The sequence below is a fragment of the Ammodytes marinus genome (assembly GCF_949987685.1).
Source record: "Ammodytes marinus genome assembly, chromosome: 20".
Classification (NCBI taxonomy): domain Eukaryota; kingdom Metazoa; phylum Chordata; class Actinopteri; order Uranoscopiformes; family Ammodytidae; genus Ammodytes; species Ammodytes marinus.
Window position 1 is genome coordinate 25,391,538 of NC_137224.1, and position 288,358 is coordinate 25,679,895.

General features: G+C 42.0%; 2 protein-coding genes and 1 long non-coding RNA gene across 4 annotated transcripts; 2 read left to right on the forward strand and 1 right to left on the reverse strand.

The window, feature by feature from the left end:
• Positions 1-60,799: 60,799 nt before the first annotated feature.
• Positions 60,800-199,503, forward strand: fmn2b (formin 2b; the record flags this gene model as incomplete). The annotated part of the gene is made up of 23 exons (XM_080049559.1): positions 60,800-62,379; positions 66,142-66,383; positions 84,677-84,858; positions 85,258-85,408; positions 92,665-92,717; positions 94,997-95,126; positions 97,284-97,343; positions 98,230-98,242; positions 101,822-102,107; positions 105,254-106,185; positions 116,385-116,529; positions 124,595-124,682; positions 139,160-139,221; positions 141,859-141,950; positions 142,066-142,195; positions 144,283-144,429; positions 144,545-144,604; positions 157,205-157,325; positions 158,620-158,712; positions 187,093-187,144; positions 187,882-188,031; positions 188,141-188,222; positions 199,477-199,503. 23 exons carry the CDS (start codon positions 60,800-60,802, stop codon positions 199,501-199,503), a joined length of 4,878 nt encoding a protein of 1,625 aa, XP_079905685.1.
• LOC307266533 lies at positions 181,216-184,237 on the forward strand. Its single transcript, XR_013845376.1, has 3 exons — positions 181,216-181,383; positions 182,133-182,261; positions 183,382-184,237. It is a non-coding gene; the product is annotated as an uncharacterized lncRNA (long non-coding RNA).
• Positions 199,504-217,265: 17,762 nt separating the features above from the next.
• LOC307266552 (zinc finger protein 518A) lies at positions 217,266-249,660 on the reverse strand. Of its 2 annotated transcripts, XM_080048596.1 has the most exons (3): positions 249,521-249,637; positions 235,828-235,887; positions 217,266-221,915 (listed from the first exon to the last, which is right to left on the reverse strand). In XM_080048596.1, the coding sequence occupies exon 3, from the start codon at positions 221,893-221,895 to the stop codon at positions 217,882-217,884; it is 4,014 nt and encodes a 1,337-aa protein (XP_079904722.1). In that variant the 5' UTR covers positions 221,896-221,915; positions 235,828-235,887; positions 249,521-249,637; the 3' UTR covers positions 217,266-217,881. The 2 variants fall into 2 exon arrangements, with proteins under 2 accessions (XP_079904722.1, XP_079904723.1); XM_080048597.1 differs by lacking the exon at positions 235,828-235,887 and having other exon boundaries at positions 249,521-249,660.
• Positions 249,661-288,358: the final 38,698 nt, after the last annotated feature.

Below are 288,358 nucleotides of genomic sequence, written 5' to 3' on the forward strand. Positions count from 1 at the left end.
CAGTCTACAACTTTCCATTTCTTGCCCCTGATGACCTCCTTTGTTCTTTTTGCAGTTTTTTCAGATCTTGCTGCATGATGAAGGATCTTCCAATCAGTTTGGTTGCATATTTCTTTAAATTGGCAGACTGTAGACTTCTAAGTTAATTTTGCTGTTGACATCATGTGTTAATGTGTTGTTGTCAAGATGAACCTTTACCAAAGTGATGGAAAGGCTAAAGTTTGAAGAAAGAAAGGATCTTCTCATGATCCCAAACATACAAGCTAGTCTGTGAAACACGGTGGAGGCAATGTCATGGCTTGGGCTTGCATGTCTTCTTCTGGGATGGGCTCATTAATCTTCATTGATGATGTAACACATGATGGCAACAGCTAAATGAACTCTGAAGTCTACAGAAACATTTTGTCTGCCGATATAAGGAAAGATGCAACCAAACTGATTGGAAGGTCCTTCATCATGCAGCAATATAATGACCCAAAACACAACAAAGGAGTTAATCAGGGGCAAGAAGTGGAAGGTTTTAGACTGGCCAAGTCAATCTCCAGACTTAAACCCTATAGAGTATTAATTTTACCTGCCAAAGAGGAGACTTAAGAGAGTAACCCCCTAACACAAACAGCAACTGAAAGAGGCTGCGGTGAAAGCCTGGAAAAGCATCACAAAAGAAGAATGCAAAAGTTTGGTGACGTCAATCGGTCACAGGCTTGATGCGGTTATTGCAAGCAAAGGATTTGCGACAAAATATTACGTTTATTCACTTTAATTTATTTTAATTCTATCTGTTCCAATACTTTTGCTCACTTAAAAATGTGGTGTTCCTTTACAAACAATGATATTTTCTCAATTGTGTATCAGATCCAGATGTAAATACCTGGAAATTAAAGCTGAAATGTTGTTCTATTGCCTCATCTTTTGTTGTCAAACCCAAATGTTTCCAGTCTACAGCAAAAATAAAGGAATTGGCCTCACCGTTCCAATATTAATGGAGGGGACTGTATGACACTTGTTATCTTCTCATGATGTCCAAAAGGGGGTTTCAATCTTTCATATGCAATAAAACCTTTTAAAAATGTACTTTAATGATTAAAAGGGCTTTTTTCATCAAAAGCAACACTAAATAGTCTCTCATATAAATAAAAACAGTTTTTCTTCAACAAATTCATGTTTTATAAGGATTTTAAGTGGTGGGACACACTTTTTGTCACGACTGTCAGACAATCCATTAAAATGTAAGAAAATCTGCCAAAATAAGGGGAAGCTGTCACTATGAAGGACCTCTTGTCACATTCTACCTCTGCAGAGTACATTAGAGTCAGACAGGCTCTGATAAGTGTTGTAGTTTTAGAATATTTTACATTCCAAATCTTGTAAGTCCTGCGTCACAACCCTGATACGTCAACACCGACTTACAATTTCTGAAGAAGTTATTTGAAATGTTTTGATCATTTCATTTTCCTGAAGTAGTTCATCAACAGAAAAACCAAATGGCTACTAGAAAAACTCCATTTGTTCTGTTTAAGAAACGTTAAATATGTCAACACCGTCAGATGTCAAATACATTTATATTCATATACATTTTGAAAATATTTTTTGTGGCCTCTGTCAGTCTTGGTGAATATGTGTGATAACTATACATCTCATGGGTCTAGCATAAATTGAGGGAATATTAATTTGTGTTTTTGGTGTCTGACGGTGTTGACACAAAATAAGGAATGGCAAGCTAAAAAGCCCATTTTGATAAGAAATGGCAAGGTAAAAATCCCATTTTGATAAAAAGGACAAAAGCTGGGAGGTTGTGTCAAACCTTAGCTCAGTAGTTTAGTATATGTTGGATTGAATACATACATGTAATTTAATTTGCCTAAACATAGGGTTTATATTTTTTCAACATTGCAGCCTGTTTTGTCCCACTTCTCAAGAATCACTGATATATCACACTTCAGTGGGACAACTAATGTTGGTGGTGCCCTTTTCTGTTGGTTAGAATACATAAGAGAATGTACTTTACATGAAATGCCTGTTGAATCATATGTCATTCAACAACTTGGAACACTGTTGTCATCTTATTTTGAAAACATCAGAAACAGCAAGTAAAAGCTGTCCAGCTATTTTAGATTTTAGCATTTTCTATCTTTGTTGTCTTGTCCATTAACAGCACATCCAGAAATGCATTGATTAATTCTGCATGACGGCCTTCTTATAAATACATTTTCTGATCTAATATATTATATACTCAAAACCCATAGGCTTATCATAAAGTCTACAAAAAAAGGAGCGTTGCATTGCGTATTTCCCATTATTATGGTCAACTTTAAATAACGAAGCAATTATACACAAGATTTTTTGGTGAGCTATGTTTAGGGTGAGTGTTTCGTCTCAATACGAAAAAACTGTATGCTTTTTCTCTGTTTCTACTGACCCATGAAAAAACTTAATAGTTACGTACTGCTGTTAGATAATAAATACATGGTTAAAAAAAACTTAAAGCAAATATATCCACCTGTGTGTTTTGTATGTGTTAAAGGGTCCTTGTGCAGTTTTATTAGCACTATGGAACTGTTTCACGCTGACTGGGTCTTCTTTTCCTGTCTAAACCAAGTAAGCAATATAAAGAATGCTATATTAAATGTGGCCATTAACAAAACATGCTTTAAAATACTTACGAATGAAAACATAACTTATATTTGTTTGCAAGAAAATACCACAGGGCACTTCAGTTAATGTGTATAACTCAACTGTACAAAAATATTTTCTGCATTGTTTTGTTTTTCGCACATACAAGTTGAAGACCAATGAAGTGAAATTCATGAACTTTAAAATGTTTAACCATGAACATATTTGTAAAGATATAACTATTCTAAAATGAATCCTACTGCAACACTAGATCATTGATGTCACTGTCATGATGGTTCTAAAGCGCCCTCAAGTGGCTTTACGATCAAACTGCCAAATTTGTAGTTTTCAAAGTGACATACAAGTGAATGTTGTGTTTTTGTTTAATGCTGTAAACATGACATCAATGGAAAATTTGGCCATGTATACAAAAGGGAAGTTTTCCCATTCTGAGAACCTTTTGTATTTAAAATTATTGCAATGCAGAATGTGATTTGTAGAATCAACATTTTACCAAACTGCAGTCCATTTTATGGGTTGGTAATGATATCCTATCATCTTCAACCATATTGATCCAGTTTGCAATAACAATGTTGAGTTAAGTTGTCTGTAACCTGGTGAATATTTTACATTAGTTTATTTGATTTAGGATCAAACCACAATAAAATCAAATTAAAAAAGTAGATGTGTTTTTGTCTTTGGCTAACATCAAGCTACACTAAACTAATCACTTTGATTTTTCAACTGCTACATTTTTGGACATGCCATGTATTTTACGATCTCACATCAGTTTTTACTTTGGTTTTGAAAAAGTATTTTCATGATGAGAACAGTTATTTACAGGACTTCAGTGACGTAGCCTACATTTGCCAGCTTTCCCTTATTCTATTCCAGAAAGGTTAAAAGTGTTTGGTTTTTTGTAACAGCATATGACTGGAGAGAAGTGCTGAGGATGAGTTTTAATAGTTACTACCAGGCTGTTAGTATGCTCTTTATATTTTCTTTCTTTGAAAAAGAGTGGAGTTAAGTTTCCCCTTTGCTTTATCAATAATTTTTTCTTATTTCCCTCCTAAATGCTTTGGTTCAAAAATATAATTCAACATCGATAGGACCAAGGCCGATTGAGGTTTAGGTCAAACACAATCGTTACCTGACTGTCACCATTGACAGGTGATTGATTTGGATGCTGCTCCACAGACCCCTCCTGTGGCAAATTAAAAAGAACAAAATAAATCTGATTGACAAATAGCTGTGACACTGCTTACAGAAAAAAGTTTTTAAACTTTTCAAGTAGAAAGAAGTAGACTAGCCTTCCACCTCAAGGTGTAATTTGTCAGTCCTTACAGCTTGAGTACTAAGGCCTTTTCAGTAGACTTAACTATTTTCAGTGCTGTACAGTGCATGTGTCAACCTTTTCTTTGTGACAAAATATACCAAAAATAAAAATGACAAAGGAAAAGGAGGGAATGACGTCATTACACAATTACTTTGAATCAAAAGGACGGGTGCTTGAGCACCACCTGGGGGTCTATCTGTGCACATGCCTGTATGTGGCTCTCTGTTGAGGCGCCCCGGGTCAAGCACTCTTGTGAATGATGTGCAGACTTGAGTTTCTTCTTCAGCTAGGCTCTGGCTCTGTCAACATACAGCCAGGTGTCCGGCGGAGGCCAAGAGCAGGCAAGGAACAGGACTTGTGGCTGTACGGATGGGCCCATGACAGAAAGTGACTACCATGCGGGACTTTGGACTGGGCTGGGTTTTATTTGACCTATATTTACTTTAATAAAGCTTTAACATTTTAAGCATATTTGTGTTTTTTAGATTCATTTTTTGGCATTTTCAAGCTTTATTAGATAATACAGAGTTGAAATGTGGAGACAGAGAGAGAGGGGGGATGACCTGCAGTAAAGGTCCACGAGTCGGATTTGAACCCGCAACCACTGCAACGAAGGCCGGAGCCAATATGGTACACGCTCTATCCACTACGCCACGGGAGCACTCCATTTGTGGTTTCTAACTATTCGGGACAGCCCCACAAATAACAAACACTTAGTTCTCAACAAACAAAAAAAACACATTAAAAATAATATTAATTCAATGGATCAATGGTAGCAAAATGTATAAATAATACTCTATAGCTCCATTTTACTGGCCATGAAAGCCGTTGGGGCAGGAATCACTCAAACCTGGTAAAAAAAGAAAAATTGAATGTGTGGTACTATCCATTTACAGGTCCTTCTCATATAATTAGCATATTGTGATAAAGGTGATTATTTTCCATAATGTAATGATAATAATTGAACTTTCATATATTTTAGATTAATTGCACACCAACTGAAATATTTCAGGTCTTTTGTTGTTTTAATACTGATGATTTTGGCATTATTTGTGGGGCTGTCCCGAATAGTTAGAATGGGGTAATTTGTCACACGGGTTGGTTGTCACAATCGTTATATCTCTGAACCAGAAGGCACTGTCTGTGAAATTTTTATATGTAAATATCCAGAATTGGGATCAGAGGTAACCTACATTTGAGGTGAGACGACTGTTTGTGTTTTTCATGTCAAATTGAAAATATTTAGCTCCTCGGTATTTTTCTTCTAGGCTTTTACACAATGGGTTTATAACAAAATACTGGTTACCCATACAAAGTGTGAAGGGTAAACTATAGTTTAGATTGTGGTTAGCAAGCCAATTAGTTGTCAGATGATTGTCGGCCTTGATGCTAGCAAGAAATTCAAGTTGGGGTTGGTCGTCAAATTTTTTGGGGGGTTGGTTGTCACATGTTATCTCAAGGCTGCAGCCAGAAAAGGAACCCAATAACGAAATAAATTGTCAAGCTGTATCCTCACTGACACCCCAGAGAAGGAGAGAATAGAGCAGGAAAAGGCAGCTAGCAAGCAAAAGAAAAAAGGGCAACAAAATCAAAACAACCCAGTGCATCCCAAACTAGACCAGCTGCCAAGGCTACAATAAGTTATGTAGGCCTATTTGTCAACTTGACAATGCAATTAAACTAGTGGTGGGCCGATAACGGCGTTAACGTGCTGCGTTAACGCCAGACTCTTATCGGCGATAAAAAAAATATCGCCGTTAATCTCTTATTCCTCTTATTTTAGCGCGGATGTATACCTGGCCGAATTGCACTGTAGTGCACGAGTCAGAACGAGTCCGACTTCGCACCTGTGTACCACATCAAACGTAACGTGCTGACATGGATGCAGCTAGGAAGCCGCCGGGTTTGCTTCAGGGAAAATGTATTTTTAAGAAGCTTCCCAATGGAAACCTCGACAAGACCAAGGTTGTTTGCACCTTGTGCAATGCGGAATTGGTTTACTGTAGGAGTTCTAACAGTCTGTGCTCTCAGAAGCGGCCGGGGCATGCGTGTGTGCAATGGGAGAGCTTTGTGTGGAGAGAAAAAAAAGAGGCAAGGGAAATCGCCAAAGCCAATGCATAGCCTCGACTCATTAAAGGTTGAAAATCACTGAATTACACAACATGTAGGCTAGCCTATGGCTTAAGGCTATGGAAATCATTATGGAAACAATATTTTTTTTTATCAGTGATAGCTCAGCTGATCTCGTTGCTATAGAGACCACGTCCGTCCGCTTTGTTTGACAACTGACAGAGCTGCCAAGTCTCACCCTTTTGGCCGTGAGACACACTCATATCAACCAGCTCACACTCTCACACGCTAGCCTACAACTCAAATTTCTCACGCGGAGAAGTTAATCCCCAAAATAACGATTGTTTTGCGGGACTTTTATTTTGACAGTCTTATATTGAAAAGCTAACGGACATGAGTTCCGTGACATCCTCTTTCTGCACGCGCGTTAACTTGATGCATTAGGTGTGCACCTGCACAGGAGATGAGCCCCTGGTCTGATGCGCCACCTGGCTTGAGAAACACGTTCTCAAAGACTTACTTTGAGTCATTATTTAGGGAGCACACACATATTATGAATGAATTCAAATGAGCCATTTTAATCTAGATTAATTCCAAAATTAATCTATATTAATTCCAAAATGTATCTAGATTAAAAAGTGTGCCTACTTACCCTGTTCTCCCCTACAGCTCATGAAAACCCCAAATTCCTATCTCAAAAAATTAGCATATCATGAAAAGGTACGCTAAACGAGCTCTTAACCTAATCATCTGAATCAACTAATTAACTCTAAACACCTGCAAAAGATTCCTGAGGCTTTTAAAAACTCCCAGCCTGGTTCATTACTCAAAACCGCAATCACTGCCGACCTGACTGCTGTCCAGAAGGCCATCATTGACACCCTCAAGCAAGAGGGTAAGACACAGAAAGAAATTTCTGAGCGAATAGGCTGTTCCCAGAGTGCTGTATCAAGGCACCTCAGTGGGAAGTCTGTGGGAAGTAAAAAGTGTGGCAGAAAACGCTGCACAACCAGAAGAGGTGACCGGACCCTGAGGAGGATTGTGGAAAAGGGCCGATTCCAGACCTTGGGGGACCTGCGGAAGCAGTGGACTGAGTCTGGAGTAGAAACATCCAGAGCCACCGTGCACAGGCGTGTGCAGGAAATGGGCTACAGGTGCCGCATTCCCCAGGTCAAGCCACTTTTGAACCAGAAACAGCGGCAGAAGCGCCTGACCTGGGCTACAGAGAAGCAGCACTGGACTGTTGCTCAGTGGTCCAAAGTACTTTTTTCGGATGAAAGCAAATTTTGCATGTCATTCGGAAATCAAGGTGCCAGAGTCTGGAGGAAGACTGGGGAGAAGGAAATGCCAAAATGCCTGAAGTCCAGTGTCAAGTACCCACAGTCAGTGATGGTCTGGGGTGCCATGTCAGCTGCTGGTGTTAGTCCACTGTGTTTTATCAAAGGCAGGGTCAATGCAGCTAGCTAGCAGGAGATTTTGGAGCACTTCATGCTTCCATCTGCTGAAAAGCTTTATGGAGATGAAGATTTAATTTTTCAACAAGACCTGGCACCTGCTCACAGTGCCAAAACCACTGGTAAATGGTTTACTGACCATGGTATTACTGTGCTCAATTGGCCTGCCAACTCTCCTGACCTGAACCCCATAGAGAATCTGTGGGATATTGTGAAGAGGAAGTTGAGAGACACCAGACCCAACACTGTGGATGAGCTTAAGGCCGCTATCGAAGCATCCTGGGCCTCCATAACACCTCAGCAGTGCCACAGGCTCAGCCTCAGATTGCCTCCATGCCACGCCGCATTGAAGCAGTCATTTCTGCGAAAGGATTCCCGACCAAGTATTGAGTGCATAACTGAACATAATTATTAGAAGGTTGACTTTTTTGTATTAAAAACACTTTTCTTTTATTGGTCCGATGAAATATGCAAATTTTTTGAGATAGGGAATTTTGGTTTTTCTTTACTTTTTTGCCAAAATCAATATTAAAACAATAAAAGGCTTGAACTACTTCAGTTGTGTGTAATGAATCTAAAATATATGAAAGTCTAATGTTTATCAGTACATTACAGAAAATATTGAACTTTATCACAATATGCTAATTATATGAGAAGGACCTGTATTTACTTGATTTCTGATTGTAATTTCTGATTGTCTTCTCAATTACTACTTTTACCTTCGATACATTATCCATGTGGCTTTGGAATTTCATGTAAAATTATCACACTTCTCAGCCTCCCCGGCAAAGTCTACTCCAAGGTGCTGGAAAGGAGGGTTCGGCCGATAGTCGAACCTCAGATTGAAGAGGAACAATGCGGATTCCGTCCTGGCTGTGGAACAACGGACCAGCTCTTCACTCTCGCAAGGATCCTAGAGGGAGCTTGGGAGTTTGCTCATCCAGTCTACATGTGTTTTGTAGATCTGGAGAAGGCTTATGACAGGGTTCCCCGGGAGATACTGTGGGGGGTGCTGCGGGAGTATGGGGTGAGGGGGTCCCTTCTCAGGGCCATCCAATCTCTGTACGCTCAAAGCGAGAGCTGTGTACGGGTTCTCGGTAGTAAGTCGGACCCGTTTCCGGTGGGGGTTGGCCTCCGCCAGGGCTGCGCTTTATCACCAATCCTGTTTATGATATTCATGGATAGGATATCAAGGTGTAGTCGTGGTGGGGAGGGGTTGCAGTTTGGTGGACTGAGGATCTCATCTCTGCTGTTTGCGGATGATGTGGTTCTGATGGCATCATCGGCCTATGACCTTCAGCTCTCATTGGATCGGTTTGCAGCCGAGTGTGAAGCGGTTGGGATGAGGATCAGCACCTCTAAATCTGAGGCCATGGTGCTCAGTAGGAAACCGATAGATTGTCTACTACAGGTAGGGAATGAGTCCTTACCCCAAGTGAAGGAGTTCAAGTACCTCGGGGTCTTGTTTGCGAGTGAGGGAACAATGGAGCGTGAGATTGGCCGGAGAATTGGAGCAGCAGGGGCAGTTTTGCACTCGCTTTACCGCACTGTTGTGACGAAAAGAGAGCTGAGTCGTAAGGCAAAGCTTTTGATCTACCGGTCGATCTTTGTTCCTACCCTCACCTATGGTCATGAAGGCTGGGTAATGACCGCTACTCCTTTGCGTTGAAAGGAGCCAGTTGAGGTGGTTCGGGCATCTGGTAAGGATGCCCCCAGGGCGCCTCCCTAGGGAGGTGTTCCAGGAGCGTCCAGCTGGAAGGAGGCCTCGGGGAAGACCCAGGACTAGGTGGAGAGACTATATCTCCACGCTGGCCTGGGAACGCCTCGGGATCCCCCAGTCATAGCTGGTTGATGTGGCCCGGGAAAGAGAAGTTTGGGGTTCCCTGCTCAAGCTGCTGCCCCCGCGACCCGATTTCGGATAAGCGGTTGAAGATGATGATGATGATGACAAATGTTTAACTCTTTTAAAATAAATTATCATATTATTTGAACTTTGACCTAGTTGGCCGCTGACCTTTCAAAGCACAAACGGTGAAACACCAGCTGTAGGCTACTGACGTTGCCAGAGCGAGGCAAATTAAAAGCGGCACCAAGCTCAGTAGGGAACTAGAGATGGAGGAAGAATATATTATTTTTTCCCCTTAACTTCACAAGATTAGCGCGATCTCGGAAGGAAAAGCAATGCTCGGCGAAATGCTAACCTAACGTTAGCTTAGCTCAGCTGATTGTTTACATTTCCAATGCAGCGCTGCTATTGCTCATCATCAACAGTGACTATTGAATACGCGGTCAATAATGGATACAATATGGACACAAAAGACGATCAATATTGGATCTTTGTATGGATTTATAAATCGCCGAAAAGATACATGTTCCAGGATGAATTGATAAGCTCATGTAAGGGTTATGGTAACAGAGAGGCCAGCTGATTTGGAACTGAACAACAGCTGATCACTTCCACAGGGAAAGTAAGGAACTCCGACTCAATTACCGTTAAATAGTTATAAATAAATAAATAATCAACAGACTATGCAGCATACTGTCTCATGCCACAAGCTCGGTTTTAGGGAGTACACTGGGATTATTAATGTTGTTTTTCATGGTTTGTTTTTTTAGAGCGAGTATTAGAATCCTGTAAAATGGTTTTCGGGACAGCCCTACTCCTTTTCTCACCCTCCCCCTTTCTGAAAACCTCCCCAATATACTCCTTTCAGAATTGCCACTGTCTCACTTTCCCCCACCATGAGGCACAAGTTAAGTTTAGTCTTAAACATATTTTAATGTAATATTACATGACATATGTTTTATTTTAATGTCATACACATTGTAGAAAAGCCATCATGCCAAGGAAATACACCAGGAAGACGACCTGGGGCAACCACACGGAAAGAGCACCTTCTCATCTTTCCCTGTAACCTTCAGGGCTGGAATGTAGAGTAGGCCTAGTTGTCGAGTATGACAGGCTGATGTTATAATCCAGTTGGGTCTGAGTCCCAGGCTGTTCTCGCTGGTTCTGATTTTCCTGTGCTTTGACCCCCAGACACTAGCTGGCTCTAAGGGTCCTGTGTTCTAATCTAACTGGTTCTATCTTTCATTCTTTCATCGTATTAAAACCTTTTGAATTATAATATGTTGTATTTGATTTTGTTCAGAGTTACTTTCAAGTGTTTAGAAAATTTGCTTTGCTTAATTGACCAAACCCCATCATTATTTTACTAGTCTGACATTAGTTCTGGAATGTGTGGCTAGCTTTCAGGATTCTTACTGTTACAATATGTGTTGTTATGGTAGTTTCAGAGTGGAAAAAGTAAGTGGATCGGTTTACCCCACAGCTGGGGTAAAGTGAGCCACATGACAACTTTTTTTAAAACAATTATATTTTCACTGCCCTTTGTCTTGGAAAAATTCTACTAATGCCCATTTCTAGGAAACATCCTGAATTAATGGGAAATGTGTAAATTTGAGTGATAAATAATTTTAGCTCGCTTAAGCTGGGAACACACCGCATTGGCCGCCTGCGGCGGTTGGCCGCGTGAATGCAGGAGGTTCGCCGCTTGGTCATATTGGGCCATGTTCACCGCAGTCGCCGCCGCGGCCAACCGCCGCCTCATCGTAGGCAGCGGTTGGCCGCGTGACAGCAGGAGGCTCGCTGCTTGATCATATTGGGCCATATATTCCTGACGCCGACGCCGAGATCAGACCCGTCACACTTACGGTGCAACAACAACAATAACATGGTCCAGCTGTGCCAAAAAATACAGATGTAGGTTCACTGTGTAACCAGCGGCAGTCTTGTCACAAATATCATTAAAACAGCCTGAACACGCACCCCGATCGCAAATACACACACATTAACAGCAATTCAGCAACATATCTAAACACAATAACAACAGCAGTGTGTGCTCAGCGGCTAAAATAAAGGCAAACATCAGCCTACCTGAAAGTGAAAGTGTGCCGGCTGACGGAGGACAACACCGGTTCTTCGCTGCACTATATTGGAATTCCACACGGACACCGCCGTCAAGTTTGGGTATATTATCCTCAGGAACAGCACACAGCTTGGTGAGTTTCACTATGCTAACCGGCGCTACCTTGGCTAAAGTACAACCAACAGCTAAACAGATGCAAAATAGCCTACACATATTTGCAGAATGTATTGGAAGCCCGATGTCCTCACTCCACACGCCCACCTCGTCTTGCAGACCACCGCCACCGGGCAATCTCAACGCTGATTGGCTGTGGAGGCGCGGTGCCCGGCGGCGCTGCAGAAAAAGACGAAAAATTTCATCTTTTTCTGCGGTGCCGTGCTCGCCGCACAAGCCTTCGATTCACGCTCCTTCGATGACACAATTTCTATGCGCCGCTAATGGCCGCGCTCCCGATTCACGCGCCGCGCAAGCCCCCGCCGCCGATTATTGGGTGGACGCGCGGCCACGCGCTAGTACATTGACTTTGTATGTAATCTCGCCGCGCGGCCAGTGCGGTGTGTTCCCAGCTTTAGAGGGGAGCAAATGTAAAAAGTGGCTCAGATTACCCCGTTCTCCCCTATATGATTGGGTCATGGTATTCAAAGGTGTCATGTGGTGCAACCGTGATTTAACTTCAAATAATGAATTTCCATATTTATTTTACCAGTTGATAAGTAATGCTATTTTTGCTTTCCTTAAGTGGATCGCTGGTGCCCCTTTGAACTTTAATAAATTATTAAAGTATTATTATTAATCTTCAGTTAATTTCTGATAGCAAAATTAATCTGAAGGACCTGTTACCGCTACAGTAATAAACAATTTTAGAAATAATGTATTTGCATTATACCATAATTATTTTCTATAATATCCAAGCTGCCTACGTAAATGCAGTCAGCAGACTTGATTTTCCTGTATATTGCATAAAACTGATATGCATGTTTAATAAATACCATACACTTGAGCATACTGTATCAGTGATTACCATTTCACCCACACAAATGGCATATTTAATTTTTAATTGAATACAGTTATTACTATTACTGGTCGCACCGGATGATGATTGGTCGCACCAAATTACATAAATACCTCACATGATGGAAAATATATAAAAGAGGTCTGAACCCCTTTGTTTACATAACAGTCTAGGATGTGAATTAACACCAGATTTTTTTCCCCATGCACGCACAGTACAGACAGGTAGTGGATCGTGAGGAGGTATTCACTGATTTTGTCAAAAAGGGATATTGACAACAAGCCTTCTTCAGAATTGCTGGGTTTATGGAACGTCCTTCTCCTCCTCGCAAGGTACTCGACTCTGTAGATAAAGGATTAAAGGGGAATTCAGCGATTCTGGAGAACGCCTGTCAAAATCACTTTTTTGTCAGAATCTCCTCACGCTACCTGTCCATACTGTGTGCGTGCTAAAAAAAATCTGGTGTTAATATACAGCCTAGACTATGTAAACAAAGTTGCCCACCATAGCTAGCAACAGGCCCGTTAACTGAGCCTAGGCTGTGTATTTTTTTTAAGTGAACACACACAGTAAAGACAGGTAGCAGCAGATAGCAAGAGATATTCACTGATTTGTTCAAAATGGGATTTTTACAACAAGTGTTCTCCAGTCGCTGACATCCACCTTTAAACATGCTGCCTATGTTGAAAGATTTCAATTTGTTTGGCAGTGGCATCTAGTAAAAAAGATTAAAACAGATAGAAATACATACGTTAATAATAAATGCATAATTATGAAAGTGAAATTACATTCTCCAAAAAAATCTTTAAATTTTTTTCTCACGTTATTAAACATAAGCCATTTTTTCTGAAATGTTAGAAAATAAATCTTAGATTGCATAAAAGTATTTTAATAATATTATAAAAAAGTACTTAATACATGTGAATCATCAACTATATATATATATATATATATATATATATATATATATATATATATATATATATATATATGTATAAACAAAAAAACTGCCAATCTAGGACATATTTCTATCATGGAAAACACTTTACAATGGTCGCGCCGCATGATATTTTCAAGTTCAATCAGAATTTACAGGCACAGAATTGGCCAACTAAAGAAAACAAGCTAGCTTTCAACAATAGGTCACCTAGACATTTGTAATAAAAATATATATTTGTAGAAATAACTTAATATTTATTGTTTTTTTGTGGTCGTACCACATGACATCCAAAAGTGGACATTTCATTTTTTTGTATGGAAATAAAAATACAAATGCTTTGCAATTGTGTACAGGACTACAAAACACTTTTGAAATCATGCCAAAAGGGGCAGAAAAAAATCTGTAAATAAGAGTAATTTTAAAGGAGTTTTCAAAACAGTAAATCATTGTGGACGGTCGCACCACATGATATTTTGACACTTTAGATCAGGGGTCTTTGCCCAGCTTCGTGCGGCTCTTCAGTTCATATCAAATTATGTGATTATAATTTTTTTTTTTTATACTTTTTTTTTTGTGTGGGCCTATGTGTGTGCATGTTCGCAAACGTTTCATGCGGCTCTTACGTTCGTTTTACATGTTGTCTATTATTTCATTTTTTATTTTATTAATGTGTAGGCCCTATGTGTATGCCTGTTCGCAAATGTTTAATTGAGGACGCAACATAACGTTCGCAAACGTTTGGTGCGGACGCAACATAAAACTGCCCGCTCAGCTTGGAGGGAGGTTTTCCGTGAGTAAACTATTTGTGTCAAGTTCGCTCCGAAACAGAGTGGGAGAGTTCATATTTTTTGTTGAACGTTATGCCAAGCCATTCTGCCTTATATGCCAGGTGTCATTTGCGCATTTCAAGGCTTCAAATCTTCAGCGCCACTTCAGCTCTCTCCATGCTAAAAGTAAGTCCCTCAAAGCAACATGCATAGTAAGAGAAAAACGCTATTTTAAATTGTTATATTTTTGTTTGTGGACTTGGTTGAACTGAGAGTTTGTGTGTGAGGCAGTGCACATAATGTTCATTGTTGAAAATGACTGCCCTGTCGTCTTTAGTCCAGTCCTGTCATTATCACAGGGGCGGCCTTAACGATCTGGGGGCCCGTTTCAAGTCCTAGTGTGGGGCCCCTTTTTTTTTTTTTTTTTTCTTAAATAAATAATGCTTGTGCATGCATGTGCAAGCTCCCCGCGAAAATAAAAAAGCCCCCCCCCCCTGAAATCTTACTGCCCACCCCAGTGCCCCCCCCCCCCCCCCAGTTCAAATGTTATTTTTTATTTTCATTTTATTTTTTTAATTACATTTTTTTTCTGATATGTATCCTAGTTCAGAGATGATATGTATTTTTTTTTCTTTCTTAACTTTTTTTGATAGGTAGTTGCCAAGTTCATCACACAAACACTCCAATCCACTGATATGAGATCAGTTTGCAATTTTCAATTACTAAATTAATGGTAGGACTGTGGCCACTAGAACTGGTCTCTGGTCAGCAAAGGTCTTGAAAACAGCATAAGTGTGCTTGTGACATGCGTGCCACCCATGCATGTGTATAGGCACGTGTCCCAGCAGATTTTTGAAATCTGAATAAAAAAATTAAAGTTTGTAGTTAGCGAGTGTAACATGTTCTTAGCAAGGGCAGACTTTCATAAATAAAGGTTTATTTTTTAGCAAGATATTTGGTCAAAAGCTAGTGGTCATCCGTCCCTCTGTCCAGTTGTTAGGCATCTGGCTGCTAGCAAGTTATGTTGTCTTGCTAATTTTACTATTCATCTGAGCTGAAATAAATATTGACTTTTTCCTTTATTATCTTCGCGAGAATGCACCAGAATGCTTAGATTACATGTTAAAAACACAAAAAAATCTTCTGGGGGGGATGCCCCCAGACCCCCCTTCAGGGGTTTAGTTTTCTGACAAACATTACAATGGATGCCATGATTTGGGCATTTGGGATTATATCACATGCTATTCATTCAGGGGTGCAATGGCCACCCCACTCTAACTCTGTGGCCCACCTTGGCCACCCCCAGTCAAAATTTCCTGGAATCGCCACTGTGTGTACCCGTGTGTACGATGTGGCTCTTTGCAGTAACAGTAAAAAATGTGGCTCTTTGTCTCTGACTGGTTGGCCACCCCTGCTTTAGATAGAGAAATTGCAAATGACTAATGGTTTTTGAAAAGTTTAAGTAAGCACATATATGGTCAATATGCTACATATACAGTATAATGTATGGTATATAATTATGCATTTGATTCATTTTGCAGTTGGACTGAAAATGTAGGCGTCACGTCTTTGACCCGACTGCCATATTGTTTGTCCCTGCAAGCGACAAGATATCCATTGTACGAGCAAGGCATACTGAGTGTTGCATAAAACAACAAAGAAGCCTTTTGCTCATAATTCACTAACTTAGCTTACCCATTGCAGTCTAATAATGCAGCGTTTATAACAAGACAAAGCTACCCGTGACTTTCAAGTACTCCTCCAAATGTTGAAATTCAACATTTGTTTCTGGTTGATATACTGGTTGCTATGACGCTCGTGACGCTGCCATAAACCGGAAACAGGAAGCGTTTTTAATACTTATTATTTCTTTGCTGTAAATGCTTAATGTAACTGTTAAATTGTGTTCTCTCATTTAAAAGAGCAGGGATGACATCTACAGAGTCGCCTGCTTACACCTCCCGTAACAGTTATGAACATTTTATATTTTCTTTTTCACAAGGAACGCCCATCAAGAGAGCAGAGCTCAGGCTTCCTCAACTTTCAGACTGGAAGCAATTAATTACAAAGTAAAATCGGATAGGCACTTTCGGTTTCAACATATTGTTTGTTTGTTTGTTTGTTTGTAACCTTTATTTAACCTCAAAAGATCAATTGAGGGGTGACCCTCTTTTACAATGACGTCGAGTAATGTCATGTACTGTATTTAGAGAGCTGATTACTCAATATTGCAGACTTTACATTTAAAAAGCAGGAAAACTACAACCATGTGCCCACTTTGCTTGCTTTTTAACCTCTGTATAACCTTGTGGATTAAATTAATTTTTATTTTATAAATTATTTTACATTAAATTACCTTTGAGGTGAGATCCCAAGTGAAAAAAAGTGTATTTTTTAAGTGTATTAAGTATATTAAAAGTTTGTCCAAGTATATCAACACCCTGTATACTTATTTAATAGTATACTTTAAGTATATTGTTGATTGCTTCAATGCACTATTCTAAAGTATGATTTTTATTATTATATTTAAGTGTTGTATAAATATATTTTTAAAAAGTATACTTTAATATTTGCTTCACTTAAATTGCATTTATGTTTGAGTGCATTTTTAATATGCTTAAGTATGGTCATCAAAAGTGTGCTATGTTTGAGTGTATTTTTAATGTGCTTAAGTATAGTTCTAAAAAGTGTGCTATGTTTGAGTGTATTTCTTAATATGCTTAAGTATAGTTATCAAAAGTGTGCTATGTTTGAGTGTATTTTTAATGTGCTTAAGTATAGTCGTAAAAAATTTGCTATGTTTGACTGCATTTCTTAATATGCTGAAGTATAGTTCTAAAAAGTGTGCTATGTTTGAGTGTATTTCTTAATGTGAAAGTTACCTTAAGTATTAGGCAAGGCAAGGCAAGTTGATTTATATAGCACAATTCAGACACAAGGCCACTCAAAGTGCTTTACAGGGGCAAGATTAGAATACATAAAACACATTATAAAACATTTAAAAGTGAATGAAAAGAAGCAAATAAAATAAAAATTGCAGGTTAAAATGGGAACAAAAAAGTCTTCAGACTCGATTTAAAAGAACTGAGAGTTGCAGCAGACCTCAAGTTTTCTGGGAGTTTGTTCCAGATATTTGGTACATACAAACTAAAAGCTGCTTCTCCTTGTTTAGTCCTAACTCTGGGGACTGTAAGTAGACCTGTCCCAGAATGTTATCACAAAATATCTCAAGAATAAAAACACTGAAATTGATAAAAAGCATATATAGCTAGTTTCATAAGAGTGCATTTATCATATACATTCCTAAAATGTAACCATAAAGCTGCGAACACACCGCACTGGCCGCGCGGCGAGATTACACACAAAGTCAATGTACTAGCGCGTGGGCGGCGTTGAGATTGCCCGGTGGTCTGCAAGACGAGGTGGGCGTGTGGAGTGAGGACATTGTGCTTCCAATACATTCTGCAAATATGTGTATTTTGCATCTGTTTAGCTGTTGGTTGTACTTTAGCCAAGGTAGCGCCGGTTAGCATAGCAAAACTCACCCAGCTGTGTGCTGTTCCGGAGGATAATATGAACCCAAACTTAACGGCAGTGTCCGTGTGGAATTCCAATATAGTACAGCGACGCACCGGTGTTGTCCTCCGCCAGACCGCACACTTTCACTTTCAGGTAGGCTTTATTTTTGCCGCTGAGCACACACTGCTGTTGTTATTGTGTTTAGTGTGTTGCTGAATTGCTGTTAATGTGTGTGTATTTGCGATCGGGTGCGTCTTCATGCTGTTTTAATGCTATTTGTGACATGACTGCCGCTGGTTACACAGTGTAGGCCTATATAACTACATCTGTATTTTTTGGCACAGCTGGACCATGTTGTTGTTGTTGCACCGTAAGTGTGACGGGTCTGATCTCAGAAACGGCGTCGGCCTCTTGCGTTCACGCGGCCAACCGCCGCAGGGGGCCAGTGCGGTGTGTACCCAGCTTTAGGGTAACTCACCAATGAATGTTTTACCCCCCGAAGATTCACTTTTTATATTAAGAAAAGTACACATTTTTATAATAATATAAACCCTTCTCTTTGCAACCAGAAAGGGCATAGTAAACTATTTTTTATAATTTTATATTAAACATTTCAGCTACACAATTGCTCTTTTAGGATTTATTTTATTGTAATAAATGTTGGTACCTTTTAATTCCGTATTGTGGTTTTTAACTATGCTCACCCCTGATTAAAAGTATTCCTCCTAAAAGGATCATTTTTATTTTCTCTATTTGTGTAACAAAACCTGTGCAATAAAAGGAATTATCTGAAAATATGTTAGAGTAGTGCACATAGTCAGTGTGAGTCTCTTTATTATTGTATGTGTGAAATTAATAAGCTGCTGTGACGAAGTTTGCAGAGCGTAAGACTTGCAACCACAAGTATTCGATCTCCCGTTCTCCCACGTCTGTTTTTTAAATGCTAATAGTAAACTATTAGTATACTTTTGATGAATAAAAAGCCCTTACTGAAGTCTATTTTTTAAATGCTAATAATAAACTCAGGGCTGTACAGTCCGACAGTTTTGATCGCATTTGCTACTGAAATTGATCACGTGCGATGATGAATACAAGTCCACTCGCACTAGTGCGACAGGTTGCTAATGAGGAGAGGCTGTCTTTGAGACACAGAGGAGTGATGCAACACTGCTTAGAGGGCTCTACATTAACACTCCAAATGCGGGTAAATGTATTCTTAGGCGAGTAAGTTATTGAGTCCACCCTCCACTTTGGCTGGTGAAAGATGCATGGAAAGATGTGTGGTCAGGATCTATGCTCGTGCGGCGATTCTAGCGTCTAATAAACTTCACCAACGGTAATAACCGGAAGGAGACGGCTCTTTTTACATTACCGCAGTTAAGTTAGCGCGTGTGCAAACATAACATTTCCTGTGCGCTTTCACATTAAAAGCCTGTTACTAGCCAAACGTGAGTTGACTTTTATTTTGAAGCCGGTAAGAACAGGAAGTTAGCGCTTTACAGCCCTGCAGTGCTCTAGTTTGAAAGGCAATTCCTTCAGCTGCAGAGAGCAGTCAACAGTAGTCTTTAAACTAGGGGTGCGTTCCGAATCGCATACTTTCTACTATATAGTATGTAGAAAAAAGATTTAGGATGTCCCGATTCTTGTGGCCAGATTTAGGATGGTTAGAAGTACCCGGATGTCCTACTTCATGCGGCCAAGATTGTTAGTGTTGAAAACTGCACCCTATTTGGGCGATTCTGACCCACAATCCAGTGCGCACGTGAAGTGACGTCACATCGACAAAGCTTCCATATGAAAACAAACGGCGATGCGACGGATATAAAAGCTAGAGGCAAGATCAAGGCGCAATGTTATGATGAAATAAGAGAGTAAAGTATGTCCCAATAGTATGCCTACTGCATCCTAACTAGATTATTTTATCGTCGGATGTAGTATGTAGAATAGAAAAAAGAAAGAGTATGCGATTCGGAACGCAACCTAAATACCGGCTGAAGTTGTGACAAGTTTAGAGTCTCTTTAAGCCCCGCCTATATGTATGCGATTCGGAACGCAACCAAAGTTTGAAATAAGCGGCAGTAGCCAGGGGCCAGGCTGGGCCCCTGGCTACTTTTTTTTTTTTTTTTTTTAGGTGGAAGTCCAGACCCAGGTCTTTAGTCAGTTTTCTGGCTATAAACTTAACTTGAGTAAGAGCGAACTCTTTCCGATTAATAAAGAAGCTCTTAAACTTGATTATACAGCTCTCCCACTCAAAGTGGTGACAGACCATCTGAGTTACCTTGGGGTGTGTTTTACCAGAAATTTTAAAAACCTACTTAAATATAACTTCCTCAAATTATTGGACCAGGCGAAGCAAATATTATCGAAGTGGTCTCCTCTGGCTTTCTCTCCTATAGGTAGAATAAATTCAATTAAAATGACATTACTCCCAAAATTCCTATATTTATTCCAATGTCTCCCCATCTTTCTTCCCAAATCCTTTTTTCAGGCCCTTGTCTCTTTAATGATATATTTGGAATGGTAAACATCCTCGGTTACGGAAAGCTTTTCTTCAAAGACCCAAACAAACAGGTGGAATGGCTCTCCCTAATTTCCAATACTATTACTGGGCGGCTAATATCCGTTCTCTAATGTATTGGGTGCATTTTCACCTTGACGACTCAGCCCCAGTCTGGGTAACAATGGAGTCCAGCGCTATTAGCCCACTATCTCTATCTGCCTTCTTAAGCGCCGCACTTCCACTCTCTTCGGCGATTCCCAACAGTAGTCCCGTGATTAAGCACTCCCTTCGAATTTGGACCCAATTTAGGAATAATTTTGGAATGCAGAATTTTTCACTTTTTAGTCCAATTGCAGCTAATCATTTGTTTACTCCCTCGACTGTGGATGGTGCATTCAAGATCTGGCATAAAAAAGGCTTAAAATGCATCGGTGATTTATTTTTTAATGATCTATTTGTTAGTTTTTCTCAATTGACAAAAAATTTTGGTATAGAAAAGACGCATTTTTTCCGATATCTGCAAATCAGGAATTTTACGCAAAAGTTAATTCCCCAATTCCCTCACAAACCCCCAGCCAATCATGCCGATTTGTTTTTTTCTGTAAACCCCACATTAAAAGGCTCAATTTCTGTGTTTTTCAATCTTATTTCGAAGTTGCATAGCCTTTCATTAGCAGCTATAAGAACTCTGTGGGAGCAGGACCTTGGTTCTGCCTTCACAGATCACATGTGGGATTCAGTCTTGGATCAGATACATTCTACCTCTATGTGCGCACGACATGCTCTAGTGCAATTTAAAGTAGTACATCGTATCCACATGTCTAAAACTAAATTAGCTCGTATGTTCCCCGATGTAGACCCGACCTGTGATAGCTGTAAGAACGCACCGGCATCACTCTTTCACATGTACTGGTTGTGTCCCACCTTGACTGAGTTCTGGACATCAGTTTTTCAAACAATCTCTGAAGTATTGCAGCATCAAATTGAGCCGAACCCTTTCACCGCAATTTTTGGCATTGCTCCAAATCCGGGCTTGCCTAAAGTGAAGCTGAAGGTTCTGGCCTTCACCTCGCTGCTTGCTCGCAGAGCTATTTTACTCAAATGGAAAGATCCTGCTCCTCCTTCCCACTCATACTGGATTAAGGATATTATGTCATGTATGAATTTAGAGAAGATACGTTATACGGCCCAGGGATCGGAGATTAAATTTGACGAGATTTGGCGCCCCTTTATGAATTATTTTGATAGACGAACAACAATTTTACAGGAGTAGCAACCCCCTCCCCTCCTTTTTTTTATTTATTTATTTATTTTTTTTGTTTCTTGTAGTGTGTATTTTGTCTATGTAGTTTTCTAATATTGTGTATTGTTTTTGTTTTTTTATTATTATATATATATATTTTTTTTTATGTGCTGCAGGATTGGTTGTGGGTGGGGGTGGGATGTGGGCGGGGTGTGTTCGGGGGGGGGGGAAAAAGGGGAAAAAAAATAATTAATCATTGTATTGTATTTGCTTTGCAAATTCTTTTGATGAATAAAAAAACCTTTGAAAGGAAGTCCAGACCCACTTTCGGACGGACCTGTTCATTTGCTGTCCAAGAAAATGTCAAATACAATTCAGACAATTAATTAATACTAAAGAATATACCATTACCATGCATTGCTTCTAATCGTATTATTGGGTGGGCAGGACAGCCTGCCTCCAAGTTACCCACCCGCTTATAGTGGTCACTGGTTAGCAGAGCCAGCCCGAGGCATAAGCGAAATGAGCGGTTGCTTAGGGTCCCGACTGCCAGGGCCCCCCCCAATTTGTTTTTAGTTTGTGTGTTTGATATCAACATCATATTATGAAAATGTAAATTATCATACAATAAAAGGAATACAATGTTTTGGTAGATAGTTAATAGCTTAATAATTGAATCAGATCATTTGGGAGGTAATCCGAGGTTAACTGATCACGTCACGTTCAAGTCCATGACGTTCAAGTTAAGAAATACACTTAAATTATGTTGAACCACTACTTAAGTATAACTTAAGTGCAACTAAGTTGTTTCAATTTAACACAACTTAAGTATATTGCTAATAAACACACTTATATGGGGGGATCGAACCCGGGTCTGCTGCTGGGCCCGGCCCGGGGGGGACGCCCTACCAACTGAGCTAAGGGCGCCCCATTAAGTTTACTTAAAAAATAAAAATCTACTTAAGTATACTTCTTTTTCACTTGGGATATCCTTATTTGTTTTCTCATTATTGAGAAGCAAAATCAAAACACACGCTTTATGCAAAGTGCAGCGTAAACCTGTCGGCACTGTGCGGGAGACATAGTAATTTTTTTACTGGCTCATGATCCTCGTTAGCCACCCAAAAAAACACATAGGCTGCATTCCAATACCCATACTATCTACTTGGTTGTATGGTAGAAAACAGATTTAGGATGTCCCGATTCTTGTGGCCAAATTCAGTATGTTTAGGAATACCCAATGTCTACTATATCCGGCTGAGATTTTTTGTGTTAAAAACAGCATCCTCAAGAATTGCATTGCCAATGACTTTGATCTTGCTATTAGAAATTATCTGAAAATTAATAATACCTTGGTAATTTATTAAGGTTAAGTTCAGGGCACCAGTCCTCTACTTAGGAGAACAAAAATAGCAAAAATGTCTCGTTTTACAATGGTTATCTTTAATGTTGATTAGCTTAATGATCAGTTAAATAAATCAATATTAATATAGCCTAAAGTCAAAAATAATCATTTCATAAAATAATGTAATAAAACTATTACTATTATACTTATAAATCTGATAATATGACCACGATACTGAAGGGTAAAATAATTCTTGACCTGTCAGAGGTTGATTTTCCAATAATATCCACACAAATAAATCACAAAAGACTTCTGGTTACAATATACAGTGGAGGAAAAAAGTATTTGATCCCTCACTGATTTTGTAAATTTGCCCACTTACAATGAAATGAGCGGTCTATCATTTTAATGCTAGGTTTATTTCAACAGTGATAGACAGAATATCAAAAAGAAAATCCAGAAAATCACACAAGAAAAAGATAGAAATAATTTTGCATTTCATTGAGTGAAATAAGTATTTGATCCCCTATCAAAACATTGCTTAGTACTTGGTGGAGAAACCCTTGAGGTCAGACGTGACTTGTATTTGATGACCAGGTTTGCACACATCTCAGGAGGATATTTGGACCACTCCCCTTTGCAGATCATCTCCTAATCTTTAAGGTTTCGAGGCTGTCACTTGAGCTTCAGCTTCCTCCACAGATCTATTGGATTAAGGTCTGGAGACTGGCTAGGCCACTCCATGACCTTAATGTGCTTCTTCTTGAGCCACTCCTTTGTTGCCTTTGCTTTTTAGGGTCATTGACGTGCTGGAAGACCCATCCACAACCCATTTTAACGGACCTGGCTGAGAGAAAGAGGTTGTCACCTAGTATTTCATGGTACATGGCCCCATCCATAGTTCCCTCGATGCAGTGAAGTCCACCTGTCCCCTTAGAAGAGAAACACCCCCAAAGCATAATGTTTCAACCTCCACTGTGGGGATGGTGTTCTTGGGGTCATAGTCAGAATTCCTCTTCCTCCAAGCATGGCAAGTCACTATGATACCAAAGAACTTGATTTTGTTCTAATCTGACCACATCACCTTCTCCCAAGCATTCTCTGAGTCGTTCAGGTGTTCATTGACAAACTTCAGACGGTTCTGTACATGTCCCTTGTTGAGCAGGGGAACCTTACTGGCATACAGGATTTCAATCCATTACGGCATAGTGTTACCAATGGTTTTCTTGGTGACTGTGGTCCCAGCTGCTTTGGGATCATAAACAGGCTCCTCCTGTGTAGATCTGGGCTGATCCCTCACCTTTCTCATGATCATCGATACCCCACTAGGTGAGATCTTGCATGGAGCCCCAGACCGAGGGAGATTGATGGTCATTTTGTGTTTCTTTCATTTTCGAATAATCGTACTAACTGTTGTCTCCTTCTCACCAAACTTCTCGCCAATGGTCTTGTAGTCTATTCCGGCCTTGTGCAGGTCTACAATCTTGTCCCTGATGTCCTTAGACAGCTCTTTGGTCTCGCCCATGATGGAGATGTTGGTGTTTGATTTATTGACTCTTTGGACAGCTGTATTTTATACAGGTTACAAATTGAGACAGGTGTGTTTTATACAGGAAACTAGTTGAGATTAGGAATACTTTTTTAAAGCACGAGGACTAATCTGTGGGAGCCAGAATTCTTTATGGTTGGTAGGGGATCAAATACTTATTTCACTCAATGAAATGCAAAATTATTTATATATTTCTTTTATGTGATTTTCTTTTTGATATTCTGTCTATCACTGTTAAAATAAACCTAGCTTTAAAATTATAGACCGCTCAATTCTTTGTAAGTGGGCAAATTTACAAAATCGGTGCGGGATCAAATTTATTTCCTCCACTGTAAGCAAGTTTATTTGAACAATAATGAAAAAGGTAACACCATCTCTTATACAAGCACAGAAAATCTGAATATCTGTATGTGTGTGTGTGTTTATGTCTTATTTTTCTAAGGATCCCAAGTGATTTAGTTACCTTATTGCAGACAAGACCAACCTGTTCTCTCCATGAGAGTTTATCATCAATAATAACACCTAAAAAACCTGTTGATGAGACTTTAATTATTTCCTCATCATTTATATAAAGACATAAAGACTTTTTGACATTTAAAGATAACTTGTTTGTTTGGAACCATCTTGAGAACTGGATAAGATTATGATTTAGCTCCTCTATTAGACTTTTTAGGTCTCTATGAGAGAGAACAAGGCTGGTGTCATCTGCAAAAAGTAAAGGGAATATGGATTCCGAAACCTGCGCAATATCATTTATATAAATGAGAAATAATAAAGGTCCTAATATGGATCCTTGAGGTACCCCATGTTGTATGCAGTTTCTTGTGGAATCATGACCGTTAATATGAACATACTGTTTTCTGTTTTTAACATAGTTATAAAGCCACTTATGGACAGTGCCAGAAAGACCATATTTGAATAATTTTGAAAGCAAAATATTGTGATTAACCGTATCAAAAGCCTTCGAAAGATCTAAAAATATACCTATTGCAAACTAATTTCTATCTAAAGCTGTATGTATCCTATCAATTAATTCTAAATGGGCCATATAAGGCCATGATTCTTTCGGAATCCATATTGATGGTCATAGAGAACATTGTGTTTATTAAAGTGCTCAAGGATCCTTTTATATACCAGTTTCTCCAACATTTTTGAAAAATATGGCAAGAATGAAATTGGACGGTAATTTGTAAGGGATTCTGGATCCCCTGCTTTGAATAAAGGTATAACCTTAGCGATTTTCAGGTCAGAAGGTATAATGCCAGTTTTCATTGATTGTGCAAAAACAAATGTTAATGGATTAACAATACATTTTTCTTTTGAAGGAACTGACTTCCTTTATTAGGGATGAACGAATACAATCATGACCTGGAGCTGAATCTTTAAGTTTGGATATAATATCAGTTACCTCCTTAATATCAGGAAGATTAAAATTATTAAACTCTGGAAAAGAGCCCTTAATATAATCTAATGGATCAGCCTTTGTATCAACTATTGTTTTGGAAAGAGATGTACCAATGCTTGAAAAGAAATCATTGAACTTGCAAGCTATATCAAATGGATCAGTTAAAGAAGAATTTCCACCTTTAAAAGATAAAGGATAATTTAAAGAGGCCTTTTTCTTTTGAAGGAGTTGCTTAATAATCTTCCATGTATCTTTAATATTACTTTCAGATTTAGCAAACTGAAACTGAGTACATGAGGCTTAGTACTTGCCATTACACATGTTCAATGTCTTAAAAACTACAAAGAGAGGCCACATTTTCACGGACAAGTATAAAACTGGACGGACACACATTATATATTTATCAACATCTAATATTTACCTCCAAATCTTTGCACAACTATATACACCAGACAAAACACACACATTTTTACAAATGCACATATTATACATTTATTTACATAATTATATATCTACATCCACTAATAATATTTACACACACATATTTTATATATTTAAACAAATATATACACAAGACAGATAAACATTCAACATTAAATGTACAAATATTCATCCTCATAATAAATAAATAAAAAATAAAATAAATAATAATAATAAATATTTATAAATCTATACACACACACAAGCAGTATCTCTCTCCCAGTTGTCTTGATACATGCAAGCTCCAGGTAGTGACATTGCCCATACTACCTATCCTATCTATTCCTACTACATGGCTATCACAGCCCAAAACAGCAACGCCACCACAGACCCAGGCTCCATTTATGCAAGCTCCAGGTAGTGACAATGCCCATACTACCTATTCTATCTCCCCACATCGGACAAGATAAAAAAAATTTGACAACACTAATGTGGCCAAAAACCGTTCTATTCTCCATAAAAATGTATTAATTTTGTGAGTTTTTTCCGCACCATTTTACCTTCCTTAATTTTTTCTGTCTCACGCCTGGCAATATGGTTTAAATGGATTTTGCAGTACCAGGTAGCTGCCATCTTTAACAGAACATGAACATGGTTAGCCTCAACAGACATTTCGAACATATGGCTGTGAAGCTGGGGGAACAGATCCTTGTCAGAACCATCAGAAAGAACCTGGGTGACAATGGCTGCTGTTGTCCCTTTTCCACGTGGAGCCTTTCCCTTATTGCGTTTTAGGAGATGCTGGAAGCACTTTTCTGTTGCTTGGCAAATTGCCTGCCGATGGTTTCTGAAGGCCACCTCTATCCTTCAAAGTCAGGAATTGATGCACAGAGCCATGTGATGTCAGTGCCTCTGAGCATGGCATGCACATCAGCTTCTGTTTCATCTTCTTTACAATGAATCCTGTGATGTAAGAGATGGCAGCTTCCTTGTACTCAGAGAGGTTGTCCACATCTGGAAGTTCAGCAAAGTTGTCATCTTCAGGCACAAGCACTTCCACTGGCTCCATGTCCACCCTGCGTGCGATGTTCATAATTGCAGGTGTTGAGTCAAGGATTGTCGTGTTGTCACGAAGGAGACAGTTTCCTGTGCCTTTCTTCACTTGATGCCTTACAAGGAGACGCTTGTATGCCCCTCTGAACTGCCTTACATTGGGGTTGTTGTTGTAACCTCCACGTGCTCTGACTGCAGAGAAGAACAGCTCCAAATGGTCCTGACTGAGTTTGTAGGTCAGAAGGTATCGGCACGGGGCAGCTGGCTGTTCCACCATGTCTTCATAGATGCCCATCACACTTCTTGCACAAGCAATGAAACCATAGATGGGTGTCTTTTTTTGAGTGGAATGCACATGTACAAGTCTATTGTCTTTTCCTTTACATTTGAGCCCAAGTAGAAGCAACTCCATTTCATCTAAAGTAGCCTTGACTCAATGTTTAGTTGCTGGCTTGATGGGTGCTTTCTGTCCTTTTCCAAGAGGGTTGCCATCTTACCTGCTGGCCATCGTCTCTTACCAGAACCTCAGCCGTTGAAAAAACATTACGCATAAGCTTGAGCATGTGACATGGATCCAATAAAACATGGACCTTTTGTGTTGGATCCTCAGGGTGGAAAAAGAAAGGTCTCATGTCGTTTATGTCCAGTTTGGCACCAAGCTCCCTGATCATGGCAAAATTTTGAGAAGGACCGTCACATGTCAAGGAAACAACTCTTACACCTATGTTGTGAAGCCTAACAAGGCTCTCCTGGATGATGCTGGCTCTCTCTGCTCCAGTCAAGCTGTTGATTAAAAAGTAGGCGATGGGGATTTTCCACGACTGATTTATAGCAACGACCATGAGGACTAGTGCTTGCGTTGCCACAATGTTTTCCAACTCTCCTGAACCAATGTCAACATAACCATGAATTTGGTCCCCACCAAACTCTGTTTGTTTGTGAATGTACATTTCATCCACCATCAATGAACAAACTGTAGCTTCACCTTCTTTCTTTTTCTCAGCAACATGGCTTTTTAAAGCTGTAAATGAAGCAGCAGTAAATCCTGGATTTGCAGAGATGCTGGTGTACCATTTTCTTATGAGGCAAGGTGTTATGCCCCGGTCTAGGGGCCCAGAGACACAACATAAATGTTACCCAAAGGCCCACTCCCCGATCCCCAAACCACAACTTTTCTAAAGTAAGATAAATGGTAATTTATTTTGAACTGAGCAATAATGAACAGAAGCAGCAATAATCTTCAGGGTGAGTTAACGCCAAAACAACCTAACAGGAAACAAAAGCACAAGCAAACCCTAACCTAAACATTAACAAAATCAAGAGACAAACTCTGCAAAATAAACGGCAACTCACCCCTACAACTGAATAATAATACTTAACACATGACAAAGAATAATTAAAGTGGTTTAGGAAATCGTGAGCGGGTGCTGCTGCTGTCAACCATGCCCACCGGCGGAGTGGCTCCGGTGGAGCCTTTAACTGCACCCGGGCTGATAGTGGCCAATCACCTCCCTCTCCTCATCATGGCCAAATCACCCGCACCTGTACCTGTATAAATGCTCACTCACACAGAGAGGTCTCACTCCCACACCAAACAAAAGGAAAACAAAAGGAAAACAGCACAGAACCAGGAAGATACGGCCCAGGGTCACCATCAATGAACAAACTGTAGCTTCACCTTCTTTCTTTTTCTCAGCAACATGGCTTTGTAAAGCTGTAAATGAAGCAGCAGTAAATCCTGGATTTGCAGAGATGCTGGTGTACCATTTTCTTATGAGGCAAGGCCAGTTGAAAATTTTCTCTGACATAGTCGTAGGCCTTCGGAGAGTAAAAGTGCAGTGTTGTAGCAAATTGCTTTACATTTTCAGAAAACACTGGCCTCTTCTGATTTGTGATTTGCTGAAAGATTTCTCTAAGAACATCATCAAAACCATTCGGAAGGGAGGCACAATCGTTTGAGATGAGACATTTTTTCTCCAGTATTTTCACTACACCTTTCAAGGAAGAAACTTTAGATCGCCATTTCCTCGCTTGAGCGGTTTTAAACTTAAGCTTTTTGCGTGCAGCACAGAGCCTTCCTTGGATCACTGTACTTTTTCTTTTTAGTGATCTGGGCGATTCAGACACAATGTAGTTGTGATCCACATGATCACTCTTGATAACGCTAGCATGTTTTCTGGATATTGAATAGCAGTGCTCTGATGCTACCTGTTTTTCACCAACATTTTCGAAGTGAATGGTGTTATCCGCATCAACATCAACACACATATCGACAGTCAGAGCAGCACCATCATGTAGGACACCTTGATCAGTAATGGCCTGATCAAGTGTGCTTTCCAGCATTATGCTACTTGTCTGATCGGCTGTACTACTCCTATGGTCTACAGATGCAACCTCCTGGTGGGTAACATAAGAACTAGGGCTTGGACTTACCTTTCCAGTACTTACCCTGCTTAGCCTCCTGGGTGTTTCATCTTTCTCCTTGAAGAAAATTGTAGGCACAGCAGTGTCCTTCAGGCAAGTCCGTCCCTTAAAAAAAACATTAAAACATAGCAATTTAGTTTTAGGTTTTTAACTAAGGAACATTAAGAGTTTGCAATCGATGATAATTTCCCTTTTTTATTTAAAATTGTTAATATTAAAAGTAAGCAGTTAATTAGTTTTTTTATATTAAAAGTGTATTAAATATGTGATACATCCATTGCAGTTAAAAATTAACCAATTTTAAATCTATGATTACAGCTTATTGAATTAAACCCAGTGACAAGTAAAAAGGAAAGGTTCTCATGTTTCTTTGATATAATTGGCAAGCATCTGTTACGGTTACGATGCTGGACCCAAGAGGCGAAGTAGGATTTAAATAAAAAGGTTTATTTAGCGAGGTGGGGAGCAGGTGGTGAATGGGGAAGCCAGGGGTAGTGCAGCAGGTAGGTAGACTGGAGGTAGTGATCCGGGTAACTGCAGGCAGAGGAAAACACAAGTAAGAAGGATCACAAAAACTACACGAGAAACAAGAAAGAGCGAGTTACTATCAACTGGAGCCAGGCGTGAATAGTTACCACTGTAGGGAATGATAACGATCTGGCGACCACAGCAGGGAAACCAGGAGTAGATGTAGGTGAGTTGATTGGTGATGAGAACCAGGTGTGGAGACAGACAGGGGGAGTGGCAGAAGGAGGAGGAGGAGGAACACGCACAGCAGCCAGCTGTGATCACGACAGTACCCCCTCCTCAATGGACGCCTCTTGGCGGCCTAGGCCAATCTGGATGGGATACTGCGGATAAGGCACAGGGCGCTGGACGGGATACTGCGGACAAGGCACAGGGCGCTGGACGGGCACATGGAGACCAGGTAAAGGCTCCTGGAAGGAATACTGGGGATGAAGTACAGGGTGCTTGAAAGGCAGCTGGGGATGCGGCACAGGGTGCTTGAAAGGCACCTGGGGAAGAGACACAGGATGCTTGAAAGGCACGTGGGGACGAACTGTGTGGCCATTAGAGGCCCGAGCATCAACCGTGCAGGGCAGCTTGAGGCAGGAAGGAGAGAGGATGGTGTCAGGGAGGACCGGTGTGTTCACAGCGGTGAATTGACGAGAGAGGGCGTCAGGCTTGACGTTGCGGGACCCGGGCCGGTAGATGAGGGTGAAATTGAAACGTCCAAAAAACAAGGCCCACTGGGCCTGATGGGAATTTAGGCGCTTGGCCGTCTGAATGTAAGACAAATTCTTGTGGTCGGTCCAAACCACAAACGGCTGTTCTGCCCCCACCAGCCAGTTCCGCCATTCCTCCAACGCCAGTTTCACAGCCAGCAGTTCTCTGTCACCCACATCATAGTTACGCTCGGCAGGAACCAGCCGGCGAGAGAAAAAGGCGCAGGGGTGAATCTTCTCATCCAAAGCAGAGCGCTGGAACAGGACCGCCCCCACCCCAGTGTCAGATGCATCAACCTCCACGATGAACTGCCTGGAGGGGTCCGGTTGGATAAGGATGGGAGCAGACGAGAAAAGCCTTTTAAGGTCAGAGAAGGCAGCGTCCGCCTCAGGCGTCCAGGCAAATGGGAGGGCAGGAGAGGTGAGACGGGTGAGAGGGGCTGCAACCCTGCTGTAGTCACAGATGAACCTCCGGAAAAAATTGGCAAATCCCAGAAACTGCTGCAGTTTCTTGCGGGAATCAGGGATGGGCCAGTCTGTCACTGCCCAGACCTTCTCCATGTCCTCCCTCACAGGACGGGACAAGTTAAACAGGTGACTACTGGGCAAAGGGGCGCCGGGGAGGAGATCAGTGGCACAGTCATAGGAGCGATGAGGAGGCAGGGTGAGCGCACAACACTTACTAAACACCTCTCCCCGATCAAGATAATGTGAGGGAACCAAGGAGAGATCGGGGGGTTCCTGTGGCAACGGAACACCTCCCTCTGCTGGAGACAGAGCAGATTGTAAGCAGGTGGAATGGCAAAAAGTGCTCCAAGTCACCACCTTGCCAGAAGACCAGTCAAATTGGGGATTGTGCCGCATGAGCCAGGGGTGACCCAGCACCAGGGGAGTAAGGGGAGACAGGATGACAAGAAACTGAAGCATCTCGTGGTGATTACCAGAAATAATTAACTCAAGGGGCTTGGTACGGTGAGTAATAAGGGCCAGGTGGCGGCCATCTAAGGCGTTAACAGTTAAGGGAGAGGGTAATTGTTCCAAACTCATGCCAACCTGAGACGCAAAACCGGCGTCAATGAAGTTCTCCTCCGCTCCAGAATCCACCAGGGCCGATACAGGAAAGGGATGACCGAGGGACAGGAGAGTGGCATCCAGCAGTGAGCAAGAACAGTGAGGAACGGGAACGGAGGGGGCGTGGCACAGCAGGGCCCCGAGTCTCACGGCAGAGCCCTGTCCCTCGGGCAGTGACGGACAGGTGGAGATGAGATGCCCGGGCAGCGCACAGTACAGACACACTCCGGTCTTAATCCGATGACGCCGCTCTGCCTGGGTGAGACGTGTGACCCCCAGCTGCATGGGTTCCTCTTCAGTGACAGCATGCGTCACGGGAGCAGAGAGGGCAGTTTCAGGGAAGTGTGGAGAATGGGAAGCAGCGGATGCCGGGGGCACGGAGCTGACTGTCTTCTCCCTACGCCGCTCGCGTAGGCGATTATCCAGCCGGATAGAGAGGGAAATCATTTCATCGAGAGTGTCCGCTTCCTCCCTAGTAGCCAGCTCATCCTTGATTGTCTCACTGAGACCGGAAAGAAAAAGCCCACGTAGTGACTTGTCGTTCCAGCCTGACCTGGCTGCATAGGTCCTGAACTCAACGGAGAACTCAGCTACACTGCGGGAGCCCTGACGTAATGAAATAAGCCGCTTGGCGGCGTCCCCCCCCCTCTACTGGGTGATCAAAAACCTTCCTCATCTCAGCTACAAAAAGGTCAAAATTGTCATTAACTGGGGAATCACTGTCCCATAATGCTGAAGCCCACGCTAGTGCATTACCCTTAAGTGACCCCATAATGTAAGCGATCTTCGCCTTTTCAGTAGGGTAGGTGAGAGGCTGCTGACTGAAAACTAGGGAACACTGGATCAAAAAGGCTCTGCACGTACCCATGTCTCCAGCGTAGCGCTCCGGCGCAGGAATGAAAGGCTCACGAGTTCGTGGCAGGTGTGACGGGAGAGTGGGAGCAGGCGAAGGTGCCGCTGGTAGTGGAAGCGCTGTGATGTGGGAGGCCAGTAAGTCCAATTGCGCACCCAACTGAGTAACTCGAGTAGCGAGATTCTTAAAGGCTTCCATAGCGTCCCAGAGGGCTTTGCTGTGCTCCGCAACCCGAGAGCCTTGGGCGGCGAGAGCTCTGCGGATAAAGTCCATGTCCGCTGGGTCCATTTTGGCCAGATCGTTCTGTTACGGTTACGATGCTGGACCCAAGAGCAGACAGAGGCGAAGTAGGATTTAAATAAAAAGGTTTATTTAGCGAGGTGGGGAGCAGGTGGTGAATGGGGAAGCCAGGGGTAGTGCAGCAGGTAGGTAGACTGGAGGTAGTGATCCGGGTAACTGCAGGCAGAGGAAAACACAAGTAAGAAGGATCACAAAAACTACACGAGAAACAAGAAAGAGCGAGTTACTATCAACTGGAGCCAGGCGTGAATAGTTACCACTGTAGGGAATGATAACGATCTGGCGACGACAGCAGGGAAACCAGGAGTAGATGTAGGTGAGTTGATTGGTGATGAGAACCAGGTGTGGAGACAGACAGGGGGGAGTGGCAGAAGGAGGAGGAGGAGGAACACGCACAGCAGCCAGCTGTGATCATAGTGATTCCAGTTTAACGGTGACATAAAAAAGTAAGATTTTCAGAGTTCCCTAATTAGGTATTTGTCATTGTATTGGTTGTCCATACAGTCTCTTTTAAATTTGACAAATGTATTACAAAAGCAATTGATAAAATATGTTAATCAGATTTGGTCACATGTAATCAGTGGTTACCAGAGTTTTTAAGCATTGCATTTGAGTGCTGAAGCAAAAGATACCCGATGCTATTGGCATTTTTGAGGCTATACTACAATGATGTCCATATGGACTTGTGTGTGTGTGTGTGTATATGTGTATAGGTGTGTGTGTATGTGTGTATATATATAATAATTAGAACATATTTGTCTATTTATTTGCTTTTGTAATAAATTGGTTGAATTGTAAAGACACTTTATTGATAGCCTGTACTTTTAAAGTAAAATGTTCCCTCCTTTGTTGGGTAAAAAAAAGGTTTCTACCCTCGAGTCAGTGGTGAGCATCTGAGGCTTGAAATGGTCACTACAAAGACGATCTCCCCCTCTGGGTGTCCAGTTCTGTCTCTTCATGTCGGTCACCCATTTGTCCAGCCGGACAGGATCACCTAGGGCAGGGGTTCTCAACCTTCTGCAAGCTGGGCCCCCCCAAAGCTGGGTCATTGCAGTTGGGCCCCCCCACCGACCCTGACAACCCACCCCCCCCCCCCCCCCCACACACACACACACACACACACCACCCTACACAGATAGATAGATAGATAGATAGATAGATAGATAGATAGATAGATAGATAGATAGATAGATAGATAGATAGATAGATAGATAGATAGATAATCTATTATTGTTATTATCACAAGGGCTAGGCCAGTGGCGCACCTTTGAGTTGAACATTGGGTTTAGGGTTGGGGTCCGGAAATTTCTTATATTTTAACTTTAAATTCTGGTGCACTTTAAAAGCTAATTATGAGATTGTATCAATGAGACACTGAGGAAATGTTTTTTTTTTTAAATCTCCTTAGAAGAGAAGAAAATAGTAGCCTAAATAGAACATACACAGAATAAATTCTACAATAGGTATACCTGTTATGAAAAAGCTTCACAAAACAAAGTCTATGATCAATGGGAAACACTGCTGTCTGACAACCCAGTTCAGAGAATGTTTCAACTATTGAGTCTTGGATTTGGAAAGTGGCCAGATTTAGCTCAAAATGCTACCTGCGATTAATGTGCTGTGCAGCCTGAACGCGGAGTTGTGTGTGTCTCAGTGGCGATTCCAGGAAATTTTGACTGGGGGTGGCCAAGGTGGGCCACAGAGCTAGAGTGGGGTGGCTATCGCACCCCTGAATGAATAGCATGTGATATGATGTACAACCAATTCAAAGATGATTTATAATCCCAAATGCCCAAATCATGTTAGTATCCATTGTAATGTTTGTCAGAAAACTAAACCCCTGAAGGGGGGTCTGGGGGCATCCCCCCCAGAAGACTTTTTTGTGTTTTTAACATGTAATCTAAGCATTCTGGTGCATTCTGGCGAAGATAATAAAGGAAAAAGTCAATATTTATTTCAGTTCAGATGAATAGTAAAATTAGCAAGACAACATAACTTGCTAGCAGCCAGATGCCTAACAACTGGACAGAGGGACGGATGACAACTAGCTTTTGACCAAATATCTTGCTAAAAAAATAAACCTTTATTTATGAAATTCTGCCCTAAGAACATGTTACACTTGCTAACTACAAACTTACATTTTTTTATTCAGATTTCAAAAATCTGCTGGGACACGTGCCCATACACATGCATGGGTGGCACGCATGTCACAAGCACACTTATGCTGTTTTCAAGACCTTTGCTGACCAGAGACCAGTTCTAGTGGCCACAGTCCTACCATTAATTCAGTACTTGAAAATTGCAAACTGATCTCATATCAGTGGATTGGAGTGTTTGTGTGATGAACTTGGCAACTACCTATCAAAAAAAGTTAAGAAAGAAAAAAAATACATATCATCTCTGAACTAGGATACATATCAGGAAAAAAATTGAAATTACAAAAAAAAAAAAAAAAAAAAAAAATTAAGATTTTTTTTTTTTTTTCATCCCCCTCGCGCCCCCCCGGTAGAGTGTCCGCGCCCCCCCGGGGGGGCGGACACTCTACCGGGGGGTCTTCAGTGACAGCATGCGTCACGGGAGCAGAGAGGGCAGTTTCAGGGAAGTGTGGAGAATGGGAAGCAGCGGATGCCGGGGGCACGGAGCTGACTGTCTTCTCCCTACGCCGCTCGCGTAGGCGATTATCCAGCCGGATAGAGAGGGAAATCATTTCATCGAGAGTGTCCGCTTCCTCCCTAGTAGCCAGCTCATCCTTGATTGTCTCACTGAGACCGGAAAGAAAAAGCCCACGTAGTGACTTGTCGTTCCAGCCTGACCTGGCTGCATAGGTCCTGAACTCAACGGAGAACTCAGCTACACTGCGGGAGCCCTGACGTAATGAAATAAGCCGCTTGGCGGCGTCCCCCCCCCTCTACTGGGTGATCAAAAACCTTCCTCATCTCAGCTACAAAAAGGTCAAAATTGTCATTAACTGGGGAATCACTGTCCCATAATGCTGAAGCCCACGCTAGTGCATTACCCTTAAGTGACCCCATAATGTAAGCGATCTTCGCCTTTTCAGTAGGGTAGGTGAGAGGCTGCTGACTGAAAACTAGGGAACACTGGATCAAAAAGGCTCTGCACGTACCCATGTCTCCAGCGTAGCGCTCCGGCGCAGGAATGAAAGGCTCACGAGTTCGTGGCAGGTGTGACGGGAGAGTGGGAGCAGGCGAAGGTGCCGCTGGTAGTGGAAGCGCTGTGATGTGGGAGGCCAGTAAGTCCAATTGCGCACCCAACTGAGTAACTCGAGTAGCGAGATTCTTAAAGGCTTCCATAGCGTCCCAGAGGGCTTTGCTGTGCTCCGCAACCCGAGAGCCTTGGGCGGCGAGAGCTCTGCGGATAAAGTCCATGTCCGCTGGGTCCATTTTGGCCAGATCGTTCTGTTACGGTTACGATGCTGGACCCAAGAGCAGACAGAGGCGAAGTAGGATTTAAATAAAAAGGTTTATTTAGCGAGGTGGGGAGCAGGTGGTGAATGGGGAAGCCAGGGGTAGTGCAGCAGGTAGGTAGACTGGAGGTAGTGATCCGGGTAACTGCAGGCAGAGGAAAACACAAGTAAGAAGGATCACAAAAACTACACGAGAAACAAGAAAGAGCGAGTTACTATCAACTGGAGCCAGGCGTGAATAGTTACCACTGTAGGGAATGATAACGATCTGGCGACGACAGCAGGGAAACCAGGAGTAGATGTAGGTGAGTTGATTGGTGATGAGAACCAGGTGTGGAGACAGACAGGGGGGAGTGGCAGAAGGAGGAGGAGGAGGAACACGCACAGCAGCCAGCTGTGATCATAGTGATTCCAGTTTAACGGTGACATAAAAAAGTAAGATTTTCAGAGTTCCCTAATTAGGTATTTGTCATTGTATTGGTTGTCCATACAGTCTCTTTTAAATTTGACAAATGTATTACAAAAGCAATTGATAAAATATGTTAATCAGATTTGGTCACATGTAATCAGTGGTTACCAGAGTTTTTAAGCATTGCATTTGAGTGCTGAAGCAAAAGATACCCGATGCTATTGGCATTTTTGAGGCTATACTACAATGATGTCCATATGGACTTGTGTGTGTGTGTGTGTATATGTGTATAGGTGTGTGTGTATGTGTGTATATATATAATAATTAGAACATATTTGTCTATTTATTTGCTTTTGTAATAAATTGGTTGAATTGTAAAGACACTTTATTGATAGCCTGTACTTTTAAAGTAAAATGTTCCCTCCTTTGTTGGGTAAAAAAAAGGTTTCTACCCTCGAGTCAGTGGTGAGCATCTGAGGCTTGAAATGGTCACTACAAAGACGATCTCCCCCTCTGGGTGTCCAGTTCTGTCTCTTCATGTCGGTCACCCATTTGTCCAGCCGGACAGGATCACCTAGGGCAGGGGTTCTCAACCTTCTGCAAGCTGGGCCCCCCCAAAGCTGGGTCATTGCAGTTGGGCCCCCCCACCGACCCTGACAACCCACCCCCCCCCCCCCCCCCCACACACACACACACACACACACCACCCTACACAGATAGATAGATAGATAGATAGATAGATAGATAGATAGATAGATAGATAGATAGATAGATAGATAGATAGATAGATAGATAGATAGATAATCTATTATTGTTATTATCACAAGGGCTAGGCCAGTGGCGCACCTTTGAGTTGAACATTGGGTTTAGGGTTGGGGTCCGGAAATTTCTTATATTTTAACTTTAAATTCTGGTGCACTTTAAAAGCTAATTATGAGATTGTATCAATGAGACACTGAGGAAATGTTTTTTTTTTTAAATCTCCTTAGAAGAGAAGAAAATAGTAGCCTAAATAGAACATACACAGAATAAATTCTACAATAGGTATACCTGTTATGAAAAAGCTTCACAAAACAAAGTCTATGATCAATGGGAAACACTGCTGTCTGACAACCCAGTTCAGAGAATGTTTCAACTATTGAGTCTTGGATTTGGAAAGTGGCCAGATTTAGCTCAAAATGCTACCTGCGATTAATGTGCTGTGCAGCCTGAACGCGGAGTTGTGTGTGTCTCAGTGGCGATTCCAGGAAATTTTGACTGGGGGTGGCCAAGGTGGGCCACAGAGCTAGAGTGGGGTGGCTATCGCACCCCTGAATGAATAGCATGTGATATGATGTACAACCAATTCAAAGATGATTTATAATCCCAAATGCCCAAATCATGTTAGTATCCATTGTAATGTTTGTCAGAAAACTAAACCCCTGAAGGGGGGTCTGGGGGCATCCCCCCCAGAAGACTTTTTTGTGTTTTTAACATGTAATCTAAGCATTCTGGTGCATTCTGGCGAAGATAATAAAGGAAAAAGTCAATATTTATTTCAGTTCAGATGAATAGTAAAATTAGCAAGACAACATAACTTGCTAGCAGCCAGATGCCTAACAACTGGACAGAGGGACGGATGACAACTAGCTTTTGACCAAATATCTTGCTAAAAAAATAAACCTTTATTTATGAAATTCTGCCCTAAGAACATGTTACACTTGCTAACTACAAACTTACATTTTTTTATTCAGATTTCAAAAATCTGCTGGGACACGTGCCCATACACATGCATGGGTGGCACGCATGTCACAAGCACACTTATGCTGTTTTCAAGACCTTTGCTGACCAGAGACCAGTTCTAGTGGCCACAGTCCTACCATTAATTCAGTACTTGAAAATTGCAAACTGATCTCATATCAGTGGATTGGAGTGTTTGTGTGATGAACTTGGCAACTACCTATCAAAAAAAGTTAAGAAAGAAAAAAAATACATATCATCTCTGAACTAGGATACATATCAGGAAAAAAATTGAAATTACAAAAAAAAAAAAAAAAAAAAAAAATTAAGATTTTTTTTTTTTTTTCATCCCCCTCGCGCCCCCCCGGTAGAGTGTCCGCGCCCCCCCGGGGGGGCGCGCCCCACCGGTTGAGAACCACTGACCTAGGGGAAGGCTTTTGATGGAAAAACATTTATTTAAATTGTAAACATTGCATCATCATTACCGTTACCCCTATATTATTACATATACAGTGTAAAGCTGGGCTGTCATGCTACTGAGTTTTCAGCCATATTGTACCGCTGATGGATTGATTGATTTCTGTGTGAGGACAGGAGATGAAAGGAGAGGACAATTGTATATTTATTTTTGAGTTAATGCAGATGTAAATATATTAGTGCTGTCAAACGATTAAAATATTTAATCGCGATTAATCGCATTAATGTCATAGTTAACTCTCGATTAATCACAATTAATCGCATTTTTATTTATACTAGCCTGAATGTCCCTTGATTTCTTTTTGTCCCATTATCTTTTCTCATTGTAATGCTCTTATCACACCCATTCTAATTATGATATTTAAGAAGAAATACACTGAATTACAATGATGTCTACACCATAGTAATTCAGTGTATTTCTTCTAAAATATCATAATTTGCTATTCAGTGCAAATAACAATATAGACCCCCCCCCATCCTATCCATATTGGAACTTATTTTTTTTATTTAAAAACCAAACCATTAAACAACATAGGCTATATAAAACAAATTAGTATTAAGGCTAAATTAAACTGGTTGTTGTAGACCTAAATGTTTTGGGAGTCTTTCATCAACGGCTTATTGCAGACTGTGTGTGGAGTGGACACACTATGCCTGCGTGCAGGTGGTTGCCATGGTGCTGCTGCAGCCGAGGCTTCGTAAGCGAAAATTAAAGTGAAAATGAATGACTGGCGGCTGCCTCTAACGTTCATGGAGGTTTTGGTGTAAGCGCAGGGTTATAAGTAGAACTTTTGCAAATGACAGGCTTTCTTTTCTGTTCTTTTCCACGTAGTCTCCGAGTCACACACGGAAGACTAGTGAAGGTCGCGTAGCTGAGGTAGGAAGTGCTAGGTTCCGGTTTCTGATTCAAAATAAAAGTCAGAATTGACTTGACGTTTCGCCGTTTTGCCAGTTAAATTATTTTAATGTGAAATTACGCTGTAGGACATGTTCCGTTTGAATTGACAGTAACTTAAATGTGAGCCATATGTATAGTTTGTGGTGTTTCAGTTGTTCTAGCATTACTAGTTGATACAACAGCATTGCTGTTACAGCATGTGAAAAAACCACAACGTTTGCTAGGCCATGACCATGGACATAGGCCATGACGAGCGTTAATCGTGCGATAAAAAAATTGACGCCGTTAAAATGGGTTTGCGTTAACGCCGTTAATAACGCGTTAAACTGACAGCACTAAAATATATAGATGATAACCGCCGTAATATCCAAGGATAACACAGCTGCGGAAACAGCCACAATTGTATATTTTATTTTAGTTTATTTGAATGTAAAAAAAATATATATATATATATATGATGTAATGAGAATTATTGCATATTATATGTGGGGGACTTGACACTATACTGAAGTATGGTCTTCCTGCTTGCACCCCCCCCCCCCCCCCCCCATCCCCCCAAACACACACACACGACTCTCCCAATGAATGCCTATTCCACACCTCTCATACAGGTTGCACAATCTATTGTTTTATGCCAGCTTCATTCAGCCAGCCTGTAGACTTTGTCTCTGTTACCTATTGTAAACCAAATTGGTTTCAGCCAACCATTGTAGACTTCCTGTCTCTTACCTATCGCAAACCGAATGAATTTGTTTAATTTAGATAGGCTACCTGCCTATTGTGGTAGAGGTGTGCCATATTTATGTGATGTTCCTTACAGTCTGCATCACTATTGACAGCCAAAAACTATTGTAATTGACTCTTTGCTTTAATACAGTAGCCTATATGTCTCGTTTTATCTTTACAATGACGGCCATCGTATTGTAATGACCACAGGCGAGGCAGTGAATGAAGTCGTGCTTAACTGCAGGTTTAATGAATTCCACACTTGGACATGTAGGTCACAGCTTGACTGGAAAACAACAACAGAACTCCCGCGAAGAAGAATCGCACTTAGAACCCCCTCTGAGGAGGCCCGCCCCTCTCTCCCCACCCCCGTGACGCTACATTACCCCCCCTTCACAAAGTTCCTCGCCCCGAGGAATACACTGAAAAGCGGCACTCAGAATAACATAACTGCCCTTTAACATAATGAGCTTCAACCCCCAATGTAACAACAGGCACAACACTGTAAAACATTACTTTTCTTTTCCTACATATAGCAGACAAAGTCTTTTAAGTGCACTGGTGGCCTCCTTGGCTGTCGAGGACCCCCGCTCCAGGACTCCGGTGTACAGGGTATGGGGCTATCAGCCCCTGGGGGGGGAAGGGGGGAATGGGGGCCAAGGGTATCAGATACAGGGGAGGGGTGGTAACCCCCGGTAGCTGGGGGAAGGGAGCCAGTCCGTGGCCCCGCCGGTGTGGCCGGGGGGGTGGGCTGTGGGGAGGCAGGCCGACAGCGAGGAGACGCTAGACCCCCTTGGGCCAGAGGAGCAGCACCCCCTCTGTATGGAGCCAGTCTATCTCTGTGAAGTGCCACCCTTCTTCCTTTAGGTGGTAAGTGTAACCGGTACACCACCTCTCCCAGCCTCTCCAGAACTCGACAGGGACCCACCCAAGGACTGTCCAATTTAGGGCATCTTCCCTTCTTCCTTTGGGGATTGAACACCCAAACTAGTTCTCCCGCCTGGAAATGCCTGCCTTTGCTTTTCACATCATATTTCCTTTTCTGCCTCACCCCTGCCCTCTGCTGCTGCTCCTGGGCAAATAGGTGGGCCGACTCCAGGCGATCTTGGAATCTCCTGGCATACTCGGGGCCCGGGGAACAGTCTGGGGCATCAGGTGGTCGACCAAACGCTAGCTCTGCTGGGGTACGTAGCTCCCTTCCCAGCATGAGGAGGGACGGCGTGCATGCCGTAGACTCCTGCACGGCGGTGCGGCAAGACATGAGAACCAGGGGCAGGTGCTTATCCCAGTCTCTCTGGTGCTGTGAGGTGAGGATGGCCAACTGTTGGCCCATAGTGCGGTGAAATCGCTCCACCAGTCCATCACTCTGCGGCCTCTGGGGAGTGGTGCGGGTCTTATGAATGCCCAGGCGCTCACACATAGCGGCAAACATCCCCTGGTCGCTATGCAAAGTCTCTGGCACCCCAAAACGGCTGAACATGCCTTCCAACAGGGCGTCTGCCACGGTCTCCGCTTCCTGATCGGGGATGGCATAGGCTTCCGGCCACTTGGTGAAGTAGTCAATGGCCGTGAGAACATAGCGGTTGCCTCTGTCCGAGCGGGGCAGCGGCCCCACTACATCTACCGCCACCCTTTCCATAGGGGCGCCCACCAGAAACTGCTGAAGGGGAGCGTGTGAGCGCCCGGTGGGACCTTTTCTTGCGGTGCAGGGGTCACACCGCCGGCAAAAGTCCTCGACGTCCCTCCGGGACCGGCCCCAGTAGAAACCCTGGCGTAGGCGACGGAGTGTCTTAGCAACCCCAAAGTGCCCCGACCCTGCGGCTCCATGCATGGCCTCCATGCATGGCCTCGAGCACTGCCCTCCTTCCAGGCCTGCTGCAGCACGCCCTGGCAGAGACACAGGACCCCAAACTTGGCCCACAGTCCCTTGACAACTCTGGAGAGGGCGGCCACCTCTTCCCACGGTGGTTTTCGCTGAGCCTCCACCCACTGCAATACCGGCCGAAGGTCGGTATCTTGTTCCTGATGCTTTCTCCAATCGCCTCCCTCTATGGTCTCCAGCTCTCGGCAGACGACCTCCACCTGCTGCACCGCGGCGCAGCCTTCCTCCTCGGCTCGCAGTTCTCTCTCGCGCGCCTCCTTCTTCTTCTCGCAGCAGCGACACCCCTCTGCAGCACAGGGTCGCCGAGAGAGCGCGTCGGCGTTGGTGTGTCGGGCTCCAGCCCGGTGTTCCACTCTGAAGAAGTAGGCCTGTAGTTCCTCCAACCACCTGGCCACCTGCCCTTCTGGCTCTTTGAAGGTCATGAGCCACTGGAGAGCTGCGTGGTCTGTCCTCACTGTAAAAGGCAGGCCGCAGAGGTAGTACTTGAAGTGACGGATGGAGAGCACTACGGCCAAGAGCTCTCTGCGGGTAACACAGTAGCGCCGCTCCGCCTTATTAAAGGCCCGGCTAAAGTACGCCACCACTCTCTCTCCATCAGGCCCCACTTGGGAGAGCACCCCTCCCACCCCGACGCCGCTAGCATCGGTGTCCAGCATGAAGGGCAGTGAGGGGTCGGCTGGGGCCAGCACGGGGGACTCGCTCAGGGCCCGCTGAAGGCTGTTGAACGCCCCTTGGCACTGCTCGGTCTACACAAAGTCACTGTCCTTTTGCAGCAGCCCATAAAGAGGAGCAGCCAAGCATGAAAAACCCCGTACAAACTTCCGGTAATAGGAAGCCAGGCCCAGGAAGCTCTTTTGCTGTTTCTGATTAGCAGGGGTGGGCCAGTCTGCCACCGCCTGCACTTTCGCCTCCATTGTGCTGATGCCCTCCCCCCCTACCGTGTGTCCCAAGAACTGTACCTCTTTGCGCATAAAGTGACACTTCTCTGGGTGTAGCTTCAGGCCTGCTGCACGGATACGTCCCAGCACCTGGCGCAGGGACTCGAGGGCGGAGTCAAAGGAGCTGCCGTGCGCCAGGATATCGTCCAGGTACACCAGGCACTGCTGGCGGGGGATGCCTGACAGAACCCTGTCCATCAGCCGGGCGAAGGTGGCTGGGGCGTTACACAGTCCGAAACTAAGGACTTTGAACTGCCACAAACCCCGGCCTGTGCAGAAAGCTGTCTTGAGTCTTGCTTCTGGGGAGAGGGGCACCTGGTAGTACCCACTGCGGAGGTCCAAGGCAGAGAACCAGGACGAACCTGAGACCAAGTCCAGCGACTCATCAATGCGCGGCAGGGGGTACGAGTCTTTTCTGGTCACCCCGTTCACAGGCCTGTAGTCTGGACAGAGCCGCCAGGTACTGTTCTTTTTGGGGACCATGACGACAGCGGACGCCCAAGGACTGTCACAAGGCTCAATTATGCCCGACTGCAGCATGCCCTCCACCGCTTGGTCACACGCCTCCTGACGTGCCAAAGGGAGACGCCGCGGGCGACACTTGATAGGCCTGGCATCTCCTGTGTCGATCTCGTGCTGCACCAAGTGGGTCTGGCCCACCTCATCCTCTTTCATAGCAAAACTGTCCTGGAACTCAAGCAGCAACTGCCACAACTGCTCTTGCTGCTGGTCGTCCAGCCCCTCCCGGTTCTTTATCCATATATCTCTCACGGTCGGTGGTGACCCCTCCGTCTCTAGCTGTAGTGACTGGGCCGGGGCTGCGTGGGGCACATACGTCCTGGGAATGGGTACGGACGCCGCTGGCAGGGGATTACTGACTTCGGGCTCCACTGCACACACCACTGGCGAGATGGGCCCCACAGGCGGCCCTGAACCTGAGCCAACGGGCACCAAAGCGATCACAGGCCCCCCTCGGAAGCTCACCGTGCCCTCGTCCAGATCGAGTCGACAGCCTGTGGCCTTCAAAAAGTCAAAGCCCAGAATACATGGGTCCTGCACCGCTGCTACCCACACTGGGTGACGTACGTCCTTTCCCCCCAGAGTCACTGTAAGCAGCCCTCTACCTTTCATCGGTGCCAGTCCCCCTGTGGCTGTGCGCAGCTGCACGTCAGTGGGCTCCAACTGAATCCACTCCGGGCACACGTCTGGTCTGAGCACAGTCACTGATGACCCTGTATCCACCAGGGCTGAACACGGCACCCCCTCGACGGCTACGGGGACATAGCATGAATCCCCGCCACCGAGTCGACCCACCACCACCGCCGTCCTTGAAGCTTTGATGTCGTCTGCTTCTGGGGGTAGTGGGGCCTGGCCCCCCCGGCTGTGATGACTTGGCCCCTCCGTATCTGGTACAGCTGGTGCGGGAGGAGTGGGGGAAGCACTGTTCAAGGTCCGCACATCCCCCCCTGTGCGGGCCCTGTGGCGTTTCCCGGACCTGCACGTGGAGTTGGGCAGTCTCTGACCAAATGCCCAGGCTGGCCACACCCCCAACAGACTCTTTGGTCGGGCGCTGTCGTATGCGTGACGGCTGCAGTGATACAGCCCTTATTAGTTCAGTCATTTCTGTCACCCATGCCGGCTTTTCCTCCTCCGCTGGGCCCTGGGCTGCGACGGCTGCTCTCCTCGCTGGATAACTCCCTCTTTGGCCCACCTCAGCGACCACGCCCCACACGATTTCCCTCTCCACGGCCATCTCCAAAGCCGTCTGTAGAGTGCTTGGATGCTGTAACTGCACCTGGACACGCAGCTCCGGAGGAAGCAGAGCTCTGATGAACTGGTCCCGTGCCAACTCGCTCTGTACGCTGGGGGGCATGTGTATATGCCCTACGTGTCAGGCTCTCAATGTCGTTAGCCAACACCCTCAGCGGCTCCCCCGGCTTCCTGCCACGGTTACTGAGTTCATTACGCAGGAGCTCTGGCTTTACACATTGTCCAAAACGCCTCTGCAGGGCCCCCACTAAAGCACTGTAATCATGTCTTTCACCCGGGGTAAGCAGCAGTAGGCACGACAAGGCGTCGTCTGTGAGGCACAAAGCCAGCTGCAGTGATTTAGTCTCTACTGTCCATCCCCCAGCATCAGCTAACAGTTCAAATTGAGCATGAAATGCCTCCCAGTCCGACCTACCGGAGTACTTTGGCGTCTTTACTGCTGCGGCAGCAACTGGAACATGGGCGCCGCCATGTTTGTTTACATTCCTTGCCGCGGGAATCTGCTCCGGGCGAGCGGGAAGCGAAGACAACCCTGCGTCGGCCGCTAGCTTCCTTGCAGCTCCTCTCAACCCATCTTTGGTCTCTCGGGAAACTCTTTGAAACTCGTTGTACGCCCCGTCTGTCCATCCGAACGCACCACTCTCCCGCTCCACCTTCTCCTCCTTCACTTTTGGGTAAGACATGACCGACGCTAGCTTGATGACACAATGAAGCTAACACTGTAGCCTGACCGCGACGTAATTCCACGGCAGTCCTCCGCTTGGATGCAAAAACGTTTTACTCACTCTCGTCCGTTTGTTCACTTCTGACACCAATGTAATGACCACAGGCGAGGCAGTGAATGAAGTCGTGCTTAACTGCAGGTTTAATGAATTCCACACTTGGACATGTAGGTCACAGCTTGACCGGAAAACAACAACAGAACTCCCGCGAAGAAGAATCGCACTTAGAACCCCCTCTGAGGAGGCCCGCCCCTCTCTCCCCACCCCCGTGACCAGGGGCGCCGTAATGGGGTGAAAGGTTAGGACGATTCTAAGGGCCCGTGACTGGCAGGGGCCCAAAAATATTAGACCTTAAGTTTTTTTTTTTTTTTTTTTTTAATAAACCTGTCATTGTTAATCGATAATCTCCATTAATAAAACATTGTCACTAACGTGAAATAAATAAAATGAATGGTTAATTTAAAAGTTTCTGACAAAAAGTAACAATTTCAAAACTCTGTACACCCCCCTGTATTTAGAAGTAATGGTTTGGTCCGCTTTTCAAACTGCGCATCCCGTGCCACTATCGACAGTGATTAAAGAGGGATGATTGAAACATGTCTCAACGACAAAAGTCAGGACATCAAAAGAGAAAAGAGAGGAAAGAAAAGACAGAGAGAGGAGTTAAAGGGCGACAGTATGTCACAAACTTTTTCAGCCCAAAAGGTGAGTGTAGTCGATGAGTGCATGGTGTTGTATTATGTTCCCACTAATGACTGCCAAGTATAGGCTAATTCACCAAGCTAGCTAAAATTCAGAATTTTTGTATTTTGCTCCTCTAGCTGACATTAAATCAATGTAGGTATACTTTTAGCAAGCTATTCATACTAAATAAGATGTCCATGCCCCCTGATGTCAGGATCAGATCCATCTTCAGGCTCAGCTGTTCTGCCTCCCCCTCCACCCCCCCAAATTGAACCTGAACCAGCTTTACTCCCAGTCCTATCTGAAGAAGGAGGTGAGGTTATGCTTCAGATTTTTTTTAGATTTTATGACATCTTTTCAATATCCTGTACATTGAATATTTTTCATGATATCTCAAAAATAAAGCTTTATTGGGGAAAAAGAAAATGTCTTATGTTGCTAACAGTCTCTAGTTTAACATTAACATCTTTAAGTTTAAACAAGTTTTATAAAGATTTCTAATCGTAGGAAACACTTCAAACACTTTTTTTCAACATAGCCAATGATGATTAAATAGTATATTATCATATGTGTCATGTACACTCTGCAGAGCCAGGGCCCTCTTCAGTTTGGTCAGGGAGGAGTGTGGAAGTGGAGGAAGAGGAAGAGGTGAAAGATAGTAGAGAGGATGGAGACTCCATAGACACAGCAGATGACAATTGTAGATCAGATTCAGAGGAAGACCATCGTCTATCCGATGACCCAGGTTTGTGGCCAGCAAAGATCACTGATGTGGACAGGGAGACTATTGTGAGGAAATTGACCACAAGAGATAAAGACTTACACATGCCACATGATTCTGAGGGAAAACAGTTCCCAGAATACTTGCAGTACACTAAGGCAGCAAATGGAAGAGAAAAGGTGAAGAGAGACTGGGTGATTCACAGCAAAAACACTAATGCCCTGTATTGCATCCCCTGCATGCTTTTCTCCCATGAACAAAAGAGACCTTCTGTTAGTGAAATGAACAGTCAACAAGGATATAAAATGTCTGATATGAAGTGGCACTTGGCATCAAGGAATTTACCTTTCAGGGGCAAAACCAAAGATCTGGATGATGTTCACAATGGTAATTTCCTAGGCACACTAGAGCTGCTATCTCATTACGACCCACTGTTGAATGAGCACTTAAACAAAATTAGGGAAAACAAAAAAGGAACCAGGCTGACCCATTATTTGAGCTCTGACATTCAAAATGAGTTCATTGAATTGTGTGGAACTAGAGTTTTGAAGAGTATTCTCAAGGAAAGGGAGGATTCCATTTATTATTCGGTCATCTGTGATGCTACACCAGACATTTCACATACTGAGCAGAATGTTCTACTCATAAGATATGTGAATTACAACAAAGCAACAGATGAGTGGGAGATCACTGAACGCTTCCTTGAATTCAAGAACTTTCACCAAAAGACTGGCAGTGAAATAGCCGGGATGATTGAAGATGTGCTTCAAAACCAGGGGATAGATTTAGCAGATTGCAGAGGGCAGGGATATGACAACGGGGCAAACATGTCAGGTAAAGTCAAGGGAGTCCAAGCTCAAATACTAAAAAAAAATAATCTAGCTACATATTCACCTTGTGCATCCCACACCTTAAACCTTGTAGGTGTGCATGCTGCAGAGTCAAGCAAAGAAGTTTCAACATTTTTTGGCTGCATCAATCACCTTTACACACTTGTTAGTGCCAGTCCACAGCGATGGTCCATCTTCAAAGAGAAAACGGGTTGCTCTTTGCATCGCCTCTCTGATACCCGCTGGAGTGCCAGAATTCAAGCTGTGAAACCCGTAGCGAAACACCTACCTTGTGTCATAGAGTCCCTTGACACCATACTCACAACATGCAGTCTCACCAGTGAGGCCAGATCAGAAGCTAGTGGGCTGAAAAACTACTTTATGTCTTTCAATGCTGTTGTCCTCCTAACTGTCTGGCTGAGAGTACTGCAATAATAATAATAATAATAAATTTTATTTGTAAAGCACTTTTCATAAAGAATCTCAAAGTGCTACAGAAACCAGAAACAAAATAAACAAAAGACTAAGAAAATAAAATCAGACACGTTAAAATCAGTAGTAGATAAAACAGCTAAAAGAGATTAAATAGCAGAGAGCGAATAAGAACAACTAGGGACGACCTAGGAAAACCTGTCTAAACAAAAAAGTTTTAAGCCCTTTTTTAAAGGTGACCACAGACTGGGGTTGTCGTAGGTGTTCAGGGAGGGAGTTCCAGATGTGGGGGGCAGCGAAGCAGAAGGCTCGGTCTCCCATGGTGCGGAGTCGTGTGCGGGGCTGATGGAGGAGGTTGGTACTTTGAGACCGAAGGTTACGGGTGGATGAGTGAGGGGTAAGGAGGTCTTTGAGGTATTGCGGGGCGTTGCTGTAGATGCAAAGGTGGGTGATGAGGGCGATTTTGTATTGGATTCTTGAGGTTATGGGGAGCCAATGGAGGTCTTGAAGAATGGGGGTGATGTGGTCGTATTTGCGGGTTTTCGTCAGAGTTCGGGCAGCACAGTTCTGAATGAATTGAAGTTTCTGAAGGTGTTTGTTGGGTATGCCGATGAGCAGGCTGTTACAGTAATCAAGTCTGGAGGAGATTAGGGCGTGGACGAGTTTTTCTGCATCAGAGAAAGTGAGGAATGGGCGGAGTTTAGAAATGTTCTTGATATGGAAAAAGCAGGTTTTGTACAGATGTTTGATGTGGCTTACAAAGGTAAGTTGTGGGTCCAGCTTCACACCGAGGTTGGTAACTGAGGTAGAGAGGGGGATGACTTGACCAGAGAAGGAGATGGTGGTTATGGGTGATGACTGGACCTGATGAGGGGTGCCAATTTGTATGGCTTCGGTTTTGGAACTGTTCAGCTGGAGGAAGTTGTGACTCATCCACGCCCTAATCTCCTCCAGGCAGTTGGAGAGGGTTAGAGTAGGTGATGATGAGCAGACCGGGGTTGAACGTAGGTTGGGGTCGGTTCGGAGGTACAACTGAGTGTCATCGGCATAGCAGTGAAAAGAGATGCCGTGCCGGCTGATGACACGACCCAGTGGCAGCATGTACAGGATAAAAAGGAGGGGTCCTAGGACAGATCCTTGGGGGACACCACAAGTAACAGGGGCTGTTTGGGACCTGGCAGATCCCAGGCTGACATACTCTGTCCTGTCAGCGAGGTAAGAAGTGAACCAGTCCAGTGTGGAATGATGGAGACCAATGTCGGTGTGGAGGCGGTTCAGGAGAATATGGTGGTCGACAGTGTCAAAAGCCGCTGAAAGGTCGAGAAGGATGAGCAGGGAGGGGGATCCAGAATCGGCAGAGATGAGAAGGTCATTGGTTACCCTCAACAATGCTGTCTCTGTACTATGGGCAGAACGGAAACCAGATTGAAATATTTCAAACAATGAATGACGTTGTAGATGTTCCTGTAGCTGTACGGCAACAGCTTTTTCAAGCACTTTGGACAGGAATGGAAGATGGGAAATGGGCCGGTAGTTTGAGAGACAATCTGAGTCGAGGTTGGGTTTCTTCAGGAGAGGCTTGATAATGGCAGTTTTGAGTGAGGGCGGGACATGGCCGGAGTTTAACGAGTGGTTTATTATTTGTGTGATAAGAGGGCTTATGACAGACAGGTTTGATTTGATGAGTGTTGTAGGGATGGGATCCAGGGGGGAGGTGGAAGGCTTCATTTTTTTGATGAAACCCTCAACTTCAGTCTGTGTGACTGCAGCAAAGGTGCTGAGAGGTGCTGGTTGAGGGCAGGCAGATGGCAGAAATGGAGCTGGGGAGCCTGAAAGCTGGGACCGGATGGAATTGATCTTTTCTTTGAAAAATACAAGAAACCTGTTGCAGTGTTCTGCTGTGGGTTCTGTATGGGTTTGGTTTTTGGGGTTAAGGAGATAGTTTATGGTGGAAAAAAGCTGTTTTGAATTTCCCGGACTGTTATTGATGATGTTGGAGTAATAGATGGACCGGGCTTCTTTAAGGGCTGCTGCATAGGCCTTCTGGTGATTTTTGTAGGCCAGCTTGTGTACCACCAGGCCAGATGATTTAACACGCCTCTCAATGGCACGGCCAGCAGCCTTCATCTTGCGCAGTTCTTTCGTGAACCAGGGGGCAGAGCGGGAGAAAGACACAGTTCTTGTTTTGAGAGGGGCATGTACAGTATGTCACAAAAGTGAGTACACCCCTCACATTTCTGCACATATTTTATTATATCTTTTCATTGGACAAAACTTAAGAAATGACACTTTGATACAATGTAAATAAGTCTATTTACAGCTTGTATAACAGTGTAAATTTACTGTCCCCTCAAAATAACTCGACACACAGCCATTAATGTCTAAACTTAAGGCAACAAAAGTGAGTACACCCCTGAGTGAAAATGTCCAAATTGGGCCCAAAGTGTCAATATTTTGTGTGGCCACCATTATTTTCCAGCACTGCCTTAACCCTCTTGGGCATGGAGTTCACCAGAACTTCACAGGTTGCCACTGGAACCCTCTTCCACTCATTTATGACGACATCACGGAGCTGTTGGATATTAGAGACCTTGCGCTCCTCCACCTTCCGTTTGAGGATGCCCCAAAGATGCTCAATGGGGTTTAGGTCTGGAGACATGCTTGGCCAGTCCATAACCTTTACCCTCAGCTTCTTTAGCAAGGCAGTGGTCATCTTTGAGGTGTGCTTGGGGTCGTTATCATGTTGGAATACTGCCCTGCGACCCAGTTTACGAAGGGAAGGGATCATGCTCTGCTTCAGTATGTCACAATACATGTTGGCATTCATGGTTCCCTCAATGAAGTGTAGCTCCCCAGTGCCGGCAGCACTCATGCAGCCCCAGACCATGACACTCCCACCACCATGCTTGACTGTAGGCAAGACACACTTGTCTTTGTACTCCTCACCTGGTCGCCGCCACACACGCTTAACACCATCTGAACCAAATAAGTTTATCTTGGTCTCATCAGACCACAGGACATGGTTCCAGTAATACATGTCCTTAGTCTGCTTGTCTTCTGCAAACTGTTTGCGGGTTTTCTTGTGCATCATCTTTAGAAGAGGCTTCTTTCTGGGATGACAGCCATGCAGACCAATTTGATGCAGAGTGCGGCGTATGGTCTGAGCACTGACAGGTTGACCCCCCACCCCTTCAAGCCCTGCAGCAATGCTGGCAGCACTCTTGCGTCTATTTTCCAAAGCCATCCTCTGGATATGACGCTGATCACGTGCACTCAACTTCTTTGGTCGACCGTGGCGAGGGATGTTCTGAGTGGAACCTGTCCTTTTAAAGCGCTGTATGGTTTTGGCCACCGTGCTGCAGCTCAGTTTCAGAGTGTTGGCAATCTTCTTATAGCCTAGGCCATCTTTATTTAGAGCAACAATTCTTTTTTTCAGATCCTCAGAGAGTTCTTTGCCATGAGGTGCCATGTTGAACTTCCAGTGACCAGTATGAGAGAGTGAGAGCAATAACGCCAAATTTAACACACCTGCTCCCCACTCCCACCTGAGACCTTGTAACACTAACGAGTCACATGACACTGGAGAGGTGAAAATGTCCAAATTGGGCCCAATTTGGACATTTTCACTTAGGGGTGTACTCACTTTTGTTGCCTTCAGTTTAGACATTAATGTCTGTGTGTCGAGTTATTTTGATGGGACAGTACATTTACACTCTTATACAAGCTGTAAACTGACTACTTTACATTATATCAAAGTGTCATTTCTTCAGTGTTGTCCCATGAAAAGATATAATAAAATATGTGCAGAAATGTGAGGGGTGTACTCACTTTTGTGACATACTGTATATCCAGGAGGCAGTGAAGAGAATGGTTGTAGTGTTCGACCAATTTGTTAACTGATGGAAGGTTGACTGAGGCCAGCAGTTGGAGGTCAGAGTGCAAGATGGCAGGGTTGATGTTTTTTATGTTGCGAAAATGAATATCGCGCTTAGGCTGGGGGGGTGGTATGGGCAGGAAATGTCCATGGAAATGATGCTGTGATCAGAAACACCCAGGTCATATACTGACAGATTTTTGATGGAGGGAGAGTCCGAGATGACCAGGTCTAAAGTGTGCCCCCTGGTGTGTGTAGGTGCATCAACATGCTGTGTGAGGTTGAGACAGTCCAGTACATGAAGGAAATCAGCTGCCAGGGGGGAGGAGGGATTATCAATGTGAATGTTCATATCACCAAGTATGATGTTATTGGAGGATAGAGAGCAGAGCGAGGTGAGAAGGTCGTGAATCTCTGTGATGAAGGATGGGTGTGGTTTGGGCGGCCGGTAGATCAGTACAGCATTGATATTGGAAGGGGTTTTTGATTTGAAGGCCAGATATTCAAAAGAGGACACATCAGGAAGAGACAGAGGAGACAGCTTGAGAGTGTCGCGGTAAATTACCGCCAGGCCACCACCTCGGCCAGTGCAGCGAGCCCTCTGCAGGTAACTGTATCCGGGGGGGCAGGCTTCATTTAATGCTGAGAAAACCTCAGGTTTGTGCCAGGTCTCAGTGAGGCACATCAGGTCAATATCTTTATCAAGAATGTGATCATGAACCAGGCTTGATTTATTTGACAGGGACTGTGCATTAAAGAGTTCAGTTTTAATGTGTGATTGATCAGTAGACCTCTGGATGGGACAGAGCAGGGTAGGATCAACACCTCTCCTTCCATCACACACAGTATGGCACAGTCTCGCGATGTTCCCGGCGATATTCCTTACCGCGGTGGCTGCACTCTGATGACGTGTCCGCGATGCGACAGGAAGAGCGGCAAGCCAGGTGGATGAGATGGAGCCGGTGTCGGGAGGCTGGATGTAAATAAACTTTCTCCGCGAGCTTCCAGCTTTAAGCTGTGCCAAGGTAGCGGGTCCGTTAACCGGAGTAATCAGCGGCGCTGGCTCCGGGAAGACAGGGCGGATCCATCGGCTGCATACGAGCCGGGCTGAGGGAGAAAATCCTAGGCGCAACTCAGATGAGGAAAATACTCTCAGGTGAGCTTTGAGACGGGCAATCACACCGGCGCATTTCCCACGTCTTCTAGAGCGCTTTCTCTGGGGGAGAGGGCATGATAGCCGGCATCGGTGTTCGGAGCCGCAGGGTCCGTTGGAGCGTGACTTTTGGTCACGATCCCTCCGGGGAGAGACAGTAGGCAGTCGGCGCAGGTGATCGGGAATGTCCGCCAGCACCGGTGTTTGCTGATCGAAAAGTGGGCGATCAGATGGCAACAGGGACTCAGACCAAGCCCTGAGGTCGAGGAGGGTTTGGCGATCATATGCCAGCAGAGCGGAAACATATCCGAAATCAAAAAGCAATAGGAGCAGGAAAACAAACGTAACAGCGAAAGAGCGAGGCGGACGGCTTGCCATCACGGGCGCCATCTTGTGCAATGCATTGAGGACAGGAATACAATTCTCCAGTCAGGGAAAATCTCACTCGACACAGAGGCAGCCAATATCAGAGACTTAAAGGAAGAGATGCAGGCTCTTAGAGATGGATGGGAGTCTCTGCTGTCCGAGGCAACACTGATTGCTAGGCAAATGGATGTTGCACCTCAATTTAGCATGGAAAATAGTCGCCAGAAGAAAAGGAAGAGATTCCATGATGATTCCTCTGAAAAGGAGACAACTGAGGAAAGTGCAGCACGTGTTTCGTAACACAGTGTTTTTTACTGCAATGGACAAGATCATAAGCGACTTGGACACTAGGTTCCACACCACTGCAAATCTAGTGGAAGAATTTTCTGCTGTTCTTAAAGTTGGGCAGATAAGTGTGGATAAAGTCCCTTCTGTGTGCCAACCACTGATCAGGAAGTATTACACCTGAGTTTGAAAATGAAGTGAGACACCTGAACACTGTATATGCTGCCACTTTCCCCACCAACTTGTCCCCTCTTGGTCTCCTGAATGCAATTTACAAGATGCAGCTACAAAGCATTTTTGGAGAAGTGTGCATTGCTTTACGTATATTTTGCACCCTGCCGGTGACAGTTGCAGGTGGTGAGAGAGCATTCAGTAAGCTTAAATTGATAAAAAACTATTTGAGGTCCACTATGTGCCAGGACAGGCTTTGCAATCTTGCGATGCTGTCCATTGAAAGTCAGTTGGCTAGGAAGCTGGACTTCAAAGATTTGATCAGTGACTTTGCTAGTAAGAAGGCTAGGCGCTGGGCTCTTGGTGAATAGGGATGAGAGTGGAGTAAGATGAGCCAGTTAGCCATGTGTAGCACTTACAATTGGGATGTTTTGTAGTAAACAATTTGTTTTTGGAAAATGTAGGCCCTACTGAAGATAGGTGGCTATTTAAGTTACAGTATAACCAATGTTAAATCTTGGCCAGTTTTGTAAAAATGACAGTAATATGTGTTCACTTGAACATAATTGTATCCCACATTTTTTTATTTTCATTTCTACTCCTGTTATGTTTACATTGTTTCTAGTTGGTATGGAGTTTAATTTAAAAATCTGCTGCCTATTTTTGTTTTTGATATTCATGTTGATGATGCAATTTATGTTAATTTAAAGAGTTATATTTGCAGTTACATTGACACCACAATTGATGTTGAGATTTTTTTCATTTGAGAATTGAAAAAATAAAATGTGATTTTCACCATATGAGATGGACTGTAGCAGATTTGTTTTCCAGAATATTAGCCTTACATCGTATACCGTAGAGAATTGTCTGCAGAATGTTGAACATTTGCACAGTGTTGTATTTTAACAGCTCAGTGTCAGTGTATTGTAGGCCTTTAGTATTGGACTTCAACGTATACGTGCAAGCCTGTATGAATAGAGTTATAGGTAGTTTAGGTATCTTAAGCTTCAATGGGTCGGTTGGGTTCTGGACGTTCCGTTACAAAAAATTGCATTTGCTTGGCGTGGCCTGGTTGGGGGCCCAGAGTGATATCTTTTCATGGGGCCCAAAATCCCTGGCGGCGCCCCTGCCCGTGACGCTACAGTATTACCCGTGACGCTACAGTATTATCTGCGAAACGGAGCAGTTTTTACGAATTCGCATAGCCCCTTCATCTGTATAAATATTAATGAGCACAAACTTGTGAGCATAGCCTATATTTTGTCACAAAAGTGTATTTACGCCATAGTTTTAACCCATATAGTTTATAAAAGGTTTAACTGGACCGACCAGCCAAACACCGGGCTGCAGACGCGGAGCCCACTTTCGTTTCTGATTTTTGATATATGATTTAAACCGATATTCAACACGTATTGAACACAGTAGGCTACTATGGTACAAGTGCGGCGATTTAATTAGCTGGCATAGCAGAACTAACACGCTGTGAGTGTTACACTTGCGAAACCAACACATTTTAATTTGTTCTATACAGTTTAACATTGTAATGTTGCCCCCTTGACTTGGTGGTAGTCAAGAGGGTGTGATATAAATCCTGATTTGAGAAACAAGAGACACGAAGCAAAACTTTCATTAGTCTCGATCGCAGGATTTATTCTGCACCAGGACATTTATTTCTTCCAAACATCCTGAATTTTACTTTATATCAAAACAATATAAACATATTCAACATATTCAACATTTTTCTTTACACTTAAAAAGTGATTTCTTATTAGGTTACTCTTTTGGTGTAAGTTAAACTAATTCACTCAGTACACAATGTTATCAAAAGAAAAATACAAAAAGTGCACTAATTTAGCTGTTATTTAACTTCTGTTCATTCATCAAAAACAACTTAACATTACAGCATAATGCACCTTTAACAGGTCTACGTTCGCACACAATGACATATCCCATTCAGCTGTTTAGCTACGGTACGGGCGTCACACCCTTGCATTGTCCTCACACTCACGTGCCTCAGCATAGCATTACAACACTAGTCACTTGATCATACATAGATTAAATCCACAAACACATATTACAAACCCACGTTTGGTATAAACTAACTGTAAGCGGCTAAACCGTGCCGAGGTGAAACTCACGGCTTCATGAACCCAATGTCAGCATAAAGCTTGTAAGAACCCACTAGCTCCGCTAGCTTAACAGCATTAGCATGTAGCTTCATGGTCACGATCACACAAACATTCACAAAACAACCCGTTACTCTTATTCTGACTGAAACTACTACACTCATGACCTAACTAACATGTTTACTCTTCAAAGTATGCTGTGTGTGTGCATTTTGTAGGACTATTAACCCACCTGATTTGAGAAACAAGAGACACGAAGCAAAACTTTCATTAGTCTCGATCGCAGGATTTATTCTGCGGTGCCGTGCCCCCGTGGTATTAATGATCCCCTGGGTGCTGTGCGCCCTCTAGTGGCTTGGTGAGTCATTATAGCGAAAGCTGACATTTTAAAATAGATTATTTAGTACAAAACAAAAAAAATAAAGGGGTGTCTATTTTTATCTAACTAAACCTTCTTTTACACTTTTTACTGATGCATCACATGTATTCATATTTTTAACCCTTTTTACACAATGTAGAACTACTTTTTCTAACCCATTACAGTAACATAAAAAAATAATTGTAAATACGTTACTCACCGAAAAAACTGGCGACCACAGTTCTTAGACCATCGGTTGGTACAGTGTACCGAGGAGCATGACGACATCTCCACAGCAGGGATCCACACACGAATGGAGGAATGAACGCACTGTCTGCAGTCGACTTCAAGATGACGGAGTTAGCATGCTAACCCTTACAACTAGCCTTAGAGACGCAGTGAGGGACAGAGGCTAGCTGTCAATCAAGAGGCCGCGCCCCTAAAATTAATATATTTTAACCTCCAATAGAATAAAAACTAGCCTGCTAGAAAGAAATTCACCCCCCTCAGAGTTGTCATGGAGATATGAACTAAACATACAGACTAGAATGGTTTTTCAATCCAGGCCTGAAATAGGTTTAATAATGCTGTGAAAACGGCATGTTTAACATTGGAGTCAATGAGAGATGGCTCTCTTCTGCATACAGCCCCCAGTGGCACTTCCGGGTTACTACAGTTGTGTCACTTCCTTATTGGATGCTGGTAAAAATCGCTGAGGTTGGGGCTTGGACCATACACAAGGACACATCGCGCTTGCTAGCACAAAAAACTTTTTTTTTGGTCAGTTGGAAATCAAGGCAGCCCGCGCCCGCGCCCCCCCCCCCCCCCCGACAACTCACGGCGCCCGCCCCACCACTTGAGAAGCACTGCTGCTTTGGCAACTGTTGATAAATAAAAGAACTTGAACATGGTTAGCTCAGAAAAAAGGGAAATTTAAAGATGAACATTTCCATGACAACTGCAAACTCCCTCTGGATAATATTATTACCTACTGACGTGACCTTGTTTTATTTTTACATAAACTTGAAATTGAAAATAAACTTGAAATTGAAAATAAATCGTATGGCATTTTTCACTAATAAACATATATACTTTTTAATAACACTTTTGTAATCACACCAACGGCTCACCTTTATTTGTAACGAAGAAGTATTATTTGTAAGTATGGGAAAAAAAGGCTTCTGAGGACTAGCTTCTTGATGCATTTAGAACTATAGGCAGAGGTGGAAAGAGTACAAAAATATTCTACTCAAGTAAAAGGATACTTACTTGGATGAAATTTTACTCAAGTAAAAGTACTGGTCTAAAAATCTACTGAAGTAAAAGTGAAAAAGTAGCTGATTTAAAATGTACTTAAAGTACAAGTTACTAGTTACTTTTTAACACCGGGAGGGGCGGGGGTCTCTTCTGTGTAGGGCATTCTTTATATAGACAAGGGGATATAAATCTCAAACTAGTTTTGTTTAATAATGCAACACTTTTACAAATTAAAGTGCACAAATTAAACAAATCATGTCACCACACATGTATGTATGTATGTATACTGTGTCATTATACTTTAGATAAGCAAATATGGAGCAAATTGTCTGTTAATGGGGGAATGGGAATGTAACCGGTCTACAGACCTAAACAGACTGCAGCTGCAGTTCTAATAATGTAATTGTGTACAATTGATCTAAACCATGGAAATTGCAAGGTTAGGCTGCTCGATTTTGATTGCATGATTATTTTGATTGACATTGTGTAATCACAATTATTAGACAATTATTCATTGATTTAAGAACTGCAACATGCACTTATTTAACATTTGAAACCATGACTTTTGACTTTAAACATATCCTAATTGAACTGAAAACAAGGAAAATGCAAATAGCCTAAGTAAAACATATTTTTTATAATTAAATAAAACAAGTGTCAAAATCAAAATAAACCGTTGCAAATGTTGTTGATAGGGGACGTCTTTTGCTAGCAAGAATGTGAAGGCATATTTTATTTATATCTCATGGAGCTGGCAGGATAAGCAAGTTGCATTGTAAGCTACAGTGTTCTTAATTGATGACTGTTGTGGTGGCAAGAGTCAAGGAGCTTTAAACTCCTGTTTTTTATTAATTTATTGCTTGGTCATAGACCACTTGGATTCGAATTAAAGGGAGTAAACTAATTGGTCGTGATGTTTTGAGGTGCAGCTGGGTCGCATATGACTTTTTTTCTCTCTCTCTCACGGTCGAGCATGTCATCTGACTCGCGTGTCCGTGCATAACATATCTTGCACATTGTTTTAGTCTATTACTTTTACCTTTCTTCTCGAGCAAAGGCTGACTTTCTGCCGTCTTCTGGAAGTTTTTCAAAGCTCCCGGCAACACGCACCGTCTCCATCCTACTCTGCACTGTTAAGCTGAAAGCTAGGTGAGGGAGGGGCCGCCGATCGCACGGCTGGATGAAAGGTTTGCTGCATTTAAAAGCCTTCACGTCTTCACGTGTGGTACAATGACAGTTTAACTAGGATTAATTTGTTTTTAATGATAGAGGGAAGCAATGTTTGTTGTTATCATTTAGTCGCAATGATCCTGTCGATCATTCTCTGTGTTAGTTTCCGGTATTGTGCCGTAAAAATAAAAGCCCCCCGCGATATTTCTTTTCTTTTCTCTCCTTTTCCTATCTATTTACTCAGTAACGCAGGTGATATAAAATGTAGCGAAGTACAATACTTCAAAATAAACATACTCAAAGTAAAAGTAAAAGTATAGGTTTTAAAAATCACTTAAAAAATTACAAGTACACGAAAAAACTACTCAATTACAGGAACGCGAGTAAATGTAATTCTTTACACCCCTGACTAGGTAATGTAAGCAGCTGGTAAGGAAATTAAAGGGGCTTGGGCCACAATATACCTGAAAAATCTGAAATTTCCCTTAAACGGGAGCTTTTAATGCCCCCGAATTTGGGAATTTTTATGTTTTTCATGTGCATTTGCAAAGGCAGAGTGGAAAATGGACAGCTAGGCATCCGTTGTACTTTTCTGCACACAAAAGTCCCACCCCTTCCTCCTAGGCGTGTAAACATCATTGTCTTGGAGGCAGAGAATCGGCCAAATCTCGAATTTTGTACAAGATTTGTAACAATATTATCATAGATACTAATAATTAACTTGTATGGGAGTGCAGTAAATTACAATCTTAATGCTATGAAAAGGTCTTAAGAAGTCTTAAATCTGAGTTGGAAAAGTGCCCTGAGGAAACAAGGGAGGAAAGTGCCCTGGAAATTACACAAAATGGTCCCGAAGCATAGGGGCAAAAGAAGCCCCTTGTGAAAATAAAAATGTAATTTCCTACTCTGGTTGGAAGGTGTCTTTACATTTACATCCCCACCTCAAGCATTTAATCCCTTATTACCTCTCAATCCTTTTTACTATGCATTCCAGGGGGCTTGGCTTTATTACCCGATTCACATTGGTCTCAATCTCTCCCGGTCTGCCTCCTTTTCAGAGCCCCAGAGCATGCAGTGCCTGTGTCTTCTTTCAGCAGATGGAGAGGAGGAGGGGGAGGGTAAGACGGAGAGACAGAAAGGGGAGGAGGGAAAGGGAGCTGGTTCTCTCTCTCTTGCATCAGCAGCAACATCACTGCCACGGCAGTCTCCATCACAGGAGAACAACAAGCAAGATCGCAGAGCTGTAACTTACATCCACCAGATGTCCATCCACAGATAAGGCTTAAACGATTGTAGATTTTCCAGACTCATGCATCCTAAAGCTCAGGCATGACCTAAGAGGAGAGGCAGGAAGCCATTGTATACGCTCTCCATCAACATGGGCAACCAGGAGGCTAAGCAAAAGAAAGCAGCAGCAGCAGCATCGGGTAATGGAAGCTACCCTTCACTGAATGAAGGATGGAGAGAGGGAGGAGGGGACACGACAAAAAAGGGAGGAAAGAAAGTTCACAGTAAGCATGGAGGAAATGGTGGAGGAGTGGTGATGCATGGCACTGGACCAGGAAAGACGAAAAACAAACCCGAGTCCAAGTCCTCTGTCTTTTCTATCCGGAAGAGAAAGTGCAATCTAAAAGGAAAAGGAGACGCGTGTTCGTCAAGGGAGGACGTTTTAGCATTTCAGCATGACGAACCGGACGGCACAAAAACACCTGAAATGTCTGCAGATGAGCTTGGACAGTCAGACGTTGAGGCTGCTTTTCCTGGGCAGGAAAATAAACCAAAGCCAGGGGCAAAGGCTGGAAATGGAGATCCGAAGCAGGAAATGCAGTGCAAAGGCCAAACAGCAGCGACAACATCTCCCACTGAGGATGGGGGGCACAAGGGCGGGAGCTCGGGATCTGACACAGATATCTACAGCTTCCACTCTGCAGCTGACCACGAGGATTTGCTTGCAGACATCCAGCTGGCTATTATTCTCCAGCACCAACAGAAGCATGGAGGAGTTGACTCTATTGTGGAAGCAAAGGGAGGGGGAGAAAGGGATCCGAGCATGTTAGGAGGGGAGGGCATGAGGAAGCAAAGTAATGAGGTGGTTGAATTAACTTTCACTGAGGTTGTGGACCTGACCCCGGAATTGGAATTAGGATCAGATGCCTTGTCATTCCTAGATACAGGAACTCTGTCAGGCTCTGTCAAGCACACGGGCCAGCTACCAACACTACAGCCCCCCCTACAAACAGATAGGACGGAGGAGTCTGATCATCTGGGTCTAACTGGGAAGGGGCATACGGAAGCCCACTTTTGGGTCCCCACAGGAACAATAGACGAGCAGCCCCCTTACACAGCCATCACCATGGCTACTGCCAGGGGGGCAGTGGAAGGGGCCATTGCCATGACAACCAGTGGTAACAGCTTCCCCAATCTCTCGTTTGACATTGCTGGGAAAAGCCCAGGGGAGGAGAAGGAGGAAGCAGTAGGACAAACGTGGCAGGAGAGGGAGGCTACGTCAGATGTGGATCTCAGTCATCCACCAGCAGACAGCCACAACAAAAGTCCTGAATACAGCAACGAGATGAGCTCAGAGACTGCGTTTGAAGAAGGTGAGGGTCAGTCGGGCTTGTGTACCAGCGCTGAGTCCCTTGTGGACTGCCCTGGGTCTGAATCCAACCACTGTGCTCCCGCCAGCACCAGTGCCTCCCCCTCCAATCAGCAGTGCAGAAGGAGTAGCGTGTGCTTTACCACGCCGCCTCTCCAAGACAGCCCCACATTGGCTAAACGACTACTCAGGCCCACCCACTCATCCACCTCGTCTAGCTCTGTGGTCAAACCCTACCCTCCTATCTTCCCCTCCTATATCAAGACCACCACCAGACAGCTCAGCTCCCCAGGACAATCCCCATCACTGTCCCCCTCCCACAGCCCCATGTCCCCACGCAGAGCCCACCATCACCTTCACAGGTACCTGCGGTGTTGCAGCATGATGATTAAGAGATTTGCTTTACCTTTACCCTTGACATGACGGTATCCAATGAATAGTTACAAATATAAATATTTTAAGCTTGTTGCCTCACTCTCGGGTTCAGAACAAGGGTACGGAAGCCATTCTTTAAACTGTGCATGCAGTTTTTAAGAAGATTTGGGCAATGGTCGCTCATCGCTTGTTAGCTTAGCTCCAATACTGGTAGTCGATGGGTCGCGTTAGCCTGCCTCCGCAGACAGTCAGAAGATTCACTTTACAACGTAACTGGTTGTAAAGTGTACATCAATGGTTCTGTGTGCTTTTACGCAAATGTGACACTTTTTGTCTTTGCTGGTCAACAATTGCACGTTTCACGTGTTTTGGAGTATTTGTACATGATGTATTAGTATCTTTACTTATTCCACCCCTGACATTTATAACAGATTGCATTGCAGTTTAGTTCAGGGTACGTTCCATCATACAACACTCCCTTTAAAAATGACTGAATATAAGACCTCCTTGTGTTTCTGTGGGAGCAAACAACCTCAAAAACTTCAAAACGGTACAAGTTTAGCAAGATTACGTGCTTTTAAATGCTTTAATTATATTCCAATTCATAAAGAGTCCATACTTCTTCACAATAATTAATCATTTATCTTACCAGAATTACATATATTAAAAAAACACCAGCATTAATTTGAAATTATAGGCTAAATAGCCAGCAACATTACATATTCCATGTCTGAATATCTTCTATATCTATTCTGCAGGAGCTCATCCAAATCATGTAATAATGTTTCAGACTTTTAAATGTTTGCCTTTCCACTTCCACAGCCATTTCATTTCATTTGTATTTATTTTTATTAACCTTAATTTTTTTCAGGAATATTCCCATTGAGATTCAAACTCTCTTTTTCAATAGAGTCCTGGCCAAGAAGGCAGCATAAAAACATAAAAGTTTCACATTAAAAATCTAAATTTCATACTCAAAACAAGACACAAAACACAATAAAACAAGTCACAAAGTCTGTATTCAATATCCGGGCATGCACAGTTCGTGGTTAGATAGTCCTTAATCCTGCTTTTCAATCATCTCCATAAAGTATTTAAGTTTGCAAAGGCAAAACATCCTTGTGAAAGCATTATGCCAGTTTTTGTTGTTGACAGCAACAATAAGGTAGCCTGGCATTCCCAGACCTGCCACTAGGCACTGGCTAATTAAATTTGCTGCGCGTGTTGGTCTGGACACGCTCCGTTGAAGCTTATCAAGAAAGCCAGAAATCTGGCGGGCGCGCCAGAGCCCCTTATATGGTACTCTGCGGAGGACGTAACCGGATGACGACAGTGACGTGCATGCGACGTCGAAGCCGTGATAGTAAACATCAGAGATGGCTGCGGATATGTTGTGTGAGTTTGAGACTGCTTTGGCCTCGACCCTTAACGATTTGGAAGACGGCACTCAAATCTTTCATTAGCAAGTAAGTGGAATGTTCTATTTTGCCGACCGACAACGGCAAACGTTTAATATAACAGTTTAACAGCTGTTCGCTAAACGAAAGGGGCTTACGTCGCCTTGTGCATCGCTCTGATTGGTTGTAGTGCTATCCAACTGCGTGCAGTGGCATTTGAAATGCACGAGTAGGAGCCGCCCCTTGAGTTGGAAATTACTATTGATCGTCGCCAGACCCTCTATCGTTCAAGATATCAGGGTCTGGATTCCCAGGCTAACAATAAGGTATTATTGTTTTAAAATGCAGTGCATTTATTTAGCATTACAAACAGATAGTAACATACAGTATCTTTGACAGCAATACAATTAGGCCTATACATGATGTCAAAAAGGGTGACCTTACGGCCTCTGCACACATCCTACCTCTACTGCGCGTCTACCTCGCGTCTGCGTCTGACTTTTTGTCACTGACCGTGTAATCAACCTAGAGCGGGCACACATCCAACCTCAGACGCACTGCTGATGCGCGTCTGAGGCACGTCTGCAGCGACACTCCCCTTTACCTCAGGAGGCTCGCCTATTTTTTTCTGAGCCGCGCGTCTCTCTCGGGTCTCTCTGCTTAAACTGATAGAGAAATACTCTGCTGAGAGTCATATTGACTTCATACCGGCAGCTTTCGCAGTAGTTTCACCATTTCCTGGTGTGTCCCTTTCAAAATAAAACTTCCAACAAGCGAAAATGTGGCAAAAAAAAATTAAAATAAAAAAGGCAAAGGGGCGCACGGATTACTGTCCAGACTCAATATTAGACTCAATATATATCATATGCATCATAAATTACACGAAAGAACTTCAATTTTAATGGGAATTATCTATGTAGAAAGATAGGGCTTTTAGAAGCAGCGCTGCAGCAGCAGCAGCTGCTGAGACGTTCCATGTGTGTCCGAGAAAAGTCAGAGAGACGCAGCAGTAAGGTAAGGCGACGCGCTCCAGAGGTAGACGCAGGATGTGTGCAGAGGCCGTTAGGCTTGAGGTTATTAACATCTGGTTACATTTTAAAACACATAAATGGATTTTGCTGCTAAGGTACAACAACTAAAATGGTCTGAATTGAAGAGGTAGGGGAGAACGGGGTAATTTGTCACACGGGTTGGTTGTCACAATCGTTATATCTCGGAACCAGAAGGCGCTGTCTGTGAAATTTTGGTATGTAAATATCCAGAATTGGGATCAGAGGTCACCTATATAGTCTTCCTTGGAGTTAGACTGCTGAATTTGAGGTGAGACGACTGTTTGTGTTTTTCATGTCAAATTGAAAATATTTAGCTCCTCAGTATTTTTCTTCTGGGCTTTTACACAATGGGTTTATAACAAAACACTTGTTACCCATACAAAGTGTGAAGGGTAAACTATAGTTTAGATTGCGGTTAGCAAGCTAATTAGTTGTCAGATGGTTGTTGGCCTTGATGCTAGCAAGAAATTCAAGTTGGGGTTGGTCGTCAAATTTTTTGGGGGGTTGGTTGTCACATGTTATCTCAAGGCTGCAGCCAGAAAAGGAACCCAATAACAAAATAAATTGTCAAGCTGTATCCTCACTGACACCCCAGAGAAGGAAAGAATAGAGCAGGAAAAGGCAGCTAGCATGCAAAAGAAAAAAGGACAACAAAATCAAAACAACCCAGTGCATCCCAAGCTAGACCAGCTGCCGAGGCTACAGTAAGTTATGTAGGCCTATTTGTCAACTTGACAATGCAATTAAACTTTCAAATTTAGTTCTACTTTCTTGCCTTCTTTTTTTTTTTCTTCATATTTTTATTGGGTTTTTTCTTTTTATAAACACAACAAAAACACCCACAAGGAACAATTGTCTCGTCATGAGTATACATTGCAAATTTTAACAATGAAAATAAGCATAGATTATACAAATATTTGCCTTCTTTTTAAGATTATTCCCATTAAGATAACATTGTGACAAACAACCCCGTAGTGTTTGACAACCGACCCCTTGATGGGGTTGTTTGTCACAATGTGTAAGGGTGTCTTTGATGATTAATTTCTTCTTTATTACAATAAGATAAGAAAAGTGAGGGGTACACATTTCAAGCCAACACCTTAAGCTTCAATTTAATGTAGGAATGACTATTGAAAGATGTTTAGGTGATAAGCAATTCTCACTAGAGTAAAAAGTGTGCCTACTTACCCCGTTCTCCCCTACAAGATAATTTAAAAAAAAACATTTTCATGTGCTCTGTGTTGTTTAATTGTATAAGTGATCAGCAAGGTGAGCTCACTAGAAATGTAAATGTTGACAGGACACTGGCAGAAGGTCACCGAGGCCGGAGGCAGCGCTCTGCAAGCCTAGCTGGGCCTTTGAGTCGCTCTGCTGACTGGACGGAGGAGTTTGAGAGGCGGGTGAGGAGCAGAGAGGAGGATGGAGGAGGTTCTGGAGAATATCTGCTGGGCTACAGAGAAGGAGGCAGCCAACCTATCTGTGCTACCAGACAATCCTCCTGTGGACAGCTTTCTACCTGCGGCTTTCAGGATATCTTCACAGGTGAATATTGAGTGGTTTCAGTTTGATATTAAAGTTGAAGCAAAAAAAAGAAGAACATTTCAAAAGAGAACAAAGTAAAGCGGGCCACCTAACCTAAACTTAACCTAAGCCCAAGATAAAAGACTGTCAGGAATAATAATGTCCAGCACTTGCATACCCATGAGTGCAAAAGTCATGAAATTCAGCAAGGACTGTCACCCAAAGGTCAACCGCTCTCCCTGAGTGTATGCAATTTTAATGTACAAGGATTCATGAAGGGAAACCTTTTATTAAGACCTATAGGAACTGTCAGACATCAATCATCCAAAAACTCCAATATGTCCTTGATAAAAGCAAGCAGGGACATTGACAACACTACTGGACAAAGAAGAAATATCTTATTTTTTATCTTTTTTCCATAAACAATTTTTATTGAAACATTTCTCTTTTTTTATATCATATATATATAGGGGAGAGTGGCCTAAGTTGTGCATTTTGGAAGTTGTGAAACCCCTTGTTTCTAGAAAACTGTGGAAGTGTGACCACATATTTAAGAAGAGCCATCCATTTGACTCATCCTGTAAAGAAGGGAGACACAAGGAATAAGATATAAGCACATTTAAGCTCAAAAAACTGTGTTTTGCTTTTCAAAGTAAAATTTCCATGATCAAGGTTTTTTTATTATTGTGTCTGAACAATTAGACAAGTTTGAAAACATTTGACACGTTTTAGTGCTTTGGTATGCTACATTTTGAGTCTATACAGTTAGCACGATGTCAGCCCTAAATTGCTGCATTATGCTTATTATCCAAATTTCTGGGATTGGGGTGATTTGTGCCAAAGGGCCTGGGTGAGTTATAAATAAGTTAGTAAGTAAAATGTATTCATAAAAGCACATTTATGACAGTTTGCACTGTCCAAAGTGCTGTACATAGTGCATTCAGTAGATAAACAATGAAGGTAAAATAACAATAACCAAAATAAAAGACGTAAAGCCCATACATCCACATAAACACAGATAGTAGTGCAGAGGTAAGATAGTTAATGGGGAGGAAACACCAGGGTGTACATATGGGTTTTGAGCCTTGATTTAAAGGCAGAAATGTAGGGGAATCACATTTGTCAGGTGGCAGTTGGTTCCACAAGCACGGAGCAACTAGTGCAAAGTACATTTCTGAGAGTTGTGCCAGTGGCATGGCTGTATATGCTGGTCACCAAAAGAAAGTGTTTGTCTACAGTAGCTCAGAAGAGAGTGACATCTCAATTTCACTTAACGACACCACCGATGAGAGTTCAGATGGCCAGAAAGATGATGATGGTGACTTTGACATTGTGAGCTATGCAGGTAAAACCATTAGATCTGCTAGGCCTTGTTTAAGAACATTGTCCTTCAATCTTTGTCAACTATTTACTTTAAATACACCTTAAATAAGTGATTGTCTAATGGATTTGTCTTCCATTACAGTTTATGAGATATATATCAATGGCACAATTCACCCCATGGTATTCTCTCCAACCGCACAACTTACACCACACCGGGGGCAAGTTGTGCATCAAGACAACTTTTTTTCCGAAAGCTATATTTCTTCAACAGTTTATTCCAGATCCAAAGTTTTTATTGCCAGGGATGCACAACACCCTGAAGAGTGGCCTTGTATTGTGGACAGTCTAAGGCACACCTGTGCACTAATCATGATGTCAGATCAGCATCTTGATGTGGCACACCTGTGAGGTGGGATGGATTATCTCAGCAAAGCAGAAGTGCTCACTATCACACATTTAGACAGATTTGTGAACAATGTTTGAGAGAAATGGTACAATTGTGTATCTGGAATGAATTTTAGATCTTTAAGTCCATCTCATGAAAAATGGGAGCAAAAACAAAAGTGTTGCGTTTATATTTTTGTTGAGTGTGTATATATATATATATATATATATATATATATATATATATATATATATATATATTAGGGCTGTCAAGCGATTAAAAAAATGTATCTAATTAATTACAGGCTCTGTGATTAATTAATCTAAATTAATAGCATACTTATATGACACTTTTATACCTGTTTGTAAACAGCTGTATAGCCTACTACAGTTTGTTTCTCTGTCTCTCTCTGTCTCTCTCCCTCTCTCTTGCGCGCGCGCGCTCGCTCTCCGTCTCTCGTAACTTCTGTCTCCTCCCCTCAGCCAGCTTTATACATGAACTAGCGCCGAATTTTCTCAAAAAAACAAGCAGACAAATTTACGACTTTCCATCTCCCACAACAGACAGCGCTGCACTGCCACCATTTCGTAGCCTACTCATAGGCAAAAATATTGACACACACACACACACACACACACACACACACACACACACACACACACACACGGGGCGGGTGCTAGACAGCTAGCAAACAAAATTGGAGGAAGATTGAGAGATATGGCCCACTCTGTTTTGAACCTAGCCTACATTGTTGCACATCAATAATGCACGGACACTGCGGAGAATTAAGTAAGATGTCTTCCTACCTTCATGCATCCCATAAACCGTCCATAGAGCCCTCGAGTCGGCCCCTTTCCCCTGCTTCTCTCTTTACCTTTCTCCCTTTAACCCACGCGCCCGGCCCGGCGAGCTACAGGTGCAGCTCCGCACCACTTTTGCACCGGGTCAAAAGGCATTATAGAAGTGCGATTAATCTGCGTTAATTTTTTTTAATCTCGTTAATTTTTCTGTGATTAATTAATCGAAATTAACGCGTTAATTTGACAGCCCTAGTTAGATATATTAAAAAGCTGGGGGAGATTTTGATTAAATATGGTAAACAATTGGGCTACAGACCAAGGACTAAGTTACTAGTTTTATGTTTTGTTTTATAAAGTCTTGTTCCGGCACATGCCAGAGCATTGTGGATATTTTGATAATTTTATCTTAATACAATAACACTATACACAACTTTACTCGGAGGTATGCAATTTTGAGTGCATTCTAGTTTTAAACTGGTTGATTTATATTTTTCATTGTGACCATACGTATATGTTAAGTAAATCCACAAATATTTTAAAAAGTCCCAATCTTGTGATTTGTTGGTGCGGTAAGCTCTTACTAAACATTTATACTGATTGTGCTTTGATGTGATAACTGCAAATCGTAAATATAATTGATATAGGACATTTATTAGTCTTGCTTTAGCAGTATGCAGACCTACTTATTGATGCAGCACGTGATCTGAATTAACATGTTCTTAACTGCATAAAATTTTATGGTGTGACACTTTGTGATTGTGATTAAAGTCATCACTGAAATGAGGTTATATGAGCTTTGTATATACCCTGTTCTTCTGGACACAACACATGAGGTAAGATGTAGGCTATAGCAGAACTGCCTGGGGATAGGCACACTAGTTAAACCTGATAATCTAATTATAATTTTCTGATACAAGTAGGGCCTAGTCATAAATATCACATGGAAAATGTGAAATGGAGAAACAATTATTCCAATTCAGTTTTAATGTGTCCTTTTTACTTTTCTATTGCCTATAGTAGAGTAGGGTACTTATTCACTTTATTGTTCACAAGTTTATTGATTAAGCTAACTTTATATTTAGAAGACCAAGTGTATGATTTCTAAGCATATTTATGGATTTAGATAGCCTAGGCTACATGCTGAATACTCAGCATCAATATAGGCCTACTATATATGTTGTATTAGCCTACATGCTGAATACTCGGCAGCAATACTTTAATTTCATCCTCAATGCATTTATTCCTATTGTAGAAAAAGTCGGATAAATCACTCGCTCTCTTTCTCTCGCTCGCCCACCCGCTCTCTCTCGTGCGGTAACGTTAGAGCAGCAGCATGTGGAGTTACAATTAGTCCGAGACTATGGTTAGTTTCATAGGTGTTAATAGGCTACTCCTGTTAGTGCTAGATAACCAACACAACACTAGTTCACTTACTGCTGAAACAATAGCAAACATTTACAACGTGATCGCAGTGTAGGCTTGTGATAGTCTGGCTGCGATGTGGACACAGCATAGCTTAGCTAACGTTCAGTAGTCATAGTCAGCCTGTAAACATGCCATCACTCCCGTCCATATTTCTGTTATTATTTTGTTTTATTTTCTGATCCTTGACTTGTCCAGAGGGGTATACTACGAAGCGAGATTAAGGGCTGAGCGAGGTCTGTTGAGTCTAAAGCGGTCTAAAGCCAGAGTTTTCAGTATCACGAAAGGTGGCTCTCTTTCTACCTGGCTAGATCACCTTGGTAACAGAGGCTGCACGGCTAACCTGCCCAGACCAGGGGCCTATCCGAATAGTCCAATCTCCTAACCTATAAGCCTCCTTTCCTATACCTTAACCCCTAAACGTCATCGGGGTTAAGGAGAGATGAAAGGTGCTTCCTATCGAACATAGGAAAAGACAGCACTGTTTCAAAAGAATTCGACTCCATTTTTCCTAACCGACATCATTGCGCGACGGCGAGTATTGCTGACGTGAGTCACTAGCGTGAAACTACACTATTCTCCGGAAATGGACTACAACAAGCGCTCGTTTGATCCATGCGTTCTTTTCATATTGATTTTAATCAGGTTGTCGCCAACCGAGAGAATCACTTAGATCGGACTTGGCCAAGGGGAATATTTAAGGCCACTTGAATCCCAATTCACATGTGGAATAAAAAGAGGCTACACTTATGTTGATGTTGAAATTAACTGCCCCCAGTAACTTCATTAAATGTGAAGTTGGTAATTTATTTTCTTATGGTGTAAATTATGAGCTATGAAAATAACTATTATGATGTTGGTCTTTTATGAGTTCTTTATTATCTTTAGGGGGGGGGGGGGTATTTTGTTTTAGCCGAGTTAAATCTTCCTCTCTTCTCCTCTCCTCTCTTCTGTTTTACCTCTCATTCGTATTCGTATAGAGTCGGTAAACTCCGTCGGTGGCCTGTTGCTTTAAATCTTGCCGCCGTAAAGGAATATGGGATACCACTATCTCCTTTCCTTTAGCATAGGTTGGTCCGGAGTAACCTATGCTAAAGGAGGGTTAAAGGATGAATCGAGGCTCCTTTCCTATGCCTTTCCTAAGCATTTTGAGAATTCGGATCACCTATCTGCCGAGTACTTCCGGGTCATCTCGATAGGAAAGGAAATTTCCTATGCTAAAAATACTATTCGGATAGGCCCCAGTTTATGTTTGTTTAAATTCGGCTCTTAGAGCGCTGCCCTTTAAGGAAACTACACCTTTTGAAATCCCGCGGAGGCGCGGACCTGACTATATTGTCTGAGCGATACTTCTCACTGAGTAGGCCTAAACTAGTTAAATCAGTAAACTTATTGATCAGTAAGTTAATGAACGAAACGAAGCCGTGACATAAGGCTTACATTAGAGTGAACTGTAACATCGCGCTGCGGCTTTTTGCCACATGCATAGTTATTGATGCAGAAAATGTAAAATAGCGTATGCAGCGCCACTCTATGCTCTCACCTCAAATGATTTTACCTGGCGATCTACACACACTGGCGGCTCTTAATGAAGCGTTCTATAAAATCACAGGTTGCAACATTATTTCACTGTAGGCTTCTTTCTTTCCATCAGTTGCGATTACAGTTGGGACGTGACAAGTGACAGCTGTCACAGTTCGGACATCGCTGCAGACTCGCAGGTTAAGCTTCTCACAGTAGATTCATATTTGTCTGGAAAATACAGACTAGCCTACAGGTTTTGTATCAAGGCTATTTATTTTAATGGTATTTATAAGATGCAAATAAAGGGCTATTAGCCTAAATCAAAATTGTATTAATTTTGATGTGGCCCAAAACTAACGTGATTTTCCACATAGGCTATGCTATTCATTAGGGGACAGTGTCAGACTTAAATCAGATTCTTAAGTGTAGGATTATCAACTAGGCTAAATGGTGTACTGTTTAAATCCGAGTTCAACCTTTAATTGCTTTATAATGTCACGTTACGCACTGCGAGAACGATCTGTAAAATAAATTAATCAATTCAGTAGCCCAATTTTCTGACAACATTCCACTCTCTCCTTATTTGCAGTAAGAGTTTTTTTCGGCTCTTTGTTTTCTGCTGTTCTGTGATAATTCAGACTGACAAACTCTTCCTCTTGAGTGAAGTCAGCGAAGTCAGCTGCTCGCAATCAGTCCGTTAGTGTAAAGTTAGCGGCACAAGATCAGTCCAGTCTGTGCGGAAGCAGAGTCAAATGACGGCCAAACGCCCCCTCTCATGGGGACGTGCACAGAGCCTGAAGCTGAAACCCTCGTTGATAAGAGGTTGATAACTGCCTTCGTGATACCGGTTAGCTCTGAGCGAGGGTATGTGTTATGTTGAACCAGATCAAAAAAAGAGAGCCGGGCTCTGTTGAGTTTGCTTTGTAGTATACCCCTCTGGTCTCTTAGACATCTACGGGATCACAATTCTAAGTGTGTGTCCCGTCATATCCACATGAATATAGTTTTACAAGTGTCCAAAATAGCACTAAAACGCATTAATTTCTATTGTTCGAATGGACCGCTGTCCCTCACGTGACGTCACGGCCTTCTACCTTTTTTTTAGAAGCAGAAGAAGAATTCTCGCACAAAAATAGCTCCAGAGGCCACTGTGATGTATATTTAAAAAAAAAAAATGTTAAATCGAGTAGTTGGAATGTTTTTCCTATATGCTGTTTAACTGGGGTCTCTAACCTGCACGTTGCTCTTTAAGTTCGTGGGATAGGAGTTTACCTGATTTGTCACCATGTTCGTAAAATATTTGCCGTGATTTAAATAAGAGCTGTTCGGTATGCCTGATCGACAAGTTATCAAACTCAGTCTGTAGTAGCAGCCGCTCCTTATATAGTTCAGGTGTAGAGTCAGATGAAAATTTCCTGTCTGTTTCGGCTATTTTAGTAGACAGTTCTGAGAGACGCTTTGAGCGATTGCGCTTCTCGAAAGCTGAGTAAGAAATGATTTGGCCTCTAAGATAGGCTTTGAGGGATTCCCAAATTATAGTAGCTGACATACCTGGAGTCGAATTAATTTCTAGAAAATCAGCAATCTGGGCATTTATGAACTTGGTAAATTTATTACTTGACAGCAACAAAGGATCTAACCGCCAAGTACGTTGAGGCGGTACACTATTTGGGAAATGCATATCTAGTTGAACTGGGCAATGGTCAGAGATAACATTACTGTGGTATTTGCAGTTTGAGACTAATGGGGAGCCGTTATCAACCAGGAAAAAAATCTATTCTCGAGTATGAACGGTGGACTGGTGAAAAAAATTTGTATTGTTTAGTTGTAGGATTTACATGCCTCCATGGATCTGTAAGTCTATATGAATCAATAATTGACAGAAGCACCTTACTGGATTTGGATGTTGCACTATTAGGTCTGGGCCTGGACTTGTCTAGGCCTGGGTGCAGTATGCAATTGAAGTCACCGCCCAAAACCAGATAAGTGTGTATGGAGATCCGGAAGCTTGGCTATAAAACGGGTAAAAAACTGTGGGTTGTCCCAATTCGGAGCATATACATTAGCTAAAACAATTTGGGACCCAAAAAGTGTGCCAGCAACAATAACATATCTCCCATTGTCATCAGCAATTACAGAAGTCGGTACAAAAGGAATTCCCTTTCTAATTAGTATTGCAGCACCTCTGGACCTATCACCATATTTGGAACAAAATATCTGACCAACCCATCCTCTCTCAAGTTTGGTGTGCTCATTAGTACGGAGGTGGGTCTCTTGCAGAAAAATTATTTCTGAACCTAGAGATTTTAGATGACTAAACACACGGCTGCGCTTAATTTGATGATATATCCCTTTAATATTCCAACTGATGAGCCTAATAGAGCCTGGAGTGTTGGAACTAGGTGACATCATATTTATCAAAAATATGTGTAATTAAGTGGCTTGACTCTAGATGATTTAAAGGCCTCATTGTAAATCTTTTCCATGCGAAAACACATGCATAAAAAATATTAATAGAAAAATAAAACAAAAAAGGGAGTCCAAAATCCCTAGATCCCCCCCAAACGGAAGATCGCACTAATCTCTTCCAAGTAAAGGAAGAGAAAGCACATTTAAGGTGCTTGATTTACAGGCAAACGCTAACTAACCAATACCTGCAGAACATGTCTTGTCAAATTATTAAGGCAAAAGAGGTAACAGTCAAAATATAATAAGCCTTATTGCAGTGTAAACAAACAAAAAAAAAAAAAACAGCAAAAATGTACGCTTAAAATAGCACACAATATCAGTAATATTAGTAGCATCCGGCTAAAATTGCCAAATCTGAGGTTGAACCTAGGTGTCAAAACATAGCCCACAAAAATAGTCTGTGAAATGAAAGTAACATGCATCATAAAAAATAAAATAAAATTTTCAAAAGATCAAGTGGGTTAGGCTACTCACATACTGTCGTTCCACCATTGGCATTGTATGTTCGAATATATAAGGTGGAAAATAACTGCTTAAGTGTCATTGCAATGTCTGAGTACAGTTCTGTGTAAATTAGACCTCTCCAGGAAAGTAGGTCGGATGAAGTCTATTTATCCACTCGAGTGGCATGAGGAATGATGCTCTGTGCGACATAGGACTGGGCATCTTCTGGGGACAGGAAGCTCTTCTCAGTGTCGCCGTAGGTGATGCGAAGACGGGCGGGGTGGGCGATGCCAAAACGGACTCCCTGTAGGCCTCTGAGCTGTTGCCGGACGTCATTGAAGGCTGCGCGGGCTTTGGCTACATGAGCGGTGTAGTCAGGGTAGATGGAGATAGTAATGTCCTTCACCTTTATCCTCTGCTTCTCCCTGGCCTGACGCAATATAGAGGCGCAGTCACTGTAGTAATGAAGGCGGGCTACAATGGTCCTCGGACGCTGACCTGGCTTGGGCACCGGCTGTAGCGATCTGTGGGATCTGTCTATCACTGGGGCATCGGTTAGGTTGAATGCTTTCTGCAGCAAGTCAGCAACTGAAGTTGAAGAGCAGCTGTTTGGGCCCTCGGGCACCCCCACTATCCTGATGTTATTCCTTCTGGATCTAGATTCCAGATCTTCACATTTGTTTTGCAATGAATCAGTCAGGGTCCCAAGTCGCTTCACCTCCCGTTTCAAGACGTCAACGTCATCAGAGCACACAGTCAGGCTACGTTCCGTGTCGTTCATGCTACTGCTCAGTGTTGCTAGTTCAGCAGTGATAGCCATCTTAAAGTCATCAAAGCCCGTCTTAATAGCACGGACATCTGTTCTTATAGCCGACATTTCAATCTTCAACACTTCCCTCACCTCCGTTTTCATCATGTCAACAAAGTCCGCACGCAAGGAGGGAAGCAACTCACGCTTGAAGTCTTCTGTGTTAGCCCCGTCAGCCCCCGCTGGGCTATCAGCAGCACTGTCTCCTTTATCACTCGAGGCCACGGATGAAGCGGGGGAGCTAGGCCCCGGCGAAGGCAAGCTAGGTCCCGGCTCCGATGCACCCGCTGCACGTCTCCTAGATTTCCCCATGACTCAAAAAAGAAAAACGCAAAAAGAGATTCGGCAGAGTCAGATATGTCCTCGGACAGCGTGGTTGGCATTGATGTTAATGCTAGCTCAATGGCTTCCATTCCGGATCTGCTTGAACAGCATAGAGCAGCTATAGCCGCTGAGTTTAAATCATCTTTCGCCAGCATGAACACTAAGCTGGACAACATCCAGGCCGTGGTCTCAGGCCAGGGGAAACGTATAACCGATCTCGAGGAGAATGCAGAAACTGTTTGCGGACGCCTGGAGCAACTTGAGGCTACGTGCTCCTCACTGCAGGAAGATAACAAGCTGTTGAAAGCTAAACTATCGGATTTGGAAGGGAGAAGTAGTAGACAGAACGTTCGTATTGTGGGCTTACCAGAGTCACTTGAGGGCGCTCGCCCCACCGCCTTTTTCTCTGAGCTCCTCGTCAAGGTTTTTGGTGATCGGGTTCTCCCTTCTCCCCCGGAGCTGGACAGAGCTCACCGCACTCTGGCACCCAAGCCGGGCCCGCATGAGAGGCCGCGATCCGTCGTCATCCGCTTTCACCGATACCAGACTAAAGACCTGATCATGAGTGAGGTACGTAAACAGGGCGAGCTGGAATATCACGGCCACAAGCTCCGGTTCTACGAGGACTACAGCGCGGAGGTCGTGAAGCAGCGGGCTGAATACAGGGGGGCCATGGCTGTGCTTTATCAGCGCGGTCTCCGTCCCTCTCTCCTATTTCCTGCAAGGCTTCGCATTACTCTCCAGAGCGGCGAGAGAAAGTGGCTGTGGTCTGTCTCTGAAGCATCTAACTACATACAGTCATATGAAAAAGTTTGGGAACCCCTCTCAGCCGGCATTATAATTGACTCTGCTTTCACAAAAAAAATATAAAAGTGGTATGTCTTTAATTTACCAGGAACAGCTAAGTACTGGGATGTTTTCCAAACAAAGATTTTTTGAAAAGCAGTATTTGGTTGTATGAAATAAAATAAAATGTGAAAAACTGGCTGTGCAAAAATATGGGTACCCTTGTGGTTTTGTTGATTTTAATGCCTGTAACAGCATGTAAAACTGATGACTTTAAACACAAAGTTGGTTGGATTATGTTGTTAAGCCTTGAACCTCATATAATTGTCTGTTTAATCATGAGAAAATGTATTTTAGGTGCCTAAATGCAAGTTGCACTTCTCTTTGACTCTCTGCTGAAGTGAGACTGATAGGCCTTTCACACCAAAATGAACCAAGAGTCAGTTCCAGGCTGGTGTTGGGGTCAGTTCAAAACTGGTTACAGCCTTATCCCAGTTATGAACCGGTTGGTTTCACATCGACCGGAGACAGCCATGGAGCCGGCAAGAGAGCAACGTCATGACGTCACTGTAAACGTGTGTGTACGTCACCCGACGCCGCTGCTCTTGTGGCTAACGCTAAAGCTACCGCTAGCTTTAAGCACAACAACAGCGGCGAATACGTCTTATTTTTACACTTGTTGGCTCTCGCTTTGCTTTCTTAAGCAAACAGGACCCATACAGCGTATTCTCGCCGGTCAATTTGATCGCTACGTTCGGTAATTATGTTATGTTTACGTCTCGTAGTAGCGGTGTTTTTAAATATGGCGGGCATGAGGTTTGAGTTGCTCTGGTTGGTCAGGATAATCCCTCCCCCAACCGTTCGCGCAAGCAGTTCTTATCAAACCCTGCTCAATCCTGGGGTATGAGTTCCCCCGGTTTTTACGGCCCGGAGCAGGCTCTCTGGCGGTGTGAAACCAAAACACTGGCTCTAACTCCGAACAAGCCCAGAACTAGCTCCGATTTTGCGGCGGTGTGAAAGGCCTAAGAATGGGATCATCAAAACAGCTCCCAAAAGATCTGAAAAACAAAGATTGTTCATTGTCATGGTTTAGGGGAAGGCTACAAGAAGCTTTCCCAAAGGTTTCAATTGTCAATTTCGACTGTAGGGAACGTTGTCAGGAAATGGAAGGACACAAGCATAGTGGCAGTTAAACCCAGGCATGGCAGACCAAGAAAAAAACAGGAGCGGCATAGGTGGAGGATTGTGAGAATGGTTGCACACAACCCACAGATCACCTCCAAAGACCTGCAAGAACATCTGGCTGCAGATGGTGCATCTGTACATCGTTCAACAATTCAGCGCAATTTGCACCAAAACATCTGCTTTTTATAAAGACCAAATAACTTAATTTTTGTCTCATCAGTCCAAAGCATTTTCTTCCAATATGAAGCTGGCTTGTCTAAATGAGCTTTTGCATACTCCATGCAACTGTATCTGTGGCGTGGGCGCAGAAAGGGCTTCCTTCTCATCACCCGGCCATACAGATGTTTTGGTGCAAATTGCACTGAATTGTAGAACCATGTACAGATACACAATCTGCAGCCAGATGTTCTTGCAGGTCTTTGGAGGTGATCTTTGGGTTGTGTGCAACCATTCTCACAATCCGCCGCATATGCCGCTCTTGTACTTTTCTTGGTCTGCTAGACCTGGGTTTAACTGCAACTGTGCCTGTGTCCTTCCATTCCCTGACAACGTTCCTTACAGTAGAAATTGACAGTTGAAACTTTTGGGAAAGTTTCTTGTAGCCTTCCCCTAAACCATGACAATGAATAATCTTTGTTTTTAAGATCTTTTGGGAGCTGTTTTGATGATCCCATTCTGTCTCACTTCAGCAGAGAGTCAAAGAGAAGTGCAACTTGCATTTAGGCACCTAAAATACATTTTCTCATGATTAAACAGACAATTCTATGAGGTTCAAGGCTTAACAACATAATCCAACCAACTTTGTGTTTAAAATCATCAGTTTTACATGCTGTTACAGGCATTAAAATCAACAAAACCACAAGGGTACCCATATTTTTGCACAGACAGTTTTTCACATTTTATTTTATTTCATACAACCAAATACTGCTTTTCAAAAAATCTTTGTTTGGAAAACATCCCAGTACTTAGCTGTTCCTGGTAAATTAAAGACATACCACTTTTATATTTTTTTTTGTGAAAGCAGAGTCAATTATAATGCCGGCTGAGAGGGGTTCCCAAACTTTTTCATATGATTGTATCTACACTGGGTGTGAGTCTGTAGTAAATACGATTGCCTGCTGTGAGTATACAATGTGGACAAATGCTCTTTTCATATCCCCAGCCAAACTCTCAGACCGATGGTACTACATGCATTTTTTCTCCCTTTTTTTTAAATGAGTAAATTAGCTGGGTGAACGTGACATTTTTGTTGCTTGTCATTTTGACGTATTGTCTAGCTCACTCGCTTTTTTTATTTTATTTGTATCTCTATTTTAAAACGGCTAGACACGGCGTGTCTGTTCTTTATTTTTTTTATTTTTTTATTTTTTGCCATTTGGACAGATTGTCTAACTCGCGCCTTGTTCTTTTTTTTTTGTATTTCGAATTTGTTGGGTGAGCACGGGATGTTTGTTTAGTGTGTTGTCATTTTGACAGTTTGCTGGATTGTTCATAGTGTTACTAGCTGTTATGGGGTGAATTGTACAAGACTTATGTGGGAAGCTAGCACAGGTCAGAAAGTTAAGGCTTGGAATGTTTGTTGTGAGACTAGTAAGGGTCTTTTGGGGTTTGCTGTTTAGAGCAATAGATGGGGTGGGTTCTGGGTGGGATGGGGTGGTGTTAACTGGGGGTTTAGCTGATAAGTTATCACCTGCTGTGTTTTCAGTTATCTGTGTTTTCCTTTTTTGTGTGTTTTTCTTTTCCTCTGTATTGTGCTATTCTTTTTGTTATCGTAGCAACTCTTTTTATTCTCACTATAACTGAGCTAGATGAAGGGCAATCTTAATTTAATGAGTTGGAATGTCAAGGGGCTAAATCACCAAGTGAAAAGGGGTAAGGTCTTAACCCATCTAAAACGGCTGAGGGCTGGAATAGTTTTCCTTCAAGAAACCCACTTACATGACTCTGACCATGGGCGACTAAGTAAATGCTGGCGTGGACAATTTTTTCATTCTAATTTCAGGGGTAAGGCTAGGGGCACAGCTGTCCTTATTGATAGTAATATTCCTTTTGAGTCCTCAAACATTATATCAGACAAAAATGGACGTTTTATTATTGTTTCAGGCAAACTTTACAATAAGTCAGTCATCTTGGCCAACGTCTACGCGCCTAACGTCGATGATGTAGAATTCTTTAAGAGATTTTTTTCTCAACTCCCCGATCTCAATTCCCATTCTCTTATTCTTGGTGGGGATTTTAATTGTTATCTAGATCCAGTCTTAGATCGCTCTTCCCCCAAACTTGCCACTCTTAGCAGATCTGCAGGTTATATCAAATCATTTCTTGCTGGTTTTTATACCCCACAGGAAGAGAATATTCATTCTTTTCACATGTCCACCACACTTACACCCAAATTGATAATTTTTTTGTTGATAATTCATTGATGTCAGACCTAAAGTCATGCAGCTATGAAAGTATTGTGATCTCAGATCACGCTCCTCTGCTCCTTCAACTGGCTTTCTCTGACGTTGAGTATACAAGAAGACAGTGGAGACTGGATCCATTGTTGCTCACAGATGAGAGTTTTCTTTCACACATCTCTACACATATTAAAACTTTTTTGAGTATAAATAAAACACCAGATGTGTCAATGCAACAATTTGGGAAGCCCTGAAAGCCTATTTGAGAGGTGAAATTATATCATTTGCAGCATACAAAAATAAGTGTACAAAACAGAAACAAACTGAAATAGCTGATCAGATTCTGAACATAGACAGACAATATGCTAATTCACCTTCATCTGAACTTTACAAAGAACGTTTAAAACTTCAGACAGAATTCAACCTTCTTTCCTCTCGTCAGGTTGCTGACCAGTTGCTTAGGAGCAGAAGTACTTTTTACGAGCATGGTGACAAGATTGGCAAACTCCTGGCCAATCAACTGCGCGGATTTAGAGCGAAGCAACTCATCCCTGGAATACGGACAGACAGTGGGTGCACAACATCAGATCAGAAATTGATAAACGAAAAGTTCAAAACATTCTATTCAAATTTGTATAGTTCTGATTGTACAGTAGACGCAGCGGTGATGGAAACCTTTTTCAGTAACCTAAACATGCCTTCCCTTTCTCAAGACCTGAGACATAGCCTTGAGGCACCTATTACTCAGAGGGAAATTATTGCAGCAATAACATCTATGCAATCAGGCAAATCTCCTGGTCCAGACGGACTTCCATCTGACTTTTTTAAGAAATGTTCAGCCGATGCCTTTTTTATGTTCAGTATTCTCAGACTCATTTGACTCAGGTAAACTCCCGCCTTCGTTCTATCAGGCCTGTATTTCCCTGTTGTTAAAAAAGGATAAAGATCCTCTAGATTGTGCATCATACCGACCAATTTCACTATTAAATACGGATGTGAAGATACTTGCTAAAATTCTCGCCCACAGATTGGAGGATGTTCTCCCCTCTATCATATACCCCGACCAAACTGGGTTTATAAAGGGACGCCAATCATTTCATAATATCCGCCGGCTAATGAACATTTTATATTCCCCCAGGAATATTGAATCAGAATGCCTCGCTTCTATGGATGCTGAAAAAGCATTTGATAGAGTAGAATGGAATTATTTGTTTTTCACCCTTGAGAAATTCGGTTTGGGTCCTGTTTTCACTTCTTGGGTTAAATTATTATATGCATGCCCTTCTGCCTCAGTATTAACAAACAGCCGTTACTCAAGTAGTTTTGATCTGCACCGTGGGACCCGGCAGGGTTGTCCTTTGAGCCCGCTCCTTTTTGCTATTGCAATCGAACCACTTGCGATTGCCATCCGCGGTAACAAACAGATTCAGGGGATATGGAGAGGAGGAATTGAACATAAGGTATCATTATACGCCAATGACTTACTTTTGTTTGTCGCCAAGCCAGCCACCTCTTTACCAGAGGCACTTTCTGTGTTGGAGGTCTTTAGTCAATTTTCTGGCTATAAACTTAACTTGAGCAAGAGCGAACTCTTTCCGATTAATAAAGAAGCTCTTAAACTTGATTATACAGCTCTCCCACTCAAAGTGGTGACAGACCATCTGAGTTACCTTGGAGTATGTTTTACCAGAAATTTTAAAAACCTATTTAAATCGAACTTCCTCAAATTATTGGATCAGGCGAAGCAAATATTATCGAAGTGGTCTCCTCTGGCTTTCTCTCTCTTAGGTAGAATAAATTAAATTAAAATGAAATTACTCCCAAAGTTCCTATATCTATTCCAATGTCTCCCCATCTTTCTCCCCAAATCCTTTTTTCAGGCCCTTGACTCTTTAATGATAAATTATATTTGGAATGGTAAACACTCTCGGTTACGGAAAGCATTTCTTCAAAGACCAAAACAAACAGGCGGAATGGCCCTCCCTAATTTCCAATACTATTACTGGGCTGCTAATATCCGTTCTTTAGTGTATTGGGTGCATTTTCACCTTGACGACTCAGCCCCAGTCTGGGTAACAATGGAGTCCAGCGCTGTTAGCCCATTGTCTCTATCTGCCCTCTTAAGCGCCGCACTTCCACTCTCTTCGGCTATTCCCAACAGTAATCCCGTGATCAACCTAAAGTTTGGAAAAAAGCTCATGTCTTCCCATTGCATAAAGGGGGTGACAAAAGTGATCTCAATAATTACAGACCAATTTCAAAACTCCCATGCCTGGCAAAAATCCTAGAATCAGTTATTAATAATCAGTTGAAAACCTTTTTATCCAGTGCTTCCATTTTGAGCCCATTTCAATCTGGTTTTAGGGCAGGTCACAGTACTGTATCTGCTGTCACTTTGGTCTTAGACAATATTGTTACAGCTATCGACAAAAAAAAGCACTGCAGCACTTTTTGTTGATCTGTCAAAAGCCTTTGATACTTTAGATCACCATTTGCTTTTACAGAGGCTGCATGAAATTGGTTTTGATTATTCTACATGTAGCTGGTTTAGGGACTATCTCTCTAATAGACAGCAGTCAGTAAAACTGGGAAGCCACCAAACTGAGTTTTTAACAGTTACAAATGGTGTTCCGCAGGTCTCAATTTTAGGTCCAGTCCTATTCACAATTTACATCAATAACATTGTTTCATCGCTACAAAACTGTCACGCCCATTTGTATGCTGACGACACTGTACTGTATTGCATTTCTGATTCGGTCCATCAATCTGTTCAGAACCTTCAGAGCTCTTTTAACACCCTGCAGGACTGTCTAGTGGACCTCAGGCTTGTTCTTAATACAGACAAAACAAAATATATGTGTTTCTCCAGAGCAAGAACTATACATTTTAATGATCTTAATATTCATATGGATCTCAAATTGAAAGAGTCACTGAATATAAATATCTCGGCATCTGGATAGATGAAAAAGTATCTTTTAAATTTCACATAAAAAATCTTGTCTGTCGTCTGCGACAAAAGATTGGATATTTTTATAGGAACAAAGCCACCTTCCCGTTGTTCAGTAGGAAAAGGATTATTGAGGCAGTTTTTATGTCTGTCCTTGATTACGGTGATGTGGTTTATCGGCATGCATCTCATTCATGTCTTAAACTCCTAGACTCTGTTTTTCACTCTGCTTTAAGGTTCATTACAGGAGATGCTTATGACACACACCATTGTGTTTTATATGAAAAGGTTGGGTGGTCCCCTTGCTTGGTGGCTCTCAAGAAATCCCATAAATTGTCCCCACACTTTAAAGAACATTTTCATTTTCCCCTTGGAGGCATATGTCAATTTTTCTAAAGCTAAACAGTTGGAGAGGCTTTTGAGCCAATGACTCACTGTCGGAGTCTCTGTACTTTTCCATGTGACTGCTATGCAGTGTTTAGCCAGTAGGGAACAGAGAATAACAATTTTTTTGTTCTGACTTGACAACTTTAAATCTGGTGGAAGTACTCCAAGGATAAACATGTGGGGGCAGACAGGTAAAACAGTGCAAATGACATCTGAAATAGTTTTAATTACCTTTTCCCAAAAACTTTTAATATTAGGACAGCTCCAGAGGCAATGAAACAATATTCCCTCTTCAAGACCACATTTAATACATACATCAGGGTTATTATTATCAAAGCGATGTAGCAGAGAGGGAGTTATGTATGTACGCATGATCCATTTAAATTGTAAAAGTTTATATCTGGTATTGATAGTCTGGGTTTGTGCATCATGGCAAACTCTCTTCCAGCAATCTCTACATCCAAATCTCTAGACCAGGCCAATCTACTTTTATCTGATGATTCTTTAGATTCATTTACTAGAATCTTGTAAATCAAGGAGACCTGTCCACGTCCTTTAAGATGATCAATAACAGCCTTTTCGAGAGTAGACAAAGGTGGTCTAAAGGGGGACTGTTTGAGTGCTGTTAAAATATAACTCCTAATTTGTAGGTATTTGAAAAAATGTTTTGAAGGTATATTATAGATCGTTTTTAAATCATCAAAGCTATAAAGCAGACCATCCTCATTATACATATCCATGACTTTACTAATCCCTCTCTCTGCCCACAATTTAAAGCCAAGGTCGCTTTTGCCTGGAGAAAATCTACTGTTTCCCCAGATTGGCGTAAAGCCTGAAATAACTGGGTCTATTTTAAAATAAGATTGAATTTTATACCAGACTGAATCACTGATATATCAAATAGCAGTGAACGCTCGGGAGCCCCCGCACTACACGTCCTCCTCCTTCACATGCTAAACTGGAAGTCAGAAGAAATATCTTTAATTATAACACTCACTGGAAAAAACGTTTTGTTAAATCTTAACTGTTGAATGAAACTTACCAAGAATTGTGGTTTCCAAGTGCTCATATACAAGTCATATTAGCTTTGTTTTCATCACTGGTTATACAGGTCGAACTCTCCTGGAGAAGCTGTTCCTGCAGAAACAGCAGCAGGAGGAGCCGCAAGAGGCTGAGAGGCTCTGCTCCAGGATCTTGGCCATGGGTCTCCTGCTGCCATTCGCTGACTGCTTCAGAGCGCAGCTGGGAGGCAGCACAGCCCACATCACCTCAACCACAACAGCCATGTTTGATGTATGTAGTCACGTTTTATTTTTCATCTCCAACGTTGTAGTGGACTGATGTTGTGAGTTGTTTTTATAAATGTTCCTAATGGATGCTTATTCACAGTGATAGGGAATTCTCGATTAAACTATACAATTTTAAATATTAAATTATAATGCACTGTAAATAAAGTATTATAACTTGCAAGGCCACAAACAAAGTAACTGATTCTACTCCGCCTCCCTCCATTAGCAAAGAAGTATGGTGGCACAAAACCTACTCACTTATCACTCATCTTCATCTGGTTATCTTGGGTCAGGTCGCGGAACCCAGAACCCTCAGAAGCTGCTTCTTTTTTTCTTCTTTCCTGGTTACAGAAGGGATCAGTACTGACACTCCAGCCAATTTAAAAGATGTTTGTGTCCCCAGCATGACCAGTTGTATACATGGGCAGCAGTTAACCAGCCATCTCACTCCCTGGATTCTCTTGAGGGGAAACTACCAGGGCAAGTGAAAGGACCCTGGATTCCAGCCAGGCCAGGCATAGACCAATGGACTGGACTCAAATGCGCAGAGGCAGGTGAGAACAGAACTTAATTTATGTAAATATCAAAAGCAGGCTAGTTCACAAACAGGTAATTCTAGGTAACCTCATTGTCATTGGAAATGCAGAAATACAAATGTTGAATGAATAGTGCATATCCCTCATTTTTGTAAAAAGTAAATGATTGGCAAGATGCTGAGATTTATGTGAAAGTCATCACCTTCCTCAGATTCTGCATCCTACACTAATAACGTTTTATATTTTTTCTTCTTTTTTTTTTTACATGTTTTGTGTTCAACCCAGAGGTTATGCATTAACAAATGTTAATGATTTATAGAATACAGTGTTTAGACTGTATTGTATATATGTGTATATGAAGTGAACATAATATTTGCTTGTATGTGGAGTAGGGCCCGACCGATTTATCGGCCGATTATAGCACATATCCGAAAAATCGGCAATCTGCAAAATGGCCGATTTTAATTTTTTTTATTCAATCAATCATGTTGAGTGAAATGAAGTGCTGCCCCAGAGGTAGCCTACAATACATTGGATTAATTCACACTTGACAGTTCCCCCTGCAACTAATAGCAGTCATTGGTCAGCTCGACTATTAATAGTAATTGTAATAAGACACTTTACATCGTACATATAGAAAATCATATTTATAGAAAAAGAAAACAAAATACAGACAAATTAAAGATAAGGTTTGGAGTGGAGTCAGGTGTCATTATGCTTTCTTAAAGAGTTGACTTTTGAATGAGTTTATTTAGTCTAAGGTGCTGATGTTTGGAGGGAGGGAGTTCCAGAGGGTTGGGTGCAGTTAAATAAAATGCTTAATGTCTGAGTTTAAAAATGTGTCATGTCACTTTAGACATATTTGTAACACTTTATTTTTTTAGATAATGCATATTTCAATTAATAAAAAGTTCCTGTACACCTATCGACAGTAACTAGTTTTTATATATATTAAAGGGTTCAAAAAAGTAAATTTCTTCAACATATATTTTGGGGATTAAAAAAAATAAATTGGACGATTTAATCGTTATCGTAATTTTTCTCTGAAAATAATCGGCATCGGCACTTAAAAATACATATTGGTCGGGCCCTAATTATCGGGTCCATTATCTTCAGTAGCTTGTGCAACATCCTTCTCTCTACAACCCACTCTCTCTCCAGATCAGTCCACAGCACGTCAGCCTTCTTTAGCAGTTTGTTGAGTTTCTTAGAGTCACTGGTACTGATGCTGCTGCCCCAACACATGACTGCAGTGCAATTGGCACTTTCCACAACACAGTGGTGAAAGATATGTAACAACTTGTTGCACACATGGAAATATCAAGGCTTCCTCATGAAAAAGAGTCTGCTCTGTCTCCTGTAGCAAGCCTCAATGTTACATTTCCAGTCCAATCTGTTAACCAGGTGAACACCCAGGTTATTTGTAGATCTCCTCCACTTTAACCTCTTCTCCAAAAATGGAAATAGTGTTCATCTTAGTCTTCTTGGTCCTCCAAAACTCCACAACCATCTCCCTCATCTGGGTTACTTACTATGGCGCTTTCCCACTGTGTGATATCAGCTCAACTCGATCCGACTAAACTCGCATTTTAGGCGTTTCCACCGCAAAATCATGGTAACTGGTACCTAGTAGCGGCTGTTTTTTTGGTATCGCCTCGCTCTAGTTTCCAAGCGAGCAGAGCCGATGCTAAAAGGTGACGTCAGCAGACTGCCGGCCACTGATTGGCCAGAGACTCCCGGCTTCATTCTATTGTATATTCTCCCAAACTCTTCGGGACTTTTCGATTGTATTTTGGTCTCGCCGCGTGCAGCCTTCTCTGGCTCTTTTTCATTTGATTTGCATCACAGATCTGAAAAAACTTAATGAGATGTCCATATATTCGCTAAGCTCACCCAGTTGTGTTGGTTGTTGGGGATGTTACTTTAAACATACTGTACACGACACGAGAGAGGAGACATGTAAGGCAGCTAGCAGATAGCCTATAGTAGCCAGCTAGGACAGAAATGATAGCGAGCGATTACATTACAAGCGGACTGCACCGATTAATAAAATATTCAGGCTGAAACACGGCTTGCATTTGCAAACACGTATCCTGAAACAAGCACAAAACAGTCAACTTTATGTTGCCCGTGTTTACGTGCATAGGGATGTACGTGACGCATCCCTACAGCTGACTGAGTGGCAGAGTCACACATCAGGACAGCAATCCTCCCTTTTAATGGCCCGTAGCAATATTATTCTACTTCTTTTAGCAAACATATACAAGTGTGGTTTTCCTTAAACAGGACCTATTATACTACTTTTCTGGTCTTAATTTCTTGTTTTACACTGCTATAGAGCAACCTGACACGAATCACATCACAAAAAACTATGTAGATTTTCGGGAAGCTCTTTCTCTTATTTTGGCGATCCAGCACGTCCTGTCAACACTTGAGTGTGTGTGCTTCGGCAATCTCCGCTCCCTCCGCCTGTGATCGGCCATCTCCGCTCCCCTCCCCCCCCCCCCTCCTGCAAACCCCACTCCGTTGTGATTGGTTACCTTCCTTCCGGAACACTTTCAGTGGCGGGAAGCGCGAGCATGGACCTATAAGGGCGCGAGGCAGACGCGAACAGGGAAGTGACAGCATTACCATACATCCGCGTGGTGACTTCACAAAGTTACATGCGACGTCACAAAGTTACGGAAGGGTAGACCGCTTTGAACACGTGACTTCTCGACTGGCTAGAATAGTGTTTAGTGCTCTGCACAGACACCCCAGACGGTCAGCAGGGAATACGTCGAAATGCATGTAAGTCATTATTTGATAATTTAGTATGGTTAAGCATGACTATGAATCATCATAACAACGTTTATAGGTCATAAAAGTCAAAAAGCATCATAGGTCCGCTTTAAACATTTTCCATCCGTATTTTTGGCGGTTGGTTCAGTTAAAAGTACAACAACTGCTTGTAATTTCTGCTTTGCTACTTGGCTCCGGAGTCAGCTTTCTGCCCCTTTGTATGACGACCCCGCCCATGTTCAGGAGGTACGTTTTGCAGTGGAAAAGGACTCGTGCTGCTACCAAGTTAAACTTATGCTGGGCTTACACCAGAGGACTTTTAAAAGACTTTGAAAAGACTGAAGACTGACACCCTCTCACGTCTAAAGACAATCAACTCACACCTGAAGACAACTAGTCATTAGTTTTCAGTCACAGAATGAGATTTTTAAAAGACAGGGGGTCTCATATTGCAAGACTACAACTAGATTCCTTTTAATATTATTTCCGCAAAGGCGATTGTGATTATTTAATATAAAAAAAGTTAATTCAATATTCCGAGCGGGGGACATCCTGTAGTTATTTGACCAGCTTTATTTGCTGATCTCGTCCGCCAATAACTTTAACTCCTAACCCTAAATTTGACGGTAAAGTGTTAATGTTGCGCAGCTGTCCGTTTGGTTCTCCAGGCGAGGCTGCTAGGTAAAGGTGTCCGAAATAAGTGCCTCACAGGCGGACACAGGTCGCGACTAATGGCGCTCCTCCTGCGTCGTGTTTGGTGCAGGGGAGAGTATGACAGTGTTGACGTCATTTCGCTTGAGCCAAACCCTTATAACTAACGATAATATCAAACCTGTTTGATAATGTCGGAACGTCAAGACGGGAAGAAGACTGAGTGAAATCGGGTTGGATGACCACCTCACACCAAACGACTGAGATTACGGGCGCGCGCCACAACTCCGGCAAGACTCCTGTGATTTCAGTCCGACATTGGAAGATTGTCTGCGACTGTCAAATCCCTTGAAAAGTTGTGTAGTGTAAGCCCAGCATAAGTCGAGTTGAGTCGAGTAGAGCTACATGTGCGGTGGAAAAGCGCCATTAGGGTTCCCTGTACTCCGTCTCCTGTCTAGCAGTGACAATCCACAACTGCTGAGTCATCTGAATATTTCTGCAGATGGCAGGACTCCAAGGTTTACTTGAAGTCTGAGGTAGAGTATAGGTTGAAGAGGAAAGGTGCAACACCTGTGGTATTCCGGTGCTGCTTACTTGTCTTAATGAGATGTCCATATAGTTACTTGTCCAGCCGGTGGGCTCAGACAAGTCCTCGAGATTGACTCCTAAGTCACTAGTAGGCCTTTCACACCAAAATGAACCAAGAGTCAGTTCCAGGCTGGTGTTGGGGTCAGTTCAAAACTGGTTACAGCCTTATCCCAGTTATGAACCGGTTGGTTTCACATCGACCGGAGACAGCCATGGAGCCGGCAAGAGAGCAACGTCATGACGTCACTGTAAACGTGTGTGTACGTCACCCGACGCCGCTGCTCTTGTGGCTAACGCTAAAGCTACCGCTAGCTTTAAGCACAACAACAGCGGCGAATACGTCTTATTTTTACACTTGTTGGCTCTCGCTTTGCTTTCTTAAGCAAACAGGACCCATACAGCGTATTCTCGCCGGTCAATTTGATCGCTACGTTCGGTAATTATGTTATGTTTACGTCTCGTAGTAGCGGTGTTTTTAAATATGGCGGGCATGAGGTTTGAGTTGCTCTGGTTGGTCAGGTTAATCCCTCCCCCAGCCGTTCGCGCAAGCAGTTCTTATCAAACCCTGCTCAATCCTGGGGTATGAGTTCCCCCGGTTTTTACGGCCCGGAGCAGGCTCTCTGGCGGTGTGAAACCAAAACACTGGCTCTAACTCCGAACAAGCCCAGAACTAGCGCAGATTTTGCGGCGGTGTGAAAGGCCTATAAGAGTCAGTGTTGGGAACGTTACTTTAAAAAAGTAATTAGTTATAGTTACTCACTACTTGTTCCAAAAAGTAACTGAGTTAGTAACTGAATTATTTTATAATAGAAGTAACTAGTTACCAGGGAAAGTAACTATTTGCTTTAGCCTACTGTAAAAAAAAGAAAGTTGCTGTATGTCAACAAATTTGGATTTTTCTGAGCAGTTTTCACAAGTCAGTTGAAATGAGTAGAACAGACAGGTAGGCCTACTTGTAGGCTACATAACCTTCAATATGTATTGCACATCAACAGACAGCAAGAGGTTTATCCTACACTTCAAGTAGGCCTAGCCTATTTTGTTCTCAACAAAAGTAGTAGAGGAAACTGCTGAATGTACCGTGCTGATCTGCTATCACTGGATTCACTTCAGGGGTGTCGGCTAAAAAACCACTTAAGGCCAAAAACGTCAGACTATGAAGCATGAGACGATGAGTAAGGATTTATCCTATGTTTATTTCCTTAACGTGCACAGCAGCATACAGATACCAGGAAAATAACAGTAGCAATATTCGGCTCATGATGACACGCTAAACAGCTGTTGCAACCGGCGAATCGCGGCTGTTTAATAACGTGCATAAATTATAATTTATAGAGATCGGGAAACTCCATGCACTTACTCACAAGGGCGATGCAAACAAACTGAGGGAGAGCACGTTTCAATTTCACGTTTGGATTGATAGGTGGTTACTGCGGCAACGCGCACACTCACACAACAGAGAGAGAAAGAAAAAGAAACTTCACTAAACAGGCGCTCCGGCTGACTGACGTGACGGCACTAACTGACAGTTATAATGTCATCCACACTGAATAAAACACATCTTAAAACAGTATAAGAAATAACAATCGCTTATCTCGTTGTTAACCCACCGGTCTCCTTACTAGCAGTTTGTGTAGTATGGAGCCAGGGGTGCTTTCGGATTACACAGTTTATTCAATCAATTCATAGTAACGCACCGCATTTAACGTTCAGTGACGATAACGGCGTTGTAACGACGGAAAAAGTAATTAGTTAGATTACGCCGTTACTGAAAAAAGAACGGTGTTACCTAACGCCGTTATTTTAAACGGCGTTATTCCCAACACTGCTAAGAGTATATCACAGACAACCATTTGATGGCATTTTGGAGAGATGTAATGCTAGTGAGCTTTACAAAAGGTACCTTAATAGCTGTAAGGGTTTAATGATCTTAGTGAAGCTATATTTAGAAAGTATAGACACATTTATATTTATATTAAAAAAAAATTATTAAGTTCCTTTTCCTGCAGTTGCTTTGGGTTTTACGATGCACTGAAAGGTACTGTTGGTGTCACGTTTGGGTTTAATTTGTTACTAGAGTAGGCCTATATGTGGCGCTTCGCAGCATCTCCTCTGTTCCACAGGTCCGCTACTGTATAGTTGCGCGTCTCACCTTTTTCCTTCCGCATGCACTTTACGATTTCGCCGGCTGTTGTTTCTAAATTGTGAATTTCCTGGTTCATTGCTGTTTGACAATTGCTGCATCGTTCGCAGTTGAGAGAAATACAGTGAGAGTGCATGGCGTGCAGCTGTTCAATGAGGATATTTTTTCCGATTCAAATCATTATAAAATTTTAAATGAATAGACCTATGTGGCGCTATTGTAGGTTAATTGTGAACAAATGTGTGGGAAACCCTGCAGTATCTTGGTTTCATGTTAAATCAATGTCACTTGTCATTAATTGTATATAAAAACTCTTTACTTTAATACAGCGACACAATATGGATATCTCCCACAGTGTTTCTATCTTAAATTCACTCTTAGCTCTCATTCCCTCTCAGCCAATCCCTGTGGGCATAGAAGGTATGAACATGACATCATCCATAGCAACAGGGTCAATACCGCCCTCTAGTCTTAGTTTAGGAGTCCCTCCCATTCCTTAGTAAGAGTTGGTCTTATCAGCTTTGTGAATAGGTTTTAAGAAATGACTCCTTACTAAGAACTTTTAGTGCTCCTTAGGAGTACTCTTAGCGCTAAGATAAAATGTTTTGTGAATACGGCCCCAGGTCATTAGGACTCTCTTATAAAAATTATTACTTTCAGCTAAAGTTTTCAGATGGAGATTAAAATACCTGGTAGTCTCCACATTAATCTCCATTAATACACTGTTTGAAACAGATTGTTGTATTAGATATTACGTAAATTGTGTGAATTGTATTTTATTTAAATTTTAAAATAGTTTATTTGTAAGTTACTTGTGTTTATATTGTTAAAGTTAATTGTGTTCAATTTGGTACTGGATATAAAAGGGCATTCTTTTTAAACAAATTGTGTGCATTTTGAGGCTTTACCATTTAAGCGCCAGAACCGTGAGCCAAAAGTACCAAGTAGAAACCGGTATCAGAATAAACCCAACCGATACCCAACCCTAGTCCTGACTGGAGTACTGTATATTGTATAAGCGTTTGATTTGCCTGTGTAATACTGTATATAACTTTAAACATTTATATGTCTCTGTTATACTGCTGACCTGCTGATGTGTGTGTTATTTCAGAACACCCTGCAACCATCTTTGGTTTGAGGCAACAACAGAAAGAGAGCAAAGAGGTCAGTCACTTGAATTTCCTCTGCTTTAGTTGAGGCGGAAATTTTGTTCAGCAAAATTGCTGTAGGAATAAGAACTAGTATAGAGCCCATGCCAGTTATTTCCATACAGTGTTGTACAAGGGCTTATAAACTTCGTTATGCTACAACATGATCCCGAAATAAAACTATTTTAAAGATTATTAGACTGGGTTTGGTGAAAGGGGGAGTCAGTGATTTTGTAGAATGCTTGTTGTCAAAATCACTTATGTCAAATCAGTGAATATCTCCTCACATTCTGCCTACTGTACGTACTGCGTGTGCACTGAAATAAAAGCCAGTGTTAATACACAGCCTCATATTGTTGGATCTGGTCTGAATAAATTATTTGTAGGGGAGAGTGGGGTGAGATATGCCACTTTTTACTCAAAGTGACTTTAAAGTGAGGCCTTGACAGTAAAGTCTCCAAATCAAATATGTACATATATTTCAGGGTGTTGTGCATCCCCGGCAACAATAACTTTGGATCTGAAATGAACTGTTTAAGAAATATAGATTTCGGAAAAAAAGTTGTCTTGTGGCACAACTTGCCCCCAGTGTGGTGTAAGTTGTGCCACAAGAGAGAATACCATGGGGTAAATTGTGCCATTGATATATATCTCATAAACTGTGATGCAAGACAAATCCATTAGACAATCACTTATTTAAGGTTTATTTAAAGTAAATAAAGTAGTGCTGTCAAACGATTAAAATATTTTATCGTGATTAATCGCATTTGTAGTGAAGAGGAGGTTCTACTGGAGCCACAAACCACCAGGAAACAAGGGTTTAATTTACTTGACTTTATTTTGCAAGTAAAGTTATTTTGTGTTGATTGTCATGATGATTGCCATGATGATTGCCATGGTTCTGAACAGAAAGAAAGATGGATTATGATATCTCTAGTGACAAACGTAAAGATGGCCTTTAAATCATATGAAATACTTAAACATTACAGTACTTCAAACATAACTTAACGAGTAAAGATTAGCCAATAAACTATCACAATCATATATCAAACAAACAATAATCCAATAAGTAAAAAGGTAACTTACATTGAATGATAAATCAAAAGACACACGGCAAACATCTTCACACACTCACTTGTGGTGAGGATGTGGTGTGAACAAAGGGAGAAGGCCTCACTAGGCCTCTATTTATAGTGGGAGGAGCAATCAATTATCCAGAATCACCACTTGGTGTCTCTTGTGGAGGTGAGGTGAAGCTGCAGTTTCTAACAGCCGCCCCCGGATTTGTGCAGCAAATGCGTGTCATTTTGTTTCTTCGTCGGTGATTTCTGGGAGTGGGATTAATCTTGAAACAGGGCGTATGTATGCTCGGCCTTTAAGGATGACCTTAGCACTGCGCACCCTTCCATCCTTACCAGGGTAGGTTTCAGATATCCTTCCAATGGGCCAAGATGCTCGAGGATATTGGGGGTCAACTACCATCACCACCTGACCTGACTCCATGTTCCCCTTGTCAGTTTCCCATTTCTGCCTGGTTTGAAGGTTTGGAAGGTAATGACGAATAAAGGCTGTCCAGAAATGGTCTGCTAAGATCTGGCTGTGGCGCCATCTCCTCCTGCCAAGGAGGTCACTTTCACAGTAGATTGCCTGAGGAAGAGAGGAGTCGGGCCGCCCCATCAGCAACATATTTGGTGTGACAGGGTCTGGGTCAGCAAGGTCACAGGAGATGTATCCGAGAGGTTTTGAGTTTAGAATACCTTCTACTTCAACCATGACTGTGTGTAGGACTGTCTCCGTTGTTGGTTGGTTTCCTACTGCAACATGGAGGGCCATTTTAATTGATTTTATCTCTCGTTCCCAGCTTCCGCCAAAATGTGGGGCAGATGGAGGATTGAATTGAAAGTTCACCTGTGTGTGGGCCAATTGTTGCTTCAAATCTGGTGCCATGGCCTGGAAGGCATTTTGCAGCTCTACCTCTCCTGCTCTGAAATTAGTCCCACAGTCAGAGAGGAGTTCAAAGGGTTTTCCTCTTTGTGAAACAAATCTCCTGAAGGCCATCAGGAAGGTATCCGCATCCATACTGTCAAGTAGCTCGATATGTATGCAGCGAGTTGTCAAGCATTTGAATAGAATGCCCCACCTTTTTTCAGAGCGCCGACCTACTTTAACTGTGAAAGGCCCAAAACAGTCCATGCCTGTGGACCAGAAGGCGGGCTTAGACAATCTAAGGCGGGCTGGAGGAAGGTCTGCCATTTTGGGAATGACTGGATTGGCTCTCCATCTTTGACAGTCTAGACACTGGTGCTGATGCTGTCGTATGGCCTGGCGACCACGCAGAATCCAGTATCTGCGTCTCATTTCGCCCAGGACACGCTCAGAGCCTGGGTGGAGCAGTTTCTCATCATAATGCTTGATAATGAGTTTGGTTAGGGGATGTTTTGGATCCAATACAATTGGATGGATATTTTCATAGTCAAGTGTCTCCACTCTTCGAAGTCGACCTCCAACTCTGATGAGACCAGTATCAAAGTCATATTCAGGAGACAGGGGGAGTAATTTGCTACTCTTTGGTATGGCCTTATCAGCTTTGAGGGCATTGAATTCCTCAGGGAAGCTCTCCACTTGGGCCCTTTGCAGCAGATGCCTTTCTGAGCTAATGTAGCATTGTGCTGGATTTGAGTTGTGATTTGCCGCCCCGTATAAGGTATTCTTTGTTTCATGTATCAGATCATCCCAGTTGCTGAACTTCTTCGGATCTGGGAGGTTTGAGATATCCGACGTCACTATGCCACAGAATATGGTTTTCCTGAGTTCCTCAACAGGCTCTGATTCAGGTGGCGCGCATGGATTGGCAGGCCAGCAGTTGCTGCTCAGCAAAAGGAATGGAGGGCCTTGACTCCATCTGTGGCGCTGAGAAAGCTCCAGGAGGGTTTTCCCACGGGTTATGTCATCAGCTGGATTATTCTTTGTGTCAACATACCTCCAGTTCTTTGTGTCAGTCAGAGTTTGAATCTCAGCTATTCTTGTTCCAACAAATACCTTGTAGCGACAGGATTCTGATGTTAACCACGTAAGGACTGTTGTGGAGTCTGTCCAGAGGGTCACTGACTGTATTGGGATGGTGAGTTCAGAGCTGAGAAGGTTAGCCAGCTGGGCACCAGATAGGGCTGCACAAAGTTCAAGGCGAGGGATAGATAGCTGGCGTTTAGGGGCTATGCGAGACCTGGCCATGATGAAAACTACATGATTGTCATTATGCTCGTCTTTGATCTGAAGGTAGGCCACAGCACCATACACACGCTCAGAGGCATCACAGAATACATGCATATGGGATTCTGAGGTGGCTGTGTCATTATTAAGGGGCAGATAACAGCGAGGAAAGTGAATGTCAGGAAGATTTTGCAGTTCCAACTCCCATGCTTGCCATTTTTCCAACAGACTATCTGGTTTGATGATGTTATCCCATTCTCTCTCCTGCTTCTATAGATCCTGCACCAGGATCTTTGCACGGGCTGTGAAAGGGGCCAGATAGCCCAGAGGATCGTATTGACTTGCCAGCACCTTATATACATTTCTCATTGTTGGCTGATGGTAAATGATGGATCGGTTCTTGTAACCCAGCATGTCTGTGGAGCAGTTCCATTGGAGGCCTAGTGTCAGCTCTTTGGGGTCTCCATTTCCTGAGAGCCACATTTCACTAGCTTTGGACCTTGCATCTAGTGGGAGATGCTGTATTACAGCTGGATCATTACTTGCCCATTGTCTGTTGTCAAACCCACCGTCAGCAAGCAGAGGTCTCATTTTGTCAATGAGGGACTTTGCCTCATGAGAGGAAGGAAAGCTTTGGAGGCAGTTATCGACATAAAAACAGTGTTGGACAGATTGAAAAACCTCCTCATTTGCATCACGGTTGTCTTTGACATGTTTGTGAACTGCATAGGTGGCACAGCATGGGCTACAGGTTGTTCCGAATGGCAAGACTTGCCATTCATAAACACAGGGCTCCTGTTTTGGCTGCATCCCTCTCCATATGAAACGCAGTAGAGGCCTATCCTCTTTCAAAAGGCGTACTTGGTGGAACATGCCTTTGATGTCACCGCACACTGCAATGGTGTGCTGTCTAAATCTGAGCAGGACTCCGAGTAGAGAGGGGCCCAATGTAGGTCCAGGTAGGAGACATTTGTTTAGGCGTTGTCCCATATATTCAAAGGAGCAATCATATACAACTCTGTATTTGTTGTTGTGTTCAACAATGTGATGTGGGAAATACCAGGTTTCCTGTGGCTGGCTCACCTGCTCGTTTGGAATTATTTGGACATAGCCAGACTGCACAAGCTTATTCAGTTCCTCTTCGTATATGTCAGAGAGTTTGGGATCTTTGGACAGACGTCTTTCTGTAGCATAGAGACGGGGCAGAACAGCTTCCTTTGGGGCTTTAAGGACAGGACTGTTGGGAGCTTGTAGCAGTGGAGTGGCGTAACGCATTACACCGTCTATCTCTACTCTAGTAGTCTTAGAATGGAGTAAATCAAGGGCCAGCTTGTCTTGCTTTGACCTTGTTGCTGTCCTTTCATTTACATAGGGAAAGGTGTCAATTTGCCACAGCCGTTCAACATTCCTGAGCAGTTCACTCTTGAAGCAGGTAACAGTGGGAGATAGAGCATGTTGGGTTTGGATTAAGTTGGCTGGCCCTTGGAGGGCCCAACCAAGCCTGGTATGTACTGCCAATGGGCCTCCAGGTGGCCCCATGAGTACCGGCTCTGTTGCTGTAATTAGATGGGCAAAGTCTGAACCAATGAGGACAAGAGGGCATACCATATCAATTGGCTGTATTGGGATTCCTCTGAGATGGTGATACTGCTCTTGTAATTGCTTCACAGGGTATGTGTGTTCTGACAGTCCAAGAGTCTCTGCAGTGAATGCTCCATTGATAACATGCCTTTCGGTTGGACGATTGATAGAGGATATTTCAAAGGATACAGATGCTCCATTCACTTGCACTATATCCTGTCTCACTGTACGAAGGGAGATGGTTTCAGGGGTAGCTGTGAGGCCCAGACATTGGACAGCTTGGGGGAGCACAATAGATCTATCTGCACCGTCATCAAGGACTGCATGAGTTACAAGGGTTCTTTCTCCATTGTGGAGACATACGTTAACAACTTTCAGCATGACTTTATGGCAGCGATTGGGTTTGTCCATGTAAAGGAGCTCTGAGGGGGAGGATGTTAGCATCACTGTGGCTGATTTGCTTGTGATTGCATCATGGAGAATAGTCAGGTGGAGCTCATTACAGGTGTTACATGGCTTCTTTAAGGTGCATTTATCCATTTTGTGTATTCTCCCACATTTGCCACATCTATCCTTCTCTTTGAGCCATTTCATAATGCAATTTCTGGATAGTTTTTTGAATTCTGAGCATGCGCCCAGAAAGTGATCTCTGACATTACAGTAGGGACAATAAGGCTTGGGCTTATCAATATTTACCTTCTCTTTGGTGTAAGCCCTCTGTGTACTATCCATCCCAGATGTCGTGGACAGGTAGACGGAGGAGACTTGTCTGGAGGGTTGGCGTTCCTTTCCTATACGGTTGGGGTTCCTTTCTTGTTTGTGGAGCTCAACAGCTCTCTCTGATATGCGTTTTGCTCTCGACTTTGACTGTAGCCAAGTTGAAAGGTCGAGGAGGGAGTATGTTTGGTTTGCCTCTCCAGTCAGAATGCCACGATTGATGCAACGCTCCACAAATCCGTCTCTATACTGTACAGGTAATTTACTGATGAGTCGGTCAACATGGGACCCACACCTCAGCTCAGACCCATTAGGGCCCTCCAGGGACAGCAACATTCCCACAAGAGCATGGACAGAAAGGGCAAAATCATCAAAGGCCTCTACATCACCTATACGAATGATGGGGGAATTCAATATTGCACCAATTTCGCTCTGCACCAGCAGCCTTGGCTGACCATACTTCTCTTTAAGTGATCGGAGAGCGGTGGAATAAGGTCTGGTGGCATGCATGCAGGATCTGGCCAATTTATTTGCTCCTGGGTGCTGAAGATGGTCCAGTAGTACTTGATATTTATACTGCTCAGTAAGATGGGGGTGATTATCAAGGAGGTTTTCAAGGGCCATTTTCAGCAGGGCAAACTCACTCTCTCGGCCACTCTTAAACACTGGAATTGAGGGCCTCGGCATTCCATACGCAGAGGCTATGAACAGCTCCATCATATTTGGGGTTGGACCATGTAAGTCAATAAATGGCGGCTGCTGGGATAACATGGCTTGCACTGGTGGTAAATGGCTAGTGAGAGTAGGCTGTTCAGGATTGGGCAGCGCTGCAGCACCATAAGGGGCCTGGACAGTGGCTGGAGGTGCAGTTACATTAGATAAGGAAGAGGCTGTTACCTGGGAAGGTGCATGGTGACTGGTATAAGGTAAAGCCAGGGTAGACAATGTAGGGACAGGCAATGGTGCAGCTTGAACACTAGTGGCTACAGGGGGCAAAGAGGGAGCCTGGACAGGGGCTATGCTTTGCTGTAGTTGTTGAGGAAAAGGAAGGGTATGGGAGGCACTAGGTGCAATAGTAAGGCTAGGTTCAGGAATCGGGGAAGTTACTGCCAAATGAGAGTGAGATTCGACACCTACCATTCTTAAAGGGGCAGGAGTGCATATCCTGGATGGAGGCAGATCGTAAAAGGAAGAGGTGGCTACATTACGATGAGGGGATGAGGTATCAGGGGCTCCGCCAGAGTGTTCATCGTCAGAGAGATTCTGTTGAATGAAACTAGAGACCAGCTGGGCTGACTGAAGCTCTTGTTCTTTAAAACGGATGCGTCGGTTCATGTCAACCTCTCTGGAAAGTCTCTCTCTCTCTTTGAGTGCATCTGCTTGCCTGTTCTGGGCATCTGCTTGCCTGTTCTGGGCAGCTCTGGCAGCCGCATCAATGGTTTTGAATTGCTCATCAAGCTCCTTGTTCTCTTGACTTTGTCTTTTAAGCTCCTCAAGCTCATCTCTCTTTTCCTTTTCTTTGAGAATGCTGGTTTGGAGATCACTCAAACTTGGGGCATGGTCACTTCCAGAGTGCCTACTAACTTGGGAGCCAACAGGGAGGCTAGGAGTTGACCTAGTAAAATAAGTCTTCTTGCTGCGGGAGTGACGTGACCTATGGGATTGTGCTAGCTGTTGCTGGGGCATTTGGATCCCATAGTATACTGGGGGCTGCCTATCTCTTTTAGGTCTAGCCCCTAGTACATGGCCAATTGACTTTGTGGGGGGTTGAGCTAATGCTTCACATGGTACTGATGGCAAGGGAATTTGGTGTTCACCAAGGAAAGTAGGCAATACTGGGTTTGGTGGAAGGCTAGGATTTGTTTGGGGAGTAGGTATTAATAGCCCAGGTGCTAGTTGAGACAAATCTGCATTGTCCGGGTAAAGCTGGGTTGAGTCTACTCCCAATTGGGATCCATCCATCATGAACTCAGTAGAGGGCTCATCATCCATATCAATTAGTTTAGCTTCAGCCATTTTAGGTTAATGTTGAGTGGTGTGGCTCAGTACTCCGGCTCGAAGGACCATTTGTAGTGAAGAGGAGGTTGTACTGGAGCCACAAACCACCAGGAAACAAGGGTTTAATTTACTTGACTTTATTTTGCAAGTACAGTTATTTTGTGTTGATTGTCATGATGATTGCCATGATGATTGCCATGGTTCTGAACAGAAAGAAAGATGGATTATGATATCTCTAGTGACAAACATAAAGATGGCCTTTAAATCATATGAAATACTTAAACATTTCAGTACTTCAAACATAACTTAACGAGTAAAGATTAGCCAATAAACTATCACAATCATATATCAAACAAACAATAATCCAATAAGTAAAAAGGTAACTTACATTGAATGATAAATCAAAAGACACACGGCAAACATCTTCACACACTCACTTGTGGTGAGGATGTGGTGTGAACAAAGGGAGAAGGCCTCACTAGGCCTCTATTTATAGTGGGAGGAGCAATCAATTATCCAGAATCACCACTTGGTGTCTCTTGTGGAGGTGAGGTGAAGCTGCAGTTTCTAACAGCATTAATGTCATAGTTAATTCGCGATTAATCGCATTTTTATCTATTCTAGCCTAAATGTTCCTTGATTTCTTTTTGTCCCATTATTTTTTCTCATTGTAATGCTCTAATCACAACCATTCTCTACACCCTTGTATTTCAGTGTATTTCTTCTAAAATAACATCAGTTGCAATTCAGTGCAAATAGCCCACAATGTAGAGGTTTTGGTGTGCACGCAGGGTTATAGTAAGACTTTTGCAAATTACAAGCTTTCTTTTCTGTTCCTTTTCCGCTTAGTCCCAGAGTCACATGGAAGACTCTAGTAGTGAAGGTTGAGCAGCTGAGCTAGGAAGTGCTAGGTTCCGGTCTCTGCTTCAAATTAAAAGTCAGAATTTACTTGACGTTTAGCCAGTTAAATGATTTTAATGTGAAATTACGCTGTCGGACATGTTCTGTTTGAATTGACAGTAACTTAAAGGCCTACTTCACCGGTTGGAATATGAAGGTGTATTGAACTCGGAGATCCTATGAAGTATAAATGTGCAAAGAAAATTGAAATCGGATCATCCTAGCCTGAGAAAAGGCAGAAAGAGTGTTTTATGGTCTCACTGTCTAACCCTACATTTCTCTTTCTGTGATGTCACAGAAGGAGAAATGTAGGATGATCCGATTTCATTTTTTTTTGCACATTTATACTTCATAGGATCTCCGAGTTCAATACACCTTCATATTCCAACCGGTGAAGTAGGCCTTTAACTACGAGCCATATGTATAGTTTGTGGTGTTTCAGTTTTTCTAACTTTACCAGTTGGTGCAACAGCATGTGAAAAAACCACAACGTTTGCTAGGCCATGAAGAGCGTTAATCGCGCCATAAAAAAATTAACGTCATTAAAATGGGTTTGCGTTAACACCGTTAATAACGCGTTAAACTGACAGCACTAAAATAAAGTAAATATTTTACAAAGATTGAAGGACAATTTTCTTAAACAAGGCCTAGCAGATCTGATGGTTTTACCTGCAAAGCTCACAATGACAAAGTCACCATTAAAACTGGGAGCAGTGATGACCGGGCCCTCGCACTCTCGTGCTCGGCCTCCTCCCCTTCGGAGCATGCAGTGCAGCGACGCCGGAAGCGCGGAAGTTGCCGCAACGCGCTCGATACGGACGCGAGGACGTCCTCGGGCCTGGGCTCTCACCGGGCGGGTGAAGTTTGGAGCGCCGACTTCCTGTTTCGTGGCGACGACGCTGAGAAACTACAAAGCCACGGAGCCGACGGAACCGGCTTCCCGTGTCATCGTTGTCTCTGGACCTCCCTGAGCTGCTTTGAGGTTGATTTGATCAAGTGCGTAGGACGTGGAGGTAAATAATCAACGTGCGATATTTGCTTTGCCCAGTAGGTGGCGCTCTCACTTTCTATGGCGCTCTCACTTTCTATGAATATTAGCGTTTGGGCTTCCTCAGGCCTTGGGTGTCATTAACCATAACAAATTTGGAGAAGATGAGACAGAGTATGGTGGAGTTAGGCCAACTTCCTGTTTTTTTGGCGAATACTTCAGATTAAAAGTCTTCCTGTTGATTTTGGGGTGGGGCGTCAAGAGGATTTTTTGTTTGTACTGGGATTGTACATTGCTGTATGAAATTGTGTGGTTCTAAGTTTAACACAGCCTGAGTTATGATCAATCAAAGGGTTCATGACGTCCGTTTTTGATGTTTTTTGGCGAATGAGGCGCCGGTGCTGCAAGACGGTAGTTCCGGATAAAACGAGCTTTCGGGTATATCATCTTCCATGTCGGAGGACATACCCAATCATGTTTTTTTTTTTGCACAAAAAGTTGTTATGAGTCCACTTTACTCTGCAATCCTGCTGAGTAATGTGGAGTTATGAGATATGAGTGAACTTTGGAGAATATCGGCAGCCGTCATAGTTATTCGGAATCAAACAAATTTTTTTGGGGGGGATCTTCCATGTCTTATGAGTGTCCCTAGAGTTTTCGTTTTGCTAAATATGTTCCTGCTAGGAGTTGTCAGTTTTTGAACATTGTGATGATTTGAGAGTCAGAAATTCACATATTTCAAATTAAAAGACTTCCTGTTGATTTTGGGGCGGGGCTTCAAGAGGCTTTTTTGTGGGTCCTGCAAAGATACATTTGGGGTTTAAATTTGGTGCAGCTAGGTATAACACAGCCTGAGTTATGATGAATTAAATTTTCATGAGGTCCGTATTTTATGATGTGTACGTCAACTTTGACCCCCTTTAACTCCCTGGTACTAATGTGAATTTGAAATCTTTCCGCAATTTAACATCGGGCAAGCGCCTTGAGTACTTGAGCGGTGGTTTGACGTCCCTGCCGTAAAATCTCTAGGAGCCTTTTGTCGAAATGCGAAATTATGGTTTTGGCGGTTTTAGGCACTAAATCCAAAATGGCCGACTTCCTGTTGATTTTGGCCCAGGACATAAAATTGCATTTATGTGCGCCTTGGGCCAATACATGTTACAAATTTCAGGCTTCTAGCCCAATTTTTGAGCATGCATTTCCTGAAAAACAGTTTTGGCCACTGGGGGCACCGTTTTTTTTGGAAACCAACGATAACTAAAAAACTTTTGCAGGATTAGAGTTACCGCAAAGTTTTTCAACTATTGCATGACTCAAAAAAGAGTCGGAAAAAGAATAAGAATAAAAAACACAACGATTTCAATAGGGCTTCGCACCACTCGGTGCTCGGGCCCTAAAAATCCTCGCGATTACAATAGGGCTTCGCACCACTTCGTTGCTCGGACCCTAATTATCATCTTTCTGGCCATCTGAACTCTCATCAGTGGTGTTGTAAAGTGGAATGGAGATGTCAGTCTCTTCTGAGATACTGTAGACAATAACTTTCTTTTGCTGACCAGCGTATGCCAATGGCACAACTCTCAGAAATTTACTTTGCACTAGCTGCTCACCCTTGTAGAACCACCTGGCATATGCGATTCCCCCTCCATTTCTGCCTTTAAATCAAGGCTCAAACCCATCTGTACACCCTGGCTTTTCCTCCCCATTAACTATCTTACCTCTGCACTACTATCTTTGTTTATATGTGGATGTCTGGGCTTTATGTCTTTTATTTTTGTTATTGTTATTTTACCTTAATTTTTTACCTACTGAATGCACTATGTTCAGCACTTAAAGCCACTACGAGTAACTTTGTCAGTTGGCGGCCCCTTTGGACAAAAGTGGTAGTATTTTTACGACACCAGCTGTCTTAAAGCTGTTTTCTAGCGCGTGCCGGCCGTGCGAGTGTCAAATGATTAGGACGCAATATAGTGCATGTCAGTGTGTTGAATGTGTGAGGGCACCGGACTCTTTTAGGCTCCGTGAGAGTGGTTAGTGACTCTGCATCAACTAATGCCAGTCAGTGCCACACACACCTGATTGCAATGGGTTGATGCAGGTTCACTAACCACTCACATGGAGCTGAAAGATTCCGTGTCCTCACAGAAAGCGAATGAACGCTCATTCATTTAGAAGTAAACACTGCAGTCTAGTTCGCTCCCGTGAAATTGTGTACAAGTTGCCTCCCGCCCGTATATCACTCCCCCTTTTAGCTTTTCTTCATTGCATTTTCTTTTTTTTCTTTGATGGTTAAGCCCCGTTATCAGTCATTATGACGACAAATAACTGTCTCAAACAAGGTTCCCGCTCCCCTTCCCTCACCTGGAGGGATAAGCTTCTCAAATCGCGTTGCTGCGCTACACTGCAATCTGCGACCAATACAAATATGTGACCATAGAGCCTGCATGCGCAAACCGAAAAACGGACTGGGTGTGCGACCAGACCAAATGCAGTAATAAAAAACTATATAAAAACGTCTTTCTTTGCACTGATGGTCTCGTTTACTGTTAAAGGTAATTTATGATTATCAGAGGAAACATGAGGCTGTTTAAAAGATATTTAAATGTTACTCGTAGCGGCTTTAAGACAGTGCAAACTGTTATAAATGTGCTTTTATAAATACATTTTACTTATTTACGTAAAACTCACCCCAGGCCCTCTGGCACAAATCACCCCAACCCCAGAATTTTGGATAATAAGCATGATGCAGCAGTTTAGGGCTGACATCTTGCTAAATATAGACACAAAGTGTAGCATACTAAAGCACTAAAACATGTGTCAAATGTTTTCAAACGTGTCTATAATTGTTCAGACACAATAATCAAAAAACCTTGATCATGGAAATTTTACTTCAAAAGGCAAAAAACAGTTTTTTAGCTTAAATGTGCTTATATCTTATTCCATGTTTCTCCCTTCTTTACAGGACGAGTCAAATGGATGTCTCTTCTTAAATATGTGCTCACATTTCCAATTTCTTCTATGGTTTTCTAGAAACAAGGGGTGGCACAACTCACCCCACTCTCCCCTATATTATATATATATATATATGAACATACATTCTGAGGTATATAAAAAGTATATGATTGTTGCCATTGCTTGTAATTTTCGCTTATTTGCAGGAGGAATGTGTCCTTCCTTCAGCAAAACTGAAGGAAAAGCAGGTCAACGTCATCCAACAGCTGGAACAAACCATAGAAGACCTCAGGACTAAGATAGCTGAGCTGGAGCGACAGCCCCCTCTGCTGGACAAGGAGGACAGTGTGAAACCTCCCACTTTCACCACGGACAGGGAGTGTGGTGGAGAGGAGGGCCTGCTGAGGTTAGTTTGTGATGCTCATCTGCAGACCGAAGCCGCTGATGCTCTGGGCCTCCTGCAAGCCAAGTCGGCGCAGACCTCGCCCATGGATGAAGGCTTTAAGTTCAAAGTGCATTGTAGCGAGCCGGGTGGGATAAATGGCTCCTCACCCATGCAGGATGGCCTCCAGTGTTCCTGTCAGGTGCAACCTCCACCTCCCCTTCCAGGTGGAGAAGTAACTCCTCATCCTTCACTAGGACAGACTGAAGCAAGCCATCCTCCTCCACCTCCTCCTCCTCCATTACCAGAAGCCTCAATACCAGCTCCTCCACCCCCACCTCCATTAAATAATTGTATGGCAGTTCCTCCGCCACCACCCACTCCTCCTCCACTTCCAGGTGGCTTTGCTCCACCCCCACCCCCCCCTCCTCCTCCTCTCCCTGGTAGCATTGCTCCTCCCCCCCCTCCTCCTCCTCCTCCTCTCCCTGGTGGCATTGCTCCACCTCCATTACCAGGAATAGGATCCCCACCCCCCCCACCGCCACCTCCCGGCTGTGGGCCCCCTCCTCCAACGCCTGGAGGAATGTGTGTACCCCCGGCTCTTCCAGGTGCTCTGGGCTCCCTGCCTCCTCCTCTACCACTGGGGCTGTATGCTCTAGGTCTGAACCAGGAGAAACCGCCAAGAAAGGCTGCTTTGGAGCCCCCCAGACCCATGAAGCCCCTCTACTGGACAAGGATCCAGCTGAACAACAAAAGGTAAAACATGTGTAGCCCTTATAGCCTCAAGGTGATGCTTCAGTTTGTGAAGAGCTATAATGCGTAACTTCTGTCACCCCCATGATGAATTCTGAGTAAATACAACAACACTGTCCGCACATCTACATGAAGTACACCTTCTATAGATTGTATACCTTCTCCTGTATGTCCAGGTTTTTCCTTACAGTAAAATAACAACTGAATCATTTCTTGGGCTCCTGGCTTTCTAAACTCCTGCACCAGTGTTGGGGAGCAACACAAGTTTGGAAATGCTGCCATACTGAAAAGACAAAAAAAGAGAGTTTTGTGAAGCTGATAGGCATAATCAACATTGTGTCGACTTGTGTCGGCGATGGCTTGAATTTAGCCGACATTCATTCATATGAAAAAAAGTTAGGCACTATAGCTGTAAATGTAACTGCATTACAAAAATGGTCTTATCTACATAGTGGACACATTTTTGAACACAAATTGCAGTAATAAGTCACAGTTCAGGGACGGGATCTATCGTGTACAGCAGCGTATGGACGGGTTAGGGTTATAGGGCAATATTTTCTGTCTTCCCTAAGCCTACTAAAATCACTTTTCATTTTTTAAGAAGGCTCAGTCATTTCCTAAAACAGTTGGTCTCTGTATGACCTCTGTAGGTAATTCAGTTAAAATGAAGGAACTTGTCATCAATGCCTTCACAGGAAGTTATTTTTATCTGATATTATTAATATTATTATGTCCACTAACTTTACACTTTTTAAATGGGCCCACATACCGACTGCAATAAAACTACCTAACAATAAGGAACAGTAACTTTGGCAAACAAGATACCATTTCTACAAGTTAAAGAATTACTCCCCCGGTGGAAACATGAAGGTGTATTGAACTGTATACTCCTATGTAGTATAAATGTGCCAAAAAATTAGAAATCGGTTCATCCTAGCCTGAGAAAAGGCAAAACAAGTGTTTTTATGGTCTCTCTGGCTCTAAATCTGTCTGACTGATGAGAGTTGGTAAACAACAACTTCCAAATACAGATGTGGGCGATACCTCGACAAATACAGACACTATTTAGATTCCACAATTAATGATTTTTTCTAAAGTATACATAGTTTCCGGTTTCACTGTAAAACGGAGGGAAGGAAACGTGCACTCGGCTAAGTTTGCTACAGTTTTCAAGATAGTTTTTCAACATGCCTGCTGCTAGGCCCACATGCTGCGCGCTATCAACAAAACTAGCCTAGCCTTCAAAACGGACTCTGAAACTAAATATTCTCGGCATGAAGAGGACACTCTGGACAGGAGGGACGTATGCGGCCCGGGACCCTGTCCTATAGAGATATTAATGCACTACCTCCTGCAAAACGCACTCGCGTACAGGTAAGACTTTCAACCTATCAGACTATATTTCTGTTCACACAGTATGCAATTATAGCTGCTGTCAGCCCCCCCCCCCTGACAGCAGCTATAATTGCATACTGTGCTTGCTAAACTGTTTCAGAAACAGACTAATGTAACAACCGTTTGTGTGTTTGTAAGGCAACTAAAGAAAAAAGTTTTCATCCGCTATCATTTTCAGTGAGTGCTCAAAGCTAACGTTTCACTCATAGTAGCCTAACTGTCGTATTTTATGGTGACATTTCAGAATCCGATGTCTACAGCCTCCATGCCAGCTGTGATAGTGTGGTAAAAAGTTGATCTATCTGATCAATGGCTGTCTCCCACTCAACTGCAACCAGTGCCCACACCACACCAAGGTGGCTGCAGTGAGCTTCACAGAGAGGATATCAGACCCCTACCTCAGCAGCATCCCATCTAAAGCTGGAAACACACCGCACTGGCCCCCTGCGGCGGTTGGCCGCGTGAACGCGGGAGGCTCGCCGCTTGGTCATATTGGGCCATATTCACCGCAGCCGCCGGCCGCCACATCGAAGGCGGCGGTTGACCGCGTGAACGCAAGAGGCTCGCCGCTTGATCATATTGGGCCATATATTCCTGACGCCGACACCGAGATCAGACCCGTCACACTTACGGTGCAACAATAACATGGTCCAGCTGTGCCAAAAAATACAGATGTAGGTAGGCTACACTGTGTAACCAGCGGCAGTCATGTCACAAATATCATTAAAACAGCATGAAGACGCACCCCAATCGCAAATACACACATATTAATAGTAATTCAGCAACATACTAAACACAATAACAACAGCAGTGTGTGCTCAGCTGCAAAAATAAAGGCAGACATCAGCCTACCTGAAAGTGAAAGTGTGCCGGCTGACGGAGGACAACACCGGTGCTTCGCTGTACTATATTGGAATTCCACACGGACACTGCCGTCAACTTTGGGTTCATATTATCCTCAGGAACAGCACACAGCTGGGTGAGTTTCACTATGCTAACCGGCGCTACCTTGGCTAAAGTACAACCAACAGCTAAACAGATGCAAAATACACATATTTGCAGAATGTATTGGAAGCCCAATGTCCTCACTCCACACGCCCACCTCGTCTTGCAGACCACCGGGCAATCTCAACGCTGATTGGCTATCGCGGCGACGCCAAAAAGATAAATAATTTCATCTTCTGCGTTCGCCGCACATGTTGGCCGCGCCGCCAATGGCAGCGCCTTCGATTCAAGCACTTCGATGAGGCGCGGCCGCGCTGGACGCCGATTCTTGGGTGGACGCGCGGCCACGCGCTAGTACATTGACTTTGTATGTAATCTCGCCGCGCGGCCAGTGCGGTGTGTTCCCAGCTTTAGGCTCTGCTAATACTATGTCCTCACACCTCTAGACCTATTGTAAATATTTTTTGTTTATAGCTCATCCTTTATACCTTATCTTTATCATGTTCGTATATTGGACATTTTACTTTTAAGAAGTGTCTCATTGTGTGTTACCTGGTTTCTATAGCATTGAGCATGATGCCACAATATTTTGCTTTGTAAACAATAAAATATTTTATGTTGTTGTACCTTACCTTGGACTCCTGTCTACACCCATGTTCACCATTACAGACTTGTTGGTTGTAGGCCGAACAATAGTTACTGATACAGCGCATACATGAAAAAGAACTGCAAGGTTACGTCACGTTAGCTTTGCTGCCCATGTTACCAAACATAGGAAAACATAGTGCCAATAAGCGGAGCATGGACATTGAGTGACCATAGTGACTAACTATGATTGACGGATGTTAACTCCTATCATATGAGCTTTGACGGTCATTTGGCCAATCAGAAACAGTGTTTGTCATTGAGGGGCGGTGACATCAGTCAGTCAGAGCGTCTGCAGGAAAGTTACATTTTTTTTCTCTCCGAGTCATCGGAGCGTTCAAGTAGCCGCAGTACTAGTATTTTACTGTGTTAATGTGCCTACTAGTGTTACCACCCGTCCCGTTTTTCACCAGCTGTCAGAATGCACTGTCATTGGTTCAATTACACGAGGTGGGTTTTGTTGATTTTTTGAAGACCACGTGACCACCCAAAAGTTGTGTGGTTTGCCGAAAATCACGTCAATCAAAAAAATTAAAAATTAAAAAATTGAACAAAATAATAAAAAAAATACGCCGGCTATGTCAGCGACAGAACAGTTAGTGGCGTTTGATGCGCAGAATCAAGGTCTACTATAGACTACTGACGAAAATCACACAACACATTGCATCTATTTATTAACAATATTTAATAATTTTCTAATTCATCTAATTTTGACGATTTTTAGAAATATCCGTTGGTTTGTAAGCGCTAAGGGAGCATGTTTAAATAAAACCTGTGAACCATAACTTTTAAATGTATTTTATTTCATGTTTCTATGTGCTACATAGGCTTAGATATTAAGGTTTTGGTAGACTTGACAATTCGTACTATTTTTTCAGAAAACCCTCAGGCATTAAGGACATGCATCCTAGATTGCCATAGTCATCAATGGGTTAAGGCCGTTTCACACGGGCCGAGGCGTTTGTTGCGCCAACTAATGCATTCTCAATGGAGAGGTGAGCGGGGCCGGGCAGAGAGAAAGCGCGTTCCATTGTCAGGCGGCACGACAAGCGGGCAGGGGCGGTCTCAACGATCTCGGGGCCCGTTTCAAGACCCAGTGTGGGGCCCCCCACTTTTTTTTATTTTTATTTTATTTTTTTAATAAATAATGCTTGTGCATGCGAAAATAGAAAAAAAGATTGTGGAAACCATTTGGTTCATATACGGATTATGAGATAATGGGCCCATGGGCCCAGACTCTTAAAGGTTCCCACCTCAGTCTCCTTATATATCCTACTGTAAAAAGCACTATAGGTGTTAATGGTTATTATAGGTCATTACACTGGTCAGTCTGAACTGGTAGCCTAATAATGGCCCAGCCCTCCACCCCAAACATCAAGTGTCCCTTTTTTTCCTAAATCCAAGGTGGCAACCCTAGTGCCTACTCGGTTTATGTGAATCACTTTTTAAATAAATTCACAGAGTTTGCCAACCGTTGTTTTACAGCCATTTGCATTGCTTTATGCTCGCGCTGATTAACAGCCGCGGTTGGCGGATTGTCACTGCAGATTAACGTGTCACCTCAAGTTAATAATGTGCTTTTGTCTATTGCTGTTTTCACGGTTTTTGAATGGTGCGTGGTGTTCTGGCCGTGCATGTAGTGATTTTAGCAGATCAGCGCCGAAACAACACACTCACCTGCTTCCTCCACTATCGTCTCATTTTGCACCATTATGTTCCTGCGCACGACTGAGGTGTGTGTGTGTGTGTGTGCGTGTGTGAGTGCGTGAACACGAGATTAACTGTGGTGACAGAGTGTATGCTTATGTGTTATATTGATGGTTGTGTAACAAAGATAAGGCAAATCCTGTTTGCCACAATATAAATAGTTAGTTTATTGTAAGTGAATTTGGTGTGATTGATTTGAGGCTCCATGTTATTTTCTGTCTTATTTAAAGCTGGTTTTGCCAGCATTTTTAACCTTTTTTCTAAGCTGTTTTTAACCGTTTTTCTTGGTAAATAGCATAGACGTCGATTACGGAGGGGATGGGGGGTACATGTACCCCCCACTTTTCGTCAAGACTCATTTTGTCCCCCCCACTTTTTAAGCCGGACATGGAGTGCGTCCAGCCGTATTAAAACACAGCGTCAAGGTCTCTCTCTCTCTCTCTCTGTGCGCACGCGATACCAACGACAAAACAGTGAACATGCTCCGAAGTCTCTGCTAGTTTGCACACCAGAGAAAACTGATGCATTTCAATCAGCAGCAGAGACAACGGCGAGTGGCTTTAAGTGTCCCGTTGTGAAGTGTAAACTGTAGGGATTACCATCCTCTATGCCAGGGGTGGCCAACCAGTCAGAGACAAAGAGCCACATTTTTTACTGTGCTTTTTTTTACAAAAAGCCACATCGTACACACGGGTACACACAGTGGCGATTCCAGGAAATTTTGACTGGGGGTGGCCAAGGTGGGCCACAGAGTAGGAGTGGGGTGGCCATCGCACCCCTGAATGAATAGCATGTGATGTGCTGCACAACCAATTCAAAGATGATTTATAATCCCAAATGCCCAAATCATGTTAGTATCCATTGTAATGTTTGTCAGAAAACTAAACCCCTGAAGGGGGGTCTGGGGGCATCCCCCCCAGAATATTTTTTTGTGTTTTTAACATGTAATCTAAGCATTCTGGTGCATTCTCGCGAAGATAATAAAGGAAAAAGTCAATATTTATTTCAGCTCAGATGAATAGTAAAATTAGCAAGACAACATAACTTGCTAGCAGCCAGATGCCTAACAACTGGACAGAGGGACGGATGACAACTAGCTTTTGACCAAATATCTTGCTAAAAAAATAAACCTTTATTTATGAAAGTCTGCCCTTGCTAAGAACATGTTACACTCGCTAACTACAAACTTTAATTTTTTTATTCAGATTTCAAAAATCTGCTGGGACACGTGCCTATACACATGCATGGGTGGCACGCATGTCACAAGCACACTTATGCTGTTTTCAAGACCTTTGCTGACCAGAGACCAGTTCTAGTGGCCACAGTCCTACCATTAATTTAGTAATTGAAAATTGCAAACTGATCTCATATCAGTGGATTGGAGTGTTTGTGTGATGAACTTGGCAACTACCTATCAAAAAAAGTTAAGAAAGAAAAAAAAAACATATCATCTCTGAACTAGGATACATATCAGGAAAAAAAATAATTAAAAAAATAAAATGAAAATAAAAAATAACATTTGAACTGGGGGCCAGTAAGATTTCAGGGGGGGGGGGGGCGTTTTTATTTTCGCGGGGAGCTTGCACATGCATGCACAAGCATTATTTATTAAAAAAAAAAAAAAAAAAACAGGGGCCCCACACTAGGACTTGAAACGGGCCCCCAGATCGTTAAGGCCGCCCCTGTGATAATGACAGGACTGGACTAAAGACAACAGGGCAGTCATTTTCAACAATGAACATTGTGTGCACTGCCTCACACACAAACTCTCAGTTCAACCAAGTCCACAAACAAAAATATAACAATTTAAAATAGCGTTTTTCTCTTACTATGCATGTTGCTTTGTGGAACTTACTTTTAGCATGGAGAGAGCTGAAGTGGCGCTGAAGATTTGAAGCCTTGAAATGCGCAAATGACACCTGGCATATAAGGCAGAATGGCCTGCCATAACGTTCAACAAAAAATATGAACTCTCCCACTCTGTTTCGGAGCGAACTTGACACAAATAGTTTACTCACGGAAAACCTCCCTCCAAGCTGAGCGGGCAGTTTTATGTTGCGTCCGCACCAAACGTTTGCGAACGTTATGTTGCGTCCTCAATTAAACATTTGCGAACAGGCATACACATAGGGCCTACACATTAATAAAATAAAAAATTAAATAATAGACAACATGTAAAACGAACGTAAGAGCCGCATGACACGTTTGCGAACATGCACACACATAGGCCCACACAAAAAAAAAAGTATAAAAAAAAAATTAAATTAAATTATAATCACATAATTTGATATGAACTGAAGAGCCGCACGAAGCTGGGCAAAGAGCCGCATGCGGCTCGCGAGCCGCGGGTTGGCCACCCCTGCTCTATGCCCACTAATGACTGTAAATGTAGCGGACACTAACAGCAGCTTGTGTCGCGGCACATGGATACTGACGATGTTCAGTGACGTGCCTACCCTGGCGCCGTGTGCAAAAAAATAAAATAAAAATAAAATAAAATATTTTTTTTATTTAATAAACTTATATTTGTATTATTATTGTTAATTATTTCGATCTTTACATGTAATCCGCGATTACTTTAAAAAAGTGTAGACGTTTTGATTCGAAACGTGGCAGTTAGTAAGTTACGCCAAAAAAATATTGTGCCTTTGCTGTTTCCCATTCATTGTGTACGGCAAAGAATCAGTGCCTTTGCGCCTATTCATTGTGGACGGCAAAAAAAAAAAAGTTTTCGCGCATGCGCACTTGATTTTGTATTATTTAACATGTACGCAAATAAGCATAATTCTTTGTGCCTTTTTTACGTAAATGGTATGCCACATAAGCCTTTACATTACATATCATTCATGGACCAATTAAAATCGAGATATTACTAGACATTTACGCAGCTTAGGCCAACGTCATTACGTTGGCTATGCTCATTCACGTCGCGCTACCCCCCGCGGATTTTTAAGTCAACATTGCAGCTGCCGTGCCGTGCTCGCAGATATTTCAGACTGGAGGAATTTTAACAAATTGGATTATAATTTAAAAAGGAACAGAATGAATAGCAAGAGAAAGGCCTGCGCCAGCCTTGGACGGTGTACAGCAGCAACAGGGACAAACAATGTTCGAGCATTTCAAACGGACAGGTAGCCTACATGAACGGAAGGATGCTAGCTAGCTGTGCTGTCAGTCAGACTGTCACTGGATTACTATCGTCTTGCTTATTTCTACAGCCAGGGAGTCAGATTGGTGAGTCAGAAACTTTTTGGGGGTTTATTTAATAATAAAGTTGGATGAATTGATACCGAGTGCAATCCATTCTGCATTTTATATTCAATTGAGCAGTTGTGTTTTCATTGTTACTGACGGACAAACCTAAGCTCTGCAATGTGGATAAATGGTTACATTCTGATGCTGGACAGGTCCATGGGACATATGTTACTGGTACTTTATCTATTAAGATAAAGTTTATGGAGTGGAGTTGCCATCAGTTATGCTGTAGTCCTACATAATGATGAATGCTGTCTTTTATTTTTAAGTTGAATAGAAGTAGTACCGGTAGTTTGAATCGGCGAAGGTTTGACTTGTTGCCTTACGTTTTTTCGGCCCTCGGTGTGAGGGACGGGTCCGTTAAGTCGATGGATGCGATGTTTAATCATTTAGACCAAACTACAGTAGGCTACGGGCAAACCTGAAGTCACCGTCGTGACATTTCATATACGTCCCGTGTGTGTGTGTGTGTGTGTGTGTGTGTGTGTGTGTGTGTGTGTGTGTGTGTGTGTGTGTGAGAGTGAGTGAGAGAGAAAGAAAGAAAGAAAGGGAGGAACTTATTTGAAATCGGCCGTGCGTGCCTGTTTGTTGTTTATTGTTTTTGATTTAACAATATATAGGTTTAGAGAAATCTGGCTTTCAGAACTCAGTGCCTACCCACTCACTGACCTCACCGCACGCGGCTATGCTACTAGCTAGGTTGCCATGGAGACCGAGGCGGAGTAATATTGTTGTGCGACAGTCCAGCCGTGCTTCGGCTCGATTTGAGCACGGTCAAAATGCCTTCGACCAATCAGATTGCTCAGTCGGAACTACCTTCCCAAGCTCCTTTTGTTTACGTCATGTTTGGTTGGGCTACGGGGAGCAGCTAGTGGCTCATATGTCCGCTGCTTTTTGAAAATGCTTTTTTCATCAAATGTGTCAGACATCAGTGTTTTGTATACATTTTATTCATTAGTGAGCGGGTATGCCGTCTTTCAGAACCGTTCATTACCTGCACTAAAGAGAAAAAAAGATGTTTCCTCATTGTCCCCCCCACTTTTGAAAATGCACTCCAGAATGCCTGTTTGTCCCCCCCACTTGTTTAGCCAAATCGACGTCCATGGTAAATAGGCTACCTACACACTTTGTATTGGAAACGTCAAGAAGGTCGGCTGTGCCGTGTTTACGCCCGGGTCACACCTCATACGTCTGTGCACTGCATCTAGCTCACATTTTTTTTTTTCACACAGTCAGTGTCTCACTGCTGCAGCGCTGCTTTTACCAGCCTGTTGCTACATGAGTTTTTCTCTGATAATTCCCATTAATGAAGCGCTGTGTAGCTGCTCTGATCTGCTAACACAAGCGCCGGGGGAAAAAAGAAAGGCAAACGCAAGATGTGTGGCGGTGATGAATGAGTAAAAATAAAAACTTGCTGTGTTGTGGTCGACGTACGTCTCTCCCCGCGGGCTGTGGCTTGCGCCTCCAGTTCAACTTCTCAATACTGAAATATGTCTCCAGGGTCCCTCTTTCCATATGTGGAGCAAAGCTACAGTGAAGTTTCTAACAGTGAACGCTACAAATCCACCAGGCACAGCGGCTGGGGCTCCTCTTCCACAGCATGGAGTAGCTGCTAGTGTAGCTAGCTTCTCCTCTTCCTCCTTACGACTATCACCTCTCTTCCTCGCTGTAATCTGGTTTATACAGGTAGACACGAATGTCCGTTCACTGCAGTAAACATTAAAAATCCCCTTTTCTAATGAAACATTTCCTTATACCATGATCGGAGTTTTTCGGGGCTCGGCTTCTCGCTTAGCGGGGAAGAAACATGGCGGACATTCTGTTTACATCTCGTCCGTGAGCTCCCGCCCCCCTCATTCCTTATTGGTGGGCATAAAAAATTGCGGAACTAGTGGTTTGTAGTCATCGGCGCTTCTCGCACGCAAGCCATAGGTCAAGAAAAACCTCTTTCCTTATATTATAATAGCCATTTTATAATGATGGAACGCTGGTTCAGTATGGGTGAAGTAATCCTTTAAGTTGCATCATGTATCAGAGTTATTGAGTTACATTTCCCTGTGCCTCACATCATCATCATAATTTTCAGAATGGAGTTTTAACATATTGTGATGTTGAATAAGTAAGTCATCACATCTGATGCTGACTCTTATCTGCACAGTATGTTTTCAGGTTTCCTTTTTACTTTTCTTTAAAAAAATAATAATCATTATAATAATAACCCATTTTATCTGTAAGTGCTCTTTTGTTTTTGTCAGGGATGTTTCTTCTTTTTTGGTATGGGAGACCATTGAGGAACCTGATGTGGACTTTGAAGAGTTTGTAGAGTTGTTCTCCAAACATACTGTGAAAGTGAAGAAACAGCCACTCTCTGACACAATCACCAAGTCCAAGGCCAAACAGGTTTGTCCGTGTGCATGATTATTTAGATATGCATTATGTGATGAAAGCGGGAGTCATGGTCCCACAACACTCTATATGTAAATGTTCTTTTATCTGGATGAATTTTTTTTGAAAACAGACTTGTGGATTTAAAAAAAATAGAGAAATGATATAAGCTGCTATATATATATTTATACACACACACACTCACCGGCCACTTTATTAGGTACAGCAGTTCATTTTATTGTTAACACATATAACCTATCAGCAGTGTTGGGAATAACGCCGTTTAAAATAACGGCGTTAGGTAACGCCGTTATTTTTTCAGTAACGGCGTAATCTAACTAATTACCTTTTTCGTCGTTACAACGCCGTTATCGTTACCGAACGTTAAATGCGGTGCGTTACTATGAATTGATTTAATAAACTGTGTAATCCGAAAGCACCCCTGGCTCCATACTACACAAATTGCTAGTAAGGAGACCGGTGGGTTAACAACAAGACAAGCGATTGTTATTTCTTATACTGTTTTAAGATGTGTTTTATTCAGTGTGGATGACATTATAACTGTCAGTTAGCGCCGTCACGTCAGTCAGCCGGAGCGCCTGTTTAGTGAAGTTTCTTTTTCTTTCTCTCTGTTGTGTGAGTGCGTGTGCGTTGCCGCAGTAACCACCTATCAATCCACGGTTGAAACGTGCTCTCCCTGAGTTTGTTTGCATCGCCCTTATGAGTAAGTGCATGGAGTTTCCCGATCTCTATAAATTATCATTTATGCACGTTATTAAACAGCCGCGATTCGCCGGTTGCAACAGCTGTTTAGCGTGTCATCATGAGCCGAATATTGCTACTGTTATTTTCCTGGGATCTGTATGCTGCTGTGCATGTTAAAGAAGGAAATAAACATAGGATAAATCCTTACTCCTCCTCTCATCGTCTCATGCTTCATAGTCTGACGTGTTTGGCCTTCAGTGATAGCAGATCAGCACGGTACATTGAGCAGTTTCCTCTACTGCTTTTGTTGAGAACAAAATAGGCTAGGCCTACTTGAAGTGCAGGATAAACCTCTTGCTGTCTGTTGATGTGCAATAAATATTGAAGGTTATGTAGCCTACAAGTAGGCCTACCTGTCTGTTCTACTCATTTCAACTGACTGTGAAAACTGCTCAGAAAAATCCAAATTTGTTGACATACAGCAACTTTTTTTTTTTTGTACAGTAGGCTAACGCAAATAGTTACTTTCCCTGGTTATATAATATATAATAATTCAGTTACTAACTCAGTTACTTTTTGGAACAAGTAGTGAGTAACTATAACTAATTACTTTTTTAAAGTAACGTTCCCAACACTGCCTATCAGCCAATCACATGGCAGAAACTCAAAGCATTTAGGCATGTAGACCTGGACGTGACAACGTATTGAGGTTGAAACCGAGCAACAGAATGGGGAAGAAAGGGGTTTTAAGTGACTTTGAACATGGCAATGTTGAGTGTGCCAGGAGGGCTGGTATGAGTATTTCAGAAACTGCTGATCTACTGGGATTTTCACTCCAAACCATCTCTAGGGTTTACAGAGAATGGTCCGAAAAAGAAAAAATATCCAGTGAGCGGCATTTGTGTGGACGTAAAATGCCTGGTTTGAGATGATAGAAAGGCAACAGTAACTCAAATAACCACTCAAATCACAACCAGGGTATGCAGAATACCATCTCTGAACGCAAAACACAACCAACCTTGAAGCAGATGGGTTACAGCAACAGAAGACCCCACCGGGTGCCACTTCTGTCAGCTAAAAACAGGAACATGAGGCTACAATTTTCACAGTATCACCAATATTGGACAATAGAAGATTGAAAAATCATGCCTGGTCTGATGAGTCTCGATTTCAGTTGCGACATTCAGATGGCAGGTTCAGAATTTGGCGTAAACAACATGAAAGTATGGCTCCATCCTGCCGTGCACCATCAACCATGCCATGTTCAAAGTCACCTAAACCCCCTTTCTTCCCCATTCTGATGCTTGGTTTGACTTCAGTACATTGTCTTGACCATGTCTAAATGTATAAATGCATTACATTGCTGCCATGTGATAATTAGCTAATTAGCTTTTTGTTTTTATAAGCCATTGAACAGGTGTACCTAATAAAGTGGCCGGTGAGTGAGTGAGTGTGTGTGTGTGTGTGTGTGTGTGTGTGTGTGTGTGTGTGTGTGTGTGTGTGTGTGTGTGTGTATATATGTGTATATATATATATGTGTATATATATATATATATATATAGGGGAAGGTGGGGTGATTTGTGCATTTTGGAAGTTGCAAAACCCCTTGTTTCTAGAAAACCGTGGAAGAAATTGGAAATGTGACCACATATTTAAGAAGAGCCATCCATTTGACTCATCCTGTAAAGAAGGGAGACACAATAGGTGAGTCAATCTAGGGAAAAAAAGGGCTTAACCCCAAAAAAATTGATACAAAAGGTTTTTCAATGGATTCCAGTAGTATTTGGTGTGCTGAATAACATACTAAAAGTCTACCAAAATCTACCCCCCAGAAAGCCCTCATTTCCAAGATGGCGGCCGAAATGGCGGCGGGGAGCTTGAAATGGCTATATCTCAAATTGAAAAAATGTTGCAAAGGAATTTTCAACTGATTTTGGTACCTCTGGACATGCTTACAAACATACTAAAAATCTAGGAAAATACACCTTCCGGAAAGGCTTCATTTTCAAGATGGCGTCCAAAATGGTGGCTGGCCAAGCTTAAAATGGCTATATATCTCAATAGAAAAATATTATTCAAATGATTTTTCACTTGATTCTGGTACCTGCAAATATGCTTATGACCATACTAACAATCTAGGAAAATATACCTCCCAGAAAGGCTTCATTTTCATAATGGTGTCCAAAATGGCGGCCGGGAGCGTAGAATGGCTATATCTCAAATGGAAAATGTTACAAAAGAATGTTTCAACTGATTCTGGTACCTCTATACATTAAGAAAGTGCGACAAATCTAGGTAAATATAACTGCTAGAAAGGCGTCATTTTCAAAATGACTGCCTGATGGTATAGGGGAGGGCTGGGCGATTAATTGAAATTCAATTTCGATTACGATTTTGGCGTCCCTCGATCATGAAAACAAGATAATCGTAATAAATTGATTATTGTGTCGCACGCCGTGTCTTGTGTGGTAAATGCAGCGAACCCTTCTGTGCCCCCACCCAAACACTTTCGCTTTCAGCGATTGCAATGCAATGGTTTATTCAGCATAAAGTTAAAGTACTCGCCCAAGACTGATGTTAAATCGAAACACAAAAGCCTTGCGTGAGCGAAATAGCGAGTTGCCAGTTGAAACTCCGTGACGGTGGGTAACGGTGTCATTCACAGTGACACCTCGCCAGTGTGAGCCGCCGCACAGAAAAGCCCTGTGGCTTTACGGCTAAAATGAACCGGGGATATCCTGCCTGTTAACGTTGTTGATGTGGAAGGCTTCAGCTCAGATCTTGTCATCGAGACGACATTGATGAGGTCATTGAAGACGCATGGAAGTGGAATGACTGACAATCAGAGAGCCCTTTGGACCATGTCAAAGTGCATAACATCACAGTACAACACCGCAATGCAGGAGTTCACAAACCAGACATACACAACATCAGAACAGCACAAGGACTCAACAGAGGCAAGGATGAAAAGGGATGCTGCTGACCTGGAGAAGATCACTTCAAAACTTGCTATATGGTCACCTTTCTCTCCAGACTCTTCTTTAAGGAATGTTGTTACAGGTGTTGTTGCTGAGGACGGAGTGAACGTGCATGATTATGACTCTGTTGGACGCAATATCATGCACAAAATGATTGGACAGCCTGCATTCACGTTCTCATTTAGTAGAAAGGATAAAGCCATAACCCTTGGACAAAAATCGTCTATCAAGGTTGCTCCTGATCGAACAATTGATTTTGCACTTCTTTTTCAACGTTTCCTGATTGTCTCCCAAACTGGAGAGCTATCATTGGAGGAGGTTATGCGTTACAAACTCAGTCCTTTCCCTCCTGCCCTCTTTGAAGCTGGAAACATCTTCCGCAAGGCTGATAAACCACAACTTGCGCACGCAATCTGTGATCATGCAAGTGATGCAATCCTAGATTCTGTACCAGAAACAGATCATTATGTTCTTGATGGAGGTTCACTCCTTCACCGAATACCATGGAAGCACGGACAAAGCTATAGTAAAATTGTGCAGTCATATGCAGACTTCACCATCCAACATTATGGCTCAGCTACAACCATTGTGTTCGATGGCTATGGGGATGGGCCATCCATTAAAGACAACACACATCAAAGAAGAGGAAACAATATTCATCCCATTGTCAACTTCACTGCTGAGACAGAGTTCTCAGGTAAGAAGGAGGAGTTCATGTCAAGAGATCTGAATAAACAAAGGCTGATCCAAATGATAAGCGATGAACTGAAAGAAAGGGGTTGCACTGTGGTCAATTCAATTGGAGATGCTGATGTAGACATCGTAAGGGCCGCAGTGGAATCATCTCTTCTTCACACCACTACGCTGATTGGAGAAGATACAGATCTCCTTGTCTTACTACTTCACTATGCACAGAGAGATAGTAAGGGCGTATATTTCAGATCAGACAAGTCAAAAGCTGATGGCAGTTTTAAAGTGTATGCCGTAAACCATTTAAAAGAAGTACTTGGACATGATGTGTGTTCTCAGTTGATGTTCATCCATGCTCTCACTGGCTGTGACACAACTTCTCGGATCTTCGGGGTTTGCAAAAAGACTGCTTTCCAGAAGCTTGTAAAAGGGGATCCCGTCCTTCGATCTTGTGCCAATGCATTCATTGTCCCAAACCAGACCACAGAGGTGATTGATGACCTTGGGTGCCAAGTAATGGCTGTCCTCTTTGGTGGAAAGTGCACAGATTCCCTTGCAGCAATGCGATATAACATTTTCAGCAAGAAGGTTGTCTCAGCTTCATCAACTGTAACGCCTGAACGTCTGCCACCAACTGAATCGTAGAGCGTACTACCAGGTCATGGTCTGGATGGGAACAGAAGATGGTATGGATGCCCTGAACTGGGGGTGGAGCCTGCAGGACAATAGATTTGTCCCACTCATGTCAACAACGAATGTTGCTCCAGACAGTCTCTTGAAGGTCATTCATTGTAACTGTACCACTGCCTGCAAGACACTCCGCTGTTCTTGCAGAAAATATGGACTACCTTGTACTACTGTCTGTGGACCATGTCAACTTAAGGAATGTGACAACCACTTAACAAGTTTCTTCCAGAGGAGCCCGAAGATGATGATGAATAAAGACCACAATAAGTGTGGCATTTATGTTATTCAACAACAACACCACCTTTCTAGTTTGAATAGTAACCAATTTGAACCATTTAACCAATGTAAGCTTACAGGCAGTCATTGTGAAAATGATGCCTTTCTAGCAGTTATATTTACCTAGATTTGTCGCACTTTATTAATGTATAGAGGTACCAGAATCAGTTGACATTCTTTTGTAACATTTTCCATTTGAGATATAGCCATTCTACGCTCCCGGCCGCCATTTTGGACGCCATTATGAAAATGAAGCCTTTCTGGGAGGTATATTTTCCTAGATTGTTAGTATGTTCATAAGCATATTTGCAGGTACCAGAATCAAGTTAAAAATCATTCGAATAATCTTTTTCTATTGAGATATATAGCCATTTTAAGCTTGGCCGGCCACCATTTTGGACGCCATCTTGAAAATTAAGCCTTTCCGGAAGGTGTATTTTCCTAGATTTTTAGTATGTTTGTAAGCATGTCCAGAGGTACCAAAATCAGTTGAAAATTCCTTTGCAACATTTTTTCAATTTGAGATATAGCCATTTCAAGCTCCCGGCCGCCATTTCGGCCGCCATCTTGGAAATGAGGGCTTTCTGGGGGGTAGATTTTGGTAGACTTTTAGTATGTTATTCAGCACACCAAATACTACTGGAATCCATTGAAAAACCTTTTGTATCAATTTTTTTGGGGTTAAGCCCTTTTTTTTCCTAGATTGACTCACCTACAAGGAATAAGATATAAGCACATTTAAGCTCAAAAAACTGTGTTTTGCCTTTCAAAGTAAAATTTCCATGATCAAGGTTTTTTGATTATTGTGTCTGAACAATTATAGACACGTTTGAAAACATTTGACACATGTTTTAGTGCTTTGGTATGCTACACTTTGAGTCTATATAGTTAGCACGATGTCAACCCTAAATTGCTGCATCATGCCTATTATCCAAAATTCTGGGGATGGGGTGATTTGTGCGCAAGGGCCTGGGTGAGTTATAAGTAAGTAAGTAAGTAAAATGTATTTATAAAAGCACATTTATGACAGTTTGCACTGTCCAAAGTGCTGTACATAGTGCATTCAGTAGGTAAACAATGAAGGTAAAATAACAATAACCAAAATAAAAGACGTAAAGCCCATACATCCACATAAACACAGATAGTAGTGCAGAGGTAAGTAAGTAGTGCAGAGGTTAATGGGGAGGAAACACCAGGGTGTACATATGGGTTTTGAGCCTTGATTTAAAGGCAGAAATGTAGGGGGAATCACATTTGTCAGGTGGCAGTTGGTTCCACAAGCACGGAGCAACTAGTGCAAAGTACATTTCTGAGAGTTGTGCCAGTGGCATGGCTGTATACGCTGGTCACCAAAAGAAAGTGATTGTCTACAGTAGCTCAGAAGAGAGTGACATCTCAATTCCACTTAACGACACCACTGATGAGAGTTCAGATGGCCAGAAAGATGATGATGGTGACTTTGTCATTGTGACAAAATGACGCACAAATCACCCCACTACGTGGGGTGATTTGTGCGACAAGACAACTTTTTTTCCGAAAGCTATATTTCTTAAACAGTTTATTCCAGATCCAAAGTTTTTATTGCCAGGGATGCACAACATCCTGAAATATATGTACATATTTGAGTTGGAGACATAACTGTCAAGGCCTCACTTTAAAATCACTTTGAGTAAAAAGTTGCACAAATCACCCCACCTTCCCCTATATATATATTTTTTTTAATAATTAAATAAATTATTTAAAAAATGTATGTCGTTCAAATAATAATTGCAATGACAGTCTAAATTCTATTAATTAAAGTTTGATTAACTGAGTTAAAGTGATGATGTCTAAAATATGTACCCATTTCAGACATGTTTATTGTATAATAATTACACCTTTGAAAACATGATTGACAGCTATTGGCTTGATTGGCATTCAATTTGACTGTACATATTTTAATGTGGTCTATACAATTGACAACACCTGACCATTGTACTTGTAGAAGTACAGTCCCCTCCAAAAGTATTGGAACATTGAGGCCAATTCCTTTATTTTTGCTGTAGACTGGAAACATTTGGGTTTGACACCAAAATATTAATATGAGATAATAGATCAACATTTCAGCTTTAGTTTCCGTGTATTTACATCTGGATCTGATAAACAACTGAGAAGATAGCATTATTTGTAAAGGAACACCACATTGTTAGGTGAGCAAAAGTATTGGGACAGATAGGCTTAAAATACAGTAACTGAATGAGGCTGCGGTGAAAGCCTGAAAAAGCATCACAAAAGAAAAATGCAAAAGTGTTGTGATGTCAATGGGTCACAGGTTTGATGCAGTTATTGCAAGCTAAGGATTTGCAACAAAATATTAAGTCTTATTCAGTTAAATTTATTTTAAGTTTATCTGTTCCAATACTTTTGCTCACCTACAAATGTGGTGTTCCTTCACAAATAATGCTTTCTTCACAGTTGTTTAATCAGATCCAGATGTAAATACCTGGAAATTAAAGCTGAAATGTTGATCTATTGTCTCATATTCATATTGTGTTCCAAATGTTTCCAGTCTACAGCAAAAGGAATTGGCCTCACTGTTCTAATACTTTTGGAGGGCACTGTATATCATTAGATTGACAGACATTTTTAAAGTTGCAGCATAATCTATGGTAATGCATCACTTGGAATCAAATGCAATTTTTTTTTTGCTGCAATGGCAAAGTTACACCTTAGCTTTTGAATCTGACCTCATACTTGTTTTTTAGGTTGTCAAGCTCCTAAACAACAAGCGTTCCCAAGCAGTAGGTATCCTCATGTCCTCCCTGCATCTGGACATGAAAGATATCCAGCATGGTGAGTTTTTTTTTGGCTGTGTAATAACTTGATATTTAAAAAGTAATGCATCTTGGTATGACTCATAATCTTCCATTAAAAGTGTGCACTTAATTATTTTCCTGCTAAAACGATAAGAAGATGAAATCAATTTTGCTATTATTTGCCTACCAATTTGTCTGTATAAAAATGTAAATTATAAATATTTATCGATGATGAATATTTATCTAGTCCTGACAAAAACCCTTTTAAAGGCAAAGACATTTCATGCTATTTGGTAAATTTTTCCAAAATACTCTTTTCATTATGTGGCAACACAATTTAACAACCATCCAAAAGTCTGTCCAATAAGTGCTTAATAGCCAATCATCTTGGTTGTCCTATTAATAAGTTAATAATAATGGATTGGATTTATATAGCGCTTTTCAAGGCACTCAAAGACGCTTTACAGGGTTCCAGGTTCCATCATTCACACACACACACAGTCATACTGGTGGTGGTAAACTACGATAGTAGCCACAGCTGCCCTGGGGCAGACTGACGGAAGCGTGGCTGCCATTCAGCGCCTCCGACCACCACCTCAAACATACAGCAGTCATACACATTCACACCAGGCAAGGTGGGTGAAGTGTCTTGCCCAAGGACACAACAACCATCGAACTGCCAACCCTTGGATCATTGGCCAACCCGCTTTACCACCTGAGCCACTGTCGCCCGTTAACATTGTATATGCATTCAAACATCAGGAGAGACACAGTAGAAAAACACCACCAAATACATTGATGATGCTATCAGGTCATAACCTAGGAACAACAATGGGCACTTAAGTGATGATTAATGGGTGACATCAACATAACGTCAGTTTTGTGGCAATAAATAACTCAGAACCCCAGAACTGTTGGGTTGATTTACACAACTCGAAGGGGGGAAAATGTGAAGGTTGACAGTTATCAAATGTTATGCAGGAATGCAAAACATGACAATAAATGATTTGATATATTGTCGCGCACACATACAGTATGTGGTAAAAGCACTAGGGATGGGGCCCACCCGATACAATATCGGTAGAGGGTCCGATATGGCTGCAATCTACATTTTGGATATTGGACTGACAAAAAAAATAATATAGGGGAGAATGGGGTAATCTGAGCCACTTTTTACATTTGCTCCCCTCTAAGCGAGCTAAAATTATTTATCACTCAAATTTACACATTTCCCATTAATTCAGGATGTTTCATAGAAATGGGCATTAGCAGAATTTTTTCAAGACAAAGGGCAGTGAAAATATGATTGTTTTAAAAAAAGTTGTCATGTGGCTCACTTTACCCCAGCTGTGGGGTAAACTGATCCACTTACTTTTTCCACTCTGAAACTACCATAACAACACATATTGTAACAGTAAGAACCCTGAAAGCTAGCCACACATTCCAGAACTAATGTCGGACTAGTAAAAGAATGATGGGGTTTGGTCAATTAAGCAAAGCAAATTTTCTAAACACTTGAAAGTAACTCTGAACAAAATCAAATACAACATATTATAATTCAAAAGGTTTTAATAAGATTCAAATGAAAGATAGAACCAGTTAGATTAGAACACAGTCTGGGGGTTTATTATACTATCTATGGTCAGAACACAGGACCCTTAGAGCCAGCTAGTGTCTGGGGGTCAAAGCATAGGACAATCAGAACCAGCGAGAACAGCCTGGGACTCAGAACACAGGAGGAGACCCAACTGGATTACAACATCAGCCTGTCATACTCTACAACTAGGCCTACTCTACATTCCAGCCCTGAAGGTTACAGGGAAAGATGAGAAGGTGCTCTTTCCATGTGGTTGCCCCAGGTCGTCTTCCTGGTGTATTTCCTTGGCATGATGGCTTTTCTACAATGTGTATGACATTAAAATAAAACATATGTCATGTAATATTACATTAAAATATGTTTAAGACTAAACTTAACTTGTGCCTCATGGTGGGGGAAAGTGAGACAGTGGCTCACTTTCCCCCACAGCATTTGGCTCACTTTCCCCCACCACCATAATTTGAGAAAAAACTACCTCTCTTCGCATCACATGGTTTCATATGTTGGTAGTTCATCAACACGTATGATAGAAGTTTTTCTACGTGAATACATTTGCTTTGACACAACAGTTGATTAAGTTGACAGCAAGAAAATGTACTTTTACATGCAAAATACCTATTTTGGTGAAAAAAACATGCTTACCACAGCACAATGAGGTCCTCTCTTTCAGGGCCATGGGGAAATGAGAGGGGCTTGAAAACATATATCTCACATGACCACAAATGTTTTCCGTTGCTTAGATACAGGGGGTGGCTCACATTACCCAATGCCTCAGATTCCCCCGTTCTCCCCTATATACATATATATATAAATTATATTAACTATGAAAGAAATTAAAATGTTAAGGCCATAGCTATTTGATATAGCAAACAACAATTTTAAAATTAGCTATTCAAAAGTTGAATTCTGATGTTCTGCATTCAAACAGTTCAAAGCTGTTAAGATAAACCTACATGCATTTGTGTATACTGTATATGTTGCTCTTTTAAATTGCCTTCCTAACCTTGCACATAACATCACTACCAACAAAGAAATATATATTAATTATGATATCGGACAGTATCGTCCGATGTCTAAAACCCAGATATCGGAATGGAACTAAAAATAGTGGATCGGTGCATCCCTAAAAAACACACACATTTATTAATTTATTCACGTAAAGAGGGTGGCCGCGATGTACTTAAATAAGAGACCTCAAGTCTATTATAGAAATTTGCTGCGCATATTATGTCCATCTGCTTTTGCACTTAAGGACTCAGTATAGCAGCTGCTATAGATTATAATGGGAGCGTATCCATACGGCTTTCTGCTATGTCTCGCTACGTGCCGCTTATGTGCCCAGTGTAGCAAGGGGGTTAAAACTATGTCTTGTAGATTGGTTACTTCCTGTTTAAACAAAACCAACACTATAACACTGCTAATAGAAATCAAAGGCAGAACACTGACTGTATAGTCATGTGGGAGCATTAATATATACTGACATTGAAAGACGATGACATTTTTGCTATAAATTGACATAAATCCGATGACTGTTCATTTTGAAGAATATGGCCACTAAAGGTTTGCTTTAGTGCTTTAGTTACTGCTCAACCGTTGCAAATGAGAGAAAAAAATATTCCCCCATTTGCATGTATGTAAATAAGGGAATATTCAAAATCCAACGCAGAATAGCTCCCTCGTTCTAAATAGCACCTAATCCTTAAAGGCCAGCACTTATTGCCACATGCCGTTTTAGGTGTCCGAAAGGCTTGTACTAAAGCAGCGCTATTTCTTTATACAATCTGTTTCTCTCTATCCCTCTTCAACGCTTGTGAGCTTTATAATATATTGAATAGATATTGAGTTATATTATGGGGGAAATCTCCAGGCACAGGGGAAGTCGGTTGTATACTTGGGATTTCCAAAAAGAAAAGAAAAGAAAAGGAAAAAATAAAATTCTGATGGAGCTCTTTATTACAAACTACATCAACGTTTAAACCTGTGATACAGTATGTGTGTAACAGCTGACCTATGTGAATGTGAAGCAGATTATAGATGTGCAATGGACACACTGTGTCATTCACCGGGAAGCGCCGGTAGCGTCAAGGCAGCTCAGCCCCGAACAAAACAAAGTTTTGACAGAGGTTGTGAGTGTGTTCAATTTCATTAAAACACGACCCCTGAAAAGCGCGACTGTTCTCCGCACTTTGTGAAGCGATAGGAGCTGATCACACACACACTGGTCATACAGCTGGGCTCACAATGAGGCAAGGTGTTGTAGCGTGTCTCTGAGTTCAGAGCGGAGATCCGGCTCTTTTCTTCATGGACTGCATATAAAAGTGTTGTAGGCCTACCTTCAACTGTCTTTTGGTTTAAGAAAAAATACTCCAACTCAGTCTCAGTCTAGTTCAAATAAAAATAAAAACTTTGTCAGTTGGTGTGCAGACAGGCTCAGAGTCGTCATCATGATGTGTTCAAATGTAACAACAAAAAAAAATTATTTCGTTTTTAGTGAGAAACTTGAATAATATAGTTTTGGTGAAAAACTAGTTTTTTCAGCAATATAAAATAGATAGTAAATATGGAACTATGACCTGTTTAACGTCCTATCTTGAGCTCTGATCATCTTATAGGCAATTAAAGCAATGATACAAGTTTACCGCATTTGCAGTGCAAAACAGGCTCATTGCAGCCACTAATGCAGGCCTAAGACTCACAGACTGATTTTGAAAAATGTTTGGGCTCAGATTGCAAAGTAATGAAAGAAATGCTTATATTTTCTCTATTGTGAATTGTATTACTTGATTTTATATCAATACATTTTAAACTTTTAAGCCTGACCTATTTTGCTAACGCAATTGGGGAACGGTGGGGCTTGAAAATTTCCCCTCCTCCAAAGTGGGGAATTACAATTTTTTTTGAGAACCACTGTTTTTGGTATTGAATCCCAAGTGACAGAAAGTAGAATACCACTCGTATTTTCGTTTTACCGGAAACGGGAGAATGGAGCGGTTTTGTGTGCGATCTCACCTTTGTTCGATTCTGACTAAAACAAATAAACAAGCCTAATTGGCTGTGCCACTGACTGTGTCCTTCTTCTGCATTTCTGTAAAAGTAACCTTTATAATAGGATCACAGCGTACATGGACCCATAACATATGCCCTATTGAGCACAATCTGTGAAATGTACAGCCTACATTTTCGAATAAAATATTAGGCCACATATTTATTTAAACATTTTTTAATTTAAGAACACGTTCTCACTCCCAACTACTCAAATTCAAACAGTTGGTCAGAATGGAGTAGTGCGTGCTTCCTCTCCAAATATTCTTCCTGCTGAAATCGGCGCGCACGGCCGCAGCTCACGGCTCTGCCTTTCGGTGCTTTTTTGTTGTGTTTGTTTGTACTTCTGCCAATAAGTTTGTTGTACTTCTGCAAATAGTTTTTACAGTCGCCAGGATCTACTGGACATTGGTTTCCGGCACAAGTTACCTGTTACAAGTCACCGCACCCACAGTATATCTGAGGAGGAAAGGTAGCATTCCAGCTACTGAGCTAGCTCTGGACGGACCTCCTCTCGCCCTGATTTTCTTGCTAAACCACTCCATCTGTCTCGGCACGGATCATTTCGTAGCCTGGATTTCACCGTGACCTGGCCTGGTGTCTAGCGGTGTCCTACAGCTCATCATCAGCCTGCCTCCTTCCTTCTACACCAGGATCACTCGGCTACAGCCCAGCTGATTTAGGACCCACAACAACAGTCAGGACCCCGACTGCTCGCTACGGCCGAGGTGGCCGCGGCGCCAGCTCAAAAAAGGTGGACACCTTTTTCCTCAGCGTTGTCGTGCCTCTGGTTCGTATTAATATGTATCTCTATACAAGATCTCCCACGGGCCTCTGGCTCACACTCTCCATCATCTGTCTTCTTGCTGTGGCCCAGTCCCCTGGCGATGCAAGCAGGCCAGCAACAGCCTTCAATGGTGGTGGGATGCTGGACTTTAGTCTGTTGCCTAGAGACGCTTCCACCTTCTGGATCACTATAAATGCAGGACTTCCTAGTTTGTCTGTGTCACACTCTCCACTGTATTATTTTATACTAGGCCTACTGCAACAATTTACTGGCTCTTACCTCCCACTACCTGCCAAACTCTCTATGAAACAAAACAGCACTACGCATAAAGCATGCTTTGGCTTTGCTTTTAGGCGGACTGTTATCATTCTCATGCTATTTATCTCAGGGAACATACACCCCAACCCAGGCCCAGTTAGTGCTATGCATGCTGTCCCTAGCCTGGCATTTAATGATTTCTGTGATCGCACATGTTTGGGTTTCTTGCACATTAACATTCGCAGCATGTTACCTAAACTTGACCTTTTGAAATCCCGGGTTCACACTGTTACACCTGATGTTCTTGCTATTTCTGAATCATGGCTTGAAAAAAGCATTGCCAATCCTGACATTTTCATCCCGGGTTATAATATATTTCGGCAGGACAGAGCAACTAAAGGAGGTGGTGTTGCTCTGTATGTTAAAGATCATCTGCAATGCACTGTTGCTCTGTCAAAATATGTTCCTAAGCTACTTGAACTGCTAGTGTTAAAGATCAAACTGTGCAACAAATTCTCTCTCTCTGTTGCTGTCTGCTACAGACAACCCTCTGCCCCACTTTGTTCTTTAACTAAGATTCTCAGTGAACTTCTGGCCCCACACATCTCCTCTGAGCTCATTTTATTGGGGGACTTGAATTGGGACATGACTAACCCCCCAGATCTGGTTGTTCAGCAATTTGACGCCCCCTAAACCTCTACCAAATTATTTCAGAGCCCACCAGACTCAATCTAAAATCTCCTTAATCTGCTACGCTGATAGACGTCATACTCACGAACGCCCCCTCTAATTAGTTAGTGGGGGCGGGACCCGATAAGCCTTTGGCTTCTCCTGCTTCCCTTCGGACGATAACACAAAGTAATATGTATGAATATGCAATGAGAAAATTATGTATTATGTGTAATTGTCCGGAAGAATAATAATAAATAAATAAAAAATTATAAATCTGGTGTCTTCAGTCAAGATCTGAGTGATCAGTGTGCTATTGCCTGCACGCGCTCCGGCTCCTCAGTTAAGCGCCCACCCGTGATCGTCTCCAAACGTTCCCTGAATAACTTTGACCTGGAAGCCTTTCTCCACGACACTGCTGCAGTGAGCTGGGACAAAATTAATACTCTCCCTACTATGGAGGTGGCCTGGTCCTTTTTCAAATCAACTTTCAGTCAGATCATCAATAAACACGCTCCACTCTTAAAATTACGGATCAATGATCATTTTAGCCCCTGGTTTTCAAGTGATTTGGCTGCTTTAATTCGCCAGAAGAACACCTTATGGCGGAAAGCCCGTTCCTCCCAGTCTCCTGCTGATTGGCTTGCCTTTCGGCAATGCAGAAATAAAAGCACTCAGGCCGTCAGAAAAGCTAAAGTCACTCATTTTCTGGACAAATTTGCTTCCTGTGGCTCTGACACCAGGAAGTTTTGGAAAATGGTTAAGTCCATGGGAAATAAGCTCATTTCACCCCACCTTCCCAATGCAATGACCTTTGGTGACACTGTTGTTACTGACAAGTCTCATGTGGCCTCACTTTTCAATCAGCATTTTGTTAACTCAGCTCATGTTTTCCCTACTAAGCTCCTTCACTTTCACTTTCACCTACAACCTCCAGCTCTGGCACTTTCTCCTTCAGACCCATTACGACCTCAGAAGTCTTAGAGAATCTCACCAAACTGGACTCCAACAAGTCAGCTGGCTCTGACGGGCTCGAGCCTATGTTTTTAAAAGCTGCTGCTCCTGTCATTGCTGTCCCCATCACACAGCTTTTCAACATGTCTCTGGAACTATCCATCCTCCCTTTAGACTGGAAATCTGCACTTGTCTTCCTTCTCTTCAAAGGAGGTTCCAGCTCTGATCCCAACTGTTATAGGCCTATTTCCATCCTGCCGTGCCTGGCTAAGGTCTTAGAGAAACTAGTACATAAACAGCTCAGCCACTTCTTAACCTCCAACAAAATCCTGTCCAACTTGCAGTCTGGTTTCCGGCCAGGCCATGGGTGCACCACAGCCAGGCTGAAGGTCCTGGATGATATTGTTTCCTCTCTGGACTCCAAGCAGACCTGCATCGCTGCCTTCATTGACCTCTCTAAGGCCTTTGACTCCGTCATCCACCCCATCCTCCTACAGAGGCTTTCCAGCATCGGTCTTTCACCACACTCCTGCAATTGGTTCGCCAGCTACTTAATCCACCGAGTCCAAGTTAAATCAGATAACATCAAATCAGCCCCTCTCACCATCATCAAAGGGGTGCCACAGGGTTCTATTTTAGGCCCAACGCTATTCTCCATCTACATTAACAATATAACCAGGAATGCAGGCAACTCCACCTATATACTGATGACACCATCATATACTCAGAGGGCCCTTCTCTCCCCTCTGTGGCGGCCACACTACAACACAGTCTCACTTCTGTAGAACAGCATTTCCATAGCTTTCATCTTCTCCTCAACATCAAAAAAAACAAATGCATTATCTTTGACCGGAAACACGCCCCCACCTCTGTCCCAAAAATCCTCTGTGCCGACGGCTCTGAACTCGAATTTGTATCATGTTACAAATACCTTGGCCTCTGGCTGGATTCATCCCTCTCATTTACCAGCCACATCAAGCACCTACAATCTAAAGTCAAAGCTTGTCTGAGTTTCCTTTACCGCAATAAGGCCTCCTTCACTCATGCAGCCAAACACACACTCGTCAAAATGACCATCCTGCCCATTTTTGATTACGGTGACACCATCTACAGAATTGCATCTCACTCCACTCTCAGCAAATTGGACCCACTCCACCATTCTGCCATCCGTTTTGCTACAGGGGCTCCATTCACTACTCACCACTGCGACCTCTACAACCTGGTAGACTGGACTTCCCTTTACACCAGACGGCTCCATCACTGGTTTCTGCTCATCTATAAAACCATTCTCGGCATAACACCTCTCTACCTCTCTTCTCTTCTACACCTCTCCCACCCTGCCCGCAATCTAAGGTCCAGTGCATTCATCAACCTCTCCATCCCCAAAGTCCGCACTGTCTTTGGATGCAGTGCCTTCCGGTTCGCTGCAGCCTTTGACTGGAACACCCTTCAAAACACCCTTAAACTTTCTGTCTTCACCTCTCTCTCTGTCTTCAAACAAAATCTGCAACAAATCATAGTTGACTCCTGCACCTGCTAGTAGCCCTTCTTGTCATACCCTATTGATTAACTGTTTATTTTATTGTATTGTATTATATTGAATTTATTAAAGTGTATTTTATATATTTTTTTAAAAGTGTAATATATATAGGGGAGAACGGGGGAATCTGAGGCATCGGGTAATGTGAGCCACCCCCTGTATCTAGGCAACGGAAAACATTTGTGGTCATGTGAGATATATGTTTTCAAGCCCCTCTCATTTCCCCATGGCCATGAAAGAGAGGACCTCATGGTGCTGTGGTAAGCATGTTTTTTTCACCAAAATAGGTATTTTGCATGTAAAAGTACATTTTCTTGCTGTCAACTTAATCAACTGTTGTGCCAAAGCAAATGTATTCACGTAGAAAAACTTCTATCATACGTGTTGATGAACTACCAACATATGAAACCATGTGATGCTGATAACTGAAGATTAGCCTGAAATGCTAAAAGAGGTAGTTTTTTCTCAGATTGTGGTGGTGGGGGAAAGTGAGCCAAATGCTGTGTGGGAAAGTGAGCCACTGTCTCACTTTCCCCCACCATGAGGCACAAGTTAAGTTTAGTCTTAAACATATTTTAATGTAATATTACATGACATATGTTTTATTTTAATGTCATACACATTGTAGAAAAGCCATCATGCCAAGGAAATACACCAGGAAGACGACCTGGGGCAACCACACGGAAAGAGCACCTTCTCATCTTTCCCTGTAACCTTCAGGGCTGGAATGTAGAGTAGGCCTAGTTGTAGAGTATGACAGGCTGATGTTATAATCCAGTTGGGTCTTCTCCTGTGTTCTGAGTCCCAGGCTGTTCTCGCTGGTTCTGATTTTCCTATGATTTGACCCCCAGACACTAGCTGGCTCTAAGGGTCCTGTGTTCTGACCCCCACACTGTGTTCTAATCTAACTGGTTCTATCTTTCATTTGAATCTTATTATAACCTTTTGAATTATAATATGTTGTATTTGATTTTGTTCAGAGTTACTTTCAAGTGTTTAGAAAATTTGCTTTGCTTAATTGACCAAACCCCATCATTCTTTTACTAGTCCGACATTAGTTCTGGAATGTGTGGCTAGCTTTCAGGATTCTTACTGTTACAATATGTGTTGTTATGGTAGTTTCAGAGTGGAAAAATAAGTGGATCAGTATACCCCACAGCTGGGGTAAAGTGAGCCACATGACAACTTTTTTTAAAACAATCCTATTTTCACTACAAAATCAAAAATCATAGCTGTAAAACTTTAAAGTAGACACTGTTTTGGCTGATAATTGGGTTACAACAACATGCGTTGTTGCATTGCAGTAACAAGCCCAAAGGCGGCGTTCCTGACGTGAATTTATAAAGGATGCATAGTCGCTTGAACGTGCGCTGCCTTACTAGTCGGCACTAGAATTGCCCATCACTTGGACTTGAACATAAAATGTGTGAGAATTAACGTGTGTGTAGGCCTAGGTGTGTGCTAATAAAGAGAGCTAAAAAGGTGAGAGCAGCAGAAAGCAAAGCAAAAAGGTTTTCTAGACCGCTGCCCTAAGGCCCACAGTGTTTGTTCGTCAGATAATTTTTTGCTTTTTCCTCCCGTCAGCTGTTCTAATGCTGCCTTTACGCACAGCGGTGGGGACAAACCCAAAACAACAAACAGCGGGAATCAGCGGTCCGGTGATAAGGAAACAGTAGCCTACACTAACGTTTAACCAGAAACTTTATAAAGATACACTTAAAATAACGATCTCTGCCCATACAAAAAGTTCTGACTTGGATTACTTGATGGAGCGATCGATGTGTATAAAGCCATCCGGTACGTATGGTCTGATGACGGGCCGTTATATTAATGATAAACAGCGCGCTGCACATTTATATGAGACTGTCCACCGCGACCCATTACGTCAAGGCTACATTAAAAAAAACAATAGCTTAAGGATTCTCATTGGTCTAATGTGGAAGTGGAATATTTGATTCAAATTTGGCCGGATGAAAATATTCACAAACAGTCGTATAGCCTACAAGTAGACTACGCTCCAAATCCCAAACGCGCACGGTGACGTAGGGAAGGAGCAATCGTGCCCAGGCCAGGAGCAGCGTGAACACAGGCCAGCGGGGGAGTGGGAAAGGGGGGGGGGGAGGGCAATCATGCTGGAGCACGAAACAGGCAAACTTACCTCGCCTCCACCAATACTAAAGGCAAACCATCGCGTTCATGGACCGCCACCAGATTGATTTGTGCGTGGAAAGGAAGAAAAACTCTCCTCTCGTCTGGTTAAGAGACCAAGGGGTCTCGTGCACACAGGATCGCAAACCACGATGGCCAATACAGCGGTATACCAGGCTGCAGTACGCTATGATACTTTCATACTTCAGAATGTATAAACTATAACAGACTTTAACATATGAAAATAAAGTGACAGCTGCGCTAACTTGAGCAAGTAACAAGATGATGATACTGTATTATTCTCCAAAAAACTTAAGGCTATTGCACCCAGATTACCCGCGCTCAAAAGTAAAGCTCTGTGCGTGTGTCCTTGATTAATGCGTGTGCGCGTCAGTGAGCTAAGTGGCACAACTGACAGAACGCTGTAACCAATCAGGAGAAGTCCGCCCACAGATGGAATAGCCAATGAGGCTTGTTTATTTGTTTTACAGATAGAATCGAACAAAGGTGAGATCGCACACAAAACCGCTCCATTCTCCCGTTTCCTTGTTTCTGTCATAATCAAGCAAGAAAAGGAGAATTCGGCTGGTATTTTCGTTTCTGCATTCCAGCAGGAAAACGGTAAAACGAAAATACGAGTGGTATTCTACTTTCTGTCACTTGGGATTCAACTGTTAAAGGCTCATTTATGCTCCAATTCCGTGCGTAAATAGAGACGTACGTTTACAATGTTATATCCGTCACTGCCCTCATACTTCCATGCGTCCTTTATGTTGGAATCGACATTTAGCAAATCAACTATTAGTGGGCAGCAGCGCCGCTCAGAGTAAAAAGTTACTCAAATAGGAAGAAGAGTCAAACAGTGAATTAACTGGATACATATTTTATAATAGGTCCATGGAAGAAAGAGCTTTAGCGATATAGGCTTACTACCATAGCGATGGAAGAAGCTAAACTAGAGGCTGTATTATAGACAGCGGGGGTCTGTGAGGACATTAATCACGACATCACGTCAAACAATCTAGCCTCATTGGCTCTTCCATCTGTGGGCGGACTTCTCCTGATGACGCCCCTACAGCTGTGCCACTGAGCTTACTACTTCTGTATTTTTAGCGTAAAAGTAACATTTATAATAGGGATCAAAAACTGATACATTTCTCTTCAGATTGTGATCAATGCTTGCAATAAAGAAAGTAGGGAACTCAGAAAGCAGCACAGTGGGCCTCATTTATCAAACTTGCGTGGAAACTGGTGCAGATCCTGGCGCAAATATAGCCCTACGCCAGGTATTGCGTGGGATTCAACAGTCGTATCTCGCCAATCTCAGTATACGCCAGACCATTATTGATAAATACGGTGGCTGAAAACAATCCTAATTTGAATATCACGCCCCTATATTTTCTCAGTTTAGAGGCCTCGCCCAGAGGTTTTACGACATGGATATGCGCATTACGGCAAAGAAGAGGAACTTATCTCAAGTAGAAATTGACAGCATAACATTGAAAGTAGAAAAAATAAAATAAAGTTTCATTTCGAAGCATTAAAAGCGGCATCAAAGAATGCCAGAAGGCAGTTAGGAAGGAAATAACTGCTGCGGTCAACAGCGTTGGTGTTGACAAACGATCTCCAGCTGAGGATTGTGAATTTTAGGTTTACATCAGTGTTGTCACTTAAATGATGTAAAATAGCAAATACAATTGTATGTCGCAATTTATTTACATAGCCTAGGAGGTGAAGAAAAATTGGTCTGATTTAAAAATCGCCACTAAAAAAAGTGTGTTGCTGCTCTGAAATACAACACCAACTGGAGATGCAGGCATACTATAAGTCAGGGGTCCCCAAACTACGGCCCGCGGGCCAAATGCGGCCCGCGGCCCGCTTTTTATTGGCCCGCGGCCGATTTTAAAAAGATAATGTAATTTTTTTTTTTTTTTTATTCTTTTTTAATTTTTTTTTTTTTTGCATTTCTTAGTTAACCCACTAGTGCAGGGGTGTCAAACACTGATTGATTGGCCCGTGGCACATTTTAAAAATATAATGTAATATGGCGCTTTTAAATAATTTAAATGCACTCATTATATTACAGACAAATATGTCCCATAAAAGAAAATTAGCAACAAGCCCATCCCAGAGGACCCTGCATAATATTTTATTTTAAATTAATATTATTATGGAAAATCTATGTGTCCTTCTCCAATAGCTTCTAATTCATCTGACACAGTGTCTCCATTTTTTTTTCATAAAAAATTCTTCAGATTTAGCCTCTTAATTTCCCTCTCAAAGTGCACCAAATTCATGCATTCCGCTTTAAAAACTTAAAAAAATCTCCCGGGGGGGCATACCCCCGGACCCTCCTAGGAGGGTCGGGACCTCTGCTGGATACTATTTTCACCCTGCTGGACATTGGATGCAAAGGCAGAAAACACTGGGCGTATCATTGGCATATAAACAAGAGGGGGAATGTGTCTGTTTAATGTGCAAGGAAAGTGTTGCCGTGAAGAAGGATTACAATTTACGAAGACACTATGAAACTAAACATCAGAGCAGCTACATGTCCTGATAAATGTGTTATTTTTGCAAAGTGGCCCGGCCCTTCGTAGATTTTTCTGTATGTGGCCCTCAGTGAAAAAAGTTTGGGGACCCCTGCTATAAGTGGTGAAGGAGAAAAAGACACACCAACCAAATTAGGTATATTAAACCTTTAACTTCTTGTTTTTTTCCCCATGAAAGAAATACACGTCTGCAGAGATTTGAATGATTAGAATGTATTGGCCCTTTCAGATAGCACTACTCTAAAGGGTTGACTGATGTGCTTGGCAACCACCTGCTGTGAGAGCACCCACCGTCCGGCCGAGGTCCCGGATCAGAAAAATAAGCCGAAACGTGCTGGTTAATGGTGGAAATAAATCGCTCGCTTTAGCGATCATGACACATTAAAAGAGAAACTAAAATCTCAGAAGTGCGTCAAATAAATAAATTGTTAAGCTGAATGTTGTGCATTGTATTTGTATCATAAAGAGCAGCGTACTACTTGCATAGCCTACATATTAAATACTTCGGCTAACATTTTAGAAGCTATGAATGAGCGCAGCAGAGGGCATTTCCCTGCTGTCTCAGCTCGTGGATTTTAGACGTTTATAGGCTTTAGACAGGTACGTGGCAGGGAGGTGGGGAGTGAGGCCCTGCTCCTTGACATGCACGCGCATTTATCAAGAACACAAGCACGCAGCTTTACTTTTGACCTGAGCGCTAAGACGCATTGTACCCCTTGGTCTCTTAACCAGACAAGAACAAAGCTGTGTCTTCCTTTTTTACGCACAAGTCAATCTGGTGGCGGTGCCTGAACTTGATGGTTTGCCTTTAGTATTGGTGGAGGCTTTCTGTCACTTGGGATTCAATACTAAAAACAACGATCCAAAAATACTGACCGTACAAGGACCATGATTACACTACTAAATTGTTACTGAATACAGTGATCAGTGTTGTGACCTTTGACCTCTCCCTCTCTCTGTAATCAAGCCATCCTGAACTTGGACAACACAGTAGTTGACCTGGAGACCCTGCAGGCCCTGTATGAAAATGTAAGCAGTATGCACTTTCCACAGACTTGTTTATTCTGATAGCCAGCATATTCATTGAGTTTGGTGGTAACTAACTGACTGCTTCTATTTCTTGCTAGAATAATGCTGCAGCAGTGATCCCTTAGCACTTCTTCTGAGTGTTAACCGTACCGCTTTATAATAAGATCCTTGTAATAAGCATTAGTTAATAAGACCCTTAATAGATTCTTTTTAACATTAATTTCTGTTAATAAGACAATATATAAGTGTTAATAATAACATAATAAACATGTTTATTTGAGATTATAAGGATTTCATAAGCCCTTATAAGAAACGTGTTAACTATTTATTGATTGCTTAATAACTAGGGCTGTCAAACGATTACAATTTTTAATCAGATTAATCACAGGATTCTGTGGATTAATCACGATTAATTTTACCATTCGAAATATGCCTGAAAAATTTGAATGTTCTCTGTATATTGTTGTATGAACGGAAAGATAAAGGACAGAAGGTGGATATGTACATTTAAAATTAGTAGGTTATGTTTATTAATTGAAAATCCAAATTATGGTTTTAATACTGAAAATAAATTTAAACCAAACCGTAATTCAATTGGTCTGTCTCTTTACTATGTCTTTGGGAAAATATAGGATAGGCTATAGAATGCCAACCTATTTGGTGAACCTATAGGTTGTGCATTCTTAAATACAACTTGATTACAGCCCGCGGTGTGTGTGTGCGTTTGTAGACGCGACCACGTCCTAGGGGACTGTTCATGTGTACCAGGAAGCCGACGTTATGTTGATGTCTGATCACACACACCTCTGAAAACTGCAGACGTTTGTGTCCTCGCGGGCTCTGAACAGACCGGACAATGTTTCTCCTCCTGTTGCTCCCGACATCAACTGCCAGCCCCGGCAGTTGATTTTATATACTATGCCCCCGACACAGACGTGACCGTTAGCAGTTTACACGGCACGGGTTAACGTGCTGCTATGTTTGGCTGCGCGCAGCTACTGATCCTGGGTCAGCCACAACGTTAGATGACTGTAGTACAGAGCCGGTGGGATGTACGGGGCGGATCATTCTGCGCATGCGTTAAAAAAAATAACGCCGTTAATTCCAGAAATTAATCACCCTGCGTTAACACGCTAATTTTGACAGCCCTATTAATAACATATAAAACACAATAAAAGTCTAATGAGTTTCTTATAGTTGTTAGTAAAAGCATTACAAACCCATTCATTGAGTCTTACCAATTTACCTATGATGTCATTGTTAAACCTTTACTAAGCATGTTTTGCTTTATGAAGGTAAAAACAGCTTCATTGTTAATTTATTATCATTAACTACACTCTTATTAAACTGCTATTTATGCATTTTGCAGGTACAGGTTCTAAAGCAGGAACAATGCTTATTAATCAATCCTTTAATATACTATTATTAACAGTTAATGAGTACTTAATGTTGTCAAGATTGATAAAATGTGAATTAAAAAACGACATATATTGTAAATCCAATGTTTTAGCGGTGAAGCACAAAACACACTTTAATACTCCTTTCCCACTGACCAAAACACCAGGTTGGTGCAGACGATCAGGTTAACAAACTGATGATATTAGTATTGTATAGTCTTTTTAACACATTCAGGGTCTCACAGGCTTAAACAGGACCTGAATCGAAAATTAAACCGTAGACTTTGAAATGTCTGTTGGAGCAGTTATTATTTAAATAAATAGGCTATTCTTACTAAACACATGGCGTGATAGGTCAGAAATTAGCGCATTGATCGCCGAAAAGCAGAGCTGAGGGACAATCGCGCAAAAAAAGACGGATCGACGCAGGTTTTTGGTCAGTGGGAAATGGGTATAAAGTGTGTTTTTGTGCTTCACCGCTTAAACATTGAATTCACAGTAAATGTCGTTTCAGTCAAATTGTATCAATCTTGACAACAAATAGTACTCATTTACTGTTAATAAGTGTATCTTAGAGGATGTATTAACCTAATGAGTATTGCTCCCACTTTAGATCAGGTACCTGAAACATGCATAATTAAGTTTAAGAGTATAGTTTATTGATAATAAATCAATTTAAGAGTGTAGTTTATTGATAATAAATCAATAATAAAACTTTTTTTACCTTCATAAAGCAACAAAAAAAAAGTAAAGGTTAAACAATGACATAATATGTACATTGGTAAGACCTTTATTAACAGCTATAAGAAACACATTATTATTAATCGTATTAAGCAATCAATAAATACTTAACAAGTTTCTTATGAGGGCTTATAAAAGTATTATAATTTCACAATAAACATGTTTATTATGTTATTATTAACACTTATATAGTCCTTTTAACACAACTTAATGTTAATAAGCATTTATTAATGGTGTCATTACCTATTAAATAATGTTTTTTTACAAGGACCTTAATTTAAAATATTACAGTCATAACTGAAGTCAAATCTGAACACATAGACATGATGAACATAGGATTACATTCAGTGATTTAAACTTCAAAATGATAAAATAATCTGTGTATAAAAAGGGGGTGAGGACAGTTTCAGACTTTGAATACCCTGTGTATACTCTTTACTGTTAAAATCGTATGAACGTGGACACAGGTGGGGTCAAGTCTCTTGTGTCTCTCCCTCAGAGGGCACAACAGGAGGAGCAGGACAAGATTGAAAAGCACATCAAGTCAACAAAAGACAAAGATAATGCCAAACCTCTGGACAAACCTGAGCAGTGAGTTTGTGTGATTCCTTTGACACTTCAACACTAATGAGTGGACATAATGGTGAATGTTGGCTTGAGTGGTGGCAGAAGACCAAAGCAGCTGACGTTTCCTCTTGTTTTGCAGATTCCTCTACCAGCTCTCCCTGATCCCAAACTTCTCTGGCAGAGTCTTCTGCATCCTCTTCCAATCCAGCTTCTCTGAATGCATGTCGTCAATAATGAGGAAACTGGACACACTCCAGAGGGTATGCAAGGTGAGGCAAACTATCCAACCAGAGGAAAATGAACAATGCAGATCATGTAGGCAGTAGATGGAGTACGTTGGGATTACAAGGGTAAGCAACTTGATGCTTGTCATTAGAAAAAAAAATTGTAGCAATAATAATAAAAATAATAATAAATTTTATTTATATAGCGTTTTTCTCTCACTCAGAGTGCTTTACAAAACACAACAATAAACAAACAAAGAACATGTAGAGTCGATGGGGCTTGGGTTGGTGGGTGAACTAGGGGTAGGCGGAGGAGAAGAGATGGGTCTTGAGGTGGGACTGGAAGATGGTGAGGGACTCAGAGTCACGGATAGGTTGGGGGAGGCTGTTCCAGAGCCTGGGAGCTGCCCTGGAGAAAGATCTGTCGCCAAGGCTGCGGAGTTTTGATGTGTGGGTGGAGAGGAGACTGGCTGAGGAGGATCTGAGGGCCCGGAAGGGGGTTGATAGGGGGAGAGGAGGTCAGTGAGATATGGGGGGGGGGGGGGGGGCCAGATGATGGAGAGCTTTGTAGGTGAGGACCAGGAGTTTGTAATCGATCCGGAATGAAATGGGGAGCCAGTGGAGCTTTTTGAGGACTGGGGTGATGTGGTGACATCTCACCGGAGCATCAACCACTGACAACAACTGGTGGCACTGTGCTGAAGGAAGTTGTGGACTTAAGTATCTGGGCTCATGGGTCAACTCAACTGAGCAGGACCTAAAGGTGAGGAAGGCACTCACATGGAGGGCCCTGAACGGCATGACCTGTGTGTGGAACTCCAACCTCAAATCAAACTCAGCTTTTTCTTTGCAACGGTAGAGTCTGTTCTCCTCTACGGCAGCGAATGCTGGTCCCTGAAGCAAACCTTGCAGAAGTCCCTAGACGGGTGCTACACTAGAATGCTGCGTGCAGTACTAAACATCAGCAGGAGCACACATGTTACTAACAGTAACCTGTATGTAGGATTACCAAGGGTTAGTGAGAAAGTAGCTTCCAGGAGAATGAGACTGGCAGGACACTGCCAAAGACACCAAGAGCTGCCAGCCAGCAAACTGGTACTATGGGAACCAAACCATGGGCATCGGTCGCGAGGACGTCCCACACTTACCTACGTGGATGTACTCAAGAAGGATGAAGGAGCGTAAAGTACCAATGAACTGGCCAGATGTATGGAGAATCGGGATGACTGGAAGCAAAGATGGAGGGCTCGACTTAGAGAGGTCTTAAAGGTGAAGTAAGCGTAATGATCAGTTTAGCTAACTTCCTGTCACTGCAGTTAGCATTCCCCTCCCTTGTCCCAACGTCACCACAAAAGCAGCGAGTTATCTAGCATCATCTCAGATCCATAAGTGCGATAAAACATGATAAAAACAGACAATGGGAAGGATTTTTACCTGCTCTGCCATTGAAGGCGCATAAACATTCACCTATCTGTTGCTCTGCGCATGTACTGGCAGTGAGACGTGCCAGTTTGTAGCGTTCTCTCTTCTGATTGGATATTAGTTGTGGGATACCGAAAAAGTTTATTTGCTGATTACATTTGCTGAGACATTAGGTGTGTCTCCTCTCTGCCCTGACAGCAGGCTGGGACTCGCTCCGAGGGGCTGCTCCGAGACTGACCGCCTCTTAGTGCTTTGAGACGGGGAGGGGCTCGCGGCAGCACCTGCTGCTCGTTGAGCACAGTAACTGCAGAGTGATACGTGCTTTCACGTCAGAGTCTCCAAACACCACAAACGTTTTCAATAACTTGGGCAGTGAGACGGAAGCCAGAATCTTTGGAATCAATTGTAGCAGCAAATCGAGTTTTCTTCTCCTCTCTCTCAGTAACATTAGCGCGGGGTTTTTTCTCCTCTGCGAATCTCGCGGTGTTGGCCAATTTGTATAAAAACAACAAACCAGTCAATTTCGGGTTTAAAATGCATTGTAGCGCGTTACTGAGATTTGTACCGAGTTACATATTACCATTTGTTTTGCTGTAATGCCTTACATTACCGCGTTACAGCAAAACGTAATGCATTACAGTAATGCATTACTTCCTGTAACGCGTTACTCCCAACACTGTCTCTGATTGACACACCTATCTACTCTGCAGGCACTCCAGGAAGGTAAGACAGTGAAGCAGGTCCTAGGTCTGGTTCTTGCTTTTGGTAACTTCATGAATGGCGGTAATCGAACCAGAGGCCAAGCTGATGGCTTCACCCTTGACATTCTGCCCAAACTGAGAGATGTCAAGAGCAGCGTGAGTCAAGAGGGAAATATGCTCTGTAGAGTTCAAGTAACATTGCAAAATACTACAGATATCTGGCTGCCACATTCCTGTGAAACTGTGATCTTCGTCTTTTTCCCGCACACAGGACAACATGAAAAGTCTTCTTGCTTACATTGTTGAATACTACCTCAGACACTTTGATGAGGTAAGTTTTTTAGTTATTGCACTTCCTCAAAAACTGTAACATGCTCTCTTTTTTAGTCTATGACCATTGCTTATTTTGTCCCTTTTAGCTTCCTCTCATATTAGTCTTTCTCTCATATCCAGCTTGAATTAAAAACAACCAAGTACCACAAAGTATCCCACACATAAAAAAAAGCTTCCCTAATGACTATATCTTCTCTGTCTAAGGTCATGTTCACACCTGAAAGTCCGCTTCTTTAGTGCGCACTAATTGAGAGCGGATCCATTGTTCCGTTTTTTAGATAGTTCGGTTCCCATTCACAAAGGCAAAAACTCAAACAGACTATACAGTGTTGGCAAAAGCCAGGTGCATGGAAATGCTGCCAGACAGTTGAGCGAGTACAAATGCAAAACGCTTACAATTTCTACCATCGCCTACATCACAGAGCATCGTCAAATTATTTTCATGTGGAGCGCATATTGTAACAGCTATTTGTGCTACTTTCCTGTCAGCTCACATTACAATAGCAGCATAGCCCCTGCGGGCGGAGCATGAGCGTATGCTCTGACAACGTGCGCAAAATAACTAAATAACACGTGAATTTAATGAAAGACGCAAAAGTATGCGTAAATACTTGTTTCCTGTGATTGGTGTGGATAATGTTCACACCAGCGATGATACGCTCCAGAGGCGCGAGACCACCTCTTTCAAGCGGAGCAGAGTCCGGTTCTTAAATGTGCACCAGTGTCTCGGACTGTGTTCAAACCAACCCAAATGAACCGCACCAAGGGCTTAAACGCTCCAGGGTTCGTTTCACCCGCAGTAAGGGTGTATTCACACTGGGAAAGTCCGCTAGTTCACTTGCTTTGGTCCAGAGTAGACCAAATAGAATTTAGATTGTTTTTGTTTGGTGTGGTCCACTTTCATATTGCCCCTTTTGCAAGTGAACCAGCATTACGAAGCAAAACCACACGTGATCTGAGGTCATTCATTCATTGGACAGACATTCTGGGGTGGAGAGAAGCAGGAAGAACGAAGTAAAAACTGCGAAATATATCATTGATATAATATGGGGTTAAAAATAATAAAAAGGCCTACATCTAGCCTATAAATAAAGAAGAAAAACATAAAATGATTGTTGTTTCATATGGTTATAATATGTAGCCCTATGTCAATGCCACGTTATGTGGCTTGTAGCCTACGATGTGAAACATAATTTTTACTGTATTTTTGCTGCTGGACGCACGGCTCGTGAGAAGAATAGGCTCAAACTGACACACAGCTGATATAGCTCTGTATCAGCTCGGTGTTAGTTCGGCACAGCTCAGCTCCAAACTGACACGGGGATAGTATTGAAGGTCCCGTTAACATCGGAATAAAAATAAAAACACACTTCATGCAAAGCGCAGCGTGAACCTGTTGGCACTGTGCGGAGACGCTCCCCTCTCCTTCATCTGATCGCTGAACACATCAGCATGTCACACGTCTCTATCAAATGTAATATTTTCGCTCGGAGCTCCCGGTCAAACCACAACTAATCTTCCTAGCAATAGCGACAACAACACTTTCATTGTGAAGCTGACGGCGATTTATTAAAAAAGAAAAAAAGAAAAGGCGCAGTGCTTCCTGCAGTTGGGTCGGATCGAGTCCGGCAGAAATTTGTGCGTTTGGAAGCGCACCGAGACCACCTCTTCAGCTCGGTCTCTGAGCGTTTGTTTGGTCCGCCCCCGAGTGCGATTGCTGTATTCACATATGCCTGAAAGATGCGCACCGAAGGCGGAAGTGCACCTGAGGTCGTTTCAACCGAACTAAACCAACATGTGTGAATACACCCTAAACAGGGCTGGTGTGTACATGCCCTAATATACACTTTTTACATTTTCACACCATTCCCACATTCCTCATGTGTTGCCTCAAACCACTGTAGGCAAGGCAAGGCAAGGCAATTTTATTTATAAAGCACATTTCAGGCACAGGGCCACTCAAGGTGCTTCACAGGGTTAAAATCGAATAAAGAATACAAATACAAAAAAGGAACAAATTTAAAACATGGTTAAAAATACAACATTTAAATAAAAGAATTAAAACATTTTACCAAAAAAAAAAAAAAAATTCCGGTTAAAAGGGAAACAAGAACGTTTTGAGACCCGATTTAAAAGAGCTGAGAGTCTCAGCGGACCTCAGACTCTCTGGCAGTCCGTTCCAGACATTGGGCGCATAAACGCTGAATGCCGCCTCTCCCTGTTTAGTCCTAGCTCTGGGGACTTTTAAAAGACCTGTCCCAGACGACCTAAGGGCTCTGGGCGGCTCATAACGTATCAGCAGATCAGTAATGTATTTTGGCCCTAAACCATTTAAGGCTTTGTAGACCATCATCAATATTTTAAAATCAATTATTATTATTTTTTTTGTATAATTCTTTTTTTTTTGTTTTTTTTTGTAACAATAATCAAACAAACAAACAAACAACACCAGACAATACATACAAACTAAGAAAAGACAGAAAAAAATAAGAAAAAGGACAAATGTGTATGTTGTTCATTATTGCATGATCACACACACACACACACGCACGCACGCACGCACGCACGCGCGCATAACATTTAAAGACACACAAAAAGAAAAATCCATGTCCTGTGATCTCCACCGTAGTTCCCCCCTCCCTTCTCAGCAATGCTACAAGCTTTATTTCTCATAGTGCCTCATAGATGTGTTTCCATACTTCATTAAATTGATTTGTTTTGTTGTTGTCTTCGGATAATGTATTTTCTATGGTCAGATAATATTTCATAAGTTCTTTCCAGTTCTTTAATGTAGGAGCATCTGCATCTTTCCAGTATTTTAAAATTAGTTTCTTGTAAACAAGGGAAGAAAACATAATTTGCCATCCCGTAGGGTACCTTACACCCTCAGGGTTCTGAAAAATGCACAGCTGAGCTGAGAACTGCATTTTTGTTTTACAAATGGTTGATATCCATTCTTGGATTTCATTCCATCCTTTGTTCACTTTCATACAATGCCAAAAGGCGTGTATGAGGGAGTCTTGAGAGCCACACTTCACACACTGGTCAGAGGAGTCAGCATAAAACTTATGTAATTTATCTCTAGTATAATATATTCTTGTCATTAGTTTATATTGTATTAACCTGAGATTTTCATTAGTGGTAATTTTATTTGTAAGATACAAGCATTTCTTCCATTTTATATTGGCTTCTTTGAATTGGAGATCTTTATTCCATTGTTCATAGAGCTTATGCATTGAGTAGTGTTTAGATTCTTCCTTCAAAAGAATATTATATATGCTACCAATTAACTGTTTCTTCTTTCCTTTTTTAAACATAACCTCCTCAAATGGTCCTAATTTACAATATGATGATGAACCAAATCATATTGTAAATTAAAGTTTTCCATTATCCAATTTTTTAACTGTAAATATCTAAACGATTCTTGGTTTGACAGTTTGAATTTATTCTGAAGTTCTGTGAATGGTTGAACCCTATTGTGCGAAATTAGATCTGATAATTGATTAATTCCCCTTGTACTCCAAGTGCTCCAATTGAGCTCTTCATTCTGGATTTTAATTGATGGATTATTCCAAAGTTCTGTGTTCCTAGGGATACTAATCTGCGCTCCAAGTATTTTTCCAATTTTGTTCCATGATTTTAAAGTGCTATTTGTAACAAAGTTTGATACTTTTATATTGTGTTTTGTAAACAAAGCTGTGAACAGGGTTTGGGGTTTTAAATGGTTACTTTCTATATCAATCCAGGGTTCTTCAGATGTATTATTGATTATCCGATCTATGTAAAACATCTGTGATGCATAGAAGTACAGTTCTAAATTTGGAAGTATAACAATAAATCATCAGCAAATAGACTCAGTTTATATTTTTGTTTATCTACCCTAATACCACTCACTTCTTCTGTTTGTCTAATTTTCTGAGCCAAGGGTTCAATGGCCAACGCAAATAAGGAGGGGGATAACGGGCATCCTTGTCTAGTGCCTCTTTCTAACCTAAATATTTCAGATAAAGTCCCATTAACATAAACCTGTGATGTTGGTAATTTATAAATCGTCTTTATCATGGTAATTATTTCATCAGGAAATCCAAATAATTCTAATACTTTAAAAAGATATACCCATTCTACACGGTCAAAGGCTTTCTCTGCATCAGATCAATCTTTTGCCTTTTAGCATATTGAATTAATGATATACAAGTTCTAATATTAGTTTTGAGACTCCTATTTTGTATAAAGCCAGTTTGATTATGGTGGATTATATCAGGTAATAATTTGGCTATACGATTATTTAGGACTTTGGTAATAATCTTATTGTCACTATTTATTAAACTTATAGGTCGAAAATCAGATGGTTTGTTGCACTCCCGTCCTGGTTTTGGTATCACGTTAATAATTGATAATAAAAATCAATTCTTTGAGTGACAGGAAGCCAGTGTAAAGACCTAAGAACTGGGGTAATGTGATCTACTTTTTTGGTCCCAGTGAGGACTCGAGCAGCAGCGTTCTGAATTAGCTGAAGCTGTCTGATTGATTTTTTAGGAAGGCCTGCAAAGACACTATTACAGTAGTCAAGTCTACTAAAAATAAATGCATGGACAAGTTTTTCTAAGTCCTGCTGAGATATTAGCCCTTTAATTCTTAAAAGCTGAAGCAATTAGATTAAAATTGACTGTGTATTGGACTGCAGATTCTTAAAAAAAAAATAATAATTATATGTATATATATATATTTATACATATATATATATATAGCTATATATATATAAAAAAAATGTTTTTTGTTTGTTTTATTTTTATTTTCTGTAACAGTAACTGTGTATCTGAATCCGAATTTGATGAAAATGGGGGCGGGACCTGATAAGCCTTTGGCTTCTTCCGTCTCCCTTCGGACAACACAAAGTATGATGTATGAATATTTGCAAGAGAAAATTGTGTATTATGTGGAATTGTCCAAAAGAATAATAAATAAATAAATTCTCAATATATTTTTAAGGTGGTAGTAGGCTGACTTAGTAATTGATTTAATGTGTTTTTTGAAATTCAAGTCGGAATCTATCACTACTCCAAGATTTCTAGCTTGGTGTGTGCTTTCTAACATAACAGATTTAAGCTGTGCGCTGACTTTTGATTGTTCATCCCTGGCACCAAAGACAATTACTTCAGATTTGTCGCTGTTTAAATGAAGAAAGTTTTGGCACATCCAGTCATTGATTTGTTCAATGCATTTACTTAGTGCTTGAATCGGACTATAGTCTCCTGGTGATATGGTTATGTACATTTGTGTGTCATAATGCATAATTATGGTAGCATAATTTGTTTTTGTTCATAATCTGAGCTAGCGGTAGCATGTATATGTTAAACAGAAGAGGCCCAAGAATGGAACCTTGGGGGACCCCGCATGTAATATTTGTTCGCTCGGATGTGAAATTGCCTATTGACACATAGTAGTCTCGTTCCTTTAAGTATGATTCAAACCAGTTTAGCACAGTTCCAGAAAGTCCAACCCAGTTTGCAAGTCGATCTAGCAATATGCTGTGGTCAACTGTTTCGAACGCAGCACTGAGATCCAATAAAACTAATACAGAGCTTTTGCCACTGTCTGTGTTTAAGTGGATGTCATGTAGTGCATTTAAAGCTATAGTGTGTAATTTATGTTGCACCCATACCTTCTGCTGTACGTCCAGGATTTTTCTTAGCAGTAGAATAAACATCTGAAACATTTCATGGGCAGTTCTTGAGCTCCTGGACCAGTGTCGGGGGGCAACACCAGTTTGTAAACACTGCCATACTAGAAAAAAATATAGAGAGAGTTTTATGGAGCTGATGGCCTTAAAGGGGTAGTTCAGAATATTGGACATAGGGCCTTATTTCCAATTAGGCCAGTGTGTTATTTATCATTGGAGACGTTTTCAACAAATGTCATTCAGTCCTTCTAATTGCAGAGTTCGCTAGTGCTAGGCTAGCGCAAGTCAACGGTTGTGGCTAGCCTGCTAATAAAAACAGTCTAACCCACTCCACAGTACACCCAAGGCAAATCAATTATAACGCCAGACTATCAATGTAAATGTCTGTGTTTGTAGAATAATGTAAGAAATATGACTGACTTCGCATCGCATGAATCATCGCATTTTGAGGGACTAGTTTCTCAGGAACTAGTCAGTATACTAGAGGTAATATCAGTCCACCGCTGCCGTAGCCTACTACCATGTTATATGCCGCCATTCCGAAGTGCCCCCATTGCGACATGCCCCCATTCCAACACCCTGTAGTACCGCCATTCTGACTTTTTTTTGGGGGTGGGGTCACAAATTCATCAACATCACAAAGCCCAGTTTGACGGCTATTGTTTTAACCATACATGAACATACATAGTAGAGAGCAAAATAAAAGGGTAGGCTACCAATCCATCCATTAGTGTGTGCGATGCTCAACTAAGTTAAGGTAAAAAAAATCATGTCATCAATCAAAGTCATGCAGGGTTTCAAATTATTTTGAGGCTTTGGTTAGTGGTGAAAGCTGCCCCACATTGGTCACAGCTGTATGGTAAAATAGTGTATTTTTACGCAGAGAATGGTTACGCCTATAATCTCTGAATTAATAGCCTTTTGAGGACCTACATAAAATAGCATACAGTACGATAATAATAATTTCCGTGCAGCCAACAAGGCCATTCCAATTCCCAACGCTGTGCCAACACACACATCTTCCTTATTCTCGTTTCTAGATTATAATTCTAAAGTGATTGATTTTGATACAAACTTGTCATGTGAATAAATGTTGCACATATATTTTTTTACCTTTTTAAAGTGAAATGCATGAATCTGGTGCACTTTGAGAGGAAAATTAAGAATTTCCTGTTTAGTAGGCCTACTTCATTTTGGAATAATTTGGACACAATGGGTCAGATGAATTAAAGCTATTGAAGAAAAAACACATGTATTTTCCATGAAAATATTAATATAAAATAGAATTGTATGCAAATAAACATCCACAAAGTTGAATATTTCAATATTCTTTTCTTTTCTTTAAAGGAACCACTTAACTTTAAATGAAGAACTCTATTTTTTTCACATATGAGGCTGAAGGCTATAGACACAAATGAGCAACTGAGGGCATTTCTTATGAATTATTTTAAATAAACTCAATAATGTCGCAATAGATTAAAACATAGTCTGTTTCTGAAGTCAGAATACTGAGGAATGTTTAAAGAATAAAAAAATGGTTCAGTATTCCTCCTCTCCTCTCTGTCTGTATGTGACTGCTATAGGGAGGAGGGGCTGCTACACTAGTCTCAGACAGCAGCGCTATATGCATTAGCCTATTTTATGATTTGTGGCAAACTAAGCTGAACTATTAGAAGACTGACAGCTTTATTTTTTTAGCTAGTTAACGGCTCAGCTAGCGTGCTGTGCTTCTCTGGACCGACAGAACAGATTAAAATATTGGGTGTTCAGGTTTAATGCAGCTTTGACAGGTGGAGCAACCGAAAAGTTTGACCGCCATGAGTGATGAACCACGCGGGCATGCTTGTGTAACAACGACAAAATTCACGTCAAATCTGGTCCTAAAGTTACTAGCGTATTTCACCAAAACGGTTTTCCGCCGAAAGAGTGATGCACTGCGAGTGCATGCTTGTGCTGGTGTATGTGTGCACCGGCGCTGAGAAACCACGGACATATAAAGAAAGAGACAGACACACAGCGCTGTGTGGAGCAGGCAGATTCTTCAGAGACACGAGGGTGGGGGCGGGGTTCTGCTAATAATCTGAACACTAGTTAAACAGTATAACACACGATAACACAGTTTAACGCTTATGCGACCGACGAAAGTGGAAAGATAAATGTTTTTTTTTGAGTGGAGTGGAGGTGAAAGAGTAGCCGGCTGTAAATGCTTTCATGTACGGCCATTTAGCCGGCGGCCAGCGCTTACGGAAAACACTGAACACTGTCCATGGTGGTTATATTAACATTGTCGGCTGTAGTAAGAAACTACGTGCAGGAATCCCAGTTATCATTCAGCCTTAAACCATATTTTTTTGTGTCAACTCATTTGGCTATGGTTTGAATGTAATCAAACACAAACATTGTTTTATTTTAAAAAGTTACGCAGTACGCACTATAGCTTTACTAGGGATGGGAATCAAGACCCGGTTCCTCTTCAGAACCGGTGCCAAGTCAACCAATTCCTTGGAATCGTTAACGATTCCGCTTATCGGTTCCGCTCATTGCAAATGTGTCATGACTTCACACTCACGCTGCATTGTTTTGGTTCAGAACGCAGCAAACATGGCGTTGAGACAGGATCTCTCTAAATGTTGGTTGTTTTTCACTTGAAAAGACGACAATACGGCCACTTGCAACAATTGTAAAGTTTCCATTTCGTCAAATGACACGCGCACAAGCACGAGCGCAAGCGAGCAGACAGCGATCCTGACGGTTAAACATTTAGGTAACACTTTATAATAACTATCCGTTGTAACTCATTAATAGATCATTAGTAAACTCTTAATTAATGATTATTAATGATTTGTTAAGTGTTTGTTAGCAGTTTGTTAAGGATTTATAACAATGGTAGATAGTTAATAGCTTAATAATTGAATCAATTCATCTGGGAGGTAATCCGAGATTAACTGATCACGTCACGTTCAAGTCCATGGCATGCACAGTGTGTATTGAGTTTATTTAAAAATATTTGAAAATGGGGCTGCCCTCAGTTGCCCATGCACTGTGTATAGTCTATAGCCTATTTCAGCCTCGTCGGTATCTCGGATTACCTCCCAGATGAACTGATTCAATTATTAAGCTATTAACTATCTACCATTGTTATAAATCCTTAACAAACTGCTAACAAACACCTAACAAATCATTAATAATCATTAATTAAGAGTTTACTAATGATCTATTAACGAGTTACAACGGATAGTTATTATAAAGTGTTACCAACATTTAAATGTCCGCTGCCTGTCTAGTCGACACCAGAATTGCCCATTGGACTTGTACATAAAATGTGTGAGAATGAGCGTGTGTGTAGGCATACAGTGTCGTGCGAAAGTTTGTGAACCCCTTGAGCCTTTTGGAATTTTATTTATTTTAACCATTATTAATAAAAAAAATTCAATACCAGTATTTTTTATATGAAATAACAGATGTTTGTTTATCAATTCAACATTTTTCTTTTCCAGAAATCAATTGTTAAAATAGATAAAACAAATTATTTGACAAATGTTGTATGTGCAAAAGTTTGTGAACCCTAAGCTGCATTGCTTAAATCGAGCAAGGTAAACACAATCAGGTGGGCCAAACTGATTGATGAAATAGACCAATGTAGTGAGAGATCTTTAGGGAAGAAATTGGGCGGCACTAGATAAAACAAAGATAAAACCAGGTCAGTTTAGGCCCACCAAACTGAACCCATACAGGTCAGACATGCTCAAAGGGGAAACAATCTCAGAGGATCTCAGGAATAGAGTTTTGATGTTGCACATTTGTCTGGGGACAGCTATACATTCGTATAAAAAAGTTTGAGCTCCATCGGCCCACCGTGAGGCAAATCATCTACAAATGGAGAGCTTTAAGAGTGACTTAACATCTGCCTAGAAGTGGACTTCCTTCAAAAATATCTTCAAGCACCACAAGAAAAGGGATTGTTCAGGTAAAAGCCAACCCACACATTACATCTGGAGATTTGCAGACCATTTGCCATCACCATTCTTCACTTGGGAGAAGGTTCTGTTGGTGGTAGGCAGAGTTGCGTTTTTGCCCAAACATGGCGGTTTTGGTTATGACCAAACAGATCAATTTTGGACTAATCTGTCCACAGAATAAGACTTCAGGTATCTCCAGGTGCTCTCTGGCAAAGCTGTGACAAGCAGTTTTGTTCTTTTTTGAGAGCAGAGGCTTCTTCAGCAACCCTCCCTTGAAAGCCATGTTGACTGAGTTTTCTTCTTATTGTGGAACCATGCACATCTGTCCCAGATGTTGCAAGAGAGGTCTGCAAATCACTAGATGTAATGTGTGGGTTGGCTTTTAACTAAAAAAATACTTTTCTTGTGGCGCTTGAAGATATTTTTGAAGGAAGTCCACTTCTAGGCAGATGTTCAGTCACTCTTAAAGCTCTCCATTTGTAGATGATTTGCCTCACGGTGGACCGATGGAGCTCAAACTTTTTTTGAATTAATTTATAGCTGTCCTCAGACAAATGTGCAGCATCACAACTCTATTCCTGAGATCTTCTGAGATTTTTTTCCCTTTTAGCATGTCTGACCTGTATGGGTTCAGTTTGGTGGGCCTAAACTGACCTGGTTTTATCCGTGTTTTATCTAGTGGCGCCCAATTTCTTCCCTAAAGATCTCTCATTACATTGGTCTATTTCATCAATCAATTTGGCCCACCTGATTGTGTTTACCTTGCTCGATTTAAGCAATGCAGCTTAGGGTTCACAAACTTTTGCACATACAACATTTGTCAAATAATTTGTTTTATCTATTTTAACAATTGATTTCTGGAAAAGAAAAATGTTGAATTGATAAACAAACATCTGTTATTTCATATAAAAATACTGGTATTGAAAAAAATGAATTAATAATGGTTAACATAAATAAAATTCCAAAAGGCTCAAGGGGTTAACAAACTTTCGCACGACACTGTATGTGTGGGCTAATAAAAGAGGGAGAGAGATAAAAAGGTGAGAGCAGCATAAAGGAAAGCAAAAAGGTTTTCTTGACCGCTGCCTTAAGCCCCGCTGTGTTTACTCACGCTCGTCAGCTGGTTTGTTTCTTTTTCCTCCCGACAGCTGTTAAAATGCTGCCTTTACGCACAGCGGGTGGATACGAACCCAAAACAACATACAGCGGAACTATTCGGTCCGGTGATGAGGAAACAATAGACTACACTAAAGTTTAACAATAAACTTTATAAAGACACACTTAAAATAACGATCTCTGCCCATACAAAAAGCACTGACTTAGATAACTGGATGGAGCGATCGATGTGCAAAAAACATCCGGCACATGTGTCTGATGACGGGCGGTTATATTAATAATAAACAGCGGACGGGCTTATAAAAAAGGAAGAGAGATAAAAAGGCGAGAGCCTTTTTCTTTTTACTCCCATCAGCTGTTTAATGCACCCTTTACGCACGGTGGTTGAGACGAACCCAAAACAACACACAGCGGAACACGGCGGTCCGGTGATAAGAAAACAGTAGCTTACACTAAAGTTAAACAAGAAACTTTGTAACTACACACTTAAAATAACGATCTCTGCCCATACAAAAAAAGACTTGGATAACTTGAGGAGCGACCGATGTGCAAATGTGTCTGATGACGGGCCGTTAGATTAATAATAAACAGCGCGCTCATTAGAACAGCATGCACATAAAAGATCTTGTGTCCTTCCTGAGAGGGCATACATGATATTTTTTCTGCAAACAAATGTTTAATTTGCCAAAGTTGATAGTTCTTATCTTTACAGAAGACTTCTTTGTAATTCTTTTTATGTCAGTTGAATTTTGTTTCAAGTTGAATGCAAATGAGCACTGTTAATATTCCAAAAGGCACAAGCTCTTCCGTGACTGTTTTCAGCCTGTGTTTTATGGAATATAATGGCATTTGGGGTTTAAAGCGACTCTTACCTTTGGTGCATTTTTACACTTTCTTTTGGATTAGGTTAAAATGGTATTAATAAGGTAATTACACTCTAAAATATAAGACAGACCCACCAGGAGTAAAAACAAACAATGATTTCAATCTCATAATATTATGAAAAATATATATAAAATTCAACCACGATTTGATTGGCCGACAGACCTGTCTGTTTGCGGTCTGCTTCTGTATTGCGCATTCTCAACTAGAGGGTTTGTTTTGATTCCACGGCAGACAGTAGCGAGTAGCGACCATTGTAGAAAAGGCCCAAACGTTCATACAGTGTTGTTAGTTCTTACAGTGTGTTAAAATGTGTTTTGTTCAGTGTGGATAGCAGTCAGTTAAGGCCGTGACGTCAGTCGGACAGAGAGCCTGTTTAGTTTCCGTTCTCTTCTCCCTCGGTCAGATGTGTGAGCGTTGCCGCAGTAAGCGATCGTTCCACATGGAAACGTGTTTATCTGAGTTTAAATGTGAATCACCCGTGTGTGAGTATGTACATGCAGTCCCGATCGCTGTTATAATATAGTTTGCATGCGATTCGCGGGTCGCAACAGCTGTTGTAACGTCTCCTCACGAGCGGAGTTTAAACCTTTGTTCTTTTCCCGCGATCTATATGCGACTGTGCCTGTGAAAGAAGGAAAATAAAGAGCGGATAAAACCCTACTCCTCCTCTCCTAGTCTCATGCTTATAGTCTGACGCCTTTGGCCATAAGTGGTATTCTGGCCGACACCTCTGAAGTGAAACCAGTGATACAAGCATGGAACGAAGGTGTGGGGGCATTGGAGGGAGGCGGGATGGTATGATAGTGCTGTAATTCTCAATTGCACGATGGGTGTGAGTCCCTTTAAATTATATGTGTCGTTTTCCAAATCAGTAACAAACATGTATGGTTGAATGTTGAATTGTTTATTTCATAATGTCATAATATATTTCTGTATGTGTGTCTGTTAATTTCACCAGGATGCTGGTAAAGAGACATGTTTGTACCCTCTCCCTGAGCCTCAAGACCTGTTCCAGGCTTCACAGATGAAGTTTGAAGATTTTCAGAAAGACCTGACTAGACTCAGGAAGGACCTGAGGGGTAATGCATGCACGCGCACACACACACAAACACACAGGGCTCAAAATTAGCACTCGGATAATGCGGGTAATGTCTTAGGCGTGTAAGTCATTGAGACCACCCGCCACTTTGGCCGGTGAACGATGTGGGGGGAACATCTTCTCTACCAACCAATAACACACACAACCAATCTTGTGTCAGCATCAGTACTATGCTGCGCACAGTTTTAAGTTACTGCTATGCAAACTGAACATTTCATACAGCTGCAGCTTCACATTAAAAGCATTTTACTGGCGTAACTTTTTAGACTTTTATTTTGAAGGAAACATGAACAAGCAATTTGCGCTTAACTGCAGCGCAAGCGCATCAGTCACTAGCAACATGTCGCCAAAAGAATAGCACAGAAAGCCTGAAGTTTGCAATTCTATTATATCTGCGGCCCCATATGAATAAGATTGGTGCACCGATTGCAGTTTTCCTAGCCGATCCTGCTTTCCTATTTTGTAAAGATCTAACCTGCATAAAGGGGGTTCATTAATTAATAAAAACTGAAAGTTCCTTGGAGCACCTTTATGGTATGTTGCAAAATGCAGATATTAGCCTATATTATTCAGTGCCTTTTTATTGGCCATCAACCTGGGCTCACTCACGTAGGATATTATTGAAAAACTAGACTCAAAGCATAAAGGCCTTCAGGTGGCATTCACGCCTGTGAGACACAGCAGCATGAAGCCCATGCTGGAGCCTCACGGTGCCGTTGTGTTTCTGTTGCGTGAGACGGACGTAATTGTATTTATCTAATTGTATCTGCATTGCATTCTGTAAAACGTCAAATACCAATAAATAAACCTTGAGAAAAAAAAAAAAAAGTTGCTACAAGGACCTTTGAAGTTTTGTGGCACCTTTGGATAAAAGCGGTAGTTTTTTTATGACAGCAGAGCACATTCCAGCGGCGAGTGCATTCGTTTAGAAAGCTAGTGCATACTTCCAGGAAGAGAGACCGCAGATACGTTGCGATGAGATAATGTATTTATATGTGACTTTGTCAGATTAAGAATGGTTATTTGATGATGGTGAACCAGTTAAAACTACTTCTACTACACATGCTGTTCTGGTCTTGCTGCTGTAAATCGTGAAATCAGCTTTAGTCTGTAGGGGTTCACGGCTCAATGCTGCTTTTCCCAAAGACTAACCATAGCCAGTATTTTTTCTTAAACCTAACCCTTACCCTGACCTTATTCACTGACCTGCAAATTTACTTCTGGCTATCATGAAATAAAAAATTACTATTATTAATTTCTCCATTTATTTTCAGCTTGTTCATCAGAAGTGGAAAAGGTGTGCAAGGTGTCAGACGAGAGTAACTTGCAGCCTTTTAAAGACAAGATGGAAGACTTCCTCACACAAGGTAACTAACAAAACAGCCCACTATCCTTAAGTATGAAGAGTTGTATAAAGTAGTATAAGTGATGATCATAAGGAATTATAAAGTCAGCATTCACCGTGCTTTATACTCCCAAGCCAAAGTGATCAGTGTTTAAAAGAAGAATCTGACTACTGGCTTAAACAACGCATCATATCTACCATAACTTTTGCCAGTTATAAAGACACATATGGAACTTCTCTAATATGGTATACCAGATAAAAAAATATAAATAAGTCAATGAAATGGAATAATGCCTTATAAACATTATTATACGCTAGCAGGGTTCTGCAACTGGCGGCCCCGTGGGCCATAATTGGCTCGCTGGAAGTAATATCTAGCCCACCAGATTATTCTGAATAGTTTTTACCAATAACGAACAGACAGTTGCAAATATAACTAGAAATGCAAGCCGTTATGAACGGGGGCCAAGCCTCCGACGCAACTCGGGACCCGAGCATTGTCGGCGCAGACCGCTCACTTCACAGAATCCGGGGATATAAAGTGTTTGATTGTGGGACGTTTGGTTTGGGATTTATTCTGCTCTTGCTCTCCATTAGGTTATTTTAGCAGATAGCTATATAATTGTGTTCATGAAATATGGTCAGACTAGGTTAAATGTAATACAGGACACACTATTGAAGCATTAGAATTGTTACATTGGTTTTTATCTCAGCTTTAGTAACAAAAAACAAGCTTTTAAAATGTGCTAATTCCTCCACTTGTTTGTACCTATCATACTGCAATCAAGCCAGTTGCTGTTTCAGTCACATGACTGTCACATGACTGTCATGTTGTTTTAAGCCCCTTGTAGGAGCCTAAATGCCTATTCGCTCTATTTAAGTTAATTGTGGTCATTTCGAATATATAGTATCTTATTTTGAAATTCATTCACATTATTTTGGTGTAACTGACATTTGGATAACTTTATTTTGAAGTGTTAGAAAAAACTTTATTGTGTTAACTACCTGGGACAGACAGTCTGGATCACAAGCGTGGAGCCACACAGTTTTTTGACCTCCTCTCGCTCCTCTCGCTCTCTCTCTCTCTCTCGCTTCTCTCTTTGTTATATCTCTCCATTACATTGTGGAAAAGGATTTTTTGTATGTTGCTTTGGACAATTAAACCTTTAAACGTTACGTCGTGGTCCCGTGGATTTCTTTTGGATAATGGATGATATATGTTTCGAGGGAAAAACGGAGCGTCAAGCTGGAGCTTCACCAATTAAGGCCAATTGATCCTACATTTTAGTCAAAAAACTCGCTCTTCACACGGATGCATGGATTTTGGAACGGCCTGACTAAGAAAGGATAAAGGACAAAGGAAACTTGGCAAGGACAGCACGGTGTTTTCCGGAAGAAAAGAAGAGAAACCGTAAGTTTTGCCTCGTTAATTAAGCATTCGGACAGCACGGGGGCTCCGCATATGTGTGTGTGAGTGTACTCGTCACAACGTCCATCTGGGGACGTCACTCATCCGAATAAGGAAAGGAACGTCTTGTGATGTAAAGCATATTCAGAAGTGTTTGGACATTATCAGCCTACTACTAAAGAGTAATAATAAATAAATATACACTCTTACAATGGATGAGCAGGAACTTACAAAACGACCTGTAAAAATGACAGAGAAGGCTTTGGAAGAAAACAAAGTTAAAGCAGTAAATGCACGCAGGTACAAGCTGTCACAGCTCACCCGCATGGAAAATCAAATCCAACAATTAATGGAAGATGATGCCAATGTCGACACTGTTAAAAATAAGTTGCGCGTTGACCTTGATCATCTGCATCAGGATTTTTGTGAGCAAAATTCTTGTTTGAAATCACTCATGACTGAGGATGAGTTTCTGGATGATCAAAAGACTTGGTTTGATCCTAAAAATGATGCTATTAACACTTTCTTCTGGAAAAGTGAGGAATGGATGAAGGATGTCATGAAACGCTCTGAGCAGGCTGTAGAGTGTGACAAGGAAGAGATGCATGCAGATAATAGGTCTATATCATCGAAACGTTCGACTACATCGACCACTGGACGCAAACAAAGTGTAGCTGGATCCCAATGTGGAAGCAGCGCCTCCTCATCTTCCTCAATCAGGATGAAGGCAGAAATGGAACGTGCATCATTGTTGGCAAAGGCAGCAGCTTTAAGAGAGAAGTTGGCCCTAGAAAAGGAAGAAGCAGATTGGCATGCGCAAAGAAGATGCAGGGAAGCTCAATTACAAGCAGAAGAAAAGTGTCAAGAGGCTGCTATGAAGGCTAGAAAGGAAATGCATGAAATGCAGACAGCGCTTGCTGAATCGGATGCAAAAATGGAAGTTTTGCAAAAATACGAAAACACACAAGTGGAAATAAGCAGCGTTGAAGTTAATGAACAAAAAGGAAAAACGGATGTGCAAACTAGCTTTCAGCCACAATTGCAGCGTGTCTCATCTCCACCCAGGGTTAAGCAGCACTTCCTGCCTGCACCACTGAAAAATGTCCCGCCTTCGCCGAATGTGGTTTCCAACAACGAACCAGTTTTTGATAGCCTCTGCAAAGCCATGTCTCAGCAAGCCAACGTCACAGAGTACCTTGTGAAGAATCACAAAGCAGCTTTACTTCCTGATCTCACCATTTCAACATTCAAGGGTGACCCGCTTCAGTATAACACCTTTATCAGATCTATTGAACATGGAATTGAAAGCCGCACCGATGACGACCGTGATCGGCTTCAATTTTTGCTGCAGTACACAAGTGGACAACCACATGAGTTGGTTAAGAGCTGCATGCACATGGAACCTTCAGCAGGTTATGCCAGAGCCAAGGAAATGCTAAAAGAGTTTTTTGGTGACGACTACAAGATAGCCGAGGCCTACATAAAGCAGGCTTTGGATTGGCAGACGATCAAGCCAGAGGACGGCGATGCACTACAGTCCTTCGCATTGTTCCTCACAGGCTGCTCCAACACAATGGCAGATATAAGCTACATGGAGGACTTGGACAACACAGTTAATATAAAAGCACTGACCAACAAGCTTCCATACAGGCTTAAGGAAGCATGGAGAAAGTCCGCCTGCGACCTACAGGAAAAAACAAAGAAACGAGTCAAGTTTAAGGATTTTGTCGACTTCATCAACAAGCAGGTTAAATATATATTACACCCGCTTTACGGAAACATTAAAGACCCCACTGCAGGCACGAGAGACCCTGCGCGACAGAAACTGAACCCACAGCATACAGAGACATTCAAACCAAGGAAGGTGTTTACAACAGCGGTTGTTTCCCCTGAAACCCAAATCAAGATGGAGAACGACAAACCAGCGACACCAAATGCACAAGCTGTCTCAGTGAACTCCTATGGCAAGCCTTGTCTTTATTGCAAAGAAGAGCATCACAGTCTCACAGTCTGCAGAAAATTAAAGGGCAAGCCACACAAGGAAAAGATAGACTTTTTAAGAAGCAAAGGTTTGTGTTTTGCATGTTTGAAACACGGCCACATGAGCAGCGGCTGCAAGGAGAAGGCACAATGCCGAGAATGCTCACGACCGCATCCTACCCTGCTGCACATGAACACTAAAGCCTACAGAGATGAAACAACAAAGGAAAGGTGCGATCAACAATCCATATCAAGCGCCCTTTTACAGACGACGGAAACTGTTGGTGTCACAGGGGCCGGTAAGGAAGACTGCATTCTTTCAATCATTCCAGTCCGTGTCAAGGCACAAAAGGGAACCAAGGCAGTGGCAACCTACGCGTTCATGGATCCAGGTAGCTCAGCGACTTTCGCTACAGAGTCCCTGATTAACCAACTGAACATGAGTGGACGTAATGCAAGCATCTCATTGAGAACAATGGGTAACGAATCTATCGTCAACACCCGCATTGTAACCGGACTGGAAATCAGTAGCCTGGATGGCAACCAGTTTATTGAGCTTTCAGAGGTTTTCTCACAAAAAACCATCCCTGTAACCAAGGATAATATTCCCCGCCAAGAGGACGTTAACTGTTGGCCCTACCTTAAAGAGGTGAATCTTCCGACTATCCAAGCAGAGGTCGGGCTACTCATAGGAGCTAACGTTCCCAAAGCAATGGAGCCGTTACAGGTGATCAGCAGCGTGGATGACGGACCATACGCCGTCAGGACAGCATTGGGCTGGACAGTAAACGGACCACTCAGAGGTGGAATTGATGCCATGGAAACAAACAAAGTGACAGAAATCACTGCAAATCGGATCTCAGTGGCCAAGCTAGAGGAGCTTTGGCAGCTGCAGTTCAAACAGGACTTTCCTGATGCAGGACAAGACGAAGACATCGAAATGTCTAAGGACGATCACCAGTTTATCAATATGGTGTCTGAATCTTCAAAAGTTGTGGATGGTCATTACAGCGTCTGTCTTCCAGTGAGAAGCAAGTCCCTGTGCATGCCCAACAACAGAGCAGTTGCGGAGCAACGTGCTTTGAACTTAAAGAAAAGATTCTCTCGAGATGTCAAGTTTTATAAGGAATACGTTGCATTCATGGATGACATTCTCAAAAAGGGCTATGCAGTGAAGCTCGACGATGCTGAACGTAAGCCAACCGATGGAAGAACCTGGTATCTGCCTCATCATGGAGTCAGACATCCAGTCAAGCAAAAGCTACGCGTCGTCTTTGATTGCGGTGCAAGCTTTCAAGGAACATCGTTGAACCAGCAACTCCTGCAGGGACCGGACCTAACGAGCTCGCTAGTGGGGGTCCTCATGAGGTTCCGGCAAGAGAGCGTGGCGGTTATGGCTGACGTGGAGGCCATGTTTCACCAGATCAGAGTCACCAATGAGGACACGGATCTCTTCAGGTTTCTCTGGTGGCCCGATGGGAACTACGAGCATGAGCCGGTTGAACACAAGATGTTGGTCCACATCTTCGGTGCCACATCGTCGCCAAGTGTTGCCAACTTCGCACTGCAGAAATGTGCAACAGATTTTGAGGATGACTTTGGTCACGAAGCTGCCAAAACAGTCAAGAGGAATTTTTACGTGGACGACTGTCTTAAGTCAACTACTGATGAAGATACAGCTATCAAACTTTGTGACGACCTGAGGAGCATGCTGGCGAGAGGTGGATTTCGACTGACGAAATGGTCAAGCAACAGCCGGAAGTTTCTCAGTTCAATTCCCGAAGAGGAAAAGGCAAAGGGTTTTCAAGATCTGGACTTTGACGAAGATAACTTACCATTGGAGAGAGCATTGGGAATCCAGTGGTGTGCCGAATCAGATCAGTTCAAGTTCAAGATAAATCTCAAAGATCGACCACACACTAGGAGAGGCCTGCTTTCCCTCGTCAGTTCCATCTTTGATCCGCTGGGCCTTGTCGCTCCAGTGGTACTGCCCGCCAAGAAGATCCTTCAAGATTTATGCAGGCAGAGGTATGGCTGGGATGAAGATCTTCCAGATGAAGTCATCAAGAGCTGTAAAAAGTGGATCTCAAGTTTGCAACAGCTCGAGAATTTTGGAGTTGACAGATGCATTAAAACGAAGCAGTTTGGTCCACCAGTCTTTGCACAGCTGCATCACTTCGCGGACGCGAGTGAAGATGCTTATGGAACAACAAGCTATCTGCTGCTGCGTACAGCATTCGGAGAAGCTCAATCCACCCTGATGATGGCAAAGGCCAGGGTCGCACCTTTGAAGTCCCCAACCATACCAAGAATGGAACTTACCGCAGCTACAGTGGCAGTCAAGATGGACAAGGTTCTGAAAAAAGAGCTTGAACTGGAACTTCATGAATCAATATTTTGGACGGATAGCACGGCTGTGCTAAAATACTTGAACAGCGAGCGAACAAGATTCAAGACCTTCGTCGCTAATAGAATCTCAGCAATCCTGGAACACTCTCAGACTTCACAGTGGAGATACGTCAATACAACTCTGAATCCTGCTGACCATGTCTCAAGAGGACAGACCGTCGAAGCATTTTTAAAGTTGGGATGCTGGCTTTCAGGACCAGATTTCTTGCTCCATACAGAAGATCAGTGGCCCAATAATCCAGATCCTGGAATGGTGGATATCGACGACTCAGAGGTCAAAAGAGCAGCTCAAGTGCACGTCATTCAGGTGCAAGACCCAACAGATCCAGTGGACCAGTTGATGAGCCACTTCTCATCCTGGACAAAGCTCAAACGTGCTGTTGCCTGGCTTCTGAAGGTGAAAGCTTTGCTTAAAGAGCTGAAAGCAAAGAGAAAGGAACCTAATACGTTAGGCGGAGAAAGCAGAGTGAATCAGTTTAAGAAGACTTTCAAAGGAACACATCTTACCTGTGATGATTTGACAGAAGCAGAAACAGAAATCGTTAAGTACTGTCAGAAACAAAGATTTGAAGACGACTTGACAATGCTTAAGGAACATCAGAGAGTGAAGAAAAGTAGCTCACTTTACAAGTTGAATCCAGTTCTTCAAGAAGGAGTCATGAGGGTCGGAGGAAGGTTGAGCCGAGCGGCGATGCCAGATCATTCCAAGCAGCCAGCCATCCTGCCAAAGGATTCGTTCATCACAAGGCTGGTGTTGAGACACATTCATGACATTACAGCTCACGCCGGAAGGAACCACATGTTGGCTCAACTGCGTCAGCGGTTCTGGATACCCGGAGCTAATGGAGCCATCAGAACTTTCCTGTCCAAGTGCGTCGTCTGTAAGAAGTTACATGGAACAGCTGGCAAGCAACTCATGGCAGATCTACCGACATGCAGAGTTCTGCCTGATGACCCTCCCTTCACGCGAGTTGGCGTTGACTATTTTGGCCCATTCCTGGTGAAAAGAGGTAGGGTGCAAGTAAAGAGGTACGGTGTCATCTTTACCTGTCTCGCCATACGAGCTGTGCATCTAGAAGTTGCATCTTCTCTTGACACTGATGCATGCCTCAACGCAATAAGGAGGTTCCTTGCCAGAAGAGGACAAGTCAGAGAGATGTATTCAGATAACGGAACCAACTTTCGGTCGGCTGACAGTGAGTTGAAGAAATCCATCAAAGAATGGAATACCAGTAAGATCGCAAACGAAATGCAACACAAAGGTGTTCAGTGGCACTTCAATCCTTGAAGCAGGTTCGCACCATGGAGGAAGCTGGGAGCGGTTGATCCGTTCAGTGAGAAAGATCCTGAATGTCACTGTGAAGGAACAACTTTTGGACGAAGAAGGCCTCCATACGTTGCTGTGTGAGGCTGAGGCTGTCATAAACAGCAGGCCCATCACAAAGCCATCTTCAGACCTCAATGATTTGGAGGCCTTAACTCCCAATCACCTGTTGTTACTCAAGGTCAAACCCGAGTTACCTCCAGGAGTATTCAACAAGGACGATCAGTATGCTAACCGCAGATGGAGACAGGTCCAGTACCTCGCGGACGTTTTCTGGAAACGCTGGTGCAAGGAGTACCTGACACAGCTTCAAGAACGTCAACGATGGTCCACGCCTGGAAGAAACTTCTGCGTCGGTGATGTGGTGCTGATTGTGGACGATACATCTCCCAGAAATTCGTGGCCTCTTGGGAGGATTCTGGAGACCTTTCCGGACAAGAAAGGCTTTGTTCGTCAGGTGAAAGTCAAAACCAAGACTAATGAACTTTGTCGCCCGATAACAAAGCTATGTCTGCTCCAAGAGTCGGATGACAATAATGGACTGTTCTAAAGACTGTTTCGAAGTCAAGTCCCCATGTGATGGGGTGAAGAACAAGAAGATTTCTTTTGATGTGTGTGTTTAACATAATGTGTATCTTACCATGTAGGCTCCTTTAACTTAATTTAAGTTATGTGAGTAATTGTTTCAAAGAGAATGATAACAATTAGGGGCCGGTAATGTAGGAGCCTAAATGCCTATTCGCTCTATTTAAGTTAATTGTGGTCATTTCGAATATACAGTATCTCACAAAAGTGAGTACACCCCTAACATTTCTTCAAATATTTCATTATATCTTTCCATGCGACAACACTGAATAAATGACACTTTGATACAATGTCAAGTAGTCAGTGTACAGCTTGTATAACAGTGTAAATTTACTGTCCCCTCAAAATAACTCGACACACAGCCATTAATGTCTAAACTGTTGGCAACAAAAGTGAGTACACCCCTAAGAAAAAATGTCCAAATTGGGCCCAAAGTGTCAATATTTTGTTTTGCCATCATTATTTTCTATCACTGCCTTAACCCTCTTGGGCATGTAGTTCACTAGAGCTTCACAGGTTGCAACTGGAACCCTCTTCTACCCATTCATGACGACATCAAGGAGCTGGTGGATATTAGAGTCCTTGCGCTCCTCCATCTCCCGTTTGAGGATGCCCCAAAGATGCTCAATAGGGTTTAAGACTGGAGACATGCTTGGCCAGTCCATAACCTTTACCCTCAGCTTCTTTAGCAAGCCAGTGGTCGTTCGGAGGTGTGTTTGGGGTCGTTATCATGTTGCAGTACTGCCCTGCGGCCCAGTTTATGAAGGGAGGGGATCATGCTCTGCTTCAGTATGTCACAGTACATGTTAGAATTCAATGAACTGTAGATCCCCAGTGCTGGCAGCACTCATGCAGCCCCAGACCATGACACTCCAAACACCATGCTTGACTCTAGGCAAGACACACTTGTCTTTGTACTCCTCACCTGGTTGCCGCTCCACACTCTTAACACCATCTGAACCAAATAAATGTATTTTGGTCTCATCAGACCACAGGACATGGTTGCAGTAATCCATGTCTGTTAAGTAAGTAAGCCGTAGTCTGTTTGTCTTCAGCAAAACTTTTTGTGGGGTTTCTTGTGCATCATCTTTAGAATAGGCTTCCTTCTGGGATGACAGCCATGCAGACCAGTATGATGCAGAGTGCGGCGTATGGTCTGAGCACTGACAGGTTGACCCCCCACCCCTTCAAGCCCTTCAGCAATGCTGGCAGCACTCATACGTCTATTTTCCAAAGCCAACCTCTGTGTACGACGCTGACCACGTGCACTCAACCTTCGTAAACTGGGCCGCAGGGTGGTATTGCAACATGATAACGACCCCAAACACACCTCCAAGATGACCAGTGGCTTGCTAAAAAAGCTGAGGGTAAAGGTTATGGCCTGGCCAAGCATGTCTCCAGACCTAAACCCTATTGAGCATCTTTGGGGCATCCTCAAACAGAAGGTGGAGGAGCGCAAGGTCTTTAATATCCACCAGCTCTGTGATGCTGTCATAAATGGGTGGAAGAGGGTTCCAGTTGCAACCTGTGAAGCTCTAGTGAACTACATGCCCAAGAGGGTTAAGGCAGTGCTGGAAAATAATGGTGGCCACACAAAATATTTACACTTTGGGCCCGATTTGTAAATTTTTTCTAAGGGGTGTACTCACTTTTGTTGCCAGCAGTTTAGACATTAATGGCTGTGTGTCGAGTTATTTTGAGGGGACAGTAAATTTACACTGTTATACAAGCTGTACACTGACTACTTTACATTGTATCAAAGTGTCATTTCTTCAGTGTTGTCCCATGGAAAGATATAAAGAAAAATGTGAAGAAATGTAAGGGGTGTACTCACTTTTGTGAGATACTGTATAGTATCTTATTTTGAAATTCATTCACATTATTTTGGTGTAACTGACATTTGGATAACTTTATTTTGAAGTGTTAGAAAAAACTTTATTGTGTTAACTACCTGGGACAGACAGTCTGGATTACAAGCGTGGAGCCACACAGTTTTTTGACCTCCTCTCGCTCCTCTCGCTCTCTCTCTCTCTCTCGCTTCTCTCTTTGTTATATCTCTCCATTACATTGTGGAAAAGGATTTTTTGTATGTTGCTTTGGACAATTAAACCTTTAAACGTTACGTCGTGGTCCCGTGGATTTCTTTTGGATAATGGATGATATATGTTTCGAGGGAAAAACGGAGCGTCAAGCTGGAGCTTCACCAATTAAGGCCAATTGATCCTACACCCCTAATGGACTGATTTTCTCGAAACTGGCAAAAAGATGCAGCTCAATTTACAGAACAAGTGGATGTCAAGTTTTTTAATATGCGATGTTTGGTTGGGAAGATATGAATATTGGGCTCCCAAGCATTCATGCTTTTTTATTTATCATAGCACCACACACTACTCGAAAGAGGTTTTTTTGCTTGGTTATTGCGACCACTGACTGTTTGGTGATGATGGGCCGCAGCAGGCAGAAGGAGAAAGGTCAGAATTCGCCGGAGAAGATACCCTGCCGCCGGACCTCGACAAGTTCCGCGCTGTGCTGCTATCCGACCTTACCACAACCATGAAAATTGAGGCCCATTTCCGCTGCCTTAAGGTGCGAACACACTACATATGTTGCACGCGTACAGACGCGTATAAAATCGGCTATTTTTCCATAAGGAACCATTGGTTTACGCGCGTACATGGCGCGTAGATGCGTCACTCGCGCTAAAGCAACATTTTAGCCGCGTTAGCTGCGTATGAGCCGCGTATATAAGCACCTACGCGCCTACGCAGGGAGTTTAAAAAAATTAACTTTTTACGCTTCTACGCATGACGATTAGCCGCGTTGGCCAATCAGCGTTGGGCTTGACCAATGACGGATTACCGCATGGGCAAAGTGGGCAAATGTCCAGGGCCCTGGCCAATAGAGGGGCCCTTGATTTTTTTTTTTTAATTAAAAAATGTTGACGGGGGTTTCCCCCCTGGGAATGGGTCGTAAAATGTCGGGTTGTTTTATAATCGGGGTCTTATATTCGGCCGGGACAAGCGTGTGTGCGCTTGGATAGAGAACGATGTGTCTAGAGAAAAAAAGGCACGGGAAATGGCCAAAGAGCTCCACATCCCCACTGAAATCAAAGCCTCGACTCATTGTGTTGCGAGTCAACGTGTCAGAGGCACGAATCGGTACAGCGATCGACCTACAGTGGCTTTTCTGCTGTGGCAGTTGTAGTGAGGAGAGTTTGCCAACTGTTCCCTTTACGCACCAGTACCAGTGTAACTAGCGAGGCGGTTGTTTCACTTTACAGTTAGTCGGCAGTGAGATTGGGGTATCCAGGCTCGGGACATGCAATCAGATCGCGGAGCCTGTCCCCTCGACACCCGTTAACGTGCAGGAATCCCCTGTGATCATTTAGTTTTAAACCACAGTGTGTCTGTCTCACTGTGAACGACACCAACACAGCGTTTCACCGGGTGACGCGCTGCTTCGCTCAGACATTGAGTGTAGGCTCCGAGGGGGGCAAGGGTTGGCCAAAAAGAAGGCGCAGAGATCTTACAAAGGCAAAAAAAATCTGCTCGCGCGCTTGGCGCGCGCTCGCATGGCCGGTGTCTCTGCCCCAATCTAACTGTCTAGTAGGCTCCGGCGCAAAGAATCTCCTTCTCTTGCGCAGCACCAGAGACTTTATAGAATTGTATTTCGCTCTATCTCTCTCTTTCTCTCTCTAGGCCGTGCACTGCATTATAATGTGTGTGATTGTGGATTGCACGGTGTGCGTGTATTTGCGTGTTGGTAGGGGTCCATGACTGGTTTGTGTCCAGGGCCCGTGGTCATGTTAATCCGTCCTTGGGCTTGACCCAACGTCACATACATTGGCACGGTCGGAGAACAGTGTACTGTACACAGAGGCTGATGAGAGACACCGAGGAGGAAAATGTATTGCAGGCAGCCGAGCCGGTGCTGTATGACAGCAGCTCGGGAATAGAAGACGTGGGGAGAGTAAACCAGGAGAATGGACTTCCTAGTTAATTCAGTGAATATGTGCGGCTGTGCTTTAGCCGATAAAACAAGTTAGCGCCGTATAGCATTAGTTAACTCACCCGGTTGTGTGCGGGCGGCTAGCGCCTCATATTATGAACCCAAACATGACGGCTATGTCCGTGGGACTTTCACAACAAGTACAGCGAAGCACCGGTGTTGATCTACGCCAGCCACGGTCCCCTGTCACAGCCAGGTAGGGTAATGTTGGCTACTTGGCTTTATGTTGTGCCGCCGTGCACCGATGCTGCTGTAACTGTGTTTGTTATGTAGCTGCCGTGAATATGCAATGCTGTTTTAATGCTAGGCTATTTGCGCAGTTCAGTTTGTCTTTTGGCACAGTTGTTGGCCGTGTTGTTGTTGTTTTTGTGCGGACATGCACGCTGTTGTGTCGGGTCGGGTCTGATCGCAGCCATGGTTAATTAGGGGAAATACAATATCGGGAGGGAGACTACGCGCATAGAACAATTTTTGACACAAAATGATCAAGCAACATTTTAGCTGCGTTACGCACGTACATTTTACGCGGGTAACGCGTGTGTGTGTTCGTACCTTTAGATGCCGTCAAGTCGACCAACGACTCGCTCAACCTGAAGATAACCGCCATGGAGACAGCCCTGTCTGACCACAGCGACCGGATCACTGCCCTCGAGGAGAAATGTGCTTTTTTGCAGTCTGAAAATACACAGCTGATGGCTAAGACCGAAGATTTGGAATCACGGTCACGTCGCAATAATCTACGCATGATTGGAATACCGGAGAAGACAGAGGGAGCAGACCCAGTACAAACCATGGCTACCTTTTTCACCGAGGTCCTCGGCGCCGGCTTCTTTTCCTCCCCACCGATTCTGGATAGAGCTCACCGCATCGGCCCAGCGCGCTCCGCGGAGGAAGGCAGGGGGTCCAGACCGAGAGTATTCATTGTCCGATTCCACTACTTCAGCGATAAGGAGCGTGTTCTGAGACGAGAGAGGGACGCGCAGCAGCTCAAGTACCATGGACAGAATGTTTACTTTTCCCCCGACATGACCGCCAACATCACTAATAAGAGAGCATCCTTTGCCGTTGTGAAACGCTGCCTCTACGAGAAGCAAGTCAGGTTTTCCCTCCTGTTCCCGGCCCGTCTGCGCGTGGAACACCGCGGAGAGAAGAGGTTGTTTAAGTGCCCGAAAGAAGCCCAGGCATTTTACGATTCGCACTTTTCTGCTCGCTGAGGATTTTCAGACTACTGAACTCTCTCATCCTGTAAGGTAAAAACAGACTTTACCCTAGATATTGGCCACTTAAAGAATATTTTCCCAGCTGTTGTGTGTGGGGTGTTGTTGTTTTTTTGTTTGTTTTTATTATCTAGGCTACTCCATCCCCACACAGGCTTTAGGACACTGTTATAAACCACATTGTTTTAGTGTTGAACGTTAATAGGGTTTCCCAGCTGAGTTGCGTGTGTTTTTTTTTTTTTCTCTCTCTCTCTTGTTACACATCGTTTTGTGGATTATTGTTATCCGGCCCCATCCAGTCGCCCAGAGTTTACTTTTTTTAAATCAATTTATTTTATTATATAGGCCTAGTTATTTTAAAACTAATATACATCCAGATTAAGAATTCCCTTGCAGGCTACTGATATCTTTGCTCATCACCCTGTGGCCGAACACTGACCTCCTGTGCGTTCCGTGCCTCCCTTTTTTTTTTTTTTTTCCTCTCTCTCTATTCCTCTCTTTTTTGTCGGGCTCTCTATTGGCTGGATATGCTAGGCTAACAGTGCTTAAAGATGTGACTTTTTTTCAATTGTGGTGTTAATTTGTGTTTTATATGCACCCATGGTGCTCTGTTTGAACGCTCTGAGCCTCTCTGCATGAAGAGAGGTTTGCAGGTTTTTTTCTGTCGAGATGCAACGGAAGTTTAAAGCGGTATTCAACCTGCCGTCTTCATCGTTTGAGGATGAGGACATTGGGTTTGGGGGGTGGGGGGAGGGTTATCCTTGGTGTTATTCTATCTTGTTTACATCTGTATGCAATGTGTGTTATTATCATCTTTCTATGCTTGGTCTAGTCATATCACTGTATTATCTTGTAGGACACCGTCTACACACTTATCCTAATGATGTCTAATAACTCGGCAAACTCTATTAGGTTTCTGTCATGGAAAGTCAAAGGCATGGGTCATCCGATTAAAATATCCAGAGTTTTGTCACACCTTAAACATTTAAAAACGGATATAGCTTTCATACAGGAGACGCATATGCGCAATACTGATCATGTCAGATTGCGCAAATCTTGGGTAAGGCCGGTCTTCCAGTCTACCTTTAACTCAAAGGCTAGGGGTGTGGCTATATTGATCCATAAGAGAACACAATTCATTCCCACTAGCTCGATCTTAGACCCCAATGGAAGATATTTGATTGTAACAGGTACCATGCAGCAGACAGCTGTTTTATTGGTTAACGTGTATGCTCCTAATTTTGATGATGCTGGTTTTGCAAACAGATTATTTAGCAGTCTCCCAGTTTTAAATACACATCGATTAATGTTTGGTCGTGATTTGAACTGCGTTATTAACCCAGAATTAGATCCCTCTTCCATGTCAAGGGCATTTGCAGACTTTATGTTACAAAATGGATGCGCTGACCCATGGAGGTTTCGTAATCCACATGCAAAAGAATTTTCTTTTTTTGTCACCGGTACATCGCTCCTTTTCTTGAATTGATTATTTTTTTGTGGACGCTAGTCTCCTTTCTAATGTCATTTCCACTGAATATTTGGCGATAGTTATAAGCGACCACTCCCCTTTGGTTCTTGACATGCTATTGACATCCCATCTAAGACCACGTCCTTTGTGGAGACTGGACTCTCTACTTCTCTCTAACCAGGGTTTCTGCGATTATATTTCCTCCTCTATTGACGAGTTTGTTTCAATTAACAAAAATTATTCTACCTCTTACTTTCTACTATGGGAATCGCTTAAGGCAGGGGTCCCCAAACTACGGCCCGCGGGCCAAATGCGGCCCGCGGCCCGCTTTTTATTGGCCCGCGGCCGATTTTAAAAAGATAATGTAATTTTTTTTTTTTTTTTATTCTTTTTTAATTTTTTTTTTTTTTGCATTTCTTAGTTAACCCACTAGTGCAGGGGTGTCAAACACTGATTGATTGGCCCGTGGCACATTTTAAAAATATAATGTAATATGGCGCTTTTAAATAATTTAAATGCACTCATTATATTACAGACAAATATGTCCCATAAAAGAAAATTAGCAACAAGCCCATCCCAGAGGACCCTGCATAATATTTTATTTTAAATTAATATTATTATGGAAAATCTATGTGTCCTTCTCCAATAGCTTCTAATTCATCTGACACAGTGTCTCCATTTTTTTTTCATAAAAAATTCTTCAGATTTAGCCTCTTAATTTCCCTCTCAAAGTGCACCAAATTCATGCATTCCGCTTTAAAAACTTAAAAAAATCTCCCGGGGGGGCATACCCCCGGACCCTCCTAGGAGGGTCGGGACCTCTGCTGGATACTATTTTCACCCTGCTGGACATTGGATGCAAAGGCAGAAAACACTGGGCGTATCATTGGCATATAAACAAGAGGGGGAATGTGTCTGTTTAATGTGCAAGGAAAGTGTTGCCGTGAAGAAGGATTACAATTTACGAAGACACTATGAAACTAAACATCAGAGCAGCTACATGTCCTGATAAATGTGTTATTTTTGCAAAGTGGCCCGGCCCTTCGTAGATTTTTCTGTATGTGGCCCTCAGTGAAAAAAGTTTGGGGACCCCTGGCTTAAGGCATACCTTAGAGGTCAAATTATAGCTTACTCTGCCAATTTAACTAAATTGTATAAAGCTGATCGGACTCGACTCACCGACCTAATCCTCAATTTAGACCACCAATATGCCAGTAACCCTAGTCCTGAACTGTTTAAGGAGCGCTTGAGTCTGCAGGCCGAGTTCGATTTGCTCACCACTAGGCAGGCAGAACGCATGCTTTTGCAATCTCGCAGTAATTACTATGAACATGGCGATAAGGGTGGTCGCTTGCTCGCCCATCAGCTAAAGCGCCAAGCTTCCTCACGTCTCATTACTCAAATTAAGGACCCACTCGGTGCTCTCCTGTCTGCCCCTTCCGATATTAATGCAACATTCAAAACATTTTATTCAGCTCTTTACCAATCCGACTCCCAATCCGACAACACCACCATGGACCGATTCTCCTCAATGTTGATGTCAAGGTCTTAGCGAAGGTTCTAGCAACTCGTCTCGAGGCAGTTTTGCCGGATTCATCAAAGGGCGTCATTCTTTCTTCAATATCCGAACTTTAATGAACATAATTTATTCGACCCCAACCTCTAAACATCCTGAAGTTGTAATATCACTGGATGCCGAAAAGGCCTTTGATCGAGTAGAATGGCTGCATTTATTTACTGTTCATACAAAAGTTTGGTTTTGGTGACCGCTTAAGCTCATGGATTCGTCTTTTATGTACTGATCCCCAAGTGTTTGCACTGGGGACACTCGGTCTGATTATTTTCCACTATCATGTGGGACCCAACAGGGCTTCCCCTTAAGTGCGCTTTTATTTGCCCTAGCTATTGAGCCCCTATCCATAGCCGCTCAAGGTTAAAATATTTAGGGGTCAGTATCACTCCGTCCAATCAGCTCTTCTGGCTGCAAATTTTACTCTCCTACTTAACCAGACTAAATCTGACTTTCAGAGATGGGGTAACCTCCCTCTGATGCTGACAGGCAGAATTAACTCTGTGAAGATGACAATTTTACCCCGATTTCTTTACTTATTCCAATCCATTCCAATATTCTTACCAAAATCCTTCTTTCAATCGTTGAACAAACTTATTACATCATTTGTCTGTGCAGGAAAACACCCAAGAATTAGTAGGAACGTATTAGAAATTAGTAAATTTGGAGGGGACCTTGCCCTGCCAAACTTTATGTACAACTACTGGTCAGCTAATATTCAAAAACTTTTGTTTTGGTTCCATACAGTTATCACCTCTTGGGGGTCCATTGAATCGTCTTGTCTGGGTACATCTCTCAGCGTTGTTGTGTTCTCCTCTTCCAACTGTCCCATCTAAGCACACCAAAAATCCAATTGTGTTGGCTTCCCTTAAGATCTGGTATCAGTTCCGGCGTCATTTCAAATTCTTATCCATGTCTATACTTGCTCCCATAGTTGGTAACCACCTATTTCCCCCTGCTTTAGATGCCTCATTTTCTTTCTGGAAAGCAAAAGGCATTAACTGGTTCACTTCCGGCTTGCTGAGGGTGAAGAGCTATTTTTTGAGAGCAGCGGAGAACTCAGATTCACAGCATTAAAAATCTCTGAAAATCTCTGGAGATGTCCAAAAAAGGAAAAACCACTGATAAGGCAATGGAGGAAGACAAAGTTTTTGCGGAAGAAATGAAAAAACAGTTGTCAGACTTGAAGAAAGGAATGTTGGCAGATTTGAAGAGAGAAATAAAAAGTGAGAGGGAGACGGAGCGAGCACTGCGGAAGGCTGAACTGGCTGGGATTGTTGACGAATTGATTGGGCGTTTTGATGTAAAAATCAAAGAGAAAGTTGCTGCTGGTCTGAAGCCACTGATGATCGAATTGAAGGAACTTCAAGCCGTCAATGTGAAGAAAGATCAGCTCTTGAAAGAGCTTGGAGATAAAATTGATGATCAAGAACAACAAGCAAAAAACAGAGATGTGATAATAACTGGAATGGATATTAAACCAAGGTCGTATGCAGGTGCCGGGAATGGAGAAGAAGAGGGCGATACAGGGAATGTAACGGTGGAAAAACAAGTGGCAATGTTTCTGAGAAGCAAAGCCATTAATCTGGATCTAGAGAACGTGGAGTCCTGTTTTCTTCTCCCGAAGGGAAAATTCGCCAAAAAGCGTGCTGTCATTCTGAAATTTGTGAGTAGAAAGCATAAGATAAATCTGCTCAGTCAAGGCAAGAAGCTTAAAGGTGAACAAATTGGAATGAGTGAAAATTTAACCAAGAGAAAGGCTTATCTGGCCTACCAAGCGAGAGGGTTAAAAAAATGTGGACAGGTCCAACAAACTTGGACGAGAGATGGAAGAATCTTCATCAAAATGAATGGAGCTACACCCGAAGAAGCCAAAATTGTGCAAATCAAAACGGAGAGGATTTGGATCAATTCCGGAGGGACGAGGATTAAAGAAGGCAAAAAGCATGGACTTTGAACTAAAGGGATTTAAACTGGTTTGTGTCAAAATATAAGGTTTGAAATCGTAAATAAAATGTGCTCTGCTATTGATAACCTAATGGAATGTGTGACGATTGAAATTCAAATGAAAGATAAATGTTAATTATCAGCTGTGTGTTCAGAACAACCGATTCAAAATTGGAAGACTTTCTCTGACTGAAGAATTTGTAAATACACTGCATGTTATGGGACTGTAGTCGAGGTCAGCAGACACACTGACTGTTTTGAATACTGTTGCAGATGTGTTTAGACTACTAGAGAAGAAATGGACAAGGCATTGTCACAGGCAGAGAGGAAAATAGAGACCTAAAATTATCTGTGTATTAGAATGAATCTTCTTAAAAAAAAGAAAAAAGAAATTTCTTACTGTAGTAGCTGTGTATCTGTGTATCTGAATCTTATGGCAGTGGGGGCGGGACCCGATAAGCCTTTGGCTTCTCCTGCTTCCCTTCGGACGATAACATAAAGTAATATGTATGAATATGCAATGAGAAAATTATGTATTATGTGTAATTGTCCGGAAGAATAATAATAAAAAAAATAAATAAATAAATAAAAAAACTGCTTCTTGGATTTATATGAAAACAGAGTTTTTTCCAGTTTTGCAGATCTACTTAAGAAATTTGGTTTGCCACGTTCACATTTATTTCGTTACTTACAAATAAGGCATTTCATTTGTACACAGTATCCTTTTTTTCCCTCACCACCCCCCAACTTAAATTAAGTCCCAATCAGAAAGCTCTTATATCCCGGGTATATAGCGGTCTTATGTCGCTCAATAACAAACCTGTGCTCAAAGCTAAGGTTGCATGGAAGAAATAATTAAATGTGGATGTCTGGTGGGTTAAGGCGATCGATAGAATGAGCTCAACATCATCCTGAGCTCGTCTAGGGCTCTTACAGTTTAAGGTATTTCATAGGATCCATTTTTCTAAAGCCAAACAGGCAGAAATATACCCAGACGTAGACGATAGTTGCAACCGGTGTGGCTTTGCCCCGGCTGACCACAGTCATATGTTTTTTCTCTGTCCGAGACTAAACAATTTTTGGTGTTCTGTTTTCAAAACACTGTCTGACGTCCTGCAGCTAAATCTTCAGCCATGTCCTTTGACAGCCATTTTTGAGGTTCCCCTTGTGCCTTCTGCCTATTCCAGAGCTCAGGCAGATGTCATCGCATTCTCTTCTCTCTTAGCTCGGAGAAGAATACTCTTTGAGTAGAAATCTTCCAAGCCTCCCCTGTCATCTTCCTGGTTGAGTGATGTTGTGTTCTTTATCAAACTAGAAAAAATTAAATACTCTCTGAGAGGTTCTTTGAATAAATTTGACTGTAGGTGGCGCCCCTTCATCTCTCACTTCAATAAGCTTAAGTCACTTCCCGATGGCTAAGTAATGACCCTGTCCCTTTGTTAACCAAGCTAAACAAAGTACTCCTTTTAAGTTTTGTATGAATGTGTGTGTATATGTGATGTACAGTATTTGATCGGCATTGTCTATATTAAGGTGAAATACTTATTTTAAATTATTTTTTTACTATGTTTTTTTTTCTTTTAATGTAATTTCCATCTATCCAAGGATTGTTTGGGGTGGCGGGTGGGTGGGGGTTGTAAATATATGTATGTTTGCATAAAAAAGAAAAATCGATAAAAATCGTTTATGAAAAAAACAAAAAAAAAAACAGATTGTCAGCCTTGACAAAATGGCGGCCGGAGCTAAGTACACAATGTAATGCCAATGGACATGCTAGCGCGATTAGCATGAAATACGTCACGACCAAACGTTATGCAATTAGTTGGCAGATCCAGAGTGGCACTGGGCAGATCCAACAGTTTTAAACTTCAACAGACACCCGCCTTCAAGTGAGTTAATGTTTGTAAATTGAGCGATTCCAGACCTTCTGTACAAAATAAATGAAGTACGATGTTCTGGTAGGACCAGGCTAGATTCATCACCTATTAAGGTATAAATATCAGCCTATTACTATATTGGTATTATAGATTTGAAACCAAGTCAAGCTTTTAACCAATATCTTTAGTGTGAGTCAATGACTAAGGTAGACATAAGTTATTATGCCAACCCAAGAAACAAACTATAATTGGGTCTTTCAGCCCCTTTTTGTGGTTTAGGACTCTTTTTTTTTAACCTTTATTTATACAGGTAAATCCCATTGAGACCGGAGACTCTTTTTCAAGGGAGACCTGTTTTCCTTTCCCACACACATTCATACACCGATATCAGGCTAACTATCGACATTCACACGAGGCAAGGCGGGTGAAGTGTCTTGCCTAAGGACACAACAACTATGACACAGGTGGCAGGGCGGGGATCGAACCTCCAAACCTTTGATCATCGGCCGACCCGCTCTACCAACTGAGCCACAGTCGCTGTTGAGGACAGCCCTACTACACATGTGTACCTGATGAATGGTTTATACTTTAGATTAGGGGGATGCAGAAAGGTTTCTCAATGACTTATTAATATTATAACAATGATTTGTTACTTAGTATTTCCTGATTTACTAAAAGCTATAGATGACTTACAACAAATGTGTGATGTTAACATAACACTTATTAATCATCTACAAATATACAGCTCAAGAAATAGAGACCACTCCAAATGAAAAAGAGACTACTCCAAATGTTCAGTGTCTCTCGTTTTACTATATACAGGCATATGTTTGAGTAGAATGAACATTTTGGTTTTATAATATAAACCACTGACAACATCTACCAAATTCCAAAAAAAAAATGTCATTAAGAGCATTTTTCAATAAGTTATGTAGAGATGAAGATTTAAGAAAAATCCAGACTGCTCTCTTAAATTTTTCCAAAGCTGTATATTACTGTTCTGTAAATCATTATTTCATCATCATCTAATGATTTATATATGACTTATGAATCACTTATAAATGAACATTTTTTAAATAAAAACACAGCAATGTATCAAACTTATTTTAGCCCACCTGTACTGCATGGCTGTGGGCAACGCTGCCACACATGTGAACAGTAATATCGAAGAAAGCAACACAAACATATAGGCGCAATAAAGCAGAATCTGCTCATGGAAAATGGATTGGCATACCATCCATGGACTTATCAGTAGCCAGCATATCCAACTGTCACCATGACCTCTTTGAATACGGTATTCATAGAGGTCATGGTGACATATGTTTACTTGCATTAATGAGTAAAGGATGCATTACATAGCCTATTTGGGTGTGGGGTGTTTTTTTATCACAAGAAACCAGCCTGTCATTTTCAAAATAAAAATTATATTGATTATTTCATTAATTCCCTGCATTTATCACTTATGTGTGTGAGAAGTGGTCTGTCGTGAATATCAGGTGCATTTTTCATTGAATTAGCCTTTGATTATGTTCCGGCCCTTCACCCACTGGCTGGAAAAAAATTCAAACGTAGTTGCAGACACCTGCACTATAGCATACATACATTGGCCCTCATTTATCAATTTTGCGTAGACCAGAAAAATGGGTGTACGTACATTTCCACGCAAATCTCGGCATTTATCAATATGGACGTGAGCGTAGGATACGCTCAAATCCCACGCCAGCTCTCAGCTCGTGTACGCAATTTTGTAAACAGCATGGACTCGCAGTGCAGGCTGTGCCGGGTAGCCGATGACTTTGTTGGACAATTATAAGAAGATAATACAAATGCAGTGTTTGCTCAGACCGAAATAAAGATATTAATCACTTAAAATTGTGCAGCTTATGGTGCGCAACTGAGTAGGAGCACTGATTCAATAGTGCACACACCGGCCACTTAGGAGCGCTGCATGGGACTGCGGCAGTTATCTCCGTCTGGAGCAGCTGGGGGGACACTGAGGCACGGGGGCTGCATTCATTCAAAATGTTAGCCTAAGTATTAAATATGTAGTAGGCCTACACTGCTCTTTATGATACAACAAAAATACACGGCACAACATTCAGCTTAACATGTTATTTATTTGACGCACTTTGTAGATGTTAGTTCCTCTTTTAATGTGTCATTGATGCTAAAGCGAGCGATTAATTTCCACCGTTAACCGGCACGTTGTTCCTATCTGCTGGTGGAGCAGGACGGTGGGCGCTCTCACAGCTGATCGCTGCCGGGTCGGCTTGTGCAGCTGACGGCCGGGCTGACCACTCGTGCCAAGCGCATGCTGTCATACAAACGCAAAATGTGTTATTTTTAGTTTTTAACCCTCTGGACCCGGAGCCCGCAGTACTGCGTTCTATGGCGTTCTGTCGGTGATTTCGTTATGTTTTAATACATTATTTAACATTATTAAATCGCAGCAATGTGGTTTAAATATCACCGGAAAGCTGAGATTCTCCCCTTTCCGGGACATATTCTCGCGTGATTCTACGTGACTCACAGCCAGAGATATGTTGCTGAGAGGCGCGAAAATGTATCAACCCTTTCCCTTGCGCTACTGGCTGAGCCGCTTGTCAATCAACATTTTGCGAAAACGTCATCGGCCCTTTCCCTTGCGTGATTGGTAGAGCTGCTTGCTGTCATATTTTGTGAAAAACCATCCAATCAACTTAGTGTAATCACTAAGGACCTCCCACTAAGGTCAAACATACACAATCACTGAACAAAGGACTCCTATCATGCTCCTAATTTCGATTTCACCATGGCGCGGATGTTCGACAGCTGAGAGATTCAGAGGAAGACGCCAATTCCGACATTGAGGGCTTTGACGAAGAGGAATATGAAGGTGACATGGATCCATTTGAAGACGGGTAAGAGCATTTATTTGACAAAACGTCTGTTTTTGTAATGGAAGCTAAGTGTGAACATGTAAACTAGCTTGAATGTTGCGTCCGTGACGTGACCGATTTTTTTTTTGGAACTGACGTGACAGAGCTGTATACTCTTGTCGCCAGCCTTCTGTTGTTTGAAAACAAGTAATAGTTTGAAAACAAGTAAAAGTAAGCAATCTTCCCCGTGTGTCTCAATTTTGTTTGCTAGCTGTCTCGCATAAATGGACACCCGGGGTGTGTGTGTGTGTGTGTGTGTGTGTGTCAATATTTTGACACACACACACAGCGCTGTCTGTTGTGGGAGATGGAAAGCCGTCATTTAGTCTGGCTGAGGGGAGGAGACAGAAGTTACGAGAGAGAGAGAGAGAAACAAACAAACAAACTGTAGTAGGCTATACAGCTGTTTATAAACGGGTATAATAATTTATTTTAGAAATTGCAAATGAAGCTCTGTGTGTAAATGTAAGATAGCTTGAATTTTGCATTCTTGACATTACAGGGACTGATTTCTCTATTGATAGCACTACTTTTGTTTACTTTTGTTTGAAAATAATAGTAATAGATGTGTATTCTGTGTAAAAGTATTTCCCTTTACAATTTACAAATAGTACAGAATGGAAATGTTTTTGCATCGACTTTTATTACACTGTTGTTTGCAAATACAAGTTGTGAAGTTTAAATATTTTTGTTATGAGATAATGAGACTGATTTCTGTGAATCTGTGGCAGCACCAGGTCCAGGAGAAGAGGAGAACCACCCGCAAAGAGGTCCCGTGTCCTAACTCCACCAGCACCCCCTACGCAGCAGCGGGCTTGGAAGACTGAGGAAGACCAGGACACCGCTCCTCCTGTCTCCAGGTTTCAACCTGCACGCACCCCTGGCCCACAGCTAGGCACGCACTTCTACACACCAATTGAGCTCTTCAAATTGTTTTTCACTGCACACACTGTACACACACTCTGTAGCAACACAAATAAACAGGCTGCCAAAAAAATTGCCATGGGTAAAAAGTTTAAATGGACTGATTTGACAGTTGAGGAGTTTTACAAGTACATTGGACTCCTCTTTTACATGGCCCTGGTTAGACTACACCACATTGCTGATTACTGGAGGCAGAACCACAGTTTAACCTGTCCATTTGCCGCAACAGTCATGAGTAGGGACAGATTTGGTGTCATCTCCTGGAACTTACACATAAGTGATCCAGATGAAGATGTAAACAATGATAGGAAGAAGGGAACGCCACAATTCGACAAACTCTTCAGGGTCAAACCTCTCCTCAATTTGATCAAAACCGCAGCAAAGACCTATTTTCATCCATACAAAAACCTAGCTGTGGATGAAAGGATGGTTGCCTCAAAGGCTAAAACTGGAATTACTCAATACATGAAGGCCAAACCTACTAAGTGGGGTTTCAAATTGTTCGTTTTGGCGGACTCAAGCAATGGCTACACCATAGATTTTAACATTTACACAGGGAAAAGTGACATCCCCTCCGGACACGGCCTCTCTTACGATGCTGTAATGTCAGTTTTTGTTTTTGTAAACCACATTTAGTCCCGTTTTTATTAGTCAACAATAAAGCATTATATATTTGATTATAGTCTTCGTCACATGACCACCATTTACGTTGCGTCTCGTCTCGTTTCTGTCACTTGATACATGTTCGTTGACGACGATATTTTGTCATACATTTTGTTGACAAAAACAACACTAGTATCAAGTCATTATTCAGTCTCATTTTGCTTAATTCCTCATATGTGGTCAAAGTAGAGTAAGAGACTATTTGTATTTTGGGAAATTTGATTTTAGTCATGTTTTTTGCACTTCCCAACTTTTTTTGGGAAAATTACAGTGCATTATAGAAGCTAATGCTTTGTAAATGGGGATAATGCTTTCGCTCAGCAGGATAGTCTTTTTGTTTTCATGCCTGTTCACTTTTCTTGGCTCATTTGTTGTCTGTCTGTTCTCTTCCAGTTTTCCCTGGTGGAGACGAGACGGTGTGGATCAGGTCCTTCCTCTGGCAGCATCTGAAGTTCTCCTGCATCCACACTATTCATATTTTATTTTAGTATTAGCATGTTAACATTAGTCAATTATTGTATTCCTTCGCTAAGCTAATGTTTTGGAGAGGCAATTTCAAGAGCCAAAACAATTTGTCCTGGTGAATAAAGGTATTATTTCACATAAGTTTCCACATTTTTCAAAAATCTGACTTCAAATTGCAGCATTTGTGTCAAAATATTTTTGTTCACATTGGACTAGGGCAAAATTGAACCTTCCTAACTGAGAGCTGAGAGTGTTCTGAACATTTTAATATGAATCAGCTGGGTATTATGTTATCTACTTGCCCTCTAAAATGGTAATTTATAAAAGCATGTAAAATCGAGAAAATGCCCTTAGATCTCAACCAAAAAAACGTTTGGACAAAAAGATCATTTTAGTCATGTTTTTTGCTCTTCCCAACCTTTTTATGGAAAAATTCCAGTACATTTTAGAAGCTAATGTTCTGGAGAAGCAATTTCAAGAGCCAAAATAATTTAATCAGATGAATAAAGGTATTATTTCACACAAATTTCGAAATTTTTCAAAAATCGGACTTCAAATTTCAACATTTATGTCAAAATATTTTTTTTTTACATTGGACTAGGGCAAAATTGAACCTTCCTCACTGAGAGCTGAGAGTGTTCTGAACATTTTGATATGAATCACCTGGGTATTACGTTATCTACTTGCCCTCTAAAATGGTAATTTATAAAAGCATGTAAAATCGAGAACCAAAAAACCAAAAAACGTTTGGACAAAAAGATCATTTTAGTCATGTTTTTTGCTCTTCCCAACCTTTTTATGGAAACATTCTTGTACATTTTAGAAGCTAATGTTTTGGAGAAGCAATTTCAAGAGCCAAAATAACTCAATCAGATGAATAAAGGTATTATTTCACACAAATTTTGAAATTTTTCAAAAATCGGACTTCAAATTTCAACATTTATGTCAAAATATTTTTTTTTTACATTGGACTAGGGCAAAATTGAACCTTCCTAACTGAGAGCTGAGAGTGTTCTGAACATTTTAATATGAATCAGCTGGGTATTATGTTATCTACTTGCCCTCTAAAATGGTAATTTATAAAAGCATGTAAAATCGAGAAAATGCCCTCAGGGCTCAGAGGGTTAAAACCCTTTTGAATAGTGCTATCTAAAAGGGCCAATACATTCTAATCATTCAAATCTCTGCAGACGTGTATTTATTTTATGGGGACCATTATCGGACAGTTGGTGCGTCTTTTTCTCCTCCACCACTTATATTATGCCCGCAGCCCCGCACCCCCAGTTGGTTGCATTTCAGAACAGCAACACGCTTTTTTTAGTGGCGATTTTGAGTCAACACCAACGCTGTTGACCGCAGCAGTTATTTCCTTCCTAACTGCTGCCTTCTGTCGTTCTTTGATGCTGCTTGTAGGCTAATGCTCCGAAATGAAACTCTTTTTTTTCTACTTTCGCTGTTATTCTGTCAATTTCTACTTCAGGGAAGTGCCGTATTGCGCATATCCATGTCGTAAAACCTCTGGGCGAGGCCTCTAAACTGAGAAAATATAGGGGCGTGATACACTCGTTTCCATCCGCCGCATTTATCAATATATGGCCTGGCGTACGCTGAGATTGGCGAGATACGCCTGTTTGATAAATCCCACGCGATACCTGGCGTAGGGAGGTATTTGCGCCAGAATCTGCACCAGTTTCCACGCAAAATTGATAAATGAGGGCCCTAGTGAGTAAATTGATAGGTTAGGTGATTAGCAATTGTGTGATACTAAAACTCAATTATGAGGCATTTTGAGCAGTGTTTGCCAGCTGTACATCAAGTGTAAGACAAGAAAATGTCACAATGAAATTCAATGTGTTTATTCTCCTGAACACAGTTTAACATTTGGTCAATGCACCTACTAGTCTTTTAAAAGCTTTGTTTGTGTTTCAGCTGTTACTGTGAGTATATGGAGCTCTCATCTAAGATAGGTGAAATATATTTTACAGTAAATGTAAAGGATGGTTAAGTATGAATACTGGCTAGGCCAAAAATATAGTTGTCATGTTATTGGATCCCTGTTGAATGACATTAGGTAATGTGCATTGGTCAAATGTAAAACAGTTTTCAGTGGAATAAAGGGATGGCTTTGAAAATTCATTGTGAATTTTAGTTTTTCCTTGCACTTTATTTACTGTTTATAATGCCTCATAATTGACTTATAGCATCATACAATTGCTAGTCTGGCTTACCGGATAATGACAACTAGTATAGCGCCCCCTCTAGATAACAGCGTCAAACTCCTCCCCTTCCCCTACGGTTTAATAGTTTTTATTTATTTATTTATAGATTTTATTTGGACATGGACATGACAATGTCATTGGACGAACCAGATGCATTGTTTACAGTGTGTTAGCATAAATGCTAGTTTACAACACCTGTCCACAGGAGGCTTTTTAAAAACAACAAAATAAACTAAACAAAACAGAAACAAGATCAAATACTGATAAAAAACTGATAATTAAAAGAGTAAAAATGCAGAATACAATAGAGTACAGAGCAGCAATATAATGAGTCAATATATATAGGCTACGTAGAGTAAAACAAAGGCAGCATGATCAAACAATAAACCAGTTGTAAATTATTTGAGTGAGCACTGTTGACTTGATTTGAGCCGTTGTTTAAGTTCTCTGTTAAAAGTGTTGCCATTAGTCTCTAGTTTTAGACTAGTGGGCAAGAGGTTCCACAGTTTTGCCCCCTTTGCAGAGAAAACAGACTGACCGAAAGATGTCTTGTGCATTGGAACAAGACAATCACCATTGATGGAGGCTCGTGTATTTCCAGCTCATGTTGCTGTACACACATGTGTGCAAGCACAAACGTGTCATTAACGGTGTTGGTCCGCATCTTTTATAATAGGTCCATGGTCGGCACCAAATTGCACTATTTTGAAAGGACCCGTTGCGGCTTCCTGGGCCCAGCGCCACCCCAGACGATTGTGATTGGTTTAAAGAAATTAAAACAGGCTAACCCAGTTTTCCCCCCTTTATCGTTTTGAGTATTCAAAACAATAAAGCTTGGTTCCAGACCATACTACTAGTTGTAGTTTGGTCTGGCTGTGCAAGACTATACAATTGCTAATATGAGGCATTATTCCATTCTATAAACTTAGAATTCAGAGTCTGGTATACTGTACATTAGAGCAGTTCCCTATGTGTCTTTATAACTGGCAAAAGTCCTAGTAGATATGCTGTTTAAGCCAGGAGTCAGATTCTTCTTTCAAACACTGATCACCTGGGCAGGCGGGTATAAAGCATTGTGAATGCTGAACTTATATGTCCTTATGTCCAACACTTATACTACTTTATAAAACGCGTTATAAGTTGCCAAGCATGATTATAAACATCTATAATCCATTTTATTAAGCCTTATTAATGTCATGACTTTCATAGAAAGTGTTACCAATGTGGTTTTATTTTCTGGCATTGAACCAGGAAACTGCGCTACCTAAATTGCAATTACTTACTAAATCATTATTCTTTGTATGAAAACAGTTTAACATTTTTTCCTTTCACAGAGTTCAGAAAAGCTGTTTTTTGTGTTTGATATACTTTGTCATGTTAACATCTTTTGTACTCACTTCATTTACTATTCCTTTCTTAGCTAAAAGTGACATGGAGACCCTGGAAGCTCAACTCAGCAGCACTCACAAACTGTAAGAACATAATTTTTTGAACCAGTTAATCTTGAGGAGAGCTGGTATCTTTACATATCACTGTGGTTAATCAACACACTTAAAGCAGCTACGAGTAACATTTAAATATCTTTTAAACAGCCTCATGTTTCCTCTGATAATCATAAATTACCTTTAACAGCAAACGAGACCATCGGTGCAAAGAAAGACGTTTTTATATAGTTTTTATTACTGCTTTTGGTCTGGTCGCACACCCAGTCCAATTTTCAGTTCGCACGTGCAGGCTCTATGGTCACATATCCGTATTGGTCGCAGATTTCAGTGTGGCAATACACGCCCCAACTAGTCAATGATTTATTGTAAGGGATAAAAAGCCCTTGATCAAATCAAATCAAATCAGTTTTATTTGTATAGCCCAATATCACAAATAGACATTTGCCTCAGTGGGCTTTATATTCCATACAGTATGACACCCTGCCCTTAGACCCTTAGCTCAGCTGAGAAAAACTCCCAGTAAAAACCCTACACTTTAGGAATCACAAGCTTAAATCAATGTGTTTAAAATATAATTAATTTATTATTTAAAATGTATATCTAAAAAGTAACGGTACCTACTAACTGCCAGAGACAGTAAATGTAAGTAATAGAGTAACATTAAAATGCAAATACTCAAGTTAAGTACAAATAACAAATATTTGCACTTATGTACAATGAAAAAGCAGAATGCCAATCAGAAAACTTTTTCTGTCTCCTGTCAGGTTCCTGGAGCTCACAGTTTTCTTCTCAGTTAAGCCCAAGGCAGGAGAGAAAGAGGTCTCACCCAACACTGTCTTCTGCATATGGCACGAATTCTCCTCAGACTTCAAGGACCAGTGGAAGAAGGAGAACAAAGTCATTCTTAAAGAGAGGTCCTATTTCTTTCTTCCTTCCTTCCTTCCTTCCTTTCTTTCACTAAAGTTAAGCTAAGGTTAACTGAAAGTATTCATATTAACTGTACTTACATTGTGTGTACTGAAGATTAAAAGCAGCAGAAGAATGTTTCCGACAGGCCAAGGAGAAGGCTTCCTACAGCGTCAAACCGAAACATGCTTCTGGCATCGTAAGTTAACCCTTGTTTTTGTCCCGCCTCTACCTATTGAGCGTGTCTGCGTCTTTAACCCTCGTCCCCCTGCGTTTGAGGGAATTTTAAAAAATCCCTCGTGCGCAGTTGGATTCGAGGATGAATATCTTTTGACAGAGAGGACAATCAACTTATCTTTTTTTCTGCATAAAGTTCACAGTTGTGCCTTTCAATTGCTACTTCTATTCCGTATAGGGGTTTCAAAATCCATCCTAGAACTTGCCTCTTTTTGGGGACTCTGGCAAAAAAAAAGAATCCTAAAAAATTAGATCCAATATTTTGGCCGAAAAATGTTCGAGTCTCTGTGGTGTTTCTAGTCTACTTCTTGTTAAAGTAAGCTGCTGTGGCTTCTCAGCCAATCAGAGGGCGTTTAGAATGGGTATGTCTCTATTGATTTTCATTAATTCAGGATAGAGGTATTGAAATCGGTTTTGTGTAAAAAGTGACAGTATTTTATTGAAGGTAAGACAGTGGAACATGGAGGACGATTTTACGCAGGAAGAATTAGCACCAAGCGGCGACGCTAACTTGGGCTTAATTCTGAAAGAACTACGAGAATTCAGGAAAGACTCCAACCAGCAACTTATAGGTATAAAGGAGGACATAAATAAAATACACAAAAAGAAGCAATAAAATACAATGGAAGAATCAGAAGAGCGGATCGATACTGCAGAGAAACGGATTCAATCATGGGAAGAGGCGGTATCCCGGTTGGTGAGACTGCAGGAGCAGACGGAGGCTAAACTGACTGATTTGGAGGGGCGTTCGCGTCGGGATAATGTCAGAATCTACGAGTAAAAGAGGGAGCTGAAGACGGCACCACATCGGTGACTGCTTTTGTGGAAGAGCTGCTGATGAGAGGTCTGGCGCTCCCCCCCTCCACAGCGTTAAACATCAAGAGGGCGCACCAGGCACTCGGTCCTAAACCCCCACCGGACGCACCGCCAAGGTCGCTTGTGGCGAAGTTCTCCAGTAACAGTGAAAGAAGATGTCCTCAAAAAAGCCTGGCTGAAAAGAGCTTTTGATTTCAAAGAAAAAAAGATACACTTGGACAACAACTACGCAGCTGGGAAACGAAAGTGGCACTTAAAGCTGGGGTATGTGATTTCTGATTGGTCAAAATTAACATGAGCGGTACACTTTGACCAATCAGAGCGAGGCTCCGATTCTAAAAAAAAATAAAAATCTGATTCTCTGTTTTTATTGGCTGTTGGGACTCTCCATTCACTTTGGCACCGACGCTGTTGGTGTAGAGCGTGTCAGGGAGGGACCATAGGGAACAAGTGGAGCGGTTTAGGTATTTGGATTCAAATCTCTATCCCAACTGCTATTTTCTCCCCAAATTCTCCACCCCAGCTTTAAGGAAAGAAACATAAGATTTCAGAATCCTTGCCTGATTGAGAGTGTTTTTCGAAGATGGCACAGTGATTTACAACTCAGCTGAGGAGGCAACCGCGGACATGGTGGAGAGAGGGATACCAGTGACAGTTCTGAAAAACCCAACGTCCCTTCTGGACCAGATTAACCGGCTGACTTGGCGACCCAGCAGAAAGCAGGACAACAGAGAGTCTTCACGTCTCAAGACAAACTTCAAGGAGCGGCTCCATGCTTTCTGACACAAAGACACTTGATAAGTAGTTGCCTGAATTATGTTTGATCATGCTAAAAGAACATGGTAATTTAGCCATGTTTTTTTTCAACATGTTATTTTTCTCTCTCTCAAATACCGTGACTTCTGCGTTAACAGGCGATTAATGCATAGGGCATATGGTTGATATATATGAGGTTGGGGCGACACCTTGTGTTCAAAATGGAACTAAGCACCAGCTTTAGAGCTTCGTCAGGATGTATTCTCACTCCATCAAACACAGACTAAAAATGTAGCCTCAAAATTGGAAGTAACTTTTGTTATTCTTCTCTGTTTTTATTTTCCTGTTACCTGGTTAATGTTATAGTGTGTGCTACTGTTTGGTATAGCACCAGGGTGTAATATTTGTTTTAAATATAGGACTGCAGGGACATAAAATATATGGAAAAAAACGTTTACTGACAAGGTCAATTAAAATACTTACATTCAATGGTCTGGGAAACCCAATCAAGAGAAGTAAAGTCATGGCAAAACTAAAAAGAGGGAGAGTAGAAGTAGCTCTCCTGCAGGAGACCCATTTAACAGAACAGGAGAACCAAAATCTTCAGAAGTGGAAGTTAAATCAGTACTCATCCTTGTATAGCAAGTGAGAGTGCATGGTGTGCAGCTGTTCAATAAGGATATTTTTTTCCGATTCAAATCATTGTAAAATTTGAAATTAATAGACCTATGTGGCGCTATTGTAGGTTAATTGTGAACAAATGTGTGGGAAACCCTGCAGTATCTTGGTTTCATGTTGAATCAGTGTCACTTGTCATTAATTGTATATAAAAACTCTTTACTTTAATACAGCGACACAATATGGATATCTCCCACAGTGTTTCTATCATAAATTCACTCTTAGCTCTCATTCCCTCCCAGCCACTGTGGGCATAGAACAGTGGTGTCAAACATACGGCCCGCGGGCCGGATCCGGCCCGCGAGATGATTTAATCCGGCCCGCGACTTGTAGAGCACACATTTATGAGCATTTTAAAAAAAAAAGTAAGTCTCTAGCCCATTCCTGTGAGGAGATATGAATTTTTAAAGAAATAACCAAAATGCTCACTCCAGCCGCTAGGGGGCAGCCAAAATTTAAAAAAGCACATTTTAGCAACGTGGGAAATGGTAAATGGCAATCTTGCTTCACCGCTATTAATGTTTCCTCCAGTGCTTTATGGCAAAGTAAAAACCAAAAAAAAAAATATATATATATTTTTAGTGCTGAACAATTAATGTACTAGCAAGCGTGATGTGTCCGCGGCTCTGCACGCGCGAAACGAGCAGGAGCATGCTAGTGTAGGCCTACAAGATTTATTTCCTAATTTTCCATGCTGCTTTATTTTTATGTTTTAAATTGGGAAAAACGAATTCCAAAACAACCAATAACCTCTGTATTTAAAAATAAATCAAAACAGTAGAAGTTGCACTTTTATTTAATTTAATTTTGTACTGTCTGCATGTTTGCACAAAATGTGTCCCTCTACATATAGTAAACAAAATTGGACAACTGTAACGTCAGTGCCTGTTGTATTTGTGTATTCAAATAAATAGTTGTTTATTTCATTAGTGCGTATATTGGCATCTTTGAGCAAAATACCCCCAAAATTTTTGCTGCGGCGCTGCGCGCCGCACCTCCTATTCCCATGGCCAGCAGCAACCTTTACTAAGACATTTCCTGGGGGGTACAGAGATCCCTTGTGATCCATGATAATGTAGGTTACAAATGTAGGCTGAGTGATAAAGCATATTACTGAAAAACAAAGCTAGAGATTTGGAGTTGACATATGTACGTTATGTTGCCATTATTTTACTGGTCCGGCCCACTTGAGATCAGAGAGGCTGTATGTGGCCCTCGAACCAAAATGAGTTTGACACCCCTGGCATAGAAGGTATGAACATGACATCATCCATAGCAACAGGGTCAACACCGCCCTCTAGTCTTAGTTTAGGAGTCCCTCCCATTCCTTAGTAAAAGTTGGGCTGTGTTCGGAAAGCCATACTAGCGTCCTACATCCTACATACTCACCATCTATATACTGCATACTGTCTACTCAAAGATTGATAGAAGTATGCGAGGTGCGTCGAAACGTTTTCAGTTGAAGTATACTCAAGCAATGAAGAATTTCTTCTTCTTCTTGTAAGATTCAGGCAGTTTAGACGCTGTTTAGCGTATAACCGCCCTCTACAGGTTAGATATTGAACTAGATTTTTACAGTCCTGTGTTCATCATCTGTGTTTTAGACCTCTTGTTTAATATTTATGGTTCGAGGCGGAGGATCCCTCCGACGCTCTCTGCTCATCAGACAGCACTCAGCTGTCTGTCAGTTGAGCTAGACGAGCCGCGGTGTGTGGAACAGCGATCTGTTCTGATCTCTCTCCACTATCAGACTCACATCACTCATTTCACTTAGTGACTCTAATGGTGTTAGGTATTTATCTTCATCTCTTATCTATTGTGAGAGTTTTATGAATGACTGCACGTACAGTTGTCAGATCTCGGACCCCAAACACTGTCGTTGCTCGAAAATATTTCATTTTCCTGGGCGCGTAGAATTGACCCAGTGCATTGTGGGGCGGTTGAGTAGGAAAAGTATACAATCGATTCATGCCCAAAATCTTCCCGGAAGTTAGTACTCATCCGGGAATTTCTCGCATACCCAAGCTCGCATACCCAACCGTCACATACTCAAATTGAGGTCAAAATGAGTATGAGTAGGACATTAGTATGGCTTTCCGAACACAGCCGTTGTCTTATCAGCTTTGTGAATAGGTTTTAAGAAATTACTACTTACTAAGAACTTTTAGTGCTCCTTAGGAGTACTCTTAGCGCTAAGATAAAATGTTTTGTGAATACGGCCCCAGAAAACAAACTCCCTGCAGTACTACTGAGCCTTGATGCGGAAAAAGCTTTCGATAGAGTCAATTGGAAATTTTTATATAAAACGCTAGAGAAATTTGGTTTCATCAGACATTTATTAAAATTATTCAAGCATTATATAACAGCCCAATAGCAAGAATTAAGATAAATGGAGCCTTATCAATTTTTTTCAACCTGAAGAGAGGGAATAGACAAGGTTGTCCGATTAGCCCATTCATATTTGCAATTTACATTAAAGCTTTGAGTTTGGTGGTCATCCAAGATGAAAATATCACCGGTATCAAAATGCTAGGACAGGAATATATATATATGTATATTTGTTAAAATATGATTTGTTAAACTGGGAAAACATGATTAAGTTTGCAAACATTCTACTTGTATATAAAATCTTTCATGGTATGGCTCCCCCTCCGCTAAAGGAATTTGTTAAACAAAATATAAACTCTTCCACCAGAGCATCCACAAGAGGGGATTGTAAAATACAATATAGAAAAAGTTATTTTGGGCAGTCAGCCTTTTCCTATCGAGCAGCACATACTTGGAATACCATACCCACAGAACTAAGGAACATTACATCACTCAAATCCTTCTCAAAATCTATAAAAAACTGGTTACTGACAAATCAAATATGCGTCCATAAAAATCTGGGATAGTGTGTTTGTCTTTGTGTTTACTAATTGTGTTTGTGTCTGAGTTTATGCTCCTTGTTTGTATGCACTTGTTTGTGCTTATGTGTTTTTGTCTGCATTCATGCCACTTGAATTCTCCTTGTCTGTGCTTTTTGTCTTTCTTCAAATGCTTATTTGTTTTAATCGTGCCATATGTTCATGCACTTTTATCTGTCTGTATGCTATTTGTTTCATATTTTTCACACGTCACCAACCTGTTAGGTGTTGGAAAAATGATTGTATCATTTTACTTGTCTGTGCTTGAGTCATTTTGCTTTTGTGTTTATGTGTTGTATTTTTCTTTTCTTAATGTTTCTTTTAAGCTATCTACCTACAGGTACTACAGGTGAAAATTAGCCTGCATGGCTAAATCTGGCACATTTACATGTTGAACTTTGGTGCTCATGTTTATCAATGTGCGCTGTCCCTTCTAAATAAAGAAATCTGAAATCTGGAACATAAACTCTGTTTATTCGCAGATGATATTTTAATATATCTGTCCCACCCAGATAAATAATTTTTGAAACTCTTATCATTATTAGATATTTTCAGTGCTGTGTCAGGTTACAAATTGAATAATGCTAAAACCCAGATACTGAGCTTTAAAGCTCACATATTATGCACTTTTGCTGTCAATTTTATATGGTCTAAGTAGTCCCTAATACTTATTTTTTTAGATGTTTGCTGAAAAACCCGTTCAGATCATTTATTGTAGCAAGCCTCTATACCCTGATTGTCCTCTGGTCTCAGCAGTGGCGTAACTTTGATGTTCATATTGGTGGGGACACATTTTGCGAAACGTCACACAATTTGGCGAAATGCCCTCGCCCCAGACCCAGCATCCAACCGCTCACTAGTTTATTAACCAAACCAGTTTTATCATGTATCTATTTAGCCTACAGTTTAGTCAAGACTCGGAATTTCAGTTTACGAGTGAACCGGGGAGTTGGAGGGCAGCTGAAGCGCGAGCGTGCCCGAGCCTCGGAGAGCCGGTGAGAGAGAAACAACACAGAGCCGGTGACGGCTGCAGAGAATGGTGATTTGCGCGAGTAAAAAAGACAAGATGCTCGCGGTCTACGGGGGCTTAATTGTTTCCAAGGCGACCTATCTTTACTACAGCACATAGCAGAGCAGAATCAATAGGCATATATAGTGCGCAATTTGCACAGCGCATTCACCAAAAAAAAAAGTTTCACAGCTAATGTAGCCGTTAGCACACTCAGGATCTCGTAATTATGAGAAAATATCTCGTAATTACGAGATAAGTATCTCGTAATTACGAGATAAGGATCGCCCTCTCATTCATCAATAACGATGTCTGTGTCTGTGTGTGTGTGTTTGTGTGCAGACGAGGTGAACCTAGCCATAGGCAAACGTAAGCAATTGCCGACTTCCGGGTTACAGAGCATGGGGTAGGCACGATCGCTCTATAGCTCCCACAAAATATTTCAGACCTAACTGATTAAACCCTATTCTCGTCGATTTTTTTTGTGCTTGTGTTGCCGGTAACACTGATACTGTTTTGGAGAAATGCCTAGAAGCAAGAAAAACGCAAAAAGATATTCGGCAGAGTCAGATATGTCCTCGGACAGCGTGGTTAGCATGGATGTTGGTGCTAGCTCAATGGCTTCTATTCCGGATCTCCTTGAACAGCATAGAGCAGCGATAGCCGCCGAGTTTAAATCATCTTTCGCCAGCATGGACGCTAAACTGGACAGCATCCAGGCCGTGGTCTCAAGCCAGGGGAAACGTATAACCGATCTCGAGGAGAATGCAGAAACTGTTTGCGGACGCCTGGAGCAACTTGAGGCTACGTGCTCCTCACTACAGGAAGATAACAAGCTGTTGAAAGCTAAACTATCGGATTTGGAAGGGAGGAGCAGGAGACAGAACGTTCGTATCGTGGGCTTACCAGAGTCACTTGAGGGTGCGCGCCCCGCCGCCTTTTTCTCCGAGCTCCTCGTCGAGGTGTTTAGTGATCAAGCTCTCCCTTCTCCCCCGGAGCTGGACAGAGCTCACCGCACTCTGGCACCCAAACCGGGCCCGCATGAGAGGCCACGGTCCGTCGTTATCCGCTTTCACCGATACCAGACTAAAGACCTGATCATGAAAGAGGCACGTAAACAGGGCGAGCTGGAGTACCACGGCCACAAGCTCCGGTTCTACGAGGACTACAGCGCGGAGGTCGTGAAGCAGCGGGCTGAATACAAGCGGGTCATGGCTGAGCTTTATCAGCGCGGTCTCCGCCCATCTCTCCTCTTCCCTGCGAGGCTTCGCATTACACTCCAGAGCGGTGAGAGAAAGTGGCTGCGGTCTGTCTCTGAAGCATCAAACTACATATCTACACTGGGTGTGAGTCCGTAGTAAATACAATTGCCTGCTGTGAGTATACAATGTGCTCTTTTCATATCCCCAGCCAAACTCTCAGACTGATGGTACTATACGCATTTTATTTTTTAAATGAGTAAATTAGCTGGGTAAACGTGACATTTTTGTTGCTTGTCATTTTGACGTATTGTCTAGCTCACTCGCTTTTTTTTATTTGTATTGTGGTATATTTGAATAGCTTCTATTCACCAGAGTTGCTGAGCAGATAGTCTTAAAGGTTAAGGTCCCGGGGAAGGAGTAGAGAACCTCCCTAGAAGGACGAGTATCTGTCTATTTGTAGATATAATACACTTGATACCCCCCACACATGAGAATATAAGACACTGTTCTGTAACTAATCAGTAGTGCCATTGCGGCCTCCAGCCCGCTGCTTCGATGCTCCATGAAATCCTATGTCTGATGAAATCTCCTGAAATAAACCTCTCTGAAACACAATGATGATTGTCCAGGCCTCACCCTTTGTCTTGGTCGCCATGGGGGAATTCGGCCACCACATTTGGCGTCACGATGACGGATATAACAGGAACATAATGTATCTACCTGTACTTGGACGGAAATCATCTGATGAAAAGAGAAATGCAGAACGAAGTGAGAATCCCAGATGAACGCCCAAGTTGAAAGGTTCATGTCTGTTCCAGTATCTAAAAATAACTGAGAACTGCTACGGGAGATGATGTGTAAACGGCTGATAGTGCTCTGTGCCAAGTTCAAGGTCACGGCGTGAGCGCCGGTCTGGGGGACTACACACAGAGGCTCCGTTATGGCCAGGTATCCACGTAGTTCCACTGTTATAACAAAGAAACCGTGTGCAGTTTTATTGACTAAGACTTTGGGAAAAAGGCTGGACTGGATTCAAGCTTGTTACGTCGCTCTGTGCTTTATGTACGCTAAGAAAAAGTGAAAAAGACTTGTGGGGAAAAAAAAAGTGCAACGTTTGGAGACCAACGTCTATGTCATCAAGAATGCTGACTGCTCGGGTTACTGCTCCCACGCAGTCACAAGTGCAAGGCGGTGATCATGCTGATAGAGGAGAAGGCCACGCGCATACCAACCGCATACCAGCTTGGACTTTTCTGGGCCGCTGGCCACCAAAATTCCACGCCTGGCGGAGTCTGCCAATTATGAAATGGAGGAGCCATCCTCTGTGCCAAAGTTGGATGGACTACATCTCCCATGCAAGCTGATCACGTTTCGAAATATCTGAACTTGAGACTCTGAGGGACTCAGCTGTTATTAATGTGCTGTCGTCGTTACAGGGGGAACTCTGAACACTGATGTCATTTTATCTTCGTTCAGTGTTGCAGTTGCATTGTTGGTCCTATTCATTTGTAGTTTGCTGCAGTAATGTGTTACACCTATGCATTGTATTCTACATAACTCATAAAGAGTGTTTCTGTGTTTTGTTGGAGGTTTCTGTTGGGCCATTCAAATATGTTTGGTTACATCTCGTTTTTGGTTGATGAAGTTTCATCAAAATGGAGGAATGTGGTATATTTGAATAGCTTCTATTCACCAGAGTTGCTGAGCAGATAGTCTTAAAGGTTAAGGTCCCGGGGAAGGAGTAGAGAACCTCCCTAGAAGGACGAGTATCTGTCTATTTGTAGATATAATACACTTGATACCCCCCACACATGAGAATATAAGACACTGTTCTGTAACTAATCAGTAGTGCCATTGCGGCCTCCAGCCCGCTGCTTCGATGCTCCATGAAATCCTCTGTAAATGTCCTGATGAAATCTCCTCTGAATAAACCTGATCACTGATGAAAAGTCCAGTCTGCCGCCTTTGTCTTTGTCAAAGCCATGGGGAATTCGGCCACCACAGTATCTCTATTTTAAAACGGCTAGATAAGCGTGTCTGTTCTTTATTTTTATTTTTTTTTTACATTTCGACAGCTTGTCTAACTCACGCCTTGTTCTTTTTTTTGTATTTCGAATTGTTGGTTGAGCACGGTATGTTTGTTTAATGTGTTGTCATTTTGACAGTTTGCTGGATTGTTCATTGTGTTACTAGCTGTTATGGGGTGAATTGTACAAGACTTATGTGGGAAGCTAGCACAGGCTAGAAAGTTAAGGCTTGGAATGTTTGTTGTGAGACTAGTAAGGGTCTTTCGGGGTTTGCTGTTTAGAGCAATATATGGGGTGGGTTCTGGGTGGGATGGGGTGGTGTCAACTGGGGGTTTAGCTGATGGGTTATCACCTGCTGTGTTTTCAGTTATCTGTGTTTTCCTTTTTTTTGTGTTTTTTTTTTCCTCAGTATTTTGCTACTCTTTTTGTTATCGGAGCAACTCTTTTTATTCTCACTATAACTGAGCTAGATGAAGGGCAATCTTAATTTAATTAGTTGGAATGTCAAAGGGCTAAATCACCAAGTGAAAAGGGGTAAGGTCTTAACCCACCTAAAACGGCTCAGGGCTGGAGTTTTCCTTCAAGAAACCCATTTACATGACTCTGACCATTGGCGACTAAGTAAATGCTGGCGTGGACAATTTTTTTCATTCTAATTTCAGGGCTAAGGCCAGGGGCACAGCTATCCTTATTGATAGTAATATTCCTTTTGAGTCCTCAAACATTATATCAGACAAAAATGGACGTTTTATTATTGTTTCAGGCAAACTTTACAATAAGTCAGTCATCTTGGCCAACGTCTACGCGCTTAACGTCGATGATGTAGAATTCTTTAAGAGATTTTTTTCTCAACTCCCCGATCTCAATTCCCATTCTCTTATTCTTGGTGGGGATTTCAATTGTTATCTAGATCCAGTCTTAGATCGCTCTTCCCCCAAACCTGCCACTCTTAGCAGATCTGCAGGTTATATCAAATCATTCCTTGCTGATTATAGCCTCTCTGATCCATACAGGTTTTTATACCCCACAGGAAGAGAATATTCATTCTTTTCACATGTCCACCACACTTACACCTGAATTGATTATTTTTTTGTTGATAATTCATTGATGTCAGAACTAAAGTCATGCAGTTATGAAAGTATTGTGATCTCAGATCATGCTCCTCTGCTCCTTCAACTGGCTTTCTCTGACGTTGAGTATACAAGAAGACAGTGGAGACTGGATCCATTGTTGCTCACAGATGAGAGTTTTCTTTCACACATCTCTACACATATTAAAACACTTGAGTATAAATAAAACACCAGATGTGTCCAATGCAACAATTTGGGAAGCCCTGAAAGCCTATTTGAGAGGTGAAATTATATCATTTGCAGCATACTAATTTTAATTAAGCAAAATTGCAGTATGGAATATCTCTGATTGTTAACACTGGCAGTTTTCACTTTGTGCTTCCTGCTTCTCCCCACCCCCGTGTGGTTTTGCTTCATAATGCTGGTTGACCTCCAAAAAGGGCAATGTGAAAGTGGACCACACCAAACAAAAAATTATAAATTATATTTGGTCTGGACCAAAGCAAGTGAGCTAGAAGACTGTCCCAGTGTGAATACACCCTAAAAGTCTGAATATTCCAACTATTTTGAACACTACTATCTTGTCTGTTTCACAGTCAAGTCCAAATCACTTAACCAACTGTTGACCACCACTGTAAACATAAATGTTTATCCATTTTCACTTACACTTGTTTATGTGGCTATGTTCTGATATGGTAAGATTGTCACAAAGGTTTACTGTAATCAACCTATATGATGTGTCATTTTCACAGAAAGCCAAGCTTGGCATGAAGATTTGATTTGCTGGAATTGGAAATCCATTTTCTCCGACGTTGGGCACCAGCATTGAGTCAAAGACAAAAACGTATGAAGATGACGGAAGAAAAAAATGAAGGGACTTCACTGAAAGCCTGTATCTGCATCTGAGACTACATTCATTTACTTTTCCAGTTTGATCGGTATAGCCTGCTCTGTAAGCATGATGCCTTACGTTTCTGTCCTCTCCAGATGTCTTATTACACTTAATCTGACACATTCATAGAAGAGTGCTGCGCAGGGCCACCAGCCACCATGAAGTAAATGTGTTGTTGTGATCAAAACTATGATGCATTATACACTGTGTATCAGAATAACAAATAGCACACTTATAAACACAATTGACAGGCAAGAAAGTAATCCTACAGTGTGTATAAGAAGCAATAACATTTTTGAACACATACAGTCCTTTCCTCCACAGTAAGGAGTTTGATGGATCTGGCAAATATACACGTATGGGTTAAAAAAGAAAAGAAAGGTTTAGACATGTTCTTATCGATTCATAGTAAAGGTACTCCCTGAAGAATTAAGTCACCATCAGGTAGCAGCATGATTGTAAAAAAATATATGATAATTAATATGTAAATAGTCGATGTCTTTGCTACAAGGAATCATTGCCATTGGCAGGAATTACCTTCTGTAATGGTCCTTATTACAGTGTCTCTGAAAGAGCTTCCCACTAAATTACTTTGCTGTCTGGCGAACAGTGTGTTTAGTACTGTTATCTTCAGCAGCTTGTGCAACATCCTTCTCTCTACAACCAACAATATTTTTCAGGGGTGTCCAAACTTTTTTCACTGAGGGCCAAATACAGAAAAATTTATGAAGCCAGTCACTAGAGGCAGGGCCGCCTTAATGCACGGGCTTACCTGGGCTGAAGCCCCAGGGCCTACAAGGATCAGGGGCCTCTCAAAAAAAATATATATATATATTTTATTTTTATTTTTCATTTTTTTTACTGTCTCAATATAGGCCCCTGATCTAAGAAGGCCCCGCACATTGTCATTTAAATAAATTATTGACTGGCTCATGATAGGCCCCTGATCGTAGGGGGGCGTAGAGAGATCAGGGGCCCATCATGAACCAGTAAAGAAAAAGGAAAAAAAATCACATTATTTTTGGCCTACGAAGATCAAGGGGCCTATCATTCACCAATACATTTTTGTTATTTTTGTTTAAATAACATAGTTCGGGGCAACGCAGATCATGGGCCTATATTGAGTTGAGCCTTTAAAAACAAAACTAAGAGTTCAAAGAGAGAAGTAGCTTTGGGATAAGGGATTATTAAAAAAAAATTGGAATGCTGACTGACTGGATTTTTTAAACCTGTATATTTTTGTTTCTGCTTTTTGGTATTTCTGTGTCTCCAAATGATTTCAGAAAATAGCTCACATAGGACACAGTTGATTTAGCCTTAGGTTTCTTCTCAAAGTGCACCAGATTGATTCATTTTACTTTAAAAGGTTAAAATTTTTCTTCCGGGGGGGCATGCCGGAACCCCCTAGAAGGTCCTGGGTCCCCACCGCTGTCTCTTCAATAACTTGGAAAAACACTGTGACCAACCATGTGTATTTGGTTATTAAAAGTCATTATACCAGGAGGGGGTTTAAGTATATGTTTTTTTTTGGCCCAGTGATTTTGTATTTCATCAAGAGATATTGTGGTGTAGACAAACATGGCTTCTGTATTGTAAGACCGCCGCCCGGGGGGGGGGGCCTACGAAACCTCTCAGCCCCAGGGCCTAGTGGCAGGTAAAGGCAGCCCTGACTAGAGGTGAGGTAATAAAGCTAAATTAATCATCTTAATAAATTATGCTTGATAATTGAATATGCTTGAGAAAAACCTTCTACATCATAGAGTTGGATTTAAATAATGTTGTTACAAAAAGGGTTGGCAGCCAGGGCTGGACTGGGACAAAAAATCGGCCCTGGCATTTTTGGCCATGGCAGCCCACCATGATTATTTATACGATATGCGGAGGCGGGGGCGTTGCACCAAATTCTAACCCTATACAGGAAGTCCTGATGGGCCCTCTGAGAGGCGGTCTTACAATACAAACGTGTAAAAGCTATGGCCGTGTCCGGACTGCCATACTAGCGTCCTACATCCTACATACTCACAATCTATATACTGCATACTCTCTACTCAAAGATCGATTGTGTATGCGAGCTGCGTCGAAACGTTCTCAGTTGAAGTATACTCAAGCAATGAAGAATTTCTTCTTCTTCTTATAAGATTCAGGCAGTTTAGACACTGTTAAGCGTATAACCGCCCTCTACAGGTTAGATATTGAACTATATTTTTACAGTCCTGTGTTCATCATCTGTGTTTTAGACCTCTTGTTTTATAATAATTATGTTTTGAGGCGGAGGATCCCTCCGACGCTCTCTGTCCGGCTCATCAGCACTCAGCTGTCTGTGAGTTGAGCTGGACGAGCCGCGGTGTGTGGAACAGCGATCTGTTCTAATCTCTCTCCACTATCAGACTCACAACACTCATTTAATTTCATTTTAGTGACTCTAATGTTGTTAGGTATTTATCTTCATCTCTTATCTATTGTAAGAGTTTATGAATGACTGCACGTACAGTTGTCAGATCGCGGAACCCCAAACAATGTTGTTGCCTAGCAACTTGCTCGAAAATATTTCATTTTCCTGGGCGGGTAGAATTGACCCAGTGCATTGTGGGGCGGTTGAGTAGGAAAAGTATACAATCGATTCATACCCAAAATCTTCCCGGAAGTTAGTACTCATCCGGGAATTTCTCACATACCCAAACTCGCCTACCCAACCGTCACATACTCAAATTGAAGTCAAAATGAGTATGAGTAGGACGTTAGTATGGCAGTTCGGACACGTCCCCAGTTTGTCTATAGTCCAAAACGTATGAGTGACTGGTCCCTCTCTGAGCCAGATAACAACATAATGTTTCTATTGATGAATGACCAAATCATTACGTATACTTGAACACAACCCCTGGTCTAATGACTCTCAATAAACATGCACACACAGTGTTTCTCACAGGAATTTGGGAGACTGTTTTGTGGACCCTAGACCTTTTAGGAGGGTCCGGGGGAAAGCTCCCCCGGAAGATTTTTTTTAAAATGTTTAAGTAAAATTCATCAATCTGGTGCACTTTGAGGAGAAAACTAAGGCTAAATCAACTGTTTCCTATGTAAGCTATTTAGTACTATTTTCTGGAATAATTTATAGACACAGAATGACCAAAAAGCAGAAAGAAGAAATGTACATGTTTAAAAAATCCAGTCAGCTTCGGGAATTTTTTCCCTTCATTTGTATTTTTAATGGCCATAGGCCCCTGATCTTCATAGCCCCGAACAATGTTATTTAAAAAATAACAAAAATGTACTGACGAATGAAAGGCCCCTGATATCAGTTTTTTTTCTTCCTAAATAACATTTTTCTGGGCCTTCAAAGATCAGGGGCCTATATTGAGCCAGTAAAATTAAAAAAAATATATTTTTTTTTTGGGTGCAACCCCCCTCTGCCTTGGGCCCCCCCAAGCCTGTCCGCAGTCTGACGGCCCTGAACGTAACTGACCATCGTCAGATGCTCATAATTATCGAGTAGAAGTTGAATGCGTGATAATACAATTCAATGCAGCCTCTGAATGGGCGGCCCTCTGCTGTGTGTGTGATTGGGCCAGGCCCAGCCTAGAACCATAATCATGGTGAAGTTGACAGCCTGCACGCACATTTATATGTCCATGGCACTCCCGAGAGGGAAGGGACCTTGGCCCTCGGCTGTGTGACTTGGCCGGGTCGGTCCGAGTCACATAGCCGAGGGTCCATAATTTAATTATAATTTTTTTAAATGGACCTGGCCCGGCCCAAAATGCCTGCCGGCCCACATCTTGACGGTAGAATCAAATCAAACTTAGTATGCATTTGAACAGTTTAAACTTACATGCGTAATTTGGATTTTTGTTTAATGATATCATACCAGATATATAGTGTGTGGGTGTGTGTGTGTGTGTGAGAAAGAGCGGGAGAGTGAACTTTCCGATCATCTGGATGATCACATCTTTGATTTTTGTTGCACAAGTAATGACTTTATCAATGTAAAGTAATAAATTGTTAAAAAATGTATTGAGTTGTTTTGTTTTTTTCATTTATGTCTTTTTCTTTTACATGACATACATACATATACATACAAGAGAACATGTGCAAAAAGAAACAAAAAAAACTGGGACAGCAGTAGGGCTGGGCGATTAATTGAAATTCAATTTCGATTACGATTTTGGCTTCCCTCGATCATGAAAACAAGATCCTCGTAATAAAGAGATTATTGTGTCGCACGCCGTGTTTGTGTGGTAAATGCAGCAAACCCTTCTGTGTGCGCTCTGCCGCGCCCCCGCCCGAAAACTTTTGCTTTCAGCGATTGCAGTGCAATGGTTTATTCAGCATAAAGTTAAAGTACTCGCCCAAGACTGATGTTAAATCGAAACACAAACGCCTTGCGCGAGCAAAATAGCAAGTTGCCAGTTGAAACTCCGTGTCGGTGGGTAACGTGTCATTCACGGTGACACCTCGCCAGTGTGAGCCGCCGCACAGAAAAGCCCTGTGGCTTTACGGCTAAAATGAACCGGGGATATCCTGCCCGTTAACCTTGTTGATGTGGAAGGCTTCCGCGATCGGATTGCATTTCTTGATACAGGGGCTGTATCCCATTACAGAGACCACGCACTTGGTAGGACGCGGTCTATGAAGGCTACAGCCTATGAAGGCCGATTTTAAGGCCGATTACAAGGCCAACGAGCCTCGTTCTCGGCCGCATATGAGGAGCCTTGCAAGGAGCCTTGCAAACGGGACAGCCTTTGCGCGCCGCTATGACGCAATCGGTCTTCAAATGCAGCCTACGTAGGGTGCAACCCGTGAATCAAGACACAGCCACAGAGCCATGACGCCAAACTGACAGCGCGACCGATTGGGCCGGTTTCACAGACAGGGCCTAGATTAAGCCAGGAGTAGGCCTTAATGTGGACTAGTTAAACTGGGACGTTTAAGTCACTGTCATGGTATGGATTAAGTTTGTCTTAGTTTGTCTGAGACTGTGGCTGTATCCCATTACAGAGACCACGCACTTGGTAGGACGCAGTCTCGCGGTCTATGAAGGCTATAGCCCAGCGTTACTCATAGCGCGGCTCACGAGCCGCATGCGGCTCGCCAAGCTTCTATGTGCGGCTCGCATGGCAGTAAAAAAATACTGTGATATGTTCATGCAGTTAATAGAGATATTTCATAAAACCATTAAAAACAAGCAGATCTGTAACATTAAACCTGTTAAACTAACGTGGCTGCTCTCATACAAATAAGTAATAAAAGAATAAGTCAACAACGGCATTACAAGGTGGAAATACAGACTAGAAAATATATTTAAACTTGCTCAGCCGTACGCTGACTGACAGCTGGGTTGCCAGATTTGCGGTTTTCATGCATTACAAGGGAGAATGTGCTCTTGGATAGATTGGGCTACTGTGGGGGGAAAAAATAACTCACGGTCAATAAAAATATGTTATGCATGCCGTCTATCACAAGCATGCTCACGAACATGGAATATATTAAATAATTTGCAAAAAAAATAGATCTCGTTTTATATCGCTAAATTGGAGGACACTAACAACCTGGCAACCATACGCACGGTACCGCAACAACGCCAGCTTGGATGCGATTTCAACATTTCATGCTGGTTACTGGTGTTATAAGGACTGAAAGTGAGTGAACAATGAACATGTGCTGAAAATTGATAGATGTCTTACTATTCATAACCAGTTGGGCATCAGGACAGATACAAAGCTCCACAAACGAGGAAAATTAAGTGTTTTGGCTAACCTGCATTTTGTACGTTCACTTTGATCAGACAGAGTTCCCAATTATTATTCTGAATTATTCCAGAAAAATAATTGGCTGCTAAACAGCTCACATAGGACACAGTTGAATTAGCCTCTTAATGTTCCTCTCATAGTGCACCAGATTGATGCATTTACCTTTGAAAGGTAAAACAAAATGTATTCCAGGGGGGTATTATATGAACACACCCATGTTGATTGAATTTGTCATTCATAATTCTTTTTTACAAATATTTTACTAAAAAGTAGGGTAATAATTTATTCTTCAATAGCTTTGATGTTATGTGACCCAGTGTCTCCAAATTATTCCAGATAATAGTACACAGTCAAACAACTCTTAATTTTCCTCCAAAAGTGCACCAGATTGATGCATTCTGGGTTAGAAGGTACCAAATTTTCTTCCGGGGGAGCATGCCCCCGGACCCCCCTAAGGACTGAGTTCCCTCAGTTTCACAAAATTCTGTGGGAAACACTGGTTCAAGAATGACATATTAATAAGCAGGCATGCTTATGTATGACTGGATTTATAGCTTTTGATACTTTGCGGTAAAAATGGCTCTCCTGCTGACTTTGTCCTGTCAGTGCGGCTCTCCTGAAAAAAATAGTGAATACCACTGCTATAGCCTATGAAGGCCGATTTTAAGGCCGGTTTTAAGGCCAACGAGCCTTGTTAAATGAGACGGTCTCCGCAGGTCTCGGTTTACGAGCATTTCCGGTTTACGTAACAAGCCGTTACCTTGCGTGACGACTCGCCGCTCCTGTGCTGCCTAGCAACCCTGATTGCTGCCAACGGAGACAGCCCTGTCAATGGAGGAAAAAAGAAAAAGAAGTTGCCTACCAGACGAAAAGAAAAAAAAGTACAAGAAAAAATAAAGGAAGATAAAAGTTAAGAAGATGGAGCAACACGTTGCTGTTTTGTTATTTGTTATCTCTGAAAAAAACGCAATGAATCTTGGGATATGTTGGGCCACGAAGGATACATCTGATGCAGCCTTCAAAACCGTGAAACGAAGGCTGCATTTCTCGGCCGCATATGAGGAGCCTTGCAAACGGGACAGCCTTTGCGCGCCGCTATGATGCAATCGGTCTTCAAATGCAGCCTACGTAGGGTGCAACCCCTGAATCAAGACACAGCCTATGAAGTCCTGGAGTAAGGTAAGTAAGCCTGATTGTAAACACCTGCCAATGAGCACATGCTGCTGTTCCAACGGTGATCATAAAAACCCGGAGTGGAGCAAAAACACCATTGCTTGTGAGAAAAAACAATGGCAGAGGCTAAAAAAAATCCTGTCAATAAACTTTAATGAATTTGAAAAAAATCTCTTAAAAAAATAGTTTGAAACCATCCGGTTATTGAATCTAAAAGCCATACTGCTGGGACTGAGCAAATAAATAGTTGGGCCGCAATTTGCAACTAATTCAATTAATGAAAATGTTACTAAGAGAACAATACACCAACTTCAGGTTATCTTCATTATTATCGGTATTTCACATATTTCTCATTTATAATTTTGACATTATATTTAATGATATCTGCACTGATATACTCTGTTGAAAGGTTGTGGCAAGCTCTTCTTTAACCCATTGATGACTATGGCAATCTAGGATGCATGTCCTTAATGCCTGAGGGTTTTCTGAAAAAATAGTACGAATTGTCAAGTCTACCAAAACCTTAATATCTAAGCCTGTGTAGCACATAGAAACATGAAATAAAATACATTTAAAAGTTAAGGTTCACATGTTTTATTTAAACATGCTCCCTTAGCGCTTACAAACCAACAAATATTTCTAAAAATCGTCAAAATTAGATGAATTAGAAAATTATTAAATATTGTTAATAAATAGATGCAATGTGTTGTGTGATTTTCGTCAGTAGTCTATAGTAGACTTTGATTCTGCGCACCAAACGCCACTAACTGTTCTGTCGCCGACATAGCTGGCGTATTTTTTTTATTCTTTTTTTAATTTTTTTGATTGACATGATTTTCGGCAAACCACAACTTTTGGGTGGTCACGTGGTCTTAAAAAAATCAACAAAACCCACCTCATGTGTATTTGAACCAATGACAGTGCATTAAATGCTGGGAATGCCATGAAAATTAGATAAAGTAATAATGCTGCACGATGCAGCATCAGGCAGGAGAGCCAATGTGGCATCGCGCAGCAGCCGTCATCAATGGGTTAAGGCGAGATTCGGGTTTTTCCACAAAGGACAAAAAAGATGACGTTACATGAAACTTAGCCCGAGAATTACATGAACAGAAAATGCAATATCTGAAGGAAGTATGACATGAAAATGAAAATTCAGAGGTGGAATTGAACATTATTTAACCTTTATTTTACCAGGCAAAATTGCTTGAGGTCAAATGACCTCTTTTCCGAGCAAGGCCTGGCAGAAAATGGCAGCAGTTAGAATGAATGAAATATAAGACAAACATAAGAAGAAAGCACAGACATGAGAAAATACATTCCAGAAGAAGAAGAACAATTTTGAGGCAATGAGAAAAGTTTTAAAAATCATTCTTGGTGATGAGTTCCTGCAATTTGAGTGTTTTTTTAATAGTGTACCAGGCGGTGGGAGCAGAGTACATGAAAGCCCTCTTCCCAAACTCAGTACGGGTTCTGGGGACAGAGGTGGAAAGAAAGTCCAGAGAGCGTAAACTGTATGACATGAAGTTGGAAGAGAGAGCTATGATTCAAACAAGATACAGTACTGAGACAATTGTGATTACTAATCACGGTGAAGATATAAGTAGAAAATAAAAGGTGTTCATGTTGTGTTTTGTCATTTTGTTATTCATGTGTGTCAGTATTTTAAATCACAACAACCACATTTGAAAACAGAATTGTTTTAGACACTCATTGGCCCTCATTTATCAACCTTGCGTAGACCAGAAATGTGGGTGTACGCACATTTCCACGCAAACCTCGGCATTTATCAATGTGGACGTGAGCGTAGGATACGCTCAAATCCCACGCCAGCTCTCAGCTCGTGTACGCAAGTTTGTAAACAGCATGGACTCGCAGTGCAGGCTGTGCCGGGTAGCCGATTACTTTGTTGGACAATTATTAGAAGATTATACAAATGAAGTGTTTGCTCAGACCGAAATAAAGATATTAATCACATGTGCAGCTTATGGTGTGCAACTGAGTAGGAGCACTGATTCAATAGTGCACACACCGGCCACTTAGGAGCGCTGCATGGGACTGCGTAAGGGCAGTTGTCTCCGTCTGGAGCAGCTAGGGGGACACTGAGGCACGGGGGCTGCATTCATTCAAAATGTTAGCCACAGTATTAAATATGTAGTAGGCCTACACTGCTCTTTATGATAAAAAATACACGGCACAACATTCAGCTTAACATTTTATTTATTTTACGCACTTTTTAGATGTTAGTTCCTCTTTTAATGTGTCATTGATCGCTTAAGCGAGCGATTTATTTCCACCGTTAACCGGCACGTTTTTCCGATCTGCTGGTGGAGCAGGACAGTGGGCGCTCTCACAGCTGATCGTTGCCGGGTCGGCTTGTGCAGCTGACCACTCGTGCTGTCATACAGTAAAACGCAAAATGTGTTATTTTTAGTTTTTACAACCCTTTTGAGTAGTGCTATCTAAAAGGGCCAATACATTCTAATCATTCAAATCTCTGCAGACCTGTATTTATTTTATTGGGACCATTACCGGACAGTTGGTGCGTCTGTTTCTCCTTATATTATGCCCTACCCTCAGTTGGTTGCATTTCAGAACAACACGCTTTTTTTAGTGGCGATTTTTGAGTCAGACCACTTTTTCTTCATCTATGTAAAGAAATGGCAACATATAATTGTATATGCTGTTTTATAGCATTTGAGCGATAGTAGCCTACTGATGTAAACCTAAAATGCAAAATCCTCAGCTGGAGATCGTTTGTTGTCAACACCAACGCTGTTGACCGCAGCAGTTATTACCTTCCTAACTGCCGTTCTTTGATGCCGCTTGTAATGCTCCGAAATGAAACTCTTTTTTTTTCTACTTTCGCTGTTATTCTGTCAATTTCTACTTCAGAGAAGTTCCTCTTCTGTGCCGTAATGCGCATATCCATGTCGTAAAACCTCTGGACGAGGCCTCTAAACTGAGAAAATATAGGGGCGTGATACGATCGTTTTCAGCCGCCGCATTTATCAATAATGGCCTGGCGTACGCTGAGATTGGCGAGATACGACTGATAAATCCCACGCGATACCTGGCGTAGGGAGGTATTTGCGCCAGAATCTGCACCAGTTTCCACGCAAGTTTGATAAATGAGGGCCATTGTAATGTGCTGAATATATCTTCAATTTAAATGCATCCATCTAATAAACTCAAGCAAAGTTGTTATTTTCAGTGCATTTTCCATATTGAAAGCGGTCTCGAAATGTAAGTTCATCAAATAAACGTTTTGGATAAGACCTATCCACATGTACTCTCCTGGCTGGCCTCTGCAGTGGGAGTTGGTCTTCATTTAGATATTCGAAATAGTCCATGCTCTCTCACAAACACCACTAAACTGAAGTTAAACCTGCCTCCTTGAAGGATTAATTTAAGATCAAATTTAGACCTAGAGTAGCTCTAGTTGACAGTCTTGCAAGTGGCTTTGTTTAATCCAGAATAGCTTTAATCTAGGACTATTTTAAACTGAGTCTGTGCAAGTGGCTTTGAATTAATCCAGCTCAACAGGCATTTTAGTCTCGGACTAGGCTTAAGCCTTGTCTGTGAAACCCAGCAAACTAAAGCTGTGGTAACTTCACCTTTATACAGCGTAGTACCCGACTCCAAGCGGGCTGACAAATCGGCGTCATCGTTCAGTGACCCTAATGTCATGTGAACTGTACAATAAAGTGCGTAATAAAATCCAAAATAGTTCCTTTCATCACTTTTACAAACATTGCTAACACATTTGCATTTTGCTTGTGGTAATGTTAAAGAATACTTTAACTAACACAGGTAGCCTACTTTCAGTGGTCAAATAAATTCACAAACATAAGCACCAGAAGGCGGTGCATCCTCAGTTAAATGAAGGTGATGCTGCTTTTCTATCGTTCGGTGATCGAAAGTATAATTCGCTATGCAATCTCTGTTTGGTTTGGTAATTTAACTGTGAAGTGGAAGACTCAAATCAACAGATTGGTTCTCACAGCATTGAAAGTGATGGGAGTGAGGGAGCACCCACTCTCCAAGCAATATTTGAGGAAACAGTACTTAGACAGGCTAGGAAAATAATTGCAGACCCCTCTCATGTCTTACATTCTGAGTACGACCTGCTACCCTCAGGCAGACGGTACAGAGTCCCAGTTAAATGCAAGAAAAGATATTTGAACAGGTATAAATTTTCATTCATTCCACTATCCGTTACTCTGTTGAACTCAGGCCGTTAGTAGAATGCCATTTGTGGATCTGTATGTATGTATGTATGTATGTACAGTATCTCACAAAAGTGAGTACACCCCTAACATTTCTTCAAATATTTCATTATATCTTTCCATGCGACAACACTGAATAAATGACACTTTGATACAATGTCAAGTAGTCAGTGTACAGCTTGTATAACAGTGTAAATTTACTGTCCCCTCAAAATAACTCGACACACAGCCATTAATGTCTAAACTGCTGGCAACAAAAGTGAGTACACCCCTAAGAAAAAATTTCCAAATTGGGCCCAAAGTGTCAATATTTTGTTTTGCCATCATTATTTTCTAGCACTGCCTTAACCCTCTTGGGCATGTAGTTCACTAGAGCTTCACAGGTTGCAACTTGAACCCTCTTCTACCCATTCATGACGACATCAAGGAGCTGGTGGATATTAGAGTCCTTGCGCTCCTCCATCTCCCGTTTTAGGATGCCCCAAAGATGCTCAATAGGGTTTAAGACTGGAGACATGCTTGGCCAGTCCATAACCTTTACCCTCAGCATATTTAGCAAGCCAGTGGTCGTTCGGAGGGGTGTTTGGGGTCGTTATCATGTTGCAGTACTGCCCTGCGGCCCAGTTTATGAGGGGAGGGGATCATGCTCTGCTTCAGTATGTCACAGTACATGTTAGAATTCAATGAACTGTAGATCCCCAGTGCTGGCAGCACTCATGCAGCCCCAGACCATGACACTCCAACCACCATGCTTGACTCTAGGCAAGACACACTTGTCTTTGTACTCCTCACCTGGTTGCCGCTCCACACTCTTGACACCATCTGAACCAAATAAATGTATTTTGGTCTCATCAGACCACAGGACATGGTTGCAGTAATCCATGTCCGTAGTCTGTTTGTCTTCAGCCAACTTTTTGTGGGGTTTCTTGTGCATCATCTTTAGAATAGGCTTCCTTCTGGGACAACAGCCATGCAGACCAGTATGATGCAGAGTGCGGCGTATGGTCTGAGCACTGACAGGTTGACCCCCCACCCCTTCAAGCCCTTCAGCAATGCTGGCAGCACTCATACGTCTATTTTCCAAAGCCAACCTCTGTGTACGACGCTGACCATGTGCACTCAACCTTCGTAAACTGGGCCGCAGGGTGGTATTGCAACATGATAACGACCCCAAACACACCTCCAAGAAGACCAGTGGCTTGCTAAAAAAGCTGAGGGTAAAGGTTATGGCCTGGCCAAGCATGTCTCCAGACCTAAACCCTATTGAGCATCTTTGGGGCATTCTCAAACGGAAGGTGGAGGAGCGCAAGGTCTTTAATATCCACCAGCTCTGTGATGCTGTCATAAATGGGTGGAAGAGGGTTCCAGTTGCAACCTGTGACGCTCTAGTGAACTACATGCCCAAGAGGGTTAAGGCAGTGCTGGAAAATAATGGTGGCCACACAAAATATTTACACTTTGGGCCCAATTTGTAAATTTTTTCTAAGGGGTGTACTCACTTTTGTTGCCAGCAGTTTAGACATTAATGGCTGTGTGTCGAGTTATTTTGAGGGGACAGTAAATTTACACTGTTATACAAGCTGTACACTGACTACTTTACATTGTATCAAAGTGTCATTTATTCAGTGTTGTCCCATGGAAAGATATAAAGAAAAATGTGAAGAAATGTGAGGGGTGTACTCACTTTTGTGAGATACTGTATGTCTGTATGTATGTATGCACTTTATCATTGCACTGTCAGCACTTGTGTGCTAGGCACTGTATTTTTCTATATAGTATTCTATTTTTCTACTGTCTTGTTGTGTTATGTGTTATGCAGCAGTCTGTACGTCTAAGACAAATCTCCTTCGGGACAAAATAAAGTAATCTTGAATCTTGAACACCCACATACGAGTAGCTCTGCTGTAATGTAAAAAAGCTAGTCTTGCAAAGCCAGACCAAACTACAGCAAGTAGTATGGTCTGGATCCACTCTATTTAGAGCCGTCTATATGGGGGGAAACTGGGATGGCCTGTTTTTATTTCTTTAAACCAACCACAATCGCCTAGGGCAGGGCTAAGACCGGGAAGCACCAGCAGTGTCTGTGCAAAATATTGCCGGGGGAATTGTTTTGCTGGAACGTCTGCACTTTCAGAGGCTGTCAGAGAAATGGCTAAATCCCAACCGCAAACCAAAAACAAACTATTAAAGACAAAATGAATAAACATAGTTAGTTGCTTTCTCACCAGGATGTCAAGACACCATACACTTTAACCCTCCAGGAGCTCACGGGATAATTTAACGGGAATGAACTAGTCACACAGTTTTTACTCTCGTAACATTAACGGCTGCCCAATGTCCGGTAAATCACCAAAGAAAAGGAATGGCGGCTCTTGATCTAGCTGGTTATAATTTATAAAGTCCGCTGCTCAATCTAAACCCCCTCGCTTAATTTTCCAGAGTTTATGAGGGTATTTCTGCCCGGGGGAAGTTGTACAATTAAGTGGCTAGGCTAAGCTAATAGGCTGCACCGCCGCTATTAGTATCCTCAGAGTATCTCCACACTTTATTTCTGTCTACAGTTACGTGACTCACACCCTCTATGTGTGTGTGTGTGTGTGTGTGTGTGTGTGTGTGTGTGTGTGTGTGAGTGAGTGAGTGAGTGAGTGAGAGAGAGAGAGAGAGAGAGAGAGACTGCCCTGACAGTCAGACACACACAGGTTGGTTGTGAACAAATTGTTTCCGAGTTTGAGGGGGAGCTCAATACGGGAAAGCCAGCAACAGGAAGAGGGAGAGTTCCGTTGGTAGCCGACGTAAGCGCTGATACAAGCTGGCGAAACAAGTCAAGCCAGACTATGGAAAAGCAAATCCCTTCCATGCTGGGCTGACATGCCAAGCCAACCCATGCCGAGCCGGCACATGTCTATGGAGAAATGCCACAAGAGTTCCCTGATGGTTGGGCAACAACCATTAGTAATTGCCTACCTCATGACTATAGCAAAGATGCATCGTTTGTTTTGTTATTAGTTTTTATTTGTTGGTTCCTGGAAGCTCATAGCTGTCAAATTTTATTCTCAATTTCGACTTTATTCACAAAATTGTGTTTCAACTTTATTCTCAACATTTAGTTTTTGTTGTGCAAGTGCATAATGCAAAAAACAACAACAACAACAATCATTACACTAGGGTGGCAACTAACAAATATTTTTCTATCAAATAACCTGCTTATTAATGTTTTTATTACCGTTTTCAAGCCTTTGTCATTGTAGTTTGCAATACAATGAAATTAGGAGCGCTGCTCTTGCATGGTGATTACAATCAATATACACTGCCCAGCCAAAAAAAAGTCACTACCTGGATTGTATGAAGCAAATAGGCAAGAGCCCTCCAGTGGTCAAAAACTCCAATAATTAATAAGTTTCAGTTGGCAACAAGTAATTTAACCCTAACTGATGCTGCAAATAGCTTTTTATTTCTTAAAGATCTCCTATTATACTACTTTTCTGGTCTTAATTTCTTGTTAAAAACTGCTATAGAGCAACCTAAAACGAATCACATCACAAAAAACTATGTAGATTTTCGGGAAACGCTTCCTCTCATCTGGGCGATTCAGCAGTCTCTGTCCACACTCGGCTTTGTGCTTCTCCGCCCCCCCTCCTGCAAACCCCACTCCGTTGTGATTGGTTACCTTCCTTCCGGAACACTTTCAGCAGCGCGCGGGCAGATTTGAGAGTAGGAAGGTGGGGGCATGGCCAGAGCGCGACACCACGTTGCAGCATTACCATACATGGAAAAATCCGGGAACGTGACGACACGATGGCAGGTAATTTGAACCGATTTGAACAAGTGAATTCTCGACCAGCTGCCCTAGTGTTTAGCGCTCTGCACAGCCACCCCAGACAGTCAGCAGGGAATACGTCTAAATGCATGTACATAATTATTTGATACGCTAGTATGGTTAAACATGACTATAAATCATTATAACAACGTTTATAGGTCATAAAAGTCGAAAAAGTATAATAGGTCCTCTTTAAATAAATATTGCTTTTTTTTCTATAATTTTGTGGATTTAAAAAAAAATGTATGGGGGTTAAAATGCACCCCTGGCCCTAAAGTTATTCTGTACTCATAAACTTGAATTACTGCAATTATAAATGATCAAAAGAATGCAGAAGTTTTCTCAAAATCTTACTGTCAAGCTGTGTGACAATGCTTCACAAACATTTTCATGTTGCTTCTGACGGTTTAATTTTAGTTTTTTTTTTCAACAATGTATTTACAATAATAACAGAAATCGTAACCCACAAACAAAATGTACCATCTAAAAAAACGATCACGGTCACCTTTAAAAGTGATCATTCAAGAATTAAATATACAGGTCCTTCTCATATAATTAGCATATTGTGATAAAGTTGATTATTTTCCATAATGTAATGATAATAATTGAACTTTCATATATTTTTGATTCATTGCACACCAACTGAAATAGTTCAGGTCTTTTGTTGTTTTAAAACTGATGATTTTGGCATACAGCTCATGAAAACCCCAAATTCCTATATCAAAAAATTAGCATATCATGAAAAGGTACTCTAAACAAGCTCTTAACCTAATCATCTGAATCAACTAATTAACTCTAAACACCTACAAAAGATTCCTGAGGCTTTTAAAAACTCCCAGCCTGGTTCATTACTCAAAACCGCAATCATGGGTAAGACTGCCGACCTGACTGCTGTCCAGAAGGCCATCATTGACACCCTCAATCAAGAGTGTTGGAGCCATTATGTCACTCTTTTGTTTGTTTTATTTTGTGATATGTAGTTTTGTGTGTTACCACTGGGTGGAGCTTTGGGCTCAACTAAAAGCATATAGCTAATCACCGGGCACGGCCAGGTGTGTGTGTTTTGGGGAAAAGCAAACCGTTTGTACCGTGGCAGCGTGTCGCCTTATATGTTTGCTCTGGACCAAGTGATGAAATAAATGGGTCACAGCACTCAAACCAGAAATATGTATTAGACATTTATTATGAGCACCACATCACGCGTACGACAAGAGTTCTCCCACACCGCACCAACCAGGGCTAATGTAGAGCCGGTTGTTAGGCTTTACAAAGAGGGTAAGACACAGAAAGAAATTTCTGAGCGAATAGGCTGTTCCCAGAGTGCTGTATCAAGGCACCTCAGTGGGAAGTCTGTGGGAAGGAAAAAGTGTGGCAGAAAACGCTGCACAACCAGAAGAGGTGACCGGACCCTGAGGAGGATTGTGGAGAAGGGCCGATTCCAGACCTTGGGGGACCTGCTGAAGCAGTGGACTGAGTCTGGAGTAGAAACATCCAGAGCCACCGTGCACAGGCGTGTGCAGGAAATGGGCTACAGGTGCCGCATTCCCCAGGTCAAGCCACTTTTGAACCAGAAACAGTGGCAGAAGCGCCTGACCTGGGCTACAGAGAAGCAGCACTGGACTGTTGCTCAGTGGTCCAAAGTACTTTTTTCGGATGAAAGCAAATTTTGCATGTCATTCGGAAATCAAGGTGCCAGAGTCTGGAGGAAGACTGGGGAGAAGGAAATGCCAAAATGCCTGAAGTCCAGTGTCAAGTACCCACAGTCAGTGATGGTCTGGGGTGCCATGTCAGCTGCTGGTGTTGGTCCACTGTGTTTTATCAAAGGCAGGGTCAATGCAGCTAGCTATCAGGAGATTTTGGAGCACTTCATGCTTCCATCTGCTGAAAAGCTTTATGGAGATGAAGATTACATTTTTCAACAAGACCTGGCACCTGCTCACAGTGCCAAAACCACTGGTAAATGGTTTACTGACCATGGTATTACTGTGCTCAATTGGCCTGCCAACTCTCCTGACCTGAACACCATAGAGAATCTGTGGGATATTGTGAAGAGGAAGTTGAGAGACACCAGACCCAACACTGTGGATGAGCTTAAGGCCGCTATCGAAGCATCCTGGGCCTCCATAACACCTCAGCAGTGCCACAGGCTGATTGCCTCCATGCCACGCCGCATTGAAGCAGTCATTTCTGCGAAAGGATTCCCGACCAAGTATTGAGTGCATAACTGAACATAATTATTTGAAGGTTGACTTTTTTGTATTAAAAACACTTTTCTTTTATTGGTCGGATGAAATATGATAATTTTTTGAGATAGGGATTTTTGGTTTTTCTTTCTTTTTTTGACAAAATCATCAATATTAAAACAATAAAAGGCTTGAACTACTTCAGTTGTGTGTAATGAATCTAAAATATATGAAAGTCTAATGTTTATCAGTACATTACAGAAAATATTGAACTTTATCACAATATGCTAATTATATGAGAAGGACCTGTAGTTCCACATGATTCACACCAACAGAACAATCCTGAGCGTATGACGGTAAGAACATTTTGCATCGAAACTGGGTGTAAATCGGGCTTTTACTCAAGTATTGACAGAGCCATGAATCATCCCTGTTTAACAGATAGAGGATTTCAGTATTTTATTTAAAAAAAATGTCAGCTCCTTATCACAAATGCATGCTACAGGTTGACAAAATCCTAACAAGGAAACTTACAATATAATAGTGTACAATTATATAGTCTTCATTTAAAATAAACAAAAAGGAATAATTTGGACCAGAACATTTTTCATCAGAAGCATAAACAGATCTTTCTATAAGGTTAGAGATTAACTATAAAGTAATACATTTTTCTGTCCATATGGAATTAAGTTACAAAATTCCCTTAAATTATGCCTATACTTTTATGAGCAAACATAAGAAAAACAGATTAATAAGAAATCACCTGAGTAATTTAATCCAATTTTGCATACAACTGTCACTGACATACTGTAGTCCCCTTATTAAACAGGTGCTCTTACAACAACTCCTATTTACAGTGTACCAATGTTCACAGTTCAGTCCGACCTGTGTGCAAAACATAAATCTTGCTAGAAAACATACATAATTTGTACATAATCAGAATATGCATTTGTGAAAGATAAAACTATGAGTCACTTATTAATTATGTATTTAGATGAACAGAAATTGAACAGACGTATAGTGGAAGGTCATTCAAAATATACAACTTGAATCATTAGTTCCACCTTATTAGGACATAATATCAACCCATTTAAAAAGGTGATTGGTGATGAAACTTTAAAACAGTTTATTCCAGTCTCTAGTTGCCTCCATGAGGTGCCGTTGGCCATGGCCAATCCAATCTTCTTGGCTGTTGAAGAGCCGCCCACAAAACCAGCAGTCAAACACCACTGGACCTTGTTCATAACCTGATAAAGTATCCACTACTTCATACTTTTTTCTGCTTTTTTTTCTTAACTTCATTTTCAGAAGGAATCGCTCTCTGACAGAATTCCTAACTGGACGAGGTCTTGGATCGTCGCTGTGAGACAGCACAGCATTGTTGGAAGAATTCTTCCCGAGAAAAACTTCAGAGAGTGCTTGGATTGTTTTCTGAGACAAGGAGACCTTAGTAACAGCACCTTTGTACCTTTTAACTACTTTCATGATATTGGTCACTTCAGGAATGTCAGCATCTGGATGATTGAGCACCACTACAGGTTGGCATCTACGGGGGCATTTGACTTGCTGTAGAGCACTGAATGGGGCAAGTCTCAGTGTCCTTTCAACCTCTTTGGCTACAGGATTCCATAATACAGTAGTGTCTTTCTCAATCAGCACTTTATTTGAAAGTCTTCTGGCTTTATGCACCACTGCTGGAACCTCGTCATATAATGGTTTCCTGCGCCTTTTCCTTTGGCTTGGAGGCCGAATTGGCCTTGGAGCTAAAATAGGTTTCTCTGCCTCACAGGATGGTACCTTTCCATTTATCTGAGATGATGAAATAGAAGATTCCTCGATATCTTTCTGTGCATTTTTTTGTAGTGTAATCAATTTCTTTACTCCATTGCAGGCATTTGCATTGGTTTTGTTTGATGACACCAGAAAACACTGGGTCTGAGGTCTGGTGGCCAGAAACAAGGGTTGACTGCTTGAGGCGGGAGCGCCACTCTTAAGACGACTACCAGTAGGAGTGACAATTTTAAATATTACTTTGTTACCATTACTTTCACCAGTTGGGCTACAGTGAATCCCATTATTTACATCCTGGTTGCTCAATAGTCTGCCTGATTTGGGTGGAGAAATATATCGGAGCAAGAAAGCCTGGTGACCAGTTTGCAGATTGCTGGGTTTGTCTGGTGGCATGGCAAGAACAGGGTGTGAGTTTAGTGGAAGTTGTGTACTTGCCAATCTAAGGCTAGTTGTACTTGGGGACTGAACAAATGGAACAGATCTCTGTACTAAGAAGCAAGTTGGCTGTGTCTTTGCTGTTTTGTCTTTAGGGTTACTATGTGGTGTGCTTGAAAGAAGTACAGGACCTTTAAAACCTGGGCTGTTGATAAAGTAGTGATTTGAGGTGGTGCTATCACCTTCTTGAACAGCAGAGATAAGTGTTGTCCTCTTTTCAGCAGCTCCTGTCTTTGATATACCTAACCTGCTGTTTGGAGTATGGGTTAGGCCAATAGAATTGTTTGATCTTTCTAACCCTGGATTCATGTAAGATACATTGATCTGAGGATTTGCAGAATTGGTTATCAGTTTGAAACCTGGAGCGGCCTTCACCTGCACTGGCATGGAAAACCGATTCTCAGTAGTCTTTGATAGTACTGGCTGCTTACCCTCTGGTAATTGAACAAGTCGAGTTGATTTGGTTTGTTTTAAAGAATAAATGCTTGCACTAGAAGATCTGACTCTTTCCTTTTTAAGTTGTTGTGTAATGATTGCATCTGAATATTCCTCCACAAAACTGCCCAGGGAACTTGAATTACTCTTTGTTTCTGTCTGTTCTTTGGATACAGGAATGCTGTCCTCCTCAATTTTGATAATATTAAAGTCCTGGAACACTGACTCAGGATTTTCATCCTCAGTGAGAGGATCATCAACAATGCAATCATCAACTTCAATGTTACTGTCTGACATTTTCTTAATGTCTTCCTGATTATTTTCACAAGTTGAGTCTTCTCTAATGTCACTTTTTGTGAATGGTTCTGGAGTGTCTGCCAATGTCGAGCTAAACTGTGATTCGCGAATACTTATTTTGTCTCCTGAAAGTTTGGACATATCATCAAGGTTTTGCGTTAGGGTAGGTGAAGTGCTGAATGTTTCCTTGGAATAATTGTGAAAAGTAAATACTTCATGGTTAGGTGAATTTTGCAAACAGTTTTCTGAGCCCATGGCACTTTCCCTGCTGTTACCGAATGTTATGGGGTCTGACTCTGATAGTACTGGATTTTTCAAAAGGTTTTTACAATTTTGTTTGTCATTGTTATGTCTAAACTCAGTCCTGACCTCAATATTGTTAGCGTTTTTTGGACAACTCTGAGAAGATTGGACATCATTTTGTATATGGTTAAAGGAAGTGTTCCAATTGTGTTTGTCAATAAGTCTGTCTGGTAGTGTATCAGTCATTGATAACTCATCTGCAGCCTCACAGTTTTCAAAATGGTTTTTTGAGACTACCTTATTTACAAAAGTACTTCTGTCTGAGCAGGTTGTTTGAGTTGGGTTAATTTGTTCACCCATATGATCAAACTCATTTGTAATGTCTGCACAAGTCAAAGACTTATTGAGTATAGGATGAGTTTGATCCCCAACCACATCTCTATTTGGAGTTGAATCAAGGTCGCAAACAGATGTTTCTTCATCCTCAATCTTTACTTTTACTGCCATAATTTCATCCTGATTCATTTGTATGCAAGATCCACTTCTTGGTGAAACAGCAAAGCAATGTGATGTTGAGCTCTTACTACGAGAGCATTCCTCATGCTCCATAGTAACTGTACTTTTATCCAACACAGGATTTGGTGCTGACAAGCCTACATCTTCACATGAAGACTGGTTCTGCATTGATGAGTCTTGCTTAGGTGTTGGTATTACTTTGAGAACTAAATGTTTTTTGCCATCAACCATTTTGAAGCCCATTACTTTGGTTGTACAGTTGGGAGGAAGTGAGATTTTGTTCTTCACCATTAGAACCGTCAGACCATTGGGATTGGTGTGACTTGCGTCAGAACTAGCAAAGTTGTCACATTCATGTAACATTTCTGGAATTGACTGCTCTGTGTTATGATAGCCTTTGCTCCCATTTTTGTTGTCCTTTTTTGCTACAGTCCCATCCTGGAAGTTGGGAGTCTCCTCTAAGGATATTTCTGGATGGATTAGCCTGCCATTTTGGTTAAATAAACTCCCAGAAAGGGAGTTTAGTTTTAATATCCTTTTAGCCTCCAGAGTCTCAGCACTCTTTTTTGGCGAATGTTTTAAGTTTGTCGACAGATTTGCTAGAGTACCACTGTCTTCTACTGTCTTCAATACATTCCTTCTCTCAGCCTCCTCTTTGTGGACAGCTGCTGTGTGTTTGTTCAGGTCCTCACTTCTTGCCTCACCATATCCACAGATTTGACAAGTAAAGGGAAAAGTACCTGAGTGAGCTTTCATATGCTTGTTGTGATCCTCTTCGTTCAAGCTGATATGTCTGCATTTAGAACATTTCCAAGGACTCTCATTATGATGATGGATGTGCTGGACAAATGTACCTGCATCCACAGTTGTAAACTCACACCAGTCACAGTTAAACTGTCCATTTAGACTGTGACACATGATATAGTGTCTGGTAAGCAAAAGCAGAGAGTACTGAACATCATCGTTGCAGAGCTCACATGTCACAAGAGTATTCCTGTGCTCAATCCGATGGCGTTGAAGAGCAGGGAACTCATTTGTGACAAAACCGCAAAGGTCACAAGGGTAGGTTGGAAGAGTTCCCTGATGAGCTGCTCGAAAATGTTTAAGGAGATCATTGGGGCTATATGTGGAGTCCGCTTTACACACAGAGCATTCAAAACTAAGAATTTTTCCAGAGAAAACAGCCCCCTGCTGAATTTTACAATGTGCTTTCTTGAAAGTCTGTTTATCTTTCTTGGTTGAAATCCCATGTTCCTTAATGGAAGATTCTTCTGCATTATTGAGAGGCGACCCATCCGTCACTACTCTTAAATGCTTATACACAAAGTCTTTTACCTTCACTTTTTCATCCTCTGTTACTGATCTGTTGCAGTTTTTGGCAGAGTCATGAGGTATTGTAAGGTCTTCTTCCATAGTTCTAAACCTGCAGATATCTGTAAGAGAAAATAACACATTTTCTTTTAGAAATATAGGCAGAAGGATCATTACAGTCACACACAAAATGAATTTGTCATTGCTGTAGAGAACAAAAATAATACAATGTATAATGTATGCAATGCAGTGCACATGTCAAATTGTGCATGATAAAGATAAACCTTGTTCCGAATAAATACAAGCCATTAGCGATCACCCTAACTGCACATGGTTCACTGCAGTATTTAATAGTAGAGGCGGGCCACCTGGAAATTAAAATACTCTCATACCATGACAAAATATTAAAAGTTCTATTTCACGTATTTGCATAAATTCCTTATTAGAACCTGAGTGGTGGAGTAGCCAGAAAGTTTAACATATTTCCAACTCCAAACTTCGATTTGTAAATCTTAGGAGTAAGCATAATATATTGAGAGAAAGGCAGAGCCTTTGCTCAGTGATCTGTGCACGTAATGAAGGGAGTAGTCTTAAATGGACATCATGATCTTTGTGTTTGACACTTTCTTTAAGGCTCTGTTTCAAGAGTCAAATGTTAAATTGTTTTACTCTTTAACAGACACTGGGTTAAAGGTAGGGATGCACCGAATATTCGGCCACCGAAAAGTTCGGCCGAAAATAGCAAAATAAGTCATTTTCGGTTTCGGCCCGAAACAGTTAAAAAGCCGAACAACATTACCGAAAATTGGCGAACTAAATGACACTAAGGAAATATGTTTTTAAAAGAGCTGCGCGCTTGTAAACCAGGAAATGGCAGTAAAGAGAGACGTAACCGTGTATGCGAGTCCACGTCTCTTTGTGAGCGCGCAGCAGGAGCAGTTTGGAGCGTGCATGAAAATGTCAGAGTCCAGTGTGGGAGAATTTTTTCAAACTGGATGAAACACGGCGCAGACAGTGCAATGCTTAATGCAGCATAAAGTTAAAACGCTCGTCCAAGACTGATGTTTAATCACCATAGAAACACAAAAGCCTTGCGCGAGCGAAGCAGCGATTCACCCGGTGAAACTCTGTGACAGTGTGACAGTTGGTAACGGTGTCACTCACAGTGACACCTCGCCGGTGAGGGCCGCCGCGCAAAAAAAAACTTTAGTTTGACATCTAAAATGATAACCGGAGATATCCTGTCCGTTAGCGCTGTTGGGGGAAAAGGCTCCTACGGTCTGATTGCATTTCTCGAGCCTGAATACACAGAGCCAAGTCGGCAAACTGACAGCGCGACTAAATATATGTCCAGCATGCCGCCTCCCCCCGTTAGTTTCAGTCTACAGACGAAAAGGTTACAATCACCTCCTAAGAATGGACATCGTTTAAAGCCTCTCATTGTTATGATCAGGGCTTTGAAGCAAATTCTGAAGTCTGAACATTATGGTGGCATCTGTGGTGCAGTTTTTTTAGAGCAACTCAACCTGCACTGCAAAAAATGAAGAAAGGCAATAAGTCAATATTTTTGTAGATTCATCCTCATAAGTCGAGGTAAAAATCAGTGAGAGGTTCACAAATTAATTCCTAGTAAAATATTAATTTTACTCATAGATTTGAAGGTTTTACTGTTTAATTATTTATTTAGGGTTGCTTTTTAGTTGTAGGCTATGTTTGAGGAGAACATTTGGGAGTTCATGTATGCAATGTTGAAATAATTGACTAAATAATAAACAAAACTGCAAAAGCCTCTTTCGGTATTCGGTTTCGGCCTTTCGGCCAAGAATTTTCATTTCGGTGCATCCCTAGTTAAAGGTGAAGTAAGCGATTTATTTATGTTAATATAAGTGTTATATCGCTCTTTATTCATATAGTGTGCGTTATTCATATAGTGCGCGTTTCATAAAGCCGATCTCTCAGTCAGCTGCTCTGCATGTAATCGGCAAATAAACTTTTCGGGGATCCCAAAATTAATATCCAATCACAAGAGAGAACGCTACAAACCGACACCCGTCTCACTCATGGTCTCACTGCCGGTGCACGCCAGAGTGACAGATGGGTGAATGTTTATGCGCCTACAATGGCGGAGCAGGTAAAAAGTCCTTCACGATGTTTGTTTTGATGGTTTTTATCATGTTTTATCACACTTATGGATCTGAGATGATGCTAGATAACTCGCTGCTTGAAGACCGCAGTGCATTAATGTGGTGACTTAGGGACGAGCGAGGGGACTGCTAAATGCAGTAACTGACAGGAAGTTAGCTAAAAGAACCATTCTGCTTACAGCACCTTTAATCAATTAAAGTATTAAGTTTAAAATACGTGCAAAATTTGTGCAACATTCAAAATTATAAAGTCACGCCGAGTTCCTCAGATGCCGCAAATCAGGCCGTAGGGCTGATTGATATATTGATTAATTTTTGCGAGAGAGGAGAAAAGAGAAGTTCAGCACAGAGCAATTGCAAGCTCCCACATACGGAGCTGTGTGCAGTGACAAAAAGAAAGAAATAATTAAATAAAATGTAGTAGTCAGTAATAGTGCTATCGTTGTGCAGCCCATGCTACAGGTGTTTTTGTTGTTAGTTGGCCTTAAAGGGCCTCATGTACCCAGTTTAAGGGTATAGCTGAATTAAAGTAAAGCCATTAACACGGCCGCAATGTCGCGCTACTTCATTGCTCTGCAAAATGTATCAGGCAGCCCTGCAGCTATGAGCCAAACAAGAACACTTGCGTAGAGAGACCAGCGCGCTCCCAACTGCAGTTTGGGTTAAGAAGCTAACAGACGACATAAGTACTGTAATGTAACGGAAAACGTTTAACTCTTTGTTTAGTTAGATCAAGTTTATTTTGAAGTCCAGACCTTTATTTTGTTAACTCTTCCTGTGACTTCCTGTTTATCGGCTGAGGCAGCCATGTTGTATTTTATTAATGAGCACACGGTCTACAGGCACAATCCTTCACCATCCTCATCAGGTTCTCTTCTTTTGGCATCGCCAGTAAGTGTTATCTTTATTTAAGAACCTTAGGAATGGAGACATGTTATTATTTGATCACATTTGCGTTGTTTAATAGTATATTTATCAATGTTTAGATTCTTACCTGTGTGTTTATTGTGTATTTCAGTTTTACCTTTTCTTCAATAAATCCTGCTAAATTCATACCTGGCGTATTCCTTGGAGGATAACATTGGGAAACGAGTAAACTTGCTGTATCAAGCTGTTGAGAACAGTATAGTAAAATGGCGGCCTCTAACAAGAAGATGGATCAGGATAAAGATATGGATGGATTGCCTGAGGAGCAGAGTATTAAGGAAAGTCTTGATAATAAATCGTATACCTCGTCTAATACTCACCGGTCGTCACGCTCTCAGCGATCAAACTTAAGTATGGCTGCTACTAAAGCACGTGCCGAAGCGGAGGCAGCTAAAACCAGAGCAACCTTTAGCAGAAAGGAAATGGACATTAAAATTGAGAAAGCTCGTTTGGAAGCAGAATTAGACGCGCTTCAGCAGGAGAAAGAAGCAGAGGCAGCTATCGCTAAAGCCGTGGTTCTGGAAGCTGCTGCCGACGAGCTCTGCTCTCGAGGAAGCTTAAAGGACCTCCAGTCATTACCTAGCTTAGAACGTGTACATGAAAAAGTAAGTGAATATGTGGCAAAGCACATTAAGGTGGATGACAATCACCCAGATGAACAGTTTAACTCAAGCCAACAACCACAGCAGCCGTCAAACCTGCTTACGCTGGACGAAGAGCATTACAGCTCGTTAAATCTAGATCAAGTGCAGTCTAACATGGACCATGGTATCCAGCAACACTCTAGCCCGCGTCAGGCACGTCACCGCCACTCTGAGTCATATCGGCTAGACAGCCAGCAACATGCCTCACAGCCAGTCAACCCACAGGGGTACAAACAGCCCAGTCAGGGTCAGCAACCGAAAATCAAAGTCGAAGACAGGCAACAAGTTGACGTGTCACACCACGAAGTGGAACAACGGTTCAGCTTACACACGCCTAATGCGTCTACGTGCCAAGACCTAAATAGCAACACAACAGATCTTGCAAAGTTTCTGATCAGAAGCCAGCTGGTTTCAAGTGGTTTGACCAGGTTTGATGATCAGCCAGAAAACTTCCTCAGCTGGAAGTCAACCTTCACAAGCATTGTAAATGGTTTGGATCTCTCGGCACATGAACAGACCGACCTGCTAATAAAATGGTTAGGTCCAGAATCAAGTCAGCAAGCACGCAGGATGAAATCTGTTAATATCAAGCATCCAGCGGTGGGCCTTAGCCTGATTTGGAGCAGACTGGAGGAATGCTATGGCGCTCCGGAAGCCATAGAAAAGGCTCTGTTTGCTAAAATAGACAACTTCCCTAAAGTCTCCAACCGTGATAACCAAAGACTCAGAGAGTTGGGAGACTTGCTGTTTGAGCTTGAAGCTGCCAAAGAAGACGGTTATGTGCATGGCTTAGTCTACCTGGATACAGCAAGAGGAATCAGTCCTCTCGTGGAGAAGTTACCTTTCTATTTACAGGAAAAATGGATGACATTTGGATTCAAATATAAAGAAACCCACAATGTATCTTTTCCACCATTCTCAGTCTTCTCTCAGTTCATAAGGAGAGAGGCCAAAGCAAGAAACGATCCCGGTTTCAATGGTTCCAGTTCCATAGCGCCCACTCTAAAAAAGGAAAAGATGGGAAACGTGAACTACAGGAATCCAGTTTCTGTCCACAAGACAAGCGTGTACAAGGAATCTACTGATAGTGTTGGGAAACAAGCAGAAGACCCAAATACACTATGCCCTATACACAAGAAACCTCATCCACTTAAGAAGTGCAAGAGCTTCCGAGCAATGCTACTGGATGACAGGAAGAAATTCCTCAAAGACAAGAACACATGTTTCCGCTGCTGTGATTCAGTCTCACACCAGGCCAAGAACTGTGATGTTTTGGTTAAATGTACAGAGTGCAACAGTGAGAGACATATAGCGGCACTCCATCCGGGCCCCACCCCAAGGGATTCTAAGCCATGGAGCCCTCCTAAAGTCCATGGCGGGGAGCCTGAGCCAGAGACGGTGCCTGGAGATGAACAAACCTCAGCTGGTTCTACAATGTGTACGCAGGTTTGTGGCAAAGGCTTCAGTGGGAAGTCTTGTTCAAAAATATGCCTGGTTAATGTATATCCCCAGGGTCATTATGAAGAGAGGAAAAGGATGTACGTGATGTTAGATGATCAAAGTAACGTCTCATTGGCAAAGACGGAGTTCTTTGATGCCTTCAACATACAAGGACCATCAATACCATACATTCTAACGACATGTGCTGGAGTCGTCAATGTGTCCGGAAGAAGAGCTCATGGTTATGTTGTTGAGCCACTCACAGGAGAGATAAGCATTAATCTTCCAACTCTTATTGAGTGCAATAACGTGCCAAACAGCCGAGCAGAAATCCCCACACCAGAAGCAGCGTACCACCACAGTCACATGCGAGCTATAGCTCACGAAATACCTGCTCTGGATAGCTCTGCAGACATTTTGCTCTTGTTAGGACGAGACATTCTCCAGGTCCACAAGGTGCGTCATCAGTTTAATGGCCCGCACAATGCTCCATTTGCTCAAAAGCATGACCTTGGGTGGGTCATTGTTGGCGACATCTGTCTCAATGGAGCTCACACCCCAGACGAAGTAAATGCATTCAAGACTTGTTTCATGGAAAATGGCCGCCCCAGCTATCTGAGTCTCTGTGACAATCTCTTCAAAGTCAAAGAGGACTTCAGCCAGGGTTTCAAGCAGAGCACCTCTCTACCACAGACAGGAGCTCCCAAGCAGCAAGAGGACCACTTTGGTAGAACGGTCTTCCAAAGGACTGAAAGGGACAATCAACTTGCACCTTCAATCGACGATTTGTTCTTCCTGCAGCTGATGGATATGGGATTTGTCAAAGATGAAAGTGGCAGCTGGGTGGCACCCTTGCCATTTCGGAGCCCAAGAAAGCCTCTCCCTAACAATAAACATAATGCACACCAACGGTTTCAGTCACTGCAACGATCCTTTCAGAAGAGACCCAGCATGAAAGAGGACTTCCTGGAGTTCATGCAAGGGATCCTGGACAACAACCATGCCGAACTAGCACCACCATTAGAAAAGGGAGAGGAAAGTTGGTATCTGCCCATTTTCGGGGTTTATCACCCACAGAAGCCAGGGAAAATCCGAGTGGTGTTTGATTCGAGTGCCCGTTTTGAGGGAGTCTCCCTTAATGAGGTCTTGCTTCAGGGGCCCAACCTCAACAATAGCCTCCTGGGTGTTCTTCTTAGGTTCAGGAAGGAACCTGTTGCCATAACCGCCGATATTAAGCAGATGTTTTACTGCTTTCTCGTCCAAGAAGAACACAGAGATTTCTTGCGCTTCATGTGGTTCCGAGACAACAACCCTGACAATGAAGTGGTGGACTACCGCATGAGGGTCCACGTGTTTGGGAACAGCCCATCACCTGCAGTGGCAACCTATGGGTTAAGGAGAGCAGCACAGGAGGGAGAGATGGACTTTGGCAGGGACGTGTGTCAGTTCATCAAGACAGATTTTTATGTTGATGACGCATTGAAATCCTTTCCAACAGAGGCCGAAGCAGTGGATGTTTTAAAGAGAGCCCAAAATCTGTTGGCATGCTACAACATCAAACTCCACAAAATAGCCTCCAATAGCATCAAAGTAATGGATGCCTTCCCTAAAGAGGAGCGAGCCAAAGGCATGGAAACTCTGGACCTTGCTGTTGATGACTTACCTGTCCAGCGCAGTCTGGGAGTAGCCTGGGATATGACTACGGATACACTCACCTTCAATATTCCTGAGACTCAGAAACCATTCACACGCAGGGGAGTGCTTTCCACCATCAACAGTTTGTTCGATCCATTGGGTTTCTTAGCACCTGTGACAGTGCAAGGTAGAATTCTTCTACGAGAACTGGTCTCCCAAGGTACAGACTGGGACGCACCTCTGTCTGACGAGAAGTTCATGAAGTGGAAAAAGTGGCAGGATTCCCTACAAGAGCTTAACAAGCTAAACATCCGTCGCACCTATGCTTCCTTCTCTCTGACGAGGGCCCAAAGCATCGAGCTCTGTGTCTTTTCTGATGCCTCTGTAAAGGCAATTGCAGCGGTCGCCTATCTTAAAGTGAAAGCTGAAGATGGTGTCATCGATGTCAGTTTCGTACTTGGCAAAGCCAAACTGGCACCTCTGGCAGAGCTCACCATACCAAGATTAGAACTCTGCGCAGCAGTGTTAGCCGCAGAAATCGCAGACCAGGTTAGAGAAGAATTTGGCAAGAAACTGGACACTATCACATTCTTCACAGACAGTAAAGTTGTATTGGGTTACATCAACAATGAATCCCGTAGATTCTATGTATACGTCAACAACCGTGTACAGCGTATCAGACAGTCGAGTCACCCAAGTCAGTGGAGGTATGTTCCCAGTGAAGACAACCCAGCAGATCATGCCTCGAGATCTGTGCCTTCAAGTCAGCTGCAAGGTACTAGCTGGCTGACTGGACCAAGGTTCTTGCTAGAATTTGAGAGTTCATCCCCAGAAGACACACACTTCGATCTGATTGAGCCGACATCAGATGCGGAGCTTCGTCCTGAGGTCTCAGCTTTCTTGACCAAGGTCTCCGGAGAAAAGTTGGACACTACACGTTTTGAACGTTTTTCCTCTTGGAGTCGACTGACAAGAGCAGTAGCACGGCTGCTACACGTTACTCGGAGTTTCCACAAACAAACAGATGATTCAGTATGTGCCGGCTGGCATTTCTGCAAGAAAGGCTTGACAACTGCTGAGTTGACCAAGGCGGAATACGTCATTATCAAGGCTGTACAACGCGAGGTGTACTCAGAAGAGATAGAGTGCATCGAAAAGAAGAAAGACTTTCCTGTGAGTAGTTCCCTAAGGAAGCTCCATCCTGTGATGGATGAAGAGGGACTTCTACGAGTAGGGGGCCGTACTACTCATTCTAACCTACCTGCAGATGAGAATCACCCGATCCTGCTCCCTGGTAAGCATCATGTTGCTGTGTTACTTATTCGCCATCACCACGAGAGAGTCGAACATCAGGGAAGACACTTCACGGAAGGCGCTGTGCGTTCAAGTGGCCTATGGATTGTGGGAGCCAAGCGAGCCATCAGTAGTCTAGTCTATAAGTGTGTAGTATGCAGAAAGTTGCGTGGCAAGTTGGAACAGCAGCAGATGGCAGACCTACCCGCAGAGCGTCTACAGCAAGAACCCCCATTCACCTATGTAGGGCTAGACGTTTTTGGACCTTGGGAGGTTGTAACACGCCGAACCAGAGGTGGCAGTGCGAACAGCAAGAGGTGGGCGATATTGTTCACTTGCATGTCCACAAGGGCTGTCCACATGGAAGTGATTGAGTCGATGAGTGCTTCAAGCTGTGTGAATGCCCTCCGCAGGTTTTTCTCGATCAGGGGACCTGTGAAGCAGCTTAGGTCAGACCGTGGGACAAATTTTGTTGGTGCTACCACACATCTGAAGCTTGCTGCAAGTGCTGGAGACGACAGTGTAGAAGCTTACCTTCTCAGCCAGAAATGCACATGGGTTTTTAACCCTCCGCACGCATCCAACATGGGAGGCAGTTGGGAGTGCATGATAGGAACGGCACGGCGTATCCTAGATTCGATGTTGCTCCAAGCTGGAAGGTCGAAGGTTACTCATGAGGTCCTGTGCACGTTAATGGCGGAAGTTTCTGCCATAATTAACTCCCGGCCACTGATACCAGTCTCCTCGGACCCAGAAGCACCGCTGATACTTACCCCATCGATGTTGCTTATACAGAAGATCGGGACTCCTCCTCTTCCTCCTGGAAACTTCTCTGATGCCATCCAGTTGAAAAACCAATGGAAAAGAGTTCAAGCATTGGCAGATACATTCTGGGCAAGATGGAAGTCGGAATATTTGAACACCCTTCAGAGCAGGCAAAAGTGGCATACAAAAAGGCCGAATCTCAAGGAAGGAGACGTGGTTCTGCTAAAGGACAAACAGGCAAGACGACACGAATGGTCCATGGGAAGGATAACAAAGGCGTTCCAAAGCGATGACGGACTGGTCCGGAAAGTGGATGTAAAGGTGACGTCCCACCAACCCCCGAGGACTTACCTGCGACCTGTCTCGGAAGTAGTTCTGCTGCTGGAGTCGGAGGCAGTGTAATGTGGCATCCTGTGGAAGCCAAGCGGGGAGTGTAATGTAACGGAAAACGTTTAACTCTTTGTTTAGTTAGATCAAGTTTATTTTGAAGTCCAGACCTTTATTTTGTTAACTCTTCCTGTGACTTCCTGTTTATCGGCTGAGGCAGCCATGTTGTATTTTATTAATGAGCACACGGTCTACAGGCACAATCCTTCACCATCCTCATCAGGTTCTCTTCTTTTGGCATCGCCAGTAAGTGTTATCTTTATTTAAGAACCTTAGGAATGGAGACATGTTATTATTTGATCACATTTGCGTTGTTTAATAGTATATTTATCAATGTTTAGATTCTTACCTGTGTGTTTATTGTGTATTTCAGTTTTACCTTTTCTTCAATAAATCCTGCTAAATTCATACCTGGCGTATTCCTTGGAGGATAACATTGGGAAACGAGTAAACTTGCTGTATCAAGCTGTTGAGAACAGTATAAGTACTGTAAGTGATGTACCCATAATATGTCAAATGGAGAATCTGTTGATGACAGCTGATAACTGACAGCCTTTGGGATAAATAGAAGAGAGAAAAAAACTTGGCGAAGATAGCTCATCGTGAATAGCAGGGTTTTTCCTGGCTCAAAATGGGCCTTTGGGGGGTTAGTACGCGGACCGACTTTTTTGGGGTCGCAACTATGTGCAACAGTAAAGGCAAAACGTTGTATTTTAAGAGGGTCTAGGGTTGGGAGAGAGCAGTTTCTGTCCAGATAAAGATCATTTCAGTCATTCTGTCAATCACTGTGTTACCATGGAGCTCACTGACTGATAATCACAATAAAGAACCTGTAGATATGAAGTCAAAATACAAATAATGACTACCTATTTAATAATGTAATTGTTTCTAATTGACCAAAACTATGGAAATTGCAATTGACATTGTGTATTCACGATTATTAAAGACAGATTTATTTAAGAACATCATGCATTTATTTAACTTTTAACAAGGTTGACACCATGACTTTGGACTTTAAACATAGGCCTAATTGACCTGAAAACAAGGAAAATAGAAATAGGCTGAATAAGTGAAACATATTTTTAATAAGTTAATAAAATAAATATGTCAAAATAAAAATAACCTGTTGCAAATGGTGTTGATAGGGCAAGTATTTTGCTAGCAGGAATGTGAGTGCATCATTTATTTATGTCCCAAGGAGCTGGCTGGATATTGTACAGTGTTGACTGTTGTGGTGGCAGGAGTCAAGGAGCTTTAAAATCCTGTGTTTTCAAATCATTTATTGCTTGGTCATAGACCACTATGATTTGACTTAAAGCGAATAAACAAATCGGTCGAGATGTTTTGAGGTGCAGACATGGTCGCATATTCCTTTTTTTCTCTCTCACGTGACTCGCGTGTGACATATCTTGCACATTATTCGAGTCCGTTGTGAGTCTGAAGTGTTTTCAGACAACACAATTAGTTTTAGCTTTATTCTCGTCCAAAGGCTGACTTACTGCCGTCCTCAGAAGTTTTTCAAAACACCCGGCAATGCGCAACATTTCCCTCCTACTCTGGACTAGCCGAAAGCTAAACTATCAGGTGAGGGAGGGGCCGAGCGGAGCGCACGGCTGAAACAGTTCGCTGCATTTGAAAGACTGCGTGTGGAAAAATTATGGTTTAATTGCGATTATTTAGTTTTCATGATTGAGGGAAGCCGTAATAGTAATCGAAATTAAAGTTATTGCCCAGCCCCTCAAGAAGGAAGATTTAAATTGGGCTGAATTTGGAGAGGTTTAAATTATATTTATTCTCAAATTTTATCATTTTGGCACTGGTGATTTTCCTTTGGCGGTGGGTAAATCCTCTTTGGGGGGCGCCGAACATTTCTTTATGCAGGAAAAACCCTGAATAGTTAAATGTGATCTTGCATAAAGTAGTGTTAGGCGAGATACTAAAATAAAAAGGCTACAGCTGCTGCTGAATTACACTACGGCAGGGGTGGCCAACCCGCGGCTCGCGAGCCGCATGCGGCTCTTTGCCCAGCTTCGTGCAGCTCTTCAGTTCATATCAAATGATGTGATTATAATTATTATTTTTTTTTTTTATATACTTTTTTTTTTGTGTGGGCCTATGTGTGTGCATGTTCGCAAATGTTTCATGCGGCTCTTACGTTCGTTTTACATGTCTATTATTTCATTTTTTATTTTATTAATGTGTAGGCCCTATGTGTATGCCTGTTCGCAAATGTTTAATTGAGGACGCAACATAACGTTCGCAAACGTTTGGTGCGGACGCAACATAAAATTGAGGGAGGTTTTCCGTGAGTAAACTATTTGTGTCAAGTTCGCTCCGAAACAGAGTGGGAGAGTTCATATTTTTTGTTGAACGTTATGGCAGTAACTTGTCGTAACTCGACGTCATTGTAAATGAGGGTCACCCCTCAATTGGTCTCTCGAGGATAAATAAAAGTTAAATGAAATGAAAAAAACATGGCAGGCCATTCTGCCTTATATGCCAGGTGTCATTTGCGCATTTCAAGGCTTCAAATCTTCGGCGCCACTTCAGCTCTCTCCATGCTAAAAGTAAGTCCCACAAAGCAACATGCATAGTAAGAGAAAAACGCTATTTACAAATAATGATATAAAATAAAATTACGATAGGGCTCAGAGGGTTTTTAACACTGGTGGTCATGTAGCGACACATTTTAGCAACTTACTCTCTCTCTGTCTCTCTCTCTCCTTCCTTCTTTCTTCGCTCTTCCGCTTCACTCGCTGCTAGAATCAATGTAACTTTGCAACCGTGTAGGCTACTACTGCCAACAACTGCCACACTCGCTGTTCTTTGATGTTGGCTACGTGATTATGTGCCGCGTGCTGCGCAATTTACGTTACGCGCGGTGCGCAATTTACGTTACGCGCGGCCCATTTTCTAAAAGGAGCTACGTACCAAAAAAATAAAAAAATAATAGAAAATGCGGAGGAGAAGGATTTTTATAGCAGCGGCGCACGTTCATTTAGCAGCGGCGCTGCGCCGCTGCTGAATGAACGTGGGGGAAACACTGACATTTACTGCAGCTTATCAAAACTATACAATTTACTTCTTTTTATAAAGAGATATGACTGATATTGACCAGAATTGAGTTTAGCCTTTTGGTCCGGCCCTCCACAACAGCCCCTGATTCTGATGTGGCCCTTTGGGGAAATTAATTGCCCACCCCTGCTCTAGAAGAACTAATGGCATTCAAAGAAAAGTCATCTAAAGGCCTTTTCAGATGGGAGGAGACGTTCTTTCTGTGCACTGGCATGGACCGATAGAGATGGGAGGCTCCGTGCGGTAACCATGGAAACAACTTTTGTTTACAACCGTGTATCGCTGCTGTTAAATATCTACTCATATTGTTAAATTTTGTGTAGTTTATAAGTGGATTAGTTATTCAGTTTGGTTTGATTTAAATTAGGGCTGTCAAACGATTAAAATTTTTAATCAGATTAATCACAGGTTTCTGTGGATTAATCACGATTAATTTTAACATTCGAAATATGCCCGAAAAATTAAAAATGTCTCTGTATATTGTTGTACGAACGGAAAGATAAAGGACAGAAGGTGGATATGTACATTTAAAATTAGTATTTTTATTAATAAAAAATTCAAATTGTGGTTTTAATACTGAAAATACATGTAAATCAAACTAAAATATATAGGGGAGAACGGGGTAATTTGTCACATGGGTTGGATGTCACATTCGTTATATCTCGCCACCAGAGCGCGCTAGCTCTGAAATGTTGATATAAAAAAGGTCCAGAATTGGGATCAGAGGTCACATACATAGACTTCCTTGGAGGAAGACAGCTGCATTTCAGGTGAGAGGATGTTTTGTGTTTTTCATGTCAAATTCAAAATATTTTGCTTCTCAGTATTTTTCTTCTAGGCTTTTACACAATGGGTTTATAACAAAACACTTGTTACCCTCAGAAAGTGTGAAGGGTAAACTATAGTTTAGATTGTGGTTAGCAAGCTAATTAGTTGTCAGATGGTTGTTGGCCTTGATGCTAGCAAGAAATTCAAGTTGGGGTTGGTATGTGACAACCGACCCCTTGATGGGGTTGGTTGTCACAATGTGTCAGAGTGTCTTTGATGGTAAATTACTTCTTCATTACAATAAGTTGGAAAAAAAGAGAGACACACATTTCTAGCCAACACCTTAAGCTTCAATTTAATGTAGGAATGGCTATTGACAGATGTTTTGGTGATGAGCAATTCTCACTAGAGTAAAAAGTGTGCCTACTTACCCCGTTCTCCCCTACCTACCACACCATAATTCAATTGGTCTGTCTCTTTACTATGTCTTTGGGCAAATATAGGCTATATAATGGCATTTATTTTGTGAATCTATAGATTGTGCATTCTTGAATACAACTTGATTACAGTCCGCTGTGTGTGTGTGTGTGTGTGTGTGTGTGTGTGTGTGTGTGTGTGTGTGTGTGTGTGTGTGGAGCACAGACGTGACGGTTTAGCGGCAGTGCGGCCGCTTGTCACTCAATCTGTAGAACGGCGGTGCCTCCCTCTCTCCACTCGCATGTCATTGGAAATGTATTACCAGACACATCAATCGCCTCCCGTCTGAAAAGGCCACTATTAATGAAAAATATCCCACCCAAAAGAAGAAGAAAAAAAAACGGAAAAAAGGGATCCCTTCGTCACCTCCCGGTACTCGGAGGCTGACCAATTTCCCAGGATTCCCGAAATCTTGGGTGCCGTTCAGCAAACCCTAGTTGTAGCTGAGATCAGAATGAATAGTGAAATTTTTTCTGTACCTGTAATCCTTTAGGAAAAACATATGCATGCCATGCTTGAAGAGGAGCTGGCCACAGTGCCTGTAAGACAGCAGCATAAATATCAGTTTAAGCTTCATGTTATCTTTCTTGTTATTTTACTAAATTAGTCTCTAAAAAATGTCCCAATCCAAACAAATGAGGCATAGTATTTCTGCTTTCATACAATGAATATAATATAGGAAGTTTAGCTATTTATTTTAAAAAAATATGAGCGATTTCAGAAGAAAAAATTTAAGTAGAGGTGCACCAGCCCCAACTGGCTTATTTTTTAATTGTATATACAATTTTAAAAAATGCAGTTAACCCATTGATGAGTATGGCAATCTAGGATACGTGTCCTTATCTCCTGAGGGTTTTCTGAAAAAATACTACGAATTGTCAACGTCTACCAAAACTTTAATATCTAAGCCTCTGTAGCACATAGAAACATGAAATAAAATAAATTAAAAAAGGTAAGGTTCACAGGTTTTATTTAAACATGCTCCCTTAGCGCTTACAAACCAACACACTTTTTAAAAAATCGTCAAAATTAGACGGTGAAAAAAAATTATATAAAATATTTTAAAATAATGTGCTAAATGAGGTTATAATCCTGCTTCCTTAAGCATGGATAGTAGTGACTGAGTGTGCAGTGGAGAGAGAAAGATAGACAGATAGAGGGAGGAAGAGATAGCTCTTTTTTATAATTTAGTTCAGTTATCACTCAGTGCGGTTACATGGCACAACTAGATTGGATTATCACATATATCGAACAAGACACTCGAACGGACCGTGTCACTTGTCTGAGTATACATGGCCTTTCAGAAATCGGATAAATGTCCGATGCCTGGCTGTCTCCACTATGCTAGGTGGCGCTGTAGCCCTTTCAACCATGCTTTCAACAAGTGGTTTTAGAGCCACGTCCGGTTCTCTTCCGTCAATAACCCGTGGTGTAGCCTATCACGCGCAGGCACACAAGCACAGAACGAGAAGTCCGATATGCGATGTCCGATCCCTGTATACATGCAGAGAGAAAGCCGACAATGAACGAATTATCTAGGTGTTCTTATCCGACTTCTCTTCTCCGTTATTGTGCCGATTTGTGTCCGAAGTAGATCGGATAAAGGTGTGTACATGCAGTTTAAAAGTCCTGTTGAGGTCTTATTCTTTTAGTTATCCGATTATGAGTCTGCATGTAAACGCACTGACTGACACCATAAATCCGACTTCCCAGTACAACTGGAACGCAGACTGCAGCGGGTCCAAACAGCTGTATAACACGGAGATGAAAACGAAACTGAAACTTTACTATCGCCTGCCTGGGCTGAATTTGAGTTGGAGCAGCAAAATATAGCCTAAATTCATAAATATTGTTAATAAATAGATGCAATGTGTTGTGTGATTTTCGTCAGTAGCCTATATTAGACCGAGATTCTTCGCTCCGAACGCCATAAATTGTTCTGTAATAAACTATCGCCGACACAGCCGGCTTATTTTTTTAGATTTATAATTTTTTTTTGATTAACGTGATTTTCGGCAAACCACACAACATTTGGTTTTAAAAAAATCAACAAACCCCAACTCATGTGTATTTGAACCAATGACAGTGCATTCTATGCTGTGTGCCCCATGAAAATTAGATAAAGCAGCAATGCTGTGCTACGCAGCAGCCGGCAGGAGATACAACGTTGCGTCGCGCAGCAGCCGGTATCAATGGGTTAAAGGTGCGACGAGGAAATTTTAAATATTTCTGAAACAGTCAAATTCTTCCTCTGATGATCATTTATGACATCTAAAAGCAAACGAAACCATCAATGCATAGAATGGTATTTTTATATAGTTTTTCTTGATGCCTTTGTCATGGGTCCCTCACCCTGGAACTATAAGAATGAATAAAAACTCAAAGTGACTCAGAGCAACTATAAGTTAATTCCAATACAAACCAAATATTTCCTGCAGCTGCAGCTTCACTTTAAAGCATTAAACTAAAATTTGTAAAATTAAAAAAAAAAGTAAAATTTGAGCAGATTTTTATTTTGAAGCAGGAAGAAAAAGTAATGTCTAAAGCTGCCTGAATCGGCAGACTCCATTTTCGGGCAACGGTCGGTAGTTGGACCGGTGTGTCCTGGCCTTAAGAAGAAAAATTAATACCAATACCGGCAAAAGAAATCGACAAACTACACTACAGCATACTCCATAAAGAGTTTTATTAAGTTTGAGTAACAAATTTTCAATGCACTTGAGCTAACAACTGCTGTCTAATTACAGAAAATGAAAATGTTTAGAAGTCTGAATGAAGACAATGTGAATAAAGCCAGCCACGATATTTGTCGTACTCCCTCCACCTCTCACTGAATTTATAATAGCTGGGCATGCATTTCGCTGCGTCGTTCTCTCCTTTTTTGCTTTCCCGCGGCCGACTTCAAATTCGGAAGAAGGGGACACACATTATTCTTCTGCGTTTAAATGCAGATCACAGCCACTCACAGCCGTATTGCCTCTAGCGTAGGTGTTGAACTTGCTGGATTATCATTGAAGGAAATAAAATACCGGTAAAATAAAACATAGAAATTTAAAAATGTGACTAGAAAAATAGAAAGAAAACAAATAAGGCACGCTCATTCATTCTGCCTTGTTTAAATGTAATGCCAGTGTTTCCCCTAGAATTTTTTTTAGGCCCGGTGGTAAGAGCTGATAAAGAGTATGCGCGCCACGTGCGTACAAAATTTCTAGAAGAAATTGACCAAAACGAACCCCATTTGGGATGAGCCTCTTTTGACAGCCCCGTTAAAAATGAGGGCATAGTATACTTTCACATTCAGTATGTTTGTACATGTGGTGTTTCTCACAGGATTTTTAGATCCTCCTGGCTGAGAATGGACCTTCTAGGGAGGTCTGGGGGCATCCCCCTGCAGAAGAAACCTTTATTTTTGTTTTAAAGTTAAATGCATAAATCTGGTGCACTTTGAGAGGTAAAATCTGTTAAATTCTGTGCTCTGTAAACAACTGTCATATGTCCTACCTAAAACTATATTCTGTAATAATTTGGACACAAGCCATGTAAACTATTGAAGAAAAACATGTGGATTTCAATTAAAAACAATAAACACTAAGATCTAATATAGACAGGTCCTGTCTAGTACTCATTTCTGGAATAATCTGAATCACCTAACCTTGAAGCTAGCCTATTGAAATGCCTATTTTTTAATGCAAATAGCCTTGTTGAAAATAAATGAATTAACATAGGCTACACATCATGATTAGCCTATCAACATGTGTGCTACATAAGGCAAATTCCCTATTCCGACCATTATATTTCATCTAGCCTATTTCTCAATTTAAAACATAAAAATAAAGTAGGCTAGGCCTAGCATTGAAAATACAAAAAAATAAAGCTTGTAGGCCTACTATGGCCTGCTGTTTTCAAGATAACTTAACAGTTAACACAGTGTTTCCCGCACGTTCACTCAGCAGCGGCGGAACGTGCGCCGCTTCTATAAAAATCCTTCTCCTCCGCATTTTCTATTTTTTTTTTGTACATAGCTCCTTTTAGAAAATGGGCAGCGCGTAACGTAAATTGCGCAGCACATCATCACGTAGCCAACATCTAAGAAGAAGAATAACCTAACAGCGAGTGTGGCAGTTGTTGGCAGTAGTAGCCTACACGGTTACAAAGTTACATTGATTCCAGCAGCGAGTGAAGCGGAAGAGCGAAGTGTAGCGGAGGAAACTGGTGAATGTAGCTTACCGCGCTGATTTGCTTGTATCACTGGTTTCACTTCAGAGGTGTCGGCCAGAACACCACTTATGGCCAAAAACGTCAGATTATAAGCATGAGACTAGGAGAGGAGGAGTTGGGTTTATCCGCTCTTTATTTTCTTCTCTTTCACAGACACAGCAGCACACAGATCGTGGGAAAAGAACAAAGGGTTTAACTCCGCTCCTGATGAGACGTTGGAACAGCTGTTATTGCGACCCGCGAATCGCAGCCGTTTAAAACATGCATAAAACTATAACTTAGAACAGCAATCTTACTCACACACGGGTGATTCCACAACTCAAACAAACATGTAGCCTACAAACTGTAGAATGATCGCTACATGCACGCTCGCACATCTGACCGAGCGAGAGGAGAAAGGAAACTACTAAAAAGACTCTCCAGCCGACTGACGTCACGGCCCTAACTGACAGCTACCCACACTAAACAAAACACAACTTAACACACTGTAAGAAGTATTAAACACTGTAAACTATAACTTTGGGGCCTTTTCTACACGAAGAAAGAAGGAAAGAGAGAGAGAGAGCGAGAGAGAGAGAGAAAAAGTGTCGCTACATGACCTCCAGTGTTAAAAACCCTAACTTAGAACAGCAATCTTACTCACACACGGGTGATTCCACAACTCAAACAAACATGTAGCCTACAAACTGTAGAATGATCGCTACATGCACGCTCGCACATCTGACCGAGCGAGAGGAGAAAGGAAACTACTAAAAAGACTCTCCAGCCGACTGACGTCACGGCCCTAACTGACAGCTACCCACACTAAACAAAACACAACTTAACACACTGTAAGAAGTATTAAACACTGTAAACTATAACTTTGGGGCCTTTTCTACACGAAGAAAGAAGGAAAGAGAGAGAGAGAGCGAGAGAGAGAAAAAGTGTCGCTACATGACCTCCAGTGTTAAAAACCCTAACTTAGAACAGCAATCTTACTCACACACGGGTGATTCCACAACTCAAACAAACATGTAGCCTACAAACTGTAGAATGATCGCTACATGCACGCTCGCACATCTGACCGAGCGAGAGGAGAAAGGAAACTACTAAAAAGACTCTCCAGCCGACTGACGTCACGGCCCTAACTGACAGCTACCCACACTAAACAAAACACAACTTAACACACTGTAAGAAGTATTAAACACTGTAAACTATAACTTTGGGGCCTTTTCTACACGAAGAAAGAAGGAAAGAGAGAGAGAGCGAGAGAGAGAGAGAGAGAGAGAGAAAAAGTGTCGCTACATGACCTCCAGTGTTAAAAACCCTGAGCCCTATCGTAATTTTATTTTATCTAGGGCTAGGCTATAAACCGTAACCTCCGTGCCGTTTTTCCTCTAGTAGACTATTGTGTGTGTGTGTGTGTTGTCGCTCTTTTTGGATCACTCATAGCCTTTACAGGAGCTTATATCCAGTCAGGAGCTTGTAGCCTAGGTATTTTCAGGAACTGATCCGGTGTTGTTCTTTATTGCCATATAAAATCCGTTTTCATCGCGTATTTTAGTTAGGGATTTATGCTAATCGCCTGTAAGCATGTGGTCATTAGCATAAATGCAGGGAAAAAGCCTATGGACTTTTTAAAAGATTATGAATAGTTTCTATTATGTATAATTTATATTTATTTTAGAATTTTCTCATCACTTTTTGACTCCCAAGACTAAGAAGAAGTGTTTTAAGCAATAACAAGCTTAATCAATGTGCCTTTTTGTGTCATATCAATAAATAATTGTGAGATATTTTTAGCTTTTTTACTGTCTAATTGATAATTTCCTACATTCAAACGACATCACTGCAGCACACATATTCTTATAGTCCAGGTTGTGGCCCAAATAAATGATAGCTTGACAGCTATGCATTATAGGGGTGATGAATGCAATCTTAATATAAAATAAATCCAGGCAAACCAAAACATCTAAAAAATGGCTTAGGGCTCAGAGTTTAAAAGGCTGGTACAAGCTCTTAAGGGATGCACTGTGCACAATGTATATACATAGTTAAATAATATTACATTTGCAGATGAGTCTAAAAAGCTGGGTGAAAAAGAAAGGCAGATGGGGACAATGGAGGAGCTGAGGTTAGTGAAGCAAATTAGGGAGGCAAACTTTCAAGCTAATGAGAATTTTCTTTTGGATTTGAATGCATAATGCTAGGTGATATTATTTGAACATTACAAATACATGTATATAGGATCATTTGAAGGAAACAAATAAGATTTCTAGCATTTCTTACTTGTTGTTTAAGTGCTCAAGTTTATTACAGAAAATACAGGTAGACCAAGTAAGGGAGGAAAGAGAAGTGACAGAGAAGCAAGGAGAACAAGAGAGAGAGGGTGCAGTGGTAGATCCTGAGAGGTGTTTTGCCCATGATTGCAGTAGATTTCATTTTTGAACAATGTGTCTTGTGTAAAAAACAGTGTGTAGTGTTTTGAAAGAAGTGTGTTGGAGAATTTCAAACACAGTGCAAAGCACTTATTGTGTTTGTAGGGTTGGTGCTTGTGTTTTGGGCATGGTCACCAAAGTTAGAGGTTGTGATGCTTTGGGCATAGCAACCACTTTTAGTGTTTAAGCATTAGGCAAAAATCTGTAAATAAATTGTGCAAATTATTTTTGCGTTGTGGCATTTTTTGTTTAAATATTAATTTCTATACAAAAATTTCAAAATCTGTAAGACACAAAAGGCAAAGTTACAACACCAACTAGAAATCCCGCGGGGATTTTGAAAGTACGGGCCGCCCGCGCAAATCGGGGAAGGAAAAAAATCACGGCCGACCCCCGTGGTCCGAGAGGCGTTATCGTAGAGCGACGCGAGCCGTACACGTCTGATAAACGATAAGTCGATCGGAGTCAGGGGGAAAGGGGCGTGGCCTGGCAAACATTGCATTGGTGAATGACGTTTTTCGCATTTGTGGTGCCCCCTACGGGTTAACCTCGACAAGCTTAGAGGGCCACGCTAGCACATGTCTTCTGCACGTATCCTGCAAGTTTCACGACGATAGGACCTACGGTCAACGAGTTATGGCCAATTTGTAATTAAGCCCCGCCCCTGCGTAAACGTTTTAGTCAAAGGCGGCCATGTTTTCCAAGCTATCCTACTAATATTTTTCGCAGACGTGCGTCATAGTCCCCCGGGGCTTCGTGAGACATTTGGTGTCGATAGAGTAAAACTGGAAAAGTTGTGGTTAAAACCCTGTTTTTCAGTGTATGCTAATTAGCCGAAAATATTTCCAGGTTGACTTTTATGGTCCAAGGGGCTTTTTTGTAGAGCACCCTATCATACAGCTGTGTGAGAAATTTCAAGTCAATCGGACTTACGGTGTGCGGGGCGCGGCCTCTCAAACTTTCTTCAGTCGGGGTTTAATTACAGCGCCCCCTAGCGGAAATTTAAAAAAAATTCCTTGAGGCTATATTGTAGAGCACCATGAGCTGTACAAGTGTAATCAATTTCAAGTCAATCGGAGTCGGGTGACATTTGTGGCGCCCCCTATGGGTTAATCGCGATAAGCTCTGAGGGACATGCTACCACATGACTTCTGCACATACCCAGCAAGTTTCATGATGATAGGACCTATGGTTAAGGAGTTATGGCCAATTTGTGATTAAGCCCCGCCCATGCGTAAACGTTTTGGGCAATGGCGGCGGGAAAAAAAATCATGGCTGACCACTATTGTCCGAGAGGCTATATTGTAGAGCACCATGAGCTGTACATGTGTAAGAAATTTCAAGTCAATCTGAGTCAGGGGGCATTTGTGGCGCCCCCTATGGGTTTATCTCGATAAGCTTCTATGGACATGCTACCACATGACTTCCGCACATACCCAGCAAGTTTCATGATGATAGGACCTATGGTTAAGGAGTTATGGCCAACGTGTTATTAAGCCCCGCCCCTGCGTAAACGTTTTAGTCAATGGCGGCCATGTTTTCCAAGTTGTCCTACTAATCTTTTACGGGTATGTTTATTGTAGTCCCCAGGGGCTTCACGAGAAATTTGGTGTTGATACAGTCAAATTTCAGAAAGTTGTGGATAACACGCTGTTTTTCACTTTATGCTAATTAGCGGGAAATATTCCCTGAAGAATTTTTATGGTCCCAGAGGCTTTTTTGTAGAGCACCCTGACATACACCTGTGTGAGAAATTTCAAGTCAATCGGACTTACGGTGTACGGGGCGTGGCCTCTCAAAGTTCTTTCAGTCGGGGCTTAATAACAGCGCCCCCTAGCGGAAATTCAAAAAACTGTATAATAGCACACGATTCGGGGTAGGGACGGACGTTCTGTGAAATTTTTGCGTTTCTACGCGCAACGGTGTGGGAGGAGTAGCAGCTCAAACTTTTGAGGAAGAAGTCAGAAGAAGTAAGAAGAAGTAAGAAGTAAGAAGTAAGAATAAGTATGGTGGAGAGTAATAATTACGGGCCCTCAATACATTGAGGGCCCGTACTTAATAAGTATGGTGGAGAGTAATAATTACGGGTCCTCTGTAAACAGAGGACCCGTACTTAATAATCCTATCTACAGTAATACACAGGACTGTGTGAATAGGATTTAAGTGCATATTCTCCTCTCAAAGTGCACCAGATTCATGGATTCCAATGTACAGGGTCAGGGCTGTACAGTGCGATAGTTTTGATCGCATTTGCTACTGAAATTGATCACGTACGATGATGAATATGAATCCATTCGCACTCATGCGACAGGTTGATAATGAGGAGAGGCTGTCTTTGAAACACAGAGGAGAGATGCACAACACTGCTTAGAGGGCTCTACATTAACACTGTGGGTAAATGAGTCTTAGGCAAGTAAGTTATTGAGTCCACCCTCCACTTTGGCTGGTGAAAGATGTGTGCTCGGGATCTGTGCTCGTGCAGCGATTCTAGGTATAAAAACTTCACGGCTTCAACGGCAATTACCAGAAGGAGACGGCACATTACCGCAGTTAAGTTAGCGCGTGTACAAACAGAACATTTCCTGTGCGCCTTCACATTAAAAGCCTGTTACTAGCCAAACGTGAGTTGACTTTTATTTTGAAGCCGGTAAGAACAGGAAGTTAGCGCTTTTTTCTAGCTTGAAAGGCAACTCATTCAGCTGCAGCGAGCAGTCAACAGTAGCCTAGTCTATTTAAAGAGGACCTATTATACTACTTTTCTGGTCTTAATTTCTTGTTTTACACTGCTATAGAGCAACCTGACACGAATCACATCACAAAAAACTATGTAGGTTTTCGGGAAGCTCTTTCTCTTATTTTGGCGATCCAGCACGTCCTGTCAACACTTGAGTGCGTGTGCTTCGGCAATCTCCGCTCCCTCCGCCTGTGCATCGGCCATCTCCGCTACCCTCCCCCCCCCCCCCTCCTGCAAACCCCACTCCGTTGTGATTGGTTACCTTCCTTCCGGAACACTTTCAGTGGCGGGAAGCGCGAGCATGGACCTATAAGGGCGCGAGGCAGACGCGAGGCAGACGCGAACAGGGAAGTGACAGCATTACCATACATGGAAACATCCGCGTGGTGACTTCACAAAGTTACATGCGACGTCACAAAGTTACAAAGGGTAGACCGCTTTGAAGACGTGACTTCTCGACTGGCTAGAATAGTGTTTAGTGCTCGGCACAGACACCCCAGACGGTCAGCAGGGAATACGTCGAAATGCATGTAAGTCATTATTTGATAATTTAGTATGGTTAAGCATGACTATGAATCATCATAACAACGTTTATAGGTCATAAAAGTCAAAAAGCATCATAGGTCCTCTTTAAACAAAGTTTTAAATAAGCCACTGAAAAGCTACTCCCAACACATTCACAACAACCTATTTAATTTATCATAAATTGTACCAATATGTATACTTATTTATTTAATAGGCTATGTTTAATGTTTTAAAGTTTGGTTTTAATTAACAGAAGGACATTATAATAATAATTCTGAATCAGCAAAAAATTGCAATTGGCAGATTAGATTATTTTTTCTAAATTGCAATCAGTGCACCCCTATTAATTTTTCTACAATTATTACTGCACACACTAGGATATCATATTAATTGTGAATCTCAAATGAGACCAGGATGACATGCTCAAATGCTACAAAATTTATTTTTGTGCTATTGAATTTTTTTGCTTGCTAGCACCAGTGCTACCACCTAAAAAAAATGAGCGTACAGCCCTGCAGCACAGGGTACAAAAAAAGTTCGGCCTGGGGGGCATGCCCCCAGACCTCCCTAGAGGGTTCAGGGACCACAGCACCGCTGCTGAAAAAAATCCTGCGGGAAACACTGTAACATGTCCCCTGAAAATAAATGAATGCTTTTCTGAGAAGAATGCCAAAGGCAATAGCAGTGTGGCACTTAGACTGTAAACTTACTGAAACGAGTGCATGCCGTTTTTTCTGCGCTGTCTCTGCTGTTGATACAGATTGGTTGTGTTGCCACGGCGACGTATCAATTTTAACTCTCTAAGTTTTGCTCAGCACTTTCTCCTGTTCAACGTCCCTGTTACTGAGTCCTTAATTTCTCCATAGAGCAGGCGCTGGTTTGATTTTCGCCACTAGTTCAACGTTTGCTTTCTAGTCATGCTCCTGCTCATTGGCAAACGAGAGGTTGTAAAGACAGGCGCACACGAGGGGTAGCAGACGCTCGCAAATGATTATTACGAAATCAATGAAAAATTGAATTAAAAACATATATATATATATTTTATTTAAAAAAAAAATCGGGCTGCTGTTGGCCTGGCGGGGGGTCCCGTTGGCCTGGCGGCCCCGCCAGGCCTTTATAATGGTAGGGGAAACACTGAATAGAGACAGTGCATGAAATAGGCCACGCCCATCGTGGGGGAAAACATTGAACAGCGCTCCATCCACTTTGTATTGAAGGAGACCTGTCTTCTGCAAACAAACTTAATTAAAATTTAATCAAACATCCATTTAAGAAAAAAACTTTACTTTCTTGAAAGCCATGACTCTTGTCTGTCTATATGAGCTGTTTTTGTGAAAAATAATTGAGTAATTTTCAATATTGAGGTGTTTTTGTCCGGTCGGACCCATCGTGGGGGAAACCGTTGAAAACCGTTCCATTCACTTTGTATTGAAGGAGACCTGTCTTCTGCAAACACACTTAATTAAAACGTAATCGAACATCCATTTAACAAAAAAACTTTACTTTCTTTAAAGCCACGACTCTTGTCAGTCCATACGAGCTGTTTTTGAGAAAAATGATTGAGTAATTTTCAATGTTGAGGTGTTTTTTCCCATCTGTGAGGGTTAGCCTATGGTTAGCCTACAGCAAAAGGCTAACATTAGCCTAGCATACATTAGTTAAGATGTCTCGATATTGAAAATTACTCAATCATTTTTCACAAAAACTGCTCATATAGACAGATAAGAGTCGTGGCTTTTAAGAAAGTAATGTGTATTTGTGAAAGGCATGTCCTATTACGTTTTTATTAAGTTTGTTTGCAGAATACTGTGTCATTCAATACAAAGTGGATGGAGCGCTGTGAATTTCTTTCCCCCACGATGGGCGTGGCCTCCGATTATGACGCGTTCCTCACTGTCTCTATGCCTCCCCTCAAACAATTCTAGCTTTTTAAGACCTTGAATATGAAAACCAAAATTTAATTACTTTTAAGACTGTTCAAGGATCCCAACTACCTGGATAAATGCATTTCTCCAAAGGTAAAATACAGTGCCAGTGTGGCACTTCTGTAAACTTACTGAAACTGGGCCATCACTCATGCATTCATCATGCTTTTCTCTGCGCTGTCTCAGGTGTTCATACAGATTGGTTGTGTTGCCATGGTGATGTAATGACTTTAACTTTCCAAGTTTCAGCAATTCAACGTCTGTGTACCTGAGTGAATCCTTAATATCCCCATAGAGCAGTGCTGCATTTATTTTTGCCACCAGTTCAGCATCTGCTTGCACCTGCTTGTTTACCCGCCCCACCTCCCCCGTTGCGCAGACACACACACACACACACACACACACACACACACACACACACACACACACACACACACACACACACACACACACACACACACACACACACACACACACACACACACACACACACACACACACACACACACACACACACACACACACACACACACACAGAGCAGCTGATGGTCTGATCAGAAGAGAGGAACGCTTGGAGCCACATGCACGCTTTTATTTACCACAAATCTCTGCCTTTTGTGCCGTTATGTCCATGTACAAGCAAAAATCGCGCTTGCTGGGAGATTTTTTTCATGTACACGGTTAACCGTGACGTCATTGTCGTCGCCTCTCTTTACACATGTCCACGTTTATGCAGGTTGAACACGCGTTATGAAGTTTGGGCTTCTTACTTTCAGTTGTATTGCACTGAGGCCGCTACTTACCAGCGTAGTTCACGTCAACTGGGTAACACACACACACACACACAAACACGGATGCTGACGCACAGCAGCATTACAATGGACCTATTATGGCCAAGACGACCCTGAACTGTGGCAAAAAAAATTGTCTGATATATTGGTATATTTAGGATTCGGGTACGGCGACGTTGAACAGCTAGAAGTGCCGTTTAAATAGTGGAAAGTTATAGTCGCTACGTCAGGTGGCAACACGCCCAGTCCTTCAACACGAGACAGCACAGAGAAAAGTCAGTTTCAGTAAGTTTACACACTGCTTCTGTCTTCCCTATTACATTTTTTAAACTATAATTTTTATTATGAAAACAGTTTAGGCTACTTGTACAAGCTTTATTTTTTATATTTTCAATGATTCTTAATATGTGTATGTTTTAAATTGAGATATACGGGTTTCAAAACTATCAATAATCTCTTATTTTCCTTTAAAACCAAGCAAGTAGTATCATAATACAATTTATTAATTATATCGCAATCACATAACCCTAACCTAAATTGCAATATTGGCCAGTATAATCGCAATCGCACAATTTCTCCAAATTGTGCAGCACTAATTGAGTGCACCCTAATATCTGCTGTCAAAACCCAAAGAATTAATAACATGTATACCACATTGATTTAACATTTACACTTTAAGTAGTTTATTGATTTGAGATCAGAAGGAGATAAGCATAAGCTTCCTACTCCAAAAGTCTCGGTCAGCTGGCAACCCTGGTTCTGAGGAAGCCATGTTGGGGGAAAAAATGGCTGCCATGATTTTACTCGTTATCTGCACCAGTTAATTCAGTTATACAAAATGCAATTTTTGGCAACTTTTCTTATCAAAAACGCATGACTCATATCATAGGCTACATTTTACTTTGAAAACACAATGAGAATTAGGCTATAGGCTACTATTCAAATTAATCAACTAGGCTGTACAAGAGATTTGCATAGCCCTACTTAGTTTTGGCTATGATTATTAAAACTGCATAGGCCTGTAACAAACAATATTGTAACAAAGGCGTAGGCCTAGGCTACTTTATTGAACACCTGGACTGCTGATAGGTAGGCTTGTCCCGAATTAGAGACGTGATAGACCAATATGAAGTGGCATCGTTTTAACTGCACTTCCACTCACCCTCAGTACCACTATGGGGACACTACAAACTGTTAAAAATAAATTATTCTCAGCCTAATCATTACAATGTGACACATTTTAATTAGATTTCTGAGCGACTTGGTATAGTTCCTTAAGTTTGGGAAACGTGGGGGAACACTGGACTAGTGGAATAATTAAAGGCTGTAGACAAACGGTAAAAAAATGATTCCAGACTGTACACTTGGATAATTTATTGCAACTAGGCAATGTTAAGCTATTTCTAAACGTGATGAATACGTGAGACACTTCGCGATATTGTTAGTGTCTATGGAGTTTAACCTACAGTCTATGAGTTTAACCAGTGAGGCTATCTAAACCAAAATAAAGCCCCCACCCACGCGAAGATATTCAAAGTTTCAGGAAATTGTTAATTTCTTACTATAAACTCGACGGATGTTCTGGCGGCGTCCCGTCAACGTCCAACATTATATAAAGCAGGTTGAGGTAGGAACATACAGCAAAAACATTTGTCTTCCTTCTCTCCTCTCTGTGGAACCACAGCGACGGCGGCCATGACAGTCCATCCGGGTACTGCTGTGGGTTTTGTCATTCATGTAGAAGCGGATGAATATGTGTTGCTACTAAACAAATACCAAACTAGTACCTCAAAGGATTTTCTTGCAACAAAAAAAACATTAAAACAAATGTTGCAAAAGTGGAAATAAATTCGGTTTTAATATACATCCATAAACACCTGAAAGCCTGGTAGGGTTTTTTGCAGCATTAGCCCTACGTCATTCGTTGCCTGTGTGTGTGTGTGTGTGTGTGTGTGTGTGTGTGTGTGTGTGTGTGTGTGTGTGTGGTTGGAGGGGGAGGGGGGGAATCAAAGAGCAGCAATGGCGGATATACGCCATTTCCTCTCAATTGTGTTGGACTGATAAGCCTTTGTTGATCCAAAACTCGAAAATAAGCCTACAAGTTCAGCTCTAAATGCTGAATTAATAATAGGCTAATAAATGGAGTATGCAATTTTTTTTACTTTATTATCCATAAACTAATCCACAGTGCACCCTTGAAGTTTCACACAAACTCTTGGGTTGCGTTCCGAATCGCATACTCTTTCTTTTTTCTATTCTACATACTACATCCAACGATAAAAATAATCTAGTTAGGATGCAGTAGGCATACTATTGGGACATACAGTCCCCTCCATAAGTATCGGAACAGTGAGGCCAATTCCTTTAGTTTTGCTGTAGACTGGAAACATTTGGGTTTGACACCAAAAGATGAATATGAGACAATAGCTCAACATTTCAGCTTTCATTTCCAGGTATTCACATCTGGATCTGATACACAACTGAGAAGATATCATTATTTGAAAAGGAACACCACATTTTTAGGCAAGCAAAAGTATTGGAACAGATAGACTTTAAATAAATTAAAGTGAATAAACCGTAATATTTTGTCGCAAATACTTTGCTTGCAATAACTGCATCAAGCCTGTGACCCATTGACATCACAAAACGTTTGCATTCTTCTTTTGTGATGCTTTTCCAGGCTTTCACCGCAGCCTCATTCAGTTGCTGTTTGTTTTGGGGGGTTACTCCTTTCGGTCTCCTCTTTAGCAGGTAAAATGCATGCTCTATAGCGTTTAAGTCTGGAGATTGACTTGGCCAGTCTAAAACCTTCCATTTCTTGCCCCTGATGAACTCCTTTGTTGTTTTTGCAGTTTTTTTGGATCATTATCTTGCTGCACGATGGAGCATTTTCCAATCAGTTTGGTTGCATCTTTCTTTAAATTGGCAGACCGAATGTTTCTGTAGACTTCTAAGTTCATTTTGCTGTTGCCATCATGTGTTACTGTGTTGTTGTCAAGATGAACCTTTACCAAAGTGATGGAAAGGCTAAAGTTTGGAGAAAGAAAGGATCTACTCATGATCCCAAACATACAGGCGAATTGCCTCCACCTGTGAAACACGGTGGAGGCAATGTCATGGCTTGGGCTTGCATGGCTTCTTCTGGGACAGGCTCATTATTCTTCATTGATGATGTAACACATGATGGCAACAGCAAAATGAACTCAGAAGTTTACAGAAACATTTTGTCTGACAATTTAAGGAAAGATGCAACAAAACTGATTAGAAGATCCTCCATCATGCAGCAAGATAATGACCCAAAACACAATGAAGGAGTTAATCAGGGGCAAGAAGTGGATGGTTTTAGACTGGCTAAGTCAATCTCCAGACTTATAGAGCATGCATTTTACCTGCTAAAGAGGAGACTTAAGAGAGTAACCCCCTAACACAAACAACAACTGAATGAGGCTGCGTTGAAAGCCTGGAAAAGCATCACAAAAGAAGAATGCAAAAGGTTTGTGATGTCAATGGGTCACAGGCTTGATGCGGTTATTGCAAGCAAAGGATTTGCGACAAAATAGTATGTTTTATTAACTTGAATTTATTTAAAGTCTATCTGTTCCAATACTTCTGCTCGCCTAAAAATGTGGTGTTCCTTTACAAATAATGATATCTTCTCAGTTGTGTATCAGATCCAGATGTGAATACCTGGAAATGAAAGCTGAAATGTTGAGCTATTGTCTCATATTCATCTTTTGGTGTAAAACCCAAATGTTTCCAGTCTACAGCAAAAATAAAGGAATTGGCCTCAGTGTTCCGATACTTATGGAGGGGACTGTACTTTACTCTCTTATTTCATCATAACATTGCGCCTTGATCTTGCCTCTTGTTTTTATATCCGTCGCATCCCCGTTTGTTTTCATATGGAGGCTTCGTCGATGTGACGTCACTTCACGTGCGCACAGGATTGTGGGTCAGAATTGCCCAAATAGGATGCAGTTTTCAACACATGAGCTGTATCCCATTACAGAGACCGCCTCCTTGGTAGGACGCGGTCTCGCGGTCTATTGCCTCGTTTCCCCCGAGTAGAGCGGGTCGGATCGGAGCGGTTCGGTCCGGGTAGTTTGGCTTTTCATTTGCCAAAAGTTGGGTAGGGTGCGGTTTAAGCGCACCTAACCGCTCTGAGCCGCTCCAAATCTCAGTACTCCTCCGTAGGGGTACTAGCCGCCTGATAGGGTGCCGAAAATGCGGAGCTACACACTGCCGTCATTTGATTGGCCGAAAGAATCATTTCCACCATGTGTAGTCACCTCGGCAAGAGTCTTGTGTTTTGGCGAAAATGTGAGCACAGCACTGTTTATTGTGTGGTGTTTTTCCTCGTCAATAAATTAATCAGTTGGTTACACTGTGTCCCACTGCGTAGCTGCCGCAGCCAGCACTGTTCGCTCACTGTCTCTATGAGTTGCACCGAGCCGTCTCTGTGTGTTTACGCCATAGCCTAGATAGTAGTAAATACACGCTCACAACAACACGGGGGGGAATAAATAAAAAAGCGGCTGGTTTGACCGAGCAAAAACAAGAGACCGCTGGCTTGACCACAGTTGGTCGAAAGAATCATTTCCGCCTTGTGTAGTCACCTCGGCTAGAGTGAAGAGAGTCAGTGTGTTTTGGCGAAAATGTGAGCGCGGCACTGTTTATTTTGTGGTGTTTTTCCTCATCATTAAATGAATCAGTTGGCTACACTGTGTCCCACTGCTAGTCACGTAGCTGTCGCAGCCAGCGCTGTTCGCTCACTGTCTCTATCAGTTGCACCGAGCCGTCTCTGTGCTCTCAACAACACGGGGGGAATAAATAAAGAAGCGGCTGGTTTGACCATGCAAAAACAAGAGACCGCTGGCTTGACCACAGTTGTTCCACAGCCCGATAGTTTGACCCACATTCTGGCGGCGGCTATCGCAGTCCAGCCTAAACCCCGCCCCACCAGTAAGGGTAGGGTCATAAACCCCGCCCTATCAGTAAGGGTAGGGTCGGCGGTGGAAACAACACCGAGATTCTTAAAAGTGAGCTGTCCCGCTCTGAGCCGCTCCGCTCCGACCCGACCCACTCTACTCGGTGGAAACGAGGCATATGAAGGCTATAGCCTATGAAGGCCGATTCGAAGGCCGAACGAGCGTTGTTAAACGGCACGGTCTCCGCAGGTCTCCGTTTACGAGCATTTCCGGTTTGCGTAACAAGCCGTTACCTTGCGTGAGGACTCGCCGCTCCTGTGCTGCCTAGCAACCCTGATAGCTGCCAACGGAAACAGCCTTGTCAACAGAGGAAAAAAGAAAAAGAAGTTGCCTACCAGACGAAAAGAAAAAAAAGTACAAGAAAAAAAGAAAGGAAGATAAAAGTTAAGAAGATGGAGCAACACGTTGCTGTTTTGTTATTTTTTATTTTATTGTATGCCATCTCTGAAAAAAAACGCAATGAATCATGGGATATGTTGGGCTGCGAAGGATACATCTGATGCAGCCTTCAAAACCGTGAAACGAAGGCTGCATTTCACGGCTGCATATGAGGAGCCTTGCAAGGAGCCTTGCAAATGGAACAACCTTTGCGCGCCGCTATGACGCAATCGGTCTTCAAATGCAGCCTTCGTAGACCGCAACCCCTGAATCGAGATACAGTCTAACAATCTTGGCCGCATGAAGTAGGACATCCGGGTACTTCTAACCATCCTAAATCTAGCCACAAGAATCGGGACATCCTAAATCTTTTTTTTACATACTATCAGAGCTGCCAAGTCTCACTCTTTGGCCGTGAGACACACGCAAATCAACCAGTTCACACTCTCACACGCCACACCTCAAATTTCTCACGCGGAGAAATTAATCCCCAAAATAACATTTGTTTTGCGGGACTTTTATTTTAAATTTCTTATTTTGAAAAGCTAACATACATGAGTGCCGTGACTTCCTCTTTCTGAACGCGCGTTAACGTTATGCTTTGATGTGCACTGTGCATTCGAAGCGGGAGGCGAGCCCCCTGCCCGCACCTTCTCTTCCGAGGTGTGTGTTGATAGCGTGCCAAGTTACCGCTGATAAGAATTGTGTCCCCGCCGGCCGGTGAGCGCGCATGCATCAAACATATTAACCCTTCAATCTCACTCAAGTAAATTCAGAAGATCTTTGGATCGTTTTGTATATTGTTTTTGGTCATTTAGTTTGAAAATTAGGTTGCAAAGTAACAAATGGCTCATCCGCCAATAAAAATGCTTTTATTCTTCTGTGTAATGAACTGTAGCCTATGTATTGCACATTTATAGCACTTTACATAACACAAATCAAGGTAGACTAAGAGGAGGGACCAAATAACCCAGATGTTTTATTTTAGCCTAGTAGTTTGCATTGGTGTTTAACTGTTCACTATTTTTTTTCTTCTTTGAATAAAGCCTAATGCTGCTAGTAAAATACCACCTGCCACTCATCCCTCAATAGTAGACATGATATAGAATAATTACCTTTATTACAGTTTAACCAAATGTTTTAACAATAGCATTGTAGGCTATTTAATTAAATTTGTGTCAGCGAAACCGTGAATGTTCTCTTTTACTTTACATAAAAATTAATGCAGAAAAGGCACACATTGCTTCATAAAAATTCACCAGAATGCAGGAAATTAAGTGTTTAAAGGCCTACTTCACCGGTTTGAATATGAAGGTGTATTGAATTCTGAGATCCTATGTAGTATAAATGTGCAAAAAAAAAATTAAAATCGGTTCATCCTAGCCTGAGAAAAGGCAGAAAGAGTGTTTTTTTAACCCTATATTTCTCTTTCTCGTGACATCACAGAAAGAGAAATATAGGGTTAAAAAAAAACGTACTTTGTAAATATTACTGTGATGTCACAGTAAAAGACATCACAGTAATATTTACAAAGAAAGTTTTTTTTAGGGTTAGACCCCCAGACCCCCTCTTATAATGTGTCCACACCCAATGTTTAATTAAAACCTGTCCTACGACTTTGCAATTCATGAATTTGTTTATTTTAATAAGATTTTTGATGTTTTATCACATTTTCCAATTGTCTTTTATTTCTGATTTATTATGAACAATATGTAAACTTGCAGGACACTAGCAAAAATGATTGGGTGGGAAAGAGGACATGGTTTTGGGTCCCTTGGCCAAAAAATCTCACTCCAAACTTTTGGTGAAACTTGGCAGCCCTGATACTATATAATAGAAAGTATGCGATTCGGAACGCAACCTTGGTTTCCTTCAGGTCGATTTTTATTTAATGTCATTTATTTTGTTGTCTACCTCTGCTAGCACTGTGCAAAATACCCCAAAATCCAGAGATAGTTTTGCCTAGACATTTCAAGTATGACCCATATATGACAAAATCCATATTGAATACTCAGACTCAGGAACCGGACACAGGATATACCATTTTCATATCAGGCGAGTCACTTTCAGCCATCATGGCGCAATGTTCTGCTTATAGGCGATGTAAATTGATGTTTTTTTATAGCATGCCAGACTAATTTTACCTGCTATTGGATCGGATTATTGGTGTGGGAAATATATTTGGAGCAGGCCAGATGTAATTCTTACATTTTGAAAATGGGTAATGAGAAAAAATGCCTGACTGTTTCTGACCATATGCCATTATTAGATATACTTTGGTAAAGGGTTTTGCTAGCCTGGTCCAACCAGACCATCGTACTTCATTTCATTTGTACAGAAGGGCTGTGTTCGGAAAGCCATACTAGCGTCCTACATCCTACATACTCACCATCTATATACTGCATACTGTCTACTCAAAGATCGATTGTGTATGCGAGGTGCGTCAAAACGTTTTCAGTTGAAGTATACTCAAGCAATGAATAATTTCTTCTTCTTCTTATAAGATTCAGGCAGTTTAGACGCTGTTTAGCGTATAACCGCCCTCTACAGGTTAGATATTGAACTAGATTTGTACAGTCCTGTGTTCATCATCTGTGTTAGACTTCTTGTTTTATAATTATGTTTTGAGGCGGAGGATCCCTCCGACGCTCTGTGTCCAGCTCATCAGACAGCACTCAGCTGTCTGTGAGTTGAGCTGGACGAGCCGCGGTGTGTGGAACAGCGATCTGTTCTGATCTCTCTCCACTATCAGACTCACATCACTCATTTCACTTACTAACTCTAATGTCAGGTATTTATCTTCATCTCTTATCTATTGTAAGAGTTTATGAATGACTGCACGTACAGTTGTCAGATCGCGGACCCCAAGCAATGTTGTTGCCTAGCAACTTGCTCGAAAATATTTCATTTTCCTGGGCGGGTAGAATTGACCCAGTGCATTGTGGGGCGGTTGAGTAGGAAAAGTATACAATCGATTCATACCCAAAATCTTCCCGGAAGTTAGTACTCATCCGGGAATTTATCGCATACCCAAACTCGCACACCCAACCGTCACATACTCAAATTGAAGTCAAAATGAGTATGAGTAGGACGTTAGTATGGCTTTCCGAACACAGCCAAGGTCTGGAACTGCTGTAATAGGCAAACGTTCACTCACTTGGAGGCGGGTGTCTGTTGAAGTTTAAAACTATTGGATCTGCCCACTGCCACTCTGGATTAGCCAACCAATCGCATAACGTTTGGTCGTGAGCCGGCTTCTGACGGTGCGTTCCAGTTGTACAGGGAACTCGGAAATTTCCGACTTCACTACATATTGCAGTCTATGTATCAATCGGTACCTGGCAACGGTAACTAGCTAGAGCCTTACGTTTAGTTATTTGGATGAAAAAGGTTGTAGGCGTCCATAACCATACTTTCCCGAGCAGATGCACTGGAACACAGACAGGTCGGAACTCGGAACTACGAAGTCGTAAATTTCCGAGTTCCAAGTATAAAGGAACGCAGCATTCAACTGAAACTGGAGCGCGACTTCGACGTCATCATTTCAGCCACTCGCTCTGTTCGCTGATTGGACAGCCAAAAGTCTGGCTGGAGAAGGAACCCATGAATACACTTCAGCCCCAGACAGACTACTGAAGTGAAATTAAAATTGAGCGGAAGTAGGTATGCGGGCGGAGCCATGCTAGGGTTTTGCCACCGCCATCTTGCAAATTGTACAAGAACCTGTCGAAATTATAGAAAATAACAGAATTATGGTCAGGCTCATCTTATTATTAGTAACATTTAGTAACTTTTTGGTTTAAGTCAAGTTAATTTATACATTAAACAAGAATGACCCTTTTTATTCAACTATTACGTATAAGTAAGATGTTGAAAATGATTATATAATAAGTCATCAATACAAGATTTGAGCTAAATTGGTTTTTCATCTCTTCTTTCAAGCAACACTTCGGATTCACTGGATATATTTTATATCCAGTGACTTATATGACTTATATTTTATAAATCTGCCTGGGAATATAAACTGAAACTTCCTCAAATTTCACTGTATTGACACCAAATTTCTCATGAAACCTTGGGGGACTATGACACACGTCTCCGAAGAATATTAGTAGGTGTCATGAATCCTTACTTAGTGGTTATGATAAACTCCAAGACTCATGCTGTAGAGTTAACTGTTTAATATTCCAGCTCGAAGTCATACACGGACATTGCATACTGAGCTCAACAACATGTGTCTCTTTAAAGGTGAAGTAAGCGGTTTATTTATGTTAATATAAGTGTAAAATCGCTCTTTATTCATACTGTGATCACTTACATGATGTGCGCGTTTCATAAAGCCGATCTCTCAGTCAGCTGCTTTGCATGTAATCGGCAAATAAACTTATTGTAGTATCCCGAAATTTTTATCCAATCAGAAGAGAGAACGCTACAAACCGACACGCGTCTCACTCATATATACTATATACACTCCATGGTCTCACTGCCGGTGCATGCCAGAGCAACAGATGGGTGAATGTGTATGCGCCTACAATGGCGGAGCAGGTAAAAATCCTTCCAAATGTCTGTTTTGATGGTTTTTATGCTTGAAGACCGCAGTGCATTAATGTGGTGACGTAGGGACGAGCGAGGGGACTGCTAACTGCAGTAACTGACAGGAAGTTAGCTAAAAGAACCATTCAGCTTACAGCACTGTCACTACACGATCCGAGGAGCCTGCACGATATGAGGTGCGCGTGCGCAAAATGGCCACCATCGTTGACAACCCGCTTAGCTCAAAGTGTTTTGGAGAGCCACAGACTGCACTAAAAACAGACTGTAACTCGCTCAATTCTGAACCGATTTTCATGAAATTTAGTTTGTTATGAAGATAGAACAATTAATCATGCTACTGATTACGTGTTGGAATTAAATTCAGTTAAGGGGCCGCTGACCCACGGACTTTGTGTGTGTGTGTTTGTGCTCACGTGGAACTTTAGGAGGGGGCGGGGGTGAGGACGCTGACGTGCGTTGCCTAGGCGACTGCGCCAAGATGGCGGCCGTTCTGCGCATGCGGTCCTCATATCGTGCAGGCTCCTCAGATCGTGTATGACAAGCACCTTTAAGACATAGGTCAATAACCTTTGAACTCCCTACAAGAGCCTGTAGCGCCCTCTAGTGGCTAACATAGAAATAGCATTGTATCAACTCGCATCACATCTCCCCTCTTAGTAAGTTTGCCCAACAGGCTTAATAAACAAATATTATGATGCAGCTTCTTAACAAAGGTCGAGTATAACAAAATAACAATTGGAAATCGTTGCAATGTTTAAACACAATTACATCATGTATATTGCTTTACAACTGTACTATTTTCCATATTTCTTATAAACGTTATTGTCTCTCACACCCCACTTTCCTCCCCCCCTTTTTTTTAGAGGGTGTTGCATTAACCTGAAAATAAAAATGTCAACATGCTGCACATTTACATCAAAGAAGATAGACATGTCTACTTTGAAACATAGTCCTTGAACCTGACAGGAGTTCTAACTTCTCTCCCAGCCAAGGTTCTCCTTGGAGAAAACAGCAAGCTGGTGGGTACCACTGTAGCTGGAGTGAATGGGACAACAGGAGACATCGGAGTGGAACCCGTGTCACAAGAAGAGTCATGGTTTAGCTCACTAGTCCCTTGTGCTGTAACTGGCACTGATGACTGTGGCACCTCCTGGATATGTCTCCTGTTTCTGTGGGCGACCGTGCCCTGCTCAGTTTGCACGTAGTAGGACCTTGGCTCCTGTGCTTTTGCAATGACTTTCTATAGACTAGAATATTATATTGTGACTCTTGACTCTGTTACAAATTGAAATTTTGGAAGGCAATCGCAAGATCTCATCCCACGCATCATCTTCTATTACACAGTTAAGCAAATTACATAATGATGTTCTTAAGCATGCAAGTTTGCCTAGGTTCAAACTCAACATCTCAGAATAGAACTTGGATATAAAATGTTTTGGCTGTTTATAGTTCAGAGAAAGCTTTCTCCAAGACAGCAATACATTCGTTATCAAACGGTTGTTTTTAGCAATATTTGGCAGTTCTTTAGAGCTTTTACCCAGCAGGTTCACAGGACAGGGGCCGGTTTCCCGATAACGTCCTCTCTTAGCGAGCTACGAAGACTCCTACGTTATGACTTATCAAAGTTGTTTACCTCTGTAGCCGTGGTTCCCGAACGGTCTCTTAAAGAAACACTCCTTAAATCGTTCGTACACTGCTGAAATCGATTGCTCAGAGTTCGATTTTCCATTTCCTGCTCATTTCATGCACAGCTGCATGACAACACTAGGCTATATTATAAAACGTATTGCAGTCTTCGCGAATAAAAGATTGTTAGAAATCCTTCTAGGCCGAAACATTTATTTAACACTAGAAGCGCCAGCGTTCTCTTTATATGCTGCATAATCAAATCTACCCGTGCATTTCTAGTGTAATATAAAGTCATACATTAGTTTGTTTAATCATCATCGGTGTTTTGGACCTCTTGCTTTATTATCTAAGTATCTTTAAGAACACTAATCACGTTTCGTGGTGGGTCAGTAAGGAAACTGAAAGTAGATATAATATTGCCAATAGCCTATCAATAAAAACAGACGGTCAAAACAGCGTTCAAATGAGCTAAAATCCTACATACAATAAACATTAAGATGGCACACTTATTTTAAGGTAAGCATTAATTATCTCGGCATCTGGTTAGATCATAAACTCACTTTTAATTTTCATATAAAACATCTTGTTTGTCGACTACGACAAAAAATTGGCTATTTTTATAGGAACAAAACCACCTTCCCTTTATTTAGTAGGAAAAGGATTATTGAGGCAGTTTTCATGTCTGTCCTTGATTACGGTGATGTGGTTTACCGGCATGCATCACATTCATGTCTTAAACTCCTGGACTCTGTTTTTCACTCTGCTTTAAGGTTCATCACAGGAGATGCTTATGACACACACCATTGTCTTTTATATGAAAAGGTTGGGTGGTCCTCCCTTAAAGAGAGACGTGACGCACATTGGCACATTTTTATTTACAAAGCCTTGACCGGGAAGCTTCCTCGTTATTTAACAGAAATGCTGCAAATTTCAGATGGGCTTTATCAGACACGCTCCACTGACATGCTTATGCTTTATGTCCCACAAGCCCGGTCTGAGCTGGGAAAGACAGCTATTAGCTTCAGTGCCCTCGACTCCTGGAACAATTTACAGCAGCAAATTAAACTAAATACCTTCATATCTTTTAACCAATTTAAACAAACTATCTTAAATCTGCCAAACTCTACTTGTAACTGTTTTAATTAGACTATATTGTACTTTCACCCACTTAATTTTAATTGCTGCCACTCTTCACCACTATGTAAATGTTTCAATTGTTTTTTTTTCTCTTCACCTGTTGTTGTGTATTTGATGTTTTTGCATTGAATATTGTTTATGTATTGTTGTTTTTCCTTTGAATTTGCTTTGAACTCGACATCATTGTAAATGAGGGTCACCCCTCAATTGGTCTCTCGAGGATAAATAAAAGTTAAATGAAATGAAAAATGAATTGATTATTAATATTTTTTTTCACACGTTTACATGTTTTGAGGCGGAGGATCGGACGCACTCTGCCCGGCTGCTGTCAGCTGAGCAGTGTGGAACACAGTGCGGGGGTTCTAGTGTTAACCATGGTCGAACATACTACCATAGCCTATACTGATTTTAAAAAAGATATAGAAAATATAGAAACAGCGGAGGAGATTAAGATTAAGATTGTTTCCAGCAATTATTTTCTTCATGAATGTGTGGCAGTTCCATGCGCAACAGGGATGTCACTTGTGTCCGTTTTACGCATGGTGCTTTAACGGAAGGGAATGTGGGGGTCTGTATCTCTGGCGATGCCACAGCGATCGCAGGGACTTTCAATTGTGTCAATAAACTTATAAATCTGACTGTATTTCATATCAAAGGGACACAGCGATGACTGTATTAAATATCAAACTGATAAAAAAGATCCGACTGCAGGCAATCACATATAAAGTATTTTCATATTGACGGACATCGCATCCATTCAGTTATTGCAAGTCAGTTAGATGACTAAGAAGTACTTGTTCATATAGTTTGAACACTTTGTGAATCAGAGTGAATGGTGTTCTGCTAAAATATCAAATAGCCTACTTTAAATAGGCTAAATAAATATATGTGATACACACTATATAGACTACAGTTGTATCGTTTTTAACAGTTTGTTATTAAATACAGTCATCGCTGTGTCCGTTTGATATGAAATACAATCAGATTTATTAGTTAAATGACACAAGTGAGAGCTGAAACATCCCTACGGTAGAGCTAAGAAGGCTCTGAGGGCGCTCCAGACCAACCTTACCAACGTATGACGTACGAAAGAGATTCGTAGCAAAGAACATTTCAGGAAACAGGCGAAATGTTAAGTAGGAACTCTAAGTAGGGGTTACGAATGACGTAGCGTTAAGAAGGCTCAAAGAAGGCTTCGGGAAACCGGCCCCAGAAGGGTTCACAAACAACTGATTCTAGTATTTTATTGTCTACATTAAGGAGGCTAATTGGTCTATTGGAGGAGCATAGCTCTGAGCCTATGCTGCTATTTTCTGTCACGGTCCATGTGGCAGCGGCGTGGTCATCAATGGCTCTTTCCTCTGAGTAGGTTTGTTTCTCAGGCAGAACTCACATGTTTTGACCATTTTAGTAATATCTTGTCCAATTCCTGGCCACCACACAGTCATGTTTGCTCTCTCACAATTTTTCTTTCTTCAAATTTTAAATGTTCTTTTTTTCAAAGTTTTTGAATATGTTCTGGAAACACGCATTCATTGATTTTACATCACTAACAAACTAATTGGGGGAGGATAAAAGCTAGTCTGCCGAGTCGGTCTGTCCCTCGGCGTGTGTGTATCGGCGCAAACACACACACACGGGGAGTTGCCGTGCTCGGGCTCGAGTCACAGCCACGAAAGAGTGATGAAAGATAACCTAAAGATTAAAGTTACCCGGTTGACAATGATGTCACGGTTAACCGTGTACACAAAAAAAATTCCGTCGTGTACACGGTGTAAGAGCCATTGACCCTCTTTCTTGTTTATTTTGTTTGTAATGCACCACTTGACCGCCAGGTTGCGGGACTGTACCGTTGTGTCAGATCAACTGGTGATCAGGCATGGACATATAAAGAAATGGACACCGGATTGAAACACGGCGCCCATTCATTCCTATGAAAGCTGCTCTTTGGCGCAGAGAAGCAACAAGGAAGCATAATCCGGAAATTCCATGCGGCCCGGAAGCATGACGTAGCATGGACGTAGCTGCATTATGGACCTATCAAGAAAGAGGGCGGCAAGCGTAGCAGACTGGAGGCGGGTGTAGAATAATTCTCGTTCTGTAGCATCTAGCCTGGCGAAAACAAACTGAAAGCCGTTAAAAGCCGTTGGGCTAATAAAACGCTTGAGGTGGCGTTTTGAAATGAGAAAACTTCCATTTTAATAGTATATGGTCTAAAGATAAGTATGAGCCTGTGATTGATATCCAGAAATTTTTTGCAGAGACACAATCTTGTTCGCCGCTTGTACTGTGTGGACAGGGAAATCTGCCTACGGGCCGCATGAAAATAAGCTCCACCCCTCACCATGCAATACCAATGGCTCGGCCACATGTCCAAGCTGGCTGCTCGGAGAAGGCACAGTCCTGGGGGCCTGTGATCAGGGTAGCTGGTGGCATTTGCAGATGTTTCGTAGGCGTGTCTATTTAGGACCCCTTGTCTAAAAACCCAGAAATAAACCTATTCAAAACATTGTCTCTCTTTGCATTCATTTATCGGTTTATTTTAAAACATGATGTTATAAACCATTTGCAGGATCATTACCTTTGGTCCCAAAGTACATAAACAATTTGTTGTCTTCTGCGCGGGGGGGAAGAAAACTAATTCGTGTCTAAGTCGAACCAGCAATCTCATCTACCCATTCATTAAAAACTTGCTGGGACGAAATTTACACGGTGCGCCACAAAGTCGGACGAAGTTACATAGTATTGCCATATTTACATAGGCAAATATTGAAGTATAAAAGTACAATGCATGTCAAATATGAGCAAATTGCAGAATAGTGTAGTACAAATAAACGGTCGAAAAATGTAGGCTACAAGGTGTTTCTTTGACTAATCCTTTTCTGTTTGCTTCTGTATATTTCTCCCATCTTTGACGGACATTATCTCAACATTAGTTATTTTCTTTTTCTACAACATTCACTTGTACACCTCAAATTCTTATCACTGATTTATGATACATTTATTCTGGAAATACATGTAGCCTAGAAAATGCATTTATAAAGGCCTATAGCAAAGTTGCATATTCATTCAAACATTTCTGTTAAAATTGTAATACATAAAATATATTTTTTTAATCTAAGTAATCAACTGGCAACGTTTTATGATGATCTATTATTTACGCTTTTCACATACAGTGTCTCAAATCAAAGTTCAAATATGCAATACAAGCTCTGTGTCCTAGAGACGAGCATCACAAAAGAAAAGACAACAACAATGATCATTAAAACGAGATTTTATTGAACACAAGCAGTGCAGAAATAGTGACAGTAAAAGAACAGTACACCCAGTGTGGTAGAACTTCCACAGACTGCACTCAGAAACGCAAGAACCCTAGATCCATTCCACAGTGTCCAGCAAAACGTCAGGAATTAAACTCAAATATTAGACTTGTGTCTTATGCTTTCCCTTACCTCTCTCTGCACCTACCTCTACCTGGCCCACCCACAGTATCTCCTGCACATAATGTCCTACTAGCACCACTGTTTACGCTCACCTGTTCACTCACAGACTAATAAATAGGCCTACAACAAAGCAAAATAACAGATATAGGCCTACATGAACCACACCGTCACTGTCATTACAAATATAGGCTACTCCTCAAACCAACCTCAAACAAAAATATGCACCTCAAAGCGCACTACTGTCAGTAAGCAAACAGAAAGAATCATATCAACACTCCATCGCGTCTTACGCCTAACTAAGTGTCACCATATCTCGCTTCAACTATCGCTCTCCAAACCCCTTAAACCCTATGATTAAAACCCACAGTGTAAAATAGCATCCTTTTAAGAAAGACTGCACGCCCCTGGTCATTTGTTTTCTACATTTACCTATTCTCTCAAAGCCAGACCAAACTACAGCAAGTAACAATAGCCTACTATCATTCAATCTTCATACTCGAATTTGACCATGTAGGCTAAAATCTACATTGGTTCTAAACAATGACTGTGGTTCCAAGTAGTGAATAACACATTGTAGTGTTGATAGAAAAACGTCTGAAATACAATGGTATTTGTCCAAGTGTAATCACAAATTAAACTGGTTCTATCACACTTAGCCACAGCTAACACAGCCAACTTCTCGCTTAACTTGTGACACTAATAGGCTATTTTACCCCAAACTGTACATTTCACTAAAACGCTGAATGGAAGAATAATCCCCGACCCTTCTCAAGTAGTTCCATATAATAGCAATATATGTCCAACTTTTTCAAACTGACGAGAACATCTTGTATTCAACCACACACAGCCTATCAATTTATTTAGGTTTGCGTTATTTTCACAAGGCATCGACACAGTCACCTACACGCGCCATAGCCTATACAAACCTGTCACCAGATAATCCAACAAATAAACCAGAAACATTTTGTTTCTATGTCGCATTCATTTGTCGGTTTATTTTTAAAACATCATGATAAGCTTATTTCAATCACATAACCAAAGTAGACAACATGAACAATAGGATGTATTCAGTACGAAATTATAATGACAAGAAAAGTAGCCTATCCCATGCGTTAGTTTTCTAAATGTATAGGCTGTCCTCCGATTTAAAAACAGAATCATTTATAATCTGGACGGTTCCTCGTAATGTAGAATATCATAGTGATGAGTGGGAAACATAGGCCTACAGGTGATGCATATTAAACACGATCGGTGGTAGGCTATTTGCCGATGTGCTGCCACAAATTAATCTGATCGCCACACGTTGCCCCAAAGCCAACAACTGACTCCAAACTTCCTGCTTTTACGCACGTGTGACACACATCTTACCTCACACTGTTCCACTAACAAACTGTAGGCTATGGAAGTCTTAATATTAAGTAGCCTAGATCGGATTCATATGGCCAACATGTACGGAGCCCCTAAAGGGACATGGAGGAAAAAAAAAATGTTGGTATAAAAAAAATCAAAATCAAAAAATCAAACTCGAGATCTCGACTTCAAACTCGAGATCTCAAGATCAAACTCGAGATCTCGAGATCTCGAGAACAAACTTCCGGGTCAGAATTGAACTTCCGGATCAGAGGAAAAACTAACAACAACAATGGAGCGCACACACCCGTGGGGGAGATTTATCGACGTTTATTTCGAGCTTGGCCTCAAATATTTGGACATTAAATCAGTACTTGCCAGTAGGCACGGCTTCCACATAAGTGAGAGACATCTGAAGAGGATACTGCGAGAAAGGGGACACTCTCGCCGCAAGGCGTACTCTGACCTGTCGGTCCTGGTTGATTTTATTAGCGACCAATTGCAGTACTCTGGACAGCTTCACGGGTACCGATGGATGTACGCTAAATGCAGGGAGCATGGACTGCGTGTGAGGAAAGAGGATGTGCTCTTGGTGTTGAAAGAGCTCGATCCCAGAGGAGTGTCACGAAGGCTAGCCAGACGACGAAATTACTTCTCTAAAGGGCCGAACTTCATATGGCACATTGACTCGTATGATAAACTTAAGCCATATGGCATTTGTATCAATGGAAGTATCGATGGCTTCTCAAGGAAAATGCTTACACAAGTAGTGACCCAAAGTTGATTGGAGGGTATTATATAGAAGCAGTGCAGCGTTTAGGGGGCTGTCCCAGAGTTGTGCGCGGCGATCTTGGAACCGAAAATGGCCACGTCAGAGACTTTCAGCGTTTCCTCGTCCCCATTCAGCCAGACTGGAACCGAAAATGGCCACGTCAGAGACTTTCAGCGTTTCCTCGTCCCCATTCAGCCAGACTGCACCATTGACAGTTACTTGGAGGGAGCCAGCACCGCCAATCAAAGGATTGAATATTGGTGGGGTTTTCTCCGTAGGGAGTGCGTGGAGTTCTCGTTAACGTTGTTTGCAGACCTCAGAGACAACGGTTTCTTTGATGGTGGGTTTCTGGATAAAGGTCTCCTTCAGTTCTGTTGCATGGGACTCATCCAGGTGAGTCAATTAATGATATACATGTGAATGTGTATGTGAGTGAGATATGAGGGGTCCGATTAGAGGAAGAAGAGGAAAAGTAGAAAAGGGAGATAAACAGAGTTGACAGAGAGGGGCATGAAAGAAAGAGACAGAGGTTGGGGGCGGGGGGGATGAGGGTGAATGCTACAATGTTGTGCTTGATTTCATTTGATAGGCTAATCACACTAGTGGACAGGTTGCTAATGAACAGATGCTGTCTTTGAGACAAAGAGGAGTGATGCACAACACGGCTTAAAAGGTTAAAAATTGCGGCCAAATGCGGTTAAAGTGGTCTTAAGTTATTGAGTCCACCCGCCACTTTGGCTGGTGAAGGATATGTGCTAATGCGGCTATTCTAGCGTCTAATAAACTTCACCGACGTTAACAAACGGGAAGGACACGGCTCATTAAATAAACTCAGTAAAATTACCTCATTTCCTGTGCACCTTCACATTAAAAGCATCACATTAGCAAAAAGTGAGTTGACTTTTATTTTGAAGCAGATAAGAACAGGAAGTTAGCGCTTCACAGGTTACAGTAGCCTATTAACACATTTTGAAATAAGCCATGGAAGAACTAATCCCAAAATATTCACAACAACCCATTTAATTTATCCTAAATTGTACAAATATGTATACTTATTCATTTAATCATTCATTTAATAGGATGTGTTCAATGTTTTAATGTTTGTTTTTAATTAAAAGGAAATGTTCTAAACATGTTTGTTATTATTAATATAATAATTATGTGTATATATAAACAATATATAGATATTAATAGTATTGTTCTATGGGGGGAAAAATGAGACCAAGAGGACATGCTCAAAGGTAATAGGAGCGACATGCAAGGGTTAGGGTTATGCAAGTTTTCGATCATACTGTGTGCTACAAAATAGATTTTTGTGCTACTGAATATTTTGCTTGCTAGCACCAGTGCTGCCACTTAAAAAAATAAGCGTACAGCCCTAGATATGCATGTATAGTTCTTCTTTAATGTATTTACAATTTTTATATTCTTACTTTTAACAGGATGAGTTGGATGACACTGCACAGGTTTGGAACACACACACCATCAGGCCATCAAAAAACCCTAACGTCCCCAGCGGTCGGCCGAATGTGATGTTTGCATTACCTGACCTCTATGGGACAAGAGACTTCCTTTCCCCAATTGAAGATAGTGATTTTCAACTGTGCAAAAATGCACGTGTCTTTCGCCGGACCAAACCGTGTGATCCAGATCTATATGAACTATGCAACATCTTTATGGCTGAGTCCAATCTCACTCTACCAACAGATCCATATCAGGCAGTGAACTTGTACATGCACCTCAGAGAGGTCATCAGTGCATGTGTGTAGGTCAGAAGTATTTAGTTGTGTCTTGTGTTGACCTTCGAAGTGGCAGGATTTTTTGGTCACTTAAGTTATTTACCTTGGTGTCCTTTTCCTTGATAAGTTTCCTTTAAAGTCATAACTCAACATCTCTAGCTTTTGGCAAATGTTCTATTCCTTTAAACAATATTTTAGAAACACAGAAATGAGAGGGGGGGGGCTTTATAGACAATTCCTGAAAAAGGTAAATAAAATGTGTATCAATTTTAGAACTTTACTTGTAACAAATGTGTCACTTTTTTCAGTTAGGATTGTATTTAACAAAAAGGTATAACTGGCTTCAGTTACTAAATGTGAATACTTATTCTGAGTCTGTCATGATAGAATGTCATTGGATTTGGAATGATGAGACCAAAGAATTGTATGTATCTATCGAACTCTGAACTTTTTATGGCCAATCAGTACAAATACTGACATGTTACAGACAGGAAATTATCTGAGCATTTACAACCTGTAGTTTAAAATACTGAGAGATGGGTTAAAAAATGACAACACACGCTATTCATGTTTTTGTTGAGACTGGAACATTTTTTTATTACTGTAACTATATTGCTATCTTGTATGTAATCCTGGTGTGGAACTCTGAATAAACAAAAAATTGCCAAACATGTTTGGTGCTGTTTCCTGGTATTTTCAGGCCACATTTTACACTGGCCACATTAGCTAGATCAGGGGTGTCAAACTCATTTTGGTTCGAGGGCCACATACAGCCTCTCTGATCTCAAGTGGGCCGGACCAGTACAATAATGGCAAAATAACGTACATCAACTCCAAATCTCTAGCTTTGTTTTTCAGTAATATGCTTTATCACTCAGTCTACATTTGTAACCTACATTATCACGGATCACAAGGGATCTCTGTACCCCCCAGGAAATGTCTTAGTAAAGGTTGCTGCTGGCCATGGGAATAGGAGGTGCGGCGCGCAGCGCCGCAGCAAAAATTTGGGGGGTATTTTGCTCAAAGATGCCAATATGCACTAATGAAATAAACAACTGTTTATTTGAATACACAAATACAACAGGCACTGACGTTACAGTTGTCCAATTTTGTTTACTATATGTACAGGGACACATTTTGTGCAAACATGCAGACAGTACAAAATAAAATTTAATAAAAGTGCAACTTCTACTGTTTTGATTTATTTTTAAATACAGAGGTTATTGGTTGTTTTGGAATTCGTTTTTCCCAATTTAAAACATAAAAATAAAGCAGCATGGAAAATTAGGAAATAAATCTTGTAGGCCTACACTAGCATGCTCCTGCTCGTTTCGCACGTGCAGAGCCGCGGACACATCGCGCTTGCTAGTACATTAATTGTTCAGCACTAAAAATAAAAATTGTTTTATTTATTTTTTAGGTTTTTACTTTGCCATAAAGCACTGGAGGAAACATTAATAGCGGTGAAGCAAGATTGCCATTTACCATTTCCCACGTTGCTAAAATGTGCTTTTTTTTTATTTAGGCTGCCCCCTAGCGGCTGGAGTGAGCATTTTGGTTATTTCTTTAAAAATTCATATCTCCTCACAGGAATGGGCTAGAGACTTACTTTTTTTTTTGAAATGCTCATGAATGTGTGCTCTACAAGTCGCGGGCCGGATTAAATCATCTCGCGGGCCGCATCCGGCCCGCGGGCCGTATGTTTGACACCACTGAGCTAGATGAAAAACTTAATTAATTAATAATTGTACTTTTTCAAGAACAATTGACTTAATTGTTCTTGTAATCAGACTAGTATTACTTTTCATACCATGACAAGTTCCTGCAGTCTTCTTCTAAATGTCACAAGATGTTGCTGCGATGACAAGACAGCTGATTGTATACAGTAGGGGGTGCGGTGCGGTCGTCCTAACGGTTCAGGTAGGATGACCTGAAACCTGTATAAAATCAGCTGTCTTGACACCACAGCAACATCATGTGACATTGAGAAGACTGCAGGAACGTTAACAGTCAAAACATGTCAAGTTATGAAAAGTAATACTAGTCTGATCACAAGAACAATTAAGTCAATTAACAATTGTAGAAAATGTGGAGAAGAAGAAAAAAAAGGCAGTGAGGCACACAGATTACGGTTTAAACAATATTAATCATATGCATCATAAAATGACATGAAACAACTGCATATTAATGGGAATTATCTATGAAAACTAGTGCTGAATGTGAAACACATTATTAATGGGTTTAACACAAACCCATTTTAACATCGCAACGTTCTTTTTGGCCTAGCAAACTCGTTTTTTAACATGCTGTTGCAACAACTAGTAACCTTAAAGATACAACACCAAAAACTATCCCTGCGTTCCAATACCCATACAATCAACAATTTAATATGATAGAAAAAAGATTTAGGATGTCCCGATTCTTGTGGCCAGATTTAGTATTGTTAGAAATACCCGGATGTCTACTACATCCGGCCGAGATTTTTAGTGTTTTAAACAGCATCCTATTTGGGCGATTCTGAGCCACAATCCAGTGCACACCGGACCTGACGTCACATCGACGAAGCCTCTATATGAAAACAAACGGGGATGCAAGGGATATAAAAGAGGCAAGATCAAGGCGCAATATTATGATGAAATAAATAAGTAAAAGCATGTCCAAAGTGTATGCGTACTGCATCCTAAGTAGATTCTTAGTATGTAGAATAGAAAAAAATCGAGTATGCGATTTGGAACGCAGGGTATACATGTAACTCGCAGTTAAGTGACTGTTCATTCAAACTGAACATTTTATTCAGTCTAACTTTACATTAAAACATTAAAATCATTTAACTGGCAAAACGAAAAAAAACGTCAAATAAATTTAGACTTTTATTTGGAAACAAAGCCGGAACCTAGCTTTTCCTAGCTTCCGTCACAGGTAGCCTCTTCCGTGTGTGACCCTGGGACTACGCGGTGAAAGAACAGAAACAAAATCTTGTCATTTGCAATAGGAATACTTGTAACACTGCGCTCACACTAAAAACTTAATGAACGTTAGTGGCGGCCGGCAGTCATTTATTTTCACTTTCCTTACGAAGGGCGACTGGAGCACCTTGGCTGCAGCAGCGCCATAGCAACCACTGAGTGCACACAGGCGTATAGTGTGTCCACACACAGTCAATGACAAACCAACAAAACATTTTTTTTAATTAAATTAAAATAATATTACAACTTGTATTATCAAGTCATATAAGACTGCCCAAAAGTTTAAAGTATGTCCATATTCAAGTAGTTGCTGGACAGTATGTTGTCAAACTCAGTGCGAAATTCAGGGTATGAACCGTAAGTGGACGGTACTTCAAGGGTAGCTCCACAGGTATGACCAATGGGCCTTCTGCCGAGCCCGGTTTCAGCGTTGAAGCAAACCAATATTTTGTCAACACATATGACAGAAGACCCAGTGCAGAAACGCAGGATTCTTTCTGCTTGGGTTGGTTCAGCATTTTTCACATAACGTTTCAGGTGGTTAAAGGTTGTCTGTTCTCTCTGAGACAGCACCACTTTTGATGTTTCCAACAGTTGAAACACTCTTTTGCCTGTGGCCTTCTTTGACTCATATAGAGACAACACACTTTGCTTGTCTGACAACCTTATCTGTACAGGTGCCATGGATGTGGAGAAGCAATCGAGTATATATTTTGGCTCTTGGAGAATGGCTTTGTGAGCCATTATTTCGATTGCAGGCTCCATGTTGTTCTTTGGAGGTAGGATATGGGAACCCATCCTTGTGAAAAGGTCAAGCAATTCCTCTTCATCACTTTCCTCCATTGTGCCCTTGAGAGCTTTTTCAACAGCTGATCTCTCAACAGAAGGGAGGTATTCGAGAAATGAGCTCATCAGGATGTCAGTATCTGAGTCAATTCCATGGATGCAGGCTAAAATGAAAGCCTTTGAAAGCGTCACTGGCATGACACCATGTTCGAGGAATCCTTTCACCCAGATCCGACCAACTGCTTGCCATTCAACCTCAGAGAAATCTGGCCTCAGCTTTGGAACTCGCTCTGATTCCCCTTCACAATGTTCAAGAAACTGCTCCCAGAATGCAGTGTATACTTCCCTTGACACTCCATCAGCATCAATAGCTTTTTCATTGACAAAGTCCATCTTCAGAGTCACATTCAAAATGCTGCTGTCCATAAATACAGCCATAAGATCAGCAACCACCTTCATCCTGCAAATTGATGCTCGTCGTGGACTCTCTGGATTTCCGGAGTTGCCAGCTGAGGTTGATGAGAAGGGTTGGCTGTATGAACTTGACGGGAAATCTTGTGGGGAGAAAGTCCGTCCACTGTCCTGCGGGAAAAAGACAATACACATTGTGAAAAGAGTGGCCAATGAGTGAAGGAAAGACCCACATATCAATACTTGTTTGTATGTTGGTGTGAGAATAGCGTATTTTGGATTAGTACACACCCCTACAGACACCTACACATATTTTATTTTATTGTCTGAAGTGCTTGTTTTGACTTCTTCAGTTTAACAGTCATTCTGCTTGTTATTTGTTTAATTTTGAAGTAGACATTGTGTTCCATTTGTAAGTAAAAGGCATAGAATGTGATTCATGTAGTACCTCATTTCCGCCACAGGGTGGATTTGACCTGTTATTGTACTCTCTGTCCTGTGAAACCTACACATGTAGTGCTGTACTGAGACGGATGGCGGACAGAAACATGTCTTAAAAAATGTGTCGCTATGTCTGTGTATATTTACAGAGAATCTATTAAAAGAAACAACTCTATATAAATACAACTCTTCGAGCCGCTCTTGAGTTTGATTATTCAAGTGTGCTACATTGGTGTCAAAGTACAAATAATGTTGGAATGCTATTTCTACAAATGAAGCTCGAAAGCTTCCCTTCATTACCGTCAAACAGCACACTGTCAGTTTATAACGCAGGCTATCACATTTCTATATCCAAATATGAGTATGTGAATGTATTTTGAAAATGGATTTGAAACACAATGAATCTACTTTTGAACATGATCTCCCTACTTTTATCCTTTTATACCATCCAGATACACAATGTTGGGAAAAAACTGCTACGCTGAACAACTTAATTATATCTTAACAGTTCTCTAAAATCTTATACTAGTTTAAATAATGTGTTCAGGGTTTCTTGTAGTGCTTAATCTTACTTGTGCAGTTTGCAATGCTGCCTCGTGTATGGACTGCACATTTGGTGTAGGCAGGCCATTAGCTGAAGACAACAGGAGGGTTATATCCTGAATAGGTTCTCCACTCAGGTCGACACTCTGAAGAATGAATTAAGAATAAAGTATTATTTGACAGCAGACACTTTGACCTACATGTATAATATGTGATTGCAGATTGCAATCTATAAAACATTTTCTAAACGAGTCTTCTTCATAAGCCAGTGTTCTCTTGAAATCCAGGAACACTGGTGAGATGGTAAACATTCCACTTACATTTTTATAAAATTAAGAAAACAGAAAAAAATAAAAATCTACATAGGAGCAGGGCGCTGAGGACGCCATGTTGCACCGCCATGTTTCTACAGTATCACAGTATGGACAAACTTAAATTTTTACTGGTTTTAATACCTGTATTACTATTTATACTTCCTTTGCTTATTTTAATCACATTACCTGTGTGACATCCTCATTGTTGACAAAATTAAATGTTATGACATTGACCGGTTTTCCACTTGTGCTCAAGTCGAATTCAAAAATATAAATCTGAAAATCAGGGTGTTATGGCATTTTATTAATGGGAGATGTCACCGTGTATGCGAGTTCACGTCTGGTCGTGAGCGCGCTGCAGGAGCGTCACTTCTGCAAGGTGCATGAAGTAATCAGCTAGCCTACACATAAGAGTCCAGTGTGGGACCATGTTTTCACTGTTGATAAAAAACAGTGCAGTGCAAAAGATGCAGCATAATGTTAAACGCTCATCTAAAGGTGCCAACACACTGCACATCGCCGCGCGGCGAGTTTACATAGAAAGTCAATGTATTTCGAGCGCCGCCGCGCGAATCGGCGGCGAGCGGATCACGCGGCGCGGCCAGGGGCGGCGCGGCGCGAATGCTGCGGCCGCCGCAGAAGTTGAAAATATTGAACTTTTCGCCGCGCCGCGATAGCCAATCAGCGTTGAGTCTGCTGAGCCACAAGACACGTGAAACCTGGCTGGCGGTGCAGTCGGGAAAGGAGGGATTAAGGGAAAAAAGAAGGAAAAGACAGAGACAGAGAGAGAGAGAGTTCCAACACATCGATAAAATGTATGACAGCAGTTTAATGAGACACCTTTTAGTAAAAGGAGCAAGGAATAGACTCACATTATAGAAGAGAGAAGGAGAGAAAGCCAGGGAAGATGTACTGCAGATGAGTGAATATGCAGAGACAATAAAAACTAAATACGACAACTGACACTTCCAAACATTTCCCTAAACATCTGAAAATCTGTTTGGGTTTTCTCTACATGTTGATATGCCGGCGTGAATGTGTATATGCACGGCCATGGATACATATGTGCGTGTGTGTGTGTGTGTGGGCGGGTTGTGTGTGTATCAATTTACACGCCAGCATGCAAATCTACCTGCTTAGTTATTGATTTTGTATAAAGACCATTTACTAGCAGTAGTGTTTTCAATGGTAACAATATATGACAGAGATAAAACCCACATAGCTACTCATAAAGCACATTAAAATGTATCTGAAGCTAATTTACAACATCTCTAACAGCGTTGGACTAGCATACATCAGAGCAGGGAAGCTATGAGCGCTATTCTCTCGTGACATTAACGCTAGTCCAATTTCTCTTAAATTAAGTTCCTGCCCACCTTGTCTCTTTGCATTCGCATGATGTCCTCTCTTGGGACCCCTCTGGACCGAAGGAAATGCTCCAAATCCTCCTCCATCAGTATTTTCTTGTGTGCGGTTTCCCGTAGATGAATATGAGTCTGTTGCATGAGTGAGGCAGACGCATGGGCAGACGTCTCAAACTCGAGATCTCGAGTTTGATCTCGAGATCTCGAGTTTGAAGTCGAGATCTCGACTTCAAACTCGAGATCTCGACTTCAAACTCGAGATCTCGAGATCAAACTCGAGATCTCGAGTTTGAGACGTCTGCCCATGCGTCTGCCTCACTCATGCAACAGACTCATATTCATCTACGGGAAACCGCACACAAGAAAATACTGATGGAGGGTTAGGGTTAGACTATTTTTTTTTTTTTCAACCAAAACATTTTTTTCCTCCATGTTTTTTTTTTTTTTTTTTCCAACCAAACATTTTTTTTTTCCTCCATGTCCCTTTAGGGGCTCCGTAAACATGAACATATTGTAGGTAGGCCTAATCATTTCACGTTTGCGGGCATCGAGTCTAATGTCACCAGTTGCCCTGATCTGGATCATTACATTTGCCCCCAACCAAAAAAGATAAATAGTTAGTCTGTCTGTCAGAGTCGAACCAGCGACCCCATTTCTTTCTCTTGTCAGCGTACATACGCTTTGTGTCAATACCTTAGTCGGTACGCTACGAAGTTCGTGGCAAAAATTGGTGCTAGTCCTTTCTCATCACTATATATAAAAAATAAATAAAATGTAGGCCTACCTTATGTGAAATAAGTGAATTGCAGTTTTATTCCCATCTGACTAACTACGAAGGCTACAATAGCAAACTGCTGCTTATACATTGAAAATATTGTATTGATAATATTGATAAGATATCAGTCACATGATATTCTTCTGCAGAATCAACAATTTCAATTGAGATATAAGGCTTTAGAATGCATGACTTATTTACTTGTAATGTGGTATTAAACTGAATAATTCTATCTATATATACCTTGTTTATTTACCTATTTAAATTAAGTTAACACATCAGTTCCTACAGGTGTGAGCAAACTTCTTTCTCTGAACCCGGCTTCAATAATAACTAATATTGCTTCGTACACTTGTGCCTAATAAAAATTGGTTTAAAACAATTGAAGAGGATGAATAGTGCATACATTATTTTCTGAGTAAGCTTCTCAGAGAGCGAGAGAGACACAAATTATACATATAGTGGCTTCTCACATTACAACCACACACACTCATTTAGTTTGTTATTTTATGTGATATAATTGTGAAGTCGAAAAAAATGGAGAGAAATGTATTCAGCCCCCCCTGGGGCAATACTTTGTAGAACCACATATTTCTTTAATTACAGCTGCAGGTCTATTGGGGTAGGTCTCTCCCAGCTTTGCACATCTACAGACTGACATTTTTGACCCTATTACCCAGTTAACAAATCAAATCAAATCAAATCAAATCAAATCAAATCAAATCAAATCAAATCAAATCAAATCAAATCAAATCAAAAGGAGCCAGGCCCAGAAAGGGGGCCCGCCTGCGAGCGTCTGGTGGCCGGGTCTGCCACGGGGCCCGGCCGCGCACAGCCCGAAGAAGCTACGTGGCATCAACTCCCTCTAAAACTGATGGGCCCACCACTCGTCAGAGGAACCGCTGGGGTCGGGTGCGCTGCCTTAAGGGTGGCAGTGAAGGGCGGGGACCACGACGGACCAGACCCGGGCTGCAGAGGCTGGCTTTGGGGACGTGGAACGTCACCTCGCTGTGGGGGAAGGAGCCGGAACTGGTGCGACAGGGGTTGGACTCTATTCTTCTCTGGAGTTGCCCAAGGTGTGAGGCGCCGGGCCGGTGTGGGGATACTCACGAGCCCCCGGCTGGGCACTACTACGTTGGAGTTTACCCCGGTGGACGAGAGGGTCGTGTCCCTATGCCTCCGGGTTGTGGGGGGGAAGACTCTGACTGTTGTCTGTGCGTATGCACCGAACAGCAGTTCGGAGTATTCGGCCTTCTTGGAGACCCTGAACGGAGTCCTGCATGGGGCTCCGGTAGGGGACTCCATAGTTCTGCTGGGAGACTTTAACGTGCGTGTGGGCAATGATGGAGACACATGGAGAGGCGTGATTGGGAGGAACGGCCTCCCCGATCTGAACCCGAGTGGTCGTTTGTTGTTAGACTTCTGTGCTGGTCATGGTTTGTCTATAACGAACACCATGTTCGAACATAAGGATGCTCATAAGTGTACATGGTACCAGAGCACCCTAGGCCGAAGGTCGATGATCGATTTCGTGATCGTATCATCTGATCTGAGGCCGCATGTTTTGGACACTCGGGGGAAGAGGGGGGCGGAGCTGTCAACTGATCACCATCTGGTTGTGAGTTGGGTCAAAGGGTGGGGGAAGACCTGGTAAGACCAGGTCTCTGGACAGACCTGGTAAGCCCAAACGGGTAGTGCGGGTGAACTGGGAACGTCTGGCGGAGGCCCCTGTTGAAGAGATCTTTAATTTGCACCTCCGGCAGAGCTTTTCTAGCATCCCTGTGGAGGTTGGGGGCATTGAACCCGAGTGGTCGATTTTCAAAACTTCCATTGCTGAAGCCGTGGCAGGCAGCTGTGGTCTCAAGGTCTTAGGTGCCTCAAGGGGCGGTAACCCTCGAACGCCGTGGTGGACCTCGGTGGTCAGGGAAGCCGTCCGACTGAAGAAGAAGTGCTTCCGGGATATGTTATCTCGGGGGACTCCTGCGGCAGTTGCAAGGTACCGACAGGCCCGAAGGGCTGCAGCCTCTGCCGTGACAGAGGCAAAGCAGCGGGTGTGGGAGAAGTTCGGAGAAACCATGGAGAAGGACTTTCGGTCGGCACCAAAGTGTTTCTGGAAGACCGTCCGGCATCTCAGGAGGGGGAAGCGGGGAACCATCCAAGCTGTGTACAGTAAGGATGGGATGCTGTTGACCTCAACTGAGGAGGTGGTCGGTCGGTGGAAGGAGCACTTTGAGGAACTCCTGAATTCGACTGACACGCCCTCTATGTTGGAGGCAGAGCTGGAGGCTGATGGGGGATCATCGTCAATTTCCCTGGTGGAAGTCACTGAGGTAGTCAAACAACTCCACAGTGGCAAAGCCCCGGGGGTTGATGAGATCCGTCCAGAAATGCTGAAAGCAATGGGTGTGGAGGGGCTGTCTTGGATGACACGCCTCTTCAACATTGCGTGGAAGTCGGGTACAGTGCCGAAGGAGTGGCAGACCGGGGTGGTGGTTCCTATTTTCAAAAAGGGGGACCAGAGAGTGTGTGCCAACTACCGGGGTATCACACTTCTCAGCCTCCCTGGCAAAGTCAACTCCAAGGTGCTGGAAAGGAGGGTTCGGCCGATAGTCGAACCTCAGATTGAAGAAGAACAATGCGTATTCCGTCCTGGCCGTGGAACAACGGACCAGCTCTTCACTCTCGCAAGGATCCTAGAGGGAGCTTGGGAGTTTGCTTATCCAGTCTACATGTGTTTTGTAGATCTGGAGAAGGCTTATGACCGGGTTCCCCGGGAGATACTGTGGGGGGTGCTGCGGGAGTATGGGGTGAGGGGGTCCCTTCTCAGGGCCATCCAATCTCTGTACGCTCAAAGCGAGAGCTGTGTACGGGTTCTCGTTAGTAAGTCGGACCCGTTTCCGGTGGGGGTTGGCCTCCGCCAGGGCTGCGCTTTATCACCAATCCTGTTTGTGATATTCATGGACAGGATATCAAGGCGTAGTCGTGGTGGGGAGGGGTTGCAGTTTGGTGGGCTGAGGATCTCATCTCTGCTGTTTGCGGATGATGTGGTTCTGATGGCATCATCGGCCTGTGACCTTCAGCTCTCATTGGATCGGTTCGCAAGTCGAGTGTGAAGCGGTTGGGATGAGGATCAGCACCTCTAAATCTGAGGCCATGGTGCTCAGTAGGAAACCGATGGATTGTCTACTACAGGTAGGGAATGAGTCCTTACCACAAGTGAAGGAGTTCAAGTACCTCGGGGTCTTGTTTGCGAGTGAGGGAACAATGGAACGTGAGATTGGCCGGAGAATCGGAGCAGCAGGGGCACACGCTTTACCGCACTGTTGTGACGAAAAGAGAGCTGAGTCGTAAGGCAAAGCTTTCTAGGGCTGCAACAACGAATCGATAAAATCGATTACTAAAAGTGTTGGCAACGAATTTGGTCATCGATTCGTTGAGTCGCGCGATTAATAAGTCACTTGCAGGCGCGGCACTGTTTACATCCAGCCGCCGACAGGTTCATGCACGCCCACAGCGAGCCTTCCGCACGTGGAGGCTCGCTTCACGTGCGGGAAAACTATAGTGTGAGCGGCCACAGCTTGTATTTTGGTCATATCTAACACTGGACTGCAGGCCTATATAAAAGTGTTGTACCTTTGCTTTCTTTGGGTTAAAAAAAACTCCTTCAACTCAGTATCCGTCTAGTCCAAAAAAACTCTGTCAGCTGCTGCTGCTGCAGACGGTGTGCAGACGGGCTCGGAGAGTCGGCATCGGCGCATCAACAGTCATTCAAAGCAGCGGCAGTAATCACACAACCGAACGGTGTAGAAAGTCCCGTCAGTTAAAAATAGTGATCCAGATTTTAAATCCATGTTAAAATCGGAAGGATATAGAGCTAGTTAGCTTAAAAAAAGTAGCAAACATGTCAACTGTGATGTGTTCAGGCCGGCTCAGTAAAATGATTGATGTGTTCAAATTAGGGCTGTCAAATTAACGCGTTAATTTCGATTAATTAATCACAGAAAAATTAACGCGATTAAAAAAATTAACGCAGATTAATCGCACTTCTATAATGCCCTTTGACCCAGTGCAAAAGCGGTGCGTAGCTGCACCGAGCTGCACCTGAAGTAGACACGTAAAGAGAGAAGCAGGGGGCCGAGGGGTCTATAGACGGTTTAATAAGCATGAAGGTAGGAAGACATCTTACTTTATTCTCCGCAGCCAGTGTCTGTGCATTATTGATTTAGTGGGTGCAACAATGTAGGCTAGGTTCAAAACAGTATCTCTCAATCTTTCTCCCCGTGTCTGTTGTGGAGACAGAAGTTACGAGAGAGAGAGAGAGAGAGAGAGAGAGAGAGAGAGAGAGAGGGAGAAACAAACTGTAGCAGGCTATACAGCTGTTTATAAACAGGCATAAAAGCGTCATAACAGTATGCGATTAATTTAGATTAATTAATCACAGAGCCTGTAATTAATTAGATTATTTTTTTTAATCGCTTGACAGCCCTAGTTCAAATGCAACACAAAAAAAACGAAATTTGAGATTTTGGCAAAACTTGTTTTCCCAGCAATATAAAATAGATAGTAAAGATGGAATTATGACCTGTTTAATGTCCTATCTTGAGCTATGATCATATCAGCAATTAAAGCAATAATACAAGTTCTATTTCAACAAAATAATAGAAAATTATCAATTGTGATATCAATAAAGACTTGGATCGTTAAGGAGTCTTGAAAATGATATCAATATCAATACAAATTAACGATCTCCTGTCATCTGAGAGAAATTAAGAGGATTTAATTTTTTCAACCGTTAGTATTTACCGGTTAAAAATATTATCGGTTGACTGGTTTACCATGGACATCCCTTATACAGTATACTGTATAAATGTATATCATACATTGTATGTTTTTTTTTTGTGTTATCCTAGTTAAGTTTATTATTAATTTTTTATCATTTAATATTACTTTTGATAGTTCCGGGACGTTGGAGCAATAACCTGGTGTTTTGACACTTCAGTCTGCACTGTGAATTTGAAGTAATGTTCAGTTTTTGAATAAAGATGCGGCATTTACAAATGTTTATTTTTTTTATCCGATTCATCGATTAATCGAAAAAATAATCGACCGATTAATCGATTATTGAAATAATCGTTAGTTGCAGCCCTAAAGCTTTTGATCTACCGGTCGATCTTTGTTCCTACCCTCACCTATGGTCATGAAGGCTGGGTAATGACCGAAAGAATGAGATCGCGGGTACAAGCGGCCGAAATGGGCTTTCTCAAGAGGGTGGCTGGCGTCTCCCTTAGAGATAGGGTGAGAAGCTCAGTCATTCGCGAGGAACTCGGGGCACAGCCGCTACTCCTTTGCATTGAAAGGAGCCAATTGAGGTGGTTCGGGCATCTGGTAAGGATGCCCCCAGGGCGCCTCCCTAGGAAGGTGTTCCAGGAGCGTCCAGCTGGAAGGAGGCCTCGGGGAAGACCCAGGACTAGGTGGAGAGATTATATCTCCACACTGGCCTGGGAACGCCTCGGCAGAGCCGGCCCGAGGCATAAGCGAACTAAGCGGCCGCTTAGGGCCCCCTTTTTTTTAGTTTGTGTGTTTGATATTAACATCATATTATGCAAATGTGAGTTATACAAAAAAAGGAATAAAATGTTTTGGTCTAGATAATTAATAGCCTAAAAATTTAATCAGTTCATCTGGGAGGAAATCCGAAATTATCTGATCATGTCACGTTCACATCCATGCACAGTGTGTATTGAGTTTATTTAAAAACAATTGGGAATGGGGCTGCCCTCAGTTGCCCATGCACTGTGTATAGTCTATAGCCTATTTCAGCCTTGTCTGTGCAAAAAAGATACAGTAGCTGGACAACAGAGTTCTTCTGCTTAGTTCCTCACACTGCATTTAAATGCATTCATTATATTACAGAGAAATATGTCCCGTAAAAGAAAAAGAGCTCCAAGCCCAACCCAGAGGACCCTCCATAATATTTTATTTTATATTAATATTTTTATGGAAAATCCATGTGTCCTTCTTCAATAGCTTCTAATTCATCTGACCCAGTGTCTCCAAATAATTTGTTCACACAAAATTCCTCAGATTTAGCCTCTTAATTTTCCTCAAAGTGCACCAGATTCATGCATTTCACTTTAAAAAGGTTAAAAAAATCTCCCGGGGGGGGCATACCCCCGGACCTCCCTAGGAGGGTCTGAATCTCGGCTGTATAATATTTTCGCACAGCCGCACAGTGGAGGCACTAGCGGAAAACACTGGGTGTGTGAATGATATTTAACAAAGATCTATAGTTTTCAGCAGCGCTAACATTGGAGAGGGGCCCCCTAATCATATTTCGCTTAGGGCCCCCTGAAGGCTTGGGCCGGCTCTGCGCCTCGGGATCAGAGCTGGTTGATGTGGCCCGGGAAAGGGAAGTTTGGGGTTCCCTGCTCAAGCTGCTGCCCCCGCGACCCGATTTCGGAAAAGCGGTTGAAGATGATGATGATGATGATGATGACAAATTGAATATGATTTTTCACTCACCTTGTAATGTCTTTACAATGAGCCAGTTGGGCCTCATTAGCCCCAAATGGGTCCAGATATAAGGCCCGGTTCTCTTTAAGATATATGATCTCTATGGAAATGAAATTCAAGCAATATAACCTCTGTACAGTGCATTGTAACATCATATTAAACATTGTGGCATACTGCCCCAGCAGCCCTGTCAGCCCGATCCGACAGGTTAATCTAAAAACAAAATTAAGATTGACCCCACACAGATAAAAACAAAACAAAAAAAACAATTATTTAGAAAGCCACTTACTCTTCTTGAGCGGTTTGTTCTCCCCTGCCAGAGACAGGTCATGGCGTACGAGTCTATTATGTAGGTTGAGGTTTGCCTTCCAACACCTGTAAGGTATGCATTCACCACCTATAACGTAAAGAGTAACTTGTGATCCACCATTTCTCAGACAATGTAAAGGCAAAAAAATATTGGAACATTAAATATACATGAAATAATTGATGTAAAGTACTTCGCTCTCCAGTAGTTTTCCTGGGGCGAAGTCCAATAAATTCTCAGCGTAAACCTTATAGGGCCCAAATTTGGCCCACAATCGCTGCTTACCCCTCCAAGCCAATATGCTTCGTATTACTGTAAAGGAAACAATGATAGTTTTCAGTAATGTTTTCATAATGCATAATTTAGGGTGTACTACTGTCAAATAACTTACAGGTTTCTTCTTTAGCCAGTGGCTCAGCCAGAGGAGAAGGATTCTGCATTTTTTAAAGTTTTGCAGGGATCCTCTCCTCTGGCTGGAAATAGCGAGTAAGATGGTCAATGTTGACCTTCATCTTGGTCTCCCCCTTCTCGGACACAAGGTCAGCACTTTTTCCCTCCAGGTGGGAAATTATGTAGGGCCCCAGCATGTCCGCCTCCATCTTTCCCCCTTTCCTCGCCTCCTGCCGTTTGTTTTGGCGCAGCACCATTTCGCCAACCTGGAAATTATCCTCCTGGCCCCTCTCCTCCTTCCTCTCCCTCACCCTTTTCTGGCTTTTGGCCACATTTGCCTTAACGTCATCATAAGTTTTCTCCTGCTGTTTTAATGAGTCAGGAAGGTCATCGTTTAGGACGAGGTTGGAGACCTTGGATTCGCTGACCTGTCATAAATCACATTAAGATCGAACATAGAATTGGTACCATATGAGCCAAATTAAAACAGTTCAAGAATAAAATGTATGAGAACATTAGATAATGGCACCTCTGAGGGATACCTCGCCTCCCTCCCAAACATCAAAAAGTACGGACTGTAATTTGTGGTTAATTGCTTTTTGGTCCACAGGCCATACATGGTGGCCTGGAGGACTTTGTCCCATGTTTTGGGTTTCTTGGCCACCAGTTTGTTGAGGGATCTGAAAAATGAATAGAATTGAAATGAGAATGCAGGAGAGATCGTTATTTGTCCGATACCATAAATAACATAGTTCTGAATTTCTTGTTTAGATTGTACGTGGAAATCTTCACCTCTACAGTTTTAGCACCAAAATGTTGGCATGCATTTAAAAATTAGTATAGTCCTATACCTTTGTATGGTGCCATTGAGTTTTTCAACAAGGCCATTGGTCTGGGGGTGGTAGGGCGAGCACAGGCTCCTTTTAATTCCCAGCCTCTCGCACAAACCATAGTTGACCTTGAAATTAGAACAGAGTGTCAGCACAGTAGTAGTTGTATATTAGGATTCATAATGCAGCATTACTTTACCTTGTTCCGAAACTCGGAACCTTGTTCTGTTAGCAGTCTTTTAGGTGCACCAAATTTGTAAAAGAAATCAAGAATACAATTGGTGACCTCATCTGCAGTTTTGCTCTTTAGTGGGTAAGCCTCTGCCCATTTGGTGAAATAATCAACCATTACACAAATGTATTGGTTACCACCTTCGGTTTGAGTGAGTCTACCCACTAGGAGGTCCATCCCAACCAGTTCAAGCGGCTCTGTGACCTGTGGGAAGATAAAAAATGAGCATTAGATAAATATAATTGATGATGTGTTGAAAGCTGACAATGTATGCCAGGGGTGGCCAACCAGTCAGAGACAAAGAGCCACATTTTTTACTGTGTTACTGCAAAGAGCCACATTGTACACACGGGTACACACAGTGGCGATTCCAGGAAATTTTGACTGGGGGTGGCCAAGGTGGGCCACAGAGTTAGAGTGGGGTGGCCATCGCACCCCTGAATGAATAGCATGTGATATGCTGTACAACCAATTCAAAGATGATTTATAATCCCAAATGCCCAAATCATGTTAGTATCCATTGTAATGTTTGTCAGAAGACTAAACCCCTGAAGAGGGGTCTGGGGGCATCCCCCCCAGAAGATTTTTTTGTGTTTTTAACATGTAATCTAAGCATTCTGGTGCATTCTCGCGAAGATAATAAAGGAAAAAGTCAATATTTATTTCAGCTCAGATGACTAGTAAAATTAGCAAGACAACATAACTTGCTAGCAGCCAGATGCCTAACAACTGGACAGAGGGACGGATGACCACTAGCTTTTGACCAAATATCTTGCTAAAAAAATAAACCTTTATTTATGAAAGTCTGCCATTGCTAAGAACATGTTACACTCGCTAACTACAAACTTTATTTTTTTTATTCAGATTTCAAAAATCTGCTGGGACACGTGCCTATACACATGCATGGGTGGCACGCATGTCACAAGCACACTTATGCTGTTTTCAAGACCTTTGCTGACCAGAGACCAGTTCTAGTGGCCACAGTCCTACCATTAATTTAGTAATTGAAAATTGCAAACTGATCTCATATCAGTGGATTGGAGTGTTTGTGTGATGAACTTGGCAACTACCTATCAAAAAAAGTTAAGAAAGAAAAAAAAATACATATCATCTCTGAACTAGGATACATATCAGGAAAAAAATGTAATTAAAAAAATAAAATTAAAATAAAAAATAACATTTGAACTGGGGGGGGGGGTGGGGAATTGGGGTGGCCAGTAAGATTTCAGGGGGGGGGCGTTTTTATTTTCATGCACAAGCATTATTTATTAAAAAAAAAAAAAAAAAAAAAACACACTAGGACTTGAAACGGGCCCCCAGATCGTTAAGGCCGCCCCTGTGATAATGACAGGACTGGACTAAAGACGACAGGGCAGTCATTTTCAACAATGAACATTGTGTGCACTGCCTCACACACAAACTCTCAGTTCAACCAAGTCCACAAACAAAAATATAACAATTTAAAATAGCGTTTTTCTCTTACTATGCATGTTGCTTTGTGGGACTTACTTTTAGCATGGCGAGAGCTGAAGTGGCGCTGAAGATTTGAAGCCTTGAAATGCGCAAATGACACCTGGCATATAAGGCAGAATGGCTTGGCATAACGTTCAACAAAAAATATGAACTCTCCCACTCTGTTTCGGAGCGAACTTGACACAAATAGTTTACTCACGGAAAACCTCCCTCCAAGCTGAGCGGGCAGTTTTATGTTGCGTCCGCACCAAACGTTTGCGAACGTTATGTTGCGTCCTCAATTAAACATTTGCGAACAGGCATACACATAGGTCCTACACATTAATAAAATAAAAAATGAAATAATAGACAACATGTAAAACGAACGTAAGAGCCGCATGAAACGTTTGCGAACATGCACACACATAGGCCCACACAAAAAAAAAAAGTATAAAAAAAAAAAAAAAAAAATCATAATCACATAATTTGATATGAACTGAAGAGCCGCACGAAGCTGGGCAAAGGGCCGCATGCGGCTCACGAGCCGCGGGTTGGCCACCCCTGATGTATGCCATTGTTTCCTTTACTTCAATTGGCTGATACTCCTTTTTTTCTTTTATACTGGCCCTCTTCGATTGGCACTCAGGACACTGCAAAATCTAAACGGGAAGATAATGTTGAAAACTAAGTCTTTTGAGTATAGTATCAGAAAGAGTTATCCACATAATTGCACAAGTTAGTAGGCCTAGTTGTATTTACAGACAAGAGTTCTACATTTTAAGTAATATATTTACATCAAACCTTTGTACTCTACAGCCATTGTAAAAACATCCAACTCACCCACTTCCTAATATCGTCCTCCATGCCAGGCCAGTAAAAGCGGCTGAAGATGGCACTGTGGGTTTTCTCCCTCCCACAGTGTCCACCAATAGCGCTGCAGTGGAACTCCACGAACAGCGCATTTGCCTCCTCAGCAAACCACCTTCGCCAGGTGCTCTGCTTGGGTTTTATTTGCGCCTGCAGAGATAGTGCAACTCTCCATCTAGAATTGTAATGTTATATTATTACGATTAATCGTATTTTATCATATCTCCTTTTCCTAAGGCCAAATGACATGCACCCTTACCCTTTATCCTGAAGGACTCCGCTCTCCTCTTAATGACGAACCGCTGCTTAGCGGTCAAGCCATCCGGATAATTGCCATGGAGTAGCACAGCCATGAGCTCACGCACTCGGTTGGGATCCATCCTCGCTTTCCCTTGTGTCACCTTTGCTAGGCTCACCTTACACCTTACACACACACCTGTGACTATACCCTCACTACCTTTCTCCCCTATTGTAAACACACACCTGTGAATATACCGTAAAATACCCTCACCCTTTAACCAGTGTTGGCCAAGTTACTTCAAAAGCGTAATGCGGTATTTATTACTTGTTCTTTCAAAGTAGTTAGTTACATTACAATATTACTGTCTTTGAATTGTAAGGCATTACACTACTTTTACATTACTTTTGCATTACTTTCACCAAAATAACAGGAAATATGGATTTGTTGATCTTTCATTTTCCTTTATTTAACCTCGAAAGATCAATTGAGGGGTGACCCTCTTTTACAATGACGTCGAGTTTGTACAGATACACAATATACAATGAGAATACATAACAAGTTTACACACACACACACACACACACAGACAACAACAATTTAAAACATTCAGATCAATTGAATGAGAGACATAATAACCTAATTAAAACAGTTACAAGTGTAGAGGGGCTGATTCAAAATAATAATTTTAAATTGGTTAACAGTTATGAGTGTATTTATTTTAATTGTATGTTGTAGGCTGTTCCAGGAGTCAGGGGCACTATGGCTAAAAGCGGTTTTACCAAGCTCAGACCGGGCATAGGGGACATATAACATGAGCATGTCAGTTGAGCGGGTTTGATAAAGCCCATCTGAAATAAGCAGCATTTCTGTCAAATATAGTGGTAGCTTTCCAGTCAGAGCTTTATATATAAAAATATGCCAATGTGCATCACGTCTCTCCTTAAGGGAGGACCACCCAACCTTTTCATATAAAACACAATGGTGTGTATCATAAGCATCTCCTGTAATGAATCTCAAAGCAGAGTGAAATACAGAGTCTAGGAGTTTAAGGCATGAACGAGATGCATGCCGATAAACCACATCACCGTAATCAAGGACAGACATAAAAACTGCCTCAATAATCCTTTTCCTACTGAACAACGGGAAGGTGGCTTTATTCCTATAAAAATAGCCAATCTTTTGTCGGAGACGACAGACAAGATTTTTTATGTGAAATGTAAAAGAGAGTTTTTCATCTATCCAGATGCCAAGATATTTATATTCAGTGACTCTTTCAATATGAGATCCATTATTTGTGTGAATAATAAGATCATTAAAATGTGTAATTCTTGCTCTGGAAAAGCACATATATTTTGTTTTCTATATTAAGGACAAGCCTGAGATCCACTAGACAGTCCTGCAGGGTGTTAAAAGAGCTCTGTAGGTTCTGAACAGATTGTTGCACTGACTCAGAAATGCAATACAGTACAGTGTCGTCCGCATACAAATGGGCATGGCAGTTTTGTAGTGATGAAACAATGTTATTGATGTAAATTGTGAATAGGACTGGACCTAAAATTGAGCCCTGCGGAACACCATTTGTAACTGTTAAAAACTCAGTTTGGTAGCTTCCCAGCTTAACTGACTGCTGTCTATCAGAGAGATAGTCCCTAAACCAGCTACATGTAGAATAATCAAAACCAATTTCATGCAGCCTCTGTAAAAGCAAATGGTGATCTAAAGTATCAAAAGCTTTTGACAGATCAACAAAAAGTGCTGCACAGTGCATTTTTTTATCGATAGCTGTAACAATGTTGTGTAAGACCAAAGTGACAGCAGATACAGTACTGTGGCCTGCCCTAAAACCAGATTGAAATGGACTCAAAATGGAAGCACTGGATAAAAAGGATTTCAACTGAGTATTAATGACTGATTCTAGAATTTTTGCCAGGCATGGGAGTTTGGAAATTGGCCTGTAATTGTTAAGATCACTTTTGTC

Excerpts from the sequence above, each read along its gene's own strand:
- LOC307266552 (XM_080048597.1), bottom strand. The coding sequence starts at position 221,895 with ATGGAAGAAGACCTTACAATACCTCATGACTCTGCCAAAAACTGCAAC.